This window comes from Topomyia yanbarensis, chromosome 2, assembly GCF_030247195.1.
Source record: "Topomyia yanbarensis strain Yona2022 chromosome 2, ASM3024719v1, whole genome shotgun sequence".
Classification (NCBI taxonomy): Eukaryota; Metazoa; Arthropoda; class Insecta; order Diptera; family Culicidae; genus Topomyia; species Topomyia yanbarensis.
Genome location: NC_080671.1, coordinates 279,446,296 through 279,734,653, shown reverse-complemented (window position 1 = coordinate 279,734,653; position 288,358 = coordinate 279,446,296). Strand labels below are relative to the sequence as shown.

At 41.1% G+C, this 288,358-nt stretch overlaps 5 protein-coding genes, 2 long non-coding RNA genes and 2 pseudogenes across 13 annotated transcripts; 6 read left to right on the top strand and 3 right to left on the bottom strand.

Annotated features, from left to right (window-relative positions):
- Positions 1 to 23,257: 23,257 nt before the first annotated feature.
- LOC131678592 (zinc finger protein ZFP2-like) lies at positions 23,258 to 26,875 on the top strand. Of its 3 annotated transcripts, XR_009303675.1 has the most exons (7): positions 23,258 to 23,885; positions 23,952 to 24,036; positions 24,116 to 24,169; positions 24,244 to 25,432; positions 25,499 to 25,583; positions 25,664 to 25,717; positions 25,792 to 26,875. XR_009303675.1 is itself a non-coding variant. In XM_058958820.1 (3 exons), the coding sequence occupies exons 1-3, from the start codon at positions 25,316 to 25,318 to the stop codon at positions 26,019 to 26,021; spliced, it is 432 nt and encodes a 143-aa protein (XP_058814803.1). In that variant the 5' UTR covers positions 24,176 to 25,315; the 3' UTR covers positions 26,022 to 26,875. The 3 variants fall into 3 exon arrangements, 1 of the variants encoding a protein (XP_058814803.1); XR_009303676.1 differs by lacking the exon at positions 24,116 to 24,169; XM_058958820.1 differs by lacking the exons at positions 23,258 to 23,885; positions 23,952 to 24,036; positions 24,116 to 24,169; positions 25,664 to 25,717 and having other exon boundaries at positions 24,176 to 25,432.
- A 3,925-nt stretch (positions 26,876 to 30,800) lies between these two features.
- Positions 30,801 to 32,113, top strand: LOC131680371 (ral guanine nucleotide dissociation stimulator-like 1; annotated as a pseudogene).
- On the bottom strand, positions 31,992 to 33,454 carry LOC131680370 (PAN2-PAN3 deadenylation complex catalytic subunit PAN2-like; annotated as a pseudogene).
- Positions 33,455 to 57,987: 24,533 nt separating this feature from the next.
- On the bottom strand, positions 57,988 to 231,431 carry LOC131678576 (uncharacterized). Of its 4 annotated transcripts, XM_058958800.1 has the most exons (7): positions 231,214 to 231,431; positions 214,059 to 214,140; positions 213,650 to 213,830; positions 61,336 to 62,620; positions 61,013 to 61,165; positions 58,233 to 60,954; positions 57,988 to 58,137 (listed from the first exon to the last, which is right to left on the bottom strand). In XM_058958800.1, the coding sequence occupies exons 3-6, from the start codon at positions 213,676 to 213,678 to the stop codon at positions 59,623 to 59,625; spliced, it is 2,799 nt and encodes a 932-aa protein (XP_058814783.1). In that variant the 5' UTR covers positions 213,679 to 213,830; positions 214,059 to 214,140; positions 231,214 to 231,431; the 3' UTR covers positions 57,988 to 58,137; positions 58,233 to 59,622. The 4 variants fall into 4 exon arrangements, with proteins under 4 accessions (XP_058814783.1, XP_058814781.1, XP_058814784.1 ...); XM_058958798.1 differs by having other exon boundaries at positions 213,650 to 214,140; XM_058958801.1 differs by having other exon boundaries at positions 61,013 to 61,162; positions 213,650 to 214,140.
- On the top strand, positions 135,898 to 137,376 carry LOC131678587 (uncharacterized). Its single transcript, XM_058958813.1, has 2 exons — positions 135,898 to 136,468; positions 136,521 to 137,376. The coding sequence occupies exons 1-2, from the start codon at positions 135,965 to 135,967 to the stop codon at positions 136,653 to 136,655; spliced, it is 639 nt and encodes a 212-aa protein (XP_058814796.1). The 5' UTR covers positions 135,898 to 135,964; the 3' UTR covers positions 136,656 to 137,376.
- On the bottom strand, positions 158,851 to 159,939 carry LOC131678603 (uncharacterized). Its single transcript, XR_009303688.1, has 3 exons — positions 159,665 to 159,939; positions 159,265 to 159,605; positions 158,851 to 159,208 (listed from the first exon to the last, which is right to left on the bottom strand). It is a non-coding gene; the product is annotated as an uncharacterized LOC131678603 (long non-coding RNA).
- Positions 160,004 to 161,417, top strand: LOC131678581 (uncharacterized). The gene is made up of 2 exons (XM_058958809.1): positions 160,004 to 160,507; positions 160,560 to 161,417. Exons 1-2 carry the CDS (start codon positions 160,004 to 160,006, stop codon positions 161,388 to 161,390), a joined length of 1,335 nt encoding a protein of 444 aa, XP_058814792.1. The 3' UTR covers positions 161,391 to 161,417.
- On the top strand, positions 219,866 to 221,125 carry LOC131678595 (uncharacterized). 2 transcript variants are annotated; one of them, XM_058958822.1, is made up of 3 exons: positions 219,866 to 220,629; positions 220,699 to 220,902; positions 220,958 to 221,125. In XM_058958822.1, exons 1-3 carry the CDS (start codon positions 220,598 to 220,600, stop codon positions 221,043 to 221,045), a joined length of 324 nt encoding a protein of 107 aa, XP_058814805.1. In that variant the 5' UTR covers positions 219,866 to 220,597; the 3' UTR covers positions 221,046 to 221,125. The 2 variants fall into 2 exon arrangements, 1 of the variants encoding a protein (XP_058814805.1); XR_009303678.1 differs by having other exon boundaries at positions 219,881 to 220,629; positions 220,699 to 220,763.
- On the top strand, positions 226,286 to 227,537 carry LOC131678596 (uncharacterized). The gene is made up of 2 exons (XR_009303679.1): positions 226,286 to 227,054; positions 227,124 to 227,537. It is a non-coding gene; the product is annotated as an uncharacterized LOC131678596 (long non-coding RNA).
- Positions 231,432 to 288,358: the final 56,927 nt, after the last annotated feature.

The window sequence follows — 288,358 nt, the reverse complement described above, 5'->3', positions numbered from 1 at the left end:
TACACTTTTCTTTTACAAGGCGCTGCTTATAATCTGTGGGATTTTCAATCAGTTGTCGAGAGTAATGTTTTTTCGGATTGACTAGATCTATTAATGTTTTAGGCTTGTATTTAAAAACTTTCTCTGAAGGAAAGGAACATTCATCATGCGTCAGGCACGTGTTCCGGTAATCTATAAGAAAGAAATTTAATTGGTCCGTGTCCCACCCTTTAACTTCGGGTTCTAACAGAAACTTTGTCAGGACGTCCTTCACCAACCTCACCATGCGTTCCGCTTGTCCATTACTCGAAGGATTGTAAGGGGGACTTTTAAGAACTTTAACACCTTGGTTTCGTAAAAACGCTACAAAGGCTTCCGAATTGAAAGGTGGTCCTCCGTCTGTCACAACTACGTCCGGTAATCCAAATCTTGAGAACATATTTGCAAACTTTTTATTAACTTAAACTGCATCAGTACCACATTTCATCCACTCAACCTCTAACCATTTAGAATGACTATCCACGATTAGCAAAAAAACTTTTTGTCCGAAATAAAAAAAATCCGCGTGAAGTCTACTGAATGGTCGAGTAGTTGGAATCCAAGATGTAGGGCTTGGCTTGGGAATGGCAGCCATTCTACTGCATGTGACGCAGGAATGCACGTATTTTTCTATATCGGCGTTAATTCCAGGCCAATAGACAGTTCTTCGAGCAAGCTGTTTCATTTTTATTATCCCTACGTGTAAGAGCAGTAGCAGTTCTTTTCTGAGAGAGACTGGTACTACAACACGTTCTTGAAAAATCAGGCATCCCTGTGCTATTTCAAGATCTTGATTGTTTGAAAACATATTCAAAAAGCTTTTATCCACTCTCTCTGGCCATCCTTGTTTAACATACTGAATGACTTTCTGTAGAAAAGTGTCCTCCGCAGTTTCCTTGGCTACGCGAGAATAGTCTAGAGGCAAATCTTGACTATAGTTCAAGCTTTTAACAAATGCCTCGTCCAATTCACTAGGAACAGCCTGTTTCAAAGGGAACCGTGAGCAAAAATCGGCGTTACCAAGATTAGCTCCCTTTCTGTAATGTATTTCGAAGTCGTATATCGATAGCTCTAGAATATAGCGTTGCAATCTCGTTACGAATATGGAGTTTTTCCCCTGTTTACCAAAAATTCCCAGCAGTGGTTTGTGGTCTGTGTACACAATAAATTTCTAGCCATACAAATATTTGTGACATTTTTTTATTGTGCAAACTAGTGCTAATGCTTCAAGATGCAGTATTGGATATGATTTCTGTGCTTGATTCAGGGAAAATGATGTGAAAATAATTGGTTTTTCCACGCCATTGACCAAATGTGCCAAAACTCCTCCTAATCCATAACCACAAGCATCAGAAATAACTATTAAAGGCTTCTTGGGGTCATAAAACTCTAAGATTTTGGCATTCATTAAATGAGTTTTGCTTTGTTGAAATGCTTCTTGACACTCATGTGTCCAATCAAACTTTGCATCTTTTTTAACAATCTATAAAGTGAGCACAACTTAGATGATAAGTTAGGTACAAATTTGCCATAATAGTTTACGAGACCTAAATATGACTTCAACTCAGTTGAATTTTTTGGAACTTGAGCATCCCTAATGGTCGCCAACTTGTCTGGGCATGGAAGTAACCCTTTACCAGTTATCACATGTCCGAGGAATGGAAGGTTTGTAACGAAAAGCTTACATTTTTGCCAATTAACTTTGATATTAGCGTTTGATAATCGTTCTAGTACTACATATAATTTTCTCTTACAATCATCTAAATTTTTACCGGCAATTAACACATCATCCAAATAGCATTCAACATGTTCGATTCCTTCTAACACCTGATCCATAACCTGTTGAAATATTGCCGCGCTGGAAGACGCTCCTTGCGGCAGTCTATTATACACAAAGAGACCTTTTATCGTGTTAATTACCATAAACTTTCTGCTTCTCTCCGATAACGAAAGCTGTGTATAAGCACCTTCAAGATCTAATGCACAGAAGACTGTACATTCAGCCAAACGAGCAAAAAGATCTTGCGCAACTGGTAATGGATAAGTGTTAGGGATGATGCATTTATTGATGGACACTTTGCAGTCGATTACCAGCCTTATCTCCTGATTTTTCTTGACCACTGCGATTACTGGTGAGGCCCACTCACTTGTCTTTATTGGAGTAATCACATTTTCTTTCTCGAGTTTATCAAGATAATCAACCACCTTATCACGTAATCTGTAAGGAACATCATACGCTTTCTTGAAGATAGGCTTATCCTCTTTTAGTACTAAATCGGCTTCATATCCGACTATAGGAGAAACAAAACTTTTTTGAAAAACATTCGAATACCGTTGTTTAATTTCCGCGAAAACATGCTCTAGGTTCTCTGCCATGGAAATATTATTAATCCTCTCAGTATTGCTCAAAAATGCATTTCGCCACTGAGGAAAGAATACGTCCAACCACTCTCTACCAAAAAGTGGAACGAATTGGTAATTATTTCCTTCCCTATGCTCATCCAAGACAACTAGTGCTAGTTTTCTCTCTATATGGCTAATTCTCACCATAACCTCTGCTTCACCCAGTACATGCAATCGACCCCCATTTACCACCAATAATTTTCTACCACTCTTGTATAGTGGTACAGATGCATAAAACAGTCGACGAAACATTTTCTTACCCATAACAGACACAGCAGAGCCAGAATCTACTTCCATCTCAACCTCGCAATTCTCAATTACTGGTTTCACTAAGCAAGGGTTACTTATTCTATTTAAAGACGATACCATCATACACATATAATCACCTGAATCATCAGACTCGTCGCTGAGCTCCACTCTAAGACGATGCATAGCTTGGTTGATATTGTCTGCAGTACTCGTTGAAGGCACTGGATTAGACACGCTGTGTATTCGACCTTGGTCCCTCTGGTTACGATAGCGACATTGCCTTTTTATGTGGCCCTTCATGCCACAGCCGTTGCATGTGAGATTTGCATACCTGTTCTCTCTACTATTGCTTCTCTCTCTAAAAGAAACTCGGCGTTCACTGCAGCTTCTACTACGGCTACGAAGGTTCCCATCATGATTGTTGTAAGTGTGTTGGTACCTGTATCCACTGTGGTTCCCTCTTCTACCTAATCTTTCTCTCACTGATGCCACTTGGGGTTGAGATCCTATACCACCATTGAGTACCTGTGCACGAGAGCTCGCTAATTCCCAATGTGTGATTATTTTTTCTACGCTTGCCAAAGTTAACTGCTCCTCTTTCAAGAGTTGTGATTGTAAATTTTTATCGTACACCCCAACGAGAATTCTGTCTCGTATGGCTTTATCCCTATAATCTCCGAAATCACACATCGAAGCCATCAATTTCAAATCTAGAATGAAATTCTCTGTTGTCTCGCTAGCGGCCTGAATACGAGTGTGGAATTTATAACATTGTATAACATCTGAATCCACCTTATCGAAACGAGATTTTAACTTTGTTATTATCTCGGTGTAAGTCAAATTCGGTAAGGTTTGCCCTAGATACAATAGTTTCAATTCAGAAAAAACAGCTGGGCCGCTTAGGGTAATGAACATAGATCTTTTGCGTTCGTCAAGTGTTTCGTTAAATTCAAAAAAATGTTCAAAGCGCTCAGCATATTCGCTGAAGGATGAACCTGGAACATAAGGTTCCATAGTTCCAATAATGTTGGCGTTTGAACTCATCTCTATTGGAAAACACACGATACAAATGGGAATTAGCAATAAGTACACGCACACCAAGATCGCGGAATTACTCACCCATACGATACTTTATCCAATTACCTCTCACTCTCTATTCTCTGGATGTTCTCTTTTAATGTAGAATACATTTAAGCTTTCAATATAGGGGTCCCGTTTCAAAATATCGGCTGCGGCGCCGCGTCAGATTTTGAACGTTAATAACTTTTATCATACTTAACAGAATGATTTGATTTTTAGGCCAATTTGTTGCAAATATGTTCCTCTATGCTGTATTAAAATTTGAAGTATGTATAACATGCACTAATAACAAAAAATTGTGTTTTGAAAAATCTTTCGAAAACGACTCGGAAAAGTGAAAATTTTCAGCCCATCCCGCACAGAGCCGTCGTTATGGTAGACCAACCGAACAATAAAATAATGAAAAGTTTATATATAGGTCCACTACATGTTTGTTCCTATGGTTATTCGCATTGGGTTGCTTGACGAGAGCAGTTGGTGGGGGAAAGACGGCATATTCCTTTGGTTAGGCCATTAGAAGCCGGACGGAACGGAAAGGCTCATGCACGGCACGAGAACGAGCGAGAAAGCGATAGTAGTGCATATTAGCGCGATTATATAAATATCTGTCGGTCGGTTTTTCTCATCATTCGTATTCGTTCAAGCACTAGCAAGCAGCCAGTCCACCGAAGGAAAGAAGTTGGCGATGACGACGGTCGGAAAAAGTGCCCCAGCTACTGGTGACTCATCGCAACCCGATCAGGAACTGTCGCCCTGCAAGAATTTCGCCCCAACTAAAGGGCAACAGAGAAACTAATCTGTGTTCTAATAAGAGTTAAAGTGGTTCACCGTGTCCGCGGGGAGTGCGTCTGAATTATGCTCCCGCAATAAAACAATAAACGGTTCTTTACAGGACCAATTAATTGTGTTCTAATAAGAGTTAAACTGAAATTTACATTTTATGGTGTATAACAAATAATTTTCAGAAAGCTATATAAGAAATACGATGTGTGGAAAGAAAGAAAGAGAATTTAAATTATCCTCTCTCGCTCGTGTTCGTGCACTGCTTTTCCATTCCTTTCTGCTGCTACTACAATCATAACTAAAACGAATGTGCGTGTTCTCCCACCATCTCATGACCAGTGTTGCCACAATTGCATGTCGCTATAACAATTTGAATTATTTTATTGATCCTCTCTAGTATTGATAAAATATAGAATATGCAAAGTACACTAGTCGCATGCTTTTATTCGAACTTTTTGGCAGCCTCCGTTGATTAACTGCATAAATCGATTTGTTTGTGCAGCTCCGTGCTAGTAGCAAACAAAATGGCCCTACTAGTGTCTGATTCGTGAGATTGTGCAAGATTTCAAAGTCGAGCTAAGCTTATAAAGTTCAGCCGTAATGGGACCCGAAGAAGCCAGTCTTGTCGTTTTGTTCGAGGCTACAAAACAGTTCGCCAGGCACGTAACTATCATGCCAAAAATATCCAACGATCCAGCGCATCACCATCAACACCAACGCCGATACCAAAGGTTCTTTTCAGAACCACCATTATTACCATAGAGAATTATTTGAAAATTTCCTATTCAAACGTGATTCTGTTGAATATTATTAGATTTAAATTAACGTCTCGAATTGAAATCACGACGCTCCGGTTATGTGACAGACATTACCCACCCATCTTTTTTTAATGTAGAATACATTTAAGCTTTCAATATAGGGGTCCCGTTTCAAAATATCGGCTGCGGTGCCGCGTCAGATTTTGAACGTTAATAACTTTTATCATACTTAACAGAATGATTTGATTTTTAGGCCAATTTGTTGAAAATATGTTCCTCTATGCTGTATTAAAATTTGAAGTATGTATAACATGCACTAATAACAAAAAATTGTGTTTTTGAAAAATCTTTCGAAAACGACTCGGAAAAGTGAAAATTTTCAGCCCATCCCGCACAGAGCCGTCAAAATGGTGGACCAACCGAACAATAAAATAATGAAAAGTTTATATATAGGTCCACTACATGTTTGTTTTATGATTATTCGCATTGGGTTGCATGACGAAAGCAGTTGGTGGGGGAAAGACGGCATATTCCTTTGGTTAGGCCATTAGAAGCCGGACGGAAAGGAAAGGCTCATGCACGGCACGAGAACGAGCGAGAAAGCGATAGTAGTGCATATTAGCGCGATTATATAAATATCTGTCGGTCGGTTTTTCTCATCATTCGTATTCGTTCAAGCACTAGCAAGCAGCCAGTCCACCGAAGGAAAGCAGTTGGCGATGACGACGGCGGAAAAAGTGCCCCAGCTACTGGTGACTCATCGCAACCCGATCAGGAACTGTCGCCCTGCAAGAATTTCCCCCCCTACTAAAGGGCAACAGAGTAGGCTATCGTTCCAGCGTCTGGGTCGTGAGATTGTGCAGGACTGCAAAATCGAGCCACGCTTACAAAGCTCAGTCGTAATGATGCCCCGAGAAGCCAACGATGCCTACTTGGTCGGTTTGTTCGAGGATGCAAAATAGTGCTTTGTGGCTCACCGTGTCCGCGGGGAGTGCGTCTGAATTATGCTCCCGCAATAAAACAATAAACGGTTCTTTACAGGACCAATTAATTGTGTTGTAATAAGAGTTAAACTGAAATTTACATTTTATGGTGCATAACAAATAATTTTCAGAAAGCTATATAAAATATACGATGTGTGGAAAGAAAGAAAGAGAATTTAAATTATCCTCTCTTGCTCGTTTTCGTGCACTGCTTTTCCTTTCCTTTCTGCTGCTACTACCATCATAACTAAAACGAATGTGCGTGTTCCCCCACCATCTCTTGGCCAGTGTTGCCACAATTGCATGTCGCTATAACAATTCGAATTATTTTATTGATCCTCTCTAGTATTGATAAAATATAGAACGTGCAAAGTACACTAGTCGCATCTTTTTATTCGAACTTTTTGGCAGCCTCCGTTGATTAACTGCAGAAATCGATTTGTTTGTGCAGCTCCTTGCTAGTAGCAAACTAAATAGCCTTTATCAGCGCTAACAAATAACACGAAAGAATTTAAATTTGTGAAAATCTTTTCCTTCTTTTCAAATCTGCAGCATTCTTTGAAAATATTGTTTGAATGTTGTTATTGAAAAACTGAACATGCAAGTTTGCTAGCACTGGCCACTAGATTGAAGGCGATGGAAAGACAGAATATTCGTTTTGGTTATGCTAGTATTGGTAGCCGAACGGAAAGGAAAGGCACAGGAATGGCACGAAAACGAGCGAGCGAGCGATAGTAGCGCTTCCTCGTGTGTTCATATATGAATATTGGTCGGTCGGTTTTTCTCATCATTCGTATTCGTTCAAGCACTAGCAAGCAGCCAGTCCACCGAAGGAAAGAAGTTGGCGATGACGACGGTCGGAAAAAGTGCCCCAGCTACTGGTGACTCATCGCAACCCGATCAGGAACTGTCGCCCTGCTAGAATTTCGCCCCAACTAAAGGGCAACAGAGAAACTAATCAGTGTTCTAATAAGAGTTAAACGGGCTCACCGTGTCCGCGGGGAGTGCGTCTGAATTATGCTCCCGCAATAAAACAATAAACGGTTCTTTACAGGACCAATTAATTGTGTTCTAATAAGAGTTAAACTGAAATTTACATTTTATGGTGTATAACAAATAATTTTCAGAAAGCTATATAAGAAATACGATGTGTGGAAAGAAAGAAAGAGAATTTAAATTATCCTCTCTCGCTCGTTTTCGTGCACTGCTTTTCCTTTCCTTTCTGCTGCTACTACCATCATAACTAAAACGAATGTGCGTTTTCTCCCACCATCTCATGGCCAGTGTTGCCACAATTGCATGTCGCTATAACAATTTGAATTATTTTATTGATCCTCTCTAGTATTGATAAAATATAGAATATGCAAAGTACATTAGTCGCATGCTTTTATTCGAACTTTTTGGCAGCCTCCGTTGATTAACTGCATAAATCGATTTGTTTGTGCAGCTCCTTGCTAGTAGCAAACTAAATAGCCTTTATCAGCGCTAACGAATAAGACAAAAGAATTTAAATTAGTGAAAATCTTCTCCTTCCTTCTTTTCAAATCTGCAACATCCTTTGAAAATATTGAAAATGTTGTTATTGAAAAACTGAACATGCAAGTTTGCTAGCACTGGCCACTAGATTGAAGGCGATGGAAAGACAGAATATTCGTTTTGGTTATGCTAGTATTGGTAGCCGAACGGAAAGGAAAGGCACAGGAATGGCACGAAAACGAGCGATAGTAGAGCTTTCTCGTGTTTTCATATATGAATATTGGTCGGTCGGTTTTTCTCATCATTCGTATTCGTTCAAGCACTAGCAAGCAGCCAGTCCACCGGAGGAAAGCAGTTGGCGATGATGACGGTCCGCAAAAGTGCCCCAGCTACTGGTGGCCCATCGCAACCAACTTCCGATCAGGAACTGTTGCCGTGCTAGTATTTCGCCCCAACTAAAGGGCAACGGAGCAACTAATCCACTGGCTAACATTCCAGCGTCTGGTTCGTAAGGTTGTGTATTACTTCAAAGTCGAGCTACGCTTACAAAACTCAGCCGTAATGAAGCCAGTGATGCCTACTTGGTCGTTTTGTGGGAGTGTGCGTAAATTACAATAAAAGCAACGGTTCTTTTCAGAACCAATCAATTGTGCTCTAGCGAGAGTTAAACTGAAACTTTCATTTTAAGGTGTGTAGCAAATTTTCAACAAGCAACATAATACGTTGTATGGAAAGAAGTAGCTTGCACACGGAACAAAAATTTAAATTATCCTCTCGCTCGTTTCGTGCACTGCTTTTCCATTCCTTTCTACTGTTATTATCAGTATTACCAAAACGAATGTGTTGTTGCATGTGTTTAAGAGAAACGTTGAAGTCGCATGCTTATATTCAAGCTTTTTGGCAGCCCCCGTGAACTAACTGCATTAAATGGTTTTTTTGTGCAGCTCCGTGCTAGTAGCAAACAAAATGGCCCTACTAGTGTCTGATTCGTGAGATTGTGCAAGATTTCAAAGTCGAGCTAAGCTTATAAAGTTCAGCCGTAATGGTACCCGAAGAAGCCAGTCTTGTCGTTTTGTTCGAGGCTACAAAACAGTTCGCCAGGCACGTAACTATCATGCCAAAAATATCCAACGATCCAGCGCATCACCATCAACACCAACGCCGATACCAAAGGTTCTTTTCAGAACCACCATTATTACCATAGAGAATTATTTGAAAATTTCCCATTCAAACGTGATTCTGTTGAATATTATTAGATTTAAATTAACGTCTCGAATTGAAATCACGACGCTCCGGTTATGTGACAGACATTACCCACCCATCTTTTTTTATTGTGACCACGACTAACGGTTTAATATAGACACCCCATTTCAATATTTCTGAAGGAACAGAAGGTCGAGTTTGGAAAGTTTGTAACTTTCATTGTACTTAACCAAATTACACAATGTTCGCACTAATGATTCAGAAATATGATCAGGAATCTTCTGTTAGATTTGTAAGTATGTATAATTTACATGAATAAAGAAAAATTGATTTTCAGGAATCAATTATTATCTGTTCTTCCATTGGCCAGTACTACGCGACTTCCTCATGCTAACAATTAATTTCATCGTTAGCCATCTCCCTCACCAAGGCCAACAACGCCAACAAAACCGGTCCTTTTCAGGACCACCATCATTTTTGTAAAGAATAATTTGAAATATTCCTCGCCCAAATCACCTTTTGTCCGAAAATTCCAATGAGTATCAAAATATTTAAAGAACGTGTTCCTTATGTATTCTACATCTCTCCGGTTATGTCGCAGACATTACCCACCCATCTTTTTTTCACTAACTCGTTCTCTGGTCACTATGTTTCTGCTCACTTTTATAGTTGTTCTTTTCTCCTCTCGATTCGTTATTATCCAAGTCTCTCAACTGCTCGAAATCACTCCAACTATTCGAAACTCCGCGAAATAACCCTAATTCACCTTGCACACTTTGACAATTTCTGGCAATAAAGCAGGATATTCCAAATCGATCTAAACGAAAATACAAAAAAACACAGATTGCTACTTTGTATAGTGTTACTATTAATTGCACGCTTTTGTCACAGCACAATGGCTGACTCTTCAAAATGGCTGATGAACTGGTATCAAAACTTATCACTCCGACACGTGAAATCACGAATTATTGGAGAATTGGTCAGAATCACATTAACTGACTTACGTGGCGTGTTAGCAATAAATTTCACAACACTTTTTCCTCGTCGCCAGCTAAAGTGTATCAAACTTTCGGATGAATAAACACAAGAATAAACGTTAGTAGTTTACAGTAGCACGTTCAGTTCAAGACTGACTCGCCTTTATTCTCTAATCAGTTAAAACCTAATCTCGCGGCACTCACAACATGAGTGCTGTTGGTATTTGCTTTCATAGTCGAAGAACCTTACATTGTCAAGACCACATAATAACAAAAGTGATCGGTAAAATGTAATAAAATAATAGTTATCAATAATAGGGAGATAATTATCGTCGCGAAAAACATGTAATATGCTTATACGATCCTGCAATGAGTAAATACACAGTAAAATAGTGGAGTAGAATTATTAGCCTTCTGTGCGCTTTAATTGTTAAATAAATTTAAACTTTGCAAGGAAATATTTTTTGCACGTGATATTTTCATTTTGACGTTTATGTTAGATATGATGTAATGAAAAAAAGCTCTAGATTTATTGTCTTCACATCTGGCATCCCTTAGCAAAATAGATCTGTGCAATCATGCCCAGTTAAGCTCAGCCGGAAATGAACTGGAATTCTGGCTGGTTCCAGTTCGCATTCCGGCTCCAGTGACACAACCGATTCTAGTTAGAATCGGTTTTGTCACTGGAGCCCGTGTACGAACTGGAACCAGCCAGAATTCCGGTTCATTTCCGGCTGAACTTTACTGGGTGCGAGACTCTAATAGAACACGCCACCAAAAAAGAACTGAATATTCGGTTAAAATCACCCAAATGTGATCTTCCGTGCAGGAAGTCAAAATTAGGTAAAACCAGTCTTACTTACTTTTAAGTCAAAGAGAATAGGGAAAGAGACGAATAGTGTGAAGCCAAAAATACCTTATTGAGCAGACCAATCGTGCAATGTAAATAAACATTACTCATGCCTGAGTTGGAGGAGATAAGTATTGTAAATCTATCAAAAAAGAAATTTGAATTTTCGTCAGAATTTAGTGCAATCGTGATTGTAAGGTGCATTCTAGAGTCTATGTATGAGTAAAAACAAGCTTTAGAATTATTTCATCTCTTTGTTTCAAAATGCACATCGTTTGATAAACAAATCCAACGATCGACAAAAGGTTTGTTTTCAAAATATAATAGGAGACATTTAAAGTGCTGCCTTTGGAAACGGTTGCCAAATTCTAGTGTTGAAATCATCGTAAAGGGAGTGTTGCCGTTTTGACTGATTTTCACTCTGCGTCTCTTTCACTATTCTCTTTGTTTTAAGTAACTGCGCCGACTGCATTGATTAGGTAAAATTCACCCAACCGAAATTGGAATTGCGTTAGGTATTTTTTACCTATTCGTTTTTTTGCATGCGACCGTCTACTAGTTATTTTAATTGGGTTTTGCCTTTCTCATATAAAGAAAGGCTATGCAATCACTGTAAAAATCGACTTTTTAATCGAGGCCCGGAGGGCCGAGTGTCATACACCATTCGATTCAGTTCGTCGAGATCGGTAAATGTCTGTGTGTGTGTATGTATGTGTGTGTGTATGTGTGTGTGTATGTGTGTGTGTATGTGTGTGTGTCATTTAAACTCACACAATTTTCTCAGAGATGGCTGAACCGATTTTCGCAAACTTAGTTTCATCTGAAAGGTATAACGCTCCCATAAGCTGCTATTGAATTTTTAGTTGATCCGACTTCCGGTTCCGGAGTTAGGGGTTGAAGAGTACGGTCACACAGCAAATTCCCATATAAACTGGTACCACCATGATGTTCAAATGATGTAAAACATATTAAAATAGATGTAACATTACTCTAGTTTGCGGGTCTGGATCACTAATGATCAATCAAAGCAGCTTTGACCACATTGGCCACCTATGACGGTTCATGACGCCCCCGGGGAACCCGCCAAGTTCCTAAGCTAATATCACACCCATTCCCCAACGAATTCTCTACCGATTTTTACAAACTTGATTTCAAATGAAAGATACAGTAATACCATTGACTGCTGCTGAATTTCATTCGGTTCTGACTCTTGCTTCCGGAGTTACAGGGGTGTTAGTAAGGATACACTGGAATTTCCCATATAAATCGGTACAATTGTAATACCTCAGAGGCTAAAAACTATTGAAATGGTCACCAAATTACTTCTAATCGCAGATCTAGATCACTGGTTGCCAATAAAACATTCTTTGAATGAATTGTCCACTATCGACGATTCTGGAAGTCCGGAATTCCGGGCATATTCCACAATTAAAGTCACATCGGTTCTTCGGTGATGACTGAACCGATTTTCTCAAACCAAGTCTCAAATGGAAGGCAAAATATGCAGTTGAGTATTGCGTCGCCGCCCCTCCCCCCCTTGCCTTGCCCTTACACCTCCCTCCTTCATCACTCCCCTCCCCTTGGACCACCCTCACGCCCGCATTTCCTTCATCCACCCCGTATACCGAAATAAGATGAAGGATTTCTGACGCATCCTCCACTCCCACTCTACTAACCCCCCATTCCCTCCACTTCCAAACCCATTCCACCAACATTTCAAAATATAATCACATGAGAATAACATTGAACTCATGCTGATTAAGCTAATTAAATGTGTATGTGCGGATTTGTTAACAAAATGTCCCCATCGGTTTCTCGGAGATGGCTGAACCGATTTTCACAAACTAAGATTCAAATGAAAGGTATAATATTCCCATAGGTTGCTATTTCATTTTCAACCGACATCTTGTTCCGGATTACGAGTTGAAGAGTATGGTTACAAAACAAAATTTATTGATTTGTCCACATCGGTTTCTCGGAATTTTCTGAACCGATTTTGACAAACTTCATTTTAAATGAAAGGTCCATCAGCTGCTGCTGAATTTTGTGTGGATCCGAGTTCTGGTTCCTGAATTACAGGATCATACATACGATCACGCAGCAAATCCCGATTCTAACGAATTCTGTGATGAATGTAAAAAGGTGAAATTTTTTCCAAAATGTAAACACAACTGTTGAATTTGTAGATCTAGGTCACCAACAGTCATTCAAAGTCTATTTGGCCACACTGGCCACCATCGACGGATCCGGAAGCATCCAAATTCAGAATAACGGTTATATTGGTTTCTCGAAAATGGTTAGATCGATTTGATCAACTTAGTCTCAAATGAAAGGTGTTGCGTCCCTGGAAACTGATATTAAATTCCATCTCCATCCGATTTCCGGCTCCGGAGTTACGGGTTGTAAAGTGCGATCACATAGAAAACTCCGATTCAAACCGATACCGCGATGAATGCAAAAAGGTGATCTTATATATACTTACCATGTGTAAGAAAGACATTTCCATAATGTTATATTGTACGAACCAGCTATTAAATCATAGTTTGAAGAAATGAGAAAGGCACAATTGCACCTCTAGGTGGATTAAAACAGGTTTTTTAGTTAATCATCGATGAAAGAAGGATTTATATGAAATCTAGATAAAAACGCAAAGTAATGTACTTTTTCAAAGTATTTATTGATTTCTTTATGGAACCAAAACAATAGTATACTATATCAAGCAAACTAATAACAATAATGTAAGTCTATTTGCACACTGTGTTATCTATGTGCGGCGAATTATATATTTTTATGTAACGAGATATTAATACGATATGCGGCCCTTACACGTTAAAAATTTTACCAGTACTAGAGACTATTGAATAAGGGAATGGGGTGAAATATTGTAACAATATCGGCAATACTGTGTATCTTTTGAAGTATTATCTGAACTGCTGGTTACCTGGAAATTCTTGTTTTGTTTGTTTGGATTTTAACACAACCGTAGGAAATTTTTGTATTTCTACGAATAGACCTTTCTCGTCCGACCTAACCCCCTTTTTTCTTATTTTTATTCAAAAGACTACACATTTTTAACAATATTTCCGCTGAAATGAGACTTTTTAGAGCTATCGTGATTTTTTAATGATTTTTTTAAATTTGAAAAATGCAAGAATGTTGAGTATTTTTTTCACCTTTGCAAGAATGGTGGGACTCAAAATATGTGTTTAGGCAGCACTGTTTTGTATATTTTTGCTTGGCTTCCTGGCAACGCAGCAAATGAAGCGGTGAGTCGCGGTACAAAGTTCATTGGTTATGTAAACAAACTAAAGTGAACCTCTCGGTGGAGAACGTTGCATGGTAATGTTTAACCTTACTTTTTTGACAGTTCAAAGAGATTGTTTACATGATCTTGGAATTTTTGTTGATTCGATCATAGTATGAGAAACTTGGTTTGGTTCGCTGCCAAATGTTAACACTTTCCCAACAAGGTCGCTCAGCTGTATTTTTTAATTAATGTCGGCATCATACATTGTTCCGATAAATTTAACATTTTTACTTTTCTTGTACATGATTCATTGAAGAAGCAAGGAATTTCTAGCCAAACATTTGAAAAATGCCTACTGCCAAATGCAAAAAAAATCGAATTTTGATGTTCTCTATTAAAATCCTGGGACAGAACCTGTGGGTAGATGTTTTCTTTTTCTTTTTTCTGTTCATTTTATCTCTTGTCTTGCATAGCCACTCTTTCTTCCTCACATATTTTAAATGGACTGGTTACATTTGACAGCCCCCCCTGACTGCATTTGACGGTTCCCTTTGGCTGCATTTGACAGCTCCCCCTGGCTACAATTGACATTAGGTTTTTTCGTATCCACACGTTCCGTCCCAGTTAAAAACCATCTATCTGGCCATGTACATAAACATAACGCAACAATGGATTATGAAGAATTTTGATAATGATTTTATAACAAATTATAAAATAGCCCGGCTGATATAAAAGTCCTAACTAGCAATACACTTATTATAAATTGATTATAAAGGATTATTGTAACTGATTCCAAAAGGATTATAAAGGCAGTGAAATACGTACTCAATGAATTAAGGGGTGTGTCTGATGTAAACAATATGCGCAATCAAACTAAATAAAACAGTATTCAATTTTTAAATAGAATTATAATGAATTCGACCAAAACTTCTTTTGCCTTTTTCTCATTTTCAAATGTTTGGGTAGAATTTAGACTATTTTATCGTTGTTGCGATCAATTTCGTTTGGTTTGTTTTGTTCACAATGTTAGTCGCAGAGCATTTTGGTGATCTATGGCAATTGATGACCTTTACACCCCACACTAGGTCCGCTCCTGTTGCAGCTGTTTCACCCTGTCCGGCACCGAGTCAACCGATGGTTCAACCTGCGCCGCACTCGTCTGTCGCTATGTCAATGGCAGGGACTTGGATTAAAGGCCAAAATTTCAGCTACGGTTGGTGGTGTTGCTGCAATCGGTTTGCCTTCGGCCACGTTGGACATACGGCTAACGGGAATATTCAGCGATTCCGATTCGAAGGAAGCAGCGCCAGTAGCAGACTGCTTCGGTTCAGCAATACGCTCCGGTATCGGACGAAGCTAACACTCTGACAGGACGAAGGTTTCAACGAGGGGCTCAGGCATAAGTAGCAGAGTCCTTGGACTTCCTGCTTGTCGAGTGAACAATTCCGACGAAACCACTGCCGCTCTCGCCAAGTTTGATCACCGTAATAAGTGCGACGTCAGCGGTATAGTGCCAGGATTAGTCGAGAACAGTACCAGGACTGACTTGCCAAGAGCTACAAGATTAAATTCAATGCGTTTTTAAAGTGACCATAGTATAACGTAGAGGCTTTAGCCAGATGATTTATTCAGCAGAATAAAGCAAAATTACCCAAAACATAAGACCTGGCTGCCGAAGTGAATCCACACACATCATCACCTACAGAGGCAAGCAATATTGGAACGCAGCGAAATTCCTCACAATGAATTGATCTCGTTATGTGAAATTCCAGGAAGTACAATTTTCATAGCACAATTTAGTCGACCGAAATTGTAGTCCTCAGTCGAAAGAAAGACTGATAGAGTAGCAGCAGCTAGGAACTTTCTTTCGAAAGCTAGCACCGGTTTCGCGTATCCTGCGCTAAGAAGAGAGCGTTAAGACAGATCTCCGAAACATGTCAAGTGCTATCAGATGAGAAAAAACGTCGCATCTACGACCAGTACGACAAGGACGGTTTGCTGACCAACGGTTCCGTCTGGTACCACCATAACACACGGCACCGGTGACACATATATATTCACAACATACTAATTACTTATCCTTCCGAAAAAGTAAATAAATTGACTATGCAATTTATCATATATATGCCTAGTTATTTCCTGCCAATTTGAACAAGACAGCAGTTGCAGAAAGCTTTATTGCGGTGCAAAAATGATGGCAACTCGGGATATAATATAAATTTACATATAATTTCTCCTCCCTGATATTCTTCCAGAATGTATAATGCTCTGCATTCTTATCACTCCTATCAAATCCTTCTTACTCCTTATCGTCAGTGCCGAGCACTGTTTTGCATTTGCCGGCTAAATCAAAGACAATGCGATAATCATCAATCGACGAAACTTTTGCTGTAATGGAACTTGAACACGAATAATAAATAATTGTTCCATTCGAAAGCGATAACCTTGTTGTCCTCATGTTTGCAGCTATCATACGCTGGTAGGCATTCTGACCAATGGAAACGTTTTTCGGTATGGGCATTCAACAACTTATCATCGACCGAATTCGTTACCTATAAAGTTCAGGTAAACTTCACCACCTAAAAATGAGTAATAAATCGGATCATCTTGTTAGGACTTAACCCACGAGCAAACAAACAAATGTGTACAAATCCTTATCCATCATCCAGAAAGCAATCGTTTTATAGCCCAATGCTTGATCTTACGATTCAGCATATGCCACCGGGTTTTGCATCCAGCGCCGATTGGTCAATGTATGAACCAGGGGTGACATTACGCATCTCGAAACGAAAGGTTTATTGTATTCAAGCTTGTGTGAAAAGGTCGATTGGAATTGGTTGCATAATGTGGCACCAGGTTCCCATTGTTCCAATCCTCATCCCTCTTGAGTTGATAGTCTTTCAAAGAGCATCGAAAGTATTCAAGTAATGTAAATTTTAAAAGTCCATGTAAACAAGTCTTAGGAAAACAACCACACTGAACTGTCAGAAAAGTGAGGTTATACATTTTCATGCAATGCTCTATGTTTTTGACAGGTATATGAATGAATCATTTCAGCATCAGTGATGCCAGGTCTATTTAAACAATAGCCTGCAGTGAAAATATAAAAGTCTGCAGATTGCTACAAAAATCTTCTATAAATTTGACATAGAAATGTAGTATGTATATATTTTAAATGATCAAAAATGTTGAAGGCTTGTGTATAAATTGGCTGGCATAGGCTTTGTTCTGCTAAATATTTGCAATCTGCAAAACATCTGCAGTGAAAATGCAAAATCTGCAGATCTGGCATCCTTCCCCACAGGAAATTCATCCAAATGGTGTAAAAATACGGGGAAACAAGGCAAGATAGGTATTCAGAATATGGGGTTAAATGAGCAGCTTGCACTATTTTTGATTTTTTCAATAGTTAGAGGTACCAAATCATCGCGGCAATCAGCAGTAACGAATTGGGGATAAAAAAGGAAGCATCCTATCATATAAAATTTTTTGACGAGAAAGGTCTATTATGGATCTTAAATAATAAATTGTTTAAGCGGTTACTCCACTGTAAGATTTTAAAACAATCGATTTTCTATTTATTAGTCTAAAATGTGCTTTAGGATGTAAAAAATGATATCCCAAAACATGGAGAACGAAAACAATTCAAAAATATACAAATCTCGACAAACATATGATTGCGGCGTATAAGCCAACTGTCAAAATTCACTTTGAGAGGAAATTCTGGACAGACCGTTACTCACCAAGCACAAACGTTGGTAGTAAACGTAAGAGAAAAGTTTTCTCTTTCATTAACTGATGTGAACTGTATTCAGCCAGTAACGGTTTGTCCGGAATTTCCTTTCAAAGAGAATTTTGACAGTTGGCTTTCACGCCGTAATCATACGTTTGTCGAGAAATTTTCAATTTTGCCGCAACGCTTCTTATGTATAACCCATGTGTACTGCAAACCTTACCCGCGTTTTTCTCGAAACCACTGGCCGGAAATGTAACTCGAACAAATGATTTTTGGTCGCTTTGAAATTTTCACAGTATATTCAAAATTGATTTCTCCAGTCACGTATGCAGGATTAAATTTTTTATTGTTTACCTTTTTATTGATTGACGATTTTGTGTAGATTTTTATGACATTTTCTACGTTTTATCACTCAAAACTGCGCCATTTCGCTTAAAATCAAAATATCGAAGAAATCCTACGTACATTGCTATTGACATAAGGAATCAGAAAAACTTTTGATTTTGGCGCTAGGTAAAAAATCACGGGAGATAGATTTCCGACCATGGACCCCTTCCAAAAAACGCGCATGAGGTGAAAATGCTGCAGAGCCACCATCTTGTGATGAAATTGCTCGAAAAAATTATTTTATTTGATACAATACTTATAAATCCCATTCAACAAGATGTCCATTCACCATTTTATTGAGCAATAAAAACATTCTCGAAATAATCAGACTATTAAATGGCATTAACAGTGAATTTTAAATTAACTTTATTGTACAGTTTTTTAACATAGCCGTGTATTGCTGATCAGAACGCAACAATGCAAATGGCAGCATCATGTTACCGGAAGAAGACAAAAATATGCAAAAATTTGTCATGCTTCTCCTGCACACATTTCGTTATTTTCAATCCTCTCTTCGGCTTTCTTCTGGATAAATATGACTCCCTTTGCTCGCAATAAAGATGGCAATAAATAAGCCAGTTTATCAGGTAGGAAAGACAAGCACTGTCGAACTACACTAATAAAATAAAATACCAATCAATGCGTCGAAAACTACGCATTTTCAATAAAAGTGGAATAACCCATTAAGTGGGTAAAGAGTTCGTATCCATAAATGAATACAGCTCTTGTACGTTAACTTGGGTATGCTTTACCTTTTATTTTTCGCAGAACTGTTACAACAAAACGCGTGAAAAATATCCATTCATGAAAATCGCGCCAGAATGAAAAATACTGTCAATAGAATTATTTCTGAATTAAAAAAACATAAAATAACATTCATTTCACATTATTGTCTCCTTAACTACTTAACAAAATAAAACTGTCAACTGGATATATTTTTGGTGGCTGGATCTGTTGACTGCTCTAAAAATTCCAAACTTGCGCATATTTGCAACATCCTCAGTAGTTTAAACAGCCGTTTTTACGAGCATTGCCGAAATGTTCCGTTTCCGCCACGTACTCAGATGCAGGCCGGTAATTTGCAGGTTCCGCTACGAACCTTAGTTTGCAGGTAAACTCGCTTAAAATAATTCTTAATGACTTTTCACTCATTATTAAGATCAGTATGGATATGACATTATCTCATCGAGTAGTTGTGAAATGAATAAAAAGCACCCATTGTTAGAAGCAAAAAAATACCCATTTTTTGACAGCTCGAATAACTTCTGAAAATGGGCAATTTGAATACTTAAAATGGGTAAAGTTTTTTTACCGTGTTTATCTACCCGCATTTTTTTATTTCCTCGTTCTTTCCTTCTCTCTACACGCTTGATTCCAATTGCACATCAAAGGGTTACAGTAGAGCACGTTTGGATAAATTGAGATCAATTTAATCAATTCAGATCAAAGTTGTTTTTGTGAATTAGAAGCAGAACTACAAAAGGAATTGTTTTGATTCTTTTCTTTTTGATTATCGCTAAGAGAATAAGTGGGACCATTTAATTCGTTAATATAAATCGAGAACATATTTTCACGAATTATTGCCCATATATCTATTGTATCACACATCAAAAAAAGTAAATAACGGAAGAAAATTATTGTTTTAGGGGATAGATCCAAACAAATGACAATTGGATATAGACCGTAAAATGCAATATTTTATGAATTTTCCTACACTCGTGGTTAACAGCTTAGAAATTAGCTCCACAAATACTCTAAGTTAAGAGTAAATAATTGATTTTAAATATGTGCAATGTTCCAATAAGAATAAAATCACATAAAACATCTGAACACAAAATATTTTGAAATTTATTGTGAACACAACGGTGATCAATATATTTATTTCGATTTTTGGCATATGCATCTATAGTTCTGAACAACCGGTACATTATTCCAAAACATTGCTTGAACCTCGAATCAGAAAAGAATACGACATGAATATGGAATACGTCATATTAAAATATTAATTGACTCTATAAAAATAATTAAACAGGTATAAGATTCTGTCAGTTGTTGTAATCTGGGAGGGAGAAACAGACACTACACTAAGAAAAATTATATGGTAACATTTACTATATGAGGAGGTTAATTCGACTTTGTAAGTATAGTGGTTTTTAACCGACAATAACATCAGGTCACTTGAACCATATCCATGTTCAAGATTACTATACAAGAGGTTTGGACCATAATAGTATTATTGAACATTCTATTGTAAGCATGAACATTATAAGTAGGATGCTCGGTATAACAATACGCATAGTTATTTTGACCTCGAACTGTTTGTTATAACTAAACTAGGAGAATGGAATATTTTACCATGCATTATGCATAATAGTAAAATTGAACACTCTGTTGGAGGAATGACCATTATGAGTGAAACACGCAAAAGAATTGTGCATGTTTGATTCTATAAATTATTTCTTCATTTTTAATCGATAAAAATTCTTTATTGTGAACCAAGGAATTTATTAAACCAAACTTATTTTTTTGGTTAGATCAACCAAAATATATTTTGAATCAATCTTCAAGTTTTGTTATCTGTACTTTTCGAAGATCGACAAAATTATTGTTTGTTCCAAACAAATCAGTGATTCTAACAAAAGCATGCAGCTGATTGATTCAAAAGGACTGAATGCATTACATCAACAGTCCTTGTTGAATTGAAACAAATAAAAAATAAAAGTTGCTACGAAGAAGAAAACTTTCCACGTGCGTCAATGCTAGAGAAATTCGCTATTTTTAAATCAGGGAATTCAGATTTCGGTAAATTCTTATAGTGCTCAGATTTTCCGGACTCGAAGGGCGCAAGTGCAGCTTGAAAATAATCATGATGTCGCACAAAGGTTAGTGAATAAATTAAGTCGAATGCACACGATGCGTTTTATGGTGCCTTCCTCTATTCCAGGACTCAAACAAAACACCCTGTGTGGCTTAAAAACTACAATCGCAGAACTGAAAACACGTCACCGCACCAGAGATAAATAATACCCGTTCGAGAGGGTAGTTTCCTGTACTTCACCATCTCTGGTCCAACAGGAAGGCAGCGTATTCGTGCGCCTTCTGCAATCTTTTTGGAAAAGCCGAGACTCTGAAGCACTACATTATAGCGCATATCTGGAATAAACCACGCGCACGGCCAAAGGTACTACATAAAGGGACGGTGATTGGAATCGTATGCGCTGCATGTAATAAAATTTCATTTCATTCCAAGCAAACCTACTCCGGAACAGGTTTGGAATCCCTTATGGATTCTCGCTCAAATGCAACAAACGATTGAGTCGGAATCGGGAACTCGTAATGAATCCATTCAGAATTCCTAACCGATCCCGGAATGGGTTTGACTGAGCCATACTGCATCCATTCAGGATTCCGAAGCGATTCCAGAATGATTTGACTGCGTAAAATTAATGCGTTTGTAGCCTGTTTTTAGAGAAAGGCCAATAAGTCAAAGGCAAGTATTTACTTTGTGAGGTTCATTTGTACTGATGTTATCTGTTGTCAGCGGGTAATTGTTTGTTCTAAATTTGTCACCACGACAGTTGGCCTTTGGTTCCTATTAAAGAATAGGCATATTTTATATACAATAAAATTGGTTTTGCTTCAATATTTGCTATGCATTGATTCAAATATTTGTTATGTTTAAAACAATAAAAGATATTATTTGATTTAACAAAAATGTTTTTTGTATTGAACATTTGACATGCATTGATCCAAATATTTTATTAGTTTTATTCAACAAAATGAGCTCATTGATTCAATCAAGTTGTTTGTTGTTTCGATTGTTGTTATGATAAAATCAATAAAAATTTTTGTTGGTCCAACTATTTTCCATGTTTGATCCAATAAATTTTTCAGAATTATTTCAACAATAGAGGTTTCTTGTCAAAAAATTTTATTTGCTGAAATGCTTCCTCTTTTATCCCTGAGTCGAAATTTCATATTGCCGCGATGTTTAAGAGCCTCTAACTATTGAAAAAATCAAAAAATCTACGAACTGCTCATTTCACCCCATATGCTGATGATCTATCTTGCCTCATTTCCCCATATTTTTTCACCATTTGGATGAATTTCAGGTGGGGAATGAAAATAAGATGCCAGATTTCCAAATTTATCAGCAAATCTGCAGATTTTTCAACTATGCTGCAGATTGCTTGTAGACTTCAGATGTTTCGTAATACAAAGCCTATATCTCGAGTACTTATTCAAATGGACGTAAGTAACAATGAGAGATTCTCTTTGAGGTCTTTCTCTTCTGTTCATTACTCGGCCATTTCAACATTTACTACTCTACTCTTTGCATAATATTGTAGTAAAAACCGTCGGCTTTCGATATGTACTGGAAAATTAGTACAAAGTGTTGTAATGACGTCGTAATAAACGAAAGAGAAAGTAAACAAAGAGAGGCTCTCAATGTTACTTACGTCCATTTGAAAAAGTACTCGAGATATCATGAAATTTCAACAAGTATTTAACATTTTGTATTATTTAAAAAATCATTGCACTACTTCCCACCCTCAAATATCTTGCAGTAGTTTGCAGACTTTTCAGCTTCATACGCATGCTATTGCATAAATCGATCTGGCAACCGCGATACAATAATTCATTCAACACTGTCAAAAACATCAGTGCTCAAACTGAATAGTCTTGGATCAAGATGGGAGAAAGGTGGGAACATTTGACACTTTTGAGTGTATTAGTTTAATACTTGCAAAATTAAGCATGGCGGCCGGGGCCCTTGAAGTGAACGAACGAGCATCCTGATTGTTTGGCGCACGATGAAAAGTGAGAAAAAGCCGAGCTTCACCTCGGATCTGCCTATTAGAACACTTAGGGACACTTTTTACTTCGAACAAACCGATTAAATTAACTATGACCGAACCGAAAGAAAACTTATGGCAACAGAAAGGCCCACTACGTCATTTGTTTGTGCATTTCTTCTTCATATCCTCTTGTTTTTTCGGCTTAATCAAAGAAAAATGACAACCGCACTCACACACAGAAAAATGTGCACACCTGTAACCGTCTTGGTCTTGAATTACCAGCAGCTGTCACTCTATAGTCATCACATCGCAGTAGGATAGTGGAACCGGACGGTGGAGCGATTCAGATTCGGAACAGGAGGAAGAAGAACCGGCGATAGAAGGAATTATTCGAAGAGAACATTCGTGTGAAGTGTGCCGGAAAAGTTTTACCAGCATTAAAATCATTCGCACTGTTCAAGTGGTTTCCCGAATAGGGCACTGCTGATGCGTCACCTGAAGCACCAATGCGAGAATCAAGACAAGAAAATCTGCCCGTTCTGTAATGAAAGATTCATGTGGCAAACTAGCATGAATAAGCACGCCCAGCAAAAGCACAAACCCAAGAAGCCTTTGCTGCAGCGATCAGATGACGAATCGGAAGAAAAAAGTCATCTGTCAAATTTGCAACAAGAGTTTTCTTCGTCGGCAGCACCTGGATCGCCACATGAGCATTCACATTCCGGATGAGAAGAAGTTCAAGTGCACAGAGTGCAGTAAGGCGTTCAACCGAAAGGACAATCTGCGGACACATGAAAATACACTACCGCGATCCTGCGGATGCGATACCGAAGCAGGACCCTGTGCGGGCGAGCTTTCTCCAAGTCTTCGAATCTGACGGTGCACATGCGAAGGCACACCGGAGAGCGGCTGCACAAGTGCGATTTTTGCGATAAAGTAAGAAATCATTCAAGGCGCGGAATACATTTTCGTTCAATGTTTTATTAAAAGTTATTGTTGTAGAGTTTTCCTCGTTCCTTGGATTTGCAGTATTATCACAGGACACATACTGGTGAAAAGCCGTGTATTTGTAAGGTTTGTGGAGCAGGTTAGTACACGAATCACATGTCTTATCAGATTGTCGCAAAGGGCGGGGAAATTTAAATTTACCTTTTTTTCTATCGTAGGGTTCACGAGGTCACACAACTCATTGTACACATGAGGACTCATACCGGAGACATGTGAGAACTGATTCATCCTTATACCAAGACAAGATGTGTTACAAGTAATATTTCCTTCCTTCTTCCACCCTTAGACCATACAAGTGCACTTACTGCGATCGGGAAAGGAAATTCTCAGCAAGTCGAACCCAAATCCGCCGGTAGCGCTAATGAAAAATACGTCTCATTAATTGGGCGCAACAGCAAATACTACCACAACGTTACTCCAGTATTCAGTATTGTCGAAGATCAGGATGAAGAAGACCTGCCACCATCATCAATGAAGGACTCATCAGTATGCAGGCTGGAACACCACAAATTTTAGAAGACTGTAGTCACTCACACATAAAAGGTCTGGACGTAATTCGACTCTTCAAGTGCCAGGCTTCACCTCGGATCTGCCTATTAGAACACTTAGGGACACTTTTTACTTCGAACAAACCGATTAAATTAACTATGACCGAACCGAAAGAAAACTTATGGCAACAGAAAGGCCCACTACGTCATTTGTTTGTGCATTTCTTCTTCATATCCTCTTGTTTTTTCGGCTTAATCAAAGAAAAATGACAACCGCACTCACACACAGAAAAAATGTGCACACCTGTAACCGTCTTGGTCTTGAATTACCAGCAGCTGTCACTCTATAGTCATCACATCGCAGTAGGATAGTGGAACCGGACGGTGGAGCGATTCAGATTCGGAACAGGAGGAAGAAGAACCGGCGATAGAAGGAATTATTCGAAGAGAACATTCGTGTGAAGTGTGCCGGAAAAGTTTTACCAGCATTAAAATCATTCGCACTGTTCAAGTGGTTTCCCGAATAGGGCACTGCTGATGCGTCACCTGAAGCACCAATGCGAGAATCAAGACAAGAAAATCTGCCCGTTCTGTAATGAAAGATTCATGTGGCAAACTAGCATGAATAAGCACGCCCAGCAAAAGCACAAACCCAAGAAGCCTTTGCTGCAGCGATCAGATGACGAATCGGAAGAAAAAAGTCATCTGTCAAATTTGCAACAAGAGTTTTCTTCGTCGGCAGCACCTGGATCGCCACATGAGCATTCACATTCCGGATGAGAAGAAATTCAAGTGCACAGAGTGCAGTAAGGCGTTCAACCGAAAGGACAATCTGCGGACACATGAAAATACACTACCGCGATCCTGCGGATGCGATACCGAAGCAGGACCCTGTGCGGGCGAGCTTTCTCCAAGTCTTCGAATCTGACGGTGCACATGCGAAGGCACACCGGAGAGCGGCTGCACAAGTGCGATTTTTGCGATAAAGTAAGAAATCATTCAAGGCGCGGAATACATTTTCGTTCAATGTTTTATTAAAAGTTATTGTTGTAGAGTTTTCCTCGTTCCTTGGATTTGCAGTATTATCACAGGACACATACTGGTGAAAAGCCGTGTATTTGTAAGGTTTGTGGAGCAGGTTAGTACACGAATCACATGTCTTATCAGATTGTCGCAAAGGGCGGGGAAATTTAAATTTACCTTTTTTTTCTATCGTAGGGTTCACGAGGTCACACAACTCATTGTACACATGAGGACTCATACCGGAGACATGTGAGAACTGATTCATCCTTATACCAAGACAAGATGTGTTACAAGTAATATTTCCTTCCTTCTTCCACCCTTAGACCATACAAGTGCACTTACTGCGATCGGGAAAGGAAATTCTCAGCAAGTCGAACCCAAATCCGCCGGTAGCGCTAATGAAAAATACGTCTCATTAATTGGGCGCAACAGCAAATACTACCACAACGTTACTCCAGTATTCAGTATTGTCGAAGATCAGGATGAAGAAGACCTGCCACCATCATCAATGAAGGACTCATCAGTATGCAGGCTGGAACACCACAAATTTTAGAAGACTGTAGTCACTCACACATAAAAGGTCTGGACGTAATTCGACTCTTCAAGTGCCAGGCAGTTCCCCTAAATAATTATCTTCTACTGCTAGTCACTGCTACACATATTAGAGTTCTGCCCGAATTAAAGCATAGAGCACGAATCATCGTCCGGCACCCATTGCACAACTTTCGCTTCAAGGGTTATCGTCCTCATCGTCATCATAGCGGGCGTATTTGCACCAGAGAACCTAACCTTGGGGTATGCCAACGTTCCTTCGGAAATATGATGATAGGTGTTTGCGAATCTAAACCAAGGGCTACTTCCTGCGAAGGCACATCTTGTGTAACTGTTGTGATTGAAGCTTATAATTTGGTATAACACCAATTTCAACCAGTGTATTTTTTCGTCCGTTCAACTGTCGAAACTGGACAACAAAACTGCGCTTTCGGAGATACATAAGTTCACTGCCATACAATTGCTTGTTAGCAAATTGTATCAATGCTCGGGGCAACCGCTGATTTATACAAAAAAATTAGTGCTTGATATATATCAAGGTTGGCTAACGGTGCCTACCTTCTGCAAAATTATAATTATATAATATAATACAGCACACCGCAAATATTTATTAGTACCTCGAAACCTACACCGTTTGTCCAAATAAGAAATATTACGAATAATCAAATTTTGTATTTATTTGCAGACTGACAGTTATGAAGAACATAAAGCATTAAAAAGGTCAAATAGGCCCTCCCGACCTCCTCAATAGACCACTTCCACATTCTGAGGTCACTTTCAAAGATAACACTTATGGTTAATAAAGATATTTTACCCGATTTAGACGATACATCAACTTCCGTCAACAGGACAGAACATCTACGGCCTGCCCCCGTTTCGTCAGGTTAAGTTGAACGCGCATTCACACATTACGTGCGTCAAGGCTTTCCGAATCATTGAAGTTGTGTGTGTATGCCTCCATTTAACTACATGTAACTATTTTGTCGTATCGTTGACGTGCTGTAATGGTGACGAGCCTGACGTATCGTGTAAATCGTAGCTTTGTGCTTTCTGGGCAAAGATGGTCTCATTTCGTTGCGGGAGTTGGTTTAATCAGAAGACCATTTATTTAACCGTAGGGATGGTTAACCCATACTGCAGGCAGGCAGGTGCCAGTCTGGAAAGATTAGGATATGAATTTTAATGCTGCTACTTCTATTATTGCCTCCTCCCTGATTGGAAAATGTTTCAACCCGTGGCAACATCTCCGCCTTAAGGAAGTCTGAACCTTAGTCAATTTACTCTGAAGAACTCTACCCAGTTATGTTCAGCCGGAATTCTGGCTGGTTCCACTTAGTATTGCGACACCAGCGACACAACCGATTCAAATTGGAATCGGTTGTGTCACTGGAGCCGGTATACTAACTAGAACCAGCCAGAGTTCCGGTTCATTTTCAGCTGAAACTCGACCTCGTTCTTTGATTTGCTGCAATAGTTGACAACGGTGAACGACCAGTGTTTGACGGCAGCTTGAATCGTGAAATCGTCCAATTCGCAGTTAACCTACCACTTAGCGTAGAACATTGTTTCGTAGGTTCATCTAAAAAGGACTTAGCTGGGTTTTATCCGTTGGCTTGGTTGATGGCAATGGAATATTACAAGATGAAGTCATCTGAGTAAAAATGCTCAAAAAATGAGTAAATGAGTCGGCGAGCTTGTTTACATAGTATTAGAATCTAAAAGCAATTCGAACCGAGTTCCTTGTGCTGAGTGGAATCAGTCCATGGAAACAAGCTCTCCGAAGCTGTCAGAAAAGTGAGGTTAAACATTTTCATGCAGACTTTGTTTATAAAAAGCCATTTTGACAGAGCGAAGTTCACTCAGTTGTGAATGAATGTAGTACCGAAATTCACCACTTCATTTACAGTGTTCCCGATAAAATGATACAAAATATACTGAACAGTGCTGCCGAAACGCATATTTTGCGACTCACCATTCTTGCTTTGGTGAAAAAAATATTCAACATTCTTGCAATTTGCAATTTTTAAAATTCCATGAAAAATCCAGGAATCTTCCTAAAAGCCTCATTTAAACGGAAATGTTTATAAAATTATGAAAACTATCGATATAAAATAAGAAAAAGGGGGGTCAGGTTTGACAAGAAAGGTCTATTGTTTTATTTATATAAACATGTATTTTTATTGAACACAGAACAACTTGGTAAATTTATTATTTCAACCATCATATTATTTGATATTAAAAATTATTTTTCTGCGTGAATGCTTGGCAAAACAATAAGCATAGTCATCTTGACCAAGGCTTGTTTGAAATAACTACAATATTGGGATTTTAACATTTTTTGCTTAATATCGTTGTTTTGAAAATGACACGCCAATATAATTAGATAAGTGGTAAATATGTATTTGAGCCAGTTTCAGCTAATCTAGCTTTTGGAAATTTCTCGCGGGTCTCTTAGTTTATTGATGACATACACATTTTATTAAAAATAATAATCGTTTCAGCAACCAAATCTTAGTCTTCTATTTCTGCCTTTACGCTTAGCTAAAAGAAACAAAAATTTTGATATTAAAACGTTGTTATTAATTGAAATTAAAGTATTTACTCACATTGTACAATATTCTGTATTTAGCGAACCAAACACTTAGTCCTACAATCCATTAAAGAATATTATCTTCTATTTCCTCGGACTCAGAAGCCGATTCTTAGTGTACAGACCTTGGTACAGACCAGTGCTAAGCTCATATTTACCCACTAAATATCTTTCCTGATTGGAACTCGGCTTATGAGACCATCGACTTACCGTAATATCACAGAGATCTGCAATCGTAAAAAAAAATTAAAAGTACACCAAAAAACACGCTTGTATTTTGTGTACACAATTGCACTGCAATGGCCGCATCATGTTGGAATGCAATCTGAATCTGAACGCAAACATTGACTAGTTTTATGGTTGTTAGTAGTACAACTCATTTTCAGCTCAAAATCACTATACGCAAAAGGTATTTACAACAGATCTCACGTCCATATAAATGGTGCATATAGTTAATTCAATCTTTTCATTCATATAATAACTATAAATTTAGTGTTCACGACTTCTTACTATATTGTGCAGAGAACAATCAAACGAAAAGGAGTTATAACCATAACACTGGTGATTTTAAAGATGTTTACCATGTACATATTTTCATTTTTACTTTTATTTTACTAGTGATCCTGACTATTCCATTGTCAGTCTTTTGATGATAGATATTGTTGGAGTGAGCATGTTCAAATTGTCATAAATATCAAAAGCATAGTTAAGCGACAATCGATTTTAGTAGTATTTATTATGATACAGAAGTTTAGTATTACCATTGTCATGGTCGTTACTGTTATATTTGCAAATAGTTAAAACAACCACGAGAGTCAGGTCACAGATACCATAGGATTTTTCTCAGTGTACGCACGAAGTGTAAATAATAGCACTTGTCAAGAAGCAAGAAAACTTTCGACAGCCAAAATCAATCAAGGTGGGCGACGCATAAATGAGCAAATTTCTTTTTGCGTGTCATTGATGCAAGCGTGTTACCGGCACATGACTTCAATCGTGTGATGGAAAGGATCTTGGGACAGTATAAAATCAGTGAAAGTTTTTTTCCCGGGTGCTTCACATTGATTTGAAGATAAAGTCAGCCGACAGTTTGCTTCCAGTACTCGAGTGAAATGGGACAAATTTCGGAACAATGTGTCTAATCTTATACCAAATACAAATATGTTAATACGGAATGCTCTGACGATTTTTCGAGGACACGTTTTAAGCTACCCAATGGTACACCGAGGTACACTGTCAAAGTGACAGTGTGCTTTGATGAAATAGTGTTAAAACTGGTTGCGCGGATGAATTTGTTTAGCAACGATTGACACATGCAATTGTTTTGGTTACCTGTTGACGAAAATGTAAGTTTTCTTTAATAATCGTTTATTGAAAAAAGATATTACTTATGAAAAAGAATTTCTAATCTGCAGCTCAAGGATGGGATTGTTCCAGCTTTGAGGAGGTAGGTGGTTATTTTCGCACATTGTCTTAAAATCTTTCTACCCGCAGCTCCACGTATGACGTTAAATACAGATTCTGGAGAGGCACTGAAACTAAAGGAACCAGGTGAATAAGTTCTTTTTCTACCTGATTCGATAACCTGTCGGAATTTAAAATATTAGGTAACAGGTGCCCAATTTTTTGTCCCATTCAGTGACTCAGTTGGACAGCTGACACTTAAAAACTCGACCAACTCTACCAATTTTGGTTATTTTAGTCATCCACATACTTTCGGCACGCACTGTAACGTCAAACACGCACGGTTCTTGGAAATCTGGTATGTTTAAAAAATACCACCACATCTCTTCAAACAAATCTATAACCAAAACTATCCATTTTGTCCATTTCATTTACAGCAAGACTCTAACGATGAAATATCGCACCTGAAATGGAAACCGTGCAAGTTCGGTTCATAAAGGCAGCCACCCTCTCACGACTAGTGGATGCCCTGACGATGGATGACGGAGAATTGGAGGGTACCTTTGTAAATGTGTTCCTTACCACCTACCGAACATTTGCCCAACCGGAGAATGTCCTGGGATAGCTGCTGGACCAGTACGAGAAATTATATTCGGAACCAGCGGCACTATTGCCCTCGGATGCGCTGAACGATCAGTTTGTTCAAAAGTGAACAGTTCAAAACTCCGCTTCAGGAATAAACTATCTGCTCTGACATTATAGTCTCAGTTCTGCACGTTTGGCTGGATGGATTCCCCGAAGGTTTGGATACGGAAAGCTTGTAAAGGCTTCTGGCGTTCACATCAAAAAGGTTGCAAAATTCAGAAATACACGTTAGGTGAGTTCAACTGATATTTGTTAAAACCAACCCATTCCAATCATTTATCTTCGACCAGGTGTACCAATAGGCCAAACAAGAACAGTAGAAAACCCTCGCCATTGCCAAGGTCCAGTTATTATCATGATCTGACCGACTAGTTTGGAGTTTTTGGAATATTTACAACCTGCCTTCCGCGGACCACCATCGCATCTGATGAACTCGTATCGATTCCCCGAAATTCCCGTGAAGCACTTTGCCGAACAGCTGACCCGAATGGATATGAAACTGTTCAAGTGGGTGATACGTGTGATCGCCAACAGGGACAAGCACGAGTGCGGATCAGTACTCGCCACCATTACTCAGTTCAATGCGGTTTCCTTCCGGGTGAAATGCTTATCGAACCGCAGCTGAAACCGCAGGTAAGACTAACTATATCTTAACTGAATTTGTATTCTAACGAGCTATTTTTTTTCTAGGGACGAGCCCTTCTCATGTCCACTTGGATTGACATTGCACAGGAGCATCGACTGTTGAAAAACTTCTCCTGGGCCGTGCTGCTTCGAGAACAACTGGAACTACACCGAATTTGCTCGGATATTTTCCGAGGATAATAACGCCTGAGCCCAACAGGAACCGCTGATGCGGGAAGGTACTGTTAAGTTTGCCGACACGGTAGGCGAGAAAGACCGCCATCTGCAGAAGGTATTTCAGAAGCAAAACATGTTAATTAGCTACGGAACCCTTCCTTATCTGGGGACATTCCTGACAGACTTAACGATGATTCATTGATTCATGCTGCCATGCCTATTACGCTACAGGATGGCTTGATCAATTTCGGCAAGTGACGGAAGGAGTTCGAGGTCATCTGCCAAAGGATGCTCTGTTCGATCGGTGGTTTGCCTCGCCACTGGTCCTGGACAAGACGCATTATTCTCAAAGTAAATGCGAGCAAATTGTGTTTATTTTAATTAAAGACGCTGAATCTATCTGGGTAAAGACTCATTATTCATGCGCGTATAATCATCATGTGTAAATCAATCATCAAATTATGGTCTTGCGGAACAATTATTTTTATTGAAACAAATTTTATTGAATTCAAAAAATAAATTTGTCTCCCGACCAATAATTTTATTTATTGAATTTAATGCATATTTTTTAACCTACAAATCTTTTTTTCTGCGTGTTGCAATATTTTCCAAATCCAAGCAACAAATAAACATTCAAATCTCTTGTAGGATAGGGAAAATACTATTCCTCAACACGGTACATCATTAATCCTGCACTTTCCACTGAAACTTCTTGCTGGTTTCGTACAGGTTCGCCAGCGCCATAGTAAACTCATCCTTAGCATTCAGTTTGAGATAGTACTTGTACAGCAAAAGCACTGTCCGGGCATCCTCAACGGAATCGTGTGTCTCGGATTGGATCTTGATCCCGAGGAATTGCCATGTCAAGAAGCGATGCGACACCGTGCCATGATAGGGAGATGAAACAGGTAACTCGTGTCAACCACTTGCTCCGGCGGAACAATTATATTGATCACGCGAAAATCGTTCTTGAGTCCATGTCCGACGAAGATGACACCACTTTCCACCAGATAGTGTATTTTTGGTAGGACTTTTTCAGCGTCGCCGGTCTCTTGTAGCTAAAGTTAGCATCCAGATCGCCTTGTTTAATTTCAAAGAATTTTGTCGGATAGTCGACAACCTGCTCCTGAGTGGAGATGTAATCGTCGACGAAGAGTACTCGTTCATCTTTACCTTGTCCGCGGATACACGTGATCCTAGCCACACTCATGTGACGAGGTTTTACGGTGGACATTTTACCATCGGACTGGATTTCACTTTCCTCCCGATTCAAAGTATCCATTGCTACCAAGTCACCCGACTGAAAGATCTAATTTTTACTCAACGGTTTTAAATGTTTGTCACCTCAGATTTCACCGGAGTTTGGTTCGGTAACATATCATTTGCGAATGGATTTACGTACTGAATCAAACATGCCTTGTTCTCTTCTTGTTTCTTCCTGAGTGCGGTACTGGTGTAAAACACAACGCAAGGAACTTTCCAATCCAGTGTAAATCAAACCCTGCACGGACACCGGGGAAATATTAAATTCATCGAATATGTACCAGTCTTCTCCACCTCGATCCGTTTTGAGATCATGATAGCTTTTTGGTACATGCACCAAAGCTACCAGATTATACTCTGAGCTCTGTCATTGATGCAGCAAACAGCTACCGACAAGCGATTTCAAATTGTCGCTACTACGAAATATGTTCTGACTCACTTAGTTTGCAGCTTTCGTGAGCATCAGAACCTTCATAGCAGCTGGAAGCAGTTTTCAACGATGCAATTTCCAAATTCTCTCTCATCCAATGTCATTCGGAAGCCTATCGGGACCCACTATTTCTGCTGACCTTGATTCGACGCTTTCGAGTTGAACGATGGTGGGTGTAATCTGTAATAACAGCGTAAAATATCATAGGACCTGTTGGAACAATATTCAGGCTCAAGGAATCTCACCTCGGATGGAAAATGTGACAATCTACCCGAGAGCAGTGCATCCCGTAACGGCACATTTTCCCATTACCTACGTTTGCACCATTCCGCGAATCACCATCGCTAGACACTTGGGCAGAGTGTCGCGGCACTTATTTCTTCAGATACTCAAGTTCTTTGTTCGTCTCCAGACCGCAGTTAACCGATAGAATTTTCGGCAGATCAGCCACACGACTCTTTTGATTAGTGGGGGTGAACTTGTTGCATTTCTCACACCAGGCCGGTGTAGTTTTTTCAACAGACATAATATTATATGCTCCCGGAACGATCGTAGAAAATTGATGGCTGGACAGGGTCGATTTTAGGTTCCAGCCACTGCACGAATTATTTTCAGCATATATGAAACGATATTGAATCATAAATCTGCACAGAAACAAACAAATATCAAGAAAAAAATAAACTTAAGAACGGCATGCTCTGATCGGATTTATCAAAATATGTTGCCATTTCTTATTATTTTTCAGTGTTTGTTAGTTGTCAAGCAAAATCCATGCATAGGGTTCATTAAATCTAGTTTTCGGAGAGCCAAATAATGATTTCCCTTTTGTATGGGACCTTGGCGTATTTAATTTGTATTTGCTTATACTTTTAAAATAGGATTTTTGTGCCGTTCTTCTCCTTCATTCTACCACGGTTTCCTAAAAAATTGCTTAAACTGAATATTAAAAACCGATACAACATTAAATTCAATCTGAAAAATAAAATTTAATTTTATAAAAATTTAACTAACAGAATCCTTGAATAAGGAAACTCGCCGGTAGAGGCATGTTTATCTGATTTGTGAAATGTTGACCAATGCATAGGTATTTGATAGGTAGATATATATATATATATATATATATATATATATATATATATATATATATATATATATATATATATATATATATATATATATATATATATATATATATATATATATATATATATATATATATATATATATATATATATATATATATATATATATATATATATATATATATATATATATATATATATATATATATATATATATATATATATATATATATATATATATATATATATATATATATATATATATATATATATATATATATATATATATATATATATATATATATATATATATATATATATATATATATATATATATATATATATATATATATATATAGGTACGGCTGCAGCCTTGGAACGTAAATATCCATATAATGAAATAAACGACAAAACGTTTGATATAACATGTTTTCGTTTTTATATTTCCCCTTTATTTACTACTGAAAAATATTGCCATCCTAAATAAAGTACAGAAAACTGTTTCCACCTTTCTTTTTACATCATCAAACAATTTTAACCGTCGAACTGTCAAATTTAGCCAAGGTTATTTTGCAAATAACTTTCGAAGTGTAAGATTTTAACTAATAGAAATGGAATTTTTTCATGATTCTGATCATCAGATTAAGCTGCATGAGCACCCGAACATTAAAAATATTATGTCGATGTCAAACTTCACGTCGAAGTAACTTGCTAATTTTTTTCGAAACTTTGTTTATATTTATTAGCATGCATCTAAGCCGTTGATGATTTTCATTTTCGCAGTATACTCTCAAAAGAAACTTTAAACTGGAGAACCATCAAATCTGACTAGCAAGGTGTCACTCATTCTAAAATTGTTAAATCAGTCACAAATTTTTAAAACTTTCTTCGCACGATTTACACCATTATTACTTGTCTTTACTATAGATATGAAAATAGCTTTTATGACATGTTTTAAATAGAAAGATGATATAAATTATTTTAAACCAAAAAGTATTTTTGAATTACCAAAAAACTTGCACGTCACAGCATATTTTTTGATTCCATATTCCCATTTCTTGGAGTAGAGAACATTTACAGCGTCGTCACATTTCCATAACTGGTTTTATAACAAGCATAAAATATATTTTAGGCGTAGTTCATTGAGCTTAAAATGTAAATATTATTTGAAATTTCATATAAAATTAGCGTTTATTTTACATTATAGCAAGATCGCAATATTGTCTTAAAACGATGCTCGAAACTTTTGAACGCATCTAAATTCTTATTCATCATTGAATACATAGAAATACAATTTATTTGATTGTGGCAGCACGGATTACCGAAAAATCTATCTGGCTAATTTCAAAATGGCATTAAAATAACAAAAAAACTTTAATGATATTTACTGCTACACCCAATCTAGACAAAAAATCAAGGAAATTCATCGTTCGGAAACATTTTCAAGCAAGCATATGATAACAATACTCTCATTTCCTCGATGAACACTTTTTTGTGGCTCGGAGTGACAGTTTCGTTCTGGCTGGCTATGACATTCACATTTATTGAGTCTGTTTCTCCCACCCAGGTTGTAATGATCATAAGTTAGTTTGCCACAAATAGTTACAGGGGTGTTGGAAAAAATATATTGCTAGGATCTTTTAAACTCTCATTTATGTTTTAATGTACTTATTATTTTATTCATAAAATCATAGAAATTTTGTTAGCAAATAAAATCGTTCCAATTTGCATTGATGCATTATAGAAATATATTTATATTCTGGCTGCCACAGCGCAAAAAAAATAAATATAACGCTCGTGAATATAAATGATCATTCTGTCAAAGTTTAATTTTTTGTTTGATCTTTGTTTACTTTTTATTTAAACCTCGCTGAAAAACGTGTAAAATTTTAATTCGCAGGCCTTCATTGATAATTGATCTTTATTTCAAACTTGTGAAAATTCACTTGAAACGAAAATAAATGTTCTCCCCACGTCGATAGGTATCATGTTGAATTAGAATGACACTCACAGTTCATTTTAAATTCAAATTGAAATATTTTAACTAATTTTTTAATCAAAGTTTGAAATCTCGACAAACATATAATTCCGGCTTAAAAGCCAACTGTCAAAATTCTCTTTGAAAGGAAATTCCGGACAAACCGTTACTCTCCAATCACAGATGTTGGCAGTAAACAAAAAATGTTCTCTTCCATTAACTGCTATGAACTGTGTTTATCCAGCGACGGTTTGTCCGGAATTTCCTTTCAAAGAGAATTTTGACAGTTGGGTTTTAACCAGTAATCATATTTTTGTCGAGAAATAACTATCATGGCACCAATTACAACCGATGATTCAGCCACCTCTAACTCGACGAGCGCCTATTCAAACTGAATAAAAACATGCACATGTATATCAATTTATTTTCTTTTGTGCCTATTATGTCACTACAAAGTACTGTACATCATCGGCCAACTTTCAACTATCCAACACGTTAAAGTTCTATGTTCAGAAATATATCGGCAACAAGTTGACAGAATTGTTCTCAAACCCTATGGAACGAGATATTTGACGAAGAAAAGCTATTTTACTGCAAGAAAATATCGGAATGAATTTACTCATTTTCTTTAACTTGAATTTGTTGTTTTTTAACATTGACGTGTAACGCAGATCAGAACGCAGCCATATAAATGACAGCATCGTTTGATTAAAGCTTACCAAATATTTTAGGCCGGTTTAAAAGTTAGTCCGGTTTAAAAACAGTTAGTACGGCTTTGTGCTTACGGCTATAGATGAATCTCAGCACCTATTGGCTGGCCTGTTGAGTAGACTAGGTCCACCGCCGAGAACTAGACCGAGTAGAGGAAGCGGGGAGCTAAATGGCTCACAGAAACGAACACCGGTACCGAGAGAAATTCCGTTGTCGAGGAACTCTCAGTCGGAGTAGGATCGATGGATCGATAGATCGATGGATCGATAGATCGATGGATCGATGGATCGATAGATCGATGGATCGATAGATCGATGGATCGATAGATCGATGGATCGATAGATCGATCGATGGATCGATAGATCGATCGATGGATCGATAGATCGATCGATGGATCGATAGATCGATCGATGGATCGATAGATCGATCGATGGATCGATAGATCGATCGATGGATCGATAGATCGATCGATGGATCGATAGATCGATCGATGGATCGATAGATCGATCGATGGATCGATAGATCGATCGATGGATCGATAGATCGATCGATGGATCGATAGATCGATCGATGGATCGATAGATCGATCGATGGATCGATAGATCGATCGATGGATCGATAGATCGATCGATGGATCGATAGATCGATCGATGGATCGATAGATCGATGGATCGATAGATCGATAGATCGATGGATCGATAGATCGATGGATCGATAGATCGATGGATCGATAGATCGATGGATCGATAGATCGATGGATCGATAGATCGATGGATCGATAGATCGATGGATCGATAGATCGATGGATCGATAGATTGATGGATCGATAGATTGATGGATCGATAGATCGATGGATCGATAGATCGATGGATCGATGGATCGATAGATCGATGGATCGATAGATCGAGGGATCGATAGATCGATGGATCGATAGATCGATGGATCGATAGATCGATGGATCGATAGATCGATGGATCGATAGATCGATGGATCGATAGATCGATGGATCGATAGATCGATGGATCGATAGATCGATGGATCGATAGATCGATGGATCGATAGATCGATGGATCGATAGATCGATGGATCGATAGATCGATAGATCGATGGATCGATAGATCGATGGATCGATGGATCGATAGATCGATGGATCGATAGATCGATGGATCGATAGATCGATGGATCGATAGATCGATGGATCGATAGATCGATGGATCGATAGATCGATGGATCGATAGATCGATGGATCGATAGATCGATGGATCGATAGATCGATGGATCGATAGATCGATGGATCGATAGATCGATGGATCGATAGATCGATGGATCGATAGATCGATGGATCGATAGATCGATGGATCGATAGATCGATGGATCGATAGATCGATGGATCGATAGATCGATGGATCGATAGATCGATGGATCGATAGATCGATGGATCGATAGATCGATGGATCGATAGATCGATGGATCGATAGATCGATGGATCGATAGATCGATGGATCGATAGATCGATGGATCGATAGATCGATGGATCGATAGATCGATGGATCGATAGATCGATGGATCGATAGATCGATGGATCGATAGATCGATGGATCGATAGATCGATGGATCGATAGATCGATGGATCGATAGATCGATGGATCGATAGATCGATGGATCGATAGATCGATGGATCGATAGATCGATGGATCGATAGATCGATGGATCGATAGATCGATGGATCGATAGATCGATGGATCGATAGATCGATGGATCGATAGATCGATGGATCGATAGATCGATGGATCGATAGATCGATGGATCGATAGATCGATGGATCGATAGATCGATGGATCGATAGATCGATGGATCGATAGATCGATGGATCGATAGATCGATGGATCGATAGATCGATGGATCGATAGATCGATGGATCGATAGATCGATGGATCGATAGATCGATGGATCGATAGATCGATGGATCGATAGATCGATGGATCGATAGATCGATGGATCGATAGATCGATGGATCGATAGATCGATGGATCGATAGATCGATGGATCGATAGATCGATGGATCGATAGATCGATGGATCGATAGATCGATGGATCGATAGATCGATGGATCGATAGATCGATGGATCGATAGATCGATGGATCGATAGATCGATGGATCGATAGATCGATGGATCGATAGATCGATGGATCGATAGATCGATGGATCGATAGATCGATGGATCGATAGATCGATGGATCGATAGATCGATGGATCGATAGATCGATGGATCGATAGATCGATGGATCGATAGATCGATGGATCGATAGATTGATGGATCGATAGATCGATGGATCGATAGATCGATGGATCGATAGATCGATGGATCGATAGATCGATGGATCGATAGATCGATGGATCGATAGATCGATGGATCGATAGATCGATGGATCGATAGATCGATGGATCGATAGATCGATGGATCGATAGATCGATGGATCGATAGATCGATGGATCGATAGATCGATGGATCGATAGATCGATGGATCGATAGATCGATGGATCGATAGATCGATGGATCGATAGATCGATGGATCGATAGATCGATGGATCGATAGATCGATGGATCGATAGATCGATGGATCGATGGATCGATAGATCGATGGATCGATAGATCGATGGATCGATAGATCGATGGATCGATAGATCGATGGATCGATAGATCGATGGATCGATAGATCGATGGATCGATAGATCGATGGATCGATAGATCGATGGATCGATAGATCGATGGATCGATAGATCGATGGATCGATAGATCGATGGATCGATAGATCGATGGATCGATAGATCGATGGATCGATAGATCGATGGATCGATAGATCGATGGATCGATAGATCGATAGATCGATAGATCGATGGATCGATAGATCGATAGATCGATGGATCGATAGATCGATGGATCGATAGATCGATGGATCGATAGATCGATGGATCGATGGATCGATGGATCGATAGATCGATGGATCGATAGATCGATGGATCGATGGAAGAGAATGGACATGTAGCGCGATCGCTGAAAGAGAGATCATTTAAAGTGATGTTATTAAGAGTGCACTCTTACTACGAGGATATGCGTATGGAGTTTATGCAGGGACATAGGGGATAGTGGCTTCCCAAAATCGATCATCCTTAAATTTGGTAATGGTTAGGAAAAATATTCGGGCTGTTCAGGTACTATACGGATTAGTGTTAGCATTAATCATCGTTATATTTAAGACTTATATAAAAACACTCGTCAACTAGTTTCTTTTCATTCTTATGTTGCCACAGACTGTAACATTTTTTCGAAAATAATTTTTCATTGCTTATTCTAACAAGTCTCTGCGAGACGGTTACTTTAAACGCGAAATACCATCTATTAAATTCTATGACGTCCAACTCTTGTATTATGTAAATGAAATTTTGGTTAAACTTAATAGCTGCTAAAAGAATACCATAAAAATTACCTTTATATTTTTGGTACTTAACTACGTATCCAGGCCTAATATCTGTTCCATTTATGTTCAAATGATGAACAACTTGCAAATTTTCTGGTAGATCAAACAAAAGAGCTGAATATTCCATTACCTCTTTACTTGTAATTGACGTGCTTATAATGATAGGCTGACCAATTTCGTATTTGTGTTTGAGAATAGAATTTGCTTGTTTTAAACTTAATCGTTTCGTTAGGCTATATGACAGGTTTTTAAAATTATTACATGTTTTGCTCTGTCCTTTTGATTCCTTAAATTTACTTTCAAACATCATACAACTGCAATTACTGATTGGCCCAATTTCCATACAAACCTGTGGATAGTGCGATAAGTGGTGGATTTTGTTAATAAGTCTTGTATCGGGAAAACATTGTTTGAACAAAATTAAAAAATCTGAAACAGCCGCACGCAACTCTTCTATCTGGTCTAAATGTAACTTGTTGGAAAAACATATAAAGGAGATTTTCAGTATATTTGCGATCAATTCCGGGTAAAGAGCGTTTTGTTTTAAAATTTCAAAAAATATGAATGGAAATGCTCTCATAAGCAACCAGCATTGTGATGCAGATTGACTAATGGCATTTCCATTTGATCGCAAGCTTTGGTTTGAGAAATTTGACGAAGGCTTTTCTGAAATTTCTGTTTGACCGAAGTAGAATTCTCCTATCATATTATTAGTGAATTCAACGTTCACTGTTTTACAATCGTTAACAGCATTATTCAGAATTTTTTTGATAACCATTGGGAATATTCACTCCAAGAGGTCGTGCATTGGATCGAATGAAAAGTTTTGAGTCCACCTGAAGTAATCCAGTTGATGTAAAACGCACGGTTCTTTCAGTCCGCATTGTGATGCTAATTTTTCCTTTCTCTGCAATGCAATCAAATCATCAGCCACACCCTCAGTTGTTCTGTGCAAAAAGGAATCGCCACAATCACCGTTTAGTAAGTCTGACCTATTAATTAGACACATTCGACAAAAGTATGCCGCAGCTGGGCCTAACAAACCATAAATATCATGAACAGCTAGCGTGTCTCCTAGTATATTAACGAGTACTGCCCGCATTATCCAAAATCCTGAGTCTGTTTTTACATTGACGCCAGCTTCCGACTCCAATTTTTTCAAATCGTCGATCAACGGTTGCAGTACTTTAGCATATCCATACTTTTTTAGTATGCTCGATTTTACGATCAATGCAACATAAATTCTATCCAGTGATGAATTAATGCATGGGTTAAAATTTTGCACCTTGAAGCAAACATTTGTTAATTTATTTTTCCCCTTCCTCGATCCGAGCGGGTTCAAATATTCGCCTTCGTCGATATGAATAGAGAGCCTTATTGCATGCGGATATCGCTGAAGGAATTTGTGCTGGTGATATTGAGCGCCGTCTTTAAATGATTGAAGCGATCCGTCTGTGTGTGGCTCGTCATTTTCAAGCATGGAACGAGCTTTTGAATTCGACATCAGCAATCGTAGAGTATCCAAAACTGAAATGTAATGGTATACATCTTTTTTAACCATTACTTTTGTAGTGAACCGATTTCTTTGAATTCTTTGATGAAATTTTCTTCCAGGCTGGTGGTTTATCAAAACCTTTTTTGTAATTTTTTGCTTGTGGAGAACTATTTCCAAAGGTTCCGGGATAGGGCAACCGGCTATAGATGTTAGAAAAGCAATATTGTCTTCAGGTGTCAGTACGTCCACAGCAATGTTGGGAATATGCAGTGCATTTATCAATTCAACAGTTTCATTATCTTCGAAAGATTGCTGTTTGTTTCGAACGTATTGCTTGACTAAAGACATACTGTAACGTTGACCTCATTCCAAAACGGAGGTAAATCCTTGGATAAAACTCTGAAGTTTTTTTTCTGGAAGAACCACATCACATCGTAGCTCCGTAATCAGTCCAACAATCGCTTTTGAAACATCTCCGAGAGAAACCGGTTCTTCATAATAAAACGGATTAGTTATGTTGGCCTGAGCAACATGAATGTCCATTGAGTTGTAGTCTTCAGGCAGTACATCTAATTGGAATACATCATCCAGAGTAACTATCAAGCGGGTGTTTAGCTAACACATGTTTCTTGAAGTCGAAGAAATAGTAATATATTGTTTGACACAAGCAACATTTGAAGGGAATAGGCGATTTTCGACTTGTTGGTAGGCTATGTGGAGTTCGGAAATGCTCTTTCAACTCGTCAATATATCCTTCGACCTGTTGGCGACATCCATCTACATGGCATCGCAAGCCTTGAATATCGATAGAATAAAAAATTGATCATATTAATACCGTTTGAAGTATTGGGGATTCTGGAAGTTTAGAACTATTTATACATGGCTTCAACCATATATAACATATTTGCAAAAAGCTAAGTTATATTAAATAATTAGTATACAGACTAACTTAATAACTAGCAATCATTATCGTATAGCAGAATAAAATACATGCTCAAGGTGTCGTTTATGTGGTGTGGCGAAAACAACAAAAACCATCGTGTGGGGTTATTTAAGCGAGAACGTTACACTTACTTTTAATGTAGAATACATTTAAGGTTTCAATATAGGGGTCCCGTTTCAAAATATCGGCTGCGGCGCCGCGTCAGATTTTGAACGTTAATAACTTTTATCATACTTAACAGAATGATTTGATTTTTAGGCCAATTTGTTGCAAATATGTTCCTCTATGCTGTATTAAAATTTGAAGTATGTATAACATGTACTAATAACAAAAAAAATGTGTTTTGAAAAATCTTTCGAAAACGACTCGGAAAAGTGAAAATTTTCAGCCCATCCCGCACAGAGCCGTCGTTATGGTAGACCAACCGAACAATAAAATAATGAAAAGTTTATATATAGGTCCATTACATGTTTGTTCGTATGGTTATTCGCATTGGGTTGCTTGACGAGAGCACTTGGTGGGGGAAAGACGGCATATTCCTTTGGTTAGGCCATTAGAAGCCGGACGGAAAGGAAAGGCTCATGCACGGCACGAGAACGAGGGAGAAAGCGATAGTAGTGCATATTAGCGCGATTATATAAATATCTGTCGGTCGGTTTTTCTCATCATTCGTATTCGTTCAAGCACTAGCAAGCAGCCAGTCCACCGAAGAAAAGCAGTCGGCGATGACGACGGCGGAAAAAGTGCCCCAGCTACTGGTGACTCATCGCAACCCGATCAGGAACTGTCGCCCTGCAAGAATTTCGCCCCAACTAAAGGGCAACAGAGTAGGCTATCGTTCCAGCGTCTGGGTCGTGAGATTGTGCAGGACTGCAAAGTCGAGCTACGCTTACAAAGCTCAGTCGTAATGATGCCCCGAGAAACCAACGATGCCTACTTGGTCGGTTTGTTCGAGAATGCAAAATAGTGCTTTCTAGCTCACCGTGTCCGCGGGGAGTGCGTCTGAATTATGCTCCCGCAATAAAACAATAAACGGTTCTTTACAGGACCAATTAATTGTGTTCTAATAAGAGTTAAACTGAAATTTACATTTTATGGTGTATAACAAATAATTTTCAGAAAGCAATATAAGAAATACGATGTGTGGAAAGAAAGAGAATTTAAATTATCCTCTCGCTCGTTTTCGTGCACTGCTTTTCCATTCCTTTCTGCTGCTACTACCATCATAACTAAAACGAATGTGCGTGTTCCCCCACCATCTCATGGCCAGTGTTGCCACAATTGCATGTCGCTATAACAATTTGAATTATTTTATTGATCCTCTCTAGTATTGATAAAATATAGAACATGCAAAGTACACTAGTCACATGCTTTTATTCGAACTTTTTGGCAGCCTCCGTTGATTAACTGCATAAATCGATTTGTTTGTGCAGCTCCTTGCTAGTAGCAAACTAAATAGCCTTTATCAGCGCTAACAAATAAAACAAAAGAATTTAAATTTGTGAAAATCTTCTCCTTCCTTCTTTTCAAATCTGCAACATTCTTTGAAAATATTGTTGGAATGTTGTTATTGAAAAACTGAACATGCAAGTTTGCTAGCACTGGCCACTAGATTGAAGGCGATGGAAAGACAGAATATTCGTTTTGGTTATGCTAGTATTGGTAGCCGAACGGAAAGGAAAGGCACAGGAATGGCACGAAAACGAGCGGGAGAGCGATAGTAGTGCTTTCTCGTGTTTTCATATATGAATATTGGTCGGTCGGTTTTTCTCATCATTCGTATTCGTTCAAGCGCTAGCAAGCAGCCAGTCCACCGGAGGAAAACAGTTGGCAATGATGACGGTCCGCAAAAGTGCCCCAGCTACTGGTGGCCCATCGCAACCAACTACCGATCAGGAACTGTCGCCATGCTAGTATTTCGCCCCAACTAAAGGGCAACGGAGCAACTAATCCGCTGGCTAACATTCCAGCGTCTGGTTCGTAAGGTTGTGTATTACTTCAAAGTCGAGCTACGCTTACAAAACTCAGCCGTAATGAAGCCACTGATGCCTACTTGGTCGGTTTGTGGGAGTGGGCGTAAATTACAATAAAAGCAACGGTTCTTTTCAGGACCAATCAATTGTGTTCTAGTGAGAGTTAAACTGAAACTTTTATTTTAAGGTGTGTAGCAAATTTTCAACAAGCAACATAATACGTTGGGTGGAAAGAAGTAGCTTGCACACGGAACAAAAATTTAAATTATCCTCTCGCTCGTTTCGTGCACTGCTTTTCCATTCCTTTCTACTGTTATTATCAGTATTACCAAAACGAATGTGTTGTTGCATGTGTTTAAGAGAAACGTTGAAGTCGCATGCTTCTATTCAAGCTTTTTGGCAGCCCCCGTGAACTAACTGCATTAAATGATTTTTTGTGCAGCTCCGTGCTAGTAGCAAACAAAATGGCCCTACCAGTGTCTGATTCGTGAGATTGTGCAGGATTTCAAAGTCGAGCTAAGCTTATAAAGTTCAGCCGTAATGGTACCCGAAGAAGCCAGTCTTGTCGTTTTGTTCGAGGCTACAAAACAGTTCGCCAGGCACGTAACTATCATGCCAAAAATATCCAACGATCCAGCGCATCACCATCAACACCAACGCCGATACCAAAGGTTCTTTTCAGAACCACCATTATTACCATAGAGACTTATTTGAAAATTTCCCATTCAAACGTGATTCTGTTGAATATTATTAGATTTAAATTAACGTCTCGAATTGAAATCACGACGCTCCGGTTATGTGACAGACATTACCCACCCATCTTTTTTTATTGTGACCACGACACCCCATTTCAATATTTCTGAATGAACAGAAGGTCGAGTTTGGAAAGTTTGTAACTTTCATTGTACTTAACGAAATTACACAATGTTCGCACTAATGATTCAGAAATATGATCAGGAATCTTCTGTTAGATTTGTAAGTATGTATAATTTACATGAATAAAGAAAAATTGATTTTCAGGAATCAATTATTATCTGTTCTTCCATTGGCCAGTACTACGCGACTTCCTCATGCTAACAATTAATTTCATCGTTAGCCATCTCCCTCACCAAGGCCAACAACGCCAACAAAACCGGTCCTTTTCAGGACCACCATCATTTTTGTAAAGAATAATTTGAAATATTCCTCGCCCAAATCAGCTTTTGTCCGAAAATCCTAATGAGTATCAACATATTCCTTATGTATTCTACATCTCTCCGGTTATGTCGCAGACATTACCCACCCATCTTTTTTTACCCTAGAACGTTGCACTGGGCTACAAACGTACCACACGCGTTGAATCGTTCTCAGGTAAAGATGCCAGCAAAAGAAATGTATCATTTTCTTCATTTTTTAATTGCAAAAAACAGCTGTGCAGATAGTGTGGGGTACATTTCAACCCAGTGCAACGTTCTAGGGTTAATGATAAACAAACGAAGGACCTCCAATGATATAGGAAGTTTGCACAGACCTAAAATTTTCGACTCCTGAAATTGGGAGAGAATTACGGATTTTCTGCACTGCTGGGTGGAATGCCTTGACAAATTGTATTTAGTTTGCTTGGAAGTTTCCTCTTGTTCAATGAAATGATGCACTATAATGCGCTTTACCTTTACGTATGATGCACTTGCAAAGAACAAGAAAAACGCGATTTTTTATTATATTTGAAGCTCATTTAACCCTTTAAAATATCGCAGATCACTATGTAGATGTAATTTGATATCCTGAAAGACAGGAACATTCACTAAAAAATTTTGATATGAAGAACCGGATTCCGGAGTTGGTTCTAAGATATCCTTGATATTCCCAAAAATTTCCTGGGTTCCATGAATTGCACCGTCATTATTCTCCAAGAAACCTGCGATGTCGCTCGATATGATATGCCTTTAACCCTCCGGAAGTCGCGCGTATGGCTCACTGAACGAGCAGCCGCTGATTCTCTAAGACGATTTCGCTAGCATTTCAGAGCAACGTGCACTAGCGCGACTGCCGGAAGGTGAACGGATGTATGCCCTCTACAAGATTCTCGGTTCAGGCGGTCCGAAAGTGGCCGTTATGATACCAAATAAATCTACATATTCGCTTTGTTTATAATCAGGTTATCGCCCAATTCATGCCAGACGTTAAGAAAATTTAAAAAATGGCTCAAACGGCTCAGATTGATTGTTATGAAAACAAGTCAAGCGAATAGTTAAATGTATAAGTAAAAATATTTTAGGGACACAAGAGTTAACATGGTTCAAAGTCTGTGCCCGTTCATCTGACCATCTGCTATTTTCTGATACTCGCCAATTGGGCAAGGAAGAAAAATAAATTACAATTACTTACCCACGATTTGCCGTTGGTCGGGAGCCTTATTGGCACTATCCATTTCCCTAAAATGAAAACAAAAGAAATTAAATAAATATTTCAAATTAGTAATTGTATAAAATACTTACAAAATATTTCAATGGTCCAAGAATATCGGAATTTGCCTTTTAAAATTTCATTTTCCGACGTCCGTTACCGACTCTCGTTTGCTGTCGACAGTCAGAAAGCACGCAAAATATTTTTCACCCAACAGTAACTATCAGCAACATAACTCACCATTAGGTAAAAAATGTGTTTGACTTTTTCGTTGTCGCATTTATTGAAAATATGTCAATCATTAAAACTACCGAACGTTCGGTTTTAAATTTGTACTCAAACGTTGAGTATAAACTATCGTTTGAAAACAGTTCTTTTCACCCATAAATAAACAACATTATCCATTACGTATTATTAGGTATTTTTAACGTTAACATTCAGTTCTTTTTCGGTGGCGTGTAGGTTTGTTCCAGTACACGGAAGTCACTCCGGAGTAAACAGGAGCAAAAAATCTTTGCTCCTTTTTACTCCGGTTTGCTACCTGAAGAAGAAAAAGGAGAAGAAGAGAGTACAGGAACGATTTTCTCCGGAGTACTTCCAGTTTCTCCTGGAACAGACCTAGTATTTACTCTTGTAATCATCAGTGTTGTGTTTGTGGGGGAAAAGAACATACAGTAGGCGTGTTTTGGAATTCAACATTGCTCAACAATTGGTCATCGATGACCAAATTGTTGAGTTAAACATGGCCGCCGCGAGATTTTTTTTGAGCGCATGAGAACACTTTCGCTCTGTTGTGATACAAAACATCTGATGCAACGTTTCATGTTGGAGAGCTGCGATGCCCATATGCTCTCGCAGCTGAGCGGTAAAGAAAGACAGCTCAAATTTTCCCCCTATTAGGGTTGCCACATAAACAGATTTTTCTGCAATGTCGCCCATATATTTAATTTTTTATATTTTAGATATAAATTTTCTTTCACATACGGCAGATTGTCGTAATTTTTTAAAAAGAATTATTGATCTCTTATAAATTTAATATTTAATTTGCACTAATTTCTTATATACTTTACACAGCCACATATTTGTTATTTACGATTTTAAATTTGTGGTTGAAAACAAATTTCAAAGTGGCATCCCTGCCCCATGCATAAGTAGCAAGCAAGAAAACAATAAACACATGTCTCAAATCGCCGTACAGTAATTTTTATAAATAGTTTTTAAAACATAATAATAGTTTTTACAGTTTAGTGCAATATTTATAGTAATTATTGGACCTACCTATCAGCATAGGCACCCAAAGACTTGATGTAACGGGGATGCGAAAACACCGGAGGAAACCGTTTTACAGCGCCCAGATTACAACTAATCGGAGCTTTGGACGTTCCGAATATCTCAGGTGCATCAACAGGCATTTGTAAAGACGATAAGTACGGCGTCCAGCATTCCAGTTTGTCGTCTTTTCCTCATCACATCAATCACCACCTTTATTTTGTTAGTTCGTTCTGCTGGTCACTGAGAATCAGTCGGTATGTTTTAACCATCGTCCCGGAGTCAAATGCAAATACACGGTTTTTTCCCGGACTCCGTATAAAAAGGAAACAAATGCTAAAAACTTTCTAGGATGTGAATGCCCAATTTTTCATAGATGAGTATAAACTAGGATTATTTGATGATTGAAACTATGTACTTGAAAATTGATGTTGGTGTTTCGCTATCGGCTGGGTCGTTTCCAGTACAGAGGATATGGCGGGGAAAGTATATGAAGAAAATTTCAGTTTTTTTAAACAAATATATTAATAAACTTTCGATGCGAATGCTGACTCTATCTATCCACTATTGAAGATTTATTAGTAAAAAGAAAGCCTGTTGTGGGGCAGATTTCAGACTAATCCTTGGCGCATGAAGCAGTATATTCTATAGCGGAATTCCTCATTAAATCGTCCTCAAAATTGTGTTTACCACAGCAACCTTTTTAAACTGTATGTTAATTGATAATGTCAATTAACCTCTAAGTATACAAACCGCTAATTTGAGGCAGCGCCCAGTTCAGGAGGGGTTTGCTACAAGAAAGTTTCCAATTAGTAACCCTCTTGGAATATGGTTGCCACCTCCGGTGAGACTTTCATTTCATCCGGAGATTTTTGCTGACCGAACCGCGGAAATTTATGCGGGACAGGTTTCCCTGCGTCAAGTACACGGATCATTACTTCGTGACGATACTGTTGTACAGTATACTGTTGGGATTTCTGGGTATGAATCGATGTCTCGGGCAGATCAGTACGGCCGTCGGAAAGTTGCTCACACTGGGAGGCGTCGGAATATGGTGAGTTGTCGATATCATGCTGCTAATTACGAACAACCTGCGAACAACCCGCCCGAGAATGGAAGCAACTTGAATAAGAAAGTCTAGCGCAGGGAGAGGTACGTGGCCCGTATATCTAAGACGGAATAGGTGTTGATTGGTTGAATTGCATTTTAGTTATACAGTCGGGTTTCCTACTACGCGGATTCCTACAACGCGGCTTCCTACTGCGCGGTACCCGCGTTGCAGGATACCCATAGCTTATGGGATTTCGACTAATCGGGGTTGTGGCCGATTATTTCGTCCGTGTCAGCATGTAGCGCCATACTTTCTTCGGCAAAGTTGTTGTACTCACTTGGGCCTACAATTTAGAGTCATAGGGCATCCAATTAGTTGAGAACTATGCCGTCAGGGGTGCTATCAAGAAAGAGTCGTAAATTCGACTATCATCAAATGGATTCAATGTCAAATATATGAAGACCCTGATAATTTTTGAAGAAGGTGTCTTTGGGGAATTTGTAAAAGAAGTCCAGAGCTTCCGGATGGTAGTAAGTATAACTCGCAATTGCCCCACCAGGCGGCGCAGGTGCTAATGCAAATATTCATCACATGTTAAAATACTTCTATATCTCAACATCGTGATTAGATAGAGTAGTACTGTCTTCAGCAAAATTGCTCGAGAGGTCGAGGACTACCCAACGGTAACAGATTAGTTTAGTTTATACACTCACTACAGTTTATACACTCACTATGCGGCTCTAGTGAGCGTAGAAGCTTTCATCACATGGTAGATTATGATATATCTCAAAAGTCTAATAACTTGAAGAAATGGTGTTTTCGACAAAGTTCTCGAGAGCTCAAAGGCTACTCGATTATGGATAGATTAAATTGAAATGAACCCACAAGGTGGCGATAGTGAGCTTTCTTTTCAAAGCATGTATCTCCAGATCATGATCAGTTGGAAGGGTGATGTCTTTGGCAATATTCATAGGCAGGTCGAGCTCTGTCATACGACGAACAAATTAGTTCAGAACTCGCCCACTAGAAGGCGCTAATGATAATGAAACTTTCTTAACATTACAGATATATTTCTAAAGTCTCATAATTTAGAAAAACGCGGTTTTTGGTAAAGTTCTTCAGGGGGACAAGTGCTGTTTGACAATGTATAGAAAAATTTCGATTTTATCCGCTAGGTGACGCTAGTGAGCACATTTTTTTTCGTTCAATTTCTGTATCTCAATACAAAGATAGTTTGAAAGGGTGGCATATTCAACAAAGTTGCTTGAGAGATCGAGAACTACCCAACGGTATCCTAAGGAGAATAAATTTGTTCGGAACTTGCCCACTAGGCGTCATTAATGAGAATGAAACTTCTTAACATTATAGATATATTTCTAAAGTCATAATTTAGGAAAACGCTGTTTCTGGTAAAGTTCTCCAACGGGAAAAGTGCTGTTGGACCATGTAAAGAATATTTTGGATTAACCCGCTAGGTGACACTAGTGAGCACGCATTCTTCCTTTCAATTTCTGCATCTCAACATTAAGGCTGTTTAGAATGGTAGTATCTTGAACAAAGTTGCTTGAGAGGTCGAGGACTACCCAACGATTAGTTTAGAGTACTCTCACTATGCGGCCCTAGGTAGCGCAGAAACTTTTAGGACCTGGTAAGGTATGATACATCTCAAGAGTGTAACTTAAAAATGTGGTGTTTTGGGCAAAGTTCGTGAGGAAATCAAGGGCTACTCGATTATAGACAGACTGAATTGGAATGGACCCGCCAGGCGGCGCTAGTGAACAAATAATTTTTTTAAAAAAATTTCTGTTCTTGGGATTAGGATAATTTGGATGTGTGGTATGTTTGGCAAAATTCATCGACAGGTTGAGTTTATCTTACGGTCAGATTGGTTCAGAACTCACTCATTGCTAGGGAGAATACAACTTCTTCTACATAGCAAATTAAGTCAAAAGTTTGATAATTCATGAAAATTGTGTTATCAGATTAACGCGGATTTCAGTTAGTAGGTGGAATTAGAGAAAAAAAAATTGTTTACGAATTTCAGTACCTCAAAATCATGACAGTTTAGAAGAAGACTTTGGTCGGTGAAATTCATCGGTAGATCTAGAGCTGTCTGATGATGACAGACTGGTTTTGAATACTCTTATTATGCGCCAGAGATAATTTATCCTCTTATCCGTTTTGAGGCTACTTCAGAAATATATCAAATTAACAAGAATCAGAGCAGTAAATAATCTATTCATAATCGTGTAGCCATTATTCTCCCTCAAAAACTTTTCTGAAAACACCATCTTTCTAATTTAATAGACTTCTGAGATAACTCATAATCTACCATATGCTGAAAGATTCCACGCCGACTAACACCGCATAGTGAGAGTATATCAAACTAATCGGTCACAATTGAGTAGTCTTTGACCTATCAAACAATTTTGTTGAAGACACCACCTTTCTAAAACGCCTTAATATTGAAATACTGAAATTGAAAAAATGCGTGCTTACAAGCATCACCCAGAACACGTGTTTACTAGCGTCACCTAAAGTCACCTAAATAATAGATCTACAATATTCTGGAAGTTTTATCCTCATTAGCGCCGCCTAATGGGTGAGTTCTAAACTAATCTGCTCACCGTAAGGCAGAACTCGACCTGCCGATGAATATTACCAAAGACATCACCATTGCAAATTATTATGATCTCGAGATACAGAATTAAAAATATATACTTGCTCACTATCGCCACCTTGCGGGTTCATTCCAATTTAATCTATCCATAATCGAGTAGCCTTTGAGCTCTCGAGAACTTTGTCGAAAACACCATTTCTCCAAGTTATTAGACTTTTGAGATATATCATAATCTACCATGTGCTGAAAGCTTTTACGCTCTCTAGAGCCACATAGTGAAAGTATTCTATACTTACCTGTTACCGTTCAGTAGTCCTCGACCTCTCAAGTAACTTTGCTGAAGACAGTACTACTCTATCTAATCACGATGTTGAGATATAGAAGTATTTTAACATGTGTTGAATATTTATAGCACCTGCGCCGCCTGCTGGGGCAATCGCGAGTTATACTTACTACCATCAAGAAACTCTGGACTTCTTATACAAATTCCCTGAAGACACCACGTTCCAAAATTATCAGGGTCTTGATATATTTGACATTGAATCCATTTGATGATAGTCGAATTTACGACTCTTTCTTGATAGCACCCCTGACGGCATAGTTCTCAACTAATTGGATGCCCTATGACTCTAAATTGTAGGCCCAAGTGAGTACAACAACTTTGCCGAAGAAAGTATGGCGCTACATGCTGACACAGACAAAATAATCGGCCACAGCCCCAATTAGTCGAAATCCCATAAGCTATGGGTATCCTATCATCGCTAGAGGCGGAATATAACGCATTAACCTTAGCTTGTCAAGAAGCTGTATGGTTGAGGCGGCTATTGAACGAACTTGGATGTCCGGAAGACAACCCGATGACACTTTTCGAGGTCAATCAAGGGTGCCTTAGCTTCGCCAAGGCGGAAAGAGCTACTGGGAGAGTGAAGCATATTGATACTAAACGACATTTTGTGCGAGAGTTGTGTGAGCAGAACATTGTGAAGCTAGTGTACTGTCCAACCAACGAAAGGATAGCCGATGCGTTTACGAAGCCCGTTGGACCGAATATGATGCGTAAGTTTGTGAACTTTATTGGTTTGAAACCGTAAGGAGTCTCAGTACTCATCCAGGAGGAGTGTAGGAATAGAATGAATACTGTGAACACCCCTCGTAGAGTATCTTACTGCTGCTAATAATTGGCTCTCAAACGTGAAACTTTTTCGCTCGATGCGCCAGCTAGATTTCATTTTTGGTACCAATCAAATGATGATGAAAATATTTTCTTGCATTGATGATATAGGATGGTTGTTCTATTTTAATTGTTTTAAAATAAATATCACATAGTTTCACCAAAAGTTTGATTACAGATGACAAGAAAACACTGGTTCTTTCGTTTGACATCAAAACATTCAGTTGAACTCAATATTTTATTGCGAATTATTGAGATCCGAAATTATTTTTGTATTGCTGAGGTTAGATTGGTTGTTTTAGACATGGAAAATGTTTATCTAGAAATTGGATTTATCGGTGGATAACCTCTACTGCCAACACCTGCACTCTTTAATCCAGTGATTTTTGCCCACCATCGTGTTTCTATCGAAATTTCAATATCTGAATTTCATTTTAGTATAAATTGAAACCGGATGAACGAATTTTTAGTGATGTAACAAGAAATTTACCATCTGGATATTTTTCAGAGGTAGGAAACATATTTTCTTCATCAATATTACTTTTCATTAGAATAAATAACATTTAATTATAATATTGATTGAATTTAAAAATTCAGAATTTACTTTCCAATGTATTTTGACAGATGAAAATAAAAACATCATCATTGCACTCCCGTGCCATCTGGCAGTCGACATCTAGCGTTAGATCACGAATAAAGTGAACTCGATACTGATCGAACGTGTTTTTTCTGCTTTCTTAGCGACGCGAAAGATATTACTTCCCGAGTGGTTTCCTTTTCCTCTATTTTGGTCACGTTTCGCGTGTCTGCTGTTCTGAATGCCAATCAGATAAGAGTTATAAGAAATGTCTCATCACACTGTTAGGTGGATTAAAAGCGTTTTTATTATAACATATTTCTCGATGAAACAATGAAGAGCTGGTAAAGCTTTATCTCGGCTTAAATCGATAATGGTTGTCACTGGAGATTTACAGACACCCACGTTTACTTCTACGTCAGGAATATCTCAGGGAAGCTACTTGGGATCGTTGATGTTTCCGCCTTACATCAATGACGAAAGACATTCTGGCAGAGCTCAGCTCATCAGATACCCAGATTTTTTTTTGACTTGAAAACCGAGGAAGTATTTCGCCATGCACGTTCGAGAGATGGAACGGAAGGAGGTCTCTTCTGACTGTTCCGGGATTTCACTCGCCTGATATGGTAACCCTACTTATATGACCCTAACCACGCTATTCTAAAACTTCTTCCTTTATCTCCTTGCTCTTCCTTGAGTATTATGGCTCTTAATATTAAAAATATTTAATATTTTTTTCCTGATTGATATATTATATTTCATTTGCTTTATTGATTTTTTTTATAATTAATTCAGTTTATTCGGCTGTGTTTCCACCTTTAGTTCTGTGCCCTCTACCTATTTCTCATGAGTTCTGCAATCTGCTGAATCCTCCAACAGTGTTATGTGTAAGAAATGTCCCATCTCACTGCTAGGTGGGTTAAATCGGCTTTTCAATTTTAGATCACTGAATTATTGAATAAATTTGCAACAGGTGATGTACAGCCGAATCTTTGGCTGCTGGGTTTCAGGATATAGCAGACTTATACTGCCCATAATCGCTAGTGCAGATTCTTTAACGATTTTTGACATATTTCTAATTTTGTCACGTTGTTCAGTAGGCTCTTAGGTATGTAAAAAATATAACGAAACAAAATATCGAAAGAAAAAAATTTGGTTATTGGCCAGGAATTTGTTCTAGTTACTCCTCTGTGCGTTTTATAATAGAAGAGGAGCCCCCCTCCCCCTGAATCCGCTACTGCTTCAAATACTTCTACTATAACTACCAACACAATTCAGCGCTATCACAATAAAATAGATATTTTGTATGAAAACTAGTATGTAATTACGTTTGATGTTGTTTGCAATAATGTTCATTTTATTAATCTTGACTAACGCATCAAATCGAATTACTACAATATCCAACTTTCACCTTCTGGCTACTGATCTCAATATGTATTAGTGATGCTAATTAAAATTGCTTATATCTGAGAACAAAGCCATTTTATTTGACGGTGCGGTCCTAATGAATGATGTTTATTCTAAATATTTAGGGATAAACCTACAATACTGCATCTATCTGGGTCTAGTTGCACATTGACAGCAAACATAATTCAACCTACTTGACAGTCCCTTTACTGTCATCCGCCACCAGAATCACGCACTGGCTGTTAACCAAAAGTCAAGCATCACCACACTTCGGGAGCATAACTCTATAAATCACTGAGCATTAGAATTTTAGACTGAGACCCAACGTCTCAAGCCTGCGAAGAAATCCACATTTTGTATTATCGTACCAAATACTTTCAATAAGTGATGAGTAAAAAATAATTTTTAAGTTTCTTAATCTTTCTATTTATTATGAATAATCACCTTATAGCTTATATTTCTAGCGCATCACATCGTTCGTAATTAATTGAACTTGCTCAGGATCCTAGGCCTGTTGCTCAATCGTCTCGCATCGCCTCCAGACAGAACGCAAATTATGTACTTTCCATGTTCATTTGCCCCTATTCCAGTTGGCCCACCCGGAACTCTGGCTGGTTCTAGTTGGTATTCCGACCACAGTGACACATTCCATTCTAATTAGAATCAGTTTGGTCACTAGAGCCGGGTACTACCAAGAACCAGACAAAGATCCAGCTTTTTCCGGCTAAACTTTACCGGGATCCCTCACGCACGACATATAGGGCTGGCATATATGAAGACTGCGATATCGACTCAAACAATTAGTAGGTACACTTTATCACTCAGGTATATCTGCTTCTTCCTACTGTGCTGGTTATATGGCATGCAAAGTAACGTAACGTAGACCGTCAGTAGCATGAGTCGAATGCGCCTATAGTTTCATGATGATTGTCACATCAGGATTAATCCGCAGGGCATTCAGAGCTACCTAAAACAAATGAATAGTTTTGTCAACAATGACCATGCATTTCCCAGAACTTTACTAACCTTTTATGTTTTGTATGCTGTTTAGCTTCTTGTTTTTCTGACTCATGCTGCTCCGGATTCTGTAGACATCTGTAGACACTCCCGAAAAACAGTTAATAAACACCAGGATCCGGGCCGAATGTGTATCCCCAGAAAACCTTATTAAATTAATTTTTTTCTACAGGTTGTGCTTGTAGGAACGAACGAGAACTGCTGCTGCTCTCGTTGAGATTGACAGGTGTATGTAGAGGGCAGGGATGCCACTTTAAAATCTATTTTAGAGAGGAAAAAACGTCAAGTTTACATAACAAAAAAAATCTGCAATATTTCCATGCAATCTGTTGAAATACCAGCACCTTTACAATGATCTACTGAAATCCTATAAACCATGTCAAAAATCTATTATTTATGAAACAGAAATGTGTTTCCAAAAACGATTAAATAAATCTGTGATATTACCGGAAAATCTGTGAATGTGGCAACCCGGGTAGGAGGAAATATAAATTCTCTTTGCCACTCGATGGGAGAGCACGATCTGTTTGTTGACCAAATCATCGGCCCTCACCGTACGATTAATAGTTGAGCATTTCGATGACTCTCGCGCAACATAAGCAAGCTTTGTTTATGTTGCGCACTGGTGTCACAGCGCGTCGCTTTACTCTCCCGCAACAAAAAGTCATCAAAATACCGATGAGTTGCTGGTGGATTTAAGGACGCGGCTAGTGTGTTGATAAATTGCAGCGTCAACGGAAAAGTAGCAAAATTACCGAACTGGTTCTAGGAGGATCTGTGCTGGGCATCTATCTTTATGCGATATTGTCGGTGAAGCAGGAGAATTTTTTTGAATGATTTCGAAGAACCACTGAAAGTTGAATTGCCAGAAAAACAATACGGTAAAACTTGAATTTTTGCTGCTTACAGTAGTTCTAGGTAATTACGCATTAAATTTCATGTTTATGTTTCAGATTTAGAAATTATTCTTAAAAATGTCTTCATCTACCGCACTAAACTTGTTGGCAAAGAGTGGAACTAGGCTTTCTCCTTTTTCGACAATACGCGACTTGGTTCGACTGTACAAACTGAGAGCAATCAACCAACTTTTACAGAACTTCCTTATGGACAAGAGATTAACGGATAAAGTACGTGCGGCGGGCAACATTCAAAATAATTATGTGCTTGAAGTTGGTCCGGGCCCAGGTAGCATAACACGATGTATTATCAAAATGTGTCCACGACATTTGGTAGTTATGGAAAAAGACGGGCGCTTTTTTTACCGGCCCTGGAGCTATTGTCGAAGGCCTCAAAGGATATTCTACGAATGGATATTGTACGTGAGGTTATACTTGAGTACCATAAGGCGGCAGCTTCCGATTGTCCTAAAAAGGATTGGCAGGAGAAATGGATTCCTGTGCACATAGTCGGAAACTTGCCATTCGCGATCTCTACATGATTACTAATCAACTGGCTTCGTGAAACGGAAGATGGATCAGCTTTCTACTGTGATTTACAACCCATGAGAGGTGCTGAGATCAATTTTACTTATGAAGTATAATTCTCACACTGGATATTTTTGCGTTTATGTTCATCTTATATTTTTTATTTCAGACATCTACATAATTTTGAGCTCTGCTTGAGTACATGGAATAAATGTGTAACTAATTATTTTTGAAATTTACATTGCCTATGATTGTATTTCTTACTAATATTAATATTTTCCACCACAGCTTTCATTGGATATAAACAGTTCGAATATGCGCATTGTTGGTCATAACATGAAAAATGTTAATGAGGACTGCCAGAGTTGAGCACTTCGCAATTATTTCAACTACACAAGAATCTGATGAAGGACAAAAAAAATTATTGTTATGGCATCGAGACAAATTATGGTGAGTCTGAAGCAGTCAATGAACATATAACAGAAGAACAACTTACATTACTGGAAACATTCCCCTGTATCTTCGTCCTACCAGTAGCTCAAAGGGTGTGACACCAAGTCTAGCATGAGGTTTCATCGTGTTGTGAAAATGGACGTAGTCTTGCAGTGCTTTCCGCCAACTAATGCCATCTAATTTTGCTGCCATCAATGCTTTTATAATACCCTGGTTTTGGCGCTCTACTGCCCCATTCGTCTGAGGGCACAAGGGGATTGATTTTCGCACTTTCACACCTTTAGCCTCCCAGAACTCGACAAACTCAGCGCTTTGGAAAGGTGGTCCATTATCGCTCTGCAAAATCAATGGTAGTCCCCAGGTTACAAATATTTTCTGCAAAGCATTGATTGTGCTACTAGCATTGGTTGATTTCATTTCTACTACCGAAATGAAGCGCGAGTAGGTGTCCACTAGTACCATGAACTCAGAATATCCACATCCTTGTACAGTGAGGAAGTCAACTTGTAAAACTTCCCACGGACCCTCCGGAAGTTGACGATTAGAGAGAGGGATAGGTGGCCTTTTCTCGAAATTTTTGCGCAAGTCAAGCAATTTTTAACGAATTTCTCGACATCTGAACTGATTCCTGGCCACCAAAAATAGGTCCTAAGTATTCTCTTCATGGCTGGGCATCCGATATGTCCTTGATGAGCTTCTTGAATTGCTTTAATATGCAACTTAGTAGGAAGTATAATTTTATCCTCTTTGAACACTAGTGGTTCCAACACTCGGAGATCTTTCGATTGTGATTCGTAGCGTGCATATTCTTTTGTCCATGAACCTGATTTAATCGCTGCCCTGATGTTCTGTAATTCTACATCAGTCTCAGAATCAAGTTGTATATCCTGCCAAGTAATGTTCATTAATCCGACATCCACTGAATAAAGCAGATGTTTTCCGTCATCTTCTTCAAATAGCTCATCGACCTGTGATTTACAAATTAACCGAGATAGGGCATCTGCTACGTTTGAGTCTCCTGGAATTCGTTTAATAACAAAATCATACGATTGCAATCTCAAGGCCCATGATTCCGCTCGCGAAACAGAACGTCTACTAGATTTGATACCCTCTCCAAAAATAAATTCATTTGCTTCTGAGTCCGTGCGCACCACAATTTTTTTACCTGTTAGATAAAATGTAAATCGCTCAATACCCCAAACGATTGCGAGAGCCTCTTTCTGAGTTTGTGGGTATTTTCGTTCTGTTTCTGTCAACGCCTTAGATGCACAAGAAATAATCCTTAGAATATTCTTTTCGTTAAATTGTACGAGTACTGCACCCAATCCAACTGGTGAAGCGTCAACGTATATCTCGGTATCAGCATTTGCGTCAAAGTAGCCTAACTTTGAGATGGTATTCAATGCTTCCTCCTACATAAACACAAATTCTTTTTACAGTTCATCGTTCCAATAGAAATAATCCGATTTGGCAAGTTGTCGAAGGTGTTCGGTCTTTTCGGCTCTACACAAAATGAAACGTTCGGTAAAATTCATAAGTCCCAAAAAACTTTTAACCTCTTGTTGAGTTTCCGGACGCCGAAACTCTCGAATCGCCTTTATCTTTTCTTCTTCAACTTCGAGACCATCTTCGGACATTTTAAACCCAAGAAATTTGACCGACTGTTGTGCAAATACACTTTTCTCTTGGTTAATACATACGTTGTGTTCCCGGAGCCTTTCCATGACTACTTTCAGATTCTCATCGTGTTCTTCTTTTGTTTTTCCGAACACGAGTACGTCATCCAGGTAATTGCGAACACCTTTACAACCAGCAAGTACCACTGTTTGTAATGTTTCTTGAAATATATCCGGTGCATTTGTGAGTCCAAATGGAAGCCTTTTGAACCGATACATTCCATCGCTAGCAAAGAAATTAGTCAAGTGGCGTGATTTAGCATCAAGCACTATGTGGAAGAATGCACTAGTCATGTCAATTGTAGAAAACCACTTGCAATTTGGTAGATCGGCCATAATGCATTCCAAAGTCGGCATTTTGAATGGACTACGAATAATTGCTTTGTTGGGACCTCGAAGATCAACTACTAGTCGTATATCATTCTTTCCCTTGGGGACAACCAAGAGTGAAGAGCAGTATGATTTATCCATATTATCCGTAACACGTTCGATTATACCTGACTCTAAAAGGTCATTAAGACGACGTTCAGTTTCGACTCTAAATGCAGGAGGAATGTTTGTATAAATCTTTCTAGAAGGTGACATACTCTTATCGTAGTTTATAACAACGGGAGCCATATTGAACTTTGGAAACTCCGTTTTTACTAACAGTGTTCGAATTTTTACCGGGAAAAAATGGGACTCTGAGCGAATTGGAACAGTTAGTCCCAGCTGTAGTACACTGTAACGTAAAGAGGTACTTCTACCAAGTAATGCCCGTGCATTTCTTACAGCATAAAATTTCTCCATGTATCGAGGCCGATCGTCGCTAATGATCAACTCTGCTACGAATGTTGCTACCACCTCAATCTCGTCTAACATCGCGTATGCTCTTAATGTCTTGTCACTGCCTTTCGTGATGCAGAATAACTCGAGTTTTGCTGAATTATCACGCAAGAGAATATCGAACGTATCGCTCCCTACAGTATTCACTTCTGCTCCAGAGTCGATTAAAAAAGGTATTTGTACCCCTGCTACCTGTGCCATAATTGTTCCATTGTTAAACATATCATACGAGAACTCGCCAAAATTCATAATTGATTCTGAGCTCTGAAAAGAAAACCGAACCATGATTTTTGGAAACAAAGCATATTTAATAATAACCGACTGTCATGCTTTCGTTACCCGCGCCTGTAACATTGTCTTCTGAGCTAACCTCTACTTTACTTAATATTTGAGTATCGCGTTTTACATCAACCATCCTCGTTATTCCTTCGGTAATAAATGCATCAGTCTTAATTGAACATAAGTTGGAATGCTTCTGGAATTAATTTCGATGAATATTAACATTATTACTTATTGAACATAGATTTTAAATTGAATGTTTGTTTTATTACATTGTGAATTTATTTGATAGTTGAATACAATATAACAAAAATCACTCCATTTAGGTGATGCGCAAACAATTTATTCTAAGGATGGCACACTTACAGTTTCATTCGCTGAGTCCACTTCATCTTTCTCGATTGTAGCGATTTTCTTAGACCTCATCTGAGTTTCATTATTGTCATTGCTGAATCGACGCTTAGTTGGTCCAGTCGATGGTACCTTGAATCCTTGTTGGTGACACGCACGTTCAAAATGCCCCTTAATGTGACAATTTCTACAAACTTGATTTACCGCATAACATTCTGATGGTTGATGTTGCCTGCTCCAACATCTCCAGCACGGAACACGCGACGACGCATTTCTGGGAAACTCTCGGCGACTTCCTCTTCCTCCTCTGGCCAGTCTCCAATTACCAGAAATTCTTTGCTGTACGTCATTCCTCATATTGCCGAAGCCATCGTTTATTCCACCATTGTAATTCTGTGTGTTGAGATGATGTCTTGCATTGTCGTAACCGGCATATCTACCACGTTGGTTTCTTTGTCCATCCGCTATGACAGCTGCTACCGCCAGTTGCGCTGCTTGATGGTGATGCTTTTCGAATAAATCCTCGTTTAGTTGTTCCATCTCCAGAGTACGCACTTTGTCCAGAAGATCACCTAGCGAGCCACCTTTACGCAAAATTTTTCTTCCAACTTCACGAATCTTACGGTTGAGGGCATTCAGTTGAATTGAATCGGCCACTTGCTCAGTTAAATTACTATCGCTGAAATCACATAATTTTGCTATTGCAATGACTCGTTTGACATATTTAACATCACTTTCTCCAGGGTTTTGCATAAGCGATCTTAATTTCTGTCGCTGCATGAAAATGTAATCGCGTGAACCAAAGAAAGCTTTTAAGCGCTGAATGGCATTTGCATATGGAAATGTATCAATGTCCGGAGTTTCGAAATGCGAAACCGTTCCCTCAAGGATGTCCAACAGTTTCGCACCCGCCTTAATCGTGAATATGTTAAATTTTGTAATTTCATCGATCACCCCTGCCAGCTGCATCGACGCTTCCAACATGTGTTTCCACTGCTCAAACGATTTGCGATCAATTTCTTTTTCTCCATCGACAGGCTTACATTCCGGAATATTAAGAGATGCAAACGATAAGTTGCTCATAGAAGACTTGAGAACTGAGTTATGATCGTTTTCAGAGTTATCAACCCTCATCGTAGAGTTTAGTCGAACAAAGCTTCTATCACCCATAGATTCCTCCAATCTTTTGTTATCGGATTTGACCTTTTTCAATTTAGTGATCAACGACGCATTACGCCTTTTTGCTTCCTCTAGCTCCTTTGCCAAGATTGAATCTTTAGTCGTCGATCTCGTAACTTTCCTATAAAATAGTGCAATCAATGTTTCCATTAGTACATGTTCGCCAATTAGAACACTAATTGAATTCATTGCCAATACTTCAACAATCGAACTAGAACAGGATAATAACCTGTAATTGTTTGGCTATACATCGCGTTTATGCTTTTCATAGATTCATAGATGATACATTAATTTGGATAGTTATATCTTTAGTAACTTACTTCGTCAACCAATACTCTTGAAAGATATTACTAGGATCATTTTACCCACTCTATCAAGAGAGTCACGTACTGGATCCAGCTTGCTTGGAAACACTGGTAATTCGAAAATTACTAATTCGTCAAGTCCAGCCGGACTAAGTATTACGCAAGAAACACTAACACGTTTCTGACACATCGACCCATTCTGGACTTAGGTTTAAAAAATTCTTCTGGCCCACCCGGACCAAGTGCCTTACGTAAAAACACACCGACCACCTTGTTAGACTACTCTGGCTAACCCGAGCTACTTGGCGTACATCTTAAATAATGTCACACCAACTCGCTTAAGGGTTGAATTTACTTCAAACGTCTAACCCACTCGGGCCAAGTGTCATGCTCAGACACACCAATCCGCACGAAGGTTGCATTTGGGAATTCTTTTGGCCCACCCGGACCCAGTGCCTTTCGTAAGACACACCAACCCACTCGAGGGTCGGATTTTGATACTCAACTGGCCCAACCGTACCACGTGGCGTATCTTATGTAGTTCTTTACACCAACTCGTTTAAGTGTTGAATTTACTTAAAATGTCTGACCCACCCGGGTCAAGTGTCACACTCCGACACACCAACCTGTACCAAGGTTGGATTTGAGAATACTTTTGGCCCACCCGGACCAAGTGCCTTTCGTAAGACACACCAACCCGCTCAAGGGTTGGATTTTGATAAACTCATCTGGGTCAACCGGACCACGTGGCGTATCTTATGTAGTCTTTTACACCAACTCGTTTAAGTGTTGAATTCACTTCAAATGTCTGACCCACCCGGGTCAAGTGTCACACTCCGACACACCAACCTGTACTAAGGTTGGATTTGGGAATTCTTTGGGCCCACCCGGACCAAGTGCCTTTCGCAAGACACACCAACCCGCTCAAGGGTTGGATTTTGATACTCATCTGGCCCAACCGGACCACGTGGTGAACATCTTACCTAATCTCTTACACAAGCTCGCTTTAGGGTTGGATCTCCGTTTTACTCAAACACATTAACCCACTCGAGGGTTTAATATTGTTTTATTTTTTTTACTTACTTTTTTGTAGGAGCACTATTCGAATCCTGAACCGCGCCATTGTCGGAATCTTCCATTTTTATCACTACACGTGCGCTTATAGATTTTTTTGATGGAATTTACTGCACGTTTGACTGTCCGTCGCTACAATAATTCTTCGAATGAATTCACTTTTTTTCATCAGCCTGCTGTGATTAAAAGCGTATTTTCACATTTTAAATTTTTTTGTTATACCCGTTACCGTAACGTTAGTCGTGTAACGTTCCAACGTTTAATTTAAGCACACGGGAAATTAGGGTAAATGTTCTTATTTACACTCAAGTATATTTTTATTATATTTCTTTGAATCCGCACGCTAGTATTCCTACAAAGACGTGAACTAAAACATTTTTTTTCTAGTACTCGTTTTGAGCACTAGTCCAAACCAAAAAGAATTTACTTAAGTGAGATATAGATAACTTTTGTTGGCCGATTTGGAATTAACGATAGTTTGCAGCTAACACTACTGTAAATCCACAGTACTATTTAGATGTACGGTACATTGTTCTTTCAAAAACGTTTACAAATCCAATAGAATTGCCATGACATTCGGTATTATCACACTCAATGACTATTTCTCAGTTGATTTTACCATAAGAGATTGAGCGATGAAAACGTGACCTCTTAAAATCACTATTTTTCATTTGTCACTTCATACATTGATTTATCGTAAATACTTTGTTCTCAGCACTTTTAGAACTTTGCATGGCGAAGATTTTTGCTGAAGTAACAAAGTTATTATCTCGTCTATTTGAAAAGTTATGTTTGTTGAAAAATACACAATTTTGAAAAATTAATTATTTATTTTACAGAAATAACGCTCTCGCAGTTTTTTCACCAAAAACTACAAAAGTTTCGATCTGTCAAATGAAATTAAAAGATTGAAAATCCATTTGCAATGTTGGAAGATATATAGCTTTGAAAAAAACCATTTTTGTTTTGAAAATCGTCTGTAACTATGCAAACATAAGAGATAGAAACTTCATTGCTTCGGCAAAAATGTGTATTTACAAAAGTTCTAAAAACCTCTAGAACAAAGTATTAGCGAGAAATTAACACATAAAAAGATATTAATAGAAAACCAATTTTTAAAGAGCCACCCTACCTTAACTATTGAAAAAATCATAGCACATGAACCATTAGAGATAGCCACATAGTTTCTTAAGAAAAGTTACTTCAATTTGATTGATTTATAACTTTGTAGAACACTATGTAGCTGAATTTTACATATCTAAGAAGTTGATACTTTGAACACCCTAACCACAAGGACCACCCTAATTCAGCTAATATAAAAAAATCGGCAAGACAGTACTAACAAAGTTTGCCGAAGATACTATATATCTAAAACTAACGGTTTTGGCGCAAACAGTTTTGTCTTCCTAAATACAGCTTTGGGACCATAGTGCACTGCTTTCACAAAATCCGTTATTTTCAGTAATTGAACATTCTACAGAATTATCCATAACTATTTCCAATCAGCGCAAAAATCGAAGGTTTTCATTTAGTACAACAGCAGATTTTCACGTTTAAAAAAACAGGCAACATCCCGACCGAAAATTTTCACACAAATAACGTTTTATTTTGTGCCATTCTACGTGAAAGCGACGATATTGTTCACAAGTGGCTCGCTTACCATCCAACGCAAAAGACCATTCATAAATTACGTAACGCTTTTAGGGGGGAGGGGGTTCGACAATTTGTTACATTTTGTGACATAGGGGGGAGGGGGAGTAAGCTAGATCGTTACGTAACATGTTTTCACCGAAGAAAAAAAATGTTTTTCAAGGAATTTGTTACGTAATAGGGGAGGGGGGGATAAAGAAATTTGTGACAATTTGTTACATGGGGGGAGGGGGAGTCAATTTTGGGCAATTTTTGCGTTACGTAATTTATGAATGGTCCCCAAGCCACTTTCTGATGCTTGTAATAACAAAACTTCCATTCGATTCTTTGTCGATAAATTGATGGCCCTGAAAAGGGCCTTTTGTTTGGGCAGTGTTCGGAATTTACTTGTAGCTGGTGTATATGGAAACAGCTTTGGTGCCATTTGAGATGGCGTGCTTGGCCAACTATTCTGACAGCAGCAAACGGACGGCGGTTTGAATTTCGCGGGAGGTTATTGTTCGGAGTTTCGACCGACGTACAGGTCCGATGCTGCAAACGAAGTGAGCGTGTGCAACAGCATGCTGAGTTTTTATACCTGACTACAGCACAATGTAAGCTCGTCCTTTTTTGTGTTGTCCTCAATATGTGTTCTTCGAAGCTCCACCCCTTCGATACACATCAAAGCGGGTATAAAAAGACGAGCTTTTCGCGCGGAAGGTAACAGTGTTCGCTCTATTTTAGTGTTACGAACAGAGGTGGCAAAGTTAAGGGAAAGATAAAGTCCGCTCGAATCGCGCCTGTCTTCAATTTGCCGTGGGCCGAATTCACCGTCTACTGTGGAAAGCAAATTATGCTGAACGTGTCCGAGCGCCCGTTCACTTAGCAGCTGTAATGGAAACCTTGCTGCTGAAGTGTTGGAATTGGTAGGAAATGCTGCCCGTAACAACAAAAATTATCCCACGCTCTCTGCAGCTGGGGATTCGTAACGACGAAGTGTTGAACAAACTGCTCTCCAGAGTGACCATTGCTCAGGGCGGTGTGTTGCCCAATATCCAAACTGCCCAAGAAGACCGAAAGGAAAGTATAAATCGAACGCTGAGAAAGAAATGCTCTTATAAAAACCGTCCTTTTCAGGACGACCACATATTTTTGATAAAGAACAAATTTGAAATTGTGTTTCCAATACGGAGATTATCAAACACTCAGGGTAAAGAGAGTAATGTAATACGGCACCTTGGTAAAATGTTTGAGAATTGAAACCTTTTTTGAATGCGCCTAGTAAAAATGTTTTCAACTTCACTCCAGTTTGTTTCTGACCATATTTGCAATTTGCGTACTGAAATAAATCATAATTTAGGATTTAACCCAATTTGCTCTCCAGGGAGAAACAGTCCATGAAACAGAAAATGCAAACTTATTCTTTGAAATGATTTTGGTGGCCCTGAAAAGGGCCTTTTTTATAATGATACAAGTGAGTTCTACCTTTTCAACTTCCAAATCCATACAAAGTGCGTCCCTGCCGCTTCAGAGTATAGACGACATTCATTGCGGTTTTGCGCTTGGCGTGTTTAGTGTAGGTCACGGCATCTCGGATGACATTTTCCTGCACACCATCAGCATTCGTAGATTAAATCGGAGATGCATTTAACACCACCACGACGAGCCAGACGCCGAATGGCGGATTTGGTGATTCCCTGGATTTTATCACGAAGAACTTGGTACGGGAAAGCAAACATGATACCGCTCATTGTACCGTCCGGACGAGCATGTTGCTCGTGTGGTAAGCGAGCACCTACTGACACAAAACAAGCTCGCGTGACCTGTATATATAACATTCCCGTATGTAATGAAACGCTTACATGCTCCTTTTTGACGGCTCTATTTCCGAAGGATTTTTTAAAAATCCTTGTTTTGGTTTATTTATAGTAGTCGCGCTAATTCCGAAATTTAATACGAAATACGTGCACAAATTTCCGATCAGATAGTGCAAAAATATTGCGATTTCGTCCAGTAGAACGGAAGATATTCGCATTTCAAACCTGGGAAAATTTCTCAACTGAAATTTTTGAAACGGGACCCCGTATTGAAACGTTAGAAATATTCTACTTCAAAAAAGATGAAAAAAACCTTATTTTATGCATTCAATTAACAGTGTAAATAAAATGCGATGTTTTGTACAACGACCGGAAGCTGAGCAAAAAGTTTGTACAAAAAGAGAGATAGAAAAGCGCGAACGAACAAGAGATTCGTTAGTCTGTTCCGGTAGGCCACGAGAGAAACGAAGAGTGAATGAGAGCAATTCTGGTAAAGAGAGTGAGAGCGTACCTCTTCGAAAGAGACACCAGTTGGGTAGACGGAATCGCGAGCGCGTTTGCAGCGGCATTCAGTATTCGATTTTTGAAGCGCTAACACGCCTATGCGGAAGGTGCAAAAAGAAAACGAAAAATCCAAGATGGAGTCAAAAGGTTACGACACCGGCCAGGCCCGAACGTAGATCGCGGAAGAAAAGGGAAGGAATGGTTAGTCCGATACTTGCTTTTGCTAGAGGCCGTATATACTACTGCGTACTCCACAAGTATCACGGGAGTAGGATATTTGTTAGTAAGTATAGAAGCTGGATTCTACTTCTTTTTTACCGAAGCCAGAAAGGTGACTTCACTATCTTGGTCAAGATATCGATCCATCAACTCATGGACCGGGGACCAACGGCTTTATTTCCCTTCCGAAGGAAGACGTGACCACAGATTTTTTCACCTCAGAAAAATCTCAACGACCTCGGATGGAATTGAATCCAGGCCAACTGGAATGAGTGTCAGTCACGCTTACCACTCAACCACCGGCGCCGTCATTTATACAACTTTTTGCTAAACCTTTTGTCAGAAAAACACATGCATTCTTCGTATGGTGATTTGTCGACATCACGAATTACTACATGGGTCTTCCCCAGGGCTGATGACTTCAACTTGCACGTGAATGACGTTGACGAATGTCTTGTCAATTCCTGCACGCTAAGGCAGCTTGCAGATGACGATGTGGTCTCTATTACAGGACGCAAAGCCGTCGATCTACATGGGCCATTGCAAGATACCTTGGACAATTTGTCTGCTTGCCCTCCAGCTGGTTATGGAGTTCTTCACGGAGAAAACTGAACTTGTTGTATTTTGAAGGAAGCGTGAACCAACGCAATTACAGCTTCAATTAATGGGTCAAACTATTGCTCAGGTTTCAGCTTTCAAATATCTTGGGGTCTGGTCTGACTCTAAAGGTACCCAGGGATGTCATATTAGGTATCTACAACTGAAGTGCCAAAAAAGGATCAGCTTTCTCCGTACAATAACCGGAATATGGTGGGGTACCAAGGAGACCTGATCAGACTGTAGCAAACAACGATAATGTCGGTGATGGAGTACGAGAGTTTCTGTTTCCGCTCCGCTGCGAACATACATTTCATCAAACTAGTGCGAATCCAATATTGTTGTTTGCGTATTGCTTTGGGTTGTATGCATTCGACTCATACGAGGACTGCAGAAGTGCTCGCAGGCGTCCTTCTGCTGAAAAATCGATTTTGGGATCTTTCATATCGATTGCTCATCCAATGCGATATCTTGAACCCGCTAGGAATTGCAAATATCGAGAGCACAATTCTCAAACCTAAATTTAGGTCCTTGTACTTCGATTACTTGGCTGAAAATATCAATCCTACATATTATCCCAATCATGTCAAGCTCCCTCATGCTTCTGATTTAACTGTATTTTTCGACACATTCATGAAAGACGAGATTCGTGGAATCCCGGATCACATACGTCGGCAAGTGATTCGAGGTAGATCCGGGTACCGTGGTTTCGGTTACAATTATCAACCGAATCAATACATGCCTCAGTACCATAGTACTCGAGGAAACCGTGTTAACCGAGGAAGTAATACTCCACGATTCGAGACAGGAAATCATCAACGGGGAAACCAACATTCGGCGAAGGTAGCCGAACCAGCGCTAGAAAATTGTCAAAACAACCAACCACAATCACAACACCCAAATCATGAAACAAATCTAATTGATTTATTTTGTTGAATTAAATCAGCAAAAGGTGAATTCCTCACCAAGAACAGTATTTCACGTTTTTGATAATTACATCATCATTATCATTGATAGTGGTGCTTCATGCAGCATCATTGATAAAAGGTACATACCGGCAAACACCTCAATAAAGAGAAATGACATAATTTCCATCAAAGGGATAAATGGAACAACAAAATCCATAGGATCCATTGATACTATTTTACAGTTTGGAAAGGACAAATTCGAAATAAAATTCCACATAGTACAAAATTTACCGAGCAACATATCAGGATTAATCGGTACTGATTTTTTATTAGATTACAAAACAAACATTAATTTTGACTCACTAACCTTGACGCTGATAAACAGAAATAAAAGCACGGTACACATACCGTTTAATCTTAAAGGTACTGTTTCCATCGCAATTCCCCCTAGAACAGAAATTACTACTCTTGTGCAGACACTTGTGTAGTGTTTAATCAACAAATTGAACCTCAAGTGTTTATTGCCAACTCAATTGGACAATCTTCAAGTGGAGTTGTACCCGTTCGAGTACTGAATCTGCGAAATAAACCCGTAACGATTATTCGTCTCGAACCGGAGATAGCTCTAGCAGCAGATTACAATGTCATTGAATTCAATAAAGAAGAGAACAACTTAAATAAAATTAGAGCAGAAAATTTATTGAAAGAATTAAAATTAAATCATTTAAAAGGTGCAGATGAGAAAATCATTAAACAAATCTGTTTGAAATACAGTGATGTATTTTGTTTAAAAGGTGACAAACTTACAACAACTAACGTTTATTGCCCATCCCTAAACGTGAAACCAAATACTCAACCATCTTTCAGCAAGCCATACGGAACACCTTACTCTCAGAAAGAGGAAATTTGTAAGCAAGTAGGAAAAATTTTGACTGATGGAATAATTGAAGATGCAAAATCTGAGTGGAACAGTCCATTATTACTGGTTCCTAAAAAGCTAAGGATGGCACAAAGAAATGGAGATTGGTAATAAATTAAATTGACTATAGGAAAGTCAATACTAACCTTCGAGATGATAAATTCCCCCTTCCAAATATTGTAGAAGTAATTGATTCACTAGCAGGAGCACAATACTTCACTCATTTAGATCTGTCCCAAGGCTATTATCAATGTGAATTGAAAGCGGAAGACAAACCAATAACTGCATTTTCGACGCCATCTGGACAATATCAAATGACCAGACTACCAATGGGATTGAAGACAAGCCCATCTTGTTATTCACGTCTTATGACAGTAGCTATGTCAGGACTAAATTTGGACAAATGTCTAGTGTACCTAGATGACATTATAGTGTTTGGAAAAACATTTGAAGAACACAATAGAAACTTAATTTCAATTTTTAACAGATCACGACAAGTAAATCTCAAGTTGAACCCCGAAAAATGTAATTTTCTGAAACAAGAATTGCTTTATTTAGGACATTATATTTCAAAAAAAAAGTATTCTTCCAGATCCTTCGAAGATTGAAGTAATTAAAAATTGGAAAAGTCCTTCAACTTTTGACGAAGTTTAGAGATTTGTAGCATTCGCAAACTATTGTAGGAAGCACATTACACATTTTGCTGAATTGTGCAACCCACTGAGTCATCTAACTAGGAAAAATGTTGTTTTCAAGTGGACTGCTGAATGTGAAGCAGCATTCCAAAAACTAAAGAATATTTTAATAAAACTACCAGTACTGGATTATCCAGATTTTAATGAAAATAATATTTTCAAATTGCATAGGGATCATCCATAAATGACGTAGCATTATATGGGGGAGGGGGGAGTTTTGTATTTTGTGATGATGTGTGATGACAGGGGGTCGGGGGTCATGTGCATGCTACGTAGCTTTTTAAAGGGGAAAAACTAACATCGCTTTTTTTTAATTTTGCCGCGACAAGGGGGGGGGGGGAGAGTGCATTCGTAACAACAAGGACAAAATCAAGAAATGAAAAAAACTGATACATCCAACGAGGTGATCACTGGCCATGACACTTTAGGTAGTATTGCAGTCGAAATTAAAATACAAAAACGTAACGCTCAAGAAAATATAAAATGGATCCCAGAGAAAAAAGAAATCATAATCAACCCAACAGAAACATTAGTCTCGTTACGACAGACAATGGATAAGCTTGGATTGAAATGCAAGAAAAATAACGTCGACGAATTATATATAAAAATGAATAACAACAGTTCGCACAAATTTTATGAAGAAATAATTAATAATGATTTAATAAAGGGAATCCCCAATATAACAAGAATTTCAAATAAAGTGAAATTTATAAATGACAATATGACCAAAAAACTAATAATGAACGATTACCACATACTACCCACTGCAGGACATGCAGGTATAAGAAGAACGATAAACACAATAAAACAGAAATTTTATTGGAAAGGTATGAAACAAGATATGACTAAATTCATTAAATCTTGCGAAATATGTCAAAAATATAAGACTACCAATATTGCAAAACCAAAAATGACGATAACCACAACAGCTGGAACAGAATTTGAAAAAATCTATCTAGACCTTGTAGGACCATTGATTCCCTCTGAAGGTTATGAATATATATTAACAACACAGTGTGAACTGACAAAGTTCATTACTGCATCACCAATAAAAAATAAAGCAACAGACACCGTTGCGGAAGCATTTGTTGAAAATGTAATACTAAAATACGGTGTACCGGAAAGAATTGCGACTGATAGAGGAACAGAGTTCATGTCAGAACTGTTTGCAGCAATTGCAAGTCTTTTGAAAATAGAAAAATTAAATAACACCGCTTACTATCACCAAGCGATAGGAGCATTAGAGAACACCCACAAAAGTCTTGGAAATTTCTTAAGAACCCAATGCGACAATAAATTATTTTCATGGTCAAACTGGGTTCCCTACTATGAATTTGCATACAATAACACAGTGCATTCATCCACAAACTATACACCATTCTACCTTGTGTATGGAAAATTATCCAAAATGCCTTCAAATCTAACTGATACACAACCGGAACCATTCTACAATTTTGAGGACTATTGTAAACAAATAAAAAATAGATTGCAAATTTGTCACAACGAAGTAAGAAATAGACTAATTCAAGATAAAACCAAAAGATCAACAGAAATAAACAGAAATTTAAAGAGTAAAACATATAAAGTTGAAGATTTAGTTTGGATAACAAATGAAACAGCCAAGAAGTTAGAAGCAAAGTATTTAGGACCATATAAAATTCTCGAAGACTTAGATCCAAACGCAAAAATTTTAAAAAATAGACAAGAATATCTAATCCACAGAAGCAAAATAAAACCATACGAAGGACGTGTGGTGGATGATTGAAAGTATTTACTATTGTTATTATAACTACTATCTTTATTATCATTATCATTATTAGTATTCAAATAACTTTCTTCTTAAAATTTAATAAAATAAATCTTTTATCATATGTATTTAAAAACTAAACTATAGCATAATTTTTAAATTTAATTAGATAGGGCGTGTGGTGGATACCGACCCGCGATTATTGGGAACATAAACATCCCAACGCGAAGTTATCAAAGAACGCGTCAGCATAATCGAGTCTACTGCGCGACGATTATGCTGACCGTAGCAAAAACAATCACGTATGCCACCCGAGAGCGAGGCCTCTGTAAAGTAAAAAGAATGAAATAAATGCATTAAGTATCGTACAGCCGAACAGCGAGGTTGACTCGCAAGTTTGATTATTTACATATGACAAACCAAGCGAGACTTAGCAGTGCAAAAACCGACACCACACGGCGTGCAACCGTCAAGGCCAAACGTCGTTTGGTCGAGGTAAGCGGGGGCGAGAGTGACCCCGCTGGGCAGAGTGATGGTACCAGTAACCCGGCGCAACCGGGTCAAGGGGGCGTAAACCCCTGGACGCTGGTCACCAAGAAGAAGCCGGCACCGACACCGGATGTACCGCGGCCCGCGAAGAAGGCCAAGGACAGAGGCGAGGCCTTGTCGTTAAAAACCGACAAGGACAAATACGCCGACGTCCTAAAGTCAATGAAGGCGGCCGAAAGCCTCTCGGCCCTTGGGCAAGACGAGCGTAGCGTGAGACAACACAGGAGAAATGCTTCTGGTGCTGAAGCAAGGCGCACAATCTAGTGCGGTGTACAAGGCCTTGGCCCAAGAGGTCCTTGGTGAAGGCACCCAGGACACGTGACTAGGGGCGGAAATGACTCTCCATTGCAAGCATCTGGACGAGTTCACAACCGCAGACGATGTCGCAGCCGTTAAGGAGCAATGCGACGTGACAATCGAGCGGGCATCTATGCGTTTTAGAGAGGGACCCTCCGGCACCCAAGTAGCCTACCTCAGGCTACTGAAGCCGGATGCCAAAAAGGTAACCGAGAAAGGTAAACTGAAGATCGGCTGGTCGGTATGCCCAATTTGCATACCCCAGCCGCCTTCAGTGGATAGGTGCTATCGGTGCCTTGAGTCCGGCCATAAATCCTACGAGTGCAAGGGCACAGACAGGAGCAAACTATGTCATCGCTGCGGCGAGGAGGGGCATAAGGAGCGGGGTTGCAATAAGGCGCACAAGTGCCTTATCTGCACCGCTAAGAAGCAAGCCCGTAATTATGCTATGGGCGAACCTTCGTGTCCCTTCGGAGAGGCAAATAAGAAGAAGCCGTGAACGTTACACAGCTAAATCTTAACCATTGTGCAGCAGCCCAACAGCTGCTGTGGCAGTCGGTCTCGGAGCCGAGGACAGATGTCGCCCTCCTATCAGACCCGTACAACATCCCTGCCGGCAACGGCAATTGGGTGTCGGACGGGCCTGGAATGGTGGCAATCTGTACAACGGGACGGTTCCCGGTTCAAGAGGTAATACACTCCTCCGCCGAGGATGTTGCGATTGCCAAGATCAATGGTGTGTTGTATTGCAGCTGCTACGCTCCACCAAGGTGGCCCATAGAACAGTTCAACCAGATGATCGATAGGCTATGAGTCTAATATGAGTCTTTTTAGAAACAATAATAAAAAAGTATGCGATGAGGAGGCGGAAGCGATGGCGGCGCTGAACCCATTTGCCAAAGGGGGTCTGGAGAGGTCTCCCCCGACAGGGGCTGACAATGGAGCGAAGGTGGCTGTAAACAACAGCACCGAAGGAGAAATGGTTGTGGTAGGAGATAATACTACCAGCACGCTTAGCGGACCACTACCCGCGATGCAGGAAGTGGTCAAGCAGCTGGATAGTATTATCGAATTCACAAGCGGGAAGAATAACATCAGCAAGGAGCTTAAACAGAACTTGCTGGTGCTTCGTCAGGCTGTTCGTGTCGCAAGACAAGAACAAGTAGCCTACATGGAGAGGTTGCCGGAAAGAGAGAAGGCTGACCGCGGTATCCAAACCGAAGCCGCCTTCCTCGAGGAGGCGACGATGGCGCAGGAGGCGATAGACTTCGCTTTATCGGCCACCAAACGCTTGATGGAGGGTGAGACTGCGAAGCGGCCTAGGCCTAGCGTAGGCGCGCGGAGCAACGCCAAACGACGTGCAACCAATAAGGCCAAACGTCGTTTGGGAGGCGCGGAGCCGGGTGCGAAGGATCCCGCAGGGCGGCGACCCGAGAAGGCGACTTCTCAGCCTAAAAAGGCGAAAGTCGCCAATCGGGCGCATAATGTGGAGCGACCTGGCACCAGCCAGCCGGCGCCATCGGCAGAAGATGGTGAATGGCAGGTGGTCAGTAGGAAGCGGAATTCGAGCGCACCTCGACCCGCGAAGAAGAAGGCGGGGGACAGAGAAGAGGCCCTGCTGGTGAAAGCCTATGCGGAGGTCCTAAAATCGATGCGGGCGGCCGAAAGCCGCTCGAATTTAGGACAGGATGTGCGAAGCGTCAGACGCACCAAAGATGGCGAAATGATCCTGGTGCTGAAGCGTGGTGCACAATCCAGCGGAGTAACGTATAGGAGGTTGGCCCAAGAGGTCTTGGGAAACGGCGCTCAGGTGAGGTCGTTGGGAGCGGAAGTGACTCTCCAGTGTAAGCAACTGGACGAGATCACAAACGCAGAGGACGTCGTCTCGGCCGTTAAACAGCAGTGCGGTGTTGAGATCGATCAGAACTCTGTACGTATCAGGGATGGGTTGCTTGGCACGCAGGTAGCTTACTTCAAGCTACCGGTCGCGGAAGCCAAAAAAGTAACTGATAAAATGAAGTTGAAGATCGGATGGTCAGTATGCCCAGTTAGCATACCCCAGCCGCCTTCAGTGGACCGGTGTTTTAAATGTCTGGAGCCAGGCCATAAGTCATACGACTGCAAGGGCCCAGACAGGAGCAAGTTGTGTCGTCGCTGCGGCGAAGAGGGACACAAGGCGCTGAAATGCGAGAGGGCACCCAAGTGTCTCATCTGCGCTAGCAAGAAGCAGGGCCGCAACCATGTAATAGGCGGACCTGCGTGTCCCTTCGGGGAGGCGGGAAAGAGGAAGCAATGTCAAACGTCACACAGTTGAATCTTAACCACTGCGCACCTGCTCAGCAGCTGCTGTGGCAGTCGGTATCGGAGTCGGGGACAGATGTCGCCCTTCTATCCGACCCGTACAACGTCCCTGCCGACAACGGCAACTGGGTGGCGGACGGGTATAGAATGGCGGCAATCTGTGCAACGGGACGGTTCCCGATTCAGTAGGTAGTACAGTCCTCTGCGGAGGGTGTCGCGATTGCCAAGATCAATGGTGTGTTCTATTGTAGCTGCTATGCCCAGGGTTGTTAACCCGATGGATTCAACGTTATCGTTTTAACGCGATATCGTTGAATCGATATTTTTTCCGTTAAATTCAATGGCGTTGATTTTTGCGTTGATTTCAGCGATCATCGTCAACGTACATCGATTAATGTAACGTTAACGTTATCGGAAATTTTGCGTTGATTTCCCTTTTAATCCTCCGAAGGTCGCGAAAAAGGCTTCGGAACAAATTGTTTTTCTCCTATTTCGTTGAAAGTTGCAGCAACACGCGATGGGTATTAGGTAGTATTCTATAAAACATGCAGTACATACACTCCAAAAAGTTGTTACTACAAGCTACTAGTTAAGTAAAACAAAAGTTAGAGAAATTTAAAAATTGACGAATTTCGCGCTAAATCGAACAAATGTTGGAGGCACCGCCTCAGATTTGAATGAAACTTTCTGTACGTGAGAACTTTGTTTTTCCAAAAATGATCTAGACTGTCTTTTGAAAAGGGTCAAACTGTTTTAACCATTTTTCTTAAAATGACTTTTATTGTTTATTTATTTCGTCAATCAAATGTAGACTACATTATATAAATATTAATTGCTTATATACTATCCTGTAAACTATTTCTATGTACTATGATGCCGTAAAGAGTTGAAAAACTGTTTTAAACTTGTTCGGGGCATGGTAAGGTCAATACTTTCACAATGCTCGTTATACACAGCCATCATCTGGTTTAGTGGTCCGAATTTAGCATAGTCTGTACGGTGATGACCTATCGCGAACAAATTTCTATTGCGTAATTGACGAGTAGGAGCATATAAATTTAATTTTGACAAAATGTAAGATGAGTCAATACGCTGCATGACGATATCGTTTAGAAACGAGATCATAGCATAGTCCCGACGTTCTTTTAATGTTTGAATATCTATCAACATACAACGTGCTTCATAAGATGGAAGAGGGAATACTGTCCATCTTAACTTGCGTAATGCATATAATAGAAACTGTTTTTGGATTGATTCAATTCTCACTTCGTGTTTTTTTATGAATGGTGACCAAACAATACTACAATATTCTAAAATAGACCGAACATATGCTACGTAAAGAGTTTTAATTGTGTAAGGATCTTGAAAGTGATATCCGAAGCATTTTATAAAATTAAGCATATTACTAGCTCTATGAACAATTGTGTTGTAATGTTCCACAAAGTTTAATTTTTTATCTAAGATAACTCCTAAATCTCTTATTTTATCGCATTTCTGAACGGTTTGATTACCTAATGTAATTGACACGGAAGCCGTGATTTGTTTTCTGCTAAAAGTCATGAGATTACATTTTTTAACATTTAACTCCAGTAAACATTTACAACACCATGTATAAAAGATTTGTGTTTCATCGTGAAAAACATTATAGTCATTATTATTTCTGATTTCTAAAAATAGCTTCATATCATCCGCATATATGAGAATATTAATGTTTTTTAAAATAAGAGAGATGTCGTTGACATATAAAATAAAAAGAAGAGGTCCTAAGTGTGAACCTTGCGGAACCCCCGAAGTAACTTTAATTATATCAGATTTCATCTCATAGAATTTTACTATTTGCTGACGATCTGTTAAATACGACTTAATCCAATTGAGGAGTCTCATCTCGATTCCCAATTTTTCAAGTTTGAATATTAACATGGGAATGTCCAGCTTATCGAAAGCTTTGCTGAAGTCAGTGTAAAGAGCTTCTATATGATTTCCTTTATCCATGGCATTTAACGAGTAATCAACAAATTCTAAAAGGTTTGTACTAGTTGAACGGCCTTTAAAAAACCCATGTTGTGAATTTGTTATTTTATGTTTGACTTGGTTGAAAATGGTTTTATTTATGATGGATTCGAAAAGTTTGGGAAAGCAAGACAGAATGGCAATTCCACGATAATTGCGAATATCAGATTTTTTACCCGATTTATAAATAGGTATTAAAAAAGATTTTTTCCAATCTTTTGGGAAAATACCAGATTCTAGTGACTTATTGAACAGCCAGAATAAAGGTGACGTAAGCTCAGTTGCTAAATTCTTTATGAAAGCAGGTGGAATTCCATCAGGTCCTGAGCCTTTAGTGGCATCTAGATCATTGAGACCAGACAAGATATCTTGAACATTAATGTGACTGACACCAACATCCCTTGAATAATCAGGAAAATAAGAAAAATATTCAAAGTCACGATCATTGTCTGAATAGTTAGAATAAGTTTCTTGAAAAAATGTTGCGAAGAGATTACAAATATCTTTTGAAGTTTCACCCTCTTTCCCATCTAAAGACATTTTTGATGGGAAGTTGCATGAATTCAACTTAGTTTTGATGTAATTAAAAAAGTTTTTTGGGCATGACTTGATCTCATTTTCAGTTTTTGCATTATATACAGTTAGTGCCGAAGAAATAGCCAAAGTTAGTTGGTCACGAATGTTAAGGTATTTTTCCAAATTATCCTGATTATTGTGTTTTCTGTAAATTTTGTAAGCTTTTTGCTTCCGATTTTTCAAATTAATAATTTCCTTGTTGAACCAAACTGGATTTTTGGATGCATGATTTCGTCGTTTTTTCGTGAGTGGAACTTCCTCCTGTATTATTTGCCATAAAATATTATAAAAGATCTCCACTCCACATTCAACGTTCACTTGATTCTTTAAAAGGGACTGCCAATTAGCACTGCTTAATTTATATTTAATATTTTCATAATTTGCTTTTCTATAATCGAAAACGTCCTCGAAGTCACAATCAATGAAATTATGATTCTTGTGCACAAAAATAGAGAATTCTATTGCTGTGTGAAACGTTTCATTTTTCCATAAGGGAGAATGAGATTCATCAACACAGAAATCTTCATTAATGTTTGTTAATAGCAGATCTAAATAACGATTGTGTTGATTTTTTATATGGTTTATTTGATTGAGTCCTAGCAATGCAATTTTCTCAAACATATATTGTAATGTTTCGTTATCACCAACGACAGGAAGTAGAATGCTCTCATTTTCAGAGTCAGGAATAAAATCTAAGTTGCGCTGATTAAAATCACCATAAATATGAACTTTGAATTCTGGAGGAAAATTAGAGATTATTTCTTCAGCTGCTTGAAAGAAAATCTCATATGTTGATTTGTAAGCTAGGCCCGGTGGAAAGTACACTGAGACAAAAATGTGGATTTCATCAGCGATATGTGCTTTAACCCATACATGTTCAAATTCTTTGAATTTTGGTGAGACAATAAGATCGGAATTAAATATAGATGAAACTGCGATGAGAACTCCTCCGCCTGACATTCTTTGGGTTAGTCGTAAATCACGATCATCTCTAAAAACATTATAGTCACTACCGAAAACCTCTTCACTTTTTATATCCTCATTCCAACTTGTTTCGGTACCTAGAATTATCGAAAATGAGGAGCCTAATATATTCTTATGGATTTCGTTCATCTTTACGGCGCTCCTCATTCTATTAAAATTTTGACAGTAAACCAAAATTTCAGTGGCTTTCGAATAAGTTGGTTGTGATTCGTTATTCGTAAAAATATTGTTTAAAACTATTGTACTGTTACCAGTTGCGTCATGCATGTCCTGGTCTGCCTCTGAGAAGTGCGTTAAAATTGGCGAAAACACGAACGTTCACAGGAGCAAGATGAACAATGATGTTTATTGTTATGGTGATTGTTATTAAGACCATTGTTGTTTCTATTGCAAATGCTGTTTCTGTTGTTGTTGTTGTTGCTGTAACTGCTGTTTCTGACTCTTGTCTAAAAGTGACAAATCCTACAAAAAATGTTGTAGGAGTGACTTTCACCAAATTGGTAAAATTTTTGAATAAAAATATTGAAAAAATTCCTGATCGACTCCTACACTGAAAAAAATCGATTATAAAAACTTGAAGTCGATTAAAAAAACCCATATTTGATTTGGATGAAAGTTTGTTCCCTACGTCAAAAATTCAAGTTGGGCACTTTGAAGAAAAAAAGGCATTTGAAAAAAAAGTTTTCCTTGTCTAAACTAATTGTTCGATAGGATGGGATACGAAGGCTTTCTTATTGACCCGTGGCCAATTTAGTCAAATCTGTGTCCCGCTTGGACCTTTTAACCGACCAAAAACTAAGTTCAACATGAACTATTCTTAATTATGATTAGGGTTCCACTTGTACGGTCGCGCGCGAGGAAAGGAAAACGATCTTGTTTGATTCGATTATCGTTTATTACTGCCTGTGCTCATCATCATTAGCCCTTTTATCTGTCCGCTACACTACCCGTGATACAATTGGTAATCTGTGTATCTCCTTTACTCGTGTGTTATCACATACTGTACTGTTTTAGCACATAGGTTTCACAATTTTTAGAATACTTTCAAATTCCTTAGGGTAAGTTGCATGTTTTAATTTAATTTTAGTTTTATATTTAAGTTCATGAGTTTAGATTAAGTTCAATTTCATTATAAGTATAAAGATTTTCTACCTCGCCCTATCATTCCGGCCACCTTAAAATAGGTCTACTATTTTAACATATGATTAAACTGCATGTTCAGGCGATCGTTAATCTAAATGACCGGATCACATGTTGTGGTTGGTGAGCCAAGTAACATTCGACGTCATTAGCCGTCAGGAGGAACAGCATATAGTTCTGGCTGCCGAAAGAACAGAGCAAAATTATTGGATAAAATAAGTTGTTTACCTTTTTTCATTATTGTTGTTTTAAGAAGCTGAAGGCATCGGCAAAAGGGCGATTTTGGTTACTTGACGGGTGACATGGTTAGCTGATCCAGTTTTCAAAGAGACAACCCTCACGATTCCGTCCTGATTGGGATGAGTTTCAATGATGCGGCCTAGCATCCATTGCGCTGGGGGGATGTTGTCCTCCTTGATGATGACTAGTCGGCCAACTTCAATGTCGACGGCCGGTTTAATTCCCTTCGTGGAGCGTGCTTGAAGCTGCTGCAAATATTCGGTGTTCCAGCGCTTCCATATTGCCTGGAATCGTTTCTGCATCAGCTGCCAGCGGGTGAGTCTGTTGTCGGGTTGTTGTTTGTAGTCGAACTCAGGAATCGCTTGCATGTTCGATCCCACCCAAAAATGACCCGGTGTAAGGGCCTCCAAATCCGACGGATCGCTTGACATCTCGGTAATAGGCCGAGAGTTGAGGCACATTTCCACTTGTGCGAGAAGCGTTAGCATCTCGTCCTGGGTGACGGTGGTATTGCCAACTTCTTTGAGGAGGTGGTTCTTTGCAGATTTAACCGCCGCCTCCCACAATCCGCCAAAATTGGGGGCGCGCGGTGGTATGCATTTCCAGAGGATGTCTGCATTGGAACACCAGTCGAAAATAAGTTTGCGGCTGCTATCGTTGGTCTTCAGTAGCTTGTAGAGATGGTTTAACTCGTTCGCAGCCCCTTTAAAGTTCGTGGCGTTGTCCGAGTGTAGCTCGCGAACTTTGCCACGCTGTGCGACGAAACGTCTAAGGGCGGCAAGAAATGCTGCTGTAGAAAGGTCGGCTACGAGCTCCAAATGCACGGCACGTGTAGAAAAACACACAAAAACTGCAATGTATGCTTTAACCGCATCGGCCCTTCGATGGGGTCCACGAAGATAAACTGGGCCGCAGTAGTCAACTCCGGATACTGAAGACGGCCGTGATGGAGTTACTCTGGAGCTCGGGAGATCTGCGGTTGTCTGCTGGACGAGAATTGGTTTCCGGCGAAAACAGGTATGGCATTGGTGGTACACATGACGAAGTAGGTCTCTGCCGGCAATCAACCAAAATTTTTGCTTCATTGTGCTCATCATCAGTTGTGGGCCTGCATGCAATAGCGATCGGTGGAAATGTTCAGCCAGTAGGAGGGCTAATCGATGCTTGCCGGAGATAACGATTGGGTGTTTCATGGCTTCAGACACTCCGGAAAGTCGTATTCGCCCACCGACTCTAAGACCATCGCAAGATATGAATGGCTTGATCCACTTCATAGTTGAAGAATTGTCGACTGGTTTACCGACTCGTAAAGCTTTCAGCTCCATCGAAAAGCTATCGCGCTGAGAAAGGCGACATAAAATGAGCTCGGCATCTTGTAGATCAGCAGCAGTTAGGTGGGAGAATGGTTCAAGCTTTGCCGTCGAAGATTTTGCACAAACACCATTCGGTTGATTTTTGGCGGCCGATGCATGCAGTACACGCATGTAGAAAAGGAAGTACGCAACGGTCCTGCGCAGCTTTGTGTACGACGAATAATGGTTGAAGAGCTGATCACAAAATGTATCACGTTGAGGCGTGAGTGTCACTAAACACACCTTGCGTTCTTCGGCGAATGTTTTGGACGCTGTATCGATATCACCTGATTGATTCGGCCAGTGCTGCTTAGTGAGACTAACCCAGGTTGGTCCGGTCCACCATCGCGTCTGGTGAAGTAGTTCGGCCGGTGTTAAGCCTCGGGAAAGTTCATCGGCTGGGTTGTCCTTGCCAGGGACATGATTCCAGGAATGCTCGCTCGTTGCTTCTTGTATTTTGGACACGCGATTGCCCACAAATGTCTTCCAGCAGGAGGGCGGTGACTTCAGCCATTGTAGCACCGTCATAGAATCTACCCAGAAAAACACATCAGTGTTAACCTTTATCGAAGCAGTTACCTTTTTAAACAGCTGTGTTGAAAGAAGGGCTCCGCAGAGTTCCAAACGAGCGATGCTATGGCGTGTCTTTAATGGTGCGACCTTCGATTTGGCCGTTAGAAGCTGCACGTGCACATTTTGGTGACTGTCTACAGAGCGCAAATAGGCCCAGGTGCCATACGCTTTCTCGGACGCATCAGAGAAGAAATGCAACTGGAGCTTGGTTGCTCCGGCCACCGAAGCAAAACGTGGAACTCGAATGTCGCTGAGCATGTTGAGGGTAGCGTGAAATTCCCTCCATTCATGTTGAAGTTTTTCTGGAAGCGGTTGATCCCAATCGTACGGTTTACCGTTGCTCGAAGAAAGTGCCCACAAGCGTTGCATAAACTGTTTGGCGGTAGAAATAACAGGCCCAACGAGGCCGAGTGGGTCATAAATCTGGGCGATGTACGAAAGTACGTTTCTCCGAGTGAGTGTAGCTGCTGGATGTGGCAGCTGAATTTTAAAGCGGAGTGTGTCTGAGCCTGGTTCCCATACCAGCCCAAGCGTTGTCACTAACTGGTCGTCAGAAAGATCGTAAAATGGCTGAATTCCAAGCTCAGCTTCGGGAATTTCTGCTAGAACGGCCGATGAATTGGATGCCCACTTCCGTAGTGGAAATCCAGCAGAATGCAGCATGGTGCTTACTTGACGACGTAGCTGGATGGCTGATTGAATATCATCTGCTCCACTGATGAAATCGTCAACATAAAAATCTTCAGCAACCGCGCTCTCCGCGGAGGGGAAGGTTTCGCCTTGGTCCTTGGCGAGTTGAATCAAAGTACGAGTGGCGAGGAATGGTGCTGAAGCGGTCCCGTACGTGACCGTTTGTAACTCGAACGTGGAAATCGGGTCTGACGGCTGTTCTCGCCATAGGATTCGTTGAAGTGGACGATCTTCTTGGTGGACCTCGATTTGTCGGTACATTTTCTCTATGTCCGCTACAAGTGCGATCGGTCGGGTACGAAAGCGCATCACAATCGATAACAGGTCGTCCTGCACTACCGGGCCGACGCACAGTGGTCCCAAAGAGCAAAAAAGGGTTTTTTTTAGATTGCGTCAAAACGGTTGACTTTAGCAATATGGTGTTTTTGAGAAAGTTTCTTGGAGTAGAACTCCCCTTCTTTCTGTCTTATCAGATTAATGATTAATCCCCCTAATAATGAGTTACGCAATTTATTTTCTCCAATAATTCAGATAGACAAATACTTACTTCAGCAAAGTTGTAGAGAAACTCGTTGCAAACATTTTACCCGAAGACTTCAACTCTCTATCTTTTAAGGTTTTTGAGATATGGGACATTATTTGTAAAAGGCCCCTTAAAAACAGTTTTTTCATCATAAGTTTTCTTCTAGATTTTTTCCATTATATAAATGTTCTAGAACATTGTTTGGACTATTAAACTGCATTACTTTGCCGAAGACGGAAACTTGCTATCGCTAGTATGTGTGGAGATATTCACGTTTTTTGATTGAAAATAGCTCTTTTTCCAATGCCGATAACTTTTAAACGGGCAAAAACGGGCAAACCACTTTGTAAACAAATTAAAGTGCAAGAAAAGCACAACAAATGCTGAAAAAATTAGATCTCCCCAAGGCGGCCCTCTATGGAAATACTTGAGCTGAAGTTTGGCTCATTCCGTCATCAAATGCAATTGATTACTCGCCGTTTGGTTGCACTTGCGCCATTGTTATGAAGTAGGCGCAAGGGAATTGTCAGTTTCCGGTGTCAGGCGTATGCATTGAGTTTTTGAACAACTGTAACTTTTGACACAAGCAAACAGAAGTTCGGATAATACTTAAAAAACACACTTTAAAATTCACAAAAAGTTCTTAGGGAACCTTCAAGCTGCTCAAGCTTTAAGAGAACTGCTTAACCCGCTATTAGAACATAAAACGTATTGCAAAATTACTTAAAACGAGAAGCTTATGTAGTTCCTTTATATCAACTTTTGGTTGCTTGGGTATTTACTCAAGACGTGCTTACAAAAGTAAGAAAGGATAATTATTACGATTTTAACCCTTTATTTCCGAACTAACAGTAGGGGATGGGTGTAGCGTAGTTGGTAAATGGATTGCCTTGTACGCAGCGCACCTGGGTTCAAGTCCCGACCCCGCACATAGGGTTAGAAATTTTTCATAAGAGATTTTTCTAACCCGAAGAGGCGAATGACCTTAAGGTTAAAACCTCTATAATCGAAATAAAAAAAACTAACAGTAATATATGGTGATGTATTTAATGCCGGAACAGCTCTAGTATGGACAAACTTAGGCTCTAGTATTTCCATAGAGGGCCGCCTTGGGGAGATCTGATTTTTCCTGCATTTGTTGTGCTTTTCTTGCACTTTAATTTGTTTACAAAGTGGTTTGCCCGTTTAAAAGTTATCGGCATTGGAAAAAGAGCTATTTTCAATCAAAAAACGTGAATATCTCCACTAGGGTGACAATGATTTACATGAAAAAAAATTTCACAACCTACACCCCCTAGCGTCGTTTTAAATCATGAAAAAATGATACTGTCCAAATTTGAGCGAAATCGGTTAACCCTAACCCCTCCCCCAACGAGCTTAAAGTTTGTATGGGACTTTTGGCCAAAATGTGTGGGGAAACACTCACAGTTCACATTATCGCCCCTAGAGGTCGCTGTTAACTTCCGAACACGGACCTAGGAAGGAGTTAAGCTTTTGAAGATATGCCGAACAAGTTTGTCGAAGACTGCAAGACAATCCAACCAACCGTTAAAGAGTTATTAACGTTTAAAGTTGGATACTGCTGCTTAACATGCGCAAAGGGCGTACTCCGCTTATCTCATATATGTGACCCACATGCAAAGATGGGGCAAGGTTAGGAAAAACTCATATATCTCTGAAACGACGAGAGATAGAAAGTTATGATGTTCCACAAAGTTGTAGAGAAATAAAAGGACTTTTTGGTTTTACTGGAAAGTTTCAGGATTTCTCCGCATGGTGGCGGTAATGAGCCAAGCAATTTAAAGGGAATGCTCCTATCTGTACAGCGCTAAGAGATGGAGCATTTGGATGTTCTACAAAGTTGCAGAGTAGCAAAAATACTTTATTCTCTCATTTACAAAATGCAAAATTCCATCACATGGTGGCGCCAGTGAGCAAAATTATTTCAAGGTAATACGCCTATCTATACAATGGTAAGAGATAATGCAGTCTGATGTTCTACGAAGTTGTAGGGTATTTCAAAGGCTATCGTGTCTCGTTATTAAAATTGGAATTAGGCCGCATGATGAATATGAAACTAAACAAATCGCTTCTAAAGAATTTCATTTACGCCAAGTTGATACCTGTAAGTTATTTGAAAAATATACTATTTGGCAAAGCAAATTGACAGTTTACGCTGTGTTAAAATGAACAGCTTCTTGAGACATGACTTGTCTCAAGAGACACATCTTTGGGTACTCTTTGGGACACATGCAGAAGAATTCGAAATCGAAAGGAGACGTTTGTCCAGATTATAATACTGTGTAGAATATCATTCAATATGCTCCCACAACACAGTGGTCTAGAATGTGAATTTAGCAGCAATTTTAACTTTTTGCTAAAATTAAATGACTTAGCCTTACAACATGTTTGGTATAGTTATTGTACTTTTCAATGCCCTTCTTTTTGTTTTAACACATGCTAGGGTGATTCTCATTTTAGCAATTTTTAAAATAGAACTTTCAACGGTTCAAGATAGTGTTCGATGTAGAAGTTGTAGAGAAACACATTTTAAACAAATTTGCTGAAGATATGCAAGCTCTAGCTTTTGTAATTTTCATTGCACGAGAAAGCCAAATGTAAGCTTCAGGGTGTTCTGTAACCTTCCGCCAGCTAACAAAGCTAGTAAAACTGTGTTGGCGCACCAGCGGTTGCTCGTTCATTAGGCCACTTGCGCGACTTCCGAAGGGTTAAAAAACGGTTTTATTTCTAAAACTTTTGTAGTTTTTATTTTACATTGAAGCACCGTTTGGACAACTTGAAATTTATTTTAGGGCGCATAATTTGCATTCAAACATTAACTAACTACTAAACTTTTTTCGAAGTTATGAGAATTTTCATATAAAAACGTTTTTAACCCACATAACAATGTGATGATACATTTTATATAACTCTTATCACTCTCTTCGTATATTATGTAGATAGAGAACATTTATAACTTTATGCTTCGCGATGTTTTTGATAACACATACTACATGGGATAGTGGCAGGACTCAGAGAATCGCTCAAATAGGACAACATAGGACAACATCAGTGCTTGAAATCTCAAATGCTAAACCAAATAAATGAATAAGCGGAAAATGGCCCATAAAACAGACATACAAACGAATTATTGCTCTATTGATAACATATCTAAATTCTTCCATCAATGTATTGCGTGGGGAAAACTAAATTTTCCCAAAGAGGTTAAATAAATATATGTTGTGCTAAGCCCGAAAATCGAAAAAAGTTTTTTTGAATCAATTTAAAGTTCATACTCTCAATAGCGTTCAGCCTTGTTCGTCTGCTAGAGTCCATCAAACATGAGATTGATAAAATGGGGACAGACTAAATCGGGGCCTGATCAAAACGGGTCTTCAATGTATTATAATTAACAGGCAGTATTCGAAAAAGTTTCTTGGGGACGAGTGTTAAACGACTTTGTTTCTACTTACTTGGAATCAGTGGCGTGGCCAGAAATTCGATTTGGTGGAAGTTTGATGAAAACTTACTGTACAAAATGCCATCTTTGAAGTATTAATATTATGGAGAAATAATTTTTCAAAAAATGGTAACAGAGTTCGTGTCTTTAGCGAATTTGTTGAGACTATCATTTAAAACTACTTTATTTCAGTAATGAATACTGTGACGAAAGTCCCTTTTCACCTAGTGCGGTCTGAAGAACAAAAAGGAACGTCAGTCTCGATGTGAACTGTGAAGCAAGCAGTCGTCGATTTAAAGATATTTATTAGTTTGAATTGTGGCAAAATAAATCAAGTTCATAAGCACTTTAGTTTTGTATTTAAGTAACGGAAAAAGTGAACGTTACAACGTGGGGGCTCAACCGGGATCAGCATCCAAAAGCTGCTAATTAGTTATTAATAATGATGAATATCGTCGATATGGAACAACGGATCCAAAAATTAGAAGAGAGCGTCGGGCGCATTGAGCAATTGTTGAGTGCTATCTTCAATACGCATATAGTTGAATCTGTACAGCCAAAGCACAAAGGTGACGTTAGCCCAGCACCATCAAAGGTATTAGCGCCGCTACAAATTGAAAGCAGCACACAAACAAAAGCAGAGCAAGAAGATTTGAATTCACCAATTGTACACAATAGTAGTGCCTTGAAATCGATGACGAAACCGATGTATAATGGGAAGACTGAATTTTTCACGGCTGCTGAATTTCTACAACTGTACGAGTCATATTTGGAGATAAATTTTGGAAAAACTCATGACAAATTCAAACTTCAATTTCTACCCCAATGCTTATTGGGAACAGCCAAACTGTGGTTTAGAGCATTTTCGTATAGGTTTTCGGATTGGGACGAATGTCAACAATTGTTCCTGATGCATTTTTGGAGCCGTCGCAGTCAACATACATTTGCGGAGAAGGTGAGCTACGGAAAATATGAGCCCAAGTCGGACAAATCGCGGATGAGCGAATATTTTATGCTGTTTGTGAATAAAGCGCGGTACATGAACAACCCGCCAGCAGAAGCCGCCCTAATTTCTAAGCTGAGTTGGCATTTCCCAGTCAATATCAGGCAGCGTATGATCAAGTTGCAAAATATAGTACAGACCTATGAATTTCTTCTTGAGGAAGACTGGATGATGGAGTTTCATCGGAAGATTGTTAAATATCGCGAGAATAAGGAGAACTATGCATCGAACTGCGATCAGTTTTCAACTTTAGACAGTTCTGGTGGGAGGAGATGTGACGAAAGTCCCTTTTCACCTAGTGCGGTCTGAAGAACAAAAAGGAACGTCAGTCTCGATGTGAACTGTGAAGCAAGCAGTCGTCGATTTAAAGATATTTATTAGTTTGAATTGTGGCAAAATAAATCAAGTTCATAAGCACTTTAGTTTTGTATTTAAGTAACGGAAAAAGTGAACGTTACAATACTAAGTGTAGGGAGTATATCAAGTTTTAAAATGATATTTACGAAATATTCCTTAATCTATTTTTTTTAAAATCGCTTTCTATTGTGAGCTTCACAAACTCAAGCTTTGGATAAAATGTAAATTTTATTATTTATGAACAGTAGAAGAGATTTATCATAACAGAATAGAGATTACTGGATAGGGAAAGTTATGAAAATTAGAGCCATAGTACTAAAGTGAGAGCAAGGATGTGAAGTAAACAGATCGGAAAACTAGAAGTGGCAGGGTCATTAGAACAGGCTTAATATCGTACGGGCATAATTTTTGTCTTTTGCTAATGAGGGTAGAGCTTAGGCAGCATAACTACGAACCACCCGAGTTCACCAGCATGTGTCCTGGTATAGGCAGACAATTCTATCTTTACCGTGACAACCGACCCTGGCACTTCTTGTTTTCCGATCTGTTTACTTCACATCCTTGCTCTCACTTGAGTACTATGGCTATTATTTTCATAACTTTCCCTACCCAGTAATCTCTAGCTAATTGAATGTAGTTCAAATATAAAAAAGAAAATGTGACTAACATAGTCGAAATAAAAAAGTAAATTATAAAGCAATTGAAAATTTTTAATAGAAGTGACGAGCGAGTGAACGATACTAGTGCATATTCGCGCGACTATACAACGGTCGGTCGGTTTTTCTCATCACTCATTTGACCGTCGTTATGCTACTAGCTAGCATCGGCAGTAGCGGAGTAGAATTTTTCGTGCTATGACCCGTGCCAAACAGTTCGTAAATCCACCGGATGGAAAGCTCCCCGAAAGCAGCTTACAACGAAGGTCGTCCGCAGAACTTCAAAATTGAAAAGGGAGGGGTTCTGGTTTTCTCGGCACTGTTTCGCCTGCCAACGCCTGACGGCAGAATGGCATGGATATTAGGCAACATACCATCCTGGAAAATGGTCACGCCGGAGAGCAATGTTTTAAAATCCGGTTTTCGTCGTGTATGGTACTCTCTAATCAGAAATGAAAATAATTGCCTCTGCTAACACAAACAGATTCACAAAACAGCCGTGTTCAGCTCACAAATAATTCCTTCTCGAGCTCTTTGAGGGCCCTGTACGCTCTAAACAGTTCAACACAAAATGAAACAAATCTACAGTGGACCTATATTTAAATTTTATTCATCATTTAAATGTTCGGTTGGTGCATCATATTGACAGGTCTGACCGAGATGAGCTGAATTTTTTCGCCATTTCCGAGGAGTTTTCGAGTAATTTTTCAAAACAGTTTTTCGTTATGACAACATTGTTGAACTTATTTTCGACAAAATGGCAAGAAAATTATTAATTATATGCAGTACAGCAAAAGATATAAGCGTACCAAACCTTACATGACTTTCCTACCGAAATTTTTTAAAGGGCCCGTATATTGAAATGTAAGGTGTTAGTCACGATAAAAATGGAGCTTCATTGTATAAAGGGTTCCGCCGCGGTATTGGTATTTAATTAGCCTACTTTGGGGTCCTTAAACTAATGTCACTGTTGAGTTACTTAGTACTTTGGAATGGTAATCCATGTTTTCATGATCTCACATGGACTACCATTCCAAAGTTGGAATGGTAGTCCATGTGTTTGGAAGTTTTGTGTGGTACCAGATGTGATGAAAAATTGACCATTAGAGTGAGACATGGTTATATGAAAAAAATTTTTGCTCAGAGTAACTTATTGGGATACATTTAGCTTCCTCTGAAAATTTTTAGCTCGATCGGTGAAACTATATTTTTGCGCCCACTGTTTAAAGTTTACATGGGATTTCGTATGAGGAAATCGTCTTTTGCAAAATAATTCTTCCAAGAGTCGTCCGTTACTTCCTAAAAATAAATAGATGTCTGATTTTTATAGGAAATTTATCAAGGAAATAAAGTCTAGAAGATCGCGAAACGATCTGAGGCTTGTTGAAAAAGTTATTAATCAAAAACCGATTGATGCTCTGAAGATCGATGAAAATTTCATATTTCATAGCATCATTGCTGCTGACAGTCTAATTATATACAAAATTTTTAACTTTCTCTTATTATGAACAAAAGAAGCCTCAATTTATCTATCAAAACCCTTGCAAGGTGGCCAAACAGTATAAATAAATGATTTAGACACATTAAGAGTAAATCAAAACAAAATTTCATATAATTGGACAACCAACAGTAGTGGTGCTAGAAAAAATGATTTTTTTATCCATCGTCAGAGCATCAATGGGTTTCTGTTTAATAACTTTTTTGACATTAAAAATGTCTTACTCCACTATCTGGGGCTAGGTGTCATTCTAAAATCTAAACTATCTCCCATGTAACGAAACTATATAAGGTTTGCACGCTTATAACTCCGATATTACTAGATGGATTTTAATCATTCATGCACCAACCGATTCAGAAACACTTAACTTAAATATTGGTAATAATTTAATATCTCCCAAACAAAAGTAGACTTTTGGAAATTGGAAAAATTAAAAAGTTCACGAAAAACGGGAAAATTACCATTCGTCAGGCAGATTTCTCAGACACAGCCGTCATTAGAGGGCACCTTAGTCGCTCAATCGAACACGAAAAGTCATAAATAGAAGCGACGCATGTCCGTTTAAATCAGTTGTTGCTAATATCCCATACGAGCAACATCGTCTCCGGGCGATGCAATAAGCGCTATCGATTTTCGGCAACGTTGGCATTTGCACACACTCGCACCTAAGTGACTAAACCATATACGGTTAGTTTATAAAAAGAGGTGACGCGTACACGTTTGAATCAGTTTTTGTTCTTATGTCGAACGGGTAAGATCATGGCTGCAGCGTCTGGACGCTACACTAAGCGGTAGACGCTATGCCTTTTCGGCAGCGGCGGCCGTGTGTGGATTTTTCAGGTACCAGCACGGTGTCACAGAATGATTTGCAAAGTGGGTGGGTGGGGTGGTTTGGATTTAATTCAATACGGCAGGATGCGACTTATGTGTGCTGCTTGAGAGTCCTGCGTTGAAAAAAAATATTTATTTTTATGCATGCGTGTGCGTTATAACTTGTTAATCCATGTTTACGGCGCTTTGTAGCTGCGTAGGGTAAAGAGCCTATTGGCTTTCATATGTTTCCTATTTCGGTTATATGTGATATATATATATATATATATATATATATATATATATATATATATATATATATATATATATATATATATATATATATATATATATATATATATATATATATATATATATATATATATATATATATATATATATATATATATATATATATATATATATATATATATATATATATATATATATATATATATATATATATATATATATACAATGTTGCAAATATTCTTCGTCGAACTATTTCGTTCATCATCGATGCGATATTCGTCATGTCATTCACCCATGCCTCGAATAACGCTGCGCAGTTCGTCACACGGAAGCACAGAATCAGCGAAAATGAATAATACAAACAAACTGCTTGTTCGCATCGTTGTTTGTTGAATTTAGCCATTCATGCAATGTGATAATCGCCACTAGCCATTCTTCGCTGAGGATTCTTCGTTCTTCATTCCTCCTGCATTGCGACCAAGAAAAACAAATTTCTTGTTCATTGATGGAAGGGTCAGAGCTTCATGACTGAAGTGGTGCAGAAATGCTTGCTATGTTCGGAATAGGATGACTTTTGCTATAAACAACAATTAGTAGTACATAATGATTATTTGCTGATGTTTTTTATTATATTTGAAACGGGAAGCTGCGTAAGCAAAGCAAAACAAATCAATTACATTTGTAAATCTGCGGATGTCTCGCGGGCGAAAACCGAATCAACACAATTATGAATCTACATAGTAGACTATTGGTACTTCAAATAACTGGGTGATAGTTTCCTAGAATCTACGTTTAATGATTTTCTTAGGACCATTTGGCACAAATAGCAACCGTAAGACGAAATACTCTTATATAATATAATTTCTATATCTATAGAAGTATAATCAAGCCACAAGTTTTTGACAAATCGATGCATTCCGATTTCAACCAAACTTAGCAAATATTAAACTTTTTGCCAAAACTGAACCGGTTAGTCTTATATCCTAGTATCAATTGAGATTTTATCGTACTTTTATAGCCACTCATACCATTTGAATTGCACTTGTAACGTGCTATAAAACTTCAATTGTTGCTTGTAAACATAAAATTTTGTACCATGAAAGACTATTCTTTAGCTTAAATAGCAGCTAATATGGTTTTAATTTCAGCAAAATCTAGCATGTTTTCAATAAAGTTGTACAACAAAGCATTACAGAAAAAATGCTGAATATGTATATCTCACTTGACATGACATCGAGAAATAAAATTTGGATATATTCTATTAAGGGGCTACACCACTGTAGAGCACGCCAAACATGTCATGAAAATCGACACAAAATTAATTTAAAAAGCTAAGCAATAAAAAAAAATCCCACGTACGTCGCTGAAGAAATCAATTTTGAATATACTGTGAAAATTTCCAAGCGTTCAAAAATTATTTGTTCGAGTTACATTTGCGGTCAGCTCAAAAAAAGTGGCTTCGAGAAAAACACGGTTAAAGTTTTCAGTACACACGAGATATACATAAGAGGCATTGCGGTAGAATTGAAAATCTGAATATTTATGTATTGTTTCCGTCTTCCATGTTTTGGGATACGATTTTTAACATTCCAAAGCCATTTTTGACTAATAAATTGAAAATCGACTTTTTTTTATTCTACAGTGCTGTGACACTTTAAAACTGTTTTTAGATAAATTTAGTAATTATTATTTAACATAAATGTAATTAATCTCTGGACATATTAAAAATATTTTAGAGCGCATGAGATGTTTAAGGACACCAACCATTAAACTATTTTCATTTGAAAGTTATAAGAACTTCGTCATCTTTGAATAAAGTGCCTGAAAGTGAAAACTGTTTTTTCCATAAAGAATATACGACTTTTTAGAAAAAAAAATGGCCTGAAAATGCCAAAACAATTTTTTTAAATGTGGCAATATTCATTCAAAATTCTATATAAAAAGTGCTCATAATTTTTTCACGGAACAAACTAGAGTCTAGGGAATCAATATGTCAACACATATCAATCCTCTAGGCCAGATTTTTAAAGGCAAAAGTTTTCTTCGAAATCTTCAAAATTTCTTTTGTGGAGAAGCGTCTAAATAATATGAGAAATGGACGTTAAAAATATTAATATTTTCCAATATCGCTCAAGTGTTCTACAAGTCATGACATACTATGAAGTTGAACGGAAATAAGCTTTGCTTGCCATAATCAGTGCTACTGGAATATCAAACAGAAATATTTTTAATGAAAAAGTGTTCATAACAGTTTCATAAATAAATACAAAATGTCTAGCGTGAAAATGCGTTCCGCGAAATGCTTTTTTTGAATCGACTAATTTTGATCAGAAATGTGTTGATTATCTTGAAGCTTGAGTTACTAAATTTGATCAAGTTGTTTATTTTAAGGGGGCGAATCTTAAATGTAAGATTGATTGGAACTTGGTACTTCTAGCATATTTCGAAAATGTACGTAAATTTAATTGCTCCGACGATAGAGTAGGGGAACATGGGGAGACTTGACTAAGTGTAAGATTCTACATTTGGCTATAACGTATTCTATTTGGTTTTTATTTTTTTTTAAATATTTTTATGCTTGTTTCGATCCCTTAAGGTAATTATAAATGTTTGAAATGAAAAATCCTTTCATCATAGAAAATATTCTGCTCGGGGCCGCCGTACACTAATTACGTAAGGCTTTTTTAAAACTATTCAACCTCCCCCTCCCCCCAGATAAGAGTTCGTATGATTTTGGTGAACTCCCTCTCCCCCTTATTGAATTATTAAAAGAGAACTCAGGACAAAATTTAACTACACACCAAAAAATTATAAATTTTATCATTGACGTAATTGCAAACATGACACAATTTAACAAACCGTAATTCACGAAATGACTAAACATTAAACATCTCCGTGTTCCATTTAATTTTACATGAAACATATTTTCCATGCGCAATGACATAAAATTACACTTACTGTCATTCAGAACAAACGCCATATGTGGAGTAAAATTACTTGATTTACGAAATTCAATGTCATGTAAAATTAAAATCAAACGTAAAACTAAGTCATTTTTGATGCTCGTATATGTCAGGATCAGGAGACGTAAATTTATGCGATTTTTTCTAAGTGTGTGTATAATCATCTGCAGAAATTTCATTTGCATCCTAATCTCGCCCAGTAGAAATTTCAGAATAAATTTTGGGAGATATTTAGAAACTCCGATTTGTTCCACATAATTTGCTTCGCTACATTCCACTTCCTTTGAATCTATTTCTTTGCGATGTAGAACTCAAAAGAATTTATAACCTCTTCTGGTGTGAATTTGTTCGGAGTTTCAACTATAACGCTTATCGTACGCATAGTTCCGACATGGCTATCTTCGAATTTTCTTCAAGTAAAATACAGTTCACACTCTGGAATTATACGGCCAACAAGTTCTTTGACAATCACATGACAGAAAAATTTTCATATACCTTGCGGGTTTGAAGCGAAGATTTGAAAAGAAGGATGTTGGCCTAACAACACGAAGGGTCTCAACACTTCTTAACTTGTAAAGCAGATTGTGACTCCAGTTCCCGATCAGAACAATGTACCACCAAGAGTCAAGAAATTTCTGTAACTGCTCCAAAACCATCGACAATTAAGCCGCCCCTTACGTTGGCAACAATAAATTCCATAACTAATTTAACAATCATATTCTGTCGCTGCTAAACACTTCAATTTGAGGTCTAAGAAATAGTTTCTTTTCTTATGAGAAGAATATTTTTCTTATCGATTTCATTTTTCATGCATGTTTTATAATATTACTTAAGAAAGGACAAACCTCCCCTCCCCCAGGTGAGAATTGGTAAGATATTTTGAAACACCCACTCCCCCCATATGTCCTTACGTAATTAGTGTATGATCCCTAATTAATAAATTTGCGTTAAATGATGTATTTTTTATCAAACTGTGATAGGGTGATGAGCCTATTTTCACCATACTAAGCAAGGTGCCTCACTAATTCGGTAATTTCTTGCCTTACAATCAATGGAATGCGTAAAAATTGACATCAACCGCTTTGCTTCGTTGTTAAGAACCAATATAATAACAGAAATGCGTTGAAAACAGTAAAATTCTCGTGTTTGAGCTCAACGAAAACTCGAATCGAAAGCCCCTATTGTTGCGCTACCATTTGACTCAATGTGTTGAACAAAGATGGCAGACACTGCTCTAACCAACGGCTTCAAATGGGTAGGGTGATAATAGAAACATGGCGCAAATAGGCTCATCACCCTACCTACTGTTAATGTTAACCACGTCACAAAAAATCTCACCTTAAACATCAATCTATCTTTATAGCACTAGTTAACAAAGTTAGCAGTCATGGTTGAATTCGTGAGATGTGCACATGCAATGTAATCATTATAGCTAATCCCTAGAAGGGAATGCATTAAAAAATCGAAATTCAACCATTTTATATTTTTTGTTGGTATCTAAGGATCTCGACAATATGGAGTAAAATAATTACAGCACGTTTTTTATGCCAAGTCTTTCCCGATGGGGGAGCAAGAAGTAATATTTGTATTGTCCATATTACACCCACAACACACTGTTCATTCTACAGCTAATTTATTTTTAAACAACCGTGCTGATTAAGCGATTTCGTCGTGATACTAGCAAAACATGCGCAATAGGTTAAATTATTGTGATATAACACCATGTGCAGATTAAAATCAAAACTTCATCCAAAAGAATTTTGTTTTGCTTATGCCGAGTTTTATCACCAAACATGGGTTCAATCTCCTTTGAATACTTGACACACAAGGCTTCTATTAAGATTGTATATATTTAACAAATATTGACTTGATTCGGCTGTTAATTTAAGCCATAGTTTTGTACTGAAGAACCAGTAGCGCATTGGCTTGTTCCGAACAGTACAACGCATCAGAATAAAAATATATTTCTTCGCGAGCCATCATTCTGCGAAGATAAAATTGAAGTCATCTTCGCCAATAGTTGTAGGTTGTTAATCGATAATTAATCGTCATCGTCGATAACGTTAACCACCCGTCAACGTCATCGGAAACTCCGTTAACGATAATGTATCGTCGCCTTCATCGTCATCGTCGATAATTGTATCGTCGTTTTCATCGTCATCGTCGGTTCATCGGTTATCGCGATACATTTTGCGTTACTTTCCCGTTTGTTGGGGTTGAAGTTGGTGCGGTTAACTTTCAATTGTTTAGAAATAAATAACTATTGAAGGACATGTTGTTGGCAGTTGAAAATCAATAGTTTTGGACATTTTCTATGCACAGGGGGGGGGGGGTCCGAAGATGTGTCAAAATGGAATTTTTTGGCAACTTTGCGGGAGAGTTTTATATTGAAGAGAAAGTTATTGGCAGTTGACAATCAATAGTTTTGGACATTTTCAATACTCAGGGGGTTCGACGATGTGTCAAAATGGAGTTTTTCAACTTTTGAGGAAAGTTTGTTATATTGAAGAAGTTATTGGTAAGTGAAAATCAATAGTTTTGGGCATTTTCAATGTACCGTCGGTGCATCAAAATAGAATTTTTTTTTCAACTTTTCGCGAACTTTTTATATTGAAGGGCAGGTTGTTGGCAGTTGAAAATCGATAGTTTTGGACATTTTCAATTCACTCGAGGATCCAAATTGGCAAAAAGGTGAAAAAAATTCTTTGAACCACGAAAAACATTTTTAGTTATAGTGTCTTCAGCAAAGTTTAATTATATTTTTTGCATTTAAAAAGTATTAGTTGGGAGATTAATCCCTCTAAAGCTGAGAAGAAAGTTTTTGCTTATGTTTATGAAAATAAAAAAAAACTTTCTTTGGCAAAGTTGTTGATATTATCTTTAGTATTAACTTCGCTGAAGAGACTATGTGTCTATCTGTCGATTTTAATTTACATTTGTGGACATTTTTTTGATATACCCCTGAAAATTGCTTTTTTCAAAATACTTTTCCTGGTAATTTTGTAGAATTTCTAAATGTTCCAAGATGTTGTTCAGCATAAGAAAATACAGAATTTTTGTAATGTAAGTTTATTTGTATCTCTTAAAACTTAGAAGTTATCGAATGTTTTAGTGCCCAAAAAGCGATATTTTGGTACGGAAGCCGCAAATTTCCACAGACGAATACCAATACGAATCTGTAAAACAAACACTATCAAAATCGTTTGGTGCAGTCTCTACGCATCGCTCGATCGAGATAGAAGTGTTTTGTTTTCGGTCTGTTGGAAAAAGAACAGTGCAGTAATCCGCGTTCAAGGTTATTTTGCCATTCTCTGCCTCTTCGAGGTTTGGACTTTTATTTTCTTTTGTGCGTGTGTTAACCGTTAGGCCACATTCCTCAACCTTTTGTTCGTAAAGCGAGGATTGAACAATAACCAGCTATTTAAGCTGGACTGGTGCGTCGTGGGAAACGAGTATACAGATAAGTGAAATCTACCTTTTTGATACATTTACGGCTTTTTCCCGTCTGCGCGGGTGCTGACCCCGTGCGTTGACGGTGTCGATGGCTTCCTCCCCGGATGGCCAAATGGAGATCGAGTCGACTCCTAAGGCTCTCCCCCGACCCAAACAATATCCAGAGCTCTCGACCGGTCCCTTTGTGGTCTTCTTTCGGCCCAAAACAAAATCGCTGAATCTATTACAGATTTCAAAAGACCTGACGGAACAGTTCTCGGCTGTGATCGAAATAAAAAAGGTCCGCTCAGACAGGCTGAGGGTCGTGCTGACTAACTCAAAGCAGGCAAACGATATTGCTTGCTGCGAGCACTTTACGAAGGACTATCACGTGTATATTCCAGCTGTGAAAGTACAGTCTGAAGGCGTTGTCACCGATGACAGTTTGACATGCGAGGATCTGCTGCAGTACGGGGTTGGCCGTTTCAGAGACCGCTTACTTCAGCCAGTAAAAATACTCGAGTGCAAGCGTTTGCACTCAGTAGTAGTTGCGGGGGATGGTTCAAAAACGTACCCCCAATCAAACTCTTATCGGTTGACCTTCGCTGGTACCGCTTTGCCAAATTACGTCCTCTTGCACAAGGTTCGTCTGCCTGTGCGTCTGTTTGTGCCGCGGGTCATGAATTGCACAAAGTGTAAACAATTGGGTCACACAGCCACCCATTGTAGCAATAAGGCCCGCTGTGGAAAATGCGGGGAGAATCATCTAGATGATTCGTGCAGTAAGAATGCTGAGAAGTGTAATTACTGTGCAGAGAATCTGCATGATATCTCGGCATGTCCCGCGTACAAACTACGCGGGGATAAACTAAAACGTTCCCTTGCTGGACGATCCGAACGTTCTTTTGCAGAAATGCTAAAGAAAGCTACACCACCAACCTCAACAAACATCTATGCTCACTTGCCTCCTAACGAGGGCGAGGCTGATGACCCACAAGAGGGAACATCTACTAGGGCGCCTAGAAGTTATAGGAAGAGGAGGAACATTTCCTCTCCTAAAGTTCGTTGTAAAGGCCAGAAGGTATCCCTTGGCGGGACTCAGAAAGTCACATCTATTGGAAGTGTTGCAACCAAACCGAAGCAATTAGCTCCTGGTCTCGGAGGATTAAACTCAGAGAAGGAGTTCCCAGCACTTCCCGGAACATCAAAAATCCCAAGTGTTCCTCTGTTTCAGTTCGAGAATAATCGCGGCACTGGAATTATCAAACTCTCGGACATTGTGGACTGGATAATAAAAACTTTCAATATAACTGATCCTATTAAAAGTCTGTTGTTAGCTTTTCTCCCTACAGTAAGAACATTTTTGAAGCAGTTGACTGCTAAATGGCCCCTCCTTTCAGCGATTGTATCCTTCGATGGCTAACTCATCGAACGAGGTCACGGATTTGATCACTGTTCTACAGTGGAATTGCAGAAGTTTCATCCCGAAAATCGATTCCTTCAAAATTTTAATAAATAATTTGAGTTGCGATGCATTTGCATTATGTGAAACTTGGTTAACTTCCGACGTAGATCTCAACTTCCACGACTTTGATATTATTCGCCTGGATCGAGACACCCCCTATGGAGGAGTGCTTTTGGGGATCAAAAAGCGCTATTCCTTCTACAGAATTAACCTTCCCTCGATAACAGGTATTGAAGTTGTCGCTTGTCAAGTAACAATCAAAGGCAAAGATCTTTGCATAGCTTCCATATATATTCCCCCCAACACCGCGATTGGGCATCGCCGGCTACATGACATCATAGAATCCCTGCCTGCACCGCGACTAGTTTTAGGCGACTTTAACTCTCACGGTACGGAATGGGGTTGCCTTTATGATGATAACCGTTCCTCTTTAATTCACAATATTTGCGACAACTTCAACATGACAATTCTAAACACGGGTGAAATGACACGGATTCCTCCCCCACCAGCGCGCCCAAGCGCATTAGATTTATCCCTTTGCTCGACCTCGCTAAAGTTAGAATGCGCGTGGAAGGTAATCCCTGATCCCCACGGTAGCGACCATCTGCCGATCGTAGTCTCAATCAATAACGGCTCAAGGCCATTGGAAACAATCAATATTTCGTATGACCTCACACGAAATATCGATTGGAAGAGCTATGCTGCCGCGATATCCGACAACATCGAATCTACTCAAGAACTTCCTCCGGAGGAAGAGTACAGCTTTTTGGCTGGCTTGATTCTCGACAGCGCGAATCAAGCTCAGACTAAGCCAGTACCCGGCGCGAACATACAAAAACGTTCTCCCAATCCCTGGTGGGATAAAGAGTGTTCAGACGTGTACGCAGAGAAGGCCGCCGCGTTTAAGACCTTCCGGAACGACGGGTTACCCGCTAGTTTTCGACAGTACGCGACGTTAGACAAGCGAATGAAGAGTTTGATGAAAGTCAAAAAACGCGGTTATTGGCGCCGGTTCGTCGACGGATTAACGAGAGAAACATCGATGAGCACTCTTTGGGGAACAGCCCGACGTATGCGAAATCGAAACAGTACTAATGAGAGCGTGGAATATTCAAACCGTTGGATATTCGATTTCGCCAAGAAGGTTTGTCCGGATTCCGCCCCGGCACAGAAGATCTACCGCGCCGCGTCCCGTCACGATAACGCGAACGAAACACCTTTTTCGATGGTGGAGTTCTCACTTGCTCTCTTGTCGTGTAACAATAAAGCTCCAGGGCCAGACAGAATCAAATTCAACTTGTTGAAGAATCTGCCAGACTCTGCCAAGAGACGCTTGTTGAACTTATTTAATAGGTTTCTTGAGGCCAACATTGTTCCACACGATTGGAGGCAAGTGAAGGTCATCGCCATCAAAAAACCAGGAAAACCAGCCTCCGACCACAATTCGTATCGACCGATCGCAATGCTATCTTGTATCCGGAAGTTGTTCGAGAAAATGATCCTATCCCGCCTCGACAATTGGGTCGAAGCTAATGGCTTACTGTCAGATACACAGTTTGGCTTTCGCAAAGGCAAAGGGACGAACGATTGTCTTGCGTTGCTCTCAACAGAAATTCAAATGGCCTATGCTAGTAAAGAGCAGATGGCATCAGTGTTCCTAGATATAAAGGGGGCTTTTGATTCAGTTTCTATCAACATTCTTTCAGAGAAGCTGCACCAGCATGGTCTTTCAGCGACTTTAAACAACTTTTTACTAAACTTGTTGTCGGAAAAGCACTTGCATTTTTCGCATGGTGACTTATCGACATCACGATTTAGCTACATGGGCCTTCCCCAGGGCTCATGTCTAAGCCTCCTGTTATACAATTTCTACGTCAACGACATTGATGAATGTCTTGACAATTCCTGCACGTTAAGACAACTTGCAGACGATGGCGTGGTGTCTGTTACGGGACCTAAAGCTGTCGATCTACAAGGACCATTACAGAATACTTTGGACAATTTGTCTGCATGGGCTATTAAGCTGGGTATCGAATTCTCCACGGAGAAAACTGAGCTAGTTGTATTTTCTAGGAAGCGTGAACCAGCACAACTACAGCTTCTATTAATGGGTCAAACTATAGCTCAGGTCTTCACAGTAAAATATCTAGGGGTCTGGTTCGACTCGAAAGGTACTTGGGGATGCCATATTCGGTATCTGAAACAGAAATGCCAGCAAAGGATCAACTTTCTTCGTACAATAACCGGAACGTGGTGGGGTGCCCACCCAGGAGACCTAATTAGGTTGTATCAAACAACGATACTGTCGGTACTGGAATACGGATGCTTCTGCTTTCGATCCGCCGCGAACATACATTTCATCAAACTCGAAAGAATTCAGTATCGTTGTTTGCGTATCGCCTTAGGGTGCATGCAGTCGACCCATACGATGAGTCTCGAAGTCCTGTCGGGCGTTCTCCCGCTGAAAAATCGATTTTGGGAACTCTCATATCGATTGCTCATTCGATGCGATATCTTGAACCCGTTGGTGATTGAAAATTTCGAAAGGCTTGTTGTGCTCAATTCTCAGACCCGTTTTATGTCCCTGTACTTTGACTACATGGCGCAAAATATTAATCCTTCTTCTTACAATCCCAACCGTGTGCATTTCATAAATACTTCTGAATCTACTGTTTTCTTCGACACATCCATGAAAGATGAGATTATTGGAATTCCGGACCATATACGCCCACAAGTGGTTCCAAATATTTTTTATAATAAATTCCGAGAAGTCGACTGTTCTAAGATGTTTTATACTGACGGATCAAACCTCGAAGGGTCCACTGGCTTCGGTATTTTCAATCAAAAGTTCACCGCCTCCTACAAACTCAGTGACCCTGCTTCAGTTTACGCCGCAGAACTAGCTGCTATTCAGTATACCCTTGGAGTCATTGACACATTACCCGCAGACCATTACTTCATCGTCTCGGATAGTCTGAGTTCTATTGACGCTATTCGCTCGATGAAACATGGAAAGCATTCCTCGTATTTTTTGGGGAAAATACGGGAGCTACTGAGTGCTTTATCTGACAAATCTTTCCAGATTACCTTGGTGTGGGTCCCTTCTCATTGCTCCATTCCGGGCAATGAGAAGGCGGACTCCTTAGCTAAGGTGGGTGCCATTGAAGGTGATGTTTTTGAAAGACCAATTTGCTTCCACGAATTTTTCAGTATTACTCATCAGAGAACCCTCGAAAGTTGGCAAACCTCGTGGAGCAATGGGGAGCTAGGAAGGTGGCTACATTCGATAGTCCCTAAGGTATCGACGAAACCTTGGTTCAAGGGGATGGATGTGGGTCGTGACTTCATTCGTGTGATGTCCCGACTCATGGCGAACCATTACACGCTGGATGCACATCTCCGACGTATTGGGCTCGTGGACAGTGGTATCTGCGCTTGTGGCGACGGTTATCACGATATAGAGCACATAGTCTGGGCGTGCACCGAGTACAGTTCCGCCAGGTCTCGGCTTATGGACACCCTCCGGGCCCGAGGAAGACCACCCAACGTCCCGGTTCGAGATGTGTTGGCAAGCCGCGATGTCCTCTATATGTCCCTTATATACACCTTCATAAAAACCATCAATATCCAACTTTAACTGCCCCTTTTTCCTTATCATTCTCAGAAGCGCTCTCTTCCACCTGTACCATACACCCACGATGGTTTGATGCGACTCCAAGGCGACACAAAACATCCCTGTCGAATGAGCCAACAAACACGGGACCTAAAGCACGAACATCACACGCACAACTCGAAATATAGCCGATAAACATCTGAGCCGCACTACGAAATCGTCTGGAGAAACCCCTGCCATCTCGAGAACGACCACCCGGCGTCCCAGTACATGATTCTTCCTGATGAAGACCACCCTGATTCTGTAATCCATCCGTTGATCTCCCGAAGTTTGAAACTGAAATAATGTTCTCCCCCTGCCATGTTTGTCCACCCTACTTCCCCTGACTCTTATACACAGAAGTAACACCCCTCCCCCCCCCCCCCAAATATCTTCATGAAGCATTTAGCTCTTCTTGCCTTTTCTAGTTTTAACTATTATATTATATGATCTCGTTGAAAATGCCCAACTCTACTACCACATAAAATAACTCTAATTAATGTCTCCGAATCTTTACAAAATTTAATCACGCCCTCTAATTATTTCTACTTTTAAGATAGTCGTAAAAATTTTCCCCCTTAGTTAAACATTATTTGCTCCAATAATCTCATTGCTAAAAATGTCAAACCATATTGCCATAAAAACTAAATGACCCCTCTAATCTTACGAAAATTATACCACCCCCTTGTGTATATGTATAGCTATAAATTAGCCTTAGTTTAATTTCAAAAATCAATATGTAAGCCCCTAGTTTTAAGTAATTTAAAATGTAAAACAAAATAAAATTGGCACCTTTAAGCTAACGCAAACCTGCCTTATCAAATAAACGAATTGGAAAAAAAAAATCGTTTGGTGGTCTCTAGCTTACGTTCAAGTCAAATTCGAGTAAATTCCTTCTTTAGCATATTTTTCTTATCTTAGAGATGCAAAATATACAAAAATAATAATACTGTACTGTAAGACCTCCTTAAGGGAATTTTTTACTAAATGATCAGAACGGGTTATGAGGCTTTGTCGAGGAACTAAAGAAGAATATTTTAACCGCTCCGGTTTATTAAAAAGATAGAAAAAATATATGTTAGTCCAGACATTTACGTTTCGACTTCGTCTCTTCAGAACCAGAAAAATATGTGCCGATTTTGTCAATGTCATCGTTTTATCAGCCTATAATTCGCCAAGGGGCTGATAAAAACGGGTCTTCACTGTATTCAAAAAACGTTTAAAACTCTATTATGAGGCCGTACATTAATTACACTACATATTTAAGGGTAAAAGAAAGAAGCATGAAGCATCTTGTTTCATAGTGGAGAGAAGAAACGGAGGAGGGGACTAAAAGCTTCCTAACTAGAAAAGGAAATCAAACATTGGAAATATGTATGTATATTCTCCTTTTCAAATCTTCTGGTTTAAATTAAAATTATAATAAAATCTGTTAATCACCACACGACTTAAATGTGTAGTATAATTTGTGAATGGCCTAATAATAGTGGTTTAGTAGTTTTTTCAATATATGTTTTTGCGTGCTAAAAATTACTAATTGCACAATAGCTCAAAATTTGTTTTCTTCATGGTCAAAACAATATTGATCACCTTTTTGCCGCTTGGAAACACTGTGCACCTAGGACTCTTCTGTGCACCAACTTTCTCGAAAAGTTGAAAAAATTCAATTTTAACACATCGTCGGACCCTTCTGCGTATTGAAATGTCCAAAATTATTGATTTTCAATTGCCAACAACTTTCACTTCAACATAATACATTTTCCCGAAAAGTTGAAATAATTTCATTTTGACGCATCGTCAGACCCCGCTGTGCATAGAAAATGTCCAAAACTATTGATTTTCAACTGCCAACAACATGTCCTTCAATAGGTATTTATTTCTAAACAATTGGAAGTTAACCGCATTAACTTCAACTCCAATAAACGGGAAAGTAACACAACATGTATCGCGATAACCGATGAACCGACGATGACGATGAAAACGACGATACAATTATCGACGATGACGATGAAGGCGACGATACATTATCGTTAACGGAGTTTCCGATGACAATACATTATCGTTAACAAGTAACGCCGATAAATTATCGTGAAAAATGTATCGCATTAACAACCCTGAGCAAGGCAAGAACGTATGGGATAAGGCATTCGGATAAACACGGATTGGCAGTCGGCTTCATTCGTGGATGAATATCAACAGCAAGTTGAATATAACAGCGAAGAACGATGTGGGACGAATGCAGGTGATTCATATTCACCGTGCTTCGTCGCGATGAAGATTCTGAAGCAACATTGTATATATATATATATATATATATATATATATATATATATATATATATATATATATATATATATATATATATATATATATATATATATATATATATATATATATATATATATATATATATATATATATATATATATATATATATATATGTATATATATATATATGTATATATATATATATATATATATATATATATATATATATATATATATATATATATATATATATATATATATATATATATATATATATATATATATATATATATATATATATATATATATATATATATATATATATATATTTCGGTTACACTCAAGTTTTTTTTTACACGGATTTTGAAATTTACGCGGTTTTCATTTACGCGGATTTTGAAATTTACGCGGTTTTCATTTACGCGGTTTTTGAAATTTACGCGGTTTTCATTTACGCGGATTTTGGAATTTACGCGGTATCCATTAATGAGGTTCCCTTTATCGCGGATTCTTGAATTGAAGTGGTCTTCATTTACGCGGATTTTGAAATTTACGCGGTTTTCATTTACGCGGATTTTGAAATTTACGCGGTTTTCATTTACGCGGATTTTGAAATTTACGCGGTTTTCATTTACGCGGATTTTGAAATTTACGCGGTTTTCATTTACGCGGATTTTGAAATTTACGCGGTTTTCATTTACGCGGTTTTCATTTACGCGGCTCGTATCCCCCGCGTAAAAAAAACCTGAGTGTATATGTTTTTTTATCGGTAAGGCATCTGACAACGTGTTTCTGTATTTATTGCACTGTTCAGCAGCGTAGTATTTTATATAGGAGAGTACGCTCAGGTTTTTTTACGCGTTTTTTTTGCGCGGATTTTGAAATTTACGCGGTTTTCATTTACGCGGCCTGTATCCCCCGCGTAAAAAAAACCTGAGTGTAATTGCATCGGAAACAATCACATTCCCAGCAGAACTTTTTATTTTCTAATTTCAAACACTTTTGTTTTGTACTGCACAAAAAGGAAAATTTTAAAACAGAACTTACCGTCCCAGCAGCAGTTTAAGCGGGTGTTCTTTTACGATTAAAATTCAAGCCATGTCTTAAGCGTTACTGGACTTAAAATTGTTTTCCCAGTTTATGCAGTCAGAGTAACTGTCCTGCCCTATGTATTTAAAACACAGTTCTAATCGGGTTTTAAAGTATACAACAAATAGAACGGTTGGGTATACCAATTCAAATTTTAAAATAAATCTGTTTTAAATTATGAAGCAAACCGCTGTACTGAAGATTTAATTATGTCAGTCCTATTACCACATAAAACACCTATATATCATAAAACGCCGCAGAATTGGTTTAATAATACAATGTTTACACTACAGAGTTATAACTTGTTATAATAATTATCAACAAGAAAAATGTCACCAAGATAGCATAAAAACCCGTTTTAACTGGTAGTGCGAACGTTGTATAACAATGTAATTTATCAAATAATTTTATTTGTTCAACCACTAATCGATCAAGAAATACTTAACCTTAAGATTGTTTACTTAAGTTCATTAGTACATTATTGAAAATTTAAATGGAAAATGAAATTTCATATTTCATGGAGAATCTGTATATTTCCGTTGGCGGGCGTGAGCTTCCTCATCACAGTTCTCAATATGGAACTTTTCTTTTGAATATATTTTCTGGACAGACCAGCCTATTTTTACTAGATGGATCAGCCAAATAATGCCAATCACCTAGTGAGATACTTGATTAATTGTAATAATAAATTACCGTTAAATGACCTTCAAAAAATTATGTTTTAATGGGGAGGGTATATAGCAAATTGTAACATATGAAAACAGGCGAGTGAGCAAGAACGTGAGTCGATATGTGTGATAGATAAAATTCATTTGCACGCTCTTGAAAAAAGCTACATTTTTAATGTCACCGTGGTCGTGTCCTGTACACAACCCTTTAATTTTTCTCAAGCGCCAAATCGTTTTGTGGTTTTCGAGACTTTGTTTCTGTGTTGAATTTCCTATAAATGTCACATAACGATTTATTTTTAGGAAGCAATGGGCAACTCCTGGAGGAATTATTTTATGAAAGTTAATTTTCCCACACAAAATCCCATGTAAAATTTAAACAGTAGGTGCAAAAATATAGTTTCAGAGATCGAGCTAAGAATTTGCACAGGTACCTAAAAAGTTGCTCGGAACTGGAATCTAATTTGACTATTGTCCATCCGGCATTCAAATTGCCCTAGCACCCTTTGCTTACTGCCGAAGTATCAGTCCCATACTCGTATAATCAATATCAATTGAGTTGGGTTCGCAGCACATGGCACGTCTCGAGGCGACCAACGAGCACCAACGGCAACAACATACACACCATCTCGGCGGCGATAGCAAGCAACATGCGCGATGAAACGCACAAAGCAAAATGACACTACCCAGCCGGTTCAGTCTCTACTACGACAGAGCGATCGACGAGCGCCGGCAGCAATGTTGCAGTTATAGCAGGAGACGGAATAGTCGCACAAAGCAAAATTCAAATATCTGGTGATATACCCCCCCGACTGGGCAGGCAGCGCAGTTGCCATGCACGCTTTGCTTGTTTGCAAGGTGATAGGGGATGCTGATTATAATAGAAGCACAGCGCGAATTGGATTGTAGCATACTTAGGTATTTATCCCAGGCTGCATTATTAGCGGAATGGAATGTTTAAGTCTAGTAGTCCGCGTAAGGTGACAGAATATATTTTGAGCCCTATTCCTAAGTTATAAATGAGACCAGATATGATGAAAAAGTCACTAATCGGCATTCGAATGACCCTAGTAGTTCTCACCTATCACCAAAATATCAGCCCTGTAATCGTGCAACCAATGCCTGTCTAAATGAGTTCACGGCGCATAGAGTACGCTTCTTCTGCGGGAGGCAATCAACGAGCACTGACGCGCGGCACTGTTCATGGCGTCTTTGAGGAGAGAGCGTTCTTAGAACTAGTCAACAGTTGCTTCAAGAAATTAAAAAAGTTTAATAAATGAGGCAACAGGAGAAATATCAATGGGATTACAAAGAAAGTCAAGAATATAAATTTTATTATAACCTGAGAGTCTTAAATCTGTAACATGTTATGTATAATAAAAGAATCTCTGCACAAGAAATAAGAGTATTATTTTAAACTAGTTTGATTCTTTAACGCTATTGTGCGGAAAAAATAGAAAACATTCAAAAGGTGTATCAAAATATATTCATTCTCGATAATATATGGATGTTAGCACCACTATGCGGCCTAAATTATATTTATACACGAAAGCCTTTGAAATGCTCTACAACTTCGTAGAACATCAGATTGCATTATCTCTTACCATTGTATAGATAGGCGTATTACCTTGAATTAATTTTGCTCATTGGCGCCACCATATGGTGGAATTTTGCATTTTTCAAATGAGAAAACAAAGTATTTTTTGCTACTCTACAACTTTGTAGAACATCCAAATGCTCCATCTCTTAGCGCTGTACAGATAGGAGCATTCCCTTTAAATTGCTTGGCTCATTACCGCCACCATGCGGAGAAATCCTGAAACTTTCCAGTGAAACCAAAAAGTCCTTTTATTTCTGTACAACTTTGCGAAACATCATAACTTTCTATCTCTCGTCGTTTCAGAGATATATGAGTTTTTCCTAACCTTGCCCACCCTTTGCATGTGGGTCACATATATGAGATAAGCGGAGTACGCCCTTTGCGCATGTTAAGCAGCAGTATCCAACTTTAAACGTTAATAACTCTTTAACGGTTGGTTGGATTGTCTTGCAGTCTTCGACAAACTTGTTCGGCATATCTTCAAAAGCTTAACTCCTTCCTAGGTCCGTGTTCGGAAGTTAACAGCGACCTCTAGGGGCGATAATGTGAACTGTGAGTGTTTCCCCATACATTTTGGCCAAAAATCCCATACAAACTTTAAGCTCGTGGGGGGAGGGGTTAGGGTTAACCGATTTCGCTCAAATTTGGACAGTATCATTTTTTCATGATTTAAAACGACGCTAGGGGGTGTAGATTAGTAATTTCAAAAATGGTCGTTTTATTGTCACCCTAATCTCCACACATACTAGCGATAGCAAGTTTCCGTCTTCGGCAAAGTAATGCAGTTTAATAGTCCAAACAATGTTCTAGAACATTTATATAATGGGAAAAATCTAGAAGAAAACTTATGATGAAAAAACTGTTTTTAAGGGGCCTTTTACAAATAATGTCCCATATCTCAAAAACCTTAAAAGATAGAGAGTTGAAGTCTTCGGGTAAAACATTTGCAACGAGTTTCTCTACAACTTTGCTGAAGTAAGTATTTGTCTATCTGAATTATTGGAGAAAATAAATTCCGTAACTCACTATTAGGGGGATTAATCATTAATCTGATAAGACAGAAAGAAGGGGAGTTCTACTCCAAGAAACTTTTTCAAAAACACCATATTGCTAAAGTCAACCGTTTTGACGCAATCTAAAAAAACCCCTTTTTTGCTCTTTGGGACCACTGTGCGTCGAGAAGAAGATCGTTCAAGGAATAACCAGACGTAGTGCGGCACGAGGCGTCGAACACGACGCGGGTTTTTGTAGTTGTACTCGTCGTTTTGAAAACCGGGTGATGCGGAAGGTAGCTATGGACACTAGTTTCATCGACTGGATCGGGGATCTTCCGTATATGACCAAGATTTTGATATTCATCCATGAATTCGTGGTACGCAGTTTTTGTGGCCTCGTCCCGGTTAAGGCGTCGTTCTAAGCTAATAAAGCGTTTCTCGGCAATGTTCCTTGATTCGCCTAGGTGGATATTTGGATTATCCGTTCGTGGAAGGCGGACGACATATCGTCCACTATCTCAAAAAGCTCTTCGCAGGAAGCTTCTTCTGCTGAGTACAGTCGGCCAGACTCTACTGTTTCTAATTCCCAGAATCTTTCCAAGACTGATTCTAGGCTACACGGGGTCAGAGCTGCATGGCAAACTGGAGAGGAGGGTGGAGATGTGCCATACCAACGGCCAATTACGGCCCAACCAAACACTGTTTCAACTAAGACTGGAGATCCTTCGCCGAGGGTGATTCTGCTATTCTTCAGGTACTCGTGGAACTGCTCGATGCCAAGGAGCAAATCAATGCGTCCAGAAACATTAAACGTGGGGTCGGCTAGAGCAATGTTTGGAGGTATTTTCCATGACGAGATGTCAACATTAGTAGACGGAAGCTCTGCAGTTGGTTTTGGGAGAACCAAAAACTCCAATTCACTCGAAAATTCTTCATTTTTGGAACGGATGGTGGAAAGGACGGATTGCGTGACCGTCACGTTTGCTTCCCCAATACCGGTTATGGGGACACTTACTCGTTCTGATCGCAGGCACAGACGACGAGCAAGCCTTTTCGAAATGAAATTCGACTGTGACCCCGAGTCGATCAATGCACGAGCAGAATGTGGTTTTCCGAATCTATCCTCGATCCAGAGTGCCACCGTGGAAAGAAAAACAGCGCTTGGAGAACTACGATGAGCCGGCACGCTTACTTCCGTTGGAATATTTACCGATCCGCTTGGATTTCCTTGATCAATCGTAGGTAGAGCTGCTTGCTGAGCCGGCGAACTTGCTGTAACCTTTGGTGCCAGATTTGGGGTTGGCGACTGGTGCAGCAGTGTGTGATGCCGTTCACGACAATGGCGGCACGTGTACTTCGAATCACAATTCCGAGCAATATGAGACGATTTGAAGTAGTTCCAGCAAAGACGTTTCTGTGTGATCAGTTCTCGACGTTGGCCGACGGTGAGTCCTTGGAATGTAGGACACTGGAACAACAGGTGCTTCTCAGAACACGCCAAGCAGGTGGGAGGGTTTGCACGGGAGCTCGAAGTCGCTGTATTGGCTACCGACTTATGAGACTGAATCTTTTTGGTGACAATATTCGAACCGATCATTTTAACCGGAGCTGCTTGAGAGCGATGTTGTATTTCCGACGAAACCGTTTGTAGTATGCGAACCTGCTGATACAAAAACTCCACGCACGCATCATATCCAACATTTTCCGATTTTGCCGAATATTCTTCCCAGGCTCTGAGGGTTATTGGATCAATTTTATAGGACAGCATACATACCAGCGGTGTGTCCCAGGTTTCTACTGCCTCTCTAAGCTTCGATAATGCCTTCACGTGACGTTGAAATTCGTCCACAAGGTTGTGGAGATCCTGCGGGGATTCTTTACGAATTGGAGCAATATCATGGAGTGCACGGAATAACTGCTTCTTGAGAAAGCGCTTGTTGTCATAGCGCTTGAGGAGTGCCTCCCAAGTGGTTAGATAATTTGCTGATTCGATGTCCACCGTTTCATAAGGCTTGCGTGCCTCTCCTTCCAACGATTGGAGCAGGAATTGAAGTTTGGCAACTAATGGTATATCGGCAACATCATGCACCATGGACTTGAATGTGTCCCGAAATCCTAGCCACCGTGAGTAATCACCATCGAATTTTGGCAAATCAATTTTTGTAAGTCGCAAGTGGAAACTGGACGGTTGCGGTACGTTCATATTGGTGGCATTGCTGGTTGAATTAAACTCCACTGATCTGCAATTCATCAACCAACCTTTTGTGGTACAATACCTGGAATCGAATTCTCTCCGTTCCTGCAGATGTTTTACTAACGGAGCATCTCCACCGTCCATCCTTTCAATCTCCGATTGTACCTTCACATATTCACGGTACACTTGGTCCACTAAGTCCAACCAAACTGGTATTTGAGGGAAATCGCGGTCTTCCTCATAATTTTCCACAAAGGACTCGACTGTTTCCAGTGATGAAACGAGTGACTTACGGACTGTAAACTTGTCCTTCAGATTCCTGTCCTTTAACTTCTTGGTGGCCATTTCCCGACGATGTCGTTATCCGAACGACAATAAACGATTTGCACACGCGACGACACGTGGGTGCAACGGCACGTGGATTCTCCTTCCCGGATCGAATCGAAAATCCTTCCCGACGCGGGACGCGAACGCGGAAACGAAACGAAAATTCTTCCCGTCGCGGACGTGGTGGCCACCAAGGAAACTTGAGCACTTTTAGTTCAACTCAAACACTGTGTTCGCTTCACTGAAAGCAGCAAAATTGTCACAATTGAAATCGGTGCTGCTATTATCACTGGTTTTCCGCCAAAACCTTTCAAGCACAGACAGACGCCAGCGTAGCGTCACTTGGGTTAACTGACCCTTTATAAAGTACAAAGCAAACTTGGTTGCTAATGGCGCCAACCATGAACAATAGTCACTATCACTTTCTGGCTTGGCTTGGGTGTGCGCGCAAAATGGCTAATTTTATCACCGTACAAGTTTCTTCGTGCCAACGTGGCCACAGACACTATTGGATTGTCCTTCGTATCCGGTTCGAAGGACCAGATGTTCGATAGGATGGGATACGAAGGCTTTCTTATTGACCCGTGGCCAATTTAGTCAAATCTGTGTCCCGCTTGGACCTTTTAACCGACCAAAAACTAAGTTCAACATGAACTATTCTTAATTATGATTAGGGTTCCACTTGTACGGTCGCGCGCGAGGAAAAGAAAACGATCTTATTTGATTCGATTATCGTTTATTACTGCCTATCCTCATCATCATTAGCCCTTTTATCTGTCCGCTACACTACCCGTGATACAATTGGTAATCTGTGTATCTCCTTTACTCATGTGTTATCACATACTGTACTGTTTTAGCATATAGGTTTCACAATTTTTAGAATACTTTCAAATTCCTTAGGGTAAGTTGCATGTAGTGGCCTAGGTTAAGTTTTAATTTAATTTTAGTTTTATATTTAAGTTCATGAGTTTAGATTAAGTTCAATTTCATTATAAGTATAAAGATTTTCTACCTCGCCCTATCACTAATTTTTGCAGTGTAAAAAAAATTCTAAAACCAATGAAAGTCATAATCAGCTCAGAATCCAATTTCCCAATTGCTAGTTGCCTGATACATGCAAAAGGCATCAGTAACGAATTTGGAATTAACTCATAACGAACTTGAATGAAGTATTTTTTTGCAACATCCCATGGAAAAGGACCCTGTGATGCTATTGGTGGCACTCTCAATCGAAAGTCAAAAAGAGCCAGTCTTGCTCGCGACTATGGAAATACCATAACAACTTCCCGAGAGTTATATAACCGGGCGGTGGAACAAACGGATAAAAATTTCACAAAATTAAATTTCTGCTACATATCCACTGAACAGTTCAACAAATGAAATAATAATGGAATATTTGTTTAATAACATGAATTCTTTTCAATGGAATTCTTGAATAATAAAAATATATATTTTTATTAATCGAGAATCCTATTAAAAAGAGTTCATGCCATTAACCAAATATTCCATTATTACTTCTTAGTATATACTTAGCTGCTAAATTTGACAATATCTTCTCACAAACTGAGTTTTATTGGATTCTGAGAAGATTATGATTTTCATTGGTTTAGTTTTCGATAAAAATACACTGCAAAAAATCAGTTTGGACAAGGAAAAGTTTTTTTCAAAAAACTTTTTTTCCTTCAAAATCACTCCTGCAACATTTTTTGTAGGATTTGTAATTTTTAGACTATAGCCATTTGAAAAAAAAATTGGTAAAAAAGTTTGACCCTTTTCAAAAAAACAGTCCAGATCATTTTTGGAAAAACAAGCGGCTTTTCGTGATAAAGTCTTCAGAGGTTTCATTAAAATCTGAGAGGGTGATGCCAACTCTGAATACGATTTAGCGCGAAATTCGTCAAATGCTTCAGAAACTGACTTCAGAATTTGTATTTCAAATATAATTAAATTATATCTTTTTCTATAAACACTGCTGAATATAAAATTAAACTTCTTATGAATACACTATATAATATATCTGACGAAAAAAGGATGAAAACAGATATCAACGCGAAAATTTACGATAACGCTTAAGTTAAATTCAACGCAGTGCGTTGACGATGACGATAAAATCAACGCCAAATTCAACGCCGATAATGGCGCTGAATTCATCGTTATCGGCGGTAAAGTTGAATTCAACGTTAACAACCCTGGCTATGCCCCACCTATGTGGCCAATAGAACAGTTCAATCAGATGATCGATAGGCTTTCGTCCGACATGGTGGGTCGAAAGCCGTTTGTCATAGCGGGTGACTTCAACACTTGGGCGGTGGAGTGGGGCAGCCGCTGTACAAATAGTAGGGGCCAAGCGCTTCTGGAGGCGCTTGCGAAACTCGACGCAGTGCTAGTCAATGATGGTTCCGCTAGCACATTCCGTAGGAATGGGGTCGAGTCGTGGATTGACGTAACGTTTGCTAGTCCAAGTCTGGTCCCAGACATGGACTGAAGGGTAGACGAGGGCTACACCCATAGTGATCACCTAGCAATACGCTTCCGGATCAACTTTGGTGTGCAGCATCCGAGGGTGGATAATCCCTGTCAGGTACGCGGGTGGAAGTCCAATCACTTCGACAGCGATGCTTTCACCGCGGCCCTGGGACTGGAGGCCAACACCGACAGTCTAAGCGGAGATGCGCTGGTAGCTGTTCTATCACGCGCGTGCGACGCCACTATGCCGAAGAAAACCCTGCCAAGAAATGGCAGACGTTCGGTATATTGGTGGAGTGCAGAGATCGCAGCCCTACGATCAGCTTGCCTACAAGCTAGACGTAATAAAGCTCCAGGGCCTGATGGAGTTCCAAACAGCGCTCTCAAGACAGCAATCATGGCGAACCCGAACATGTTCAGGCTATGCAGAGATGCTTTGACGAGTGCCGTTTTCCGGATAGATGGAAAAGGCAGAAGCTGGTACTGTAGCCGAAGGCCAGGAAGCCGCCTGGCGACCCATCGGCGTACAGACCAATCTGTCTGATTGACACGACGGGCAAATTGCTTGAGAGGATTATCCTCAATAGGCTAACTCCATACGCAGAAGGTACGGAGGGCCTGTCAAGTAATCAGTTCGGTTTTCGAAAGGGAAAGTCCACGGTGGACGCTATCAACTCAGTGGTAATGACTGCCGAGATAGCGATCCAACGGAAAAGGCGGGGCATTCGATATTGTGCGTTAGTGACACTTGACGTGAAGAACGCATTCAACAGCGCAAGCTGGGATGCCATCGCGCTCTCGTTACACCGGCTTGGTCTGCCGGTGGGCCTGTACCGGATCTTGGAAAGCTACTTCCAGAACCGTGTACTATTATATGAAGCCGATGCCGGTCAGCGAAGTGTTATTACCGCAGGAGTTCCGCAAGGTTCAATCCTGGGTCCGGTATTATGGAACCTTATGTATGACGGGGTTCTGACACTAAAGTTCCCTCCGGGTGTGAAAATCGTCGGTTTTGCCGATGATGTCACCCTGGCGGTCTACGGGGAGTCAATCCCCGAGGTAGAACTAACGGTGGCACACGCGATAAGCATAGTGGCGGAATGGATGAGCGCGAGAGGCCTAGAGCTCGCTCACCACAAGACGGAGGTGGTGGTTGTTAATAACCGCAAATCGGTACAACAAGCAGTTAGCCAAGCGGGAGAAATCAAGATAACTTCTAAGCGGAGTCTCAAGATTGTTGGGGTCATCATAGACGACAAGCTGACCTTCGGCAGCCATGTCGACTATGCGTGCAAGAAGGCTTCGGTGGCTGTTGCAGCATTATCGAGGATGATGTCCAACAGCTCCAAGGTGTGCGCCAGTAGACGTAGGCTACGGGAAGACGAAGATTGTTTCGAATTGCGTGGCAATAGGGGAGTCCGTGAGCGTGCCAGGGTGACCTCGGTCGCCACATGGCAGCGCGAATGGGATAACTCCTCGAGAGGTAGGTGGACCCACCGGCTGATACCTAACATATCGCGCTGGGTGGGAAGACCCCATGGGGAAGTTCACTTCCATCTGACACAATTCCTGTCAGCCCATGGCTGTTTCCGACAGTACCTCCACAGGTTTGGGCACGCTGAGGCCCCAGTCTGCCCAGACTGCCCAGGTGTCGACGATATTGCGGAGCACATACTATTCGTATGTCCCCGCTTCGACGTCGAAAGAGGAGCTATGCTAGACGTCTGCGGCTTGGACACAACCCCTGATACCCTTGTACAGGGGATGTGCCAAGCGGTAGAGAAGTGGAACGCAGTTTCGACTGCTACCACTCAGATTGCCTGCAGGCTGCAGAGCATGGAGCACCGAGCAGCAGGCGAGGAGTATGACGGACTTGGGTTTGGTTAGCTAGAGCGGAATGGGTTAGGTGCGGAGAAATGAATGAATGGTTTGCTAATGCTGAGGAAATGGTGGCACAGCGGTTGCAACCGCGATAGCCACGCCGATGCATGGCGGTAGAGCGAGTGAATTGGCGGATGATAGACGGAGGTATGGTCTGCCCATGCCGAGATGTGAGGGTCGTAACGTAGAGTATATTGCTGGTACCTATCGCTACAGACACCTCGAGGCGTGGCAGAGGAATGTAGGGCGTGAGTGAGTGCGAATGCCATCGCGCTCTCGTTACACCGGCTGGGTCTGTATCGGATCCTGGAAAGTTACTTCCAGAACCGTGTACTGCTATACGAGACCGATGCCGGTCTGAAAAGGGTTCCGATTACCGCCGGAGTCCCGCAGGGTTCGATCCTAGGCCCGGTGCTATGGAACCTCATGTATGACGGGGTTCAGAGACTGAAGTTCCCTCCTGGGCTTTGCCGACGACGTAACCTTGGAGGTCTACGGGGAGTCAATCCCTGAGGTAGAACTAACCGCAGAACACGCGATCAACACGGTGGAGGAATGGATGAGTGCGAGAGGCCTGGAGCTCGCTCAGCACAAGACGGAGGTAGTTATCGTCAACAACCGCAAGTCGGCACAACATGCAGTTATCCATGTGGGAGAAGTCGCGATCACTTCACAGCGGAGTCTGAAGTCTCTCGGAGTCATTATAGACGACAAGTTGACCTTCGGCAGCCACGTCGAATATACTTGCAAGAGAGCGTCGACTGCTGTTGGGGCTCTATCGAGGATGATGTCCAACAGCTCAAAGGTGTGCGCCAGTAGACGTAGGTTACTGGCAGGCGTTGCCGTATCTATCCTCAGGTACGGCGGCCCGTCATGGTCAAGAGCACTGAGGGTAACCAGTTACCTACAGAAACTGGAGAGCACCTACCGCGTGATGTGCCTCAAAGTGATATCTGCCTACCGCACGGTATCACACGATGCATCCTGCGTGATAGCGAGCATGATGCCAGTCGGGCTGAAGCATCCAAGTCAGTCTCACACGGTTTGTTAAGGGTGAGCACAAAAGTCAGCCTCACATGGTATGGTAGAGTCTAGCGCAAAAGTAAGCCTAGCAAGGAACGAAAAAGGTGAGCACACAAGTCAGCCTCGCATGGTATGTCAGAAGTGGGGCCTAAGAAAAATGTCCCACATGGGATGCCAGGGGGAGTGACAGAGGTATAATACTGTGGCACGATCGAGAGTGAACCAGTTGATAGGGTGAGCACCTAAGTCAGCCTCACATGGTATGGGTGAGGCGAGCACAAAAGTAAGCCTAGCAAGGATTGAGTAAGGTGAGCACACAAGTCAGCCTCGCAAGGAACGAAAAAGGTGAGCACAAAAGTCAGCCTCATGTGGAGTGTTAGAGAGTGAATCAAGGTGCGATAGAGAGAGCACCCAAGTAAGCCTCATACAGGACGTATGAACGCGTGAGCGAGAGTGAATGAGTACATTTAGTACAGCCATCCCCCCAGAAGCAATACCGAGAGGTAGTTCCTGGGGGGAACGATGGCGGAGCCCAATGGAGTTTAGTCGGTATTAATGGCAGCGTCACCACGCCCCCAGTGCACTCCGTGCGGTAGCTTGGACACCTACCAATAGCACGTGTACTGGGGTAGGACGTAAATGTCTTCTCCATTGTAAAAAAGAGAGCCAAGTCTCGCCTCCCTCATAACATATGTTTGTGCAATGAAGGTAGATGAAGCATGGCTTCCATAGCTGTAGTGGGTTTGATTTCATAGCGCCTGTGATAGAGATGCTAGCCTCTGAACTTTAGTTAGTTTAGCTTGGGTAGTCTTTTGCTTAACTTTGGGCCACCACACAATGAAGGAATAAGTTAAACATGGTCTGGCGATGGTCGTGTAGGACCAGTAAGCCAACCTCGGTTTGAGACCCCAAGTTTTCCCGAAGAGTTTACTACACGCCCACAGTGCCGTTGTTGCTTTATTACCGGCGTATGTCAGGGGCGAGTTCCAATTCAATTTTTTGTCTAGAATAACACCTAAGCGTTTCGTTTCTTCTGCGTAGTTGATTGTAGTTCCACTGAGAGTTGGGGGAACCAACTTCAGTTTTTTTCGTATTGGAAAACGGTACAATAACCGTTTTTGCAGGGTTCACGTTGAGTCCCTCTTTGTGATCTCTCGACTCTTGTGCATTGCAAGAATCCAGTTCCCTATCGATTTTTCCACTCCTCTTTTTGTCAGGGCCTTGTGAATTGATATGTAGGACGTATTATCAAAAGCACCCTCCACGTCAAGAAAGGCGTAAATTGCTATTTCCTTGAAATCGAGGGTTTTCTCTATAAGTGTCACTAAGGTATGTAGGGCTATTTTCGTAGATTTGCCCTTTTGATATGCAAACTGGTACTTGTTTAGCGGAACTTTCGATAAGTGCTCCGTTCGAATATAGTGGTCCAGCAGTTTTTCCATCAGTTTCAGAAGTGTTGATGTCAAACTAATAGGTCTTGGGTAGTGTCAAGTTTTTTTTACCTGGTTTTGAAATAAATATTACTCATTTTTTAATTTGTGTGACACAACAGAATGGCGGAGATCGACCCAAACACAAACCATTTTCAAGCATTATTTCAAAATCTAGAAGCAGTATTTTTGTTTCGAATAGTAGTATTTTAGAATAAACCAACTTTTTTTGGTTCAACTAAATCTTTGAATTTGAATCAAAGTTTCAATATATTTGATAAGAATATTCGTTGTTTATTTGCCAGATTTTGGAATCAAAGTGCAGTTTTTGTCACTAATGTCAATATTTTTGTACCAACAATATTTGGTATTTGAAAAAAAAAAGAAATTTCGTTTCTGTTTCAACAAAATCTATGAATTTGAATCAAAGTCACAAAATATTTTATTTGAATATGCCTTATTTCTCTGCGTGTAGGCCATTTGCGTGATCCTTTGATAAGACTTTTTGAAGGTGAACTGCCTCTGGAAAGTTTCCGATGTTCTCATAAAACTCGCACATTGATAGTTTCTCAGCCTTTCTCCACTCAGTGTTGTATATGGTAAGAGCGGTCCTGTAGTTTCACCAGTTACCAGTAATCTTCGCTTTATTGAACAGGCGCCTAGCTTCCTTCCCAAGTGTTGCTAGATTTTCGTTCCACCAAGGAACATCAAGGCATACAGAACTCGTTACAAGAGTGCAACTGGCATTGTAGGCTGTTATGATCTTCTTTTGTAGGTCGTTTGTCGCATTGTCCAGATCTGCCGGAGATTGGATCTTACTCTCCGTTTTTTTCGATTTCCAGATGTGAGCGGAATACACACTAAATTGCTCTTCTTATTTCCCTGTGTTTTACATTGTGAGTAAACATAGCTTCTATGGCGAACATTATGTGTCTGTAATCCGACAGACTAGGTGTGCGGTAAGACCGCACACAATGTAAAGGAAACACAAACACGTGTAGAAATTTGGTTTACCGTGCCGGTACTCAACCGGTATTTTCCCACCTCTGCTGTTCGTACAACCGGCTGCAGATGGTGATGAACCGATGACAACGTTCGTTTTGCGAAACGAATGCGGACATAACTGGAAGTTCTATTAAAATCTGAACTAATGTTTTCTCGCTTGAACAAATTTAAGCCCAGACTGTCCATCTCCAGCGAGGAAAAGTAACCCCCGTATAATATTTACGATTAACTTAACTAAACAATTTTGCTTATCAACTCGTATTTGAACTGCTTACTTCAGCTTTAATATGGTCTATGAAATTAGTGCAAAAACATTAACACCTGGTGGACAAACAGAACCAATGTGTTGCTGTTTAGATACAACAAGCAAAACAACTGTGCGCCTCAAATAGTATTTTGAAAACTATGCAACCAAAAATCCTGAACAAATACGGTATACTAAATAGGAACCCAATGATCTTCAGTGCGTTGTTCAGTTAGTAGACTATCGAAAAATACAAAATTTAATTTTAATAATTCAAATTATGCGATAATGCATGCAGAAAACTGCAGTTTGTAATGAAATAAACAATGTCGAGTACACCGTCATAGCGAACGTATTGTAAAATTTCCCGTAACCAAGGGTCGCATTTGAAGGAAGTAGAGCTGATCAACTTCTCATCAGTTTCATTTTCTTCTTGCTCTTCTTCGGTTGATTTTTCATCTACCTCGTCCTGAAGAAAATTAGTATAAATAAAATACTACATTTAGCAAAGTTCGCATTAGACCACTTACGGACTTTTCCTCGTCGTTGCTTGAATTTATTTCATCGATCACAGTACTCTCCAGAAGATTATCTACTTCGGGCGTTTCCAGGTACTCCAGGATTTTCTCCGAAACACAATCGGTTATCTCATATAGTACGGACCACTCTCGCTTTGGATGTACGTGACCAGCAAATTCTCGTACTGCATCTCCTCATCGCCCAGTACCGAGGGCATTTGTTGGGCCCATCTCCGATCTGGAAGTGAATCGTCGTTCAAAATAAACCCCTCCTGCTTCACACAAACCAACCACTTACCTCAGAGAACATCACTATCGTCTTTATTCACTGTTCGAATATCATCCGCCAAAAGTCGAAAATGGTCCATCGGGTCCTGCGTTATGATAAAGTTATTCTCGTCGTCGTACCCATCGATGAACGGCGCGTTAATGTAGGTGCATTTGTCATGACTAGGAATCGGCCCCAATATTACCCGATTCTTGTCGTAAGGAGCACACGTGTCGGAACAGTTTTTTGGCTTATTGTCCTCACTTCCACCGATGGCAGTCGTCCTTCGAGTATCCTCTTGGAAGGTTTTGATTCGCTGAAAAGATCAGATATCCTCGGTGAAATATTTCACATGGGTGGAGGAAATATTTCACCACCTACGTGGTATTGTGCTTCCAACTTGCAAATATCCGGATTATCCGCTGATGGCTGTTTCAGACTATCTACTGCTGTTGCTAATAATTTTTGGTCAATTTCTGTGTCTCCAAAGTACGCTAATTCGGTGAGGGCTCTATATAAAAATATGTATTGAAAGTTTAATTCATTGACCATTTTTGTTTACTGTCAAATTAAAACTTACCAATGACTGTACGAGAAAATTTCTTTGATATCGCATATCACAAATTGTGTTGCTCCCAAATCGCCATAAATCCACAATAGTGCTATCCATTGGTCCCTGCGCGCAGATAAACTTCTTACGCTGCTTATAACCAATAACGAAATTCGTATTGATATAATTCGACCCGGACAGTCCGTTCATCGTCGACAACTTTCCCACGCGTCTGATCGTAAGACTTAATATCCGGGTAACGATTCTTGTGAATGTTCTCCTTCAGATCGGAATTCTTCGTCGCACGATCGGCAATCTTATCCGGCAAAAGTTCAAACTCGTGCTGAATACCATAGTCGGAATCCTTGTGCTTGTCAAAGTAGGATTTCGATAAATCTTCTTTTGAAATCAGCGGAATTACTGGTGGTTTGACACTGTTCGAACCCAACAGGTGCCGATGATGGGCGTTATTGTTTATTAAATTTTTATTTTATTAATAAGAACAAAAGAATACCAAGGATACCGATTGTTTATTAGTGGTTCGGAAATGAACGAAAACAGCACACTTTGATTTGGTAACGTTGCCAGTTACATTTTTTTCGCCATATCATACCTGTCAAAACGAAACAGACGAATTTGGTTGTGTAATTTGTTTGTTCGGTGAGCCAAAAATTGATGACTCGTTTGTATGGGACATTGGCGTATTTAATTTGTATTTGCTACATCTATCAAAAAAGAAATTTGATTTTTTGTCAGAATTTAGTGCAATCGTGATAAGGTGCATTCTAGAGTATATGTATGAGTAAAAACTGCTTTGAAATAATTTCATCTCTTTGTTTCGAAATACACATCGTTTGATAAACAAATCCAACAATCGACATACGGTTTGTTTTCAAAATATAATAGGAGTCATTTAAAGTGCTGCCTTTGGAAGCGGTTGCCAAAATTCTAGTGACGAAATCATCGTAAAGGGAGTGTTTCCGATTTGATTGATTTTCACTCTTCGTCTCTTTTCCTATTCTCTTTGATTTTCGAAAAATTGAAAATGCTGTACAAAATACATTTAGGGTGAATGTACCAATAGTCGCATACTTATGGAAAAGTTTTGCCAAAAAATCGATGAATAGACCTATGGGCAATGTTAATACATTAAACAAAAGTTTTCAATCCCTACTTCATAGACAAAATATAAGGACGGTTTATTAACCAATTTATGTATTCAAAACCGGTTGTACTACTAGAGTAAGGTGGGGTAAAAGTGCGCGTGGGGCAACAGTGCGCATAGGACTTTTAGAAGCACACTAGCGCTAGAACCTGGCAACTCTGTATGGATTTAGTATATCATTAAGTCAACTAATCGCACATATAAGCATTAAAGGTTTGAATATAGTGGCTTGAAATTAAGGGGGAAGGACCATTTTTTGCTGCTTTGATGTAATTTTTTGAATGTTGGGAATCATAAATTGGCTGTTTGAATAAATCAGGATCTATAAAACTACAGTACCCTAAAAATCTTCAATATATGGTTCGTTGCGGGATGTATTTGATTTGATGAAAAAAATTCAGTAATTTTCGTAACAATTTAATAAGTTAAAAAACTGACAGTTCCCACCGTCCGCCCCAATAAAAAGACGCGAATGAAGCTTTTTTATATAAAAATTGAACTAATTCTTCCATGATTTAAAGAAGGGAATCTTCAATAACTGCAAGCTCACCGATCAAATTACGACTGATATGAGTCGCTTAGGAACAAAAGCTTCAGCATAACTGGTTCCAAGGGAAAATATAGAATGCCGAAAGCTCAGAGTAATTAAAAAAGAAATAAAAAACTATAAATAAGTAAATAAAGATGTATTTCCAACATAAATAGCATATTCGCAAGAATTCTTGTAGTGATTAACTATCCAATTATCACAAATAATGATGTTACGAGGGATGACAGTTTGATCATGAACGACATTGTCTGAAAGATGAAACATCCAAGTTTTTTCAACATAATGGAAAACTGAAGAACATCAACCGAGGTAGAGGGAGGAGTACTTTTTAGTTATGAAGAAAGAGTAAGAGGGGATGGATACCGTAAAATTGATTAGTTTTATTTATGGGCGGTAATAAATCGGCTATTTAATCAGTACGCACTTTTGCCCCGTGCTATGCGCACTCTTGCCCCAATCATAGGGCAAAAGTGCGCATTTGAGTATTCATAAGAAAATAATTATTTCTCGGATTACAGGCAAAACCAAGAGATATCTAGTATTACGTTTTGAAGATGTGTGATGAGAGTATTAATTTGCAATCATGCCGATTTTCTAGTGCATTTCTACTAATAGTTATTTTACGAAAACTGTTAGGTGCGCACTTTTGCCCCACCTTACTCTATAGGTACACATGTACCAATAGTGGTGCAATCGCTAATTTCGGTTCCTATTGTTGCAAATCCCATTGATTTCTCATGGGACTTGCAACTATAAGTACATTAGATCAAGTATTGGTGCAAGAGAGCTCAAAATTCAAAGAAATTAATTTTTTTCAATAGTTTTTTGAGCAAATTTTAAGGATAACAGTTTCATTGTCGCATAAAATTAGTGCGATGAATCGATTAAAAAATATTTGTTGATGGTTGGTAACTTAGTTAGGCGTATATTCCACTACTGCAACTATTGGTACACCTCAACTATAGGAGCACCCACCCTAATGTTGGTTAAACTAAAAAAAGTTCTCAATTTTGATTTTTTGAATTTTTATAATGTGGAGATTTCTGGATAATATATTGTTTTGGAATTTTAAACTGTTCAGTTCTTTAATTTAAAAATTATTGAATCGTGTATTCTCTCGATTGTGCTTAATAACACTGGTAAATGATATAATGCTCTGCCAAGTGATGTTTTTAGCAAAGCTTTTGTAATGTGGCTTGGCCGCACAACTGAGGCCAAGTTTTCGCCGGTCGATGTGTTAGTAAATCATCCGTCGCAAGTGCAAGCAAATCTGTGATCCACTCAGTTGATTCACCCAAACATATCGGCTACGGCTACTTTTAAGCCGACTATAAGCGCCTGCAATGTCGGATAGCCCACAAAAAAGAGATGTTCGCTACAACGGCTGTAGTATTTTGTTATTTGGTGTGAATGATATGTTTAGACACAATCACAGTGCGTTTTCTGAATGTTATGTTACTGCAGATCAAATCGCTGCCGCTCAGTCGGCTTAAAACTAGCTATAGCACCTAGTATAGCACATACCCGCACAAACTATTCGCACATTGATTCAAAATCCTAAATGAATTCATTATGGATTCCATCTTAAATGTCGAAACCTGCTGAGTAAGAATAGGTTGTGCATTTGTGCTGAGCCGAAATGCATATTGAATCCATTCAAGATTTTGAATCGGTTCCGGAATTGGTTTGACTATACTGCCGTGATCCGCATAACAGTCCCATTTGCTATGTATTATCCTATGCAGGTGGGACTGTTATGCGTATCACGGCAGTATACTGCCCATAATCGCAAGTCAGTCCCATGTTGCAAAACAAGCAGCGGAGAAAATGCCGATTGAAATTTTTGATTGGTTTTTCTTTTCTATGAGTGTTTTTTTATATTGTAAGTAATATTTCTCAAATCAATGTGATAAAATAACGTCTACCTACTGTAAATGATATAAAACCATGAAAAATATTGACTATATATTGTAGAAAATAGCACGAGACTCTTATGCGGTTACTTTTTGTGATAGTTAAAAAAATAATCGCACGTTAGTCCCATGTCTGAGCATTGTATTAGGAACTCTTACACAAGTTTATTTAGTAATGACATTACTGGAACTGTACGAAAATTCCGTCATTACAAGCCTGACACGACCATTAAAAGTGACATTACTGCTCAGTAATTACATTACTAACACCTCGTGTAAGGGCCCCTTTTGGCAGCTGTTCGGTTTGAGTTAACTGCGCAATTAAAATTTATTCGAATCAGTTCGCAAAAGTTATGTTGTTATCGCTTTGAAGTAGACAAGTTGAACAGTTCCAGAATGTCTGCCTTGGAATATTTGAAAGCGTACGGTAGTGACGAGAGCTCGGAAGATGAATTTTTTGGATTCGAAGCGGTGCAAAACGAAAATGAATATTTTTCTCAAGGTAAAAATTTCTTCAGAGAAGCTTTCGGAGAATGTTTGCCGCATAGAAATATACAAGGAAATTTAGAAAATGACAGTTGTGGTTTTATGGAGTACGATTCGGATGGTAGTTTTTTGGAAAAAGAAGCGAAATTGGGAAAAAGAAAGACAAACAGAGTAAATAATAAGGAGAGGACAAAAAAAGAAATAAGCAAGAATCTTGTTGTTAGAAAACGAAAATTGGCGCATAAAGTAAAACGGATCGATTGCGGATGCCGTAGAGAATGTGGTAATAAAATTTCAAAAGATGATCAAATGATTATTAATTCACAATTCTGGGAATTGGACGATACAGATCGGGCAAGCTATATACGGGAAAGAGTTGAGAGAATCTCTGTGAAAAAGCGTCGTTCAACGAAAAGTCGTTTAGAACTAAAGAAACGTAACAGCTACAGCTGTACTTTAAAGGTAGGAAACGATGAGGTAATAACCGTGTGTCGAAAGTTTTTTCTCAACACGATTGGCTATGGAGAGCATGTAACAAAAGGGGACGTGCTAACTCCCAAAAACCAAATCAAATAGAACCAAACTACTCAATCATTGTATCTCAAACATTTATTGCAGGGATCCTGCTCTCCTATTCATCTATCTTGAGGTCCCTATTATTGCGTGCACTTGATTCTTAATCTCTATGTACTCACAGCGGGCCTTCGGCCCCGTGTGGTCACCGCCTATTCTATGCCACCTCGCACGACTTCCCGGACTTCCACTTTTCGCACATCTTCACCGTCCTCGCTTTCTCCCCTCGGCTCGCCGCGTCTGCTGACGACTTCCCACGTGCCGTTGGTTCCCGCACCGCCTTACAACTCTCACTCGTCTCAACCGTACAATTGGGCGTCCCTACTGTCCTGAAGAGGATGGCGTGCCTGACAGCAGTTTGTTCTCGTCGACTCTTAGGTCCGGCACAACAGGGAACCCTAAATAAGAGAGCATATGTTATGTCTCGCCAAACTCATCGATCAACCGGACTTACTCGTCGATCCCCTGTTGTGATTGTGCAATGAAATGAAGCGCTGCACGATTAATGTTGATCCTTCGTTGTTCGATCGTTGCTTGTTGCACGTGACAATTGTGGGCTTTGACCTGCCAGCAATGCTTTTCCTCGAACAGTGGCGTTGTCTGTGTTGTGTCATCTGAATACGATCTTTCTGCAGGATCGTATTCAGATGACATTTGCTAAATCCCGAAGAATTGCGTGTACCTCATTTGGTTGTTCCGCCCTCTTCCAGTCCCTGTCGGTTCTGCCGTGGTGGACCACTTGCCGTTCCACTTTCGTGCCGTTCCAACCACGGGTGAGATCGGTTGGATGACTAGGCACAGCGGCTTTCTGTCGAGGAATATCACATGATGTTGCTGACCCTTTTTAATGAATTTGTCTTTTCCTACCTCTACTGGGAGACGTTCCGTTCGTTGGGTGCAATTTAGCCCACCTTTGCGTGTGTCTTCTGTGACGGTTGAAGCGGTTTGCTCTCCTGCACTTGCTGCCACTCTGACTAACCGACCTGCACTGATCCGCGTGTGCTTTTTGCCACCTTTTGCCAGCGAAAAGCAATGTCTTTGTCCACGAGAAATGAGATGCTTTGTTTCCCTTTTTTGTCTCGTTCTGCGGTGACGGATACACTTTGAGGAAGGTCTGCTGTGGAAGTGCGTGTTAAGGTGTTGTCGTGCTTGTCTTATGCGATGTTCTGGAACTGTCTGTGCGAGGGGCTCTTCAAGTCGCTATTACAACTATTTGTCTGTGGTACTTTTATTTCGTGCTGCTTTTAGTATCGATACATTGAGTTGCTGGCTTAACTTCAAATGTGTTTTTGTGCCGACATAATAATCAAACGTAACACAACATTACCGTTGGGGTTTGAATTTTTCATGAATCGAATTGCCGATTGATGAAAAATTCATTACTTCTTACTTGCCCTTGAAGTTGGCTAGAGACGACGATCATGGTTTATCCTTTAAAATTGACTTCATAATCCTTCCACTAATCCATTACTTAATCACGCAAGCCTTTCTGCTTGCCAGAGCGTATTACTCCAGACCCAGAACTCATACTGAAATACCGCAGTTAGATCTGCGAAATGTTCTGATCGAACGCCAACTTTGTTTGGCAAAGTGTCTCTAGCCTTATTCTTGCCCTCTTCTCGTTTGGTACATTTCCCCAACAGCAATACATTCAAGTCGATCTAAACTAGTCCATGTTAATGGACGGTACGATCGCACATAAAGCAAATGTATGCGAGAATTGGCTATCCTCTCCACACTACACGTGATTTTCCTTCCTTTTTTTTGTTTTTGAGACAGGTCGTTGTTTCAGGTCGTCTGACCCCTTCAATGACCGCCTACTTGTCACAGCTGTCGTGTTCTGGTCTGGGAAAGAGCGCATTTCCTCACTCCAATCTACATGAGCCCAGATATGAGAGATAGTTTCATGTTCATGAAACATACCGCGCCCTCAGCTCGCGTTGCTTTTGAAAGTTTTCATGAGACGCCCAGACTGACACGACGATGTGATTTGGATACCCTTGTTTAGTAGTTGAGCCTATACTTTGCTTGTTTTGGGTAATTGTCAATTGCCCATCTTGGGGATGCTTTTCTAGGCGTACGATTTTGTCCAATGAGCTGACTTCAGTAGCTCAGGTGCGCCATCGTCCATTTGCATGGCTACCTTGTTGTAGTGCTTCTCTCCTGAATTGCAACCAGTTCGGTTTTTGTGCTTGCTGTGTCTTGAACCTCTTTGGAGGGTTGTCGAAAACTGCACCGCCCAGCACTGCTCGCCAGTCAATTTACTGTTGTCGCTGGTTCGCTTCAGTTGTCCTTGTTTAGCGCCAAGGTGGGGAGGTAGTTAAAATAGTTGTTGCTCGCCGCACCTTGACAAACTGATTTTCCCGATCAGTCGACGGTTTTTTGGGAGTACTGACTCATTGTTGACAGGCTTGGCCTGTGGACATAGCTCTATTTCGTTTTTCCTTATTTCATTTTAGTCTGCTTTGATATCTTTGGAATAATAGCGACCTTTCTTCCCAGTCTTCACGTCTTCCAACATATAGATGTTCGTCCCCAGGACTTCTCTGACAATGGCCGGCACGTACTTCGGATTCAACTTCTTATTGATCTGATCCTCCTTCGACCATAGAGTGAATGTTCTTCTCCAAACGACGTCACCTGTTTTAAAGGATATTGAACGCGTTCTGAGGTTGTAGTGCTGCTTGGATTTCTCGTGGTTGTTTTGAATTCGCTTTAGTATGAAGTCGTGAACCCTCTGTATCGCCGACAGTCTCATTTCTTGCGCTATTTTCGGGTCCTCGTTAATGTTGAGCTTCTGTTGATCGTATAAATCGGAGTGTAAAATCAAATCTCGGCCGTAGTTTGCGAAATGTGGGCTCACTCCTGTCACTTCATGTCTTGCGCTATTGATTGCCGCTGTTATTGCCGGTAGATTAGCGTCCCATACCTGGTGCTCTTCATCCAGCAGCGATCTTATGCATGTTATCAGCACACGGTTCGCTCTTTCTGCGTTGTTTACCATGGGGCAATAGAATGCAGTTTTCATATGTGTGATCTTATGTTTAGAAAGTAGCGCCTTGAACGCCATGGATTCAAATTGTTTGCCGTTGTCTGTCAAGATAACTCTTGGTCGTGAATGTTTGAGAAAGATTTGTTCTTCTAGAAACTGCACCATCCTAACTGAATCTGCTTTTCGCATCGGGTGAACGACTATGTATTTTGTGATCCAGTCGACGGCTACTAACATGACAGTGTTCCCTATCTTGGACTTCGTGAAGGGGCCCACGAAGTCTACCGATACCAGCTCCCATGGGACCTTTGCCGGCTTCGCATTGCCCATGTTCGGCATCAGTGTCGAATTTGCGGCTTTGCTAGCTTTGCAAGTGTGGCAGCTTTTGACGTATTTGCTCACCTCGTCTCTCATTTTTGGCCAGTAAAGTGGGTTTGGAGTTTTTGAAAGGTTTTGTGAAATCCAAGGTGTGCAGCTGACGGTGCATCGTGAAATTTTCGTATAATGTCCAGGCGGTCTGCTAATGGTGGGATGCGTTTCCATCTGTGTGAGTTACCTCCCGTTTCGTCCCTGCAATTGCAGTTTTTGTAGAGATCCTGATTGATTAAGCGAAAGTCTGGAAACTTGTCACCCTCCTTCAACACCTTGTCGACCATCCGCTGTCTGTCGTATCTGTCTTGAATACCATGCTGGATACTGCTCGAGAAAGTGCATCTGGTACTATGTTACAGCTCCCTTTGCGATACTTCACGTCGAAATCATATGCGTTTAGACGAAGGATCCAGCGGCAGAGGAGTGCTGTCGGGTTCTTCATGGATTTCAAGTATGATAGAGCTGCATGGTCACAGTATACCGTGAATTTTATTCCTTCCACGTAACCACGAAATTTCTCGATGGCCCGTATTACAGCGAGACACTCTCTCTCCGTAACGGAGTATTTGCGCTCAGAGGCGGATAGTTTCTGGGAGAAATAGCATATAGGATGTTCTTGATCGTCTATTTCTTGGGTCAATACTGCCCCAATTGCTCGATCACTGGCATCACATGCTATGGCAAACGGCTTCTGGTAGTCCGGAGTGGCCAGCACTGGAGCGGAAACCATTGCCGCCTTCAGTCGTAGAAACGCATCTTCAGCTTTGTAGTTCCATCGAAATTTTATTTTGGTTCTAGTGAGCTCCGTTAACGGCGTGGCCATATCTGCAAATTTGTCGATGAAACGGCGATACCAGTTACACATTCCTAAAAAACGTTGTATTTCCTTCCTGTCTTTCGGAGTGGGGAAGTTTACAATGCAGTCTATTTTGTCGCTATCGACTTTCCAACCGTCACTGTTGAGCACATATCCTAGGTATTTTAGTTCGCTCCGGCAGAATTGAGATTTTTCTGGAGAAACCGTGAGCCCTGCTCGCTGTAATCTATGTGCCACCTCCTTCAATAATTCTAAGTGTTCTCCAAACGTTGGGGTGCAAACTATGATGTCGTCTAAATAGTGAAATACCTTAGGTTCCAAATCTGCGAATAGATGCATCATTACCCTGGACAACGCTTGGCTGGCCGTGCACAGACCAAATGGCACCACCTTGTGTTGGAAGTGTCCCCTCCCGGGGATTGTGAACGCAGTTAGTGGTCGTGACTTCTTTTCTAGTGGCAATTGCCAGAACGCGTCTTTTAAGTCGATGGTGGATATGTACGAACAGCCACTCAAGTTGTTCATGATTGCTGAGATTTGTGGAATCGGCGCTCCTTCGTTTACCATTATGCTGTTCAGATGCCGCGCGTCTAGACACACTCTATAGTTCCCATTCTTTTTCTTGACCGCCACTAATGGATTATTCCAAGGTGAGAACATGGCTTCTTCTATGACATCGAGTGCGAGCATCCTGTCCACTTCTTTGTTTACTTCGTCCATCACATACTTGGACATCGCGTAATAACGTTGCTTCTTCGGTACGGCATTTCCCACGTTGATTTGATGTTCGTAGACATGTGTTCTACCCAATGTTCCGTCCTGTGCAACCGGGAATGTCTTGATCACTTCCTCCAGTCTGCGTTGTTCATTCTCGCTCAATGGTTTCACGTGTTCGGTGTCCGTTTTTTCCGGTCCAGTGGAGGCTTCTGTTGTTGCACTGAGCGAGCAACACACCGCTTTTATTCCAAACTTGGTCCAGAAATCCATTCCCAGTATGACACAATCAGGTAATGATGGAGCAAGCAGCACCGTTGTCATTTGAATCCGATTGTTGAAAGCTATTGGAATGTGAGCGAAGTGCATGATGTTATGCGCAGTTCCATCCACCGTTTGAATTGTCCCCATGACGCTTGCTTTTCGCAGCCCTAGCTCTTCTACTATGTTTACCATCTGACCGCCCAGTAGGGAGCAACTAGCTCCGCTATCTAGCAGTCCTTTTAGCCGTCTTCCTAGCACGTATATCATGGCATGGGGACGTTCGTCCTCCTTTGGATTGATGATTATTGAATTGATGATTGTTTTATTTGGTATTTGAGGGAAGTCGTAAAAGTTTTGCGAGAAATCGCTTCCCTCTTCTAACGATTTCCCGCTTCCTCGTTTCCCAATGCCGTTCTGCACGTTGGACAATTACGTAGCGAGTAGCCCTTATGTCCGCACCTGTAACAGAACATGACCGCCTGCGGTTTCGGGCAGTCCATAAATCGATGGCCTTCCTCGTCGCAGTTCCAGCATATTAGTCCTGTTCTTCGCTGGTCGCTGGCGCTTTGTTGTGTTTGATCCACGTTCGATCGTCCTTGCTGAGACTGTGTGTTCCGTTGGCCTCTGTCTTCCCTGTTGTCATATCGCAGTTTGAGCGCGTTTATTTGTTCCGTTAACTGTTGACACTTCTGCTGCCAATCTTCCTCCGTCGAACTACGAGGCGTTTCTGTTGCCTCTGTTGTTCTGGTATCCTCTGTAATGCTTTGCTGCCAGCTGCTGATTGGTTCGGTTTGTACGTGACCACCTTCCTGGTTTATTACATGTACTCTTCCGAATTGTTGGTTAGCCGAGTTGATCTGTGGTGGACGATTGGCTCCTGGAGTGGCAAAGCTCGGTTCAAGCAATGCGTTGTGTGGTATGGGGATTCGTCTTTGTCGACTGAGGAGCATTCGAGTTTCATCATAACTCATGCAGACCTCCACCAGTTCCAATAGTGAGTGTGGTCTTGCGGCTGTGACGATGGCGGCGTAGTCAGCGTTCATATTTTTTTTTTACTATGAAAAATTTCTCTTCCTCTGCCATCGGTGGCTGTACGAACCGAAAAAGAGCAGAAACGTCGCGATAGTATTTTGCGAATGTTTCGTTTTGTGCTTGAAATCGAAATGTCGCTTCCAATTTCAGGATTTGGGTGTAGCTGCTTGGGAGGAACTCCTTCCTTATTTCTTCCTTGAATTCATGCCAAGTACCTAACAGGTTTTGGGCTATTGCTCTGCCGTACCAATCCAGAGCGTCATCTAGCAGCAAGTGTTTCACTGACCTCAACAGCGTCTCGTCGGTTATGCCTTCGGATCTGGCGAATGTTTGAACCCTATCTAAAAAGGTGTTCAAAGATGTGGTGTCCTTTTCCCCTCGGAATTTAAAGGGCCAGTTGTGTATTGCCTTTAGGCTTCTTTCTCCATCGTGATCGTTTCGATGTGCTCCTCGTTCTCGATGAAGTAGATGAACTAATAGTTCATCTCTTGCTCTGCCTACCTCATCTCCTCTGTCTTGTTGCTCTCCTGACGGGTTTGTGTGCTGGTAGGCCGGTGGTGGCGATCCAGTCGGAATCGTTGCATTTCTGGGAATGTTGTTGAGTAATGACTGGCCACTAGCTCCGTTGAATATCCTGAAATTCAAAGCTCCTCGTCCTCTGCCACCTGTTGCAGGCACCGGTGAACCGGATGGTGATCTTAAGGGATTAGTGTGCTGGGAGGAAAAGCTGTTTCTACTAATTGCTCCTAAGCTCCTATTCTGTGGCTGATCTTCGCTGATTAATGCTGATGTGTTGAGTGAGCTTCTCTGATTCTTTTCCGCCTCTGCCCTTAGCTGCTGCTGATGTTGTTGTAGTGTTAGCGAGGTTGCGCCTTCTTCGTGTCTTCCGTACATCGAATCGGTGTTGTCTTTAGCGCTACTCCCGTTCACGCTGTGTAGCTGGTCATTAAATCTATCATCAATATCCTCGAGTGTATAATTTACCTGTATCATTAGTGACGCGTGAATGTCGATTAGGTCTTTTGGTGGATTTATTATTGACAGACGTTTTCTATAATGCAGAAGGCGCGATTTACATTGAAGTAGAAAGTCATTATTTCGCTGTTTGAGCGCCTTTTCTATCATCGGTATTAACAATGTTATTTGCTGTTCACAACGACTGATGTTCTCGTCTGCGTTGAAAGCATGTTCGGACGAGGCAACATGTATGCTGTTTAAGAGTTCTTGCTGGATTAATGCCTTCAGCTTGACTCCCTTAATTCTCCGAGTAGCTGAGCCTAATTGATTGATATGACGCAAAGCTAACTCGTAGTTAAGTTCCTCATCGCTCGAATGCTGAGGATCCATGTTACTATACTAAAGGGTATCCAAACGTGTAGTAATACTAAATTGTGGAGGAAAATTTCCAAACGGTAATAATGGTTCGATTTGGTTGGGCGCCAGTGTAACAAAAGGGGACGTGCTAACTCCCAAAAACCAAATCAAATAGAACCAAACTACTCAATCATTGTATCTCAAACATTTATTGCAGGGATCCTGCTCTCCTATTCATCTATCTTGAGGTCCCTATTATTGCGTGCACTTGATTCTTAATCTCTATGTACTCACAGCGGGCCTTCGGCCCCGTGCGGTCACCGCCTATTCTATGCCACCTCGCACGACTTCCCGGACTTCCACTTTTCGCACATCTTCACCGTCCTCGCTTTCTCCCCTCGGTTCGCCGCGTCTGCTGACGACTTCCCACGTGCCGTTGGTTCCCGCACCGCCTTACAACTCTCACTCGTCTCAACCGTACAATTGGGCGTCCCTACTGTCCTGAAGAGGATGGCGTGCCTGACAGCAGTTTGTTCTCGTCGACTCTTAGGTCCGGCACAACAGGGAACCCTAAATAAGAGAGCATATGTTATGTCTCGCCAAACTCATCGATCAACCGGACTTACTCGTCGATCCCCTGTTGTGATTGTGCAATGAAATGAAGCGCTGCACGATTAATGTTGATCCTTCGTTGTTCGATCGTTGCTTGTTGCACGTGACAACTGTGGGCTTTGACCTGCCAGCAATGCTTTTCCTCGAACAGTGGCGTTGTCTGTGTTTCGCCCCTGCAGAAAGATCGTATTCAGATGACATTTGCTAAATCCCGAAGAATTGCGTGTACCTGATTTGGTTGTTCCGCCCTCTTCCAGACCCTGTCGGTTCTGCCGTGGTGGACCACTTGCCGTTCCACTTTCGTGCCGTTCCAACCACGGGTGAGATCGGTTGGATGACTAGGCACAGCGGCTTTCTGTCGAGGAATATCACATGATGTTGCTGACCCTTTTTAATGAATTTGTCTTTTCCTACCTCTACTGGGAGACGTTCCGTTCGTTGGGTGCAATTTAGCCCACCTTTGCGTGTGTCTTCTGTGACGGTTGAAGCGGTTTGCTCTCCTGCACTTGCTGCCACTCTGACTAACCGACCTGCACTGATCCGCGTGTGCTTTTTGCCACCTTTTGCCAGCGAAAAGCAATGTCTTTGTCCACGAGAAATGAGATGCTTTGTTTCCCTTTTTTGTCTCGTCCTGCGGTGACGGATACACTTTGAGGAAGGTCTGCTGTGGAAGTGCGTGTTAAGGTGTTGTCGTGCTTGTCTTATGCGATGTTCTGGAACTATCTGTGCGAGGGGCTCTTCAAGTCGCTATTACAACTATTTGTCTGTGGTACTTTTATTTCGTGCTGCTTTTAGTATCGATACATTGAGTTGCTGGCTTAACTTCAAATGTGTTTTTGTGCCGACATAATAATCAAACGTAACAAGCATTGCGGGTAAAGTATTCTTGAATACACTATTAAGTCTTGTTTAACCTTTTCAAATATTTCTCTAGAAACATGTTGTACCGTTGCACAGATGCAGACGTGGAGTTCAAGAGATCTACCTCAAGACGTGGAAAGCATAAACGCGGCACTGCCAAACGTGAAGCTGTGCAAGCTCACATTTTGTCGCATAATCCTACTATATCGCACTACCGGCGAGAACATGCGCCCAACCGTTTGTATCTGCCATCCGATCTTTGCGAGAAACGAATGCACCAAGAGTTTTCAGAAACGTGTAACATGAAGGTCAGCTATGCTTTCTACTGTCGAGTTATGAAAGACATGAACATATCACTAGTTAAACTAGGACATGAGCAATGTGAATGTTGTGTAGCTGCTATCCAACATCGCAAGCAATCCGGTCATCAGGAGCAGTTGACAGAACAAAATTTTTCATGTGCGGTATGTGTAGCATTTACACAGCATATACGTGCGGCCGGTGAATCACGATCAGCATATCGGGAGGATGGTGAAATCGTTTCACCGAAAACAGTAGTACTAGCTGTGGATTTACAGAAGGTTTTAAACATGCTGAGCTGTTATATCATAGTTTAATATTCATGCATTACAGGTCATTCAGATACCTCGATTGGAAGGGCTTAAATCCGTGGTTTTTTTCACAACGACTACTTGCTTTCAACGAGACATTTGCTCCGGTAGGAAAGTATTCACAGAAGTATCCCGTCATTGCGTGTGTTTGGGATGAAGCAATTAGCGGTCGGTCGGCATACGATATACTTAGTTGTTTTCATCAAGTTCTATTAAGATTCAAAGATCTGGACAAGGTTACACTGTGGTTGGACAATTGCTCCGCTCAAAATAAGAATTGGAACTTTTTAATTCATCTCACTCTATTGATTAATTTATCTTTAGTCCAGTTGAAAGAAGTTGTTCTTAAATATTTTGAGTCGGGTCATGCATTCATGGCTGCTGACAGCTTTCACGCAGCAGTTGAAAAAGGAATGCACCACGGCGGGCTTGTTATTACCACACCCGATTTCATCTCTGTCGTCGGTAAAGCCAAAAAAAAATGTTGAGGTGATCAGTTTGTACCCAAACGACTTTTTTCAAAGCTCAATAACAGTTTCGCAGTACACACTGAATTTATGCAGGCCTCGTCCATACATAGAAGCCATAAAAAAGGTCGTATTGAAAAAAGGAAGCTACGAGTTTGAATACAGCAGCAGCCTTGGTACAACAGCTCCAATAAATCGTTGCAATCTTTTTTCGAAGAAGCAGCAAAAGCTGGTGATTGATAATTTTGATTTGGATAAAACTTTAAAAAGACGAAAATCACCTTGTGGAATCGATAAGGATCGTAAAACGACATTGCTGAATACATTACGTCCGCTATTAGAAGAGACAAAAGCAGATTTTTGGACTAACCTTCCAGAATCGAAATAAGATGCAATAATCGAATTACTGTCTCCCACTACGTCTTAAATAAACAAAAATGTGTTGGAATATCTTATTTCCTTTGTTCGTTTTGTTTTCACATATATTTTTTTTGTAAAAAAAGTATTTCAGCAATATTTTGTTGTGCATGTAAAATGGGACTGTTTTCCGGTTATTTTCAACATGGGACAAACTTGCTTGTGATTTTTTTTATGTTTTTTCAGAACAATTCTCTTCTCTTGTATGTTTTTTCTGAAACTAGATGTAAAAATGTATGACTTCCAAAGAATATTTCAAAAATGAACGAAAGTCACATGGGACTGACTTGCGATTATGGGCAGTATAGATATGTTTGAGTGAATCGGTCAAACAAGTGAATCGCGGGTTTGCTTGCACATCCGACGGCTGGTTTGAAAACACCTCGTCAGGCGGATCCTTAGCAGCTTTGCGCCACTTCATATCCTTCACCTCGACTATTTTTTTTACAATGGAGAAGACCTTTACGTCCTAGCCACAGTTTATAAAGAACAGTTGCGCAAAGACTGAAGCAAATCTACCTATTGAACACTCAAAACGTCTACCTATCGGACACGAACAATAACAATGCTCGAATGCGTGGGAAGTATCGTTATTATGTGATTATAATTATGAGAAAAAATTCAATGATGTAATATGAACATTATTTAAAACCAGGAATATTTCGCTTAATGACAATTATTAAAAAATATATGTTCACTGATATTCAAATTTGGCACTATCTCAAACACCGGAACAGCTCTGGGTAATGTTAATAATCTTCCACCGACAGTGGAAATATGAAGGTATTTCTCATAGTTAAAGTGTAGCTAAAATTTTGACAAATTTGTGTATGCATTCCACTTATACGATATGTACTTATTCAAATTTATCTTACGCTGCAAATTCGATTGTTTTTTGTCACACCCCAATCAGACGGCAAGCGGCAAAAATCAATGCATTTCGATCTTAGTTGCGGATCAGTTGAGAACCGGAAAAAAGCTTAAATTCTTTATACGATGTTATTTATCGTACTGATTTTTACAAAATAAAACTAAACACTTAATTTTAAATTTTTAAATGCGCAAAGTTAACTTCTAACTGAAGCGTTCGGGTGAAGTCATTTGAAATTTAACTAAAAATAAAAGGTTGCCAAAATTTAAAAAAGACCAATGATTGGTCCAATGTTGCCAATCCTCTTTACGCAACTCTACTATTAAAAACTCTGGTCCTAGCCCAGTACACGTGCTATTGGTAGGGTCCAATCTACCGCACGGGGTGCACTGGGGGCGTGTCGGGTTCGAATGGTGACGCTGCCATTAATACCGACTAAACTCCATTGGGCTCCGCCATCGTTCCTCCCAGGAACTACCTCTCGGTATTACTTCTGGGGGGATGGCTGTACTAAATGTACTCATTCACTCTCGCTCACGCGTTCATACGTCCTGTATGAGGCTTACTTGGGTGCTCTCTCTATCGCACCTTGATTCACTCTCAAACACTCCCACATGAGGCTGATTTTTGTGCTCACCTTTTTCGTTCCTTGCGAGGCTGACTTGTGTGCTCACCTTACTCATTCCTTGCTAGGCTTACTTTTGTGCTCGCCTCACCCATACCATGTGAGGCTGACTTGGGTGCTCACCCTATCACCAGATTCACTCTCGATCGTGCCACTCTATTGTACCTCTGTCACTCCCCCTGGCATCCCATGTGGGACATTTTTCTTAGGCCCCACTTCTGACATACCATGCGAGGCTGACTTGTGTGCTCACCTTTTTCATTCCTTGCTAGGCTTACTTTTGTGCTAGCCTCTACCATACCATGTGAGGCTGACTTTTGTGCTCACCCTTAACATGCCGTGTGAGACTGACTTGGATGCTCACCCTTTCACTCCTCTGCCACGCCATGAGGCATCGATAGCTAAGTCCCAACATACTACGCTACGACCCTCCCGTCTTGGCATGAGGCAGTCCACATATACGCCTATACACTCACTCTTCTGTCTTGCTTCGGGGTTGCTGGGTTTACCCCTTCACGCGGTTGCCAGTCGCTGCGCCAAACCTGCCTCGGCATGTACAGACCATTCACTCCCTTTTTTGCGCTTGGCCTTTTTCGCTCCAGCTAACCAATCACTAGTTAGCCGTGCCCGTCGTCTGTTGCTCGGTTCGCCAGATTACCTGTAGCCTACAGGCAATCTGGATGGTAGCAGCCGAGACTTGTCCCACTCACGTTGCTATCTGGCGACCGAGGTCACCCTGGTGCGCTCTCGGGCTCCCCTATTTCCACGTAGCTCGAAGCACTCCTCATCTTCCCGAATGACCAGCCCGACTGGCATCATGCTCGCTATCACGCAGGATGCATCGTGTGATACCGTACGGTAGGCAGATATCACTTTGAGGCACATCACGCGGTAGGTGCTCTCCAGTTTCTGTAGGTAACTGGTTACCCTCAGTGCTCTTGACCATGACGGGCCGCCGTACCTGAGGATAGATACGGCAACGCCTGCCAGTAGCCTACGTCTACTGGCGCACACCTTTGAGCTGTTGGACATCATCCTCGATAGAACCGCAACAGCAGTCGACGCTCTCTTGCATGTATAGTCGACATGGCTGCCGAAGGTCAGCTTGTCGCCTATAATGACTCCGAGAGACTTCAGACTTCACTGTGAAGTGATCGCGACTTCTCCCACATGGATAACTGCATGTTGCGCCGACTTGCTGTTGTTGACGATAACTACCTCCGTCTTATGCTGAGCGAGCTCCAGGCCTCTCGCGCTCATCCATTCCTCCACCGTCACCTCGACTATGTGGCGAGCTATGTGGTCAAGCACCAAGCTTTGCTGCATAAAATCACTTGGTAGAGCACTATGTCACTGTTACTGGTGTTATTAAGCACACCTGAGAAATCACAAATTCAATTATATTGTAAATTCAAAAACTGAACAATTCGAAATTCCAAAGCAGAAAAAAACTATGTAGAAATCCAAGCATTATGAAATTCAGAAATACCAAACTTCGAGAAATCAAAATTTATATTTTTTTTAAAATGATTCCTGTAAGAAAAATTTATAAACTCATGAATTAAAAAACTTGTTTATTTACAAATCCCACCTCATAAGTTCAAGATATCTGTATTCCAAAATTTGGAAAGGTTCAAGAATCAAGAAAATTAAAAATTCAATAAGATTAAATATTCTAAAACTCAAACATTTAGAATTCATAAATTCAAAAATTGAAAAAGGCCAAATATTTTTTTGAATCAAGAGTTCAAAGATTCAAAAATTCTAAAAACAATGTTTAAAAATTCTGGAACTCAAATATACAAAAATTTAAAATAGCATGAAATTTAAAATTCGAAGCCTCTTGAACTTGAAAAATTGAAGATTTCACAAAATAAGACCCAAAAATTTAGGAACCCAAAAATTTGATTCAAAAATTCAAATAACACAATAAAAATTCAAAAATTCTGTTATTCAACAAATTAAAAACTCAATAATTAAAAAAATCAGGCGAAATTTTTATGAAAATGCAAACGTTCTACAATTCAAATATTAAAAATTCAGTTGCACAATACAAAGATACAATTCCAAACTACAATAATACAAACACAACTCATAAAATAGAAAAATAGCCAACAAAATCGATACAATACACAACTCATAAAAGTATTAACATAAAGAAAATATACAAATACGAAGATAAAAAAATGTAATATATAAACAGGTACAAATATGAAAAATGCAAGATCACAAAAATACAGTAATACCAGAATACAGAACTACAAAAAGCAATAGTAAACCTATAAATAATACAAAAACGCAAGAAATATAATAATATAAAAGTAAAACAATACAAAAATATAGAACTACCAAAGTTCAAAAAAAAAAACAAAAAATATACAAAAATACGAAATACAAGAAGAAAAACATAGAAATGAAGAAATACAAAAATTCAATTGTAATAAAAAAATTCAATTGCAAAATAAAAAAAATACCAATTACCAAAATACGAATATATAAAAATCCAAAACCCAAAAAACATAAACGTCATAAATATAAGAATACAAAAATACAAAAATACAAATATATAAATATAAAATAAAAAATGCAAAAATTCAAGATGGAAAAAATAGAAAAAATAGAAAAATACAATAACCAAAAAATTCAAAAATGCAAGAATTGAAAAATAAAAAAATTAATGAAATATTCAAGAATTCCAAAAGTTAAAAATTCAAAGATTGAAATATTTGAAAATTTAAATATCCGAGGAATCAAATTTACAAAATACAGAAATTCAAAAAATAGAAATTCAAAAATTCAGGAACTGGACAATTCAAAAACTAACATTCAAAATATCAACAAATAAAATATTCATATTTTTAAGCATATAAATATGCAATGCATCGAAAATTCAACTATTCAAAAATTTAAAGGTTCATAAATTCAAAAAATCCCAAAATTCTGAAATTCGAAACTAAAAAAATACAAATACAGAAAAACACAAAAAACTCGGCAGAATCTCTGGCAGACAATTGTTTTAGGATAGTTATTGCATTACGCCTCGATAGTGGCGTATCAAGGAGACCGAGAGGGCTTATGAATACAACGTCGATTAAATGACCACCCCATATGATACACAAAAAGCAGCTCTTTTGCGAGCATTTTACATGACATTGGACAGCATTTCGGGCTTAATTGCAGTAATTTCAGCTCGTATATTAGCTTTGAGTTCGTCAAGGTTCTTAGATTTGCTAGAATAAACTTTACATTTCAAGTAACCCCACCGAAAAATGTCTGGTACCATTAAATCCGGAGAACGAGGAGGCCATTCCAAATCACCATTTTTTGAGACAACGCGTCATGGGAATTTGCTCTGTAAGAACTTGATTATAGCGGCTGCGGTGTGGCAAGATGTCCCCCGAATAGGAATCTGGGGAGTTGCTACAGACCCGTACTCAAAGAAATTCTTCACCAAATTACGGATTGTCTTGTTTGTAGGCGCCGAATGCCTGCCATATTTTTTACGATAAGCACGCACAGTTTTCACTATTGAACGATCGTTTTCAATGTAAAGCGCTACGATTTCAGCGCGTTCTTTTGGTGTAAATCGACTCATAGCTAAAATGGCACTAAATGACGTTTCAGAACTGTGTTTATCTGTCAAAATCGGCTGTAAAATGGCGGAGTTGTTCAATGTTGAAATAGGATACGTACATCCAGATGGCGCACCCTGTATTTGCTACAGTTGGGTTAGGGAATGGATGCAGAACTAGCGTATATGATAGAATAGTGACTTCCAGTGTTGAGTTTGTGCATTCGATTCTTTTCATTCGGGAAGGTCGGATTGAATAAATTAAGGTACATTTAATTTACCGACGCACGTGAATCATCATTCATCCAGTCCCGGTGAGCATAGTGTTTACGCGCGTGGTCACTAAGTCTTTATGTTTTTTCGGAAGCATCATTTGAACGAATAGCACTGCACGGTTTTAACGATAAACTAAACTATTTTATTTAGAGATAGTGAAACGCGCCATAAACACCGACTGGTTTCGTGAATTTTATATAGTGGACTGTGTATAGTACAATGTAGTTGCTGCTTTTATAGCTAAGATACATTTTTAGAAGATGAGATTTGGCGGTAAATTCAGTACAATACAGTAGTAAATGTATGTAGTATTCAGCTCGATTTGTAAAAGAATAGCTTCCTATTGATAACACTGCTCGGAACTTCTATCTGCGTTTATCATTGCGTTACTATGGTAGTAAAGTGAAACCCAGTTGAAGCGAACTTGTTAATCTACTCTTGACTGGCCTAAACACATAGTATGATGATATTCTAACAGAATGCAATTGTCGTTAATAGTAAATAAAGAACATTTCGTCGCTGTTGTGCTATCTTATGACAAGCGCCATTTAGCACATTTCGAGAAAAACGATTTTTAAAGTTTATGGTTGAATATCTTAAAGCTTATAAATGGTAGAAACAATTTAGAAAATACAATTGATACTTCTATGTATTCTGTATTAATCTCTCAAATATTGCGAAGATCAGATGACTATATTGCGAGTTTTTACTAAAAATGTAAACAAAAGTCGCACTCACACGTGCCATAGGTGTGTATTGGCGACAAAATTTGTATGGAGTATTATAATTGTGCATGGAAAATTTTCCATACAATAAATCATCAATTATTAACTTCTATTCATTCATGCATTTTGAAGGAAATGAGTCTGGGAATTTAGAAAAAATATATTTTTGATTACTGTGTTGCCAAATATGCAATATTTTTAATTTAAAACTTAAACTGCATTTTTCTTACAATTCGTGTATTTTTATTTTGAAAATTATTATGCCATTGTATTGCTCAGATAATTTTACACAGAAAAATATCTAATACATCAAGATATCTTGAGCCAATCCCAAACCACAGTCATTTGAAGCAAAAAACTCCATTTCTCAGTACTTTTCTCGCTATATCTCAGTAACCAAACTGAATGTCAAAATTCTGAAAACGCCACTTTGTAGAGGTTTTTTAGACAAATAATTGTGGCGATTGTCATAAGATAGCACAACAACGACGATTTGCTCCATTTAGACGAGTTAAACTAGTTTGATTGCATGTTACATGTGTTCTTCTATTCTACTTCATTAGTCTGTTTCAAACAAAGACTCGCGACCTTCGCGATAACACAAACGCGACAATGCAATTGCAATCATCTACACATGCTTACGCCCGCGATTTCGTCAACACTAGAACACAGTAAACGTAGTACCTATAAACCTACAAACGTGGTCTCAAGCATTAACCCAACACTCGCACGTCACGTCCGGAAGTCTCTACCCTCAGTCCTAGCAGTTCATATTCACTAGGCAATACCTTCCATGGCGAGATGACTGGGAAATCTAGAGATATGGGGAAATTGACTCTTTTCTACTATCTGTACCATACATTAAAAATTAAGGATCAGATTCACAGTCCGTGCGCAAATGCCTGATAACATCCCGGTTATAAATTTTCAAGGGCTCATCAATTTTTTAACGCGGTCTCAAGCGTGAACCTAAAAACTCTCGCACTCGCACGATCATGAAACCGGTAACTTCTGGAAGTTTCTATCCTTGCTATCAGCAGACTAGGTCCATGCCTTGAATTGGATCAATTAAAAAAAGAAAGCTCGTATCCACTGAAAACATGTTCCATTGCGACATGGCCGGAAACTCTGGTGATATGGGGTTATTCACTCCCTGTAGGAATGTGAATTGTAGACCGAAATCTAAATATCCGCGTGACCATCCAAGAACGCACGCGAATATGTGAATGGCCACACGGTTACAAAATCCAGTTTTGTCCAAGCGAAGTCACATGCACGCGAGCACACGCGACAAACACGTTAACATAAAGCACACCTACGCACAGAGGAGTAATTGGGGTCGAATCCTGGCCATAATTATTTGCTGCTGCAATTGTTGTTATTATGCTTTAATATGAACTAAAAATGGACAATTACTAGTTTTTAGAACAATTTGGCATCTACCCACTTACCAGTGCAGAGGCCAATTTTCTATATCCTTTCAAATAGTAGTAATTTCTAGGTGATCTTGTAACAAAAGGGACGTACTAACTTCCAAAAACCAAATCAAATAGAACCAAACTACTCAATCATTGTATCTCAAACATTTATTGCAGGGATCCTGCTCTCCTATTCATCTATCTTGAGGTCCCTATTATTGCGTGCACTTGATTCTTAATCTCTATGTACTCACAGCGGGCCTTCGGCCCCGTGCGGTCACCGCCTATTCTATGCCACCTCGCACGACTTCCCGGACTTCCACTTTTCGCACATCTTCACCGTCCTCGCTTGCCGTTGGTTCCCGCACCGCCTTACAACTCTCACTCGTCTCAACCGTACAATTGGGCGTCCCTACTGTCCTGAAGAGGATGGCGTGCCTGACAGCAGTTTGTTCTCGTCGACTCTTAGGTCCGGCACAACAGGGAACCCTAAATAAGAGAGCATATGTTATGTCTCGCCAAACTCATCGATCAACCGGACTTACTCGTCGATCCCCTGTTGTGATTGTGCAATGAAATGAAGCGCTGCACGATTAATGTTGATCCTTCGTTGTTCGATCGTTGCTTGTTGCACGTGACAATTGTGGGCTTTGACCTGCCAGCAATGCTTTTCCTCGAACAGTGGCGTTGTCTGTGTTTCGCCCCTGCAGAAAGATCGTATTCAGATGACATTTGCTAAATCCCGAAGAATTGCGTGTACCTGATTTGGTTGTTCCGCCCTCTTCCAGACCCTGTCGGTTCTGCCGTGGTGGACCACTTGCCGTTCCAACCACGGGTGAGATCGGTTGGATGACTAGGCACAGCGGCTTTCTGTCGAGGAATATCACATGATGTTGCTGACCCTTTTTAATGAATTTGTCTTTTCCTACCTCTACTGGGAGACGTTCCGTTCGTTGGGTGCAATTTAGCCCACCTTTGCGTGTGTCTTCTGTGACGATTGAAGCGGTTTGCTCTCCTGCACTTGCTGCCACTCTGACTAACCGACTTGCACTGATCCGCGTGTGCTTTTTGCCACCTTTTGCCAGCGAAAAGCAATGTCTTTGTCCACGAGAAATGAGATGCTATGTTTCCCTTTTTGTCTCGTTCTGCGGTGACGGATACACTTTGAGGAAGGTCTGCTGTGGAAGTGCGTGTTAAGGTGTTGTCGTGCTTGTCTTATGCGATGTTCTGGAACTGTCTGTGCGAGGGGCTCTTCAAGTCGCTATTACAACTATTTGTCTGTGGTACTTTTATTTCGTGCTGCTTTTAGTATCGATACATTGAGTTGCTGGCTTAACTTCAAATGTGTTTTTGTGCCGACATAATAATCAAACGTAACACAACATTACCGCTGGGGTTTGAATTTTTCATGAATCGAATTGCCGATTCATGAAAAATTCATTACTTCTTACTTGCCCTTGAAGTTGGCTAGAGACGACGATCATGGTTTATCCTTTAAAATTGACTTTATAATCCTTCCACTAATCCATTACTTAATCACGCAAGCCTTTCTGCTTGCCAGAGCGTATTACTCCAGACCCAGAACTCATACTGAAATACCGCAGTTAGATCTGCGAAATGTTCTGATCGAACGCCAACTTTGTTTGGCAAAGTGTCTCTAGCCTTATTCTTGCCCTCTTCTCGTTTGGTACATTTCCCCAACAGCAATACATTCAAGTCGATCTAAACTAGTCCATGTTAATGGACGGTACGATCGCACATAAAGCAAATGTATGCGAGAATTGGCTATCCTCTCCACACTACACGTGATTTTCCTTCCTTTTTTTTTGTTTTTGAGACAGGTCGTTGTTTCAGGTCGTCTGACCCCTTCAATGACCGCCTACTTGTCACAGCTGTCGTGTTCTGGTCTGGGAAAGAGCGCATTTCCTCACTCCAATCTACATGAGCCCAGATATGAGAGATAGTTTCATGTTCATGAAACATACCGCGCCCTCAGCTCGCGTTGCTTTTGAAAGTTTTCATGAGACGCCCAGACTGACACGACGATGTGATTTGGATACCCTTGTTTAGTAGTTGAGCCTATACTTTGCTTGTTTTGGGTAATTGTCAATTGCCCATCTTGGGGATGCTTTTCTAGGCGTACGATTTTGTCCAATGAGCTGACTTCAGTAGCTCAGGTGCGCCATCGTCCATTTGCATGGCTACCTTGTTGTAGTGCTTCTCTCCTGAATTGCAACCAGTTCGGTTTTTGTGCTTGCTGTGTCTTGAACCTCTTTGGAGGGTTGTCGAAAACTGCACCGCCCAGCACTGCTCGCCAGTCAATTTACTGTTGTCGCTGGTTCGCTTCAGTTGTCCTTGTTTAGCGCCAAGGTGGGGAGGTAGTTAAAATAGTTGTTGCTCGCCGCACCTTGACAAACTGATTTTCCCGATCAGTCGACGGTTTTTTGGGAGTACTGACTCATTGTTGACAGGCTTGGCCTGTGGACATAGCTCTATTTCGTTTTTCCTTATTTCATTTTAGTCTGCTTTGATATCTTTGGAATAATAGCGACCTTTCTTCCCAGTCTTCACGTCTTCCAACATATAGATGTTCGTCCCCAGGACTTCTCTGACAATGGCCGGCACGTACTTCGGATTCAACTTCTTATTGATCTGATCCTCCTTCGACCATAGAGTGAATGTTCTTCTCCAAACGACGTCACCTGTTTTAAAGGATATTGAACGCGTTCTGAGGTTGTAGTGCTGCTTGGATTTCTCGTGGTTGTTTTGAATTCGCTTTAGTATGAAGTCGTGAACCCTCTGTATCGCCGACAGTCTCATTTCTTGCGCTATTTTCGGGTCCTCGTTAATGTTGAGCTTCTGTTGATCGTATAAATCGGAGTGTAAAATCAAATCTCGGCCGTAGTTTGCGAAATGTGGGCTCACTCCTGTCACTTCATGTCTTGCGCTATTGATTGCCGCTGTTATTGCCGGTAGATTAGCGTCCCATACCTGGTGCTCTTCATCCAGCAGCGATCTTATGCATGTTATCAGCACACGGTTCACTCTTTCTGCGTTGTTTACCATGGGGCAATAGAATGCAGTTTTCATATGTGTGATCTTATGTTTAGAAAGTAGCGCCTTGAACGCCATGGATTCAAATTGTTTGCCGTTGTCTGTCAAGATAACTCTTGGTCGTGAATGTTTGAGAAAGATTTGTTCTTCTAGAAACTGCACCATCCTAACTGAATCTGCTTTTCGCATCGGGTGAACGACTATGTATTTTGTGATCCAGTCGACGGCTACTAACATGACAGTGTTCCCCATCTTGGACTTCGTGAAGGGGCCCACGAAGTCTACCGATACCAGCTCCCATGGGACCTTTGCCGGCTTCGCATTGCCCATGTTCGGCATCAGTGTCGAATTTGCGGCTTTGCTAGCTTTGCAAGTGTGGCAGCTTTTGACGTATTTGCTCACCTCGTCTCTCATTTTTGGCCAGTAAAGTGGGTTTGGAGTTTTTGAAAGGTTTTGTGAAATCCAAGGTGTGCAGCTGACGGTGCATCGTGAAATTTTCGTATAATGTCCAGGCGGTCTGCTAATGGTGGGATGCGTTTCCATCTGTGTGAGTTACCTCCCGTTTCGTCCCTGCAATTGCAGTTTTTGTAGAGATCCTGATTGATTAAGCGAAAGTCTGGAAACTTGTCACCCTCCTTCAACACCTTGTCGACCATCCGCTGTCTGTCGTATCTGTCTTGAATACCATGCTGGATACTGCTCGAGAAAGTGCATCTGGTACTATGTTACAGCTCCCTTTGCGATACTTCACGTCGAAATCATATGCGTTTAGACGAAGGATCCAGCGGCAGAGGAGTGCTGTCGGGTTCTTCATGGATTTCAAGTATAATAGAGCTGCATGGTCACAGTATACCGTGAATTTTATTCCTTCCACGTAACCACGAAATTTCTCGATGGCCCGTATTACAGCGAGACACTCTCTCTCCGTAACGGAGTATTTGCGCTCAGAGGCGGATAGTTTCTGGGAGAAATAGCATATAGGATGTTTTTTTTTTTTTCAATTCGTTTATTTGATAAGGCAGGTTTGCGTTAGCTTAAAGGTGCCAATTTTGTTTTGTTTCACATTTTAAATTACTTAAAACTAGGGGCTTACATATTGATTTTTGAAATTAAACTAAGGCTTATTTATAGCTATACATATACACAAGGGGGTAGTATAATTTTCGTAAGATTAGAGGGGTCATTTAGTTTTTATGGCAATATGGTTTGACATTTTTAGCAATGAGATTATTGGAGCAAATAATGTTTAACTAAGGGGGAAAATTTTTACGACTATCTTAAAAGTAGAAATAATTAGAGGGCGTGATTAAATTTTGTAAAGATTCGGAGACATTAATTAGAGTTATTTTATGTGGTAGTAGAGTTGGGCATTTTAAACGAGATCATATAATATAATAGTTAAAACTAGAAAAGGCAAGAAGAGCTAAATGCTCATGAAGATATTTGGGGGGGGGGGGGGGGGGAAGGGGTGTTACTTCTGTGTATAAGAGTCAGGGGAAGTAGGGTGGACAAACATGGCAGGGGGAGAACATTATTTCAGTTTCAGACTTCGGGAGATCAACGGATGGATTACAGAATCAGGGTGGTCTTCATCAGGAAGAATCATGTACTGGGACGCCGGGTGGTCGTTCTCGAGATGGCAGGGGTTTCTTCAGACGATTTCGTAGTGCGGCTCAGATGTTGATCGGCTACATTTCGAATTGTGCGTGTGATGTTCGTGCTTTAGGTCCCGTGTTTGTTGGCTCATTCGACAGGGATGTTTTGTGTCGCCTTGGAGTCGCATCAAACCATCGTGGGTGTATGGTACAGGTGGAAGAGAGCGTTTCTGAGAATGATAAGGAAAAAGGGGCAGTTAAAGTTGGATATTGATGGTTTTTATGAAGGTGTATATAAGGGACATATAGAGGACATCGCGGCTTGCCAACACATCTCGAACCGGGACGTTGGGTGGTCTTCCTCGGGCCCGGAGGGTGTCCATAAGCCGAGACCTGGCGGAACTGTACTCGGTGCACGCCCAGACTATGTGCTCTATATCGTGATAACCGTCGCCACAAGCGCAGATACCACTCTCCACGAGCCCAATACGTCGGAGATGTGCATCCAGTGTGTAATGGTTCGCCATGAGTCGGGACATCACACGAATGAAGTCACGACCCACATCCATCCCCTTGAACCAAGGTTTCGTCGATACCTTAGGGACTATCGAATGTAGCCACCTTCCTAGCTCCCCATTGCTCCACGAGGTTTGCCAACTTTCGAGAGTTCTCTGATGAGTAATACTGAAAAATTCGTGAAAGCAAATTGGTCTTTCAAAAACGTCACCTTCAATGGCACCCACCTTAGCTAAGGAGTCCGCCTTCTCATTGCCCGGAATGGAGCAATGAGAAGGGACCCACACCAAGGTAATCTGGAAAGATTTGTCAGATAAAGCACTCAGTAGCTCCCGTATTTTCCCCAAAAAATACGAGGAATGCTTTCCATGTTTCATCGAGCGAATAGCGTCAATAGAACTCAGACTATCCGAGACGATGAAGTAATGGTCTGCGGGTAATGTGTCAATGACTCCAAGGGTATACTGAATAGCAGCTAGTTCTGCGGCGTAAACTGAAGCAGGGTCACTGAGTTTGTAGGAGGCGGTGAACTTTTGATTGAAAATACCGAAGCCAGTGGACCCTTCGAGGTTTGATCCGTCAGTATAAAACATCTTAGAACAGTCGACTTCTCGGAATTTATTATAAAAAATATTTGGAACCACTTGTGGGCGTATGTGGTCCGGAATTCCAATAATCTCATCTTTCATGGATGTGTCGAAGAAAACAGTAGATTCAGAAGTATTTATGAAATGCACACGGTTGGGATTGTAAGAAGAAGGATTCATATTTTGCGCCATGTAGTCAAAGTACAGGGACATAAAACGGGTCTGAGAATTGAGCTCAACAAGCCTTTCGAAATTTTCAATCACCAACGGGTTCAAGATATCGCATCGAATGAGCAATCGATATGAGAGTTCCCAAAATCGATTTTTCAGCGGGAGAACGCCCGACAGGACTTCGAGACTCATCGTATGGGTCGACTGCATACACCCTAAGGCGATACGCAAACAACGATACTGAATTCTTTCGAGTTTGATGAAATGTATGTTCGCGGCGGATCGAAAGCAGAAGCATCCGTATTCCAGTACCGACAGTATCGTTGTTTGATACAACCTAATTAGGTCTCCTGGGTGGGCACCCCACCACGTTCCGGTTATTGTACGGAGAAAGTTGATCCTTTGCTGGCATTTCTGTTTCAGATACCGAATATGGCATCCCCAAGTACCTTTCGAGTCGAACCAGACCCCTAGATATTTTACTGTTAAGACCTGAGCTATAGTTTGACCCATTAATAGAAGCTGTAGTTGTGCTGGTTCACGCTTCCTAGAAAATACAACTAGCTCAGTTTTCTCCGAGGAGAATTCGATACCCAGCTTAATAGCCCATGCAGACAAATTGTCCAAGGTATTCTGTAATGGTCCTTGTAGATCGACAGCTTTGGGCCCCGTAACAGACACCACGCCATCGTCTGCAAGTTGCCTGGAATTGTGCAGGAATTGTCAAGACATTCATCAATGTCGTTGACGTAGAAATTGTATAACAGGGGGCTTAGACATGAGCCCTGGGGGAGGCCCATGTAGCTAAATCGTGATGTCGATAAGTCACCATGCGAAAAATGCATGTGCTTTTCCGACAACAAGTTTAGTAAAAAGTTGTTTAAAGTCGCTGAAAGACCATGCTGGTGCAGCTTCTCTGAAAGAATGTTGATAGAAACTGAATCAAAAGCCCCCTTTATATCTAGGAACACTGATGCCATCTGCTCTTTACTAGCATAGGCCATTTGAATTTCGGTTGAGAGCAACGCAAGACAATCGTTCGTCCCTTTGCCTTTGCGAAAGCCAAATTGTGTATCTGACAGTAAGCCATTTGCTTCGACCCAATTGTCGAGGCGGGATAGGATCATTTTCTCGAACAACTTTCGGATACAAGATAGCATTGCGATCGGTCGATACGAATTGTGGTCGGAGGCTGGTTTTCCTGGTTTTTGGATGGCGATGACCTTCACTTGCCTCCAATCGTGTGGGACAATGTTAGCCTCAAGAAACTTATTAAATAAGTTCAACAAGCGTCTCTTGGCAGAGTCTGGCAGATTCTTCAACAAGTTGAATTTGATTCTGTCTGGCCCTGGAGCTTTATTGTTACACGACAAGAGAGCAAGTGAGAACTCCACCATCGAAAAAGGTGTTTCGTTCGCGCTATCGTGAGGAGACGCGGCGCGGTAAATCTTCTGTGCCGGGGCGGAATCCGGACAAACCTTCTTGGCGAAATCGAATATCCAACGGTTTGAATATTCCACGCTCTCATTAGTACTGTTTCGATTTCGCATACGTCGGGCTGTTCCCCAAAGAGTGCTCATCGATGTTTCTCTCGTTAATCCGTCGACGAACCGGCGCCAATAACCGCGTTTTTTGGCTTTCATCAAACTCTTCATTCGCTTGTCTAACGTCGCGTACTGTCGAAAACTAGCGGGTAACCCGTCGTTCCGGAAGGTCTTAAACGCGGCGGCCTTCTCTGCGTACACGTCTGAGCACTCTTTATCCCACCAGGGATTGGGAGAACGTTTTTGTATGTTTGCGCCGGGTACTGGCTTAGTCTGAGCTTGATTCGCGCTGTCGAGAATCAAGCCAGCCAAAAAGCTGTACTCTTCCTCCGGAGGAAGTTCTTGAGTAGATTCGATGTTGTCGGATATCGCGGCAGCATAGCTCTTCCAATCGATATTTCGTGTGAGGTCATACGAAATATTGATTGTTTCCAATGGCCTTGAGCCGTTATTGATTGAGACTACGATCGGCAGATGGTCGCTACCGTGGGGATCAGGGATTACCTTCCACGCGCATTCTAACTTTAGCGAGGTCGAGCAAAGGGATAAATCTAATGCGCTTGGGCGCGCTGGTGGGGGAGGAATCCGTGTCATTTCACCCGTGTTTAGAATTGTCATGTTGAAGTTGTCGCAAATATTGTGAATTAAAGAGGAACGGTTATCATCATAAAGGCAACCCCATTCCGTACCGTGAGAGTTAAAGTCGCCTAAAACTAGTCGCGGTGCAGGCAGGGATTCTATGATGTCATGTAGCCGGCGATGCCCAATCGCGGTGTTGGGGGGAATATATATGGAAGCTATGCAAAGATCTTTGCCTTTGGTTGTTACTTGACAAGCGACAACTTCAATACCTGTTATCGAGGGAAGGTTAATTCTGTAGAAGGAATAGCGCTTTTTGATCCCCAAAAGCACTCCTCCATAGGGGGTGTCTCGATCCAGGCGAATAATATTAAAGTCGTGGAAGTTGAGATCTATGTCGGAAGTTAACCAAGTTTCACATAATGCAAATGCATCGCAACTCAAATTATTTATTAAAATTTTGAAGGAATCGATTTTCGGGATGATACTTCTGCAATTCCACTGTAGAACAGTGATCAAATCCGTGACCTCGTTCGATGAGTTAGCCATCGAAGGATACAATCGCTGAAAGGAGGGGCCATTTAGCAGTCAACTGCTTCAAAAATGTTCTCACTGTAGGGAGAAAAGCTAACATAAGACTTTTAATAGGATCAGTTATATTGAATGTTTTTATTATCCAGTCCACAATGTCCGAGAGTTTGATAATTCCAGTGCCGCGATTATTCTCGAACTGAAACAGAGGAACACTTGGGATTTTTGATGTTCCGGGAAGTGCTGGGAACTCCTTCTCTGAGTTTAATCCTCCGAGACCAGGAGCTAATTGCTTCGGTTTGGTTGCAACACTTCCAATAGATGTGACTTTCTGAGTCCCGTCAAGGGATACCTTCTGGCCTTTACAACGAACTTTAGGAGAGGAAATGTTCCTCCTCTTCCTATAACTTCTAGGCGCCCTAGTAGATGTTCCCTCTTGTGGGTCATCAGCCTCGCCCTCGTTAGGAGGCAAGTGAGCATAGATGTTTGTTGAGGTTGGTGGTGTAGCTTTCTTTAGCATTTCTGCGAAAGAACGTTCGGATCGTCCAGCAAGGGAACGTTTTAGTTTATCCCCGCGTAGTTTGTACGCGGGACATGCCGAGATATCATGCAGATTCTCTGCACAGTAAGGACACTTCTCAGCATTCTTACTGCACGAATCATCTAGATGATTCTCCCCGCATTTTCCACAGCGGGCCTTATTGCTACAATGGGTGGCTGTGTGACCCAATTGTTTACACTTTGTGCAATTCATGACCCGCGGCACAAACAGACGCACAGGCAGACGAACCTTGTGCAAGAGGACGTAATTTGGCAAAGCGGTACCAGCGAAGGTCAACCGATAAGAGTTTGATTGGGGGTACGTTTTTGAACCATCCCCCGCAACTACTACTGAGTGCAAACGCTTGCACTCGAGTATTTTCACTGGCTGAAGTAAGCGGTCTCTGAAACGGCCAACGCCGTACTGCAGCAGATCCTCGCATGTCAAACTGTCATCGGTGACAACGCCTTCAGACTGTACTTTCACAGCTGGAATATACACGTGATAGTCCTTCGTAAAGTGCTCGCAGCAAGCAATATCGTTTGCCTGCTTTGAGTTAGTCAGCACGACCCTCAGTCTGTCTGAGCGGACCTTTTTTATTTCGATCACAGCCGAGAACCGTTCCGTTAGGTCTTTTGAAATCTGTAATAGATTCAGCGATTTTGTTTTGGGCCGAAAGAAGACCACAAAGGGACCGGTCGAGAGCTCTGGATATTGTTTGGGTCGGGGGAGAGCCTTAGGAGTCGATTCGATCTCCATTTGGCCATCCGGGGAGGAAGCCATCGACACCGTCAACGCACGGGGTCAGCACCCGCGCAGACGGGAAAAAGCCGTAAATGTATCAAAAAGGTAGATTTCACTTATCTGTATACTCGTTTCCCACGACGCACCAGTCCAGCTTAAATAGCTGGTTATTGTTCAATCCTCGCTTTACGAACAAAAGGTTGAGGAATGTGGCCTAACGGTTAACACACGCACAAAAGAAAATAAAAGTCCAAACCTCGAAGAGGCAGAGAATGGCAAAATAACCTTGAACGCGGATTACTGCACTGTTCTTTTTCCAACAGACCGAAAACAAAACACTTCTATCTCGATCGAGCGATGCGTAGAGACTGTATATAGGATGTTCTTGATCGTCTATTTCTTGGGTCAATACTGCCCCAATTGCTCGATCACTGGCATCACATGCTATGGCAAACGGCTTCTGGTAGTCCGGAGTGGCCAGCACTGGAGCGGAAACCATTGCCGCCTTCAGTCGTAGAAACGCATCTTCAGCTTTGTAGTTCCATCGAAATTTTATTTTGGTTCTAGTGAGCTCCGTTAACGGCGTGGCCATATCTGCAAATTTGTCGGTGAAACGGCGATACCAGTTACACATTCCTAAAAAACGTTGTATTTCCTTCTTGTCTTTCGGAGTGGGGAAGTTTACAATGCAGTCTATTTTGTCGCTATCGACTTTCCAACCGTCACTGTTGAGCACATATCCTAGGTATTTTAGTTCGCTCCGGCAGAATTGAGATTTTTCTGGAGAAACCGTGAGCCCTGCTCGCTGTAATCTATGTGCCACCTCCTTCAATAATTCTAAGTGTTCTCCAAACGTTGGGGTGCAAACTATGATGTCGTCTAAATAGTGAAATACCTTAGGTTCCAAATCTGCGAATAGATGCATCATTACCCTGGACAACGCTTGGCTGGCCGTGCACAGACCAAATGGCACCACCTTGTGTTGGAAGTGTCCCCTCCCGGGGATTGTGAACGCAGTTAGTGGTCGTGACTTCTTTTCTAGTGGCAATTGCCAGAACGCGTCTTTTAAGTCGATGGTGGATATGTACGAACAGCCACTCAAGTTGTTCATGATTGCTGAGATTTGTGGAATCGGCGCTCCTTCGTTTACCATTATGCTGTTCAGATGCCGCGCGTCTAGACACACTCTATAGTTCCCATTCTTTTTCTTGACCGCCACTAATGGATTATTCCAAGGTGAGAACATGGCTTCTTCTATGACATCGAGTGCGAGCATCCTGTCCACTTCTTTGTTTACTTCGTCCATCACATACTTGGACATCGCGTAATAACGTTGCTTCTTCGGTACGGCATTTCCCACGTTGATTTGATGTTCGTAGACATGTGTTCTACCCAATGTTCCGTCCTGTGCAACCGGGAATGTCTTGATCACTTCCTCCAGTCTGCGTTGTTCATTCTCGCTCAATGGTTTCACGTGTTCGGTGTCCGTTTTTTCCGGTCCAGTGGAGGCGTCTGTTGTTGCACTGAGCGAGCAACACACCGCTTTTATTCCAAACTTGGTCCAGAAATCCATTCCCAGTATGACACAATCAGGTAATGATGGAGCAAGCAGCACCGTTGTCATTTGAATCCGATTGTTGAAAGCTATTGGAATGTGAGCGAAGTGCATGATGTTATGCGCAGTTCCATCCACCGTTTGAATTGTCCCCATGACGCTTGCTTTTCGCAGCTCTAGCTCTTCTACTATGTTTACCATCTGACCGCCCAGTAGGGAGCAACTAGCTCCGCTATCTAGCAGTCCTTTTAGCCGTCTTCCTAGCACGTATATCATGGCATGGGGACGTTCGTCCTCCTTTGGATTGATGATTATTGAATTGATGATTGTTTTATTTGGTATTTGAGGGAAGTCGTAAAAGTTTTGCGAGAAATCGCTTCCCTCTTCTAACGATTTCCCGCTTCCTCGTTTCCCAATGCCGTTCTGCACGTTGGACAATTACGTAGCGAGTAGCCCTTATGTCCGCACCTGTAACAGAACATGACCGCCTGCGGTTTCGGGCAGTCCATAAATCGATGGCCTTCCTCGTCGCAGTTCCAGCATATTAGTCCTGTTCTTCGCTGGTCGCTGGCGCTTTGTTGTGTTTGATCCACGTTCGATCGTCCTTGCTGAGACTGTGTGTTCCGTTGGCCTCTGTTTTCCCTGTTGTCATATCGCAGTTTGAGCGCGTTTATTTGTTCCGTTAACTGTTGACACTTCTGCTGCCAATCTTCCTCCGTCGAACTACGAGGCGTTTCTGTTGCCTCTGTTGTTCTGGTATCCTCTGTAATGCTTTGCTGCCAGCTGCTGATTGGTTCGGTTTGTACGTGACCACCTTCCTGGTTTATTACATGTACTCTTCCGAATTGTTGGTTAGCCGAGTTGATCTGTGGTGGACGATTGGCTCCTGGAGTGGCAAAGCTCGGTTCAAGCAATGCGTTGTGTGGTATGGGGATTCGTCTTTGTCGACTGAGGAGCATTCGAGTTTCATCATAACTCATGCAGACCTCCACCAGTTCCAATAGTGAGTGTGGTCTTGCGGCTGTGACGATGGCGGCGTAGTCAGCGTTCATATTTTTTTTACTATGAAAAATTTCTCTTCCTCTGCCATCGGTGGCTGTACGAACCGAAAAAGAGCAGAAACGTCGCGATAGTATTTTGCGAATGTTTCGTTTTGTGCTTGAAATCGAAATGTCGCTTCCAATTTCAGGATTTGGGTGTAGCTGCTTGGGAGGAACTCCTTCCTTATTTCTTCCTTGAATTCATGCCAAGTACCTAACAGGTTTTGGGCTATTGCTCTGCCGTACCAATCCAGAGCGTCATCTAACAGCAAGTGTTTCACTGACCTCAACAGCGTCTCGTCGGTTATGCCTTCGGATCTGGCGAATGTTTGAACCCTATCTAAAAAGGTGTTCAAAGATGTGGTGTCCTTTTCCCCTCGGAATTTAAAGGGCCAGTTGTGTATTGCCTTTAGGCTTCTTTCTCCATCGTGATCGTTTCGATGTGCTCCTCGTTCTCGATGAAGTAGATGAACTAATAGTTCATCTCTTGCTCTGCCTACCTCATCTCCTCTGTCTTGTTGCTCTCCTGACGGGTTTGTGTGCTGGTAGGCCGGTGGTGGCGATCCAGTCGGAATCGTTGCATTTCTGGGAATGTTGTTGAGTAATGACTGGCCACTAGCTCCGTTGAATATCCTGAAATTCAAAGCTCCTCGTCCTCTGCCACCTGTTGCAGGCACCGGTGAACCGGATGGTGATCTTAAGGGATTAGTGTGCTGGGAGGAAAAGCTGTTTCTACTAATTGCTCCTAAGCTCCTATTCTGTGGCTGATCTTCGCTGATTAATGCTGATGTGTTGAGTGAGCTTCTCTGATTCTTTTCCGCCTCTGCCCTTAGCTGCTGCTGATGTTGTTGTAGTGTTAGCGAGGTTGCGCCTTCTTCGTGTCTTCCGTACATCGAATCGGTGTTGTCTTTAGCGCTACTCCCGTTCACGCTGTGTAGCTGGTCATTAAATCTATCATCAATATCCTCGAGTGTATAATTTACCTGTATCATTAGTGACGCGTGAATGTCGATTAGGTCTTTTGGTGGATTTATTATTGACAGACGTTTTCTATAATGCAGAAGGCGCGATTTACATTGAAGTAGAAAGTCATTATTTCGCTGTTTGAGCGCCTTTTCTATCATCGGTATTAACAATGTTATTTGCTGTTCACAACGACTGATGTTCTCGTCTGCGTTGAAAGCATGTTCAGACGAGGCAACATGTATGCTGTTTAAGAGTTCTTGCTGGATTAATGCCTTCAGCTTGACTCCCTTAATTCTCCGAGTAGCTGAGCCTAATTGATTGATATGACGCAAAGCTAACTCGTAGTTAAGTTCCTCATCGCTCAAATGCTGAGGATCCATGTTACTATACTAAAGGGTATCCAAACGTGTAGTAATACTAAATTGTGGAGGAAAATTTCCAAACGGTAATAATGGTTCGATTTGGTTGGGCGCCAGTGTAACAAAAGGGGACGTGCTAACTCCCAAAAACCAAATCAAATAGAACCAAACTACTCAATCATTGTATCTCAAACATTTATTGCAGGGATCCTGCTCTCCTATTCATCTATCTTGAGGTCCCTATTATTGCGTGCACTTGATTCTTAATCTCTATGTACTCACAGCGGGCCTTCGGCCCCGTGCGGTCACCGCCTATTCTATGCCACCTCGCACGACTTCCCGGACTTCCACTTTTCGCACATCTTCACCGTCCTCGCTTTCTCCCCTCGGTTCGCCGCGTCTGCTGACGACTTCCCACGTGCCGTTGGTTCCCGCACCGCCTTACAACTCTCACTCGTCTCAACCGTACAATTGGGCGTCCCTACTGTCCTGAAGAGGATGGCGTGCCTGACAGCAGTTTGTTCTCGTCGACTCTTAGGTCCGGCACAACAGGGAACCCTAAATAAGAGAGCATATGTTATGTCTCGCCAAACTCATCGATCAACCGGACTTACTCGTCGATCCCCTGTTGTGATTGTGCAATGAAATGAAGCGCTGCACGATTAATGTTGATCCTTCGTTGTTCGATCGTTGCTTGTTGCACGTGACAATTGTGGGCTTTAACCTGCCAGCAATGCTTTTCCTCGAACAGTGGCGTTGTCTGTGTTTCGCCCCTGCAGAAAGATCGTATTCAGATGACATTTGCTAAATCCCGAAGAATTGCGTGTACCTGATTTGGTTGTTCCGCCCTCTTCTAGACCCTGTCGGTTCTGCCGTGGTGGACCACTTGCCGTTCCACTTTCGTGCCGTTCCAACCACGGGTGAGATCGGTTGGATGACTAGGCACAGCGGCTTTCTGTCGAGGAATATCACATGATGTTGCTGACCCTTTTTAATGAATTTGTCTTTTCCTACCTCTACTGGGAGACGTTCCGTTCGTTGGGTGCAATTTAGCCCACCTTTGCGTGTGTCTTCTGTGACGGTTGAAGTGCGTGTTAAGGTGTTGTCGTGCTTGTCTTATGCGATGTTCTGGAACTATCTGTGCGAGGGGCTCTTCAAGTCGCTATTACAACTATTTGTCTGTGGTACTTTTATTTCGTGCTGCTTTTAGTATCGATACATTGAGTTGCTGGCTTAACTTCAAATGTGTTTTTGTGCCGACATAATAATCAAACGTAACAAGCATTGCGGGTAAAGTATTCTTGAATACACTATTAAGTCTTGTTTAACCTTTTCAAATATTTCTCTAGAAACATGTTGTACCGTTGCACAGATGCAGACGTGGAGTTCAAGAGATCTACCTCAAGACGTGGAAAGCATAAACGCGGCACTGCCAAACGTGAAGCTGTGCAAGCTCACATTTTGTCGCATAATCCTACTATATCGCACTACCGGCGAGAACATGCGCCCAACCGTTTGTATCTGCCATCCGATCTTTGCGAGAAACGAATGCACCAAGAGTTTTCAGAAACGTGTAACATGAAGGTCAGCTATGCTTTCTACTGTCGAGTTATGAAAGACATGAACATATCACTAGTTAAACTAGGACATGAGCAATGTGAATGTTGTGTAGCTGCTATCCAACATCGCAAGCAATCCGGTCATCAGGAGCAGTTGACAGAACAAAATTTTTCATGTGCGGTATGTGTAGCATTTACACAGCATATACGTGCGGCCGGTGAATCACGATCAGCATATCGGGAGGATGGTGAAATCGTTTCACCGAAAACAGTAGTACTAGCTGTGGATTTACAGAAGGTTTTAAACATGCTGAGCTGTTATATCATAGTTTAATATTCATGCATTACAGGTCATTCAGATACCTCGATTGGAAGGGCTTAAATCCGTGGTTTTTTCACAACGACTACTTGCTTTCAACGAGACATTTGCTCCGGTAGGAAAGTATTCACAGAAGTATCCCGTCATTGCGTGTGTTTGGGATGAAGCAATTAGCGGTCGGTCGGCATACGATATACTTAGTTGTTTTCATCAAGTTCTATTAAGATTCAAAGATCTGGACAAGGTTACACTGTGGTTGGACAATTGCTCCGCTCAAAATAAGAATTGGAACTTTTTAATTCATCTCACTCTATTGATTAATTCATCTTTAGTCCAGTTGAAAGAAGTTGTTCTTAAATATTTTGAGTCGGGTCATGCATTCATGGCTGCTGACAGCTTTCACGCAGCAGTTGAAAAAGGAATGCACCACGGCGGGCTTGTTATTACCACACCCGATTTCATCTCTGTCGTCGGTAAAGCCAAAAAAAATGTTGAGGTGATCAGTTTGTACCCAAACGACTTTTTTCAAAGCTCAATAACAGTTTCGCAGTACACACTGAATTTATGCAGGCCTCGTCCATACATAGAAGCCATAAAAAAGGTCGTATTGAAAAAAGGAAGCTACGAGTTTGAATACAGCAGCAGCCTTGGTACAACAGCTCCAATAAATCGTTGCAATCTTTTTTCGAAGAAGCAGCAAAAGCTGGTGATTGATAATTTTGATTTGGATAAAACTTTAAAAAGACGAAAATCACCTTGTGGAATCGATAAGGATCGTAAAACGACATTGCTGAATACATTACGTCCGCTATTAGAAGAGACAAAAGCAGATTTTTGGACTAACCTTCCAGAATCGAAATAAGATGTAATAATCGAATTACTGTCTCCCACTACTTCTTAAATAAACAAAAATGTGTTGGAATATCTTATTTCCTTTGTTCGTTTTGTTTTCACATATATTTTTTTGTAAAAAAAGTATTTCAGCAATATTTTGTTGTGCATGTAAAATGGGACTGTTTTCCGGTTATTTTCAACATGGGACAAACTTGCTTGTGATTTTTTTTAATGTTTTTTCAGAACAATTCTCTTCTCTTGTATGTTTTTCCTGAAACTAGATGTAAAAATGTATGACTTCCAAAGAATATTTCAAAAATGAACACCTCGTCAGGCGGATCCTTAGCAGCTTTGCGCCACTTCATATCCTTCACCTCGACTATTTTTTTTACAATGGAGAAGACCTTTACGTCCTAGCCACAGTTTATAAAGAACAGTTGCGCAAAGACTGAAGCAAATCTACCTATTGAACACTCAAAACGTCTACCTATCGGACACGAAGAATAACAATGCTCGAATGCGTGGGAAGTATCGTTATTATGTGATTATAATTATGAGAAAAAATTCAATGATGTAATATGAACATTATTTAAAACCAGGAATATTTCGCTTAATGACAATTATTAAAAAATATATGTTCACTGATATTCAAATTTGGCACTATCTCAAACACCGGAACAGCTCTGGGTAATGTTAATAATCTTCCACCGACAGTGGAAATATGAAGGTATTTCTCATAGTTAAAGTGTAGCTAAAATTTTGACAAATTTGTGTATGCATTCCACTTATACGATATGTACTTATTCAAATTTATCTTACGCTGCAAATTCGATTGTTTTTTGTCACACCCCAATCAGACGGCAAGCGGCAAAAATCAATGCATTTCGATCTTAGTTGCGGATCAGTTGAGAACCGGAAAAAAGCTTAAATTCTTTATACGATGTTATTTATCGTACTGATTTTTACAAAATAAAACTAAACACTTAATTTTAAATTTTTAAATGCGCAAAGTTAACTTCTAACTGAAGCGTTCGGGTGAAGTCATTTGAAATTTAACTAAAAATAAAAGGTTGCCAAAATTTAAAAAAGACCAATGATTGGTCCAATGTTGCCAATCCTCTTTACGCAACTCTACTATTAAAAACTCTGGTCCTAGCCCAGTACACGTGCTATTGGTAGGGTCCAATCTACCGCACGGGGTGCACTGGGGGCGTGTCGGGTTCGAATGGTGACGCTGCCATTAATACCGACTAAACTCCATTGGGCTCCGCCATCGTTCCTCCCAGGAACTACCTCTCGGTATTACTTCTGGGGGGATGGCTGTACTAAATGTACTCATTCACTCTCGCTCACGCGTTCATACGTCCTGTATGAGGCTTACTTGGGTGCTCTCTCTATCGCACCTTGATTCACTCTCAAACACTCCCACATGAGGCTGATTTTTGTGCTCACCTTTTTCGTTCCTTGCGAGGCTGACTTGTGTGCTCACCTTACTCATTCCTTGCTAGGCTTACTTTTGTGCTCGCCTCACCCATACCATGTGAGGCTGACTTGGGTGCTCACCCTATCACCAGATTCACTCTCGATCGTGCCACTCTATTGTACCTCTGTCACTCCCCCTGGCATCCCATGTGGGACATTTTTCTTAGGCCCCACTTCTGACATACCATGCGAGGCTGACTTGTGTGCTCACCTTTTTCATTCCTTGCTAGGCTTACTTTTGTGCTAGCCTCTACCATACCATGTGAGGCTGACTTTTGTGCTCACCCTTAACATGCCGTGTGAGACTGACTTGGATGCTCACCCTTTCACTCCTCTGCCACGCCATGAGGCATCGATAGCTAAGTCCCAACATACTACGCTACGACCCTCCCGTCTTGGCATGAGGCAGTCCACATATACGCCTATACACTCACTCTTCTGTCTTGCTTCGGGGTTGCTGGGTTTACCCCTTCACGCGGTTGCCAGTCGCTGCGCCAAACCTGCCTCGGCATGTACAGACCATTCACTCCCTTTTTTGCGCTTGGCCTTTTTCGCTCCAGCTAACCAATCACTAGTTAGCCGTGCCCGTCGTCTGTTGCTCGGTTCGCCAGATTACCTGTAGCCTACAGGCAATCTGGATGGTAGCAGCCGAGACTTGTCCCACTCACGTTGCTATCTGGCGACCGAGGTCACCCTGGTGCGCTCTCGGGCTCCCCTATTTCCACGTAGCTCGAAGCACTCCTCATCTTCCCGAATGACCAGCCCGACTGGCATCATGCTCGCTATCACGCAGGATGCATCGTGTGATACCGTACGGTAGGCAGATATCACTTTGAGGCACATCACGCGGTAGGTGCTCTCCAGTTTCTGTAGGTAACTGGTTACCCTCAGTGCTCTTGACCATGACGGGCCGCCGTACCTGAGGATAGATACGGCAACGCCTGCCAGTAGCCTACGTCTACTGGCGCACACCTTTGAGCTGTTGGACATCATCCTCGATAGAACCGCAACAGCAGTCGACGCTCTCTTGCATGTATAGTCGACATGGCTGCCGAAGGTCAGCTTGTCGCCTATAATGACTCCGAGAGACTTCAGACTTCACTGTGAAGTGATCGCGACTTCTCCCACATGGATAACTGCATGTTGCGCCGACTTGCTGTTGTTGACGATAACTACCTCCGTCTTATGCTGAGCGAGCTCCAGGCCTCTCGCGCTCATCCATTCCTCCACCGTCACCTCGACTATGTGGCGAGCTATGTGGTCAAGCACCAAGCTTTGCTGCATAAAATCACTTGGTAGAGCACTATGTCACTGTTACTGGTGTTATTAAGCACACCTGAGAAATCACAAATTCAATTATATTGTAAATTCAAAAACTGAACAATTCGAAATTCCAAAGCAGAAAAAAACTATGTAGAAATCCAAGCATTATGAAATTCAGAAATACCAAACTTCGAGAAATCAAAATTTATATTTTTTTTAAAATGATTCCTGTAAGAAAAATTTATAAACTCATGAATTAAAAAACTTGTTTATTTACAAATCCCACCTCATAAGTTCAAGATATCTGTATTCCAAAATTTGGAAAGGTTCAAGAATCAAGAAAATTAAAAATTCAATAAGATTAAATATTCTAAAACTCAAACATTTAGAATTCATAAATTCAAAAATTGAAAAAGGCCAAATATTTTTTTGAATCAAGAGTTCAAAGATTCAAAAATTCTAAAAACAATGTTTAAAAATTCTGGAACTCAAATATACAAAAATTTAAAATAGCATGAAATTTAAAATTCGAAGCCTCTTGAACTTGAAAAATTGAAGATTTCACAAAATAAGACCCAAAAATTTAGGAACCCAAAAATTTGATTCAAAAATTCAAATAACACAATAAAAATTCAAAAATTCTGTTATTCAACAAATTAAAAACTCAATAATTAAAAAAATCAGGCGAAATTTTTATGAAAATGCAAACGTTCTACAATTCAAATATTAAAAATTCAGTTGCACAATACAAAGATACAATTCCAAACTACAATAATACAAACACAACTCATAAAATAGAAAAATAGCCAACAAAATCGATACAATACACAACTCATAAAAGTATTAACATAAAGAAAATATACAAATACGAAGATAAAAAAATGTAATATATAAACAGGTACAAATATGAAAAATGCAAGATCACAAAAATACAGTAATACCAGAATACAGAACTACAAAAAGCAATAGTAAACCTATAAATAATTTTTTTTACGTTTTAACGACATTCAATTAGCTAGAGATTACTGGGTAGGGAAATAAATAATACAAAAACGCAAGAAATATAATAATATAAAAGTAAAACAATACAAAAATATAGAACTACCAAAGTTCAAAAAAAAACAAAACAAAAAATATACAAAAATACGAAATACAAGAAGAAAAACATAGAAATGAAGAAATACAAAAATTCAATTGTAATAAAAAAATTCAATTGCAAAATAAAAAAAATACCAATTACCAAAATACGAATATATAAAAATCCAAAACCCAAAAAACATAAACGTCATAAATATAAGAATACAAAAATACAAAAATACAAATATATAAATATAAAATAAAAAATGCAAAAATTCAAGATGGAAAAAATAGAAAAATAGAAAAATACAATAACCAAAAAATTCAAAAATGCAAGAATTGAAAAATAAAAAAATTAATGAAATATTCAAGAATTCCAAACGTTAAAAATTCAAAGATTGAAATATTTGAAAATTTAAATATCCGAGGAATCAAATTTACAAAATACAGAAATTCAAAAAATAGAAATTCAAAAATTCAGGAACTGGACAATTCAAAAACTAACATTCAAAATATCAACAAATAAAATATTCATATTTTTAAGCATATAAATATGCAATGCATCGAAAATTCAACTATTCAAAAATTTAAAGGTTCATAAATTCAAAAAATCCCAAAATTCTGAAATTCGAAACTAAAAAAATACAAATACAGAAAAACACAAAAAACTCGGCAGAATCTCTGGCAGACAATTGTTTTAGGATAGTTATTGCATTACGCCTCGATAGTGGCGTATCAAGGAGACCGAGAGGGCTTATGAATACAACGTCGATTAAATGACCACCCCATATGATACACAAAAAGCAGCTCTTTTGCGAGCATTTTACATGACATTGGACAGCATTTCGGGCTTAATTGCAGTAATTTCAGCTCGTATATTAGCTTTGAGTTCGTCAAGGTTCTTAGATTTGCTAGAATAAACTTTACATTTCAAGTAACCCCACCGAAAAATGTCTGGTACTATTAAATCCGGAGAACGAGGAGGCCATTCCAAATCACCATTTTTTGAGACAACGCGTCATGGGAATTTGCTCTGTAAGAACTTGATTATAGCGGCTGCGGTGTGGCAAGATGTCCCCCGAATAGGAATCTGGGGAGTTGCTACAGACCCGTACTCAAAGAAATTCTTCACCAAATTACGGATTGTCTTGTTTGTAGGCGCCGAATGCCTGCCATATTTTTTACGATAAGCACGCACAGTTTTCACTATTGAACGATCGTTTTCAATGTAAAGCGCTACGATTTCAGCGCGTTCTTTTGGTGTAAATCGACTCATAGCTAAAATGGCACTAAATGACGTTTCAGAACTGTGTTTATCTGTCAAAATCGGCTGTAAAATGGCGGAGTTGTTCAATGTTGAAATAGGATAGGTACATCCAGATGGCGCACCCTGTATTTGCTACAGTTGGGTTAGGGAATGGATGCAGAACTAGCGTATATGATAGAATAGTGACTTCCAGTGTTGAGTTTGTGCATTCGATTCTTTTCATTCGGGAAGGTCGGATTGAATAAATTAAGGTACATTTAATTTACCGACGCACGTGAATCATCATTCATCCAGTCCCGGTGAGCATAGTGTTTACGCGCGTGGTCACTAAGTCTTTATGTTTTTTCGGAAGCATCATTTGAACGAATAGCACTGCACGGTTTTAACGATAAACTAAACTATTTTATTTAGAGATAGTGAAACGCGCCATAAACACCGACTGGTTTCGTGAATTTTATATAGTGGACTGTGTATAGTACAATGTAGTTGCTGCTTTTATAGCTAAGATACATTTTTAGAAGATGAGATTTGGCGGTAAATTCAGTACAATACAGTAGTAAATGTATGTAGTATTCAGCTCGATTTGTAAAAGAATAGCTTCCTATTGATAACACTGCTCGGAACTTCTATCTGCGTTTATCATTGCGTTACTATGGTAGTAAAGTGAAACCCAGTTGAAGCGAACTTGTTAATCTACTCTTGACTGGCCTAAACACATAGTATGATGATATTCTAACAGAATGCAATTGTCGTTAATAGTAAATAAAGAACATTTCGTCGCTGTTGTGCTATCTTATGACAAGCGCCATTTAGCACATTTCGAGAAAAACGATTTTTAAAGTTTATGGTTGAATATCTTGAAGCTTATAAATGGTAGAAACAATTTAGAAAATACAATTGATACTTCTATGTATTCTGTATTAATCTCTCAAATATTGCGAAGATCAGATGACTATATTGCGAGTTTTTACTAAAAATGTAAACAAAAGTCGCACTCACACGTGCCATAGGTGTGTATTGGCGACAAAATTTGTATGGAGTATTATAATTGTGCATGGAAAATTTTCCATACAATAAATCATCAATTATTAACTTCTATTCATTCATGCATTTTGAAGGAAATGAGTCTGGGAATTTAGAAAAAATATATTTTTGATTACTGTGTTGCCAAATATGCAATATTTTTAATTTAAAACTTAAACTGCATTTTTCTTACAATTCGTGTATTTTTATTTTGAAAATTATTATGCCATTGTATTGCTCAGATAATTTTACACAGAAAAATATCTAATACATCAAGATATCTTGAGCCAATCCCAAACCACAGTCATTTGAAGCAAAAAACTCCATTTCTCAGTACTTTTCTCGCTATATCTCAGTAACCAAACTGAATGTCAAAATTCTGAAAACGCCACTTTGTAGAGGTTTTTTAGACAAATAATTGTGGCGATTGTCATAAGATAGCACAACAACGACGATTTGCTCCATTTAGACGAGTTAAACTAGTTTGATTGCATGTTACATGTGTTCTTCTATTCTACTTCATTAGTCTGTTTCAAACAAAGACTCGCGACCTTCGCGATAACACAAACGCGACAATGCAATTGCAATCATCTACACATGCTTACGCCCGCGATTTCGTCAACACTAGAACACAGTAAACGTAGTACCTATAAACCTACAAACGTGGTCTCAAGCATTAACCCAACACTCGCACGTCACGTCCGACTACCCTCAGTCCTAGCAGTTCATATTCACTAGGCAATACCTTCCATGGCGAGATGACTGGGAAATCTAGAGATATGGGGAAATTGACTCTTTTCTACTATCTGTACCATACATTAAAAATTAAGGATCAGATTCACAGTCCGTGCGCAAATGCCTGATAACATCCCGGTTATAAATTTTCAAGGGCTCATCAATTTTTTAACGCGGTCTCAAGCGTGAACCTAAAAACTCTCGCACTCGCACGATCATGAAACCGGTAACTTCTGGAAGTTTCTATCCTTGCTATCAGCAGACTAGGTCCATGCCTTGAATTGGATCAATTAAAAAAAGAAAGCTCGTATCCACTGAAAACATGTTCCATTGCGACATGGCCGGAAACTCTGGTGATATGGTGTTATTCACTCCCTGTAGGAATGTGAATTGTAGACCGAAATCTAAATATCCGCGTGACCATCCAAGAACGCACGCGAATATGTGAATGGCCACACGGTTACAAAATCCAGTTTTGTCCAAGCGAAGTCACATGCACGCGAGCACACGCGACAAACACGTTAACATAAAGCACACCTACGCACAGAGGAGTCATTGGGGTCGAATCCTGGCCATAATTATTTGCTGCTGCAATTGTTGTTATTATGCCTTAATATGAACTAAAAATGGACAATTACTAGTTTTTGGAACAATTTGGCATCTACCCACTTACCAGTGCAGAGGCCAATTTTCTATATCCTTTCAAATAGTAGTAATTTCTAGGTGATCTTGTAACAAAAGGGACGTACTAACTTCCAAAAACCAAATCAAATAGAACCAAACTACTCAATCATTGTATCTCAAACATTTATTGCAGGGATCCTGCTCTCCTATTCATCTATCTTGAGGTCCCTATTATTGCGTGCACTTGATTCTTAATCTCTATGTACTCACAGCGGGCCTTCGGCCCCGTGCGCTCACCGCCTATTCTATGCCACCTCGCACGACTTCCCGGACTTCCACTTTTCGCACATCTTCACCGTCCTCGCTTTCTCCCCTCGGTTCGCCGCGTCTGCTGACGACTTCCCACGTGCCGTTGGTTCCCGCACCGCCTTACAACTCTCACTCGTCTCAACCGTACAATTGGGCGTCCCTACTGTCCTGAAGAGGATGGCGTGCCTGACAGCAGTTTGTTCTCGTCGACTCTTAGGTCCGGCACAACAGGGAACCCTAAATAAGAGAGCATATGTTATGTCTCGCCAAACTCATCGATCAACCGGACTTACTCGTCGATCCCCTGTTGTGATTGTGCAATGAAATGAAGCGCTGCACGATTAATGTTGATCCTTCGTTGTTCGATCGTTGCTTGTTGCACGTGACAATTGTGGGCTTTGACCTGCCAGCAATGCTTTTCCTCGAACAGTGGCGTTGTCTGTGTTTCGCCCCTGCAGAAAGATCGTATTCAGATGACATTTGCTAAATCCCGAAGAATTGCGTGTACCTGATTTGGTTGTTCCGCCCTCTTCTAGACCCTGTCGGTTCTGCCGTGGTGGACCACTTGCCGTTCCACTTTCGTGCCGTTCCAACCACGGGTGAGATCGGTTGGATGACTAGGCACAGCGGCTTTCTGTCGAGGAATATCACATGATGTTGCTGACCCTTTTTAATGAATTTGTCTTTTCCTACCTCTACTGGGAGACGTTCCGTTCGTTGGGTGCAATTTAGCCCACCTTTGCGTGTGTCTTCTGTGACGGTTGAAGCGGTTTGCTCTCCTGCACTTGCTGCCACTCTGACTAACCGACCTGCACTGATCCGCGTGTGCTTTTTGCCACCTTTTGCCAGCGAAAAGCAATGTCTTTGTCCACGAGAAATGAGATGCTTTGTTTCCTTTTTTTGTCTCGTTCTGCGGTGACGGATACACTTTGAGGAAGGTCTGCTGTGGAAGTGCGTGTTAAGGTGTTGTCGTGCTTGTCTTATGCGATGTTCTGGAACTGTCTGTGCGAGGGGCTCTTCAAGTCGCTATTACAACTATTTGTCTGTGGTACTTTTATTTCGTGCTGCTTTTAGTATCGATACATTGAGTTGCTGGCTTAACTTCAAATGTGTTTTTGTGCCGACATAATAATCAAACGTAACACAACATTACCGTTGGGGTTTGAATTTTTCATGAATCGAATTGCCGATTCATGAAAAATTCATTACTTCTTACTTGCCCTTGAAGTTGGCTAGAGACGACGATCATGGTTTATCCTTTAAAATTGACTTTATAATCCTTCCACTAATCCATTACTTAATCACGCAAGCCTTTCTGCTTGCCAGAGCGTATTACTCCAGACCCAGAACTCATACTGAAATACCGCAGTTAGATCTGCGAAATGTTCTGATCGAACGCCAACTTTGTTTGGCAAAGTGTCTCTAGCCTTATTCTTGCCCTCTTCTCGTTTGGTACATTTCCCCAACAGCAATACATTCAAGTCGATCTAAACTAGTCCATGTTAATGGACGGTACGATCGCACATAAAGCAAATGTATGCGAGAATTGGCTATCCTCTCCACACTACACGTGATTTTCCTTCCTTTTTTTGTTTTTGAGACAGGTCGTTGTTTCAGGTCGTCTGACCCCTTCAATGACCGCCTACTTGTCACAGCTGTCGTGTTCTGGTCTGGGAAAGAGCGCATTTCCTCACTCCAATCTACATGAGCCCAGATATGAGAGATAGTTTCATGTTCATGAAACATACCGCGCCCTCAGCTCGCGTTGCTTTTGAAAGTTTTCATGAGACGCCCAGACTGACACGACGATGTGATTTGGATACCCTTGTTTAGTAGTTGAGCCTATACTTTGCTTGTTTTGGGTAATTGTCAATTGCCCATCTTGGGGATGCTTTTCTAGGCGTACGATTTTGTCCAATGAGCTGACTTCAGTAGCTCAGGTGCGCCATCGTCCATTTGCATGGCTACCTTGTTGTAGTGCTTCTCTCCTGAATTGCAACCAGTTCGGTTTTTGTGCTTGCTGTGTCTTGAACCTCTTTGGAGGGTTGTCGAAAACTGCACCGCCCAGCACTGCTCGCCAGTCAATTTACTGTTGTCGCTGGTTCGCTTCAGTTGTCCTTGTTTAGCGCCAAGGTGGGGAGGTAGTTAAAATAGTTGTTGCTCGCCGCACCTTGACAAACTGATTTTCCCGATCAGTCGACGGTTTTTTGGGAGTACTGACTCATTGTTGACAGGCTTGGCCTGTGGACATAGCTCTATTTCGTTTTTCCTTATTTCATTTTAGTCTGCTTTGATATCTTTGGAATGATAGCGACCTTTCTTCCCAGTCTTCACGTCTTCCAACATATAGATGTTCGTCCCCAGGACTTCTCTGACAATGGCCGGCACGTACTTCGGATTCAACTTCTTATTGATCTGATCCTCCTTCGACGATAGAGTGAATGTTCTTCTCCAAACGACGTCACCTGTTTTAAAGGATATTGAACGCGTTCTGAGGTTGTAGTGCTGCTTGGATTTCTCGTGGTTGTTTTGAATTCGCTTTAGTATGAAGTCGTGAACCCTCTGTATCGCCGACAGTCTCATTTCTTGCGCTATTTTCGGGTCCTCGTTAATGTTGAGCTTCTGTTGATCGTATAAATCGGAGTGTAAAATCAAATCTCGGCCGTAGTTTGCGAAATGTGGGCTCACTCCTGTCACTTCATGTCTTGCGCTATTGATTGCCGCTGTTATTGCCGGTAGATTAGCGTCCCATACCTGGTGCTCTTCATCCAGCAGCGATCTTATGCATGTTATCAGCACACGGTTCACTCTTTCTGCGTTGTTTACCATGGGGCAATAGAATGCAGTTTTCATATGTGTGATCTTATGTTTAGAAAGTAGCGCCTTGAACGCCATGGATTCAAATTGTTTGCCGTTGTCTGTCAAGATAACTCTTGGTCGTGAATGTTTGAGAAAGATTTGTTCTTCTAGAAACTGCACCATCCTAACTGAATCTGCTTTTCGCATCGGGTGAACGACTATGTATTTTGTGATCCAGTCGACGGCTACTAACATGACAGTGTTCCCCATCTTGGACTTCGTGAAGGGGCCCACGAAGTCTACCGATACCAGCTCCCATGGGACCTTTGCCGGCTTCGCATTGCCCATGTTCGGCATCAGTGTCGAATTTGCGGCTTTGCTAGCTTTGCAAGTGTGGCAGCTTTTGACGTATTTGCTCACCTCGTCTCTCATTTTTGGCCAGTAAAAGTGGGTTTGGAGTTTTTGAAAGGTTTTGTGAAATCCAAGGTGTGCAGCTGACGGTGCATCGTGAAATTTTCGTATAATGTCCAAGCGGTCTGCTAATGGTGGGATGCGTTTCCATCTGTGTGAGTTACATCCCGTTTCGTCCCTGCAATTGCAGTTTTTGTAGAGATCCTGATTGATTAAGCGAAAGTCTGGAAACTTGTCACCCTCCTTCAACACCTTGTCGACCATCCGCTGTCTGTCGTATCTGTCTTGAATACCATGCTGGATACTGCTCGAGAAAGTGCATCTGGTACTATGTTACAGCTCCCTTTGCGATACTTCACGTCGAAATCATATGCGTTTAGACGAAGGATCCAGCGGCAGAGGAGTGCTGTCGGGTTCTTCATGGATTTCAAGTATGATAGAGCTGCATGGTCACAGTATACCGTGAATTTTATTCCTTCCACGTAACCACGAAATTTCTCGATGGCCCGTATTACAGCGAGACACTCTCTCTCCGTAACGGAGTATTTGCGCTCAGAGGCGGATAGTTTCTGGGAGAAATAGCATATAGGATGTTCTTGATCGTCTATTTCTTGGGTCAATACTGCCCCAATTGCTCGATCACTGGCATCACATGCTATGGCAAACGGCTTCTGGTAGTCCGGAGTGGCCAGCACTGGAGCGGAAACCATTGCCGCCTTCAGTCGTAGAAACGCATCTTCAGCTTTGTAGTTCCATCGAAATTTTATTTTGGTTCTAGTGAGCTCCGTTAACGGCGTGGCCATATCTGCAAATTTGTCGATGAAACGGCGATACCAGTTACACATTCCTAAAAAAACGTTGTATTTCCTTCCTGTCTTTCGGAGTGGGGAAGTTTACAATGCAGTCTATTTTGTCGCTATCGACTTTCCAACCGTCACTGTTGAGCACATATCCTAGGTATTTTAGTTCGCTCCGGCAGAATTGAGATTTTTCTGGAGAAACCGTGAGCCCTGCTCGCTGTAATCTATGTGCCACCTCCTTCAATAATTCTAAGTGTTCTCCAAACGTTGGGGTGCAAACTATGATGTCGTCTAAATAGTGAAATACCTTAGGTTCCAAATCTGCGAATAGATGCATCATTACCCTGGACAACGCTTGGCTGGCCGTGCACAGACCAAATGGCACCACCTTGTGTTGGAAGTGTCCCCTCCCGGGGATTGTGAACGCAGTTAGTGGTCGTGACTTCTTTTTTAGTGGCAATTGCCAGAACGCGTCTTTTAAGTCGATGGTGGATATGTACGAACAGCCACTCAAGTTGTTCATGATTGCTGAGATTTGTGGAATCGGCGCTCCTTCGTTTACCATTATGCTGTTCAGATGCCGCGCGTCTAGACACACTCTATAGTTCCCATTCTTTTTCTTGACCGCCACTAATGGATTATTCCAAGGTGAGAACATGGCTTCTTCTATGACATCGAGTGCGAGCATCCTGTCCACTTCTTTGTTTACTTCGTCCATCACATACTTGGACATCGCGTAATAACGTTGCTTCTTCGGTACGGCATTTCCCACGTTGATTTGATGTTCGTAGACATGTGTTCTACCCAATGTTCCGTCCTGTGCAACCGGGAATGTCTTGATCACTTCCTCCAGTCTGCGTTGTTCATTCTCGCTCAATGGTTTCACGTGTTCGGTGTCCGTTTTTTCCGGTCCAGTGGAGGCTTCTGTTGTTGCACTGAGCGAGCAACACACCGCTTTTATTCCAAACTTGGTCCAGAAATCCATTCCCAGTATGACACAATCAGGCAATGATGGAGCAAGCAGCACCGTTGTCATTTGAATCCGATTGTTGAAAGCTATTGGAATGTGAGCGAAGTGCATGATGTTATGCGCAGTTCCATCCACCGTTTGAATTGTTCCCATGACGCTTCCTTTTCGCAGCCCTAGCTCTTCTACTATGTTTACCATCTGACCGCCCAGTAGGGAGCAACTAGCTCCGCTATCTAGCAGTCCTTTTAGCCGTCTTCCTAGCACGTATATCATGGCATGGGGACGTTCGTCCTCCTTTGGATTGATGATTATTGAATTGATGATTGTTTTATTTGGTATTTGAGGGAAGTCGTAAAAGTTTTGCGAGAAATCGCTTCCCTCTTCTAACGATTTCCCGCTTCCTCGTTTCCCAATGCCGTTCTGCACGTTGGACAATTACGTAGCGAGTAGCCCTTATGTCCGCACCTGTAACAGAACATGACCGCCTGCGGTTTCGGGCAGTCCATAAATCGATGGCCTTCCTCGTCGCAGTTCCAGCATATTAGTCCTGTTCTTCGCTGGTCGCTGGCGCTTTGTTGTGTTTGATCCACGTTCGATCGTCCTTGCTGAGACTGTGTGTTCCGTTGGCCTCTGTCTTCCCTGTTGTCATATCGCAGTTTGAGCGCGTTTATTTGTTCCGTTAACTGTTGACACTTCTGCTGCCAATCTTCCTCCGTCGAACTACGAGGCGTTTCTGTTGCCTCTGTTGTTCTGGTATCCTCTGTAATGCTTTGCTGCCAGCTGCTGATTGGTTCGGTTTGTACGTGACCACCTTCCTGGTTTATTACATGTACTCTTCCGAATTGTTGGTTAGCCGAGTTGATCTGTGGTGGACGATTGGCTCCTGGAGTGGCAAAGCTCGGTTCAAGCAATGCGTTGTGTGGTATGGGGATTCGTCTTTGTCGACTGAGGAGCATTCGAGTTTCATCATAACTCATGCAGACCTCCACCAGTTCCAATAGTGAGTGTGGTCTTGCGGCTGTGACGATGGCGGCGTAGTCAGCGTTCATATTTTTTTTTACTATGAAAAATTTCTCTTCCTCTGCCATCGGTGGCTGTACGAACCGAAAAAGAGCAGAAACGTCGCGATAGTATTTTGCGAATGTTTCGTTTTGTGCTTGAAATCGAAATGTCGCTTCCAATTTCAGGATTTGGGTGTAGCTGCTTGGGAGGAACTCCTTCCTTATTTCTTCCTTGAATTCATGCCAAGTACCTAACAGGTTTTGGGCTATTGCTCTGCCGTACCAATCCAGAGCGTCATCTAACAGCAAGTGTTTCACTGACCTCAACAGCGTCTCGTCGGTTATGCCTTTGGATCTGGCGAATGTTTGAACCCTATCTAAAAAGGTGTTTAAAGATGTGGTGTCCTTTACCCCTCGGAATTTAAAGGGCCAGTTGTGTATTGCCTTTAGGCTTCTTCCTCCATCGTGATCGTTTCGATGTGCTCCCCGTTCTCGACGAAGTAGATGAACTAATAGTTCATCTCTTGCTCTGCCTACCTCATCTCCTCTGTCTTGTTGCTCTTCTGACGGGTTTGTGTGCTGGTAGGCCGGTGGTGGCGATCCAGTCGGAATCGTTGCATTTCTGGGAATGTTGTTGAGTAATGACTGGCCACTAGCTCCGTTGAATATCCTGAAATTCAAAGCTCCTCGTCCTCTGCCACCTGTTGCAGGCACCGGTGAACCGGATGGTGATCTTAAGGGATTAGTGTGCTGGGAGGAAAAGCTGTTTCAACTAATTGCTCCTAAGCTCCTATTCTGTGGCTGATCTTCGCTGATTAATGCTGGTGTGTTGAATGAGCTTCTCTGATTCTTTTCCGCCTCTGCCCTTAGCTGCTGCTGATGTTGTTGTAATGTTAGCGAGGTTGCGCCTTCTTCGTGAGTGTCTTCCGTACATCGAATCGGTGTTGTCTTTAGCGCTATTCCCGTTCACGCTGTGTAGCTGGTCATTAAATCTATCATCAATATCCTCGAGTGTATAATTTACCTGTATCATTAGTGACGCGTGAATGTCGATTAGGTCTTTTGGTGGATTTATTATTGACAGACGTTTTCTATAATGCAGAAGGCGCGATTTACATTGAAGTAGAAAGTCATTATTTCACTGTTTGAGCGCCTTTTCTATCATCGGTATTAACAATGTTATTTGCTGTTCACAACGACTGATGTTCTCGTCTGCGTTCAAAGCATGTTCAGACGAGGCAACATATATGTTGTTTAAGAGTTCTTGCTGGATTAATGCCTTCAGCTTGACTCCCTTAATTCTCCGAGTAGCTGAGCCTAATTGATTGATATGACGCAAAGCTAACTCGTAGTTAAGTTCCTCATCGCTCAAATGCTGAGGATCCATGTTACTATACTAAAGGGTATCCAAACGTGTAGTAATACTAAATTGTGGAGAAACATTTCCAAACGGTAATATTGGTTCGATTTGGTTGGACGCCAGTGTAACAAAAGGGACGTACTAACTCTCTTCTTAATCTCTATGTACTCACAGCGGGCCTTCGGCCCCGTGCGGTCACCGCCTATTCTATGCCACCTCGCACGACTTCCCGGACTTCCACTTTTCGCACATCTTCACCGTCCTCGCTTTCTCCCCTCGGCTCGCCGCGTCTGCTGACGACTTCCCACGTGCCGTTGGTTCCCGCACCGCCTTACAACTCTCACTCGTCTCAACCGTACAATTGGACGTCCCTACTGTCCTGAAGAGGATGGCGTGCCTGACAGCAGTTTGTTCTCGTCGACTCTTAGGTCCGGCACAACAGGGAACCCTAAATAAGAGAGCATAGGTTATGTCTCGCCAAACTCATCGATCAACCGGACTTACTCGTCGATCCCCTGTTGTGATTGTGCAATGAAATGAAGCGCTGCACGATTAATGTTGATCCTTCGTTGTTCGATCGTTGCTTGTTGCACGTGACAATTGTGGGCTTTGACCTGCCAGCAATGCTTTTCCTCGAACAGTGGCGTTGTCTGTGTTTCGCCCCTGCAGAAAGATCGTATTCAGATGACATTTGCTAAATCCCGAAGAATTGCGTGTACCTGATTTGGTTGTTCCGCCCTCTTCTAGACCCTGTCGGTTCTGCCGTGGTGGACCACTTGCCGTTCCACTTTCGTGCCGTTCCAACCACGGGTGAGATCGGTTGGATGACTAGGCACAGCGGCTTTCTGTCGAGGAATATCACATGATGTTGCTGACCCTTTTTAATGAATTTGTCTTTTCCTACCTCTACTGGGAGACGTTCCGTTCGTTGGGTGCAATTTAGCCCACCTTTGCGTGTGTCTTCTGTGACGGTTGAAGCGGTTTGCTCTCCTGCACTTGCTGCCACTCTGACTAACCGACCTGCACTGATCCGCGTGTGCTTTTTGCCACCTTTTGCCAGCGAAAAGCAATGTCTTTGTCCACGAGAAATGAGATGCTTTGTTTCCTTTTTTTGTCTCGTTCTGCGGTGACGGATACACTTTGAGGAAGGTCTGCTGTGGAAGTGCGTGTTAAGGTGTTGTCGTGCTTGTCTTATGCGATGTTCTGGAACTGTCTGTGCGAGGGGCTCTTCAAGTCGCTATTACAACTATTTGTCTGTGGTACTTTTATTTCGTGCTGCTTTTAGTATCGATACATTGAGTTGCTGGCTTAACTTCAAATGTGTTTTTGTGCCGACATAATAATCAAACGTAACACAACATTACCGTTGGGGTTTGAATTTTTCATGAATCGAATTGCCGATTCATGAAAAATTCATTACTTCTTACTTGCCCTTGAAGTTGGCTAGAGACGACGATCATGGTTTATCCTTTAAAATTGACTTTATAATCCTTCCACTAATCCATTACTTAATCACGCAAGCCTTTCTGCTTGCCAGAGCGTATTACTCCAGACCCAGAACTCATACTGAAATACCGCAGTTAGATCTGCGAAATGTTCTGATCGAACGCCAACTTTGTTTGGCAAAGTGTCTCTAGCCTTATTCTTGCCCTCTTCTCGTTTGGTACATTTCCCCAACAGCAATACATTCAAGTCGATCTAAACTAGTCCATGTTAATGGACGGTACGATCGCACATAAAGCAAATGTATGCGAGAATTGGCTATCCTCTCCACACTACACGTGATTTTCCTTCCTTTTTTTGTTTTTGAGACAGGTCGTTGTTTCAGGTCGTCTGACCCCTTCAATGACCGCCTACTTGTCACAGCTGTCGTGTTCTGGTCTGGGAAAGAGCGCATTTCCTCACTCCAATCTACATGAGCCCAGATATGAGAGATAGTTTCATGTTCATGAAACATACCGCGCCCTCAGCTCGCGTTGCTTTTGAAAGTTTTCATGAGACGCCCAGACTGACACGACGATGTGATTTGGATACCCTTGTTTAGTAGTTGAGCCTATACTTTGCTTGTTTTGGGTAATTGTCAATTGCCCATCTTGGGGATGCTTTTCTAGGCGTACGATTTTGTCCAATGAGCTGACTTCAGTAGCTCAGGTGCGCCATCGTCCATTTGCATGGCTACCTTGTTGTAGTGCTTCTCTCCTGAATTGCAACCAGTTCGGTTTTTGTGCTTGCTGTGTCTTGAACCTCTTTGGAGGGTTGTCGAAAACTGCACCGCCCAGCACTGCTCGCCAGTCAATTTACTGTTGTCGCTGGTTCGCTTCAGTTGTCCTTGTTTAGCGCCAAGGTGGGGAGGTAGTTAAAATAGTTGTTGCTCGCCGCACCTTGACAAACTGATTTTCCCGATCAGTCGACGGTTTTGTGGGAGTACTGACTCATTGTTGACAGGCTTGGCCTGTGGACATAGCTCTATTTCGTTTTTCCTTATTTCATTTTAGTCTGCTTTGATATCTTTGGAATGATAGCGACCTTTCTTCCCAGTCTTCACGTCTTCCAACATATAGATGTTCGTCCCCAGGACTTCTCTGACAATGGCCGGCACGTACTTCGGATTCAACTTCTTATTGATCTGATCCTCCTTCGACGATAGAGTGAATGTTCTTCTCCAAACGACGTCACCTGTTTTAAAGGATATTGAACGCGTTCTGAGGTTGTAGTGCTGCTTGGATTTCTCGTGGTTGTTTTGAATTCGCTTTAGTATGAAGTCGTGAACCCTCTGTATCGCCGACAGTCTCATTTCTTGCGCTATTTTCGGGTCCTCGTTAATGTTGAGCTTCTGTTGATCGTATAAATCGGAGTGTAAAATCAAATCTCGGCCGTAGTTTGCGAAATGTGGGCTCACTCCTGTCACTTCATGTCTTGCGCTATTGATTGCCGCTGTTATTGCCGGTAGATTAGCGTCCCATACCTGGTGCTCTTCATCCAGCAGCGATCTTATGCATGTTATCAGCACACGGTTCACTCTTTCTGCGTTGTTTACCATGGGGCAATAGAATGCAGTTTTCATATGTGTGATCTTATGTTTAGAAAGTAGCGCCTTGAACGCCATGGATTCAAATTGTTTGCCGTTGTCTGTCAAGATAACTCTTGGTCGTGAATGTTTGAGAAAGATTTGTTCTTCTAGAAACTGCACCATCCTAACTGAATCTGCTTTTCGCATCGGGTGAACGACTATGTATTTTGTGATCCAGTCGACGGCTACTAACATGACAGTGTTCCCCATCTTGGACTTCGTGAAGGGGCCCACGAAGTCTACCGATACCAGCTCCCATGGGACCTTTGCCGGCTTCGCATTGCCCATGTTCGGCATCAGTGTCGAATTTGCGGCTTTGCTAGCTTTGCAAGTGTGGCAGCTTTTGACGTATTTGCTCACCTCGTCTCTCATTTTTGGCCAGTAAAAGTGGGTTTGGAGTTTTTGAAAGGTTTTGTGAAATCCAAGGTGTGCAGCTGACGGTGCATCGTGAAATTTTCGTATAATGTCCAAGCGGTCTGCTAATGGTGGGATGCGTTTCCATCTGTGTGAGTTACATCCCGTTTCGTCCCTGCAATTGCAGTTTTTGTAGAGATCCTGATTGATTAAGCGAAAGTCTGGAAACTTGTCACCCTCCTTCAACACCTTGTCGACCATCCGCTGTCTGTCGTATCTGTCTTGAATACCATGCTGGATACTGCTCGAGAAAGTGCATCTGGTACTATGTTACAGCTCCCTTTGCGATACTTCACGTCGAAATCATATGCGTTTAGACGAAGGATCCAGCGGCAGAGGAGTGCTGTCGGGTTCTTCATGGATTTCAAGTATGATAGAGCTGCATGGTCACAGTATACCGTGAATTTTATTCCTTCCACGTAACCACGAAATTTCTCGATGGCCCGTATTACAGCGAGACACTCTCTCTCCGTAACGGAGTATTTGCGCTCAGAGGCGGATAGTTTCTGGGAGAAATAGCATATAGGATGTTCTTGATCGTCTTTTTCTTGGGTCAATACTGCCCCAATTGCTCGATCACTGGCATCACATGCTATGGCAAACGGCTTCTGGTAGTCCGGAGTGGCCAGCACTGGAGCGGAAACCATTGCCGCCTTCAGTCGTAGAAACGCATCTTCAGCTTTGTAGTTCCATCGAAATTTTATTTTGGTTCTAGTGAGCTCCGTTAACGGCGTGGCCATATCTGCAAATTTGTCGATGAAACGGCGATACCAGTTACACATTCCTAAAAAAACGTTGTATTTCCTTCCTGTCTTTCGGAGTGGGGAAGTTTACAATGCAGTCTATTTTGTCGCTATCGACTTTCCAACCGTCACTGTTGAGCACATATCCTAGGTATTTTAGTTCGCTCCGGCAGAATTGAGATTTTTCTGGAGAAACCGTGAGCCCTGCTCGCTGTAATCTATGTGCCACCTCCTTCAATAATTCTAAGTGTTCTCCAAACGTTGGGGTGCAAACTATGATGTCGTCTAAATAGTGAAATACCTTAGGTTCCAAATCTGCGAATAGATGCATCATTACCCTGGACAACGCTTGGCTGGCCGTGCACAGACCAAATGGCACCACCTTGTGTTGGAAGTGTCCCCTCCCGGGGATTGTGAACGCAGTTAGTGGTCGTGACTTCTTTTTTAGTGGCAATTGCCAGAACGCGTCTTTTAAGTCGATGGTGGATATGTACGAACAGCCACTCAAGTTGTTCATGATTGCTGAGATTTGTGGAATCGGCGCTCCTTCGTTTACCATTATGCTGTTCAGATGCCGCGCGTCTAGACACACTCTATAGTTCCCATTCTTTTTCTTGACCGCCACTAATGGATTATTCCAAGGTGAGAACATGGCTTCTTCTATGACATCGAGTGCGAGCATCCTGTCCACTTCTTTGTTTACTTCGTCCATCACATACTTGGACATCGCGTAATAACGTTGCTTCTTCGGTACGGCATTTCCCACGTTGATTTGATGTTCGTAGACATGTGTTCTACCCAATGTTCCGTCCTGTGCAACCGGGAATGTCTTGATCACTTCCTCCAGTCTGCGTTGTTCATTCTCGCTCAATGGTTTCACGTGTTCGGTGTCCGTTTTTTCCGGTCCAGTGGAGGCTTCTGTTGTTGCACTGAGCGAGCAACACACCGCTTTTATTCCAAACTTGGTCCAGAAATCCATTCCCAGTATGACACAATCAGGCAATGATGGAGCAAGCAGCACCGTTGTCATTTGAATCCGATTGTTGAAAGCTATTGGAATGTGAGCGAAGTGCATGATGTTATGCGCAGTTCCATCCACCGTTTGAATTGTTCCCATGACGCTTCCTTTTCGCAGCCCTAGCTCTTCTACTATGTTTACCATCTGACCGCCCAGTAGGGAGCAACTAGCTCCGCTATCTAGCAGTCCTTTTAGCCGTCTTCCTAGCACGTATATCATGGCATGGGGACGTTCGTCCTCCTTTGGATTGATGATTATTGAATTGATGATTGTTTTATTTGGTATTTGAGGGAAGTCGTAAAAGTTTTGCGAGAAATCGCTTCCCTCTTCTAACGATTTCCCGCTTCCTCGTTTCCCAATGCCGTTCTGCACGTTGGACAATTACGTAGCGAGTAGCCCTTATGTCCGCACCTGTAACAGAACATGACCGCCTGCGGTTTCGGGCAGTCCATAAATCGATGGCCTTCCTCGTCGCAGTTCCAGCATATTAGTCCTGTTCTTCGCTGGTCGCTGGCGCTTTGTTGTGTTTGATCCACGTTCGATCGTCCTTGCTGAGACTGTGTGTTCCGTTGGCCTCTGTCTTCCCTGTTGTCATATCGCAGTTTGAGCGCGTTTATTTGTTCCGTTAACTGTTGACACTTCTGCTGCCAATCTTCCTCCGTCGAACTACGAGGCGTTTCTGTTGCCTCTGTTGTTCTGGTATCCTCTGTAATGCTTTGCTGCCAGCTGCTGATTGGTTCGGTTTGTACGTGACCACCTTCCTGGTTTATTACATGTACTCTTCCGAATTGTTGGTTAGCCGAGTTGATCTGTGGTGGACGATTGGCTCCTGGAGTGGCAAAGCTCGGTTCAAGCAATGCGTTGTGTGGTATGGGGATTCGTCTTTGTCGACTGAGGAGCATTCGAGTTTCATCATAACTCATGCAGACCTCCACCAGTTCCAATAGTGAGTGTGGTCTTGCGGCTGTGACGATGGCGGCGTAGTCAGCGTTCATATTTTTTTTTACTATGAAAAATTTCTCTTCCTCTGCCATCGGTGGCTGTACGAACCGAAAAAGAGCAGAAACGTCGCGATAGTATTTTGCGAATGTTTCGTTTTGTGCTTGAAATCGAAATGTCGCTTCCAATTTCAGGATTTGGGTGTAGCTGCTTGGGAGGAACTCCTTCCTTATTTCTTCCTTGAATTCATGCCAAGTACCTAACAGGTTTTGGGCTATTGCTCTGCCGTACCAATCCAGAGCGTCATCTAACAGCAAGTGTTTCACTGACCTCAACAGCGTCTCGTCGGTTATGCCTTTGGATCTGGCGAATGTTTGAACCCTATCTAAAAAGGTGTTTAAAGATGTGGTGTCCTTTACCCCTCGGAATTTAAAGGGCCAGTTGTGTATTGCCTTTAGGCTTCTTCCTCCATCGTGATCGTTTCGATGTGCTCCCCGTTCTCGACGAAGTAGATGAACTAATAGTTCATCTCTTGCTCTGCCTACCTCATCTCCTCTGTCTTGTTGCTCTTCTGACGGGTTTGTGTGCTGGTAGGCCGGTGGTGGCGATCCAGTCGGAATCGTTGCATTTCTGGGAATGTTGTTGAGTAATGACTGGCCACTAGCTCCGTTGAATATCCTGAAATTCAAAGCTCCTCGTCCTCTGCCACCTGTTGCAGGCACCGGTGAACCGGATGGTGATCTTAAGGGATTAGTGTGCTGGGAGGAAAAGCTGTTTCAACTAATTGCTCCTAAGCTCCTATTCTGTGGCTGATCTTCGCTGATTAATGCTGGTGTGTTGAATGAGCTTCTCTGATTCTTTTCCGCCTCTGCCCTTAGCTGCTGCTGATGTTGTTGTAATGTTAGCGAGGTTGCGCCTTCTTCGTGAGTGTCTTCCGTACATCGAATCGGTGTTGTCTTTAGCGCTATTCCCGTTCACGCTGTGTAGCTGGTCATTAAATCTATCATCAATATCCTCGAGTGTATAATTTACCTGTATCATTAGTGACGCGTGAATGTCGATTAGGTCTTTTGGTGGATTTATTATTGACAGACGTTTTAATGTAGAATACATTTAAGCTTTCAATATAGGGGTCCCGTTTCAAAATATCGGCTGCGGCGCCGCGTCAGATTTTGAACGTTAATAACTTTTATCATACTTAACAGAATGATTTGATTTTTAGGCCAATTTGTTGAAAATATGTTCCTCTATGCTGTATTAAAATTTGAAGTAGGTATAACATGCACTAATAACAAAAAAATGTGTTTTGAAAAATCTTTCGAAAACGACTCGGAAAAGTGAAAATTTTCAGCCCATCCCGCACACAGCCGTCACTTTGGTAGACCAACCGAACAATAAAATAATGAAAAGTTTATATATAGGTCCACTACATGTTTGTTCCTATGATTATTCGCATTGGGTTGCTTGACGAGAGCAGTTGGTGGGGGAAAGACGGCATATTCCTTTGGTTAGGCCATTAGAAGCCGGACGGAAAGGAAAGGCTCACGCACGGCACGAGAACGAGCGAGAAAGCGATAGTAGTGCATATTAGCGCGATTATAAAAATATCTGTCGGTCGGTTTTTCTCATCATTCGTATTCGTTCAAGTTCAAGCACTAGCAAGCAGCCAGTCCACCGAAGGAAAGCAGTTGGCGATGACGACGGTCGCAAAAAGTGCCCCAGCTACTGGTGACTCATCACAACCCGATCAGGAACTGTCGCCCTGCAAGAATTTCGCCCCAACTAAAGGGCAACAGAGAAAGTAATCTGTGTTCTAATAAGAGTTAAACTGGCTCACCGTGTCCGCGGGGAGTGCGTCTGAATTATGCTCCCGCAATAAAACAATAAACGGTTCTTTACAGGACCAATTAATTGTGTTCTAATAAGTGTTAAACTGAAATTTACATTTTATGGTGTATAACAAATAATTTTCAGAAAGCTATATAAGAAATACGATGTGTGGAAAGAAAGAAAGAGAATTTAAATTATCCTCTCTCGCTCGTTTTCGTGCACTGCATTTCCATTCCTTTCTGCTGCTAATACCATCATAACGAAAACGAATGTGCGTATTCTCCCGCCATTCCATGGCCAGTGTTGCCACAATTGCATGTCGCTATTACAATTTGAATTATTTTATTGAACTATTTGGCAGCTTCCGTTGATTAACTACATAAATCGATTTGTTTGTGCAGCTCCTTGCTAGTAGCAAACTAAATATCCTTTATCAGCGCTAACAAATAACACAAAAGAATTTAAATTTGTGAAAATCTTTTCCTTCCTTCTTTTCAAATCTGCAACATTCTTTGAAAATATTGTTGGAATGTTGTTATTGAAAAACTGAACATACAAGTTTGCTAGCACTGACCACTAGATTGAATGCGATGGAAAGACAGAATATTCGTTTTGGTTATGCTAGTATTGGTAGTCGAACGAAAAGGAAAGGCACAAGAATGGCACGAAAACGAGCGAGAGAGCGATAGTAGTGCTTTCTCGTGTGTTCATATATGAATATTGGTCGGTCGGTTTTTCGCATCATTCGTATTCATTCAAGCGCTAGCAAGCAGCCAGTCCACCGAAGGAAAGCAGTTGGCGATGACGACGGTCGGAAAAAGTGCCCCAGCTACTGGTGACTCATCGCAACCCGATCAGGAACTGTCGCCCTGCAAGAATTTCGCCCCAACTAAAGGGCAACAGAGAAACTAATCTGCGTTCTAATAAGAGTTAAACTGGCTCACCGTGTCCGCGGGGAGTGCGTCTGAATTATGCTCCCGCAATAAAACAATAAACGGTTCTTTACAGGACCAATTAATTGTGTTCTAATAAGAGTTAAACTGAAATTTACATTTTATGGTGTATAACAAATAATTTTTTTCATTCGTAACCCAACTTTGTACCGGGAAACAAGTGCTTTTTGTTCTCTCCGGTGTGGTTTAGTTTTTTCGGTGGTACGAAGGTGCTTGCTGTGGCAGAGGCTGCAGTAAAGCATTACTAATAAACAGTCCCGCGAGTGATAATTGTTACCTGCGATATCAGTTAAAGTAGTGCAGTGAAGTGCGTTACTAAACATTTTTCTTGCCTGAAAGACGGCTTTGTTTAGACGAGCTATATCAGCTCTAATGTGTGAAGGTCACGCGGGTGACGAATAAAACAAACGAAGGATCAATTCACCTACCAGCTCGTCAGGAACCAACTGGTGAAGTGTTTCGTTTTTTACTTTTCTTATCGATTTTTTTCTTTTTATTGCTTTTGATTTTTTATTTTGATTTAAGTTAAACAGTGCGGTCGAGCGTGTTGCTCCCGCAACAAAATGGAACAAACAGAAGGATCACCCTCCGAAGAGGAATATTATGAAGAAGAAGAACGTATATCTGATACTGAGACAGATAATGTTATGGTCGATCCACTTCCCCCACTTTCCCCCAATGTCTCACAGCCCCCCCGAGTCAAGGTTTACCAGGATGGATCCGCTGGTCCTTGGGTGGTATACTTTCGGCCCAAAAATAAACCGTTAAACAGCATAACTGTTGCACGGGAGCTGACAAAACGTTACTCGGCCGTAACCGAGATTAAAAAGGTTCAGTCAGACAAACTGCGCGTAGTCGTTACTGACTTGAAACAGGCCAATGATATCGTTAGAAATAGCCTCTTTACGCTGGAGTATCGCGTCTACATCCCTTCTCGTGATGTGGAGATCGACGGTGTGGTAAGTGATGCGGGTCTAACTGTCGATGATCTGATGAATGATGGGGCTGGCCGCTTTAAGGACCCTAACCTTCAATCAGTTAAGATTTTGGAGTGCAAGCAATTGCACTCAAAGTCCATCGAAGATGGTAATTACTATCCATCAGACTCGTTTCGCGTAACCTTCGCCGGATCTGCACTTCCGAGCTACGTTGAAGTGGGAGGAGCTCGTCTACCTGTACGCCTGTTTGTACCGCGGGTCATGAATTGTTCCAATTGCAAGCAGCTAGGTCACACGGCCACCTACTGTAGCAACAAGCAACGGTGCGGTAAATGTGGGGAACGCCATGCGGATGATACTTGCAGTAGCCCCGCTGAGAAGTGTGTTTACTGTGGGGAGAATCCGCATGCACTTTTGACATGCCCAACGTACAAACTTCGCGCGGATAAACTGAAGCGATCCGCCAAAGATCGCTCCAGACGCTCTTACGCAGAAATGCTTAAAAGAGCTGTTCCACTTATCTCCGAAAACCCATTCGCTCTCTTGCCAACTGACGATAACGCCTCTAACGACCCTTGCGAGGGGCATTCTTTGGCTCCGCTTGGAAACTCTAGGAAAAGACCTAATCAAAACTCACCTGAACTTCCTCGTAAGGGTCCTAGGTTGTCCCAAACAAGGGTACAAAATAAAAATAATTCATCAACTGGAAGGGCTGGTACAAATCCGAAGATAATACCTCCTGGTTTTGGGAAATTGAGATACAACCAGGAGTTCCCAGCACTCCCCGGGGCACCAAAAATCCCAAGTGCTCCAATTTTACAGTCAGAAACTCAACCTAAAACGGGATTCCTTAAATTTTCTGACATTGTGGACTGGATATTCACAGCTTTCAACATTACCGATCCTATGAAAAGCTTGCTGGTTGCTATTCTACCAACAGTAAGAACATTTTTAAAACAGTTGACTGAACAATGGCCCCTCCTTACAGCGATCGTATCCTTCGATGGCTAACTTATTAGACGGAATCAGGGATCTGATCACTGTTTTACAGTGGAACTGCAGAAGTATTATCCCCAAAATTGATTCATTAAAACACTTGCTAAATTACAATCATTGTGATGCATTTTCCCTATGTGAAACATGGCTAACTTCTAATATAAACCTCAACTTCCACGATTTTAACATTATCCGCTTGGATCGAGAAGACTCATATGGGGGGGTACTTTTAGGGATCAAAAAGTGCTACTCCTTCAATCGAATCAACCTCCCTTCGACGCCAGGCATTGAAGTTGTCGCTTGTCAAACAACAATCAAAGGCAAAGATCTTTGCATTGCTTCTATTTACATTCCTCCTAGGGCCATGATGGGATATCGAAGATTCTCCAACGTGATTGAACACCTTCCCTCGCCCCGCCTGCTTCTTGGAGACTTTAACTCTCACGGTACGGGGTGGGGCTGTCTATACGACGATAATCGATCTTCGACAATTCAAGACCTTTGTGACAACTTCAATATGACAATTCTGAACACAGGGGAAATGACACGAATTCCTAGACCACCTGCGCAAGCAAGTGCACTGGACATATCTTTATGCTCGACATCACTACGGTTAGATTGCAAGTGGAAGGTAATATCTGATCCCCACGGTAGTGACCACTTACCAATTGTAATTGCAATCACCACTGGTTCAAGACCATCGACACCAATCAATGTTCCCTATGACCTCACACGAAACATTGATTGGAAGAGCTACGCTGCTGAGATATCCAAAACTATCGATTCAACACAGATACTTCCCCCGGAGGAAGAATATAAGTTTTTGTCCAACTCGATTCTCGATAGCGCGATTCAAACTCAGACGAAACGAGTACCCGACGTGAACACCCAAAAACGTTCTCCCAACCCGTGGTGGGACAAAGAGTGCTCAGACGTGTACGCGGAGAAAGCTGCCGCGTATAAAACTTTCCGGAACGACGGGTTAGTTGCTAGTTATCGAGTGTACGCGATATTAGAAAAGCGAATGAAAAATTTAATGAAAGCTAAGAAACGCAGTTACTGGCGCCGGTTTGTCGACGGGTTAACAAGAGAAACATCGATGAGCACTCTTTGGGGCACGGCCCGACGTATGCGAAACCGAAACAGTACTAACGAGAGCGTGGAATATTCAAACCGTTGGATATTCGATTTCGCCAAGAAGGTTTGTCCGGATTCCGCCCCGGCACAGAAAATCTACCGCGCCGCGTCGCCTTACAATACCGCGAACGAAACACCGTTTACGATGGTGGAGTTCTCACTTGCTCTCTTATCATGTAACAATAAAGCCCCGGGGCCAGATAGAATTAAATTCAACTTATTGAAGAATCTGCCAGACTCTGCCAAAAGACGCTTGTTGAATTTATTTAATAGGTTTCTTGAGGGTAACATTGTCCCACATGACTGGAGACAGGTGAGGGTCATCGCCATCCAAAAACCAGGAAAACCAGCCTCCGACCACAATTCGTATCGTCCGATCGCAATGCTGTCCTGTATCCGGAAGTTGTTCGAGAAAATGATCCTGTTTCGGCTCGACAATTGGGTCGAAACAAATGGCTTACTGTCAGATACACAATTTGGCTTCCGCAAAGGCAAAGGGACGAACGATTGCCTTGCGTTGCTCTCAACAGAAATTCAAATGGCATATGCTAACAAAGAGCAGATGGCATCAGTATTCTTGGATATTAAGGGGGCTTTCGATTCAGTTTCGATCAACATTCTTTATGAGAAGTTGCACCAGCATGGTCTTTCGCCAATTTTAAATAACTTTTTGCTAAACCTGTTGTCTGAAAAACAAATGCATTTCTCGCATGGCGATTTATCGACATCACGATTTAGCTACATGGGCCTTCCCCAGGGCTCATGTCTAAGCCCTCTCCTCTACAATTTTTACGTGAATGACATTGACGAATGTCTTGTCAATTCCTGCACGCTAAGGCAGCTTGCAGATGACGGTGTGGTCTCTATTACAGGTCCTAAAGCCGTCGACTTGCAAGGACCACTGCAAGATACCTTGGACAATTTGTCTGCATGGGCTCTCCAACTGGGTATCGAGTTCTCCACGGAGAAAACTGAGCTAGTCGTATTTTCTAGAAAGCGTGAACCAGCGCAACTACAGCTTCAATTAATGGATCAAACTATTGCTCAGGCTTCAACATTCAAATATCTCGGGGTATGGTTCGACTCTAAAGGTACCTGGGGATGTCACATTAGGTATCTGAAACAGAAGTGCCAACAAAGGATCAACTTTTTCCGTACAATAACTGGAACATGGTGGGGTGCCCATCCAGGAGACCTAATCAGGTTGTACCAAACAACGATATTATCAGTGTTGGAGTACGGATGTTTCTGCTTTCGCTCCGCTGCGAACATACACTTCATCAAACTGGAGCGAATCCAGTATCGTTGCTTGCGTATTGCCTTGGGTTGCATGCACTCGACCCATACGATGAGTCTCGAAGTGCTGGCGGGCGTTCTTCCGCTGAAAAATCGATTCTGGGACCTCTCATATCGATTGCTCATTCGATGCGATATTCTGAACCCATTGGTGATTGCAAATTGCGAAAGGCTTGTCGAGCTTAATTCTCAGACCCGATTCATGTCCTTGTACTTCGATTACATGGCACAGAACATCAATTCATCTACATATAACGTCAACCGTGCTCATCTCTTAGATACTTCTGATCCAACTGTATTTTTCGATACATCCATGAAGGAAGAGATTTGTGGAATTCCGGATCATATTCGCCCACAAGTGGTCCCAAATATTTTCTATAACAAATACCATCAAGTCGACTGCGCCAAAATGTTCTACACTGACGGATCAATTCTCGACGGGTCCACAGGCTTCGGTATCTTCAACGAAAATCTTGCTGCCTCATTCAAACTCAATGATCCTGCTTCAATTTACGTCGCAGAATTAGCTGCCATTCAGTATACTCTCGGGATCATTGACACCCTGCCCTCAGACCATTACTTCATCGTTTCGGATAGTCTCAGCTCCATTGAGGCCATCCGTGCGGCGAAGCCTGGAAAGCACTCACCGTATTTCCTGGGGAAAATACGGGAATATCTGAGTGCTTTATCTGAAAAATCTTACCAGATTACCTTGGTTTGGGTCCCGTCACATTGTTCTATTGCGGGCAATGAGAAGGCGGACTCTTTAGCCAAGGTGGGCGCATTAGAAGGCGACACTTACGAAAGACCAATTTGCTTCAACGAATTTTTCAGTATCTCTCGTCAGAGGACGCTCGATAGTTGGCAAACCTTATGGAGCAATGGGCATCTGGGACGGTGGCTACATTCCATTATCCCGAAGGTATCAACGAATGCTTGGTTTAAGGGGTTGGATGTGAACCGGGACTTTATTCGTACGATGTCAAGGATCATGTCCAACCATTACTCGTTTGACGCGCATCTCCGTCGTATAGGGCTTGCTGAAAATAATCATTGTGTTTGTGAGAACGGCTATCACGACATCGAGCATGTTGTTTGGCTGTGCGCAGAGTACTGTGTTGCCAGGTCCCAACTAATAGATTCCCTTCGGGCCCGAGGTAGATCACCCTATGTGCCAGTCCGGGACGTCCTGGCAAGCCGTGACCACCCCTATATTTTTCTTATCTATATCTTTTTGAAAACCATTGATGTCCAAGTTTAATACATTTTACCCTCTCTCATTCACAGTAGAATCTCACCAACCTATCCCTGTATCTACAATATGGCATTGCTTCACGAGTCTTCGGTGCACACTCTTCTTGATAACCGTCTATCCAGAACATCATGACATACCGCACATGCAGATGATATAGAGTGCCAATAATTATCCGAAATATCGACCCTCCCCTCGCCCCTGCGATTACAGGCTGGAAACTACAACACTACAACAAAGTGTGCATATCCGCCACAATGATCAATCAGCAAACGACGATGTCAATTACACAATATGTATCCCACTTCCTACCTTTGTCCTTTACTTACATAAGAGGGGAGCAAGCCGCCCCTAAATACGGCTTTCCCTTCCCCCACTAACATGTGACATGTAATATAAAAAAAAATGAATTATCGGCCTCGTTAAGCTACAGCATTTGGGCCTAAATAAACGTATTTTAAGATAACAAATAATTTTCAGAAAGCTATATAAGAAATACGATGTGTGGAAAGAAAGAGAATTTAAATTATCCTCACTCGCTCGTTTTCGTGCACTGCTTTTCCATTCCTTTCTGCTGCTAATACCATCATAACAAACGAATGTGGGTGTTCCCCCACATTCCCATGGCCAGTATCACCGCTAACAAATAAGACAAAAGAATTTAAATTTGTGAAAATCTTTTCCTTCCTTCTTTTCAAATCTGCAACATTCTTTGAAAATATTGTTGGAATGTTGTTATTGAAAAACTGAACACTGGCCACTAGATTGAAGGCGATGGAAAGACAGAATATTCGTTTTGGTTATGCTAGTATTGGTAGCCGAACGGAAAGGAAAGGCACAGGAATGGCACGAAAACGAGCGAGAGAGTGATAGTAGTGCTTTCTCGTGTTTTCATATATGAATATTGGTCGGTCGGTTTTTCTCATCATTCGTATTCGTTCAAGCGCTAGCAAGCAGCCAGTCCACCGGAGGAAAGCAGTTGGCAATGATGACGGTCCGCAAAAGTGCCCCAGCTACTGGTGGCCCATCGCAACCAACTACCGATCAGGAACTGTCGCCATGCCAGTATTTCGCCCCAAATAAAGGGCAACAAAGAAACTAATCCGCTGGCTAACATTCCAGCGTCTGGTTCGTAAGGTTGGGTATTACTTCAAAGTCGAGCTACGCTTACAAAACTCAGCCGTAATGAAGCCAGTGATGCCTTTTTTGGTCGGTTTGTTTGAGGATACAAAATAGTGCGCCAAGTACGTAACTTTCTCGCAAAAGAAATCAAACTGGCTCACAGTGTCCGCTGGGAGTGGGCGTAAATTATAATAAAAGCAACGGTTCTTTTCAGGACCAATCAATTGTGTTCTAGTGAGAGTTAAACTGAAACTTTCATTTTAAGGTGTGTAACAAATTTTCAACAATCAACATAATACGTTGTGTGGAAAGAAGCAGCTTGCACACGGAACAAAAAATTAAATTATCCTCTCGCTCGTTTCGTGCACTGTTTTTCCATTCCTTTCTACTGTTATCAGTATTACCAAAACGAATGTGTTGTTGCATGTGTTTAAGAGAAATGTTGAAGTCGCATGCTTCTATTCGAGCTTTTTGGCAGCCTCTGTGAACTAACTGCATTAAATATTTTTTTTGTGCAGCTCCGTGCTAGTAGCAAACAAAATGGCCCTACCAGTGTCTGATTCGTGAGATTCTGCAGGATTTCAAAGTCGAGCTAAGCTTATAAAGTTCAGCCGTAATGGTACCCGAAGAAGCCAGTCTTGTCGTTTTGTTCGAGGCTACAAAACAGTTCGCCAGGCACGTAACTATCATGCCAAAAATATCCAACGATCCAGCGCATCACCATCAACACCAACGCCGATACCAAAGGTTTTTTTCAGAACCACCATTATTACCATAGAGAATTATTAGAAAATTTCCCATTCAAACGTGATTCTGTTGAATATTATTAGATTTAAATTAACGTCTCGAATTGAAATCACGACGCTCCGGTTATGTGACAGACATTACCCACCCATCTTTTTTTATTGTGACCACGACTAACGGTTTAATATAGACACCCCATTTCAATATTTCTGAAGGAACAGAAGGTCGAGTTTGGAAAGTTTGTAACTTTCATTGTACTTCACCAAATTACACAATGTTCGCACTAATGATTCAGAAATATGACCAGGAATCTTCTATTAGATTTGTAAGTATGTATAATTTACATGAATAAAGAAAAATTGATTTTCAGGAATAAATTATTATCTGTTCTTCCATTGGCCAGTACTACGCGACTTCCTCATGCTAACAATTAATTTCATCGTTAGCCATCTCCCTCACCAAGGGCAACAACGCCAACAAAACCGGTCCTTTTTAGGACCACCATCATTTTTGTAAAGAATAATTTGAAATATTCCTCGCCCAAATCACCTTTTGTCCGAAAATTCCAATGAGTATCAACATATTTGAAGAACGTGTTCCTTATGTATTCTACATCTCTCCGGTTATGTCGCAGACATTACCCACCCATCTTTTTCTATAATGCAGAAGGCGCGATTTACATTGAAGTAGAAAGTCATTATTTCACTGTTTGAGCGCCTTTTCTATCATCGGTATTAACAATGTTATTTGCTGTTCACAACGACTGATGTTCTCGTCTGCGTTCAAAGCATGTTCAGACGAGGCAACATATATGTTGTTTAAGAGTTCTTGCTGGATTAATGCCTTCAGCTTGACTCCCTTAATTCTCCGAGTAGCTGAGCCTAATTGATTGATATGACGCAAAGCTAACTCGTAGTTAAGTTCCTCATCGCTCAAATGCTGAGGATCCATGTTACTATACTAAAGGGTATCCAAACGTGTAGTAATACTAAATTGTGGAGAAACATTTCCAAACGGTAATATTGGTTCGATTTGGTTGGACGCCAGTGTAACAAAAGGGACGTACTAACTCTCTTCTTAATCTCTATGTACCCACAGCGGGCCTTCGGCCCCGTGCGGTCACCGCCTATTCTATGCCACCTCGCACGACTTCCCGGACTTCCACTTTTCGCACATCTTCACCGTCCTCGCTTTCTCCCCTCGGCTCGCCGCGTCTGCTGACGACTTCCCACGTGCCGTTGGTTCCCGCACCGCCTTACAACTCTCACTCGTCTCAACCGTACAATTGGACGTCCCTACTGTCCTGAAGAGGATGGCGTGCCTGACAGCAGTTTGTTCTCGTCGACTCTTAGGTCCGGCACAACAGGGAACCCTAAATAAGAGAGCATAGGTTATGTCTCGCCAAACTCATCGATCAACCGGACTTACTCGTCGATCCCCTGTTGTGATTGTGCAATGAAATGAAGCGCTGCACGATTAATGTTGATCCTTCGTTGTTCGATCGTTGCTTGTTGCACGTGACAATTGTGGGCTTTGACCTGCCAGCAATGCTTTTCCTCGAACAGTGGCGTTGTCTGTGTTTCGCCCCTGCAGAAAGATCGTATTCAGATGACATTTGCTAAATCCCGAAGAATTGCGTGTACCTGATTTGGTTGTTCCGCCCTCTTCTAGACCCTGTCGGTTCTGCCGTGGTGGACCACTTGCCGTTCCACTTTCGTGCCGTTCCAACCACGGGTGAGATCGGTTGGATGACTAGGCACAGCGGCTTTCTGTCGAGGAATATCACATGATGTTGCTGACCCTTTTTAATGAATTTGTCTTTTCCTACCTCTACTGGGAGACGTTCCGTTCGTTGGGTGCAATTTAGCCCACCTTTGCGTGTGTCTTCTGTGACGGTTGAAGCGGTTTGCTCTCCTGCACTTGCTGCCACTCTGACTAACCGACCTGCACTGATCCGCGTGTGCTTTTTGCCACCTTTTGCCAGCGAAAAGCAATGTCTTTGTCCACGAGAAATGAGATGCTTTGTTTCCTTTTTTGTCTCGTTCTGCGGTGACGGATACACTTTGAGGAAGGTCTGCTGTGGAAGTGCGTGTTAAGGTGTTGTCGTGCTTGTCTTATGCGATGTTCTGGAACTGTCTGTGCGAGGGGCTCTTCAAGTCGCTATTACAACTATTTGTCTGTGGTACTTTTATTTCGTGCTGCTTTTAGTATCGATACATTGAGTTGCTGGCTTAACTTCAAATGTGTTTTTGTGCCGACATAATAATCAAACGTAACACAACATTACCGTTGGGGTTTGAATTTTTCATGAATCGAATTGCCGATTCATGAAAAATTCATTACTTCTTACTTGCCCTTGAAGTTGGCTAGAGACGACGATCATGGTTTATCCTTTAAAATTGACTTTATAATCCTTCCACTAATCCATTACTTAATCACGCAAGCCTTTCTGCTTGCCAGAGCGTATTACTCCAGACCCAGAACTCATACTGAAATACCGCAGTTAGATCTGCGAAATGTTCTGATCGAACGCCAACTTTGTTTGGCAAAGTGTCTCTAGCCTTATTCTTGCCCTCTTCTCGTTTGGTACATTTCCCCAACAGCAATACATTCAAGTCGATCTAAACTAGTCCATGTTAATGGACGGTACGATCGCACATAAAGCAAATGTATGCGAGAATTGGCTATCCTCTCCACACTACACGTGATTTTCCTTCCTTTTTTTGTTTTTGAGACAGGTCGTTGTTTCAGGTCGTCTGACCCCTTCAATGACCGCCTACTTGTCACAGCTGTCGTGTTCTGGTCTGGGAAAGAGCGCATTTCCTCACTCCAATCTACATGAGCCCAGATATGAGAGATAGTTTCATGTTCATGAAACATACCGCGCCCTCAGCTCGCGTTGCTTTTGAAAGTTTTCATGAGACGCCCAGACTGACACGACGATGTGATTTGGATACCCTTGTTTAGTAGTTGAGCCTATACTTTGCTTGTTTTGGGTAATTGTCAATTGCCCATCTTGGGGATGCTTTTCTAGGCGTACGATTTTGTCCAATGAGCTGACTTCAGTAGCTCAGGTGCGCCATCGTCCATTTGCATGGCTACCTTGTTGTAGTGCTTCTCTCCTGAATTGCAACCAGTTCGGTTTTTGTGCTTGCTGTGTCTTGAACCTCTTTGGAGGGTTGTCGAAAACTGCACCGCCCAGCACTGCTCGCCAGTCAATTTACTGTTGTCGCTGGTTCGCTTCAGTTGTCCTTGTTTAGCGCCAAGGTGGGGAGGTAGTTAAAATAGTTGTTGCTCGCCGCACCTTGACAAACTGATTTTCCCGATCAGTCGACGGTTTTTTGGGAGTACTGACTCATTGTTGACAGGCTTGGCCTGTGGACATAGCTCTATTTCGTTTTTCCTTATTTCATTTTAGTCTGCTTTGATATCTTTGGAATGATAGCGACCTTTCTTCCCAGTCTTCACGTCTTCCAACATATAGATGTTCGTCCCCAGGACTTCTCTGACAATGGCCGGCACGTACTTCGGATTCAACTTCTTATTGATCTGATCCTCCTTCGACGATAGAGTGAATGTTCTTCTCCAAACGACGTCACCTGTTTTAAAGGATATTGAACGCGTTCTGAGGTTGTAGTGCTGCTTGGATTTCTCGTGGTTGTTTTGAATTCGCTTTAGTATGAAGTCGTGAACCCTCTGTATCGCCGACAGTCTCATTTCTTGCGCTATTTTCGGGTCCTCGTTAATGTTGAGCTTCTGTTGATCGTATAAATCGGAGTGTAAAATCAAATCTCGGCCGTAGTTTGCGAAATGTGGGCTCACTCCTGTCACTTCATGTCTTGCGCTATTGATTGCCGCTGTTATTGCCGGTAGATTAGCGTCCCATACCTGGTGCTCTTCATCCAGCAGCGATCTTATGCATGTTATCAGCACACGGTTCACTCTTTCTGCGTTGTTTACCATGGGGCAATAGAATGCAGTTTTCATATGTGTGATCTTATGTTTAGAAAGTAGCGCCTTGAACGCCATGGATTCAAATTGTTTGCCGTTGTCTGTCAAGATAACTCTTGGTCGTGAATGTTTGAGAAAGATTTGTTCTTCTAGAAACTGCACCATCCTAACTGAATCTGCTTTTCGCATCGGGTGAACGACTATGTATTTTGTGATCCAGTCGACGGCTACTAACATGACAGTGTTCCCCATCTTGGACTTCGTGAAGGGGCCCACGAAGTCTACCGATACCAGCTCCCATGGGACCTTTGCCGGCTTCGCATTGCCCATGTTCGGCATCAGTGTCGAATTTGCGGCTTTGCTAGCTTTGCAAGTGTGGCAGCTTTTGACGTATTTGCTCACCTCGTCTCTCATTTTTGGCCAGTAAAAGTGGGTTTGGAGTTTTTGAAAGGTTTTGTGAAATCCAAGGTGTGCAGCTGACGGTGCATCGTGAAATTTTCGTATAATGTCCAAGCGGTCTGCTAATGGTGGGATGCGTTTCCATCTGTGTGAGTTACATCCCGTTTCGTCCCTGCAATTGCAGTTTTTGTAGAGATCCTGATTGATTAAGCGAAAGTCTGGAAACTTGTCACCCTCCTTCAACACCTTGTCGACCATCCGCTGTCTGTCGTATCTGTCTTGAATACCATGCTGGATACTGCTCGAGAAAGTGCATCTGGTACTATGTTACAGCTCCCTTTGCGATACTTCACGTCGAAATCATATGCGTTTAGACGAAGGATCCAGCGGCAGAGGAGTGCTGTCGGGTTCTTCATGGATTTCAAGTATGATAGAGCTGCATGGTCACAGTATACCGTGAATTTTATTCCTTCCACGTAACCACGAAATTTCTCGATGGCCCGTATTACAGCGAGACACTCTCTCTCCGTAACGGAGTATTTGCGCTCAGAGGCGGATAGTTTCTGGGAGAAATAGCATATAGGATGTTCTTGATCGTCTATTTCTTGGGTCAATACTGCCCCAATTGCTCGATCACTGGCATCACATGCTATGGCAAACGGCTTCTGGTAGTCCGGAGTGGCCAGCACTGGAGCGGAAACCATTGCCGCCTTCAGTCGTAGAAACGCATCTTCAGCTTTGTAGTTCCATCGAAATTTTATTTTGGTTCTAGTGAGCTCCGTTAACGGCGTGGCCATATCTGCAAATTTGTCGATGAAACGGCGATACCAGTTACACATTCCTAAAAAAACGTTGTATTTCCTTCCTGTCTTTCGGAGTGGGGAAGTTTACAATGCAGTCTATTTTGTCGCTATCGACTTTCCAACCGTCACTGTTGAGCACATATCCTAGGTATTTTAGTTCGCTCCGGCAGAATTGAGATTTTTCTGGAGAAACCGTGAGCCCTGCTCGCTGTAATCTATGTGCCACCTCCTTCAATAATTCTAAGTGTTCTCCAAACGTTGGGGTGCAAACTATGATGTCGTCTAAATAGTGAAATACCTTAGGTTCCAAATCTGCGAATAGATGCATCATTACCCTGGACAACGCTTGGCTGGCCGTGCACAGACCAAATGGCACCACCTTGTGTTGGAAGTGTCCCCTCCCGGGGATTGTGAACGCAGTTAGTGGTCGTGACTTCTTTTTTAGTGGCAATTGCCAGAACGCGTCTTTTAAGTCGATGGTGGATATGTACGAACAGCCACTCAAGTTGTTCATGATTGCTGAGATTTGTGGAATCGGCGCTCCTTCGTTTACCATTATGCTGTTCAGATGCCGCGCGTCTAGACACACTCTATAGTTCCCATTCTTTTTCTTGACCGCCACTAATGGATTATTCCAAGGTGAGAACATGGCTTCTTCTATGACATCGAGTGCGAGCATCCTGTCCACTTCTTTGTTTACTTCGTCCATCACATACTTGGACATCGCGTAATAACGTTGCTTCTTCGGTACGGCATTTCCCACGTTGATTTGATGTTCGTAGACATGTGTTCTACCCAATGTTCCGTCCTGTGCAACCGGGAATGTCTTGATCACTTCCTCCAGTCTGCGTTGTTCATTCTCGCTCAATGGTTTCACGTGTTCGGTGTCCGTTTTTTCCGGTCCAGTGGAGGCTTCTGTTGTTGCACTGAGCGAGCAACACACCGCTTTTATTCCAAACTTGGTCCAGAAATCCATTCCCAGTATGACACAATCAGGCAATGATGGAGCAAGCAGCACCGTTGTCATTTGAATCCGATTGTTGAAAGCTATTGGAATGTGAGCGAAGTGCATGATGTTATGCGCAGTTCCATCCACCGTTTGAATTGTTCCCATGACGCTTCCTTTTCGCAGCCCTAGCTCTTCTACTATGTTTACCATCTGACCGCCCAGTAGGGAGCAACTAGCTCCGCTATCTAGCAGTCCTTTTAGCCGTCTTCCTAGCACGTATATCATGGCATGGGGACGTTCGTCCTCCTTTGGATTGATGATTATTGAATTGATGATTGTTTTATTTGGTATTTGAGGGAAGTCGTAAAAGTTTTGCGAGAAATCGCTTCCCTCTTCTAACGATTTCCCGCTTCCTCGTTTCCCAATGCCGTTCTGCACGTTGGACAATTACGTAGCGAGTAGCCCTTATGTCCGCACCTGTAACAGAACATGACCGCCTGCGGTTTCGGGCAGTCCATAAATCGATGGCCTTCCTCGTCGCAGTTCCAGCATATTAGTCCTGTTCTTCGCTGGTCGCTGGCGCTTTGTTGTGTTTGATCCACGTTCGATCGTCCTTGCTGAGACTGTGTGTTCCGTTGGCCTCTGTCTTCCCTGTTGTCATATCGCAGTTTGAGCGCGTTTATTTGTTCCGTTAACTGTTGACACTTCTGCTGCCAATCTTCCTCCGTCGAACTACGAGGCGTTTCTGTTGCCTCTGTTGTTCTGGTATCCTCTGTAATGCTTTGCTGCCAGCTGCTGATTGGTTCGGTTTGTACGTGACCACCTTCCTGGTTTATTACATGTACTCTTCCGAATTGTTGGTTAGCCGAGTTGATCTGTGGTGGACGATTGGCTCCTGGAGTGGCAAAGCTCGGTTCAAGCAATGCGTTGTGTGGTATGGGGATTCGTCTTTGTCGACTGAGGAGCATTCGAGTTTCATCATAACTCATGCAGACCTCCACCAGTTCCAATAGTGAGTGTGGTCTTGCGGCTGTGACGATGGCGGCGTAGTCAGCGTTCATATTTTTTTTTTACTATGAAAAATTTCTCTTCCTCTGCCATCGGTGGCTGTACGAACCGAAAAAGAGCAGAAACGTCGCGATAGTATTTTGCGAATGTTTCGTTTTGTGCTTGAAATCGAAATGTCGCTTCCAATTTCAGGATTTGGGTGTAGCTGCTTGGGAGGAACTCCTTCCTTATTTCTTCCTTGAATTCATGCCAAGTACCTAACAGGTTTTGGGCTATTGCTCTGCCGTACCAATCCAGAGCGTCATCTAACAGCAAGTGTTTCACTGACCTCAACAGCGTCTCGTCGGTTATGCCTTTGGATCTGGCGAATGTTTGAACCCTATCTAAAAAGGTGTTTAAAGATGTGGTGTCCTTTACCCCTCGGAATTTAAAGGGCCAGTTGTGTATTGCCTTTAGGCTTCTTCCTCCATCGTGATCGTTTCGATGTGCTCCCCGTTCTCGACGAAGTAGATGAACTAATAGTTCATCTCTTGCTCTGCCTACCTCATCTCCTCTGTCTTGTTGCTCTTCTGACGGGTTTGTGTGCTGGTAGGCCGGTGGTGGCGATCCAGTCGGAATCGTTGCATTTCTGGGAATGTTGTTGAGTAATGACTGGCCACTAGCTCCGTTGAATATCCTGAAATTCAAAGCTCCTCGTCCTCTGCCACCTGTTGCAGGCACCGGTGAACCGGATGGTGATCTTAAGGGATTAGTGTGCTGGGAGGAAAAGCTGTTTCAACTAATTGCTCCTAAGCTCCTATTCTGTGGCTGATCTTCGCTGATTAATGCTGGTGTGTTGAATGAGCTTCTCTGATTCTTTTCCGCCTCTGCCCTTAGCTGCTGCTGATGTTGTTGTAATGTTAGCGAGGTTGCGCCTTCTTCGTGAGTGTCTTCCGTACATCGAATCGGTGTTGTCTTTAGCGCTATTCCCGTTCACGCTGTGTAGCTGGTCATTAAATCTATCATCAATATCCTCGAGTGTATAATTTACCTGTATCATTAGTGACGCGTGAATGTCGATTAGGTCTTTTGGTGGATTTATTATTGACAGACGTTTTCTATAATGCAGAAGGCGCGATTTACATTGAAGTAGAAAGTCATTATTTCACTGTTTGAGCGCCTTTTCTATCATCGGTATTAACAATGTTATTTGCTGTTCACAACGACTGATGTTCTCGTCTGCGTTCAAAGCATGTTCAGACGAGGCAACATATATGTTGTTTAAGAGTTCTTGCTGGATTAATGCCTTCAGCTTGACTCCCTTAATTCTCCGAGTAGCTGAGCCTAATTGATTGATATGACGCAAAGCTAACTCGTAGTTAAGTTCCTCATCGCTCAAATGCTGAGGATCCATGTTACTATACTAAAGGGTATCCAAACGTGTAGTAATACTAAATTGTGGAGAAACATTTCCAAACGGTAATATTGGTTCGATTTGGTTGGACGCCAGTGTAACAAAAGGGACGTACTAACTCTCTTCTTAATCTCTATGTACTCACAGCGGGCCTTCGGCCCCGTGCGGTCACCGCCTATTCTATGCCACCTCGCACGACTTCCCGGACTTCCACTTTTCGCACATCTTCACCGTCCTCGCTTTCTCCCCTCGGCTCGCCGCGTCTGCTGACGACTTCCCACGTGCCGTTGGTTCCCGCACCGCCTTACAACTCTCACTCGTCTCAACCGTACAATTGGACGTCCCTACTGTCCTGAAGAGGATGGCGTGCCTGACAGCAGTTTGTTCTCGTCGACTCTTAGGTCCGGCACAACAGGGAACCCTAAATAAGAGAGCATAGGTTATGTCTCGCCAAACTCATCGATCAACCGGACTTACTCGTCGATCCCCTGTTGTGATTGTGCAATGAAATGAAGCGCTGCACGATTAATGTTGATCCTTCGTTGTTCGATCGTTGCTTGTTGCACGTGACAATTGTGGGCTTTGACCTGCCAGCAATGCTTTTCCTCGAACAGTGGCGTTGTCTGTGTTTCGCCCCTGCAGAAAGATCGTATTCAGATGACATTTGCTAAATCCCGAAGAATTGCGTGTACCTGATTTGGTTGTTCCGCCCTCTTCCAGACCCTGTCGGTTCTGCCGTGGTGGACCACTTGCCGTTCCACTTTCGTGCCGTTCCAACCACGGGTGAGATCGGTTGGATGACTAGGCACAGCGGCTTTCTGTCGAGGAATATCACATGATGTTGCTGACCCTTTTTAATGAATTTGTCTTTTCCTACCTCTACTGGGAGACGTTCCGTTCGTTGGGTGCAATTTAGCCCACCTTTGCGTGTGTCTTCTGTGACGATTGAAGCGGTTTGCTCTCCTGCACTTGCTGCCACTCTGACTAACCGACCTGCACTGATCCGCGTGTGCTTTTTGCCACCTTTTGCCAGCGAAAAGCACTGTCTTTGTCCACGAGAAATGAGATGCTTTGTTTCCCTTTTTTGTCTCGTTCTGCGGTGACGGATACACTTTGAGGAAGGTCTGCTGTGGAAGTGCGTGTTAAGGTGTTGTCGTGCTTGTCTTATGCGATGTTCTGGAACTGTCTGTGCGAGGGGCTCTTCAAGTCGCTATTACAACTATTTGTCTGTGGTACTTTTATTTCGTGCTGCTTTTAGTATCGATACATTGAGTTGCTGGCTTAACTTCAAATGTGTTTTTGTGCCGACATAATAATCAAACGTAACAATCTTTGTGAATACATTTATTTTTCCAGTTGCATAAACATTTGATCAGTGGGAAAGGGAGAAGAAAAGGGACGCCTGTGCATATTTTCGAAGACAAACAGAATATTTGGCCCTACAGCATTTCGGTGTACCTCAAATTAGTCAAAATTTCAATATTTTCAAATCGCTTGGGATTGGTGGATCGGACAAGATCGGAAGAGTTCGAATATTTTTTGTATAGCTGAAATCTTGCTTTGTAATACTGCTTCAGCAACTTTGCCGGATCTAGCCGTATAATGTAACTTTTTTATAATTCAAATTTGGAATAAAATGTTAAAACAAGGTATTTTTGCCTTTCTCAATAGAAAGGTATTGCAATTGCTCTGAAAACCGACTTTTTAACGGAGGCCCGGAGGGCCGAGTGACATATACCATTCGATTCAGTTCGTCGAGTTCGGCAAATGTCTGTGTGTATGTATGTGTGTGTGTATGTATGTGTGTGTATGTGCGTCTGTGTGTGTGTACGCGAACACAATCTTCGACTTTTTGGGACTTTGCCGATTTCGCACCTTTTTGCCTTTCTCAATAGAAAGGTATTGCAATTGCTCTGAAAACCGACTTTTTAACGGAGGCCCGGAGGGCCGCGTGACATATACCATTCGATTCAGTTCGTCGAGTTCGGCAAATGTCTGTGTGTGTATGTATGTGTGTGTATGTATGTGTGTGTGTGCGTCTGTGTGTGTACGCGAACACAATCTCACTCATTTTTCTCAGAGATGGATGAACCGATTTTTACAAACATAGTCTCAAATGAAAGGTGCAACGTTCTCATAGGCTGCTATTGAATTTATAATGGATCCGACTTCCGGTTCCGGAATTACAGGGTGATGAGTACGATCACGCAGAAAATGTCGATTTTAAAAAAGTCTGCAATGAATGTATAATGGTGAAAATTTTTCCAAAATGTGACCACAACTGCTTCGTTTTGTAGTACTAGGTTATTAACAGCCATTCAAAGTCTCTTTGGTCACATTGGCCACCATCATCGGTTCCGGAAGTCCCGGCGGAAGTATCCAAATTCAGACTAACAGTCACATCGGTTTCTCGGAGATGGCTAGACCGAATCAACCAAACTTAGTCTCAAATGAAAGATGTTGCGTCCCCGTAAATGGGTATTAAATTTTATCCCCGACCGACTTCCGGTTCCGGAGTTACGGGTTGTGGCGTGCGATCACATAGCAAATTGTGATTCAAACCGATACCCCGATGGAAGCAAAAAAGGTAAAAATTTCGCTAAAATGTCTCTCAAATAACTTAACTTTGCAGTTCTAGGTCACCGACGGCCAAACAAACTTTCGTTGACTACATTGACCACCATAGACGGTTCCGGAAGTGCCCGGGAAAAGCGGCCATCTTTCATAACTAGCAAACTCATATCATTTTCTCGGAAATGGTTGGGCCGATTTTCACAAACTTAGTCCCAAATGATAGCTATATTATCGCCACAGATGTCTATAAAATTTTGCACGGACCGCTTGTATGGTTCCGGAAATATAGACTGAACGGTCCGGTCACACATGAAATTCCCATATAAGCCGGAACTCAAAATTTTTTTCAAAGGGGGGACCCCATGAAATTTTAGAAATCGAATTCGTATTTTTGATGCCAAACATCTTTAAAATGCATGAAACGTCGAGATTTTATGTTATCACGAAAATTTTTTTTTTAAAAATCGATTTTGCACCTTTTTGCCTTTCTTAATAGAAAGGTATTGCAATTGCTCTGAAAACCGACTTTTTAACGGAGGCCCGGAGGGCTGAGTGACATATACCATTCGATTCAGTTCGTCGAGTTCGGCAAATGTCTGTGTGTGTATGTATGTGTGTGTGCGTCTGTGTGTGTGTGTGTGTGTGTGTGTGTGCGTCTGTGTGTGTACGCGAACACAATCTCACTTACTTTTCTCAGAGATGGATGAACCGATTTTTACAAGCTTAGTCCCAAATGAAAGGTGCAACGTTCCCATAGGCTGCTATTGAATTTATAATGGATCCGACTTCCGGTTCCGGAATTACAGGGTGATGAGTACGATCACGCAGAAAATGTCGATTTTAAGAAATTCTGCAATGAATATATAATGGTGAAAATTTTTCCAAAATGTGACCACAACTGCTTCGATTTGTAGTACTAGGTCATTAACAGCCATTCAAAGTCTCTTTGGTCACATTGGCCACCATCATCGGTTCCTGAATCCCCGGCGGAAGTATCCAAATTCAGACTAACAGTCACATCGGTTTCTCGGAGATGGCTGGACCGAATCAACCAAACTTAGTCTCAAATGAAAGATGTTGCGTCCCCGCAAAATGGCTATTAAATTTTATCCCCAACCGACTTCCGGTTCCGGAGTTACGGGTTGTGGCGTGCGATCACATAGCAAATTGTGATTCAAACCGATACTCCGATGGAAGCAAAAAAGGTAAAAATTTCGCTAAAATGTCTCTCAAATAACTTAACTTTGCAGTTCTAGGTCACCGACGGCCAAACAAACTTTCGTTGACTACATTGACCACCATAGACGGTTCCGGAAGTGCCCGGGAAAAGCGGCCATCTTTCAAAATTTACGAACTCACATCAGTTTCCCTGAAATGGTTGGGCCGATTTTCACAAACTTAGTCCCAAATGATAGCTATATTATCCCCACAGATGTCTATAAAATTTCGTACGGATCGCTTATATGGGTCCGGAAATATAGACTAAATCGTCCGGTCACATATGAAATTCCCATATAAGCCGGAACTCAATTTTTTTTCCAAAGGGGGGACCCCATGAAATTTCAGAAATCGAATTCGTATTTTTGAAGCCAAACATCTTTAAAATGCATGAAACGTCGAGATTTTATGTTATCTCGAAAAAATCTTTTTTTCATAAAAATCGACTTTTTGGGACTGCCGATTTCGCACCTTTTTTCAGTTCAATATTACCGTGGCTGTTTTTTCTTTTTCAAAATTTTAGAACTCGAATAATGATTCATTTTCCTGTATATGGTTGTCATGTGATGTATAATAATAAAATGTAATATATGCATTTAAAAGTTTTTAATGAATATAAACAACGCACACATTCTCGTGATTCATGATTGAGAAAGGCACAATTGCACCGCTAGGTGGATTAAAAGAGGTTTTTAAAGTTGGTGCAATACACAGCAAGTTTACTTTTTTAGTTAGTTTTAAGCTGAAGTTAAACAAACGGTTGTGTTGAACTACGTTTGTAATAGTATTATCTTATTTAATACAGTCATCATCACTAGAAAGCGATTTTGCTGAATATATAACGAAAACGATTAAAATATCCCTTAAAATATCACCATTGGGCATACATGCAAAAATTCTTTAACAATTTTTGACATACTCCTAATTTTTCCACGTTATACAGTATGTTCTTAGTAGAGATGGTCGGGTTTCTTTTTTTTCGACCCGAACCCAACCCGAACCCGAGAGCTTGAAAATTGAAAAACCCGAACCCGACCCGAGCCCGAAATTATAAAATTTGAAAAACCCGCACCCGACCCGAGCCCGAAAATTTTAAAATAAGAAAACCCGGACCCGACCCGTACCCGAGAATGAAAATTTTGTAAAACCCGAACCTGACCCGACCCCGAGAATTTTAAAATTTGAAAACCCGAACCCGAACCGAACCCGACCCGAATCCGAAATTTTTTAATTTGAGAAACCCGACAGTTTCAAACAACCTTGCCTGTCGTACTTAATCAAAATTTCTAATTTTGTATCAAAAGCGAATTCTATACATTTCTTTTCTAGGAAATGTAAAACCATTCCTGCAAGGCAGTTTGCTATAATATATCACATGTTAGCTATGGTAATTTACCAGAGCAGTACCACCAAATTTGTGATTTCAATATATGGGAATTGTGAAATCGTCCCCGGGGCCCGGGCTACAACGTCCTTTTTAGTCAATGATTACAGTTTATTTTAACTGCAAGCATTCTTTATCATAAATCAATTTGATTATTATTATTAAACTTCTATTAAAGCACGCAGGTAAAACCTATTTGTTGCATTTGACCAAATTAACAGTGCCCGCTTAAAGTTTGTTTGGGGTACAAATGTACCCCACAAAACCATTTACGTTAACGTTTTGTCGTGTTTGCATAATTCCGAAGACATTATTTTATCTTTTTTTAAAAAGCAAAACATCGATACACAGTAAACGAAAAACTTGTGAAAAATTGTATGTTTGAGAATAAAACTATCCAATTTAATTATAAATTTAATAAAAAATTAGGCATATTAGAGCGATTTTAGTTCTTGGCTACGAATGTATCGCAAAAAACCGTTTACTTAGAGAAAAAGTCACGAAACCGTTGTAGGGTTAATGGACAATTATTATTCAATATGTAGCAAAAAGTACTACCATTAACTGCACTCGCAACACCCACTGTTTGATTTCGGATCAATAGATTGGTGTTTATTGTTTCTACTTTCCGTAGATTTCTACTCGGTTTGCTTTGGACCCTATTTGCTGTACGCTTTAGCTGAGTTTTACGCGTTTACTCTGACCGCGACCTACGTATCGGTTTTAAAATACCTGTCGAAATTAATATTTTAAAACAGAAAGTTGAACCAATATTTTCCGATAAATTCCTGTTGACTTGATTTATTACTAATTATCATTAAAAATAAATCGCAAAGAGATTTTAGATGTGAGACACGTATTGTTGAATGCTCTCTCATGAATGTTCTTTTAAAACATAAAATAATTCAGTCAGTTTGCGAATCTGAAGAGACAGAATTTTATACAAGAATGAAAAAATACTATATTTGAGCACCAGAAAATACGACGAATTCTAGCGATTTAAAGGTGCTACCATTTGCTACGGTTATATGTGTCTTTCATTCGTATCACGAAGTATAAAAAAGGCTGGATTTTGTGTATATACAGCGTCAAGAAATGGTTGGGGTGTTTTGTTCAAAACCCGAACCCGACCCGACTCCGACAATTTCTAATTTGAAAAACCCGAACCCGACCCGAGCCCGAATGTTCAAAATTTTCAAAACCCGGACCCGACCCGAGCCCAAGAATTTCAAATTTCAAAACCCGGAGATGGTCGGGTCCGGGTTTCGGGTCTAAAAACCCGAACCCGACCATCTCTAGTTCTTAGGTATGTAAAAAAAATATAACGAAACAAAAAGATCGAAAAAAAATTTTGGTTTTTGGCCAAGAATTTGTTCTAGTTACTCCTCTGTGCTACGCCCGTGATCGCTCAAGCTTGATAATATCCTGGTAATAAGGTGAACGTTTTAGCACTTACGAAGTTTCAAACGCGAACCTACAAACGTCCGTGTTCTCGCGATCATGAACGGTCCGGAAATCACTACCCTCCGTCCTCGCAACTTAGCTCCATACATTCCACACAATAACACAATAATGTAAAAATACAAAAACACAGAATTTCATAAATACAGGAATGCAAAGATACTAAAATGCAAAAATACAAAAATGTTAAAATATGTAGATTCAAAATTACACAAATACAAATATTTAACAATACGAGAATTAAATAATTCACAAACGTAAAACTCGAAAGTACAAAAATATAAAAATGCAAGAATACAAAAAAATAAAAATACAAAAATATAGAAATGCAAAAATACTAAAATACAAAAATACAAACATTTAAAAATACATAAATGCAAAAATACAGAAATGTAAAAATACAAAAATGCAAAAACAGGATAATTCGAAAAAAAACCGGCAAATACAAAAGTACAACAATCCAACAATTCATATACAAAAATTCCAACACGCAAAAATGCAAAAATACAATATGCAAATGCAAAAATACAACAATCCAACAATACAAAAATACTGAAATACAAAACTTCAAAAGCACCAAAAAATCAAAATACAAAAATATTAAATTGCAAAAATACCAAAAAAACACAAAAATACATGAAAACAAAAATACATGAATAGAAAAATACACAAATCCAAAAATACAAAAATATACAAAAATAAAAATTACAACAATACAAAAATAGAGCAATGCAAAAATACAAAAACTCAAAACTACAGTAATACAATAATACGAAAATATGATAATGCCCAAATTAAAAAACACAAAAATATAAAATAATAAAAATGCAAAAAAATTCAAAGCTACGAAAAGGCAAAAATATAAAAACACAAAAAGATAAAAATACTAACATACAAAAATGCAAATATTCAAGGGATCAAAAATGCTCAATTTCCAAAAAAATAAGTTTTCAAAAATTCAAGGAATAAAGATCTCAAGAACTCAAAAACCTCAATATACTAAATACAAATATTTAAAAATACGCAAACTAGTACAAAAATTCCAAAATTCAACAGATCAAAAGCTCGAAATATCTAAAATTGAATATATCAAAAATTCAGAAATTTTAGAACTCAAGTCTTCAGTAATTAAAAAAAATTAAAGCTTTCAAAAATTCAAATACTCGAAAAAAATTCAAATCATGGATTCAAAAATTCCAAAATTTAAATATTCAGAAATTCGAATATTCAATGATTCAAAATTTTCAATGCTCGAACATTAACAAAAACAAAAACTCAAAAGAAATTATAAATTGAAAATATAAAAAATTGAAAATATGAAATAAATTCTAAAATTCTAATATTCGAAATTTTTAACAACCTCTGGAATAAAAAAAAATCACAAATTCAACTATTCTTCAATTTTAAGATTCGAAAGTAAGAATTTCAGAATTTCAACACTACAATAGTACAAATGATTTAACATTTTAAAATTTTTAGTTTTTTTAATTTTGAAGTTTTAAAATTTCAAAATGTTTATATATCAAAATTTTTAGATTCTTAAGATTTTAAATCTTGAATTTTTAAAATTTCATAATTTTTTAAGTTTATATTTTTCATGATTTCTTAATTTTTAAATTTTAATCATTAAATTTTTAAATCTCTAAATTTTTACATTTTCGAAACTTCAAATTTTTAAATCATTGAATTTTGAAATTCCTAAAATTTTTAAATCTCAAAGTATTTAAATTTTTAAATCCTTAAATTTTAAAATTTTAGGATATTTAAATTTTATAAGTATTAGATTTTGTAACTTTCTGTCTTTAAATCTTATAATTTTTTAATTCCTATGCTTTAATTTATTTTACAGTTTTGAATTTTTAAATATTTTAGATTTTTAAAGTTACAAAATGCTTACATATCCAAAATTTAAAATTTATGAATTTCCAAATGATTAAATATTATATTCTTAGATTTTTAAATCTTCAAATTTTAAAATTTTTAAATCCTTTTGATTTTAAAATTTTTAAACCTCTTGGTTTTTAAATTTTTGATTTTTAATGTTTAAATGTTTAAATTTTAATGTACTAATATTTTCAAATCCTTGCATTTTTTTTTAAATCATTAAATTTTGAAATATTTAAAAAATTTCGATTTCCAGGATTCTTAAATTTTTAAATGTTTAAATTTTTAAAAGCTTAAATTTTTAAATCTTTTATTTTTTAACTCTTCCGATCTAAAAATTAATAAGTTTTTGATTTTTTCAATTTTAATGCTTCTAAATTTTTTATTTTCTGAATTTCTATTGCCTTGAATTTTTAAATTTTTAGACATTTACATTTTTTAATCTCTAACTTTTCAAATTTTTGAATCGCCCAATTTTCAAATTTTGAGATTTCTGAATTTTAAATTTTCAAATCTGTAAGATTCAAAATTTTTAAGAATTTCGATTGTAAAAAAATTAAGCTTTTAGTAATTTAAGTTTTCAGAATATAGCATTTTTCAATCTTGAAATTTTCGATATTTTCTATTAAAAAAAATATATATTGAATGCTAATTTTGAAATTCTTGATAAAATTTTTTCATTATGTCTTTTATTTTAATATCTTTAAATGCTTGAATATTTGAATTTCTAAATTTTTTGATTGCTAACTTTTGAGATATTGATATAGTGAAATTTCAGACTTTTTGAATTTTAAAATGCTTATATTTTCAAATATTTAGGTTCTAAAATTCTTAAATTTTTAAATTTAAAAATTCGTGAATGTTTAAATTTATGAATCTTTAATTTTCAAAAGCGTAAATTTTAAATTCTTTAATTTTTGAAATCTCCAAATTTTTAATTTTTTTTAGATCGAAATCTTTAAATTTTTAGATTACTGAATTTTCAACTATTTTTTTATTTTAAAATATTGAATCCTTATTTTTTTAATTTTTATATTCTTACATTTTCTAATTTAAGTTTTTCTATTCCAAAAATTTAAATTTTTTACATTGTTTTCTGGTTTGCTTTGGGCAGTCATCGCGAGAGTTCAAGTGTGGCGTTTTATTGCTGGAGTACCCATGGAGGGAGGAAGGAAGTGAATAGTGATGGTTCGAAAATTAAATTCAAATAGAGAAAATAAACATGCACCTAAAATCGTTCGGTAGTGAAGTGAGAGAGTGTACACGCTTACCGGCCGTTACCTAATTTTGGGTAGAATCCTACCCAAAATGGACTAAAGTGCATCTCCTCACTTTTGGGTAACAAGCTTTGAACTTAAATTTTGGGTAGTGTGAGGACTACCCAAAGTTTGGGTTACAGATAACCCAAGCGTTGGGTACAGAGCGGGTAACCCAAAGTTTAAGTAACGATGAAATAATCCAAAATTTGAGTAACGAGCGGATAACCCAACATTTGAGTAACGCGCGGATAACCCAACATTTGAGTACTGAGCGGATAACCGAAAATTTGAGTACTGAGCGGATAACCCAAAATTTGAGTAAAGAGCGGATAACCCAAAGTTTGTGTACTGAGCGCATAACCCAAAATTTATAACGAGCGGATAACCCAAAATTTCTGTAACGTTTGGATAACCCAAAATATAGGCTTCCAATATATATTATATGGATGCTTGGCATTCGCACTAAGAACAGCCATCAATATGGGTATCATTTGAAAAGTAGCCATTTGTAGAAGCTGTAAATTGATGATTGGCGCCATTTTGAAATTCAAGATGGCGGCTTTCGGTTACCACAAAACACTTGAAACTACCATAAATATGGGTGTCATTTGAAAGGTATTGATTAGTTGAAGGCGAAAATTGATGATTGGTGCCATTTTGAAATCCAAAATGGCGGCTTCCGGTTACCACAAAACACTTGAAATTATCATAAATATTGGTGTCATTTGAAAGGTATTGATTAGTTGAAGGCAAAAATTGATGATTGGTGCCATTATGAAATCCAAATTTCGGCTTCCGGTTACCACAAAACACTGAAAACCACCATCAATATGGCTATCATTTAAACGGTAATAATTAGTAGAAGGCGAAAATCGATGATTGGCGATTGAAATCCAAGATGGCGGTTTCCGATTACCACAAAACATCAAAAACCACCATCAATATTGGGGTCATTTGAAAGGTAATTGTTAGAAGACAAAAATTGATGATTGACGCCATTTTGAAATCCAAGATGGCGGCTTCCGGTTACCATAAAACACTGAAAATCACCATCAATATGGGTGTCGTTTGAAAGGTAGTAATTAGTAGAAGGCGAAAATTGATGATTGGCGCCATTTTGAAATCCAAGATGGCGGCTTCCCGTTACCACAAAACACTCAAAACCACCATCAATATGGGTGTCATTTGAAAGGTAGTAATTAGTAGAAGATAAAAATCGATGATTGGTGCCATTTTGAAATCCAAGATGGCGGCTTCCGGTTACCACAAAACACTGAAAACCACCATCAATATGATGGTCATTTGAAAGGTAGTAATTGTTAGAAGGCGAAAATTGATGATTGGTGCCATTTTGAAATCCAAGATGGCGCCTTCCGGTTACCACAAAACACTGAAAACCACCATCAATATGAGGGTCATTTGAAAAGTAGTAATTAGTAGAAGATAAAAATCGATGATTGGTGCCATTTTGAAATCCAAGATGGCGGCTTCCGGTTACCACAAAATACTGAAAACCACCATCAATATGAGGGTCATTTGAAAGGTAGTAATTGTTAGAAGGCGAAAATTGATGATTGGCGCCATTTTGAAATCCAAGATGGCGGCTTCCTGTTACCATAAAACACTGAAAACCGTCATCAATATGGGTGTCGTTTGAAAGTTAGTAATTAGTAGGAGGCAAAGATTGATGATTGGTGCCATTTTGAAATCCAAGATGGCGGTTTCCGATTACCACAAAACACTAAAAATCACCATCAATATGGGTGTCATTTGAAAGGTAGTAATTAGTAGAAGATAAAAATCGATGATTGGTGCCATTTTGAAATCCAAGATGGCGCCTTCCGGTTACCACAAAACACTGAAAACCACCATCAATATGAGGGTCATTTGAAAGGTAGTAATTAGTAGAAAGTGAAAATTGATGATTGGCGTCATTTTGAAATCCAAGATGGCGGCTGGTAACAAAACACTTAAAACCACCATCAATATGGGTGGTTACCCCTCAGGTTTAAGAACAATTATTCACTAGTGGTCTATCCCCCATACGCTTGCTCATATGTCAGTGGCACCATAATTGCAAATGTGGCCATAGTCCCAACTACAAATATATTTGAAATGAATTAATCATCAACAAAAAACAAAAAAAAATGAATGCACAATTAAAATACTTGTCTCTTAGACAGCCAGAATTCTATATTATATTCCAGCCGGTATGACTAAAGTCAAATGGAATTGTAGTGGCTCGGAGCTCGGGTAAGCTACAGTCTTGTTCAAATGTTCCGTATTGCTCGATGTATCTGAAGTCAATAACGGAGATGACGTTGTTTCACCGGTGTTGACTATTGGAAGCCTCAGTTTGACATGACTGAAGTTTCCTTAAAAAAATGTTATTATATATACGTTATACCACAACCGATCATCTTAACCATACCTGAAGTCACCACGCAGATGCGAGGTCATCTAGAGGCAACCAAGGCCCATAGCAACAGGTGGAATATCGAAACAAGCCACGCGGCTCGCTACCAACGAGTTGCCGATCCACGAGGCAGCACGTCGAAGCCACGTGAACGGAATCGAACGACCGCAAGGAGTGCAGAGGCAGCAGAAATATTCTATAAAAAGTGGTAGAAATTAAATTAGTCTTATGGCGCTTTCGTTTGTTCTTGGTGCTACACAGGTGTAGTGCAAAAAAAGAGATAGACTGATTACACTCAGGTTTGAATGAGTGTAGCACCGACTACACTGGTGTAGTGCAGAGTCAAAAACGAAAACGCCATTAGTTTATCTTCCAGTGTATCCACAAGTAATAGTGAATAAATGTCGTTTCCTTATTTACTTACCAAATATTTTGAGGAGAAAAATTTCTTCAATTATTTATTTTTTTCCGTTCGTTGGCAACAAAAAGTGCAACTCGATCATCATCTGCAAAACGAAACGCGTCAGATTTTTAATTTTTAGTTTGTGTAATTTTGCAACATTTTCCCTTTAGATAGATTTAATAGGTGTTTGAAACAAGACGACCTAAAATGCACGGAATAAATTCTTCGATGCCGCACGCCATATTCTTTAGATTTGGAGTCACAGGACCGAATCAATTTTGCAACCCTGGGGGTATTGATGACAATGCTTTAAATATACGATTCGATTAATAGAATTAAATTACAGGACTAGATTTAAAATAATAAATATCCTTACATATCCAACTGCTCCGCAAAACGATGCGAGGCTACCAAAATTTGTTTATATTTCTTTAACCGTATCCAGGCCTGCGTTGACGATTTTCGTTTTCTCAGTTTTCTCAAACCACTCAAAAGAAATATCAAACTGGGACGTCATCAAGCGGTAAGTGCGGTCAAATTTGAAGGGACATGAGCCACTCATTATAAAAGTGTTAAATGTACCACTATTTGCTATAACTTGTTCGTACGATTTACGTTTTGCCTTTCTCAATAGAAAACTGCTCTGAAAACCGTCTTTTCAACGGAGACCCGGAGGCTCGAGTGACATATACCATTCGATTCAGTCCGTCAATTCTCTGTGTGTATGTGACCACAATCTCACTCACTTTTCTCAGAGATGGCTGAACCGATTTTCATAAACTTAGTCTCAAATGAAACGTGCATCCTGTAGGCTGCTATTGAATTTATAATGGATCTGACTTCCAGTTCCGGAGTTACAGAGTGAAGAGTACGATCACGCAGAAAATGTTGATTTTAAAAAATTCTGTAATGAATGTATAAAGGTGAAAACTTTTTCAAACTGGTGCCACATCTACTTAGATTTGTAGTACTAGGTCACTAACAGCCATTCAAAGTCTCTTTGATCACATTGGCCACCATCGTTGGTTCCGGAAGCCCCGGCGGAAGTATCCAAATTTAGAATTACAGTCTCATTGGTTTTTCGGAGATTCGACCAAACTTGGTCTCAAATGAAAGGTGTTTTATCCCCGTAAATGGCTATTAATTTCATCTCGATCCGATTTCCCATTCCAGAGTTATGGGTTGTGGGGTGCGGTCACTAAGCAAAATCTGTTTCAAATCGATTATTCTAGGGGAATTGTATTGACCATTAGAAGGTAGAAATTGAGCAGCTTCTAGTGCTGCGAGGGAAGCTCCTATCTTTATGAAAAAAGAATTCGTGTTTCTTAACATCACTGTTTTCAAGGAAAAATAGTTTTGAAACCCTACATGCACTAGAAAAACTTTGGGAATGAAAGGGTTAAAAGCAATAGATAGATGATTTGAAAAAAGGAAGAGCGTCAGTACGATGATTTCCATTTCACCGAATGCTAGTTTACGAAATGGATGATTCTAGAAACATAGTTATTTTTAATGGTACTATCGAAGTACTTAGAAATATAGGGAAGATCCGATATTATCAGCCACCGATATTGTCTGTGCCTGATTCAGTCTACCCCCGATTTTGTCAGTGCATTGACCCCATTCTGTCACCTCTTGCATGAAAATTTGTTTGATGGGCTCTATCAAACAAGCCAAGTCAATCGTCTTACATTTCAAAATTAATTTTTGCCTTCTACTAAACACTACATTTTAATTGACACCCATATTGATGATGGTTTTCAATATTTTGTAGTAAATGGAAGTCGCCATCATGGAACTCAAAATGGCGCCAATAGGGATCTTTAATTTGGAAAAATTATGTCAGTGTTACATTTGTACTGATAGCGGGTGTCCTCACGAGTACACTCATATCATTCTTAAACCTTAATTATTCTTTTCTGATTTTTAAATTTAAAAAAACCAGATTAAATTCAACCAACAAACTGACAGTTGTTCTACTAAATGACGTATATGCAAATATCTCGTTCGCCTCATTGTCAACCGGGTCAGCACCCCACACGGCATGATCTGGTACTTTTGCAATCCGCTAGCAGCCTGCCATCCCAAGTTTCATCTGCAAACTATGGTAGGTCTGATAAGGCAACCTATAGAGCTGTGCAAGTCGCATGGGTTTGGATGTGTTATTGTCTTAAAAGGAAACAAACTAAAACATGTTTTTTCAATAGTTTTTGGCCTAAAATTGAAAAAGGACTGAGATATTAACTCACGGTACTAATATGCATCAGAAAATGCCTTAACCCTCACACCCCTAAAGATCCCTATTATCAATTTTTGCCATCTACTAATTACTACCTTGCAAATGACACCCATGCTGATGGTGGTTTTCAGTGTTTTGTGATAATCGGAATCCACCATCTTGGATTTTTAAATGGCTCCAATCATCATTTTTTGCCTTCTAATAAACACTACCTTTCAAATGGCACCTATATTAACGGTGGTTTTAAGTGTTTGGTTGTAACCATAAACCGCCTTCTTGAATTTCAAAAAAACGCCTATCTTCAATTTACGTCATTCAGAAACTTCCCAACTGCCATTATCCAAAAGGAAATGTTACCCGAAAATTCAAAAAAAATATCTGAAAAAACGCAACACTTTTTGGTTCTAATCACCTACATTTTTTAGGTGAGCACGCGCAGAAAAATAATTATTAAAGTCGAATAAAATGAGGGTTAAAACAACAAATTTATCAAATTGTTCAGTGTTCAATAAAAAATGTTTGTCAATTTAAATAAAACAATTGTTGAAATAACTCTGAATAATTTATTGGGTCAAACATGAAAAAAAATTGAATCAAAAAATGTTTTATTGATCTAATCATAACAACAATCGAAACAAAAATACAAATTTGTTGTTTCAATAAGTCCGTTTGGTTGCTTTAAACAATACAAATATTTGTATCAATACATATCAAACATTGAAATGAAAAAAAACTATTTTATCAATTCAAATTGTACATTTCGTTGTTTTAAATATAAGAAACGTTCAAAATAATGGTTTTGAAATGTTGAGTCAACACCAATTTTGTTGCAAAATGTAATTATATTTGTTGCAGGGCATATAATTTCAACCATCGCTCCTTCACCTGGTACATTCGCATCAACTTCAGTAGTAACAATCGGTATATTTTCCGTGACACTATCGAGTGTCTCCTGTTCATCTGCAGAATTCACTTATTCTGGGCCAATTTCAGTAGCATCTATAAGGACTATTTAAGCGTGAGAAAACATCGCCACTGTCGCTGTAGCCTGACGAATATCTCGTACTACTAGAACTGTGTCTTCTGCAGAGTTATTCTATAAAATGAAGTTGAAAGCAAACAAGACTCTATGGATGCGATCGTCTCTGTTCTATTCTTTGATGCGTCGAAAAATCCAACAGCAGATTTTTCGTAGCATTCGTTGTACCTTCAAATGAATAAATTGTTCTCAACTCATTGCGCAAGACTAAATGATAAGTAACTTACCACTGAAGAATTTTGTTATGTTTAGAACCTTCGGCATAGCGACGGCCTACTCGCGTAAGACCATTACTTCCGCGGGATGCTTTTGCTCAGTTAGTTCCTCGGTCAAATGCTCGCTTGATATCAACTTCGAACGACTCAACGAATCCGGCAGTAATGCCAACTTGACCTTTGTTGCTATTGAATCCAACAAATCGCTGGAGAGTATATTTTCTTTGGGATTTTGTTTTCGATGTAACGCATCAAAAACAGATTACTTTCGATCGCTTCAGAATTCGATTGTTTGTCGCACGTGTAAACAACGTTCTTATTAGTTAGAACAAACTTTTATCTCTTTGTTTCAATCCAGCAAGGATTGTCGAACTAATACAGGAAGACTTTTGGAATCAATCAGACGCATGTTTATGCTTCAATCACTGATTTATTTGAAATAAACAATAATTTGGTTGATCTTCGAAAAACACAGATAACAAAACCTGTAAGATTAATGTAATAGATATTTTGGTTGATCCAACCCAAAAATCCATTTTAGTTTAATAAATTCCTTGATTTAAAATGAAAATTTTATCTTGATTAAAAGTGAAGAAATAATTTGTGGAATTAAACATAGATAATTCTTTTTCGTGCATTTAGTCACTTTTTCCCATCTTACGGTGACCGTCGTCACTCAAAATGATTATTGGAATCGCTCTGCCAGGTGACTTCTGTCACCTTGGGTGACTATAGTCACCTAAGTGACTGCGGTGATCGCTTTTTCGCTCTCACCTCACCAAACTAGGCGAGGTGACACGTCATAACGGTGATAATACATTATTCTGTTTTTTAAATTTTAAACTTTTGTTTCATTAAACCTTTTAGTAACATTGGAACCTTTGTTATTTTCAATCATTTGCTATATTCGACCTTTTATCATTCAACATTTCGTCGCATCTTTTAGAATTACCCCGTTTACTAAATTCACACCGCTTGAGGTTTTTGCCTGCTTTTGATCAATAGACTCGAATTAGAATTGTTGCAGCCTGGAACATTTGGCATATAATTGCCAAACTGTATCGCTTTGTAGCTGCTATTGTTACTAATTACTTTAACCTGCGTGTGTCAGGGGCAACAAATGTCAATCTAATGGGCCCATCATATGTAAGAACGAGAAAATATTTAATCACCGCTAGCCGCTGCCATTGCCCTCTAATAGTTATATTCTATTTTAACTCTAGCGATATGCATTTCAGACATTTCCAAAAAATATGAATCATCAACGTCCCATCATGAGTTCAATGTGTCTTTCGAGGTCCGATCGGGTTTCGGAATGATGCGGTGGCCGCTATTTAAGTACTATGAGCAACTCAACATGAACCCACAAGCAAAAAATAAACAACGTTTCAGTACTCACCGACTCATGTTTTAGATCCAGCGCTAATTGCTTTATCCTACGCTAAGGCAAAATGCATAGCGAAATTCATAAGATTCATCTTATGATGACTAGAAAAGTAACAAAACTATGATTTCATAAGATTAATATGGAAAACATACGACTTGTATGATTACCTTTACATTTTACAATTTATTGCATATGTCAGTCGTTCGAGTTTCATACGAGCATCTTATGATTCTCATAAACATAAGAGAAATGTATGATATTGTCTTATGATAATTCAAAGATGCCTTATGGAACATGAAATCATAGCAAACCGATTTGACCAAATAAATGCCGTTTCATAAGATAATCTTATGATTTACATACGTGCTGCTTGTGGCTAAAAATTATACGATATTCATGTGAAATTCGCTGTATTTTTTGCCTGAGTGTAAGTTTCTAGGCTGAAATAAATTAATCATTAATTTTAGTTGAAATTATTGCATTATGCATTATAATTACCATTCTTTTCCAGAGCCACTTCATGCAATTTGATTCACAACAATAACAATGGCTGTCAAAAACATTACCTACTACTTTGTTTGAAATGGACTACCCAAAATATAAGTACAAAGCGATGAACTTGAATTTGAGTAGACGTCATTATTCAATTCCTACCCAACACGAAGTTCACAGCGACCAACTCAAATTATGGGTAATCGCCATGTTCAAATTTCTACCTAATTTTGGGTTGCCCATGTATAAACTTTCCAGTGAGCAAATTTAACCCAAAAAATAGGTAACTTTGATTTTCAGTGTAAATAAATATGTTGCTTCTGATAGACGTCTGACAGCCGACGTGCGGTCATTTTAATTGGAAGAGTGTGTGTGCAGTGCAGTAGTGCAATCATGCTAGAAAGTGCAAAACCAGTGCAATCCACTACACCGGTGTCAATCAATCGAAAATCACATAACAAAGAGAGAGAGAGAGAGAGAGAGAGAGAGAGAGAGAGAGAAAGAGAGAGAGTGGATCATATAACCTCTTCCTTTGCACTGGATCTCTCAAACTTTTAGGATTTTCAATTGACGGCACCGGTGGAGTTCTTTGCACTGAAATTGCACTTTTCTTGCAGAAGTGCTGTCAAAACACCGACACCATGTTCCATTGATTTGCACTGCAATAAAAAGTGCAATTTTAGTGCAATTTCGGGGAAGAGATTTGGCACCGAAAATTTTGTCGGTGCGAGCCAGTGCACTCACTAACACCAACAGCTCAAACGTCAAAATAATATCATAATAATGGCATCTCAAAAAATTGCCATCAGAAACAGATGTAAACTAGAAAATAAATAATGTTATTGAATAATTATTGTGTAAATGATTAGCTTTAAATAATTATTACGAGAAAATACTGGTGGATCGAATAAACTCAACAGTTTGCCGTTAGCATTTCCCGTATCAGATGTCGATTGAGTTTCGGGAAAAGCATTCCTTCATAAGGAGCGGCTTGTCTCTTCTGGCGAAGTACATAGACACGAAGTGTGCGGTGTGGCATTTCCTGGAAGCCAGAGCCTATGGATCAGTATCAGTACTCACACATCGGTTCGCGGTTGTATTGTTTCACCGTTTCCAGCAAAGATTATTCTTTCAAAAGTGTCCTGACCGCGAACATTCGCATTCATACAGGTTTCTATCGGTACAAATATGATAACACATGCTACAGAGCCACCGCACAGGTAGGTTTGTTTTTGTTCTCTTGTGTAATTCCTAGCCAAATGATTGATTGGTGATTGTGTTATTCTCAGATTGTTCGGCCTCCTACTTACAGAAAGAAGTGCAGAACAACCGGAATTAACGGAGCAACTTGAAGGTAGAATCTGCACTGTGTTCATGCAGGTTTGTGGTAGAAGCTCCCATCCTAACCAGCAATTTCACATAATCACCACAAAGGTCTATAAGCTTAACTACAAACCCGCAATGCTCGTTTGCCGCTTGCAACTGTCCTACGAGTTCGATCACAAACGTGCACCAAACGTTGTTTGCTAACAGGTATCATATTTTCAGTGAGAAAAATCTAGCGGGAACACGGAACAATGAGCAGAGCCACCAGAAACTACCCAACCTACTGCGGGCAATCGATTCTGAACGTTAATCTACTATTAATTTAACGTTAACACTGTAAAAACATGTATTTAATGAAGATATATAAACCATACATTGTTCAACATATAACTATATTTCTTATATTTTTAAAAAGGTATACTATTTGTCCATCATTCCTTGCGTATTATAGGTTGTTTCGTTTCTCTGCGTACTTTGACCATTCAGTTCTAAACTGCTACTCAGATAGTTCCCGGCGGTGAAACTACCTTACTTCGACTAAGAGTTCTCTGGCGGCGGATTTTCTCCCGATATGGATGGATGTTTCCTTGAGCCATTCTTGAGACATAAAATCTCGACGTTTCATGCATTTTAAAGATGTTTGGCATCAAAAATACGAATTCGATTTCTGAAATTTCATTTCAATTTAATTTTTTTACATTTTTTTTCTGGTTTGCTTTGGGCAGTCATCGCGAGAGTTCAAGTGTGGCGTTTTATTGCTGGAGTACCAATAGAGGGAGGAAAGAAGTGAATAGTGATGATTCGAAAATTAGATTCAAATAGAGAAAATAAACATGCACCTAAAATCGTTCGGTAGTGAAGTGAGAGAGTGTAAATATACGATTGATTACGTAGTGAATATAGATGTGTTTTAAGGAGCAGGGATGTGAATGTAATGCTGTGCTTAGGGAACGCTTACTCTCGTTGGAATCAAGATAAGTTCATTTTTTTCATGCGTTTTACCTACAATGCCCGTCACGTTCTATATACTAGCGGGGCAAGCTAGAATGTTTTAATGTGTGATTGCAGCGGTTGATGCAACTATCCAATGTGTATACTATTATACACAAGTATAATTAACCGCCCATGTAAAAATACTACGCAGTTTGTTTCACACACACTATTTATTTAGGGTCGATTTTCTCCTGTAGATTCGACGAAATGGTTTTGTTTGCTTGTTGCTTCTGATAGACGTCTGACAGCCGACGTGCGGTCATTTTAATTGGAAGAGTGTGTGTGCAGTGCAGTAGTGCAATCATGCTAGAAAGTGCAAAACCAGTGCAATCCACTACGCCGGTGTCAATCAATCGAAAATCACATAACAAAGAGAGAGAGAGAGAGAGAGAGAGAGAGAGAAAGAGAGAGAGTGGATCATATAACCTCTTCCTTTGCACTGGATCTCTCAAACTTTTAGGATTTTCGATTGACAGCACCGCACAGTGGTCCAGATCGCTAATTTAGGAGGAATTTTTACTTTCTGACAAACCTGTATAATTTAGCCGTATCATGTCTTAGGATGAATTTGTGTACTTTAGAAGATGCTTCTTTTTATTGGAATAGTTATTAGGGTGGTTCTAATTTATCTAAAATACGATAATAAACTTTTTACTGATGAAAGATAGAGCTCCACAGTCTTCCACAAAGTTGTAAAGTAACTTATTTTGAATAAATTTGTTGAATATAATAAAGCTCTATCTCTTTTAGTTTTTGTTATACAAGAAATTTAAAAAAAAGATTAGGGTGTTCCTGAAAAAAACGTTTTTTTAGTATAACTTTCGTATCTTTTACTTTTTGTTAACACAACCTTTGAACAGCTTATTGAAAACTTCAAGCCGAGTATTTTTCTCCAAGACACCGAAGGTCTAACTTTTTTCTTTAAAAAGTTATGGACACTTTTCGTTAAAAAAATAGCCTATTTCAAGGCTCAATATCGCTGATGCGGGCACCTAAAATTGAATTCTGTTTCCACCACATGAAAGACCATACTTATTAGTATATTTGAGCAAAAATTGGCGAATACGATATTTTTTTAAAATTTGCAATTTAGATTTAAAGTTTGTAGTTTTGCAGGTTCAACGCATTAAAGCATTTACACACATATCGTTGTATTATGAAAAAAGCCACTTTCAAATATCATTCTCTCATCGCAGCAAGCTTTGCATAAGTGAAACGACTGTCAAAAAAGGTTTCTGATTTTATTCGTTTTAAATAAAACTAGTAAATATGGATATTAGTCGAAGAGAGTTGGCGAATTTGCTTATTGCTGGTAAAAAGACAGATGAACTGCTTAAGTTCATTACAAGTAGTAATCCAAATGTAAAATTGAGACTTGTTAGTGCTCGGAAGAAAATAAAAATCTTCATGTTGGAATTTAGAAGGTTGTGGATTCGGAGTAAGCGCACGCAAATTCGGTTTGAGCTGGAAAATTTTGTGTGGCTTGAAGGAAAGCTAAGATTCGAAGTCGAAGGTAAAGGTAAAGGCCGAAAGAGGAAACCATTTTCCGAAATATGTCGCAGAGCCAAAATAAAAAGATTAGGAAAGTTGCGCGATAAGTATTCCACGGAAGAACTTGGTTTAGCGTCAGCCGTCAACGCTAATTCTACTGGTTTCCGTTTAGTTGGCAGACAAATCGAACGATTGTCGAAAAGTCCCGTCAGATCTACCGTAGAGAATTTAGGATCTATGGCTGTCCCGATTGCAGAAGCGTTTACTGCGGAGGAGGCACTTAGATTTATTTGTGAAAATGATTTTTCTAAGGCGCAGTACCAAAACATACGCAGCTCAGTTATGCAGAAGGGTTTGGACATTTATCCCGCGTATAATAAAATAGTAGAAGAAAAGAAACTATGCTATCCGATCGGTATGTACTATTCTCAAAGATTCGTCCCTGAATCAACAATTTTTTTCAGGAATTTCTGTTCAGCCTTCTTGTGCGTATGTTCCCCTTCAAGCTCTTGTTAACCATACCGTGGAACGACTCATCTCGTTTCTGAATATTGGAGTTCTACCACTGCATCCTGAGGATAATACGTTTGTTATCTTTAAGTGGGGCTGCGATGGAAGCAGCAACCATTCCCGGTAGGCAACATTATTTTTCTTCTAAACTTTGACTGACAGTCTCTTTTCCACTTGAACATAGATACAAGCAAATGTGCGTTGACGAAGATGAAAATGGAGAACTATTCGAGTATAACGATTCGCATATATTTGCTCTATCTATAGTACCTTTACGTGTAGTTAGTCGCCGGAAAGATGAGTCAAGAGATTGCATTCTTTGGAATAATGATTTTCCATCTTCAGTATCCCTGTGCCGACCAGTAAAATTAATTTTCAAGAAGGAAAATCCTGAACTAACAAAGGATGAAGTTGCCGCGATGAACAAGCAAATCGATGAATTAGTCCCGACTATAATAAATGTTAATATGCGCAAGATTCCGATTAGTTCAAGCTTCATATTTTCCATGGTTGATACGAAGGTAGTGAATGACGTAACAGGCACACCGTCTCAAGCGTGTTATATATGCAAACGCTCCGGAAAGCGATTGAATGATCCTTTACTGGAAGCCAGCGATCCACCGGATAGTTTATATGTTTTTTCACCTTTACATGCATTAATACGAGCAATGGAGTTACTATTGAATATTGCTTACCGTTTAGCTCTAGCAAAACCGCGTTGGCGCGTAGGCAAAAATACCAGCGAGCTTAAGGAACGACAAATAAAAATTCGACAAGCGTTACGTGACCGTTTAGGTCTTCGTATTAGCGTACCTTTGCCAGGTGGCGGAAATTCTCACGATGGTAACACAGCTCGAAAACTTTTCAGAAACCGAGATGTCGTTGCAGAAGAAACCGGGTTGGATGAAATGTTGCTAGAACGTATGTATGTGCTATTAACAATCATCAACAGCAAATTGGGAATTAACGCGGATGCTTACCGGAGTTACGCCGAAGATACACGATTGCTTTATGTACGCCTGTGTGGTTGGTACGCTCTCTCACCAACCGTGCATAAACTCCTGGTCCATGGAGGAAGCATTATTCAACATAACATGCTGCCAGTAGGTATGTGCAGTGAAGAAGTTCAAGAAACCAGGAATAAAAGTATTCGCAGATTCCGAGAATTCCACGCACGCAAATTCGATCGACTCGTCAATCTTGATGACGTTTTCAAGAGACTTCTTGTTTCATCAGATCCTATAATTTCTCTTAAATGTAAACGTCGAATTCAACGAGCACCGCTGGATATACCTGAAAATGCAATGCATCTACTTTTGAATTAATTGGCATTGAATAAATTCTCCTTATATAAATCATAAATTGTTGTCATAGCCAAATTATTTTTAATGAACACATTCTGTATTGTTGATATGTAAGCAAAACAGAAAAGGAAATACAAAGGCTTTAGGCAATTTCTTTTATGTCGCTATGCGATAAAATTTAAAACTTTGGTTAGTAAATTTAAAATTACATGCTTAAAAAAAATAATATTTTCCAATTTTTGCTCAAATATACTTAAAAGTATGTTCTTTTCTATGGTTCAATCCGAACTTACTTTTATTTGCCCCAATCAGAGATAATGACATTTGAAAAAGGGCTATTTATGAGCGAAAAGTTTCCATAACTTTTGAAAGTATAAAGTTAGACTTTCAGAGTTATGAAAAAACGTGGATTGAAGTTTTCTAAAAGCTGTTCAAAGGTTGTTTTAACAAAATATAAAATTTCTTTCGAACATTAACAAGTCTCAATTTTACAATTGGATTACTACTTGTAATGAACTTAAGCAGTTCATCTGTCTTTTTACCAGCAATAAGCAAATTCGCCAACTCTCTTCGACTAATATCCATATTTACTAGTTTTATTTAAAACGAATAAAATCAGAAACCTTTTTTGACAGTCGTTTCACTTATGCAAAGCTTGCTGCGATGAGAGAATGATATTTGAAAGTGGCTTTTTTCATAATACAACGATATGTGTGTAAATGCTTTAATGCGTTGAACCTGCAAAACTACAAACTTTAAATCTAAATTGCAAATTTTAAAAAAATATCGTATTCGCCAATTTTTGCTCAAATATACTAATAAGTATGGTCTTTCATGTGGTGGAAACAGAATTCAATTTTAGGTGCCCGCATCAGCGATATTGAGCCTTGAAATAGGCTATTTTTTTTTAACGAAAAGTGTCCATAACTTTTTAAAGAAAAAAGTTAGACCTTCGGTGTCTTGGAGAAAAATACTCGGCTTGAAGTTTTCAATAAGCTGTTCAAAGGTTGTGTTAACAAAAAGTAAAAGATACGAAAGTTATACTAAAAAAACGTTTTTTTCAGGAACACCCTAATCTTTTTTTTTAAATTTCTTGTATAACAAAAACTAAAAGAGATAGAGCTTTAATATGTTCAACAAATTTATTCAAAATAAGTTACTTTACAACTTTGTGGAAGACTGTGGAGCTCTATCTTTCATCAGTAAAAAGTTTATTTTCGTATTTTAGATAAATTAGAACCACCTTAATAACTATTCCAATAAAAAGAAGCATCTTCTAAAGTACACAAATTCATCCTAAGACATGATACGGCTAAATTATACAGGTTTGTCAGAAAGTAAAAATTCCTCCTAAATTAGCGATCTGGACCACTGTGCACCGGTGGAGGTCTTTACACTGAAATTGCACTTTTCTTGCAGAAGTGCTGTCAAAACACCGACACCATGTTCCATTGATTTGCACTGCAATAAAAAGTGCAATTTCAGTGCAATTTCGGGGAAGAGATTTGGCACCGAAAATTTTGTCGGTGCGAGCCAGTGCACTCACTAACACCAACAACTCAAACGTCAAAATAATATTATAATAATGGCATCTCAAAAATATTGCCATCAGAAACAGATGTAAACTAGAAAATGAATAATGTTATTGAATAATTATTGTGTAAATGATTAGCGTTAAATAATTATTACGAGAAAATACTGGTGGATCGAATAAACTCAACAGTTTGCCGTTAGCATTTCCCGTATCATATCGATTGAGTTTCGGGAAAAACATTCCTTCATAAGGAGCGGCTTGTCTCTTCTGGCGAAGTACATAGACACGAAGTGTGCGGTGTGGCATTTCCTGGAAGCCAGAGCCTATGGATCAGTATCAGTACTCACACATCGGTTCGCGGTTGTATTGTTTCACCGTTTCCAGCAAAGATTATTCTTTCAAAAGTGTCCTGACCGCGAACATTCGCATTCATACAGGTTTCTATCGGTACAAATGTGATAACACATGGTACAGAGCCACCGCACAGGTAGGTTTGTTTTTGTTCTCTTGTGTAATTCCTAGCCAAATGATTGATTGGTGATTGTGTTATTCTCAGATTGTTCGGCCTCCTACTCACAGAAAGAAGTGCAGAACAACCGGAATTAACGGAGCAACCTGAAGGTAGAATCTGCACTGTTTGTGGTAGAAGCTCCCATCCTAACCAGCAATTTCACATAATCACCACAAAGGTCTATAAGCTTAACTACAAACCCGCAATGCTCTTTTGCCGCTTGCAACTGTCCTACGACTTCGATCACAAACGTGTACCAAACGTTGTTTGCTAACGGGTATCATATTTTCAGTGAGAAAAGTCTAGCGGGAGCACGGAACAATGAGCAAAGCCACCAGAAACTACCCAACCTACTGTGGGCAATCGATTCTGAACGTTAATCTGCTATTAATTTAACGTTAACACTGTAAAACATGTATTTAATGAAGATATATAAACCATACATTGTTCAACATATAACTATACTTCTTATATTTTTAAAAAGGTATACTATTTGTCCATCATTCCTTGCGTACTTTAGGTTGTTTCGTTTCTCTGCGTACTTTGACCATTCAGTACTAAACTGCTACTCAGATAGTTCCCGGCGGTGAAACTACCTTACTTCGACTAAGAGTTCTCTGGCGGCGGATTTTCTTCCGATATGGATGGACGTTTCCTTGAGCCATTCTTGAGACATAAAATCTCGACGTTTCATGCATTTTAAAGATGTTTGGCATCAAAAATACGAATTCGATTTCTGAAATTTCATGGGGTCCCCTCTTTGAGAAAATATTTGAGTTCCGGCTCATATGGGAATTTCGTATGTAACCGGACGGTTCAGTCTATATTTCCAAAACCATATAAGCGATCCGTACGAAATTTTATAGAAATCTGTGGGGATAATATAGCTATCATTTGAGACTGTGAAAATCGGCCCAACCATTTCCGGGAAACTGATGTTTGTTAATTTTGAAAGATGGCCGCTTTTCCCGGTTTTTCGGAAATGTCTATGGTGGTCAATGTAGTCAACGAAAGTTCGGTTGGCCATCAGTGACCTAGAACTGCAAATTGAAATTGATTGAGAGACATTGTAGCGAATTTTTTACCTTTTTTGCTTTCATCGGAGTATCGGTTTGAATCGGAATTTGTTTTGTGGGCGCACGCCACAACCCATAACTCCGGAACCGGAAGTCAGTCAGCCATTTACGGGGATAAAACACCACATCATTTGAGACTAATCGGTCTAGTCATCTTTGAGAAACCAATGTGACAATTTGGGTACTTCCGCCAGGGCTTCCGGAACCGATGATGGTGACCAATGTGGCCAAAGAGACTTTGAATGGCTGTTAGTGACCTAGTACTACAAATCCAAGCAGATTTTGGAAAAAAATGTGGTGCAGAAATTAAAAGACGTGCCCATGGATAATAAATTAGTATACGGTGGTCACAGAACTATATGCTGACACAAACGATTGAACTTCATCACGGTTCCATTCTTGCTCTGTTTACAATTCGATCGTTTGCGACGTGCAAAGTTTGGACCGATTGATTTTGTCACGTGCTGACCTATCATTTATTTATATAACTATCACCACCAATCGGGACTACGTCATGGCGACCGGATGTATCGAGCCTAGTGAAATCGGATTTATCGAGCCTAGTGGAAAACGGATTCATCGAGCTTAGTGAAAATGTTAAGTTCGTTTATAAACGAACATTGCAAACCGCATTGGAGTTCTACTAGTAGTTGCAACAGTGGAGTTAGTAAATTGCATATTGTGGTGGAACTGGATCCATACATATTACACACAAGAAAATATTTAAATCTTGAAACGATGGGAACCACGGAATCGAAAAAGGAGGAAATCATCGTACACGTGTACATCATCGTACAGTTAAATATTAAAAGTTAATTTTTCTCGCTCAATAAGTATACTTTAATTTTGAAAATTTTAATGCCATCGCGTTTCTCAGACATTTTTACATAAAAAACACTTATCATCCCAATATAATATGAGCGCATCCTGAGATACACCGTTTTGAAGAGAAAAAAAACGCAATTTCCTATATAAAATCGCAAGCGCACAACACCAAAAAACCAACTTGAGTATTCTGAGTTCAAACATAATTTTTCGTGAAGTAGACGAGAAATGATGAAAAACTACGTATTTGGTTTGCTTCTAGCAGATTAGGGTCGATTTTTATGACTGTTTGATGATTTTCTCAATTTTGGCCAATAAAAATGGATTTTTATATGAGAAAATCGGAGTTTTTCCCTTCAAAACGGTATATCTCAGGATGCGCTCATATTATATTGGAACGATAAGTGTTTTTTATGTAAAAATGTCTGAAGAACGCGATGGGATTAAATTTTTCAAAATTAAAATATGCGTATTGAGAGAAAAATTAACTGAAACTGAAAAAATTGCATAGTTGTCAACACTGTCGGCAAAAAATAATATTTTTTATAGACTCCTTGAACAATTTTCTTCAAAATCCATCTTATGGTTTGATTCTAGAGTGAATAGAACCGGAGATATGATCAAAAGAAAATCAAGGGTTTTGGCAATTTTCCAAAATGGGCGGTGCTCCATGACACGAGGGGTGGTTCAATTACCACAAAAATTTGGGTTTTTATATATTGGCCCCAGATGAACAATTCCTCCAAATTTTGTTCAAATCCGTGAAGGTCGATTTCAAGTTTGCATCTTTTTTTGATCACTTCGCGTGGAATGATCCATATGCTTTTATGTTCGAAAGAAATGTATCCTGGCGTCTTCATAGGCAATACTATTGTAAATAGTTTGAGTTCTTATGGTAAGTTTATAAATACCACAAATAAGCCTATTCACATTTCCAATTTCAAACCGGATCTAATACCATTGAAAAACTTTAACATCGCACAAAATAACTCCAGTAATAAAGAACAACAACACCAGGTAATTATTGATAGTTTGAAATTAAACAAAAATTATCTCTACTTTTGAAAAATTATGATGATATATTTCATTTAACCGGAGATAAATTACAAACAAATAACTTTTACTCTCAATCAATCCATTTGGCAGATAACATTCCTGTGTACGTGCCAAATTATAAACAAATTTATTCTCAACAACCAGAAATAAACTCTCAAATCACACAAATGCTCAACGATGGTATAATGGAACCATCAGTTTCGCATTTCAACTCTCCGATTTTACTTGTTCTAAAAAAATCGGATACAGACAAAAAATGGAGGCTTGTCGTTGATTTCCGACAGCTCAATAAAAAACTAATGGGTGACAAATTTCCTTTGCCTCGTATTGATTCAATATTAGATCAACTTGGTAGAGCGAAATACTTCACCACTTCAGATCTTATGTCGGGATTTCATCAAATCCCTCTAGAACCAGAATCTAGAAAATATACTGCGTTTTATAGTTCAACAGGTCATTATCAATTCACAAGACTGCCTTTCGGTCTCAATATATCACCCAACAGTTTCCAAAGGATGATGACAATAGCCTTGTCAGGTCTATCACCAGAATGTGCATTCGTCTACGTAGATGACATTGTGGTGATAGGTTGTTCTATTGACCATCATCTTTCAATCTTTCAAAAAGTTTTCCAAAGGCTGAGAGAATATAATTTGAAACTTAACATAAGTAAATGTAATTTCTTTCGATCAGAAGTTACTTATTTGGGGCACAAGGTATCCGACAAAGGAATAAGCTCAGATGAATCCAAATATGAAGTTATCAAAAATTTCCCGGTACCAACCGATGCCGACGAAGTTAGGCGTTTCGTGGCATTTTGCAAATATTGTAGGAAATTTATTGAAAAATTTGCCGAAATTGCTATTCCACTAAACAAATTACTTAGAAAAAACGAAAAATTCTATTGGTCAGAAGAATGCCAAGCATCATTCGAAAAACTCAAACAAAGCTTACTTACTCCTAAAATTTTACAATATCACGATTTATCAAAAGAATTTACACTTACAACAGATGCGTCAGATTTTGCATGTGGCGCAGTGTTATCCCAAAATTATAATGGAATTGAATTACCTGTTGCTTTTGCAAGCAGATCCTTTACAAAAGGTGAAGCTAATAAAGCAGTAATCGAAAAAGAACCAATGGCTATTCATTTAACAATAAAACATTTCGAATCTTACCTTTTTGGATGTAGATTTTAAGTCAAAACAGATCACAGGCCTCTTTGGCATGAAAAAACCATCAAATAAATTGACTAGAATGCGTCTTGATCTGGAAGAATTTGATTTCTACATAGAATTCGTACAAGGAAAACAAAATGTAGTTGCAGATACACTTTCACGTATTCGCATTAACTCTAATGAACTTAAATCAATTTTAGCAATTACCCGTAGCATGACAAGGAAAGATAATATGCATCCCAGTCGTGATTTCGCCCTTCAGCAACCACCATTTGCGGAAGGGCTAAACGGTGTACATAATTTTCAGAAGGGCGCGGTAAAAGGGCTAAACTGACTCTGTCTTGCTGGGTAGGGCTGGGTAAATGGGCGAGCTTGACAGTATACTTTTTAATAGGGCTCAGCAAATGGGCGCATAGAAACCCAATGTAAATGATAGGGCGCGTGCATCTTTTCTTCGAATTTCATGAAAATATCGAAATATTCGAATGTTTATGTGCAACAACTATCGAGTAGACATGATCCTAGTAGATATTGCTTATCATTTATATAATAGAACCGCCGTTTAAAGAATAATTTTGTGAATAATAACCGTACGCCCGGTTCTGTCAAAAAATGTAAATTTAGCCTTTATATTCCATATGAGAAGAAGGGCCTAAGTCGAAATCTCGAAGAAAATGTATGTTTCGCCGTTTTGTTTTCTTTAATTATAAATCGAACTAAAAACCATTTTAACTAATTTTCACCTCAATCTTGTAGTATTTTTGTCGCATAATGTCATAATAGCGAAAACGCAGTTTGTTTACATTTGCGATTTAAGCCCTAATGAAAGATCTATGTTTATTATTTTAAACGAGCATACAGATAAACCGACATACATCATGAAACCTGATCACTTCAAGGTGTGTCACGCTTTATCCTCAGAAGAAGCACGAAACATGCCAAAATTAAGATTTAATCTATTTCATACAGCTGATGTAAGTAAAACATACTGCTCAGTTGCAATAAAATCAACAAATTATAAAAGGGACCTTTTATTAGTAAAAGGTCTAAAAGACATTACAAATGAGAATAAAGCATTAGTACACATTTTTAAAAAGATAGAAAAACGTACGAATGAATTCAAATATGAGAATATAGCCTTGGCAACTAATGATGAAATATTCAACCACATCAGTGTGGATAATTTAAAAGCCATTGCAAATTATGCTTTGGAAAATTTGCAAAATCTATTATACGAAAGGCCAAAAATTATTACTGATCCAAAAATGGTCTCCGAGATTCTGCAGAAAACCCATAACAACCCAACCGGCGGTCATATTGGACAGAATAAAATGTATAAAAAATTACGAAAAGAATTCTACTGGTACAACATGAAGAAAACAATAGCCCAATTAGTTACAAATTGTGATTACTGTAAACTAAACAAACATCAAAAACAAACTAAAGAAAAGTACATCAAAACCACAACACCATATAATCCTTTTGAAATTATCTCGATAGACACAGTAGGACCCTTCAACAAAACTTATAGAAACAATAGATATGCTATAACAATACAGTGCGACTTATCAAAATATATAGTAGTGATTCCTATACAAAACAAAGAAGCTCACACAATAGCAAAAGCAATTGCAGAGAATTTCATGCTAATATTACTGCAATTCGCACGGATATGGGTACAGAATACAATAATATACTATTCAAAAACATTCATAAATATCTCAATATAACCCATGTCACATCAATAGCCTATCATCCTGAAACCATTGGAGCGTTGGAGAGAAGTCATAAGAGTTTGAACGAATTCTTACGGATTTTTTCCAACGAAAACAAAGATGACTGGGGAGTGGGCGTAGCGTATTGGTAAATCGATTGCCTTGTACGCAGCGCACCTGGGTTCGAGTCCCGACCCCGCACATTGGGTTAGAAATTTTTCCTAAGAGATTTTTCTAACCCGAAGAGGCGAATGACCTTAAGGTTAAAACCTCTATAATTGAAATAAAAAAAAAAGATGACTGGGATGAATGGGTACATTATTTCTCATATGCTTACAATACTATTCCGCACATAGCTCATAGCTATGCACCATTTGAATTAATTTTTGGACGAACAGAAAAAATACACAATGATTTTATAAAACCGACAGTTGACCCAGTATACAATATTGAAGATTATTATCAAGAATTAAAATACAGACTACAAATTGCTTTTCAAAGAACAAGGGAATATTTAGAAAAATCAAAAAATAATTTGATAGCAAAACAAGATAAAATACATTCGACTCAGCTTTCAGTTGGTGAAAAAGTAGTTTTGATAAATGAAAACAGGAAAAAGTTAGATGCAGTTTATAAAAGACCATTCATTATAGAACAAATACTAAATCCAAATGTTATAATTAAATGTCCAATTTCCAACATTTCCCAAATCCCTCTCCTAGGTTGACGGGTTTGACGGTATCGCAAACATCTTCAAGCATATTTGAGCAGACACCTGCTTTAAGATGGTCATTGCATTACGCCTCGATAATGGTGCATCGAGGAGACCGAGAGGGCTTATGGGCCTTTTTCATGTTTTGTGTTTTTTCATACTCTGCACCAGCCCAAACTAACAGTCAACTAAGAGCCTGTGCACACTGGCGTGGCCGATTGGCGGGTGGCCGTGGATTGACTTTTTCTGTGGGCTGTGTTTGCAGATGTTGTTCAACAGCTTAACGGCAGTCTTTGTGAGCACGGCTCGCAGTGGAAGTCATTGTGTGTCGATTTATCGGTCGACCTCGTCAACGTGCACAGGCGCATTAAAAAAATAACAGTAGAACCCTATTAGTTGTGTTGTGTTGTGTTGTAATAATTGTAGTTTTTGGTACTAGTGTACAATTGTGTGCTAGTCGTGTGTCTATCTGTGTATGTGGGCGTCTGAGTATTTGTGACCAGGGAATGGATACAGAACTGGCTTATATGATGGAATAGTGGGTGATCCTTCTTGGGATTCGTTGGTCACTTTTTACTGGTGTTCAATTCGTGCATTTGATTCAATTCATTCGGATTGGATAAATGAAGGTACGATTAATTTACCGACGCACGTCAATCATCCATTCCCGCCCAGCATAGCATGAGAAACTTCTAACGAAATGCAATTGTCGTTAATGGTACATATATAACATTTTCTGGCATTTAGACGATTCCAAGTAGTTTAATTGCATGGTACATGTGTGTGGTTCAATTAATATTCAATAACAGTACTAACTCTACGCTTTATTTCATTTTATTTTATTTATTTTCGGTCTCATGCGTCATATTCCTCTGATGACTTCTCCGAGTTAATTTAACATAAAAGGGCAACATTGAGGTCAACAATGATTATTCGCTGCCATCAGACGTCGCCAGGTTTTAGAAAAATTGAGATGTACTTTCATACTCAATTGAATCAGATAAGGGACCGTTCATAAACCACGTAGACCGAAATTTGAGAATTTTTAACCCCCCCCCCTCCCCCTAGTAGACCTTAGTAGACTTTTACCAAACCCCCTCCCCCCCTCCACCACAAGTCTACGTAGACTTTTAATTTTTTTTATTCGCGGGAATTGTGTAATTAGCAAGAAGCACATTATAATGTTCAATTAAAAATTAGCGTTTAGATTTATTTCAAGCTTTTTAAATATTAAAGAAAGGTGTTTCACATTGGTTTTTTGTCTATGATTGATCAAATCAATTAGTACTAATTCAAGGTGCTTTCCAACGTTAGTGTACTTCTTTCGTTCAACGTTCGGAATAGTTCTTTTCAAGGTTAGTCACTCAAATATATGTAAAAAGATATATTGCTATAACTAGCTTAAATTTTGGCCGAAGTGTGCGAACAATGCAGAATTGCTAAACACTTTTTGAGCCTTACTGGTGCATTCAAAATTGTTAAATTATAAGAAACATTTACGAAATAATACTGTCGATGTGTAATATATATATGCGTAAAATTTAACGGGTGTTTAAAGATTTTGAAATCAGTCTAAATGATTGCAAGAGAAACTGATTAACTTGAGTAAACACTTTGTTGTAGAAGTTTAACTACACTACTGCTTTAACCACCGAAATCAATAAATAAAAAATAAAATTAATCCACTTATTGTTAAAAATCGGGTGTTTTGTTGTTACAATGCTTAACTTTGACCATTTTTCACGTTTTTATATTTCATGCATTTAATGGTACATGCATGTCTGCTAACTAGTGATGTCTCAGATGATTTCACAGTCAAAATCTTCCGTCGAGAGGAATTTTGGGCGATCGTCTTTGGAACTGTCATTTTGTATTATTCCTAGATCAAAACTATATCGAAATATACGCAAGAAACAACACTGTGTGAGGTTGTCCAAAAAAAATCGTGGGTTCTGGGTTGAGTGGTCGCTTAACGAGTAGTTACCTCAATAGTGTACTAGCTTTGAAGTGTCTGCATAAATACTGAATAGACCAATATTTTGAATACAACTCTCAACCCTCAACCCATTTATAATTAGTAATACGAGAATAACAAAAAATAAAAGTCTACGTAGACTTTTTCAAAGACCCCTCCTCCCCCCTCGTAGACAAACGTAGACTTTTGCCAGACCTCCCCGTTCCCCTTATGAGTCTACGTGGTTTATGAACGGCCACTAAGTAGGAACGAACAACAAACTGCAAGTAGAATATTACACATGTCTTATTTTAACATCATGCATATTTGTATTAACATATTATTTACAGAGTTTTAGGCATTTTTAAATGCACGGCTAGCGACCTCAAAAAAAATATAAGAAATCCGCTTCAAGATGTTGATTACAATACGCCTCGATAGTGGTGTATCGAGGAGGCCGGGAGGGCTGATATGAGCCTTTTTCTGTTCTATACCTTTCCTCTATTTACCCTCTCATAGCCGACAAACAACCAGTAACAAATAGATAATTGAGAAAGGATGTGCTATGTGTGGTGGTGGGCTATTCACGTATTGGTAGAGTTTGAAGTACTAATGTATGTTTTTCATGTGATGATCATGAATTGAGCTATATCCTGTACCTATCTAATCTATCACGTCTCTCATATGTTGTCCTTTATTTCTTCTTTTCGAGTCCTATACTGCCATTCTACACCCGCCTTCAGCTGGGTCAGCAAAGATGGTGATAATGAACGTCTCAACACTCACACATTCTCAAACGCGGTTTCAAGCTGGAACTTATAAAAATGCCCTCGCGCACGCGATTACGAATCGATCACGTCCGGAAGTCTATCCTTGATCCTAGATGCCTAGGTCCATGCCTTCAGCTGGACCAATTAAGAAAATACGCTCATACCTATTAGACAACACGTCTCATGGCGACATGACCGGGAACCCTATCGATATAAACGATCCCACTCTCTGCCAGAATTCTAACCGCGCATTTAAAAGTTAAAAAAAAAATAATAAAATTTAAAAATAACTCCCATATCCACTAGACAAAACGTTCCATGGCGACATGACCGGAAACTCTAGTGATATGGGGTAACTATCTCCCTGTCAGAATGTGATCCGTACACCGAAAACTAAAGATCAGAATGACGGTCCGCGAATATATGAATAACCGCAGGGTTTCAAAATCGAATTTATACACGCGAAGTCGCATACACGCGAGCACACGCGACAAACACGTCAACATACGAACGCTTAAGCCCTTCGCGATCATCTACGTACACATATGCCCGCGATCGCGTAAACTTGATAACACTCCAGCAATTGTGTAAACGTTTTAGTACTTACGAAGTTACAAACTCGGTCTCGAAGGCGAACCCGCAAACACGCGCGATCATGAATCGGTCACGTTTGGAAATCTTTAGGCTTCATTCTAGCAATTTAGGTCCATACATTCAGTTGGACCAATAAAAAAAAATAAAGCTCATATCCACTAGACCACGCGTTCTACGGCGACATGATTGGGAACTCTAATGATATGGAAGAACCCACTTTCTTCTGGAATCTGAACCGTACACAAAAAAATTAAGTATCAGATTCACGGCCCGCGCGCGATCATTCTAGAACACACGCGAATGTACGAAAGGCACATGGTTATGAAATAGAATTTATACACGCGAAGTTACATACACGTTAGCACACGCGACATACAAACGCACAAGCGATCGAGCACGTTAACGTACAAATGTTCGAGCCCTTCGCGATGATACATGCGATCGCGAGTCCCTACGCCCGCACATATCTGAACCGTACAATGAATATCACATTCAGAATCACGGCCCGCTACAATTGGCCTAATGCAGTGTTTTAGTGGGCGACATTGCCTGTCTCGTCTGCAAATTGTAGTATGGGATTCTGACGGGGAGCCCTTCCGAGAACCTAGCTCTACAGCTCCAGTAGGACAACTCTCGAAAAAAAAAATTCCAACATTTCCCAAACCGTACATAAAACAGATTAGTTAAACTTTAATAAAATATTTTGTACAAGGCATCTGGAGCGATAGTTAGGAAACAGAAAGATTAAAACCTTTCTCCCAAAAGGGGGGAGGTGTGGTGCAGAAATTTAAAGACGTGCCCATGGGTAATAAATTAGTATACGGTGGTCACAGAACTATATGCTGACACAAACGATTGAACTTCATCAAGGTTCCATGCTTGCTCTGTTTACAATTCGATCGTTTGCGACGTGCAAAGTTTGGACCGATTGATTTTGTCACGTGCTGACCTAGCATAAGTCGCTCCAGGAGTCTTATATAAGACCCTGTATGTAATAATTGATGTGCAACATATTTGGGGGATAAAGTAACGGCTTGTCAGGAAAATACAATCAGTTTCAATTCGACAATCATCGAGTGTTTATTTAAATAACACCACCAATCGGGAATACGTCATCCCCTATATACATTCATTGCAGAATTTGTTAAAATCGACATTTTCTGTGTGATCATACTCATCACCATGTAATTCCGGAACCGGAACTCGGATCCATTAGAAATTCAATAGCAACCTATGTGAACGTTGCACCTTTCACTTGAGACTAAGTTTGTCAAAATCGGTTCAGCCATCTCTGAGAAAAGTGAGCGAGATTTTTAGTCACATACACACAGACGCGCACACACATACATACGTACGTAAACTCCGCTAGCGAATGACGGATCTCAATAGTAGCATGTCTGTAATAACATACGTACCTGGAACTATTGAGAACCAGAGCTACATGCCCAAAGCTCTGGTAAAGGAGGATGATGATCTGGGCCGCGGTCACCACGTAAAGCAAAATAGGTCATAACCCCAATTCCAAGGCGTGAAGCGACCTGTGCCGAGGGATGAGTGATCGAGGGGGTGAAAAAGATGCTCGATCTTTAACGGAGCCTGTGGGGTACCTGGGCAACACTCACAGTAAGCGTCCCTTACCACGTTACTGCGGAGCTCTGGCGTGGCGGACCTTTCTTTCTCGCGCTACTCGTAGGATTAATGAGTGAAGTAAATAAAAATAAAAATCAAAAAACGGAGGTGTCGAACCCCTTTGCTAGAGGTGGTTTGGCGAGGTCTCCCCCCTCCCGTGGGGAGAGTAGTGGAGCGATGAGTGCTGTATCCGACAGCACCAGTGACCCCCCAGCAGTGGTGGAAAATAGCCCTACCAACGCGCTGGACGGGCCACTATCTGCGATGCGCAAAGTGGTGGAGCAGCTCGATGCAATAATCGAGTTCACTAGCGCGAGACAAAATATCAGCAAGGAACTGAAACAAAGCCTGCTGATGCTCCGTAAGGCTGTTCGTGTCGCAAGACAGGAACAGCACACTTACGCCAGGAGGGTGGAATGTCGGGAGAAGTCCGACAAAGAAGGGGCGCAAGACGGTGTCGAACGCGAAGCGTCCTAGGAAGTCACCAGGCGAGGGTGCAAAAACCAACACCACACGGCGTGTAACCGTCAAGGCCAAACGCCGTTTGGTTGAGGAAAACGGGGGCGGAAATGTCCCCGCTGGGCAGAGTGAAGATATCAGCAACTCGGCGCAACCGGGGCAGGGGGGCGTAAACCTCTGGACGCTGGTTACCAAGAAGAAGCCGGCATCGACACCGGATGTACCGCGGCCCGCGAAGAATGTCAAGGACAGAGGCGAGGCCTTGTGGTTAAAAACCGACAAGGACAAATACGCCGACGTCCTAAAGTCGATGAGGGCGGCCGAAAGCCTCTCGTCCCTCGGGCAAGACGTGCGCAGCGTGAGACGCACCAACACAGGCGGAATGCTTCTGGTGCTGAAGCGAGGCGCTCAATCTAGTGCAGTGTATAAGGCCTTGGCCCAAGAGGTTCTGGGTGAAGGCACTCAGGTCAGGTCGTTAGGGGCGGAAATGACTCTCCAGTGCAAGCATCTGGACGAGTTCGCGACCGCAGACGATGTCGTCGCAGCCGTCAAGGAGCAATGCGACGTAACAAGCGAGCGGGCCTCTGTGCGCTTGAGAGGGGTCCCTCCGGCACCCAAGTAGCCTACGTCAGGCTACTGAAGGCAGATGCCAAAAAGGTTACCGTGAAAGGTAAACTAAAGATCGGCTGGTCGGTATGCCCAATTTGCATATCCCAGCCGCCTTCCGTGGATAGGTGCTATCGGTACTTTGAGTCCGGCCATAAATCTTACGAATGTAAGGGCACAGATAGGAGCAAACAATGTCGTCGCTGCGGCGAGGAGGGACATAAGGAGCGGGGCTGCACTAAGGCGCACAAATGCCTTATCTGCACCGCTAAGAAGCAAGCCCGTAATCATGCTATGGGCGGACCTTCGTGTCCCTTCGGTGAGGCAAATAAGAAAAAGCCGTGAACGTTACACAGCTAAATCTTAACCATTGTGCAGCAGCTGTGGCAGTTGGTCTCGGAGTCGAAGACAAATGTCGCCCTCCTATCAGACCCGTACAACATCCCTGCCGGCAACGGCAATTGGGTGTCGGATGGGCCTGGAATGGTGGCAATCTGTACAACGGGTCGGTTCCCGGTTCTAGAGGTAATACACTCCTCTGCCGAGGGTGTTTCGATTGCCAAGATCAATGATGTGTTCTATTGCAGCTGCTACGCTCCACCAAGGTGGCCCATAGAACAGTTCAACCAGATGATCGACAGGCTCTCGTCAGACCTAGTGGGCCGGAAACCGGTAGTCATAGTGATGGCCAAGACCAAAGGGGGCTCTTCACCCCCAGAACGGTCTCCGGACCGGTTGGCGACGATTATCGAAGTACTCTTCCCGTCTCGAGCCACAAGTCCCTGCCACCTGCACTACGAGACAGTGCGGGAATTGCCGAAATGGTGGCTCCGGTGACGAATGAAGAACTACTCGCAGTGGCTAAATCCCTAGCAATGAACAAAGCTCCAGGGCCGGATGGAGTTCCAAACAGCGCTCTCAAGGCAGCGATCATAGAGAACCCGAACATTTTCGGGCTACCTATGCAGAGATGCCTTGACGAGGGCAGTTTCCCCGATAGATGGAAAAGTCATAAATTGGTGTTGTTGCCGAAGCCCGGGAAGCCGCCAGGCGACCCATCAGCGTACAGACCAATCTGTCTGATCGATACGACTGGCAAATTGCTTGAGAGGATCATCCTCAACAGGCTAATCCCGTACGTAGAACGTACGAACGGCCTGTCAAGCAACCAGTTTGGCTTTCGGAAGGGTAAGTCCACAGTGGACGCTATCAACTCAGTGATAAAGACTGCCGAGATAGCGATCCAGCGAAAAAGGCGAGGCATTCGATACTGTGCGTTAGTGACACTTGACGTGAAGAACGCATTCAACAGCGCAAGCTGGGACGCCATCGCGCTCTCGTTACACCGGCATAGCCTACCGGTGGGTCTGTATCGGATCCTGGAAAGTTACTTCCAGAACCGCGTACTGCCATACGAGACCGATGCCAGTCAGAAAATGGTTCCGATCACCGCCGGAGTCCCGCAGGGCTCGATCCTAGGCCCGGTGCTATGGAACCTCGACGTAACTTTGGAGGTCTACGGGGAGTCAATCCCTGAGGTAGAACTAACTGCAGAACACGTGATCAACACGATGGAGGAATGGATGAGCGCGAGAGGCCTGGAGTTTGCTCAGCATAAGACGGAGGTACCCAACAAACATTAGGAGCTGAACTATAAGACTATTTGTTGATTTAAAGCAGATTAAAGGTTATGTAAGCTGAATAAAACTTTCGCTGAACTATTTAAACATTAACAGTTTATTCAGCCTATTTAAAATCCAGTATTCGCCAGTTCCAAGTAGGCTGAACTATACTGCTAATAAATGTAACATCGACAATATTAAAGCTTTTATTCAACCATCTTAATTAGACTGAATTACGAGTTGAATAAATGATGCTGTTACCAATAGTATTACCTTTAATCATTAAGCTGCACTACATGTCTTCAAAAGGTTGTTTCTACCTTTGCATTTGCCGTTATACCACCTTTGACTTTTAGCTGAATTATGTGTTTAATAAAGGTAATTGTAACTACTACAAAAATTGGCACGATTAGCAAATCATGACGAATGGCAACCGACCTGGGTTCGAGTCCCAATACACGCACATTATTTTTTTTCTCTTAAGTGAAGGATTTTTTTTTATTATTTCGGTATATTCCAATTGAGATGTTTTGCATATATTACAGTTAAGGAGCAATAGATCAATAAACGAATAAAAAATAAAGAAGGTTTAATTAGTATTTTTATATCTTTTGAGTTTTCAGCACGCGAAATACACGATTTACAGTTTTTAATGTACAAGCTTACCAAATCACACGCGCCCTTGTTATATGTAAATTTACCTTTCAATTCGAAACGGTCTGTTCACTTGCAAAACGTGAATATTCTCATATTGAACACAAGAGAAACTTTTTGTTCCAACGTTGCTATAAATTTTTGACACCAGCATTCACCATGATTTTTTTCTACCTATCGACTTGCAAACAAAGGTACAATGATTATTCACGCTGGCGAACTTAATTGATATAAATAAATAAACTATTGAATTCGAACAGCGACTTCCGCTTACCAAACAAAAATCACAATGGAAAGAAAATCATTTGGCAGCGAGTGGTAAATAAATTGAGGAGATTACCACCTTAGAATTATAAATGGCTTCAATCCATCATTCAGTTACCACCACTTTTATATAACACCCATTTTTACTTATCTGAATGTTTTGTGACAACCATAAGTCCTCACCTTGGAAATAAAAACGACTACAATCATCATTTTTGAAATAAGTAAATTATCTAATGAAAAATTCCCGAATGTTCTAAAAATTATTAAATAAAAAAAATGAAATAAAAAAAAATATCGTAGGTTGGGATTCGAACCCAAGCCAACTAGGTTCACTCAAGTCTATAGAAGGCTACTGTAGCCTTTATACATACTCTATTCAGCAGCCTAGACTTGTCGGTACATCGGTGAAATCTCAAGCATTCGATGTATGCAAGATTGGTGCAGACAGTAAGGTAAGCGCTTAGTATTCAACAGGTTGCTGGTTCGGATCCAGGTACGTGATATGATATCTAACAAGGTAATACAATTTTTCTCTGACTGTAACGTAACACTAATAAAAGAATATGGCTTCCAAAGAGATTGATGGCGTGTGTAACTTGAAATAAATCTCTTTTTTAATAATTTTCCTATGAATTATCTCTCAGCTGAATAGCGGTAACGAAAAAGTTTATGGATAAAGCTGAACTGTGGTTTTCTTCAGGCTGTAATGTATACAGCCTGCAGAACTGTTCTTTAATGTGTCTTAATCAGACAAGCTGAATAAATTCTCCAAATCCCGGATGCTTAAGGGTGGAATAAACGATATATGATTACACGTATATTTCCAATGTTCAGCCAGAGCTGAATAAAGCAACTGTTAAAACGTTTATAAAACCACGAAATGTTTGTTGGGTAGTTATCGTCAACAACCGCAAGTCGGCACAACACGCAGTTATCCATGTGGGAGGAGTCGTGATCACCTCACAGCGGAGTCTGAAGTCTCTCGGAGTCATTATAGAAGACAAGCTGACCTTCGGCAGCCATGTCGACTATACATGCAAGAGAGCGTGAACTGCTGTTGCGGTTCTATCGAGGATGATGTCCAACAGCTCAAAGGTATGCGCCAGTAGACGTAGGTTACTGGCAGGCGTTGCCGTATTTATCCTCAGGTACTGCGGCCCGTCATGGTCAAGAGGGTGACCTCGGTCGCCAGATGGCAGCGTGAGTGGGATAACTCCTCGAAAGGTAGGTGGACCCACCGGCTGATACCTAACATATCGAGCTGGGTGGGAAGACCCCATGGGGAAGTTCACTTCCATCTGACACAATTCCTGTCAGGCCATGGCTGTTTCCGACAGTACCTCCACAGGTTCGGGCACGCGGAGGTCCCAGCCTGCCCGGACTGCCCAGGTGTAGACGATACTGCCGAACACATACTGTTCGTATGTCCTCGGCTCGACGTCGAAAGAAGAGCAATGCTTGACGTCTGTGGCTGAGACACAACCCCTTATGCCCTTATTCAGCGGATGTGTCAATCGGTGGAGAAGTGGAACGCAGTCTCGGCTGCTACCACCCAGATTGCCTGTAGGCTACAGGTAATTTGGCGAACCGAGCAACAGACGACGGGCACGACTAACTAGTGATTGGTTAGTTGGAGCGAAAAAGGCCGAGCCCAAAAAGGCTGTCCATGCTGAGGCAGGTTTGGCGCAGCGACTGGCAACTACGTAAGGGGTAAACCCAACCACTCCGAAGCAAGGCAGAAGAGCGAGTGTACAGGTGTATATGTTGACTGCCTCATGCCAAGATGGGAGGGTCGTAGCGTAGTATGTTGGGACTTAGCTATCGATGCCTTGTGGCGTGGTAGAGGAGTGAAAGGGTGAGCATCCAAGTCAGTCTCACACGGTATGTTAAGTGTGAGCACAAAAGTCAGCCTCACATGGTATGGTAAAGGCTAGCACAAAAGTAAGCCTAGCAAGGAATGAGAAAGGTGAGCACACAAGTCAGCCTCGCATGGTATGTCAGAAGTGGGGCCTAAGAAAAATGTCCCACATGGGATGCCAGGGGGAGCGACAGGGGTATAATAGAGTGGTAACATCGAGAGTGAACCAGGTTAGAGGCGAGCACAAAAGTAAGCCTAGCAAGGAATGAAAAAGGTGAGCACACAAGTCAGCCTCGCAAGGAACGAAAAAGGTGAGTACAAAAGTCAGCCTCATGTGGAGTTTTGTGTTGGAGGTAAACAAACCAGTCGTAGTTGATTTTGCTCGTTATTAATTTGGTTTTTTTTCCATTTAACGCATGTTTTTCGTCTATCACTTATCGATCATCATCATCATTACCAAACGATCTACCGGAATATTGTGGAGTATTGCGTAATCCGACCGCCGAAGTGCCTATCTACGAGGAAATAAAAAGTTTTGTTTCGTGGCTAAGTCACTGATAAAGCTATCATGGCTACCAAGTTGTGTGGTGTGTGCGCTAACGATTGTGAGAAAGAGAGTGAAGTGGCTTGCAATAGATTCTGCCACCAATATTTCCATCTCAAGTGCGTCAAACTAACTGCTGAAGTTCGCGATTTAATGAAAAGCAGTTCTCAGTTGTTTTGGATGTGTTATGCGTGTACTAAGATGATGTCTCATGCCTGCTTTAGAAACGCAATGTCGTCAACAAGCAGCGTTCTGCAGTTGATGAATGAGGAGCATCACAATACACTTCAAGAACTGAAGAAAACAGTTGACCAACATACAACTAAAATCGATGCCATTCTACAGCGCTATTCTGAGACAACGCCACTGCGTTCCTTTCCTCTGCCTGGCACTAGTGGATTGCGAAAAAAACGAAGACTCGAAATGGATGAAAATGTTAGTGCCATCCCGCGTGCGTCAGTTGGCACTTAAGAATTCGAGCCATCCGTTAATATTCCTCTCGTCACCAAGAAAAATGGAGCAGAAATGTTTTGGCTTTATCTCTCCGGGTTCTCTCCAGAAGCTACGGATATCCAAATTGCCGAGTTAGTGAAGCAGAATCTTAACTCCGATGAGACTGTGGATGTGACGAAGTTAGTTCCAAAAGGTAAAAAGCTTGAAGAATTGACTTTTATATCATTCAAAGTCGGAATCGGACCACACCTGAAAGATGCTGCCCTCTCAGCGTCAACATGGCAAAGAGGAATTATTTTCCGGCAGTTTGACTTTCGTCCCTCAAATGTCCGTACCCCGGTTCGTATCCAACCTAAAATCGGCCAATAATAGTGAAATTACTCCTGACCATCTCTCTCATTCTGCCCGCATTCTGACTCCGGATCAGCTGGTTAGAAATACATGCATATGCCATCCGTTTACTCTGCTCTATCAGAACGTGAGAGGTCTCCGAACAAAGATTAAATCCTTATATGGGGCACTAACCATCTGTGAGTACGATATTATTGCGTTTACCGAGACTTGGTTGAATGATAAATTTTTGAATGCTGAACTAACTTCTAACTATACGCTTCATCGATACGATCGTAACCCTCGCACCAGCACACACCAGCGCGGCGGCGGTGTTATGGTAGGTGTAAAAAATCATTTAAACAGCAGCACAATTTCCCTCATCGATGATGATAGCTTGGAACAAATAGTTGTCCAAGTCAAATTAAATACCGGCTGTCTTTATATATGTACCGTTTATATTCCTCCTAACTCTGAAACCGGCTTATACGAAAAGCACGCTTCATGCATACAGCAAATAAGCGATCGAGCGGCTGAGTGTGATACTATTGTCGTGGTTGGAGATTATAACGTTCCTCATCTGAACTGGTTATATGACAATGATATAGGTGCTTTTCTACCCAGCAATGCAACCTCTGAACGAGAAGTGTCTCTTGTTGAATTTGTTGTTTCTTCCGGATTGAAACAAATCAATTATCTCGAAAATGACAACAATAGATTACTTGATCTTGCTTTTGTTAATGAGCCGAGCATGTTTGAGCTAACCGAGCCCCCTTTGCCGTTGATGAGAGTTGATTCGCATCACAGACCGTTTATAATGATATTAGATTTGGATTCGGAATGTGTCGATACTGCAGTCGATTGCGATTTTGACTTCAATCGGTGTGATTTTTCAGCGTTGAATTATGAGGTAGCGAATATTCAATGGGACGAAATTCTTACTGCTGGTTCGGTTGATGATGCTGTCACTGTGTTTTATGACACACTTTACGAAATAATGCGACGAATTATTCCAATTAGAACGCGTATTAGGAGAAGGGAGAATCAGCCATGGTTTGATGCGGAATTGAAGAATTTTAAAAACCGGGTGAGGAAAGCGAGGAAAAGATACCTGAAGTCCAGGAGCACACTGCACAAAGCCGAACTCCGTGATTTGGAGGGTCAATACAACAATTTGCATGCACAATGCTATCGCAACTATATTCAACGCATCGAAAGCAATATTCAACGTGATCCTAAATCCTTCTGGTCGTTCGTCAACCGTCGTAGGAGCTCGAAAGGAATACCCCTTAATGTTCGCTATAAAGGAAGTTCGGCTGCTACGTCATTGGATGCCGCAAACATGTTCTCGACTTTCTTCCAAAGCGTGTTAAGTAATAACTCACCACCTTTATTGGAATCGTACCTGAGCACTTTGCCGCTGCACAACCTGAATTTATCTCGTATTATTTTCTCTCGTGAGGATGTTCTCGTCAAGTTGCAATCTTTAGATGCGTCCAAGGGAGCGGGACCCGATCATTTACCACCATCGTTCATCCAAAACTGTGCGGACTCTCTCGCATTTCCAGTGTCCGTTATTTTCAATCGATCGTTGACTGACGCTGTTTTTCCTAGTTACTGGAAATCTGCTGCTATCACACCTGTGCACAAGAGTGGTAGCGTTCATGATGTGGAGAACTATCGGGCGATATCGATTCTCAGCTGCCTCCCGAAGGTATTTGAACGATTGATATACGACATTGTTTATCAGTCCGTGCGTCATATCATCGTTGAGGAACAACATGGCTTCGTCAGTAAACGATCTACAACCACAAACCTTATGGCGTATGTATCCAGCATCATCGACAAACTTGACAAGCGACAACAAGTTGATTCCATTTATGTTGACTTGTCAAAGGCCTTCGACCGTGTTCCGCATTGCCTTGCTGTCGAGAAGCTTAAACGCATCGGATTTCCGGACTGGTTAACAGATTGGATTGCTTCTTATCTTGCAGGACGAAGCGCTTTTGTTCGATTAGGTGATACACTTTCTACACCTTTTGATATCTGTTCTGGTGTGCCACAAGGCAGTCATCTTGGACCATTGCTCTTCATTTTGTTTATAAATGATCTTGGCACGGTTTTGAAATCTCCGAAATCTATGTTTGCCGATGATTTGAAATTCTACCGACTTATAAAATCTTTGGAGGATTGTAAATTACTTCAGCTAGACATTGACGCTTTGTTAAATTGGTGCACCATCAATGGAATGGAGGTGAATATAGAAAAATGCAGCGTTATTACATTCACTCGGATCCTATCGCCGAACATGTTTAACTATAAAATGTCGTCAGCCAACGTGCACCGCAACTTCGTCGTCAAAGATTTGGGAGTTTATTTGGACAACAAGTTAACTTTCTCCGAGCATGTAGCGTCTACTATCGCCAAAGCGTTCTGCATGTTAGGATTTTTAAGGCGAAACACTCAGTCGTTCCAGAATGTGTACAGTTTGAAAACGCTTTATTGTTCGCTTGTACGCAGCATCTTGGAGTATGCCGTTCCTGTTTGGGCTCCTTATCACGGAGTCCACATTAACAGCATTGAGAGGGTGCAGAAATGTTTCATCAGGTATGCTCTTCGCCTTTTACCTTGGACCGACCCAGTTCGTTTACCGCCGTATGTGCAACGTTGCGCATTAATCCACCTGCCTACGCTTGCTGACAGGAGAATCAAACATCACCGAATGCTTATTTTTGACATCCTGGACGGGAACATTGAAAGCAGCCAACTCTTGGGTCAACTTAATTTCAATGCACCTAGAAGACAAACACGCCAAGTGGACTTTTTCCGTTTACCGTTGTGCCGTACGCAATTCGGACGAAACAACCCGTTAAATGTATGTTGTCGTGTGTTTAATCAAGTTTCATGTTTTTTCGATTTTAATGTTGCAAGATGTACTTTTAGTATTAGGATTAGTTGATAAGCCAGTCTGTGCGATTAATAGTCGAAGACCTATATATAAATAAATAAATAAATAAATAAATAAACAACTCGCCCCCAGTACACCCCGTGTGGTAGCTTGGACACCTACTAATAGAACGTGTACTGGGCTAGTACGTAAACGTATTCGTAAAAAAACACATACATACGTACATACACACACAGGGGCAGCAGGGACAGGAAGGACAGGAGTCTAGGTGCTTAACGATAGACCCAAAAAGCAGACACTCGAGGATGCTGTGTCTGATGCCGAAGAAAAAGACGACAACCAACCGAGAGAAAGCTGGAGTACCGTTGTAGGTCGGAAGGAGAAACACGGAAAACAGCAGAAGAGGAAGGAAGAGCGAAAAAGGGAGCAGAAGAAGGCGCCAAAAGAAGATGCACTGATCGTCGAAGCGAACGATACGACGTCCTACGTCGCTCTTCTCAAGAAAGTGAGAGAGGACCCAGCGCTAAAGGAGTTGGGAGAGAACGTGATCGCTAGGATCAAGAGCGTATTTCTCTGTAGCTCCTATGCTTCCCCGAGATGGACACCAGAGCAGTAGAATAGGATGCTCGACGCACTAACCGACTCGTTAGTCGGACGAACGCTGGTTGTTATAGGAGTAGACTTTAAAATGCTTGGGCCGTGGAGTGGGGTAGCAGGTTGACCAACATAAGAGATTACAGCTTGTTGGAAGCCTTGGCCAAGATGGATGTGAGATTGTGCAACGAAGGTTCCGCTACCACATACCGTAAAGACGATCGAGAATCCATCATCGACATAACATTCTGCAGCCCTTCGTTGATGGATAACATGAATTGGCGAGTTAGTGAGCAGTACACACATAGTGACCACCAAGCGATCAACTATACCATTGGTCAGCGAATTTGTACGGTAACACCGAGAGTGAGGATTGGCGAGCGGAAGTGGAAAATAAAGGATTTCGACAATGAAGTATTTCGTGCTGACAGCGTCATTACAATTCCGAGTGCCGATGAGCTTTCGGAAACAATAGCGAGGGCATGTGATGTAACAATGCCGAGGAAAATGGAGCCGAGGAACTACCAGCGTATTGGTGGAGCGATAGGCTCAGCATCCTTCGGACTGCCGGTCTAGAGGCCAAAAGACGCGTTCAGAGAACAAGATTTGAGGCAGTCAGAGAAGAGTGTAAGATAACATTCGATACCGGGCGGCCAGGGCCGTTTTCAAATGCGAGTTAGTGCTAAGCAAGTCCATCTGCTACAAAGTACTGTGCATAGAAGTAGACGCCAACGCCTGGGACAATGCTTATCGTGTCGTTATGGCCAGAATGAAGGGTGCAATGACGCCAGTCGAAATGCGCGCCGACAAACTGAAAATTATCGTGGAGGATCTTTTCCCGAAGCACGACCCAACCGCATGGCCGCCTACACCGTACGTTGACGCAGATTATGGAAATGCTGGCGACAATCGAGTTTCCAACGACGATCTCCTTATTGTGGCAAAAGGGCTGAAAGCGAAGAAAGCTCCCAGACCGGATGGTATCCTCAACGTGGTACTGAAGACTGCGATCCTGGCGTTTCCGGACATGTTCAGGATAGTCCTATTTTTTACAATGGAGAAGACTGTTTACGTACTAACCCAGTACACGTGCTATTGGTAGGTGTCCAAGCTACCACACGGGGTGTACTGGGGGCGAGTCGGGCTCGAATGGTGACGCTGCCATTAATACCGACTAAACTCCATTGGGCCTCACCAGGAACTACCTCTCGGTATTACTTCTGGGGGGATGGTTGTACTTGATGTACTCATTCACTCTCGCTCACGCGTTCATACGTCCTGTATGAGGCTTACTTGGGTGCTCTCTCTATCGCACCTTGATGCACTCTCTAACAGTCCACATGAGGCTGACTTTTGTGCTAGTCTTTTTCGTTCTTTGCGAGGCTGACTTGTGTGCTCAGCTTACCCATTCCTTGCTAGGCTTACTTTTGTGCTCGCCTCTCCCATACCATGTGAGGCTGACTTGGATGCTCACCCTATCACCTGGTTCACTCTCAATCGTGCCACTCTATTATACCCCTGTCGCTCCCTCTGGCATCCCATGTGGGACATTTTTCTTAGGCCCCACTTCTGACATACCATGCGAGGTTGACTTGTGCGCTCACCTTTTTCATTCGTTGCTAGGCTGACTTTTGTGCTAGCCTCTACCATACCATGTGAGGCTGACTTTTGTGCTCACCCTTAACATACCGCGTGAGACTGACTTGGATGCTCACCCTTTCACTCCTCTGGCACGCCACAAGGCATCGATTGCTAAGTCCCAACATACTACGCTACGACCCTCCCATCTTGGCATGAGGCAGTCCACTTATACTCCTATACACTCTCTCTTCTGCCTTGCTTCGGGGTGGCTGGGTTTGCCCCTTACGCGGTTGCCAGTCGCTGCGCCAAACTGCCTCGGCATGAACAGACCATTCACTCCCTTTTTTGCGCTCGGCCATTTTCGCTCCAACTAACCAATCACTAGTTAGTTGTGCCCATCGTCTGTTGCTCGGTTCGCCAAATTACATGTAGCCTACAGGCAATCTGGGTGGTAGCAGCCGAGACTGCGTTCCACTTCTCCACCGATTGACACATCCGCTGATAAGGGTATCAGCCATGGCCTGACAGGAATTGTGTCAGATGGAAGTGAACTTCCCCATGGGGTCTTCCCACCCAGCTCGATATGTTAGGTATCAGCCGGTGGGTCCACCTACCTTTCGAGGAGTTATCCCACTCACGCTGCCATCTGGCGACCGAGGTCATCCTGGTGCGCTCGCGGGCTCCTATGTTTGCACGTAGCTCGAAGCACTCCTCATCTTTCCGAATGACCAGCCCGACTGGCATCATACTCGCTATCACGCAGGATGCATCGTGTGATACCGTGCGGTAGGCAGATATCACTCTGAGGTACATCACGCGGTAGGTGCTCACCAGTCTCTGTAGGTAACTGGTTACCCTCAGTGCTCTTGACCATGACGGGCCGCCGTACCTGAGGATAAATAGGCAACGTCTGCCAGTAACCTACGTCCACTGGCGTACACCTTTGAGCTGTTGGACATCATCCTCGATAGAGCCGCAACAGCAGTCGACGCTCTCTTGCATGTATAGTCGACATGGCTGCCGAAGGTCAGCTTGTCGTCTATAATGACTCCGAGAGACTTCAGGCTCCGCTGTGAGGTGATCATGACTTCTCCCACATGGATAACTGCATGTTGTGCCGACTTGCGGTTGTTGACGATAACTACCTCCGTCTTATGCTGAGCGAGCTCCAGGCCTCTCGCGCTCATCCATTCCTCCACCGTGTTTATCACGTGTTCTGCAGTTAGTTCTACCTCGGGGATTGACTCCCCGTAGACCTCCAAGGTTACGTCGAGGTTCCATAGCACCGGGCCTAGGATCGAGCCCTGCGGGACTCCGGCGGTGATCGGAACCCTTTTCTGACCGGCATCGGTCTCGTATCCCGAGCAAACGAAAAGCCCATAATACCCCCATGTTCATGGGATTTGACATGGGAGTTTGAAATGGATTCAAACCATGAAAATACCATCGCCATGGTCCGGTAGATCCCATATAAAATACCATATGTTGGTGTATTTATGGGTTATTGAGACCATTTTATGGTATCTTGATGGTTGTGAATTTTGCCACGAACCATATTTAAGGTCTTTTCAAGGGGCTATGTGGTGTTTGAACCCATGAGTATTTGATGGGGATAGCAGTACGCGGTTCTGGAAGTAGCTTTCCAGGATCCGGTACAGACCCACCGGTAGGCTAAGCCGGTGTAACGAGAGCGCGATGGCATCCCAGCTTGCGCTGTTGAATGCGTTCTTCACGTCCAGTGTCACTAACGCACAGTATCGAATGGGTCGTCTTTTTCGTTGGATCGCTATCTCGGCAGTCTTTATCACTGAGTTGATAGCGTCCACTGTGGACTTACCCTTCCGAAAGCCAAACTGGTTGCTTGACAGGCCGTCCGTACCTTCTGCATGCGGGGTTAGCCTGTTGAGGATGATCCTCTCAAGCAGTTTGCCAGTCGTGTCGATCAGACAGATTGGTCTGTACGCCGATGGGTCGCCTGGCGGCTTCCCGGGTTTCGGCAACAGCACCAATTTATGCCTTTTCCATCTATCGGGGAAACAGCACTCGTCAAGGCATCTCTGCATAGCTAGACTGAACATGTTCGGGTTCTCTATGATCGCTGCCTTGAGAGCGCTGTTTGGAACTCCATCCGGCCCTGGAGCTCTGTTCATTGCTAGGGATTTAGCCACTGCGAGTAGTTCTTCATTCGTCACCGGAGCCACCGTTTTGGCCGTGCCCGCACTGTCTCGTAGTGCAGGTGGCCAGGGGATTGTGGCTCGAGACGGGAAGAGTACTTCGATAATCGTCGCCAACCGGTCCGGAGACCGTTCTGGGGGTGAAGAGCCCTTTTGGTCTTGGCCATCACGATCCTGTAGGCGTCGCCCCACGGATTCGCGTTGGCACTCTCACACAGGTTGTCGAAACACGCTCTCTTCCTGCTTTTAATGGCCTTGTTAAAGGCCAATTTCGCAGCTCGAAGCGCTTCACGGCGGTTCTCTCTGGCATCCTCGGTACGAGCTCTTTGCATCCTACGTCTAGCTCTAAGGCAGGCTGCAATCTCGACACTCCTCCAGTATACCGGGCATCTGCCGTTTCTTGGCAGTATTTTTCTCAGCATAGTGGCGTCGCACGCGCGTGATAGAACAGCTACCAGCGCATCCCCGCTTAGACTGTCGGTGTTGGCCTCCAGTCCCAGGGCCGCCGTGAAAGCTTCGATGTCGAAATGATTGGACTTCCACCCGCGTACCTGACAGGGATCTCCCGCCCTCGGATGCTGCACACCATAGTTGATCCTAAAGCGGATTGCTAAATGATCGCTATGGCTGTAGCCTGCGTCTACCCTCCATTCCATGCCGGGAACCAGACTCGGGCTGGCAAATGTTACGTCAATCCACGCCTCCACTCCGTTTCTACGGAATGTACTAGCGGAGCCATTGTTAGCTAGCACAGTATCGAGTTTCGCAAGCGCCTCCATTAGCGCTTGACCCCTGCTATTTGTACAGCGACTGCCCCACTCCACTGCCCAAGCGGTAAAGTCCCCCGCTATGACTACCGGTTTCCGACCCACTAGGCCTGACGAGAGCCTGTCGATCATCTGGTTGAACTGTTCTATTGGCCACCTTGGTGGAGCGTAGCAGCTGCAATAGAACACACCATTGATCTGGGCAATCGAAACACCCTCGGCAGAGGAGTGTATTACCTCTTGAACCGGGAACCGACCCATTGTACAGATTGCCACCATTCCAGGCCCATCCGACACCCAATTGCCGTTGCCGGCAGGGATGTTGTACGGGTCTGATAGGAGGGCGACATCTGTCCTCGACTCCGAGACCGACTGCCACAGCAGCTGTTGGGCTGCTACACAATGGTTAAGATTTAGCTGTGTAACGTTCACGGCTTCTTCTTATTTGCCTCACCGAAGGGACACGAAGGTCCGCCCATAGCATGATTACGGGCTTGCTTCTTAGCGGTGCAGATAAGGCACTTGTGCGCCTTAGTGCAACCCCGCTCCTTATGCCCCTCCTCGCCGCAGCGACGACATTGTTTGCTCCTGTCTGTGCCCTTACACTCGTAAGATTTATGACCGGACTCAAAGTACCGATAGCACCTATCCACTGAAGGCGGCTGGGCTGCTAATTGGGCATCCCGACCAGACGATCTTCAGTTTTCCTTTTACGGTAACCTTTTTGGCATCCGCCTTCAGTAGCCTGAGGTAGGCTACTTGGGTGCCGGAGGGTCCCCCTCTCAAGCGCACAGAGGCCCGCTCGATTGTCACGTCGCATTGCTTCTTGGCGGCTGCGACGACATCGTCTGCTGTCGTGAACTCGTCCAGATGCTTGCACTGGAGAGTCATTTCCGCCCCTAACGACCTGACCTAGGCGCCTTCACCCAGGACCTCTTGGGTCAAGGCCTTATACACCACACTAGATTGAGCGCCTCGCTTCAGCACCAGAAGCATTTCACCTGTGTTGGTGCGTCTCACGCTGCGCACGTCTTGCCCGAGAGCTGAGAGGCTTTCGGCCGCCCTCATCGACTTTAGGACGTCGGCGTATTTGTCCTTATCGGTTTTTAACCACAAGGCCTCGCCTCTGTCCTTGGCCTTCTTCGCGGGCCGCGGTACATCCGGTGTCGGTGTCGGCTTCTTCGTCCAGGGGTTTACACCCCCTGCCCCGGTTGCGCCGAGTTGCTGGTCCCTTCTCTTCGCCCAACGGGGACATTCTCGCCCCGGTTTACCTCGACCAAAAGGCGTTTGGCCGTGACGGTTACACGCCGTGTGGTGTTGGTTTTTTCACCCTCGCCTGGTGACCTCCTAGGGCGCTTCGCGTTCGACACCGTTTTGCGCTTGCCCTTCGAGGGGAACTCAGCCGCCGCTTCGAGCTACATGGCTGCTCCATAGAAGGGGAAAGGGAGGTCCCCTGTTTGGGTACCCATGTCGGCCTTCTCTCTTCCCTCCCTCTTGGAGGCCACTGTCTGGGTTCCTCTGTTGGACTTCTCCCGACATTCCACCCTCTTGGCGTAAGTCTGCTGTTCCTGTCTTGCGACACGAACAGCTTTCCGGAGCACCAGTAGGCTCTGTTTCAGTTCCTTGCTTATATTTTGCTTTGCGCTAGTGATATTAGCGATTATTGCATCGAGCTACACCACCACTTTGCGCATCGCGGATAGTGGCACGTCCAGTGCGTTGGTAGGGCTATTTTCTACAACTGCTGGGGGGTCACTGGTGCTGTCGGATACAGCACTCGTCGCTCCACTACTCTCTCCACGGGAGGGGGAGACCTCGCCAAACCACCTCTAGCAAGGGGGTTCGGGGGATTTTTATTTTTATTTACTTCACTCATTAATCCTGCGAGTAGCGCGAGAAAGAAAGGTCCGCCACGCCAGAGCTCCACAGTAACGTGGTAAGGGACGCTTACTGTGGGTGTTGCCCAGGTACCCCACAGGCTCCGTTAACGATCTAGCATCTTTTTCACCCCCTCGATCACTCATCCCTCGGCACAGGTCGCTTCACGCCTTGGAATTGGGGTTATGACCTATTTTGCTTTACGTGGTGACCGCGGCCCAAATCATCACAACCATCCTCCTTTACCAGGGCTTTGGACCTGTAGCTCTGGTTCTCAATAGTTACAGGTACGTATGTTATTATAGACATGCTACTATTGAGATCCGTCATTCGCTAGCGGAGTTGTAGTTCTATAGTCCTATAGAAATGCCTGAACGATACCCACTGCCTGGATAGATGGAAGATCCAGAAGCTGGTATTGCTTCCAGAACCAGGAAAACCACCAGGAGATCCAGCATCGGCCTAAATGTCTGTTGGATACTCTTAGTACGCTCCTGGAAAGGGTCATCCTCAACGGGCTGACGACCTACGCTGAAAGTGAGAACGGATTATCGCATAGGCAGTTCGGGTTATGGAAAGGGATAACGACGGTGGACGCCATCCGCACAGTCATCGCGAACGCGGAGGAAGCATTGAAGCAAAAGAGAAGGGGTAATCGCTACTGCATCGTGGTAACGATAGAAGTGAAGACCGCGTTCAACAATGTTAGCTGGGGGGCCATCGCCGTAGTGCTGCACAGAGTGCGGGCTCCGGACTATCTATGTAAGGTTCTGAAAAGTTACTTCCAGAATCGAGTACTGGTCTACGAAACGAACATGGGCCAGTGGTCGATTAAGATCACGGCGGGAGTACCTCAGGGCTCCATACCAGGCTTCCTTACTGCTCTCGATATTAGCTCATTTTCTTCTTTGCAAACAGTTAAACGCAGTAGGGCTGTTTGCTAGCTCCCACCGAAAGCGAGAGAACACGCTCTCGAAAATCAAGAGATTTTTTTGACATTAAAAATGTCTTACTCCACTATCTGGGGCTAGGTATCATTCTAAAATCTAAACTACCTAAACATTCATACACCAATCGGTTCAGAAACACCTAACTTAAATATTGGTAATAACTTAATATCTCCCCAATAAAAGTAGACTTTTGGAAATCGGTAGAATTAAAAAGTTCACGAAAAACGGGAAAATTACCATTCGTGAGGCAGATTTCTCAGACACAGCCGTCATTAGAGGGTACCTTAGTGTCTCAATCACACACGAAAAGTTATAAATAGAAGCGACGCATGTCCGTTTAAATCAGTTGTCGCTAATATCCCATACGAGCAACATCGTCTCCGGGCGATGCAATAAGCGCTATCGATTTTCGGCAACGTTGGCATTTGTACACACTCGCACCTAAGCGACTAAACCATATACGGTTAGTTTATAAATAGAGGTGACGCGTACACGTTTAAATCGGTTTTTGTTCTTATGTCGAACGGCCAAGATCATGGCTGTAGCGTCTGGATGCTACACTAAGCGGTAGACGCTATGCATTTTCGGCAGCGGTGGCCGTGTGCGGATTTTTCAGGTACCAGCACGGCGTCACAGAATGATTTGCAAAGTGGGTGGGTGGGGTGGTTTGGATTTAATTCAATACGGCAGGATGCGACTTATGTGTGCTGCTGAGAGTGTTGCGCTTGAAAAAAATATATTTATTTTTATGCATGCGTGTGCGTTGTAACTTGTTAATCCATGTTTACGGCGCTTTGTAGCAGCGTAGGGTAAAGAGCATATTGGCTTTCATATGTCTCATATATCGGTTATATGTAATATATTTCGGTTATGTTTTTTATCAGTAAGGCATCTGACAACGTGCTTCTGTAGTTATTGCACTGTTCAGCTGCGTAATATTTTATATAGGAGAGTACACTCAGGTTTTTACGTGGTTTTTTTGCACGGTATTTTTTTAAGCGGATTTTGAAATTAACGCGGCCTGTATCCCCCGCGTAAAAAAACCTGAGTGTAATTGCATCGGAAACAATCACATTCCCAGCAGAACTTTTTGTTTTCTAATTTCAAACACTTTTGTTTCATACTGCACAAAAATTTTAAAACAGAACTTACCGTCCCAGTAGCAGTTCAAGCGGGTGTTCTTTTTCGATTAAAATTCAAGCCAGGTCTTAAGCGTTACTGGACTTAAGATTGCTTTCCCAGTTTATGCAGTCAGAGTATCTGTCCTGCCCTATGTATTTAAAACACAGTTATAATCGCGTTTTAAAGTATACAACAAATAGAACGGTTGGGATACCAATTTAAATTTTAAAATAAATCTTTTTGCCTTTCTCATATGAAGAAAGGCTATGCAATCACTGTAAAAATCGAGTTTTTAACCGAGGCCCGGAGGGCCGAGTGTCATACACCATTCGATTCAGTTCGTCGAGATCGGCAAACGTCTGTGTGTGTATGTATGTGTGTGTGTATGTGTGTGTGTGTGTATGTGTGTGTCATTTAAACTCACACAATTTTCTCAGAGATGGCTGAACCGATTTTCGCAGACTTAGTTTCATCTGAAAGGTATAACGCTCCCATAAGCTGCTATTGAATTTTTAGTTGATCCGACTTCCGGTTCCGGAGTTACGGGTTGAAGAGTGCGGTCACACAGCAAATTCCCATATAAACTGGTACCACCATGATGTTCAAATGATGTAAAACATATTAAAATTGATGTAACATTACTCTAGTTTGCGGGTCTGGATCACTAATGATCAATCAAAATAGCTTTGACCACATTGGCCACCTATGACGGTTCATGACGCCCCCGGGGAACCCGCCAAGTTCCTAAGCTAATATCACACCCATTCCCCAACGAATTCTCTACCGATTTTTACAAACTTGATTTCAAATGAAAGATACAGTAACGCCATTGACTGCTGCTGAATTTCATTCGGTTCTGACTATTGCTTCCGGAGTTACAGGGGTGTTAGTAAGGATACACTGGAATTTCCCATATAAATCGGTACAATCGTAATACCTCAGAGGCTAAAAACTATTGAAATGGTCACCAAATAACTTCTAATCGCAGATCTAGATCACTGATTGCCAATCAAACATTCATTGTATATATTGTCCACTATCGACGATTCCGGAAGTCCGGAATTCCGGGCATATTCCTCAATTAAAGTCAAATCGGTTCTTCGGTGATGACTGAACCGATTTTCTCAAACCAAGTCTCAAATGGAAGGCAAAATATGTATGTATGTATGTATGTATGTATGTTCTTTTTTTTTTTTTTGAGAGCAGTAAAAAAAATTTCAGAAAAACCCTGAGTGAGGAAAAATGTACAAAAACCCCATTGTCAGGGAACGGGTTTGGGCTGCCATCACCCGACCCGCTAAAAACCACTGCTCTTGCCCAGAACCTGATTCCTCCCCGGCACTACCTTACGGCATTACTTCGGGGAGGGGTTTTTATGTGCATAGCACGCACTCTAATTCAACTACTTACTAGTTCGTTTCTTCCGTAGGGTGACAGCCCCACTCCTCTACACACCACCAATTCTCTACCATCCACACAGACTGGCAAGCTCTGCATGGCAGTCGGAAAGCTGGCTGTGAGTCGAGGCTTAGTACTCCTCCCCTACGAGTACAGTCTGAGCGGCAAACTTCTGACTGTCTAATTCACCGAGCCCTGCGGCTCGCTTGTGCCGGTTAGCACCGCAACTCCCTTCTCGCACCATTCAACGCCGTTTACTCTTTGAGCACCAGACTTGTTCGCGAACTACTCGGTCTAGTCCCCGACGATGGACCTAGCCTACTCCGACGGAGAATTCTCCGGCGAGAGAAGTTCTCCCGAAACCGAGCCAACCAACCAGATGTCGAGGTCAGTTCGGCGATTCCGGTGGAGCAGAGCGTCCGGTTCGCTGATGCCCCGACGACCTGCGACTGGTGGTATTTCGTCGCGGTCTACTCAGTCTAGTCCCCGGCGGTGGATCTAGCTTACGCCGACGAAGAGTTCCCCGGCGAAGGAGGCTCCCCCGGTACCGATTCTTCTTTTGTTTTAGCACCACAATTTCATGAGCTCTTTGGCTTCCTCTCGTTCCGTTTCGCCCGATCTACTCGATCTAGTCCCCGGCGGTGGATCTAGCCTACTCAACGGGCCATACAGTAGGTGCTGAGGTCTATCCGGCGATTCCGGTTGGAGCGTAACTTCCGGTTCACCGGCGCCCCAACGACCCACTGCTAGCTCTGCGACGCGGTCTACTCGGTCCAATCCCCGGCGGTGGATATAGCCTACTCACGAGCTACTTGGAAGGATGTCGAGGTCGGTTCAGTGATTCCGGTGAAGCTTGACGTCCGGTTACCAGGCGCCCCGACGACCCAACCTGGTGCTACATCACGCACTACTCAACTGGTCCCCGGCGGTGGACCTAGTCTACACAGTTGGAGAGTTCCCCGGCGGCGGAATTTCTCTCGAAACCCGATTTGCGGTTTCTTGTTGGTCTCTACGCCACTTCCTCTGCAACTCGGAGAGTATGCTCGAGACCACTCTGTTGACAGCGTCCCAGGTATGTTCGTCACGGCACATCTCTTCGACGATATTGTCCGCTGTCATACCAGGTATACCCCTACGAACTTCTTCGAATCTAGGGCATTCGAAGACCACGTGTTCCGGTGTCTCCTGCACGGTCGCACAACCCGGGCAAAGGGGTGACGAAGCATGTCCAAACCGATGCAAGTACTTCCGGAAGCATCCGTGCCCGGACAAAGACTGCGTCAAATGGAAGTTCACCTCTCCATGCTTCCTATGTACCCAGGCCGATACATTTGGGATGAGTCGGTGGGTCCACCTTCCTTTCTCCGCGTTGTCCCACTCCTGTTGCCATTTAGCCAACGAGTCCGCTCGAACCTGTCTCCTAGCGTTACGTGCATTTCTCCGCTGATAGCATTCCACGTCCTCCGCCAGGGTAATGCAGATGGGGATCATCCCGGCGATAACGCATACTGCCTCCGACGATATTGTTCTGTAGGCACTCGCGACTCGTACGGCCATCAGTCGGAATGTCCTGTTTAGCTTTTCACGGTTCCACTTGGTTTTCAGCGCAGCACTCCAGGCAGGAACCCCATATCGGAGTATCGATGACGAAACAGTAGATAGCAGACGTCTCGTGCTGCTTCTCGGATCGCCGACGTTTGGCATGATTCTCGCTATTGCGTTTGTTGCCTTCACCGACTTTTCACAGGCGTAATCAACGTGGTTGTTGAAGCTCAACCGGTCGTCGATTATAACTCCCAATTGCTTCAATGCACGTTTCGATGCAATCACGTGCCCTCCGACGTCGATCTGCATCCGTTGGACCGATCTGCAGTTACTGACCAACAACACCTCCGTCTTGTGGTGAGCTATTTGCAGCTTAACCCCGTTCATCCAGCTCTCGATCGCGCCTATTGTCTCCGTCACCGACACCTCCACTTCTTCAAGTGTCTCACCCATCACCGTTAGTGACACGTCGTCCGCGAAACCTACGATTTTCACTTTCCTAGGCAGCTGAAGCGTTAACACCCCATCGTACATCCCGTTCCAAAGGGTTGGACCGAGAATGGAGCCCTGAGGAACGCCCGCTGTGACGCGCAATGACTTCTGTCCTTCGCTCGTCTCGTACAGTAGCACTCTGCTCTGAAAGTAGCTCTTCAGGATCTGGCACAGATAGTCGGGAACCCTCATTCGATGCAGCGCTGCAGCGATGGCTTCCCAGCTGGCACTGTTGAACGCGTTCTTCACATCTATCGTGACCACAGCGCAGTATCGATCTCCTCTTCGCTTCTGTTTAGATGACTTCTCGGCACTCTCGAGCACTATCCGAATTGCATCCACTGTCGATGCTCCTTTGCGGAAACCAAACTGCATCTTTGACAGTCCGCGCTCACCTTCCGTGAATTTCGTCAACCTGTTAAGAATGATCCTTTCCAGGAGTTTTCCGAGTGTATCCAGCAGGCATATGGGTCTGTACGAGGTCGGGTCGCCAGGTGGCTTCCCTGGCTTCGGCAGCAACACCAGCTTCTGGACCTTCCACATTTCGGGGAAGTTGCCTTCATTTAGGCACTTCTGCATCACTATCCTGAACATGTCCGGATATGCCAGGATCGCAGCTTTCAGTACCACGTTTGGTATTCCATCCGGACCAGGGGCTTTCTTTGGTTTTAGGCGCTTCGATGCTTCTACTAGCTCGTCGTTAGTCACTAGCCGATCCATGTTTGTTCTTTCTTCCTCGCCGTGCGGTGACGGTGGCCATATAGTTGGATCGTGCTTCGGGAAAAGACCCTCGACGATTATCTTCAGCTTGCTCGGACACATTTCGGCTGGCGTCGTCGGACCGTTCATTTTCGCCATCACGACTCGGTATGCGTCACTCCAGGGATTGGCGTCTACTTCTCGGCATAGCTCCTTGTGGCACTCTGACTTGCTAAGTCTGATCTCCCGTTTTAGAGCGGCCCTAGCTTCCCGAAACGATGCCTTATGCTCTTCTCTATCTGGTTCCGACCTTGCTCTTTGGGCCCGCCTTCTGGCTCTGAGACAAGCAGCGCGTAACGTACTAAGCCTCTCGTTCCACCAGTAAGCTGGACGCCGTTTGTTGCGTGGTTCCAGTTTTCGCGGCATTGTGGCGTCACAAGCCGCCACAATCCTTCTTGTTAGGTCAGCCGCATCCACGTTCTCGGTCCCGCCGTTCGGCCGAAGTGCCTCAACAAAGAGGTCTTTGTTGAAGGCTTTCGTCTTCCACTTTCGTTCGCCGGTCACCCTTCTCTGTACTGCCGCGGGGTTCCGTTGGCCGATACGGTAGCGAATCTCCTGGTGGTCACTATGCGTATACGTTTCGCATACTCTCCAATCCATGTTCGCCGTCAATGAGGGACTACAGAATGTGACGTCTATGATGGACTCCCTCCCGTCTCTCCGAAATGTACTAACAGAGCCTTCATTGCACAATCGTACGTCTAACTTCGCTAGAGCTTCCTGCAGGATACACCCTCTTGTGTTGGTTACTCTACTGCCCCATTCCACAGCCCAGGCGTTGAAGTCACCACCAATGACTACCGGCTTCCGATCGATCAACTGCTCGGTTAACTGCTCCAGCATTAGGCTGAACTGCTCTACTGTCCACCTTGGGGGAGCGTAACAGCTACATACGAAGATGCCGTTGATTTTGGCTATCACGAAACCCTCATAGGAACGTTCTACCACTTCTTGGATAGGGAATCCTCCCATTACTTGTATCGCTGCGGTTCCTGATCTATCCGCCACCCAGTTACCGTTATTAGGGGGGACTTGATAAGGCTCTGCGATCAAAGCGACATCGCACATAGTTTCTGTCGTAGACTGCCACAACAGTTGCTGTGCGGTATCACAGTGATTCAGGTTTATCTGGGTCATCTCCATCACCGTTGGCCTGCAGTCGCCTTCTTGTACGCTGGGCATTTAAAGCCACCCGTCTGATGGTCGTTTCCTTCCGCTGGGGTGCAAAGCAAGCACTTCGGCCTCTGCGTGCAGTCTCTCGCAAGATGGCCCGTCTCTCCGCATTTCCAGCACATCCCGGATCTGTCCGGGCCTTTGCAAGCCCCTGCTAAATGTCCAAAGCCTAAACATTTGAAGCATTTCTCTGCTTGTTTGTTTACTCGTGGGGCGGCTCTCAGTAGGCATCTCGACCATCCAACTGTAACCTTACCTACCTCCAGTGCCTTGTCTGCAGCGGTTACCGGTAAACGTATCATCGCTATCTGCGTTCCTCCGTATCCCTTCCTTAACCGGATCGTCATGTGCACCTCGCCCAGTTTGCACTGCTGCTTCATAGCACCTCTCAGCTCGTCTTCCGTCGTTCTTTCGTCGAGGTCTTTGCACACGATTACCATCTCCGGGCTTAAGGCTTTAACTTCTGCCTTTCCACCCATTGATTTAGTTATAGTCTCCTGCAAGGCAGAGCTACTAGTCGTAGTATTCTTCTTAAGCTCGAGGAGCATCTCATTTTTTTGGGTACGCCTGACTCTTAACACGTTTTCCCCCAAATCTTTCAGCTCCGGGTCCTCTCTGACCTTTTTGAGCAGTGCTGCGTACGTAGTCTCGTCATTTGCTTTGACGAGCACGGCTTCTCCCTTAGGCGCCTTCTGACGAGCCGAGGGTTCTGATTTCCTCTTATGCTCCCCTTTTCGCTCCTCCTTCTTTTTTTGCTGTTTCCCGCGTTTCTCCTTCCGACCTACAACGGCGCTCCAGCTTTCACCCTGTAAGGTGGCTTCCTTTTCTTCGGCAGCAACAGCATCCTCGAGCGTCTGCCTCTTTGACCCGCCTGGTCTTTCTTCTCCTGGCGAGGATCTTGTCCTCTTTGGAGTTATGGGAACTGGCGTATTCTCCACTCCAATCTGCCTCTCCTTACCCTGTTTCGGAGGGGCTAGGAGGATAGTGGCCTTAGCCGACGCGGATGCTCGCTCAGCTGAATCTGCCCTCTGCGTTGCCGTATCGTACTCTTTCACGGCAGACAGTAGCGCCTTCCGGATTTTGATGACCATCTCCTTAATGTCTTTGTGGACATTGTTTCTCATGTCCACGAACTTGTGGAGCTCCTCCACCAAGTGCCTCGCTACCACTACCTTTGGCGTTTGTGGGGTGTAGCTCCTTCCGCTCTGCTCCGGCTGTTTTTGTTGCTGCTGTTGCTGTTGCTTCGGCTTCCCCTCCTCCTGCTCTTGCTGGGTGACTTCAGCTACTATTGGTGGTGGTGACCTCACCAACCCACCTCTGGCAAACGGATTTGCCGTGCCTGCTCCATTTATATCGGTTGCTTGTTGTTTCTCCATTTTATTTTATTGGGTCCCAACTCCGGGCCGCTATCTCCACTCGCTGCACATAGTCGCCTCTCGCGATCCCATGATTATCTATGCTGCCGAAAAGCAGCAGTGAGGTCATGCAAGGGTTGACACCATCTCTCATGGGGAGTAGTGTTCAGAGCCGGATCAGCGTAAATCGGGAATGCTTCCACCGAACCTAGTACCACCAACCAAATGATGGCGAGTTTCGAACGTACCCGGAGACCTGCCAGGGTTTAGTTGGAACGGAGGCAGCCATGCTGTTAGCCCACTCGCTATTTCAAGTCGGTTTCATCCTTCCTTACTCAGGGAGTAGAACAGCACGCCTGTCAGCCCTAAGTCGCCATCCTTTTCGTCATCCGTGTCCTGTCCGTTGCCGTTCGCCATGGCCAGTATACCATAATCAAGATGTTACTGGCGTCGATCCTGATGTGCCGGTTGGCACTCCGGTTGGGCTAGAGTGCTTTTATTGCCCAGATCTTAGATTATTGGAATCTTAGGATCTTAGCAGAAGCGGCACAGACTCGCTTCGTCGGAGCTGCTTTCGGAGTTATGGCTTTTTTTAGAGGTTCAGAAGAGCCCAATCTTAGCCCCACCATATCCTAGCAAAACTCCCCAACTCGCAGTAGGGCTGTGGGGGGGGGGGTTCGTTAGGCCCCTAGACTCCTGTCCTTCCTGTCCCTGCTGCCCCCCAGTGTGTATGTATGTATGTATGTATGTATGTATGTATGTATGTATGTATGTATGTATGTATGTTTGTATGTATGTATGTATGTATGTATGTATGTATGTATGTATATATGTATGTATGTATGTATGTATGTATGTATGTATGTATGTATGTATGTATGTATGTATGTATGTATATACATGTATGTATTTATGTATGTATGTATTTATGTATGTATGTATGTATGTATGTATGTATGTATGTATGTATGTATGTATGTATGTGTGTATGTGCGGATTTGTTAACAAAATGTCCACATCGGTTTCTTGGGGATGGCTGAACCGATTTTTAGAAACTAAGATTCAAATGAAAGGTATAATATTCCCATAGGTTGCTATTGAATTTAATTTTCAACCGACATCTTGTTCCGGATTACGAGTTGAAGAGTATGGTTACAAAACAAAATTTGTTGATTTGTCCACATCGGTTTCTCGGAATTTTCTGAACCGATTTTGACAAACTTGATTTTAAATGAAAGGTCCATCAGCTGCTGTTGAATTTTGTGTGGATCCGAGTTCTGGTTCCTGAATTACAGGGTGATACGTACGATCACGCAGCAAATCCCGATTCTAACGAATTCTGCGATGAATTGGTGAGGTGATTTTTTTTCCAAAATATAAACACAACTGTTGAATTTGTAGATCTAGGTCACCAACAGTCATTCAAAGTCTCTTTGGCCACACTGGCCACCATCGACGGATTCGGAAGCATCCAAATTCAGAATAACGGTTATATTGGTTTTTCGAAAATGGCTAGTACGATTTGATCAACTTAGTCTCAAATGAAAGGTGTTGCGTCCCCGGAAACTGATATTAAATTCCATCTCCATCCGACTTCCAGCTCCGGAGTTACGGGTTGTGGAGTGCGATCACATAGAAAACTCCGATTCAAACCGATACCTCGATGAATGCAAAAAGATGCTCTTATATATACTTACCAAGTGTAATAAGAATGAAAGACATTTCCATAATGTTATATTGTACGAACCAGTTATTAAATCATAATTTGGAGAAATGAGAAAGGCACAATTGCACCTATAGGTGGATTAAAACAGGTTTTTTAAATTATGAAACAAACCGCTGTACTGAAGATATAATTATGTCAGTCCTATTACCACATAAAACACCTATATAACATAAAACGCTGCAGAATTGGTTTAATAATATAATGTTTACACTACAGAGTTATAACACGTTATAATAATTAGCAACGAGAAAAATGTCACCAAGATAGCATAAAAACCCGTTTTAACTGGTAGTGCGAACGTTGTATAACAATGTAATTTATCAAATAATTTCATTTGTTCAACCACTAATCGATCAAGAAATACTTAACCTTAAGATTGTTTACGTAAGTTCATTAGTACATTATTGAAAATTTAAATGGAAAATGAAATTTCATATTTCATGGAGAATCTGTATATTTCCGTTGGCGGGCGTGGGCTTCCTCATCACAGTTCTCAATATGGAACTTTTCTTTTGAATATATTTTCTGGACAGACCAGCCTATTTTTACTAGATGGATCAGCCAAATAATGCCAATCACCTAGTGAGATACTTGATTAATTGTAATAATAGATTACCGTTAAATGACCATCATTAAATTATGTTTTGATGGGGAGGGTATATAGCAAATTGTAACATATGAAAACAAGCGAGTGAGCAAGAACGTGAATCGATATGTGTGATAGATAAAATTCATTTGCACGCTCTTGAAAAAAGCTACATTTTTAATGTCACCGTGGTCGTGTCATGTACATATTTTTTCCCGATAGAAATCTGCTTATCCGCCGGATTCAGTTTGTTGCGGGACAACACCACCATCTCGACCGAAAAGCTTTGCCACTGTGTCTCTCGAATAAGGTGGCACTCAGCCTTCTGTAGTTCCTCAGACGTCAACGGGCCTACCGATGGTTTCTGACCGCTGGTACGCTGCTTCAGGATTTCGATGAAACGATAAACGTAAGCGACGGCTCGGATAGCTCTGTTTAACTGCGAAAAACGTTCGAGCTCCACGATTCGTGTCGGAAATTGTACTGACTTGTGAGAATAGCAAGGGCGCAGTTCTTCTTCTGTAGGTGACGAGAGAGACACTTGCTTCGGCCATTCCGTTTCCGTAAGCAGTAGAAATACAGGACCTGTGAACCAAATGCTATTTGTAACTACGAACTGTTTATATCTACGATGGTCGGCTTGGAACCAGGAAAGCACCGTAGCCGAATCAGTCCATAGCACCCTTTTCGTGATAGGCACAGTGTGGTTTTCTTCGACAAACTGCATCAGCCGTGCCCCTAGAACTGCGGCCTGTAACTCAGAGCGTGGGATAGACTGCGTCTTCAGGGGGGCTTCGTTAGTCTTCGCCGCGACCAACACAATTTCAGGCATACCTGCAGAGTTCAGTGTACGAAAGAATGCCGTGGCACAATACCCGAGCAAATGCTCATGGTCCGAGACACCATATGGGACCATATAAAGACCATACTAAGGTCCGCTACAATTAATCAACACCATAATGCACCTTAAATATACCATGGTAAGTTCCTTTGAAAACAACATGATTGATTTATACCATAAATCACCCATTGCATAGTGCAATGATGGTCCTAATTTTTTTTCATTTATAGAGGTTTTAACCTTAAGGTCATTCGCCTCTTCGGGTTAGAAAAATCTCTTATGAAAAATTTCTAACCCTATGTGCGGGGTCGGGACTCGAACCCAGGTGCGCTGCGTACAAGGCAATCGATTTGCCAATTACGCTACGCCCACCCCTGGCCCTAAAATATTAATATGGTGTGTTAGCACTTTGTAGGATCAATGCGTCTTGTGAGATATTCAATTGATTATACATAGTGTGAGCATAGTTTTTTATACACCCAGGTTTTTATATACGGGGAATACGTACCGCGTATAACACCGCGATAATTGGAAAATCCGCGTAAAAAACCCTCAACAAAAGACTAAGAATATTTTTGGAAGTTTTTTTTTGCACGGATTTCGCAAAAATATTCAAAGTCCTTTTGAATGTAAAAGATAGACTTTTTGCTGAATAAAAGTCCTATTAAATGCAAAGAACGAAGAAAAATTTTGGAAGTTTTTTTACACGGACTTCGCAATTAACAGGGTTTTTGCAAAAATTATTCTTTGAAATGCAAAAGACATATTTTCGGAAAGATGGAAGAGACGGGTCTGGAAGACTCCTTATGACCCGCACCTCAACAATATAGGTCTTTACGGAATGGACTTGTAGCGATCACGTGTATCAGAAGTCAAAATAACTTCCAAATTCGGTAACCCAAGTTCCCTGTTGCAAACATGTGTTCACTTCTTCCATTCCGTAGGAGGAAGAATGAACACTAGGCGGCTAAAACGTACTATCCGCTCGCGCACGCACGTTTTTCTCTTTCCCAATCTGTCTCACGATTGCACAAACTAGAGCAAGTGGTTGAGTTTCGGTCGCCGAACGGACCTCGTTGTCGTTGTCTTATCAACCGCCCGAGCAGTAAAAACTATGTGAACGCAAGTGAGGGTATTGGCGCGTAATGGTATGATGCAAATGTTTCGAGAGGGAATGAGAGAGCGATTTAGAATCAATTGTCCAAGAAGTTCGTTTTTCGAAATACGAGTTTTACTTCGGTAAAATTACGTACTTCCGGGTATCTAGAACCAAAAATCGTTTATCTGAGGGTTTTAGGAATAGCTTCTCATCCATTTCAATCTAGACCGTGAAAGGGGTTAGAGTGCGCGTTGTTTGAATTTGTCCCGCGGTGTTGAAAGGTTTGTCTAGCTTAAAAATGTGAGATGTCTTGTCGATTAGTAATTGTCTGTTCTTAGGTGTTGCGTGGAAGTTAGCAGTAGGAAGTGCGGAAATTTGTGTGCGTTAGAAAACCGAATAAAAAGGTAAATTAACAATTGGTGCTTATAAAAAGAGACAATGCGTTCACGGTGTCGATAGCCGTGCGACGGCTTTTATTCTACCGTTTAGATTGGCACTATTCATCGGCCCGCCACACCGCCCTTCGCCCACCGACGCGCTCTAGACCCACGCGCTAGTTTGGAAGATTCTGCCGCTACAACCAAATAAGGCAGAAGTGCGACGGTTTTACATCGTTTGCTCAACTGAGCTGCACGTCACAATCATCCGGTGTGCACGTATTTTGTTGCTGGCAGCTTGTCCGGCGTTCCGACACTGCCAGCAGTTATCCATCCTGTACGCAGAGGAACATCTATAGTCATCCGGCACATCCTTAATCGCCGCCTGCGCAGATTCATCACCGCCGGTGTAGATACATCGCCGCCACCGCATCGCCGCATCAGGACAGTCTTCGCAGTAGTGCGAATGTGAGTGGGCAAGCAACGAAAAAGACTGTAAGTACACCTACCACAAAATCCATGCGCATGGTGAAAGTTTAGCCGATACACGCACCCGGCAAACTAAAGTTCGGCAACATTATGGCACGTTAGCCCGATAGGAAATAGCGATCGCTCATCCGCACACAGTAGGGAACAGAAAGAATATAGGCAACACCGTAGAAAAATCCTAGGTTAAGTTTTGAAAATGCCAGTTAAAATGAATAAATTAGTTATGTGATTTGTTGTTCGATAAATAATGTTTTAGTGTTAAGGATGTCATATTAGTCATGTTCCCATAGAGTTTACTGATTTGAAGAGGTGTCTCATGTTTCGCGTCGTGTTAGTTTTGTAGTTTTTTGGTTCTTTACTCCAAGTTGGGCTACTTGGGAATCTTAGCCCCACCACTCGAGTTTTTTTTTCGGTATAGTTATTTGGTTTTGAGGTATTCTTCCAGTGATGAGACAATACGAGTGGTGTTCTTAGGTATTTTGGGATAGGAAAGCGACTTCTTTGGGTTAATTCGTGGGTAATTTGATGCATGAAACTGAGTACCTCTCGATTCAGTTGCATCTGTTAGGTCGTTCCTCTAAACCTTCACTATATCGACCCGCCCTGAGGCTGGGTTTCTGGTCGGGCAACCCTAAAGCACGACAAGTGGTCCTCGAAAGAGGTGGCGCTTAAGCCATTTGTTCGGAAAGGTGGGACGATTGGGCAGATTGAATCCGTAGCAACGTCGTGCGTGCTACATTTTGGCGCCCAACGTGGGGCCACGTTATTGGGAAATTTCTGGAAGTTAAAGTTTTTTCTGGAGTAGGTTTCCGTTTAGGTAAATGATTCGGTTCAAGATTTTTCTTTCTTTTGCGAATTCAAGTGCTAGACTATATTACTGGTAATATTAAAGTTTGTTCTTCATGGTTTTTTCTATCGCTATTTTAAAATTTATGGTACAGTTCGGATACTTGAGTGTTGTGAATGTTTTAGTTGTAGTTTGTGTTTAGTTTTCGGATTTGTTGTTGTTACGATATCATAGCTCGTCCATAATGACGAAGCAATTCCCTAACGCGTACCACCTGACAAACGATGAGGTGGATTACGAATTGGTAATTCGAGGTAGACTAGAGGAGACTAAATGGGGTCTGGAGGCCAAATGCCAGTTGTTAGGGAAACTCTTTCGAAACGATGCCCGAAGGCATCGTGAATACCCTTCGCAGAATTCAACATACCAGGAATACGATTATATTTTGGCAAAGATAGACTTTTTAGGAAGGAAGTTGGATCGGTGTCCCGATTAAAAGGTTGTGTCTCGCCTCAAGCATTATTCGATGAGAGTGGCGAGAAGCAAAACACCCGATGTCACGTCGGTAAGAATGCAAAATGAGCTCACGAGCTTCATTCGCTCAATATTGGACAGGTCTAATGGAATAAGGGGTCCCATTGAGCAGAGTAGGGAGTTAGTTTCACAAAACCGCAAAAGGCCGTTACCTAACGTTTACGCAGTTTTCGACACGTCCGAGTGCAAAGAATGGGAGGGTGCGGACGAGTCGCAGTCTGAACTTTTGTCTTCATCGTCGCTTTACAAATTCACACAGGAGAGTTCCCAGGAAAGTCGGCTGAGACTGGCATTATTAGACCGAATATCCGAGTTAGAGAATGAGATTGCCAAAGTAAACTTCGCGAACCAACAGAGATCTGATGCGCGGTACAGTTACGACTGGGATGATAGGGAACGTGATCTGTTTGGTACGAGTTGCTCTGAGTCCCATCTTGAGGAAGACCCCTATACCGACGACTGGCATAATCGTTTACCAAGAGTCAAGTTTCGCAGTGATCACTTGTTGGTGAATGCAGGCTATCACTTCCAAGACTATAACGAAAGAGAGTACTATAACCGGTCTGAGTTGGTAGGACATGCTCAATTATTTTGCGCGAGAACGACGGATCAGAATAGAGGTAGTAAGAATCTTCCAACCGATACTAGTAAGGGGGATAGTAGTGAAAGCGATTCATGGATTTCCAGCTGTCAGTCTTACGAAAACGCTAACCGTAGGGTACGCGATAGTCCCTCGCAATTGTTCCACGGGAACTCAAGCGGGATGGGGAATGAAATGGAAGAGTCAGGCTGGTCGTACATGGATGCTGACGAAGTAGATTGCTTACTGAAGAAGTACGATGATGCCCGGTTGTCTCATGAGCCTAGGAAATCTAATATATTCGAGCCCATTAGAGTAGATTCATTCCAAAGCGGAAGTGGGGATACTGTTGAGCGGAGTTCAAGTTGTGAACCATATGAGACTTTGTCGATGGGTGGTAATAAGGTATTTGAGGGAATCAGAATAGATTCGCGTATCCTGCAGATTTGTAGCAGTGGACCTGACGCCCTTCTAGACTCCGGGGTCAGCGATAATTTGAGTATCGAAGCCGTTCGGGGACAGGACTGTTTGAGTTCACAGTTAGGAAATAAGGTTGAAAAGAATAGCAGCCAGCATGGCCTTATTTCAGAACCGGCGTTAGAGTTAGGAAGAACTGTCGATGTACAACCATCCGAAGGCGATGAGGTGGTTGAGACGTGGTCTGTACGGTCGAATCATGAAATCATCAAACCGCGAACGATGTATCCTAAAACAACGACCAACACAGGGTTCAGGAAACAGAACAGAGTTCCGTCGGTAGTCATAAACGAGTCGTTTCAAATACGACGACGAAGGGTTTTAGTTTCCGATAGTCGAGCATATTGCCGCCTTCGAGATTCACTCGTCACTGAGGATGTTCAGTCGAGAACCCAGAAAACGGTTTACAAAAAGTCTGGCAATAATAACTATGTTCGCTACTCTGTGGAAGAAGGGACTCCTGTGAACAATTTGGAGCAATCGGGCAAAGGAAAAGTTTATGTTTCTGCGTTAGCACTTAAATCCGTGCTGATTAATGCAAAAAGGGTTAAGGGAGCACATTGCCACGACATTTGGGATTTGAGTGGTAAGCGGCCTACGATACTAAACTTCAAATACCGCAGAAAACTCAACCCACCCAATTCCTCCCTCTCTCCCACTTAAGAGAATTAAAAAATTCGAGCTATGTATCTCTCATTTGTTGAGTAGAGACCTAGGGGAACGACACTCCTCGATTTGTTGATGAAATGAACATAAAATTTATATTTCTGAACGGATTGATAAAGATTTACATTAGTTAGTTCGAAATTGATTCGAATTTTCAACATTGCCAAAAAAAGTTTCAAATGGCCGAAGATGGTTTGAAATGTGTCATGAAAAACAAAATGAAATGCTCGAAATTCACGTTTTGACAGCTTCAGTGCTCGATGAAACCAAAACAAAACATTTCCAGCAGCATAACTGCATGACCAAATCAAAACAAAAACATAAATTTTGTTGCCAGAATTATTGAAAGATTCAAACATTGAGTATACAGAGTTGCCAGTTCCATCAAAATCGTCGAAATTCGAGCAAAATTTGCTTGAGATTTGATAGATTTTTTGTAATTTTTGCGATTTTTCTTAACAATGCTCGATTTGTTAGAAAATTGTCAAAATTTTCTAAAATTACCGGAAAAAGTACGAATTTATGTAAAACTGAACGGAATAAAACAATCATTCTGAAGTGACGTTCCCCTCGGTAGAGACAATTGCACCATGATGCGAAAGCTCTGGTTGCGGAAAATACTGTTACACCGTTTGTAAGGCTCTGCACTGTTCTTAGCACAGCTGCAGCCCCCACAACAACTTTAATTTACTGGGGGATCCTTGCGAAAGCTCAAGAGGCCTTACAAATCTGGTTGGAAACAGTTAATTTGATTTCGGGAAATAAGCTTCGTTCCCCCTCACTAGTTACTACTGCACGTATAGCTATCCCCTCGACCAGAAGTCAGAGAGAGTTCACGGCGCAAGCCTGAACGATGATCTACCAAACCAGAAACTCCGAGCCAAAGTGGCGTTGAAGAGGAGTACCTGTAATGGGAAACACATCGCGAGTCCAAGACTGGGGATGCTTGGATGATGACCGTGCAAGACTCGGAGGACTTTCCTGTGTAAGGTCGATGACGAGCAAACCCGAGTGAATCGAGCTGGCAGTATCAACTAGGAAGAGGGAAAGTTACGTATTTTCTTAAGGAAATTCAAGAGGGAAAGTATTCGAACAGGTTGGCCTGCCTGTCGAGAGAGGAGTCGATATCTTCCCCGGGGCCGAGACTACGACGAATAGGGTGTTGTGCTTATCACAATCACCCACCCTCCCCCGTATTTCTGTAAATAATTCCCGTTCGGATTAAATGATGTTAGTGTTTTTACAACTACATCGAGTCTTATACTCTATGTTAGTACCTAACGCTAACATATATTGAAATTTACCTGCTAATTATGTCTATATTTTGTTAATATGGAATTATTTAATGTTTTTGTTCGATGTTAATATTTTCATGTTTATATTTTGTTATTTATATGCATGCAATTTATTTATTTATAATTATTTATTTGTGAATTATTTATTTGTTCAGTTATTTCATGTTATATTTATTTATTTAATGTTTAGTTATTTATTTTGGTGTAGATGATTTATGTTTATTTGGGAAATTTATGGGGTGAATTATTTTATGGCAACTTTTGGTCAGTCATCCTCCTGGATGAATTTTGATGGAAACCTTTCCGATTTGGAACACTGTACTGTCCGGTTGCTCCTAAAATGTAAAGTTCACCATTAGATCCTGTTCAAAAAACTTACCTTCAACTGGAATCCAACTTCCCTCCTTCAGTTTCCGCTGGTTTCTTCAAAACCAGTTTCCGAACAGTATATTCCTGTGGGGTGGGTTGGCCGTCGACACCCGTCCATCTCCCGCTAAGCTACCTGATAAATAAAAATAAAACTGATTTGAGTTACCTTTTCTTTTGTAATCCACCGTTTGCCGGACAGGTTGTCTGCATAAATTACCTGAAAAATTTACAAAAACACTCCGATCTACCGTAACACACTTTTGATAACTATTTACTTTTTTGTTTTGACGTTTCTTATCGTGGCCGTATTGGTGGTTCAATGTGTGCGTGATATTAGTGAAATTTTTTTGAGCTTTCATAGGGTTGCCAACTTTTTACCTACACTTTCGTTAAGTTTTGTGTGGCCGAAATATTTCGGCGTGAGAAACATAATGTAAAGTGGGAGTAGGGTAATGTAGGGTATGTTGTTTCAGTGTGTGTGATCATGTGGTCGGAAACATTCCGGCGTTGAAAACGCAGCTGAAATGAGGTGATGAAGTTTCTTGGGGAATTATTTTTGCAGATTTCTCACTGGCCGATGCATTTCGGCGTTAGAGTTGCTGCTAGGGGTACAGATATGAGGTTATTGCGTTTTGTCGTTTCGAGATTTTTTGACCAAGAAATATTTTGGGGTTTTCTCGAAAGAAAAAACTGTGCGGTAAATTGGATGTAGGGATACCTTTCCATTGAATTGGAGTAGTCCCGAAATCTGATAAGCCTGTTATTGTGTGATATGGAGTTATGCGTTTTGTCCATTTGAGAGTGTTGACCAAGGAATTTATTGGGGTTCTCTCAAAGGCAAAACAGTGCGGTGAGTTTAACGTAGGGATACCTTTCCATTAGATTGGAGTAGTCCCGAGGTTGAATGAACCTGTTATTTAAGGTTTCGTTATGTGTGTCATTTAGGTTTAATGTTTGTATTGTATGGGGTTAAGCTTGATCTTGAATTGAGAAATTTTAGATTCAATGCTATTTTGGGAATTTTGTATGTGCTTGAGTGTTTGATGTTTGAACCGCCAACAAGGAAACGAAAGAGATGTCAGACCCACTCAGTATTTCTGTACGATATATGAACTGATCATTTGTAAATATTTTGTATATAGTAATCTAAAGTTACTATATGGTGATTGCTTGTAATGTGTAAGTCTTCAACGTGTTATTTCTTCTTCTTAACAGTTTACCGTTACGAAAATTTGGTTTTACTCCTTCAACCAAATTTTCGTAAAATAAGCTGGGGTGTTATGTAGCGATCACGTGTATCAGAAGTCAAAATAACTTCCAAATTCGGTAACCCAAGTTCCCTGTTGCAAATATGTGTTCACTTCTTCCATTCCGTAGGAGGAAGAATGAACACTAGGCGGCTAAAACGTACTATCCGCTCGCGCACGCACGTTTTTCTCTTTCCCAATCTGTCTCACGATTGCACAAACTAGAGCAAGTGGTTGAGTTTCGGTCGCCGAACGGACCTCGTTGTCGTTGTCTTATCAACCGCCCGAGCAGTAAAAACTATGTGAACGCAAGTGAGGGTATTGGCGCGTAATGGTATGATGCAAATGTTTCGAGAGGGAATGAGATAGCGATTTAGAATCAATTGTCCAAGAAGTTCGTTTTTCGAAATACGAGTTTTACTTCGGTAAAATTACGTACTTCCGGGTATCTAGAACCAAAAATCGTTTATCTGAGGGTTTTAGGAATAGCTTCTCATCCATTTCAATCTAGACCGTGAAAGGGGTTAGAGTGCGCGTTGTTTGAATTTGTCCCGCGGTGTTGAAAGGTTTGTCTAGCTTAAAAATGTGAGATGTCTTGTCGATTAGTAATTGTCTGTTCTTAGGTGTTGCGTGGAAGTTAGCAGTAGGAAGTGCGGAAATTTGTGTGCGTTAGAAAACCGAATAAAAAGGTAAATTAACAATTGGTGCTTATAAAAAGAGACAATGCGTTCACGGTGTCGATAGCCGTGCGACGGCTTTTATTCTACCGTTTAGATTGGCACTATTCATCGGCCCGCCACACCGCCCTTCGCCCACCGACGCGCTCTAGACCCACGCGCTAGTTTGGAAGATTCTGCCGCTACAACCAAATAAGGCAGAAGTGCGACGGTTTTACATCGTTTGCTCAACTGAGCTGCACGTCACAATCATCCGGTGTGCACGTATTTTGTTGCTGGCAGCTTGTCCGGCGTTCCGACACTGCCAGCAGTTATCCATCCTGTACGCAGAGGAACATCTATAGTCATCCGGCACATCCTTAATCGCCGCCTGCGCAGATTCATCACCGCCGGTGTAGATACATCGCCGCCACCGCATCGCCGCATCAGGACAGTCTTCGCAGTAGTGCGAATGTGAGTGGGCAAGCAACGAAAAAGACTGTAAGTACACCTACCACAAAATCCATGCGCATGGTGAAAGTTTAGCCGATACACGCACCCGGCAAACTAAAGTTCGGCAACATTATGGCACGTTAGCCCGATAGGAAATAGCGATCGCTCATCCGCACACAGTAGGGAACAGAAAGAATATAGGCAACACCGTAGAAAAATCCTAGGTTAAGTTTTGAAAATGCCAGTTAAAATGAATAAATTAGTTATGTGATTTGTTGTTCGATAAATAATGTTTTAGTGTTAAGGATGTCATATTAGTTATGTTCCCATAGAGTTTACTGATTTGAAGAGGTGTCTCATGTTTCGCGTCGTGTTAGTTTTGTAGTTTTTTGGTTCTTTACTCCAAGTTGGGCTACTTGGGAATCTTAGCCCCACCACTCGAGTTTCTTTTTCGGTATAGTTATTTGGTTTTGAGGTATTCTTCCAGTGATGAGACAATACGAGTGGTGTTCTTAGGTATTTTGGGATAGGAAAGCGAACTTCTTTGGGTTAATTCGTGGGTAATTTGATGCATGAAACTGAGTACCTCTCGATTCAGTTGCATCTGTTAGGTCGTTCCTCTAAACCTTCACTATATCGACCCGCCCTGAGGCTGGGTTTCTGGTCGGGCAACCCTAAAGCACGACAAGTGGTCCTCGAAAGAGGTGGCGCTTAAGCCATTTGTTCGGAAAGGTGGGACGATTGGGCAGATTGAATCCGTAGCAACGTCGTGCGCGCTACAGACTTAACGAGTAGGTGCCAGAAATTCATGTTTGCGCCATTTTGATGGCGATCCAAGATGGCAACTTCGAGTTTAGCGAAATTCACTATAACCCAATCAAGTGCCAGAAATTGATTTTTGACGCTATCTTCAAATCCAAGCTGGCGACTTCCGGTTTAATGAAATTCTCTATAACTCAATCAATATAGGTAGTTTTGGAATGGTCTTGGCGAGCAGGTGCCAGAAATTGGTTTTTGGCGCCATTTTGAAATCCAAGATGGCGAGTTCCGGTTCAACGAAATTCCCGCATGCAAAATCTGGGGGATCAACCAATACTCGAACATAAGATCTAATCATAAACCAGCGAAATGCAAAATATTTTTATGTGTTAATCCTGAAGAGTGTGGTGGGAATGGAAGTGAGAGGAGAAAGAGAAGGATGTGGTGTGAGTTTGGGGTTTGAGTTGATTTCAACCAATACTCGAACATAAGATCTAATCAAACCAGCGAAATGCAAAATATTTTTATGTGTTAATCCTGAAGAGTGTGGTGGGAAAGGAAGTGAGAGGAGAAAGAGAAGGATGTGGTGTGAGTTTGGGGTTTGAGTTGATTTCAATTAAACACATTGCACTATGGTCCCAAAGCTGTATTTAGGAAGACAAAATTGTTTGCGCCTAAACCGTTGGTTTTAGATATATAGTATCTTCGGCAAACTTTCTTAGAAATTTCTTGCCGATTTTTTTATATTAGTAGAATTAGGGTGGTCCTTGTGGTTAGGGTGTTCAAAGTATCAACTTCTTAGATATGTAAAATAAGGCTACATAATGTTCTACAAAGTTATAAATCAATCAAATTGAAGCAACTTTTCTGAAGAAACTATGTAGCTATCTCTAATGGTTCATGTGCTATGATTTTTGAAATATTTAAGGTAGGGTGGCTTTTTAAAAATTGGTTTTCTATTAATATCTTTTTATGTGTTAATTTCTCGCCAATACTTTGTTCTAGAGGTTTTTAGAATTTTTGTAAATACACATTTTTGCCGAAGCAATGAAGTTTCTAGCTCTTTTGTTTGCATAGTTACAGGCGATTTTCAAAACAAAAATGGTTTTTTTTTCAAAGCTATATATCTTCCAACATTGCAAATGGATTTTCAATATTTTAATTTCATTTGAAAGATCGAAACTTTTCTAGTTTTTGGTAAAAAAAACTGCGGGAGCGTTATTTCTGTGAAAAAAATTATTAATTTTTGAAAATTGTGTATTTTTCAACATCGTTCATAACTTTTCAAATAGATAATAACTTTGTTACCTCAGCAAAAATATTCGCCATAAAATATTCTAAAAGTGCTGCAAACAAAATATTTACGATAAATCAATGTCTGAAGTGACAAATGAGAAATAGTGATTTTAAGGAGTCACGTTTTCATCACTCAATCTCTTATGGTAAAATCAACTGAGAAATAGTCATTGTGTGTGATAATGCCGAATGTCAGGGCAATTCTATTGGATTGGATTTTGTAGAACATTATGTAGCTTAATTTTACATATCTAAGAAGTTGATACTTTGAACACCCTATCAGGTCAGGTATCAGAATATATTGGCTCAAATGGCACGTTCCCCGTATGTAGTCGGGGATTTGTGCCTTGCCGTGTCTTTTCATCATTACCTGAGCGGAAGGAAAGGAGAAGGAGCAGGGAGGAAGTAGAATTGGAAGGGTGGGAAAAATGACAACATAAACATAAAAGAAAACAAACCGCAGGTAAGTTAAACTCACAAGTAGCCTAAAGCTCTTTACCACATTGGATAAGAAACTTTAGAATGTCTCTGAGTTTCAGTCGTCCAAACATGATATCTGCTATGTAGGGACGGCCGAAAACTCGAAATCGCAATTGCGCTACCGCTGGACAGTTGCATATCAGATGATATGAGGTTCCGTAGTCGGATTCACAAAGATCACATGAAAAGGACTCAGCGCGCTGAATAGTTGCCATGTGATAATTGAGTTTGCAGTGGCCGGTTAAAGCCCTGGTCAGCATGCCGCAGTGGAGCTTCGAAAAGTGTAGGAGATTTCTCGAAGTCACTGGGCACGGTTGTTCTAGAAATGCCTTCGTTTGGCGACACGTTTGTAGATTGCTCCAATAATTTCGGTGCTCGGACGAAGCCCAAGACCGTATTTTTTCCCTTATCCAACTTGTCGAAATTGGCAGGGCGGGCTCAGGACCAACGAAGTCAATCGCTGAACCCGCCCTGACCAATTCATCAGCCCACTCGTTTCCAGTTGTACCGGAGTGTCCGGGCACCCAGACAAGGTAGATAATGTTGACAATGCTTAGTTCTTCGATTTGGTTTCGGCACGCGATCACTAGCTTGGACCGTGAGTTATTTGAGCTAAGGGCTTTGATTGCAGCTTGACTATCGGAGCAGAAATTTATAACTTTACCGGACAATCCCTGTTGAAGGGCCGATTGTACCCCGCACATAATCGCGAAGATTTCAGCTTGGAATACAGTACCTACCTAGCGAGTGAGATTGTTCCAATCTCATTTCGCGACAGTAGACACCAGCACCAGCACGTCCCTCCATCAGAGAACCGTCAGTGTAACAGGCCACTTGCGTTTGTTGTTGTCTCTCCAAATAGCCAGACAACCACTCCTCTCTGGAGGGAAACTTCACCTGGAATGTCCTGTAAGGAAAACTACATGTGAGTGTTATATCGCTGGGAGCAAGAATGTTTTCACCCCATACAACCATTTGTGACCACAGTCGTGTATGACTGGTAGAAAGATCAATATGGTTACTGTTCCAGAGCCCAGTAACCTGCAGCCTGTAAGCACATGATAGTGTTTCTTGTTTAAGGTGTATGTGTAATGGCTTGATGTTTAGAAGGGCCTCAAGGGCAGCAGTTGGAGTAGTAGTGAAAGCACCGGTCAACGCCATGAGCGCCATTCTTTGCAGATGGTTTAGCTTCGACTGGACCATCACCACCTCTCCTTTCTGCCACCACACAAGACACCCGTATGACAGTATTGGACGTACAATTGTCGTGTAAATCCAAAAGATGTATTTAGGTTTGAGACCCCAGGTCTTTCCAAAAGTTTGTCTGCATTGCCCGAAGGCCATGCACGCTTTCTTGACTCTGAACTCAATGTGAGCTAACCAGTTCAATTTGGAATCCAATATAGCTCCAACGTACTTGACTTGATCCGCACACAGCAGCTCAAAGTCAAAAAACTGTAAGGGACGAACCCCGGTTGTTATTCGCTTCTTCGTGAAAAGAACCATTGAGGTTTTGTTTGGATTAACTGTTAATTTAACGTGTTGACACCACTGTTCGACAGCTCTTAATGCTTGTTGCATTAAGTCGAAGATTATTCCGATACTCAGTCCGGTAATTAATATGTGATAATCGTCAGCAAACCCGTAGGTTGGAAAACCAAGCTCATTGAGCTTTTTCAACAAGCCATCGGCAACCAGGTTCCATAGTAAGGGCGACAGAAAGCCCCCCTGTGGACAGCCGCAAACACTCAACTTCGTTATCTCTGCCTGTCTCAGTGACGAGCAAAGGATGCGGTTGCTAAGCATTGCGTTTATCCAACCCGAGATACATGCAGATACCCCATGGCCGCGCGTCGCTTCCAGAATAGTCTGGAAGGACACATTGTCAAAAGCACCCTCAATATCAAGGAATACACCCAAGCTGGATTACTTGAGCGAGAAAGCTTTCTCAATGTTGTAAACAACATCATGAAGCAGTGTGATCGTAGATTTCCCACGCTGATATGCGTGTTGCATTTTATGCAGCTGATACTCCACCAAGCATTCATTTCTGATGTGATGATCGACTATCCATTCCAAAGCTTTCAATAGAAAAGAGCTAAGACTGATAGGCCTAAAGCTCTTGGCCTCTTCGTAGCTCGAGCGCTCACCTTTGGGAATGAATTTAACGGTTATTTCTCGCCATGCTTTAGGGATATACCCGGTAGCAAGACTGGTAAGCATAATCTTTTTCAAGACAGATTTGAGGATATCAAACCCCTTTTGCAGCAGTACAGGGAAGATTCCATCTTTTCCAGGCGATTTGTATGGAGCAAAGCTGTCAATTGCCCACTTAACCGATTCGGTGGTAACCAGTGTGCTTGCTAGCGCCCACGAGTCCGAATCACCAGAATGGGATGCGTGATCACTGTTCAGCTCCGGATCCATACAACACGGGAAATGAGTGTTGAAAAGACAATCGAGGACATTTTGACATTAAAAATGTCTTACTCCACTATCTGGGGCTAGGTGTCATTCTAAAATCTAAACTATCTCCCATGTAACGAAACTATGTAAGGTTTGCACGCTTATAACTCCGATATTACTAGATGGATTTTAATCATTCATACACCAACCGATTCAGAAACACCTAACTTAAATATTGGTAATAATTTAATATCTCCCCAATAAAAGTAGACTTTTGGAAATTGGTAAAATTAAAAAGTTCACGAAAAACGGGAACATTACCATTCGTGAGGCAGATTTCTCAGACACAGCCGTCAAGAGAGGGCAGCTTAGTTGCTCAATGAAACACGAAAAGTCATAAATAGAAGCAACGCATGTCCGTTTAAATCAGTTGTTGCTCTTATCCCATATGAGCAACATCGTCTCCGGGCGATACAATAAGCGCTATCGATTTTCGGTAACGTTGGCATTTGCACACACTCGCACCTAAGTGACTAAACCATATACTGTTAGTTTATAAATAGAGGTGACGCGTACCCGTTTGAATCAGTTTTTGTTCTTATGTCGAACGGGTAAGATCATGGCTGCAGCGTCTGGGCACTACAATAAGCGGTAGACGCTATGCATTTTCGGCAGCGGTGGCCGTGTGCGGATTTTTCGGGTACCAGCACGGTGTCACAGAATGATTTGCGTAGTGGGTGGACGGGGTGGTTTGGATTTAATTCAATACGGTGTGTGCTGGTTAAGAATGTTGCGTTTGAAAAAATATATTTATTTTTATGCATGCGTGTGCGTTGTAACGTTGTAGCTGCGTAGGGTAAAGAGCCTATTGGTTTTCATGTTTCATATTTCGGTTATATGTTTTTTATCAGTAAGGCATCTGACAACGTGCTTGTGTAGTTATTGCACTGTTCAGCAGCGTAGTATTTTATATAGGAGAGTACACTCAGGTTTTTTCGCGGATTTTGAAATTTACGCGGTTTTCATTAACGCGTTTTTTTTTTAAATTTACGCGGTTTTTCATTTACACGGCCTGTATCCCCTACGTGAAAAATCTGAGTGTAATTGCATCGGAAACAATCACATTCCAAACACTTTTGTTTCGTGCTGCACACAACGGAAAATTTTAAAACAGAACTTACCGTCCCAGCAGCAGTTGAAGCGGGTGTTCTTTTTCGATTCAAATTCAAGCCATGTCTTAAGCGTTACTGGACTTAAAATTGTTTTCCCAGTTTATCCAGTCATAATATCTGTCCTACCCTATGTATTTAAAACACAGTTCTAATTGCGTTTTAAAGTATTCAACAAACGGTTGGGTATACTAATTTAAATTTTAAAATAAATCTGTTTTAAATTATGAAACAAACCGCTGTACTGAAGATATAATTATGTCAGTCCTATTACCACATAAAACACCTATATAACATAAAACGCTGCAGAATTGGTTTAATAATACAATGTTTACACTACAGAGTTATAACACGTTTTAATAATTAGCAACAAGAAAAATGTCACCAAGATAGCATAAAAACCCGTTTTAACTGGTAGTGCGAACGTTGCATAACAATGTAATTTATCAAATAATTTCATTTTTTCCACCACTAATCGATCAAGAAATACTTAAACTTAAGATTGTTTACTTAAGTTCATTAGTACATTATTGAAAATTTAAATGGAAAATGAAATTTCATATTTCATGGAGAATCTGTATATTTCCGTTGGCGGACGTGGGCTTCCTCATCACAGTTCTCAAAATGGAACTTTTCTTTTGAATATATTTTCTGGACAGACCAACCTATTTTTACTAGATGGATCAGCCAAATAATGCCAATCACCTAGTGAGATACTTGATTAATTAATAGATTACCGTTAAAAGACCTTCAATAAATTATGTTTGATGGGGAGGGTATATAGCAAATTGTAGCATATGAAAACAGGCGAGTGAACAGGAACGTGAGTCGATATGTGTGATAGATAAAATTCATTTGCACGCTCTTGAAAAAAGCTACATTTTTAATGTCACCGTGGTCGTGTCCTTTACACAACCCTTTAATTTTTTGTGTTCACGCATATCTATCTACCACGCAGGGGGATGCGAAAGTATTAATTCTCGCCCAATTTAAGAGGGAGTGTTCCTCATCAGATGCTCAGTTACAGAAAGAGCATGTGTGAAAAAATGCCAATAAAATAAGATGGTTTCAGAATGGCGATATTTTATATCAAATGAGTGCTTTATTTAAACTTTGCATATTCAAACCAGCCATTTATATGTACACACTAAGCCAACCCAAAGTTGTTCAGTAAATTCATTTGACGATTTGCACAGTAATATTTAACGGAGATCAGCAATTGATTTAAAAAATTGCGAAAGCATATTCATTTTTCAGCGCCTTCGGTAGATTTACGAATAATTTGCTGCTAAAATCTGGAATATTCTTAATTGAATTTATTATTACTTTTGCATTTTTCGGTAAATTATCCACCATTCAGTAAAATACTAACTTGTTCGGCAAAAAGTTAAACATCATCGAATCTCGTCAAAAACATACAAAACACGTACAACAAACCATCTGTTAAATCGCCATTTACGGGGGAAAAACATTAATACGACGTGTTTGCACATTGTGAATACTTCTTAGTATTTCGTAAAACCATGAATTTTCAACAGAACCCAGTGAAAGCAGTAATAGTAAGATTTTTGTGGTTGTCATTATGTTTGAGGTGTATTTATTCCTTGACTAGGGCAATTTTACACATGACGATTTCGGAAAAAGGATTTGACTCGCAAGTATAATAATTAGAAGCCTGATAGTGCAAGGAAGTGTAGATTCAATCGCGAAAAAGTGGAAATAATTAGGCTTTATTGATAATTACTGAAGATTTTTTGATAATGAGAATGTTTTGTGTTCAGAAATTCCGGAGTAAAATTCGTAATCAAATTCAGGAAATGTAAGATTACTTTCGTTAGAATTTTAATTTTCTGTTCAACCTTTAAAAGCTGGTAAATTAATTTCCACTACCAATTCGTCAAATTTAATGATCAAATTACTGAACAAGTCAGCAATCCTCATCTGAAAATTTTCTGAGTATTTTTGACGTTTGGATAAAAACGTAATATTGCGGAGAGTTCGGTAACAGAATTGGTTTACTAAATTAATTACCGAATGGCTTGCTGTTGAAAACCGAAGTAAAATTTTCCAATACTCAATAATTCAAACTAAGTGTGTAATCTATGCACGTTTGGTGGACCAAATTAATAGACATATGAGCATTACACTAATATTAGGACACTTTTTATTAAACGTGAGAATGATTTGAAGACAACGTTGATTTTATTATGGCAAAGATTGGATTAAGGCGGTTGGTAAAATATTGGTGTTTAAACGCAACGAAAACTTAATTCGAGTGCCCTAATTTTCACCCTGCTATTTACGGCAATGAGATGAAGAAAGATGGCAGACGCTGCTTTAAACAAAAGATTCAAATGAGTAGGGTTATAATATAATTAGGATGAAAATAGTCTCAACATCCTATCAGTCTAATAGGCATTTAAGGGGTTACATCACAGTAGAATTTTTAAAATTCGAATTTATATTTATTAGTCCAAAATGTGTTTTAGCATGATAAAAATTATATCCCAAAAAATGGAAGACGAATACGATATATAAATGTTCAAATTATCAATTCATCCGCAACGTCTTATGTGTAAACCTCAAACCCACTTTTTTGAGTTGGCCGGAAATACAAGTCGAACAAATGGCTTTTGATTGTTTTGAAATTTTCACAGCATATTCGAAATTGATTTCTCCAGCAACGTATGTAGGATTTTAATCTCTTATTGCTTATTTTTTGTTAACTTAACAATTTGTTTCGATTTTAATAGTATTTTCGGCGTTTTTTTCATTTAATAGTGCACCATTTCGCGAAAAGCAAAAAATAGAGAAAAAATCCTACGTAAGTCGCTTGCCACTGTCATAAGGAATCAAAAAGACTATTTTTTTGGCTCTAGGTTTAAAATTACGGGAGATAGTTTTCAGGCCGTGGACCTCTACCTAAAAAACTCGCATGCTGCACAATTGCCATCTTGTGATGAACTTACTGGAAAAAATACTTTTCTGATCCAATACATATGTTATAAATTCCTTTTAACAACATTTCAACTCATCCCTTTATTGTGCGAAGAAAAAATTCCGAAATATGTCCATTTGTTCGAGCTCTACAGTGTCGTAACCCCTTAATGTTGTTCAGCGATTTTGAACTGGAAGCTGTCAATTCAAACATCTTTACTATTCCCAGAAGGTAAAACATCGATACTTATTATGAAAGCCGAGTTAAATATTCGAACACTGATGTGAAGCGAACTAAATTTGGTTCCCTTGGGGCTAATGAGAAAACTATTTTATTCTCATCTGCCAACTGAGCAATTTATCTCCGTTGCTCCACCAGACTATGATGAGGTTAAAGCAGAGCATCTAGTAAAGGTTTGCTCTGTCACAAGCAAGAGGAATCAGTAATGAGAGCATGTGGTTTCTCTCTGCTCTCCTAGTTACTGGGCAAAAAAGCGCACCAAAATAAAACTCATGTTAAATGCGGGTAAAATATTTCTCTTCGTTGCTAAGATGAGTAAAATGAAGCCTGCTCCATACTCGATCCAACGCTCTGGAATATAATGTACAATGGAGTGTTAATACTTGAACTGCCCAGGGAAGTTGAGATCGTCGGCTTTGCAGATGATGTTGTCCTGACGATAATCGGCAAGACCCTTGAGGAGGTGAAGATGTTGATGTTTATTGTTTACATGCTGTCAAACTCGAAGTCGTGTTTTTCGATTCAACGAAAATGGAGGTGAACCAACGCAAGTCGAGAGAACAAATTCGTTCCAAACACCTGGAATTTCCTGACCTGTCGCACCGGCAGTTATAAAAAATGTTGAACATTCACCATTCAACCGTCTCCAGAGTGTTGAAGCGGTTCCAGGAGCGGTTGACGTTGGACCACGGCAAAGGAGCTGGAAGAAAACCGGGACCGGAGAACAAAAATACGGAGGGAAATGTGAAGCGGATGATTAAAGCAAATCCCAACGTCTCAAGCCGTGATTTGGCTAAAAAGATCGGCATGTCGCAGAGCTTCGTCCAGAATGCAAAGAAGAGAGCTGGACTACATACATACAAGGTACAGAACTTCCCAAACCGCGATGAGCGGCAACAATCGACGGCTACAACTCGGGCATGGAAGCTCTACGAGAAGATGCTGACAGAATATGGCTGCTGTGTGATGGACGACGAAACGTATATAAAAGCCTATTTTAAGCAAATTCCGGGGTTGGAGCTTTTCACCGGCAAGAGCAAGTTCTATGTGGACGACAAATTTAAGAAGAAGAAAATGTCGAAGTTCGCCTCCAAATATCTCATTTGGCAGGCCATCTGCTCTTGCGGACAGAGGAGTGAGCCTTTCGTGACAAAGGGCACAGTAAATGGCGAGATCTACAAATCTGAGTGCCTCGAAAAGCGCCTTTTGCCGTTCTTGCAGCAGCACGACGAAGCTCCGCTATTTTGGCCAGATTTGGCATCATGCCACTATTCTAAAAGTGTCCTGGAGTGGTATGAGGCCAATTCTGTCCATTTTGTTCCAAAGGACATGAATCCGCCAAACTGTTCGGAGCTGCGCCCGGTGAAGCAAAACTGGGCAATGATGAAGCGGGAACTTCGGAAGAGCAAGAAGACAGTCAAAGATGAGAAGGACATGTTAAGAAAATGGAAAAAAAACTGAGAAACTGGTACCGGATGACATCCTCAATACTGAGGAATGGCGTTCCGGCCTGGGCTGCTGCACTGAACTCAAAGCGGAACCGGACGAAGTTGACAAGCATGTTTCGCTTAATGGCTGTTCGTGTCGCGAGTACGTACTGAACGATGTCGTTGGAGGCGGTTTGCGTAATTGCCGGGGTGATTCCCATCTGCATCTTTCTGGCTGAGGACGTGGAATGCTACCAGCGGAGAAATACATGTAATGCAAGGAGACAGGTCCGGGCAGACTTGTTGGCTAAGTGGCAGAGAAAGAAACGTAGACCCACCGACTCATCCCGAATGTATCTGCTTGGGTACATAGGAAACATGGAGAGGTGAACTTCCATTTGACGCAGTTTTTGTCCGGGCACGGATGCTTCTGGAAGTACCTGCATCGGTTTGGACATGCTTCGTCACCCATTTGCCCGGAGTGTATGGACGTGCAAGAAACACGTGGTATTTGAATGCCCTAGGCTCGAAGAAGTTCGTAGGAGTATATTTGGTATGACAGTGGACAATATCGTCGAAAAGATGTGCCACGACGAGCGTATCTGGTACGCAGTCAACAGAGTGGTTACAAGTATACTCTCCGAGCTGCAGAGGAAGTGGCGAAGGGACCAACAAAGTAGCGTTATTGGCTAGAACGCCGCCGAGAAACCACAAATCTGATTTCGGGAGAAATTTCGCTGCCGGGGAACTCTCTGACGGTGTATACTACGTCCATCGCCGGGGACCAGTTAAGTAGTACGCGACATAACACCGAGCTTGGGTCGTTTGGGGCGCCAGTGAACTTGACGTCAGGCTTCACGGGAATCACCGGACCGACCTCGACACCCTACCGGGGAGCTAAATGGCTCACAAAAAGCTACATCGGTATCGGCGCGAATGGCTCAAGGAAGCGAGTATCGGTGTCGGGTGAAATTCCTCCATCGGGGAGCTATCGGTCGGAGTAGGAAGTAGGTGCTGAATAACTCACGGAAACTTGAGCTAAATGGCTCAAGGAATCAGCACCTAAACGGCTCACGAGGACGAGAGCAAAACGGGTACGTAATAGATGAAGACAAGAGACGAGAGAAGAGTCGAAAGTGAAATCAAAGCTCATAGGTCGAGCCACTCTATGAACTAAGTGAGGCTCCAAAATAGAGCAGAAGAAAGAGGTGCGACGAAAGCACAACGAACCCCCCTCCCCCGCCCCACGAACTAATACCTTGTCGTAGTTCGGTGGGGAAGAAGGGTGTAAAAAGTAAGGATTGTTTCTAGTGGTTAAACACGAACGTGAGTCCGTGAGTCCCACACAGTGCCAATACACTACAGGCCAGGCTTTTGAAGCTTTC

Coding starts and splice junctions, on each gene's coding strand:
- LOC131678592 (XM_058958820.1), top strand. CDS start 25,316: ATGCGATACCGAAGCAGGACCCTGTGCGGGCGAGCTTTCTCCAAGTCT. Junction 25,433..25,498: donor AGTGCGATTTTTGCGATAAA/GTAAGAAATCAT, acceptor TTATTGTTGTAG/AGTTTTCCTCGTTCCTTGGA. Junction 25,584..25,791: donor TTGTAAGGTTTGTGGAGCAG/GTTAGTACACGA, acceptor TTCCACCCTTAG/ACCATACAAGTGCACTTACT.
- LOC131678587 (XM_058958813.1), top strand. CDS start 135,965: ATGTTGTACCGTTGCACAGATGCAGACGTGGAGTTCAAGAGATCTACC. Junction 136,469..136,520: donor TAGCTGTGGATTTACAGAAG/GTTTTAAACATG, acceptor CATGCATTACAG/GTCATTCAGATACCTCGATT.
- LOC131678581 (XM_058958809.1), top strand. CDS start 160,004: ATGTTGTACCGTTGCACAGATGCAGACGTGGAGTTCAAGAGATCTACC. Junction 160,508..160,559: donor TAGCTGTGGATTTACAGAAG/GTTTTAAACATG, acceptor CATGCATTACAG/GTCATTCAGATACCTCGATT.
- LOC131678576 (XM_058958798.1), bottom strand. CDS start 213,678: ATGACCTCGCATCTGCGTGGTGACTTCAG. Junction 62,621..213,649: donor CATCTGCGTGGTGACTTCAG/GTATGGTTAAGA, acceptor ACTATTTTATAG/GAAAGTTACGAGATCGACGA. Junction 61,166..61,335: donor TGGACTCAGCGAATGAAACT/GTAAGTGTGCCA, acceptor AATTAATTCCAG/AAGCATTCCAACTTATGTTC.
- LOC131678595 (XM_058958822.1), top strand. CDS start 220,598: ATGATAACACATGCTACAGAGCCACCGCACAG. Junction 220,630..220,698: donor GCTACAGAGCCACCGCACAG/GTAGGTTTGTTT, acceptor TGTTATTCTCAG/ATTGTTCGGCCTCCTACTTA. Junction 220,903..220,957: donor CGCTTGCAACTGTCCTACGA/GTTCGATCACAA, acceptor TCATATTTTCAG/TGAGAAAAATCTAGCGGGAA.